The 213,880-nt window shown below is 38.7% G+C and overlaps 2 protein-coding genes, 1 long non-coding RNA gene and 3 pseudogenes across 4 annotated transcripts; 3 read left to right on the top strand and 3 right to left on the bottom strand.

Moving 5' to 3' along the window:
- Nucleotides 1–26,137: 26,137 nt before the first annotated feature.
- Nucleotides 26,138–53,206, bottom strand: LOC131483943 (uncharacterized). The gene is made up of 4 exons (XR_009247951.1): nt 53,066–53,206; nt 32,212–32,309; nt 30,720–30,814; nt 26,138–26,245 (listed from the first exon to the last, which is right to left on the bottom strand). It is a non-coding gene; the product is annotated as an uncharacterized LOC131483943 (long non-coding RNA).
- Nucleotides 53,207–53,344: 138 nt separating this feature from the next.
- LOC131483942 (anamorsin-like) lies at nt 53,345–54,219 on the top strand (annotated as a pseudogene).
- Nucleotides 54,220–56,634: 2,415 nt separating this feature from the next.
- On the top strand, nt 56,635–166,312 carry UTP20 (UTP20 small subunit processome component). Of its 2 annotated transcripts, none has more exons than XM_058741642.1 (62): nt 56,635–56,840; nt 57,784–57,864; nt 60,930–60,996; nt 61,132–61,264; nt 61,992–62,180; nt 65,763–65,844; nt 66,517–66,654; nt 67,126–67,281; nt 67,883–68,029; nt 68,113–68,247; nt 69,442–69,519; nt 71,581–71,759; nt 76,125–76,280; nt 76,423–76,511; nt 77,970–78,075; nt 82,636–82,786; nt 83,446–83,508; nt 84,301–84,459; nt 85,516–85,592; nt 95,968–96,047; nt 96,290–96,530; nt 100,940–101,125; nt 105,545–105,635; nt 106,248–106,333; nt 106,895–107,020; nt 110,580–110,746; nt 112,837–113,045; nt 119,334–119,477; nt 120,186–120,265; nt 124,919–125,136; nt 125,644–125,788; nt 126,986–127,073; nt 128,175–128,318; nt 128,518–128,568; nt 128,681–128,833; nt 130,950–131,105; nt 131,446–131,586; nt 132,253–132,390; nt 136,769–136,908; nt 137,159–137,241; nt 139,378–139,667; nt 141,206–141,345; nt 141,793–141,949; nt 146,801–146,899; nt 147,741–147,908; nt 149,283–149,449; nt 150,486–150,627; nt 151,971–152,087; nt 153,558–153,728; nt 153,962–154,093; nt 154,556–154,666; nt 156,266–156,345; nt 156,772–156,841; nt 156,969–157,151; nt 158,373–158,504; nt 158,954–159,086; nt 160,667–160,854; nt 161,583–161,654; nt 163,597–163,896; nt 164,105–164,231; nt 165,505–165,650; nt 165,930–166,312. In XM_058741642.1, the coding sequence occupies exons 1-62, from the start codon at nt 56,796–56,798 to the stop codon at nt 166,083–166,085; spliced, it is 8,379 nt and encodes a 2,792-aa protein (XP_058597625.1). In that variant the 5' UTR covers nt 56,635–56,795; the 3' UTR covers nt 166,086–166,312. The 2 variants fall into 2 exon arrangements, with proteins under 2 accessions (XP_058597625.1, XP_058597624.1); XM_058741641.1 differs by having other exon boundaries at nt 139,351–139,667.
- LOC131484239 (U2 spliceosomal RNA) lies at nt 70,333–70,540 on the bottom strand (annotated as a pseudogene).
- Nucleotides 166,313–170,455: 4,143 nt separating the features above from the next.
- Nucleotides 170,456–182,354, bottom strand: ARL1 (ADP ribosylation factor like GTPase 1). The gene is made up of 6 exons (XM_058741640.1): nt 182,219–182,354; nt 179,518–179,655; nt 176,750–176,831; nt 175,216–175,327; nt 171,612–171,790; nt 170,456–170,860 (listed from the first exon to the last, which is right to left on the bottom strand). The coding sequence occupies exons 1-6, from the start codon at nt 182,220–182,222 to the stop codon at nt 170,830–170,832; spliced, it is 546 nt and encodes a 181-aa protein (XP_058597623.1). The 5' UTR covers nt 182,223–182,354; the 3' UTR covers nt 170,456–170,829.
- A 1,027-nt stretch (nt 182,355–183,381) lies between these two features.
- Nucleotides 183,382–183,552, top strand: LOC131484224 (U2 spliceosomal RNA; annotated as a pseudogene).
- Nucleotides 183,553–213,880: the final 30,328 nt, after the last annotated feature.

The raw sequence follows: 213,880 nt of genomic DNA, 5'->3' as shown, positions 1-213,880 counted from the left end.
ACAGCATTGCATGATTAGTTACTTTACTGCTTTTGGAGTAACGTTATCAAATATGGGAATTTTTCTGAATGGCCTCTGTAATTTTTTTTTAAAGCAAAATAGCTAGAGGGAAGACAACAAGAATGGACTGATACATGAATTATTTTCAAGTGGAAAAAGGACCTTGAATGCACTATTTGTTATAGCTCATGTGAGGATAGAAGCCGGTCAAAGAGTTCCTGAATTTTCACAAGAAGACATAACCATTCCTGTGCACCTTGCAACACGGCCCCCAATTTTTCTCTCCCCTCTATGATTCCTTTCACTTGTAAATGATCTTATCCCGTTTCTTCATATTAGAATCATACCCATAATTTAAGGTGGACTCAAATTGTCAAAGTTTTTCATGAAATGTTTTACTACTCCTAATCCTACCTGTTTCACAACCAGCTATCTTTCCTTCTTTAGCCCTCTTAGCATGTTTATACTCATTTGTTGGCCTTTATGGTGGTACAGTATTGCAGTTGTTTTGACCAAGACTCTTAATGCAGGAATATCTTAAGGATTCCATGAGTCCAAAAGCAGGAACTGGAAAGCCATCTACATGCCTGCCTCAGTTTTTCCTCTTTCTCCAGATGCCTTCTCTGCATTGCCACAGGTACATGGTCAAAAATGTCCAACCCAGTGCTTATCTACACTTAATTCAGTAGACAGCAGAGACCCATTAGCACCTTTGAATTCTAATTTTAAGTTACTGGGAGAAGAAATCCAATTGGTGCAGTTTTGGTTACATGTTCCTAGACCTTTAATCCAATCATCTCTGGCCAGAAGGGAGAGATTCTCACTATAGGCTGCACAGATTCACCTTGAGGGTAGGGAAGGGGGACTAGTTCTCCACGTAGGAGGATGGTAAATTCTGAAAGGTGTCTCCTTTATTAAATGTCTGTGTCATTTTATTATCTCCTGTGGGTGGAAGATAAACTCCTTGGGAAAAGGGACTGTGCTTGCTTGTCTTTATAAACCTCCAGACCCTCTCACTGTTTATTGCTTAAAGAAAATGCTAACCCTATTGTATTCATCACACTTGACAATGCTTGTTGGCATGAGAATTTCACCCAAATTTCTAAAAGTGAAATCTGGAAATCTGAAAGTGATCTTATTGGATCCTGAATCTAGATTTACTCATATGCTTACCCATAGGAGGTTGGGGGGGGGGGGTTCTTTTCTCTTGTTTTTGAGAGGAAAAGTAAAGGAAAGTGTACTACCAACATAAGTCTTTACTGTCTGCCCATTCTTTACCTTGAAATCACGATCACAGTTACTAGGAGGCCGTGAGAATATCCTTCTGAAATGGCAAAGGAAGATAAGAGCACACAAATTCCTCTACAGAGTACTTTCTTAACATCCTTCCACTTGGGAGCACTGAGTAAAGTTGGAAATTTCAGGTGAGTACAATTGCCATTGTCATCACACGGCTTGAGTTAGGACAGATGTATATGAGTCAGTACTTAGCATCTCTACCTGCACACACATCTTCTTTTGTTCCTTTCTTAACTGGGTGTCACTCTAACCAATTCAATGTAATCAATTCTGAGTTGTAGTACTAGGTACTTTTATCAAATAATGGAATCAACCAACCCAATAAATTTAGTAGGAAAAGTTTTAGCTAATGTCCTAGCCTGCTTCCTGCTAAGTAATAAGGTCTATTAAACTCCTCATATCTCCTACTAGCAAAATTGCCACAGCACCTTAGTAAGGCCAACTTTTGTGCTATCTCAGCCAAGATCCTTAGCCTGTTTCTCTGGCACAGAGATTTCCCTCCTTTTGCTACTTGATTTTTGTTGTTTTCCCCAAATCTCAACCTTTCCTGCGTATGTCTCTTTCATTGCAAGTAATCTCAAACCTTCTTTTGGATACAGAAAGTTACACCCAAAGAAAGAAAAAATGCAATAAAATCTATTCATTGCACATATCCCCCAGTACATCTTAAATCACCACTGAAATGGCATCAAAGGACTAAACAAAGGTGTCAGCCCAGAAGGACAGACAGAAGGCAAGATGGGATGACTGCCAATAAAAGGCTTACCACAGTTTTAGAAGAATGAGTGCAAACAGACAAGTGGAAAGTGACTTAGGTTTCAGCTTTCTTCACTTGTGAAATACCTTAAGGTAAGGAAGCCGACAAGAACAAAGCAATTTGTGGAATAATACCCCCAGAAAAAGTCAGAAATCAGAGGGGCCATATACTTCTAAAGGTAGGGATATGAGGTAATAAGAAAAACCAGAAGACATATAAGGAGTGTTTGGGGACTGGCAATAGTGCCTCTCCCTTCTCCTTGGTAGAAAACTACAGATACCATCTGGAGAGGTTAAAGTAAAAAAAAAACAAAAACAAAAACAAACAAAAAACAAAAACCCTCTGCCTAAGGACACCAATCATGGCTAAGGGCTAGAGTGAGGCATTTTCCTAGAAGATAGGGATTAGAGAAAGTTTGTCTAATGAATGGTGAGACACCCTCCCCATGCTTTTCCCTACTAGGCTCCCAGCATGTGGATTCCCAGATTTGTATACTTTCTCAGGCAGGACTGGAGAGAATTTTTTTCTGAAGAAACCAAGCAGCCCAAGAAAATGCTGGCATTTAGGGGTTCCATAAAAAAGCAGAGCCCCCACCTGAACATCCTAACGTGAGGGCCTCCCATTAAATACTAGAAAATAAATTAAAAACCAAACAAAAACAACAACAAAACCAGAGTCAAAGCAGGAAGCAAAGGGAAACCCTAAAAATCTAGAGTTATTATTTTCTGAGAAAACAAGGAAATTTCTGCATGATGTGAAATTTGAGGAGTTTGCTATTAAATTTCACAGAGGATGAGAAGGTGCTTTCAGACATGAAAAAAATATAGAAGCAGAAATTAACAATTGGTGCAAGGTCAGAAGATAAAGTTGAAGAAACCTCCTATAAAGCAGAACAGAAATACATAAAAATGAAAAGTCAGAGCTAAAAGAAAAGAAATATAGAAGTTCAATCATGGAAGTCAAAAACATGACTATAGGAATTCTAGAGAGAGAAGGGAGAAATTATCAAAGGAAAATTCAAGAAAACTTCCCAAAATGTTAAGAACATGATTCTTCAGATTGAAACTGCTCACCAAATGTATAGAAACTGAATTTAAAAAGACCCACCTCAAGACCCAACATTCTGAAATGTCAGAACTCCATACATAGACCATTCTAAGTGCTTCCAGAGATTAAAAAAAAAAAAAGTCATATACAACCATCAGAAATCAGAATGGCATCAGACCTCTCAACAGCAGCATTGTAAACTGGAGGACAATAAAGTACCTACAAAATTCTTTAGAAAATTATGTCCAACCTAAAATTCTAACCCAATCAAACTATCAAGCAAGTGTGAGGGGAAAATAAAGCTGTTTTCAAATATGCAAGATCAAACTGTATTCTCTAAACACCATTTCTTAAGTAGCTTCTGGAGAATGTGCTCTATGAAAACAGCAAGAAAATGAAGAAAGAGGAAGACATGGGAGCAAGGAAACAGGAGATCCAGGGAGACAAGGAAGTTCCATGTGGAACACATCCAAGAAAAAACAATGGAATATATAAACTGCCTTACAATTTGAAGTTTATGAGAGAGGAGTTTTAAAAATTTTTTCAAAACATAGGGTGATAAAGTGATGGCAGGTACATGGAAAACTAAGCAAAATACAGTTGACCCTTGAACAATGTGGGGGTTAGGGGTGCTGCCCCCCCGCACAGTGGGAATCCACAGATAATTTTTGAGTAATAGTCTACTGTTGACAGGGGGCCTTACCAATAACATAAACAGTCAACTAACACATAGTTTGCATGGTATATGTATTATATACTGTATTTTTACAAAACAGTAAGCTAGAGAAAAGAAAATGTTATTAAGAAAATCATAAAGGAGACAAAATACATTTACAGTACCATTCTATATTTATTGAAAAAAATCTGCATTTAAGTGGACATGCACAGTTTAAATCCATGGTGTTCAAGGGTCAACTGTATTTCCTGCTAAATATGTTTGGTTGCACAGCTACCAAACTGGCAAAAACTAAAGTCATAATACTGAGTATTGGTGAGAATGTGGAGCAGTGGAAACTTGCATAAAATATTGATATAAGTACATTGGAAAGGATTGGTAATATAAGGTTGAAGATATTCATGCACTGTGATCCCAAATTTTCACTTCCTGTTGTATACCAAATGAAATTTGTGTATCTGTGCACCAAGGAGTATGCACAAGAATGTCTATAACAATAAGACTTATTTCAAACTGGAAACAACCCAAAAGTACATCCATGGTAACATGGATAAACAGTTTGTGGTATACCCATATCATCAAAATGGACGTGTGCAATAATATGGTTGAATTTTACAGAGTTGTCCAAAAGAAATCAGACACAAAAGAATATGCACTGTATGACTCTATTTATATAAAATTCCAAAACAAACTAAACTAGACTGTGTTGTTTCACAATAATTGTAAGTAGTGGTTAAAACCATTAAAAAAAAAAAAAAAAGAAGGAGGAGGAGGAAGCTGTAATCATAAAAGGTAGAAAAGTGTTATTTCTGGAGAGAGATGGCTAGTTGCCACCAGGAAGGGACACATAGAGAGCTTTCAGGGTGTTGGCAATGTTTTATTTTTGATTTGAGTATTGGTCAATGATTGTTCACTTTATAATTATTCATTAAACTATATGCAAATATTTTACAATTTAAAAGAAAACTGGGTTTTAAACAGCATGACTGATTGAACACATATTCACATTTTGTTCCCTCTCAAACATTACTGACATGACTTTAGTGGAATAAAAACAACACAAACCATAAAAGATAAACAGAGTGAAAGACAAAAGAACAGGAATAAACTTTTGGAAGGTAGAAAGCAGATGAATAAGTAGATACTTACTTAGAAAACCAAAGGAAGCTGAAATTCAGGCTGACAGAGTAGGCAGCCTGGACACAGGCTGATTGTGCCTCTGAAGCCCCAAAGATCAGAAATTGGAGATAGTAATAGTTCTTGAAGGGAAGAGGATGCTGGCTGAAAATAGAATTGGTTGAAAGTATGTATATGAGGGGCACCACTGGGTGGCTCAGTCTATTGAGTGCTGAGTGTGGAGCCTGCTTAAGATTCTCGCTCTCTCTTTCTCCCTCTGTCCCCTTTCTCTACTCATGCTATCTCTCTCACACACACACACAAAAAAAGACAAGAAAATCTACATATGTACATTTTATCCTTACCCTGGACAGGTGGGCAACAGCCCCTCCCCAACCCCAGCAGAAAACTGAATTTCACTTCCAGAAGTTAAACTAGAGAGACTCTAAACAGAGGACACTGTATACAACTGTATTCTAGCTTTTATACTGAAAACTGGGGGACTAAGGGAATGACTACATACTCAAAAAAAGAAGACCCTCTGCATCCTTCCCCTATTCATGTCTTTCCCAAACTCTTCCCCAAGAGTAAAAATCTTCACTCAATATGTCTCAGTGTATCAGGTAATCACTGTGAACTGTTTGCTCTCTAGAACTGCTACACAGTTACTGCCCTGGGATCTCAGTGTATCATACTCCAGGGATTTTTCCAGTCTTTATCCAGTTGATCTCTTATTACCTGAATCTCATGTTTCTTCTTTGGTACATGCCTTTGTCTTGGCTGCGCACACCATCTGCTAGCTTCCTGAGTGAAACTTAAGTCACATATATACTTATTTATTTATTTAAATATATTAAAAATATTTTTTTGTTTTTTGTTTCTTTATCACTTGTCACTACCTATCACTTATTCAATCCTGCTGGCCTGGATAGAACTGTGTTTGTGGTAGGGGTGAGGGAGTGTTACAAGACATAATAACTTCATTTAAGCTTATGAATCATTCTTCACATTGGGGAAGATGTATTTGAACTTCCTGGGTTAGGAAGCCACTGGGTACATTTAGCATAAGCTCCCGTGTGTCATCCTTGCTGTCTTGAAAATGGTGTGGGTTGTCTTAAGTTTCTCCTTTTATTCATTTATTTTTAATGTTTATTTATTTATCTTGAGAGAGAGAGAGAGAGAGAAAGAGAGAGTGGGAGAGGGGCAAAAAGAGAGAGAGAGGGAGAGAGAGAACCCCAGGCAGGTTCCGTGCTGTCAGCCCAGAGCCCTATGTGGGGCTCAAAGCCATGAACCGTCAGATCATGACCTGAGCCAAAATCAAGAGTCAGACGCTTAACCAACTGAGCCACCCAGGTGCCCCTTAAGTTTCTCCTTTTGAAGTACTTATGGAAGTATTCATTTTGTGCACCATCCTTAATCCACATCTTTATTTTTAATGCTCATTTTTTCTTAAACATTTAATTACATAAACACTGGGTAGCATATGAATGCTTTGTGAGCACCGTCCTATGCGAGTTATTTACTTATGATAGAATTGTGTCTATTTTAAGGGGATTGGCTTTGTTTTTAGCATTAGTGGGAGTTCATTTGGGGGCTCCAGAGAAAAAATGTTTTTCCTGTTGAAAGTGATGCCAGTTACCATTTCAGCCTATGAGAAAATGAGCTGTATTTTTCCCTGCAAGGGCCTTTATTCAGAAACAAATTATCCTCATTGGTTGAGGAATATTGTACATTACTTGCTTATTTATGTATACTGTATCTATGCCACTAGAGTGTTAGTCCTGTGGCACAGGGATTGTGTTATTTACAACAGTACATTGGTACATGTAGACATTCAGCAATAAATAAATGATTTCACTCATATGTGGAATTTAAGAAACAAAACAGATGAAAATAAGGAAAGGAAGAAAAAGAGAGAAAGTGGCAAACCATAAAAACAGACTCTGAACTATAGGGAACAAACTGAGGTTGCTGGAAGGGAAGTGGGTGGGGGGATGGGCTAAATAGGTGATGGGGATTAAGGAGGGCACTCGTGATGAGCACTGGGTGTTGTATGGAAGTGATGAGTCACTAAATTCTACTCCTGAAACTAATATTACACTCTATGTTAACTAATTGGAATTTAAATAAAAACTTGGAACAAAAAAATAAAAGACATGAATGAACATAAAAAATTCACTTAAAATTTTTTTAAATGTTTATTTATTTTGAGAGAGAGAGAACACATGCAAGTGGGAGAGGGGCAGAGAGAGAGCAAGAGAGAATCCCAAGCAGGCTCCACACTCGCATGGAGCCTGACACGGGGCTCAATCTCACAACCGTGAGACTGTGACCTAAGCCGAAATCAAGAGTCAGGTGCTTAACCAACTGAACCATCCAGGTGCCCCAAAAATTCACTTAAATTTTAAGTGAGAAAACACTTATTCTTTTGTTTTGAAAAAATAGAAACATATGATTAATGATTATAGTTATGTTAAAGAATTGAAAATAGTAACATGTTAGGAGAAAATAAAAATGACAATAGTTATTGGAAAGTTGCGATTATGGGTAATTTTTGTTTTTTTCTTTGCTAAACTTTGCATTTTCTGAAACGTTACACTGCTTTATTTAAAAAAAAAAAAAAGGTAATATCTGAAGTGAAAGCACACTGAACTAGAAGTCTGGAAATCTGTATTCTAGTACTGACTGTGCTGTGTGTTCTTAGGTAAGTCTCTGAATCTCTCTGTGCCTTTGTTTCTTCTTTGGGAAATGAAAGGTCTGAGGGCTTCCCAGCTTCAAAATTCTGATTGTGCTTTCTGCCAATAGCTACTCCTACTTCCTCCCTCTGTAGTGTCTGTTCTTCGCTCTGGGACGGAGCATAGAAATGTTTTAGAATGTCAGTAGGCCAATCTAAACAGTTAGGATTGTTTTCGTTACTAATACTTTTTATGATTATTTTTTTCTTTAAAGTGATAGATTCTGTTATGCTTGCAGTGACAGTTCCAGTTTCTGACAGTGGTGGTGTGACTTATTCTCTCAATTCCATTTACCCTAAGTTCCAGGAACACATCAGGAAACCCTGAGTCCAGCTGGTGGTTGGCAAGAGGAATTAGCACATTCCATGGCATCAAGCTCCTGCTTTTCTGGTTTGGGTGGGGTGATGGGTTGGCCCTTCTCTGCTTTCATTACATATGATTTTTGCTTCCCTGGAAACATTAGAGAATCTCAGGTAGCTTCCATTGCCCATCTGATGGGGGAATCTTCAGAGCTAGAAGGCCAACCATGAAAACTCTGTATGTTATGAGGCTGTATTTCACTTTAAAAGAATCACTTTAAGGCACATTGGGTCATTCCATGCTTCTTAAGATGAATTAGCTAAGCACAGTGATACCTGGAGAATTCTCATCTGGTGAGCAAGCTCTCATGATGTCATGCGGCAGTGATGTGGGACCTGGTAGACTCTCGGTTTCAAATTTCTAATGATTAGAAATAATTTCTTTAGTTTGCATTTATACTTGTGACACATACAAGTCCCAATTTCATGATGAAGTGAAGGCACACCTTTGCGCCAATGTATTGACCATTTCCCTAAAGTCTTTCAAATGAATATACAGTTGTTACTGCATCATGATGACCAGCATTATAAAGTAAGTATGTCAGGAAATAACATGGCTTGCATAAAATCAGGAAATAACCCAGCTTTTGAGCACAGGATGTTTAAGACAATGTGAGACATCTGCGATTAGAAGAATCATTTTTAGGATTAAATGAGCTAACACATGTAGTGTTAAATGTAACATGTAAAGCAGTTCCTGGCATATAGTAAGGGCTCAATAAAAGCTACCTTTGGCTGTTTGTTTGTTTGTTTTTAATGTATATATGTATGTATTTAGTTAGTTTGACATTCAAATACATTTGTGGCCCCTTTTCCTCTAGGAGGGAAGAATGCTGTTGAGGGTGGAGGTTTCCCCCCTACCCCCCGATCATTGTAGAAAAATTAGAAAATGCAGATAAGCAAAAAGAAGACTTATACTCACAGTCTAATCCAGGTTTTTATGATGGGTATTCTTCCATATGTTGTATAAATAGAGGAAAGTATTTGTAAATGTCATCATCAACACACAGCATATATTGAATACCTATACTGTGTAAGATCTAGGATAGAAACAGATAGAAAGGAAATGCATCACACAATCCTTGACTTCAAGGATCTTATATTCTCACTGTGGAGCTAGGACTTCAGAAGAAAGTAAAAAAGTCTATAATAGCAGAAAATCATCCATAAGGATAGTTGTCCTCTCAGCAACAGAACAAGCACAGAACAACCTACTATAGCAAATGGGCCCAGAGCCTCAATGATGAGGAGAAGGGCCAACAGCAGGGAAACAACACTCCGCATTTCCTTTCTTGTAAATGGAGAAGAGAAGGAATGTCTCCCCACATCACAAGAGCCTTGTTCACTGTCACTGTGAGTATCCCCTCTGCCCCTTTCTTCTCCAAAAGTGCAGCCACCTGGACCAGGTTGTGTATTGGAACTTTCACTGGCCAATGGTTATTTGATGCCAGAGGATAATTGGTTCCTGGGGGGAGACTTGGCTTAGCACATTGTGAGAAATACTCCCAGCTCAGCCCTGGATGCTTAATCAAATCCTAGCAGTTGGAGAAATTTTGCTAGCCAAGTGGAAAACACCTGCACCCCAATCTAAACCCAAAAGTGTAAATCTAGTAGAGTCTTGTTCCCCCAAATCTGAAGATTGGCTGGAGAATTCTGGAAGTTGTCAAAGTCTCATTAAGCTGAATCTATTGTCAATTTTACTTACTTTCCATAGCACCCTGTGTGCTTAATCTGGCAAAAGCTTTCCCCTCAAGTGACATAACAAGGCCCTTCACCTCCTTGAAAAGAGCAAAGAAAGGAAGGAGGTTTGAATTTTCCTATTCATTCTCAGATCAGAAAAGGGCCCATTAGGCCTCAAAACTTCATTCCCATGCTTATTTCTAGGAAAGCTGAGTTAGATGGTCCTAGAAACATTAGCTTTGCTAAGACTGATGCCTCAAAAAGCAATGCTATTCACTGGCAATGTGTAATTGGAAAAGATTGAACAAAGAAGCAAGAGTGGGGGAAGCCAGACTGTATCTAGACTCTCCTAAGGCAGATCTCATACCATTATTGAGTTTGAAAGGTAGAAAGTACCATCCTCAGGAGCAGGTTATGTCCCTAAAGTCTATTTCTTTTGTATTTTTTAAAATTAAAGTATAGTTGACACACAATGTGACATCAGTTTCAGGCATCAACAAGTCAATACATTATACTGTGCTCACCACAAGTGTAGCTGCCATCTGTCACCATACAACCCTATCATAATACAATTGACATATTCCCTATGATCCACCTTTTATCCCTATGACTCATTCATTCCATAACCGGAAGCTTGTACCTCCCACTCCCCTTCACCCCTTTACCCATCCTTCCACCCCCTTCCCTCTGGCAGCAATCAATGTGTTCTCTGTATTTATGGTTCTATTTTTGCTTTTCGTTTGTTTTATTTTTTAGGTTCCACATATAAACATATCATATAGTATTTGTTGTTGTCTGACTTAGTTCACTTAGCGTAATACCCTCTAGGCCCATCCACCTTGTCACAAATGGCAAGATTTCATTCCTTTTTGTGGCTGAATAATATTCCTCTCTCTCTCTCTCTCTCTCTCTCTCTCTCTCTCTCGCTATATCTGGATATCTACATTATATCTAGCCATCTATAATCTATTGATGGACCAAAGTCTTATTTATTTACAAAACTTGTTTGGAACTAAGAATATATTCCACACCCCACCCTGAAACAGTCCCCTCCTTTTGTTTTATTATTCTTATAATTTGGTATTAGTTTTATTTGGGAAGGGACCTTGATTTTATTAAAATTTTAATTTAATTAAGCTAATACATGTATATGGTAAAAAAAGAAAAAGTCAAATGGGACTACAAGGCTTATAACTAAAACAGCAATACCCCCCTCCCACAAGTCCTCATTCCTGAAAAACCACTCTATATTCTTTTAGCTCTTTCTTCTATTATTTTTTTTTAATTTTTTTTTCAACGTTTTTTATTTATTTTTGGACAGAGAGAGACAGAGCATGAACGGGGGAGGGGCAGAGAGAGAGGGAGACACAGAATCGGAAACAGGCTCCAGGCTCGGAGCCATCAGCCCAGAGCCTGACGCGGGGCTCGAACTCACGGACCGCGAGATCGTGACCTGGCTGAAGTCGGACGCTTAACCGACTGCGCCACCCAGGCGCCCCTTTCTTCTATTATTGACCCCCAGGTTTCTAAGTAGGTATGTACTATAGCTATTTCTTGATATTTTAAGGCCTGGGTGTGTTCTATAACCTTCCAACCAGGGAATCTGAGGATTTAGTGCCCTTATCAGGTCCCTCCTTTCTCCATCTTCACATACACAGACAACACTTCCTGTCCCCAGTTTTCCCAATAGATAAACATCATAATTTTTTTGTTAGAGAAAAATTCAGCATATATTTTATTTTAACGATATAATTATTCATAGCCAAGTCACATAGTGTATTAAGAAGAAACTGACTTTTTAATGTAAACTTTCGCTTTTCCTAGAATTAATAATTGCTTCTCTCTTTTTTTTCATTTCTTTATTTCCTTTGAACCTCTTAGCAATTCTTTTATCTTTAATGTCCCAATTACTCTCTGTCCTCAGGCAAGATTTAGATTTGCAAGACTCAGATTTGCCAAAGAAGTAACGATCTTCAACTTTTTCTAACTTTTAGTAATCTCACTTTGTACTCTGTGAGATACAATTCTTGAGAGAAATAATTGGCTAATCAAAAGAAAGTCTAAGTTTTTAAAAAAAACACTTCCTATTGACAGAAAAAGAAAAGACTCTTCATTGCCTTTCCTGCTTTCTGGCAAAATTCTTCTATTGATTTCTTTCTGCAGAAAAGGAACTTTTCACTTTTAAAAATAAAACTGGAAACTACTGAAAGCACAAAGAAATGTAATTCAAAGGAAATTCATGTTGAGTACAGAAGGCATACTGTGTCGGGAAAACAATGACTGTACAAAAAGCATTATTAAAATACTTGATACAAAATACCTGAAGGTACGCCTCATACATCACAGCACCAGCCCTCTCATTTCTATAAGTCTTTTGTGTGCTGGCGGTGTTTTTTACTGCTTGGGTTATGTAATGACAAGTTGCTATTACTAGATAATGGTTAAACAAAGCATGAAGTACTAGGGCGCTCCCTTACAAATTCTTGTACCTCTCTACCACTGAAGTCAGAGGATACAAAGTTGAGACCAGGAACTAGTCAAAGTTAAAGCCAATCTTCAATGGGGAATTCCCCATTTCATTTATTGTCATGCTAATACGACTTTTCTATTTGTTTTATTCATTATTCCCTATGATATTGGGACAAAACCAGTTGAGCTACCCAAACTCATTACATTGTATACAGTAAATATGTATGACTTTTTACATGTCAATCATACCAATAACGTGGTTTTAAAAAAAGCAGTCAATCTGACTCATTAAATAAGCTTAGGTTGACTTCAGAGAGGTTACAAGGAACTGTTTATTTATTAATTTAAGAGACTGGTCAAGATGTAATAAACAACATACACTAATGAAATCCACATACTTTTTGTTGGGGTGCCTGGGTGGCTCAGTTGGTTGAGTGCCTGACTTCAGCTCAAGTCATGATCTCACAGTTTGTGGGTTCAAGCCCCGCGTCAGGCTCTGTGCTGACAGCTCAGAGCCTGGAGCCTGCTTTGGATTCTGTGTCTTCCTCCCTCTCTCTGCCCCTCCCCTGCTCACACTCTGTCAATCTTTCTCTCAAAAAATAAATAAAAAAAAACATTAAAAAAAAAGAAATCCACATACTTTTTGTGATTTGTTACCTCCTGCCACCTGTTTTTCTTGGCTATAATATTATGAAGTCTAATAAGATAAGGTGATCCCTTTTTAAAAATATCTTGTAATTTAGATGCATATTCTCGTTCTGTAATGCCACTGTTGTACAAAACAGTTTTAAAAATCCTTTTCTTTGAATTATGTTCAACAACTATGTAGGGGTAACACATAAATTACGAGGCGCTCAGTTAAATCTGAATTTAGTATAAGCATGGAACATACTTATATTAAAAAGTATTTGTTATTTATCTGAAGTTCAAATTTAACTGGGCATCCTGTATTTTTATTTGCTAACTCTGACAAGCCTACAGCAAGGGCATTGCTATGTAAACAACTTAACTGATGACAGACTTCCATGAAAGGTAATTGTGATTTCAGACACAGTCTAAAGTCTTTCAAAGTCAGGTGATGCCAAGAAGGGTAATGCCACTTTTGGTTTAAAATAACATTAAAGAGTAAGCAGAAAGATTTTCTAATTAGGCCTTGTAAACTGGCTCTCTGCTTAGAGTTTTCCAAAATGGCTATAATCAATGGCAGTCTTTGAAAAAGTATTTAGCCTTCCAAAATAATCAATGAGAAAGCCAGATTCTGAGCAGAAACTAACAAAACAGAGCCACATGTTTGTATAAAGTATCAAAAGTTTGTGTCAGATTAAAGATTTGCATTCATCTGCTAAACCTCTTATATATTTGGCTCAATATTTGGCTTAGTTTTATCATTTGCATATAACTCTATAAACTCTTTTGCTGTTCTTTGGAAAGAAGTATATGAAAAAGATTTCTCTAGAGAGATACAAATGAGTTTACTCCCTGATAAACTCACTTTCTCCTTGAAAAATTGCAATCTTTTTTTTTTTTTCTTTTTCTGAGAAAGCTCTAGGTTGGGGTGCCTGGGTAGGACAGTCGGTTAAGCTTCTGGCTCTTGGTTTAGGCTCAGGTCACGATCTTATGGCTCCTGAGTTCAAGCCCTGAATTGGGCTATGGAATTCTCTCTCTCTCCCTCTCTCTGCCCATTCCCTGCTCAAGGATTCTCTCTCTCTCCTTCAAAATAAATACTTAAAAATTTTTTTTAAAAGATCAGAGTTTATGGAAATAGGGAGGTATTTGAACAGAACTCCACAGAATAATAAAGGCTGTTGGCAAGCAAAACAAAACAAAACAAAATCACTGACTCCTTTCTCTATATAGTCTTTTCCTGCTTTCTTTTATTTTCTAATACTTTTTTTACTATTGAAGTATAATTTACAATTTTATATTAGTCTTAAGTGCACAATATAATGACTCAACAATTCTATACATTGCTCAGTGCTCATCAAGATAGTGTTCTCTTAATCCCCTTGATTTATTTCACCCATCCACCCCCACCCACCTCCTTTCTGGCAGCCACCAGTTTGTTCTCTGTATTTAAGAGCCCGGTTTCATATTTGTTTGTTTGGGGTTTTTTCTGTTTGTTTATTTGTTTTGCTTTTTAAATTCTATGTGTATGAAATCATATGGTAGCCATCTTTCTCTTATTTCACTTAGCATTATACCCCCTAGATCCTTTCATGTTGTTGCAAAGGGTTTCATAACTTCCCCCCCACCAAGATTTCGTGCTTTTTTTTTTTTTTTTTAACGTTTATTTATTTTTTTTGAGACAGAGAGAGACAGAGCACGAATGGGGGAGGGTCAGAGAGAGGGAGACACAGAATCTGAAACAGGCTCCAGGCTCTGAGCTGTCAGCACAGAGCCCGACGCGGGGCTCGAACTCACGGACCGCGAGATCATGACCTGAGCCGAAGTCGGCCGCTTAACCGACTGAGCCACCCAGGCGCCCCAAGATTTCGTGCTTTTTAATGGCTGAGTAATATTCTATATATACATATATATACATATATATGTATATATATGTATATATATGTATACACACACACACACACACACACACACACCACATCTTCTTTTCAATTCATCCATGGACACTTGAGTTGCTTCCTTATCTTGACTATTGTAAATGTTGTTGCAATAAACATAAGGGTGCATGAATCTTTTCAAAATAGTGTTTTTGTTATCTTTGGGTTAGTATCCAGTGTGGAATTACTGGATTGTATGGTAATTCTATTTTTAATTTTTGATGAACCTCCATGCTGTTTTCCACAGTGGCTATACCAATTTACATTCCCACCAATAGTGCATGATAGTTCCTTTTTCTCCACATCCTCACCAACACTTATTATTTTTTGTCTTTTTTATACTAGTTATTCTGACAGGTGTAAGGTGATATCTCATTGTGGTTTTGCATTTCCATAATGATTAGCGATGTTGAACATCTTTTCATGTGTCTATTAGCTCTCTGTGCATCTTCTTTAGAAAAATCTATTCAGAAGACATCCGGATGGCCAACAGGCACATGAAAAGATGCTCAACGTCACTCCTCATCAGGGAAATACAAATCAAAACCACACTCAGATATCACCTCACGCCAGTCAGAGTGGCCAAAATGAACAAATCAGGAGACTATAGATGCTGGAGAGGATGTGGAGAAATGGGAACCCTCTTGCACTGTTGGTGGGAATGCAAATTGGTGCAGCCGCTCTGGAAAACAGTGTGGAGGTTCCTCAAAAAATTAAAAATAGACCTACCCTATGACCCAGCAATAGCACTGCTAGGAATTTACCCAAGGGATACAGGAGTACTGATGCTTAGGGGCACTTGTACCCCAATGTTTACAGCAGCACTCTCAACAATAGCCAAATTATGGAAAGAGCCTAAATGGCCATCAACTGATGAATGGATAAAGAAATTGTGGTTTATATACATAATGGAGTACTACGTGGCAATGAGAAAGAATGAAATATGGCCTTTTGTAGCAATGTGGATGGAACTGGAGAGTGTGATGCTAAGTGAAGTAAGCCATACAGAGAAAGACAGATACCATATGTTTTCACTCTTATGTGGATCCTGAGAAACGTAACAGAAACCCATGGGGGAGGGGAAGGAAAAAAAAAAAAAAAGAGGTTAGAGTGGAAGAGAGCCAAAGCATAAGAGACTCTTAAAAACTGAGAACAAACTTAGGGTTTATGGGGGTGGGAGGGAGGGGAGGGTGGGTGAGGGGTATTGAGGAGGGCACCTTTTGGGATGAGCACTAGGTGTTGTATGGAAACCAATTTGACAATAAATTTCATATATTGAAAAAAAAAAAAGAAAAATCTATTCAAGTCCTCTGTCCATTTTTTAATCAGATTATTGGGGAGTGGACATTCAGTTATGTAAGTTCTTTATATATTTTGGATATTAACCCCTTACCAGATATATAATCTGCAAATATCTTCTCCAATTCCGCAGGTTGACTTTTTGTTTTGTTGATGGTCTCCTTCACTGCACAAAAGCTTTTTTATCTTGGTGTAGTCCCAATAGTTCATTTTTGCTTTTATTTCCCTTGCCTGAGGAGACATATCTATAAAGATATTTCTATGGCCAATGTCAGACAAATTACTGCCTGTGTTCTCTTCTGGAATTTTATGGTTTCAGTTCTCACATTTGGACAAATGGCTTCTATCCAGAATATGTAAGGAACTACAAATTAATACGAAAAAGACAATAGTACAGTGAGCAGATTTACTTTTTAAAAAAAGGATATGCAAACAGCTAGCTAATAAGCATATTAAAAAGTGTACATCTTCATAAGTCATCAGGGAATTAGAAATTAAAACCATAATATGATATTACAGCTAGCCCACCAGAATGGCTAGAATGAAAATGATGAAAAATACTAAAACTTGGCAAAGATTTGCAGCAACCAGAATCCATAAACACCAATAGCGTGCGTGTAAACTGACAACACTTCTCAGAAAACTGTTTGGCACTAAAGTTAACATATGCAATTCTATTCCTATGTATATACCTACCAAAGTTCATACATGTTCACCAAAAGACATGCACTAGCATGTTGTAGCAGCACTCTAAATAGTAGTCCCCAAATGGAAATTTTCCAAGTGCCCATCAATGGTAGAATGGATAAATAAGTTGTAATATAGTCACACAATGAAATTCTATACATAAATATTAATGAATAATTTAGAAATACAATAGCAATATAAATGAATCTTAGAAACATAATGTTGGGAAAGAAGCTGAACCCAAAAGGGAGCATATACTTTTTTCTTTTCTTTTTTTTCTTTTTCTTTTTTAACGTTTTCTTTTTTAACGTTGATTTATTTTTTTTCTTTTTCTTTTTTAACATTGATTTATTTTTGAGAGAGAGAGTGAGCAGGAGAGGGTGCAGAGAGAGCGGGAGACACAGAATCCAAAGCAGGCTCCAGGCTCTGAGCTGTCAGCACAGAGCCCAACACAGGGCTTGAACTCATGAACTGTGAGATCATGACCTGAGCCAACATTGGATGTTTAACTGACTGAGTCACCCAATAGGGGTGACTATTTGTCACCCCTATTGTTCCTTGTATATAAAATATTAAAATAGGCAAAACTAATCAATGCTGTTAGAAGTGGCAGTGGTTCTTTTTGACAGGGCAAGGGAAGTGTAGCTAATATTTCTAGATCTGGGTGCTAGTTATAAGGGCACACTCAGTTTATGAAAATTCATCCATCTGTACTCTTTATGTATGTGCATATTACAATGCGTATTATAGTTTGGTAAAAAGTTGTTTTTTTAAAAATGTTTATTTATTTGAGAGGGAGAAAGAACATGTGAGTGGGGGAGGAGCAGACAGAGAAGGATAAAGAGAGAATCCCAAGCAGGCTCCATGCTGTCAAGACAAAGCCTGATGTGGTGCTTGAATCCATGAACCCAAACCGTGAGATCATGACCTGAGCCAAAATCAAGAGCCAGACACTTAATAACTGACTGAGCCACCCAGGCTTTCCAAAAAGTTTTTTAAAATCACTGAAATTATAAAGAGATCTAATATTCCGTATTTACCAAAATTTCTCTTGGAGTTAAGTTTGTATGTATTTGGAAGCCATGTTTTCGTGAGAGGCTGGGTAGAAGGCAGTATGGTAGATAGCTGCTGTGTGGCCAGCACTTCTAAAAATGGAATTTCAATTTGTCTTTGGATAACTATTTTTACATTATGAGACTTTCAGATGCAGTGTTCCTTCCACCACACTTCCCCACTGACAGGTGTACACATACAACTCAAGCCACCCACTTAGAGAACCCTATCCATCTAGACATAGTAATTGGTCCAATAGCGGCATATATACCCCAAATAGTCAATCATTTAGTAGATCTGAGGTTAAAGGTGCTTGGCATACCCTTAGACACTCAGTATGTCAGTCAATAAGTCACACTTTTACATAAGCTTGTCAGAGGGAGTTTCTGTTGCTTGCAGCCCAAAGAGTGGTAAGGACTCTGAAAGATAGGTTCTGTTAACACAGCTGATTTCCACATTATGTTGTGAGAAGTGTAGTTCTAGTTAACACTGGAGCTTCTGGCTAGGTATAGGCAAACTTCCCTCCTCAGTACTTTATTAATCTACTGCTGTGTAACAAATTACCACAAATGTAGTGCCTCAAAACAGCACGCTTATTATCTCTCTGTTTCATTGAGTCAGGAATCGCATGGCTTACCTTGGTATTCTGCTTCATGGTTTCACACAAGGCTGCAATCAAGTGTCAGCCAGAGCTGGGATCTCCTCTGAAAGCTTCACTGGGGAAATGAATACAAATTTGAATAACATCAGTTTGAAATGGCACCAAATTATTAGCTTGCCTGCACCTCTGTTTGCCCTGGTATGTATGCACAGCTGGTATTCATTAAGAATGGTCTAGGGGGTCTAGAAGGTGAAAGATCTTGGAAATGATAGATAGTAAATTAAAATAAATCTCTAAACCAAAGTGCAAAATCACTCTGTAATGATACCTCTGTGCTTCTTAAACCTTGAGAAATCAAAGAGATATCATAAACCATATGAAAATTTGGCTATAAGAATAGCGAAGAGGGGTGCCCAGGTGGCTCAGTGGGTTAAGCGTCTGACTTTGGCTTGGGTCATGATCTCACGGTTTGTGAGTTCAAGCCCCACATCGGGCTCTGTGCTGACAGCTCACAGCCTGGAGTCTGCTTTGGGTTCTATGTCTACCCCTCTCTCTGCCCCTCCCATGCTCATGCTCTGTCTTTCTCTGTCTCTCAATAATAAATAAATGTTAAAAAAAAAAAAAAAAAGAATAGTGAAGAAACAGGCAGAAGACATGAATACACACTTTTCTAATGAAGATATCCAGGTGGCTAACAGACACATGAAAAGATGCTCAAAATCATTCATCATCAGAGAAATACAAATCAAAACCACAATGAGATACCACCTCACACCTATCAGAATGGCTAAAATTAACTCAGAAAACAACAGATGTTGGAGAGGATGAGGAGAAAGGGGAACCCTTTTGCACTGTTGGTGGAAATGCACACTGGTGCAGCCACTCTGGAAAACAGTATGGAGTTTCCTCAAAAAATTAAAAATAATATTACCCTATGACCCAGCAATTGCACTACTAGGTATTTATCCAAAGGATACAAAAATGCTGATTTGAAGGGGCACATGCACCCCAATGTTTAAAGCAATGCTGCCAACAATAGTCAAAGTATGGGAAGAGCCCAAATGTCAATCGACTGATGAATGGATAAAGAAGATGTGGTATATACATACAATGGTTATTATTCAGCAATCAAAAAGAATGAAATATTGCCATTTGCAACAACATGGATGGAACCAGAGGATATTATGCTAAGTGAAATAAGTCAGTAAGATAAAGACAAATATCATATGATTTCACTCATATGTGGAATTTGAGAAACACAGCAGATGAACATAGGGGAAGGGAAGGAAAAATAAGATATAAATGGAGAGGGAGGAAAACCATAAGAGACTCTTAATACAAAGAACAAACTGAGGGTTGCTGGAGGGAAGGTGGGGGGAGGGGGTAAATGGATGATGGGCATTAAGGAGGGCACTTGTTGGGATGAGCCCTGGGTGTTACACGTAAGTGATGAATCACTGGGTTCTACTCCTGAAACCAATACTACACTGTATGCTAACTAACTTGAATATAAATAAATACAATTTAAAAAATAATTTGCCCTTTGAATTAAAAAAAGAAAAAAAAGAATATTGATGGTCAAGTACTTTGTTTTTTTTCCATTAAGCACTTTAAATTTACTTTACACTAGTCATCTATTTGGATTCCCCTGTAAGTTCTTAAGAGGTACATCAGGAAAGGCAAGATAAATTGGTTAAAATCACAGACACACCACAAACTTAAAGCTTGGAAGCAAAGGAAATTATATATAATATATAACATATATAATGTATATTTATGCATGTGTGTGATTTTTATATTTTATATAGTATACATACTACATCATTTACTATATGACGAACAGGTAGAACACATCATTTTCCCTGTAGCTTATAAATTCTACCTTTATCTCCATCTTACCTCCAGTTTAGATGTTACCCTGCTGAGGTTATGGGAAAGAATAGAGAAAGAGGACTTCTGTATCTACAGTTGAGTGGCTTAGAGCAAAGGAGTTTATGTCAGCCAAACAGAGGGATAAGAAAATAAAACCCTACTGGTTTATGACCAAAATAACATGTCTAGTCAGGTTAATGCTGGCACACATTTCCAAATTCACAGGCAATTTTCAGCTTATGCATAGGCAATGTTCCAAAAACTCATTTGTAAGCATTCATTAAATGATGACTGCTATTATTATCAGAGACACACATGACCTATGATAAATATGAAACAATTCTGAAGATATAGTTAGTAGCAGTTTTCTGTCATAGAGAAAGCACGTGTATGTGCTGGAAGGTCTGAATCAACAGCCTAAAGACCTTGACACTAGGGTCTATGCACTGGGACTCATTAACAGTGTGACATACCTGAAGTCCCAGTATCTCTGTGGAAGCCTGTGCTTTGAGCCCTATCTCCCTTCCATCTATTGAAAACCTATTAAGACCAGAAGCTGAAGAAAGTTTGTGGGAAAAGTTTGTAGCAGGGAGAGAGGAAGCAGAGCAAAGCATTGCAAAAATCCAGGGTCTCCATTTCCATCATAGTCCAAGTGAATTTGGCACCTGAGGAAGATGCTGAGTTCTCACACAGTTAGAAATATATGAAAACTGGAAGAGTGAGGTCACTCTTTGGAGACCTGTCATAAGCCTCTGCTGCTGTACCTGCTCAGCATCACCTTCTCACTCTTTTGGGAACAGCAGTTTGGTTTTCAAACTTGGTATCTACTCTCCCATGCTCTCAGTCCATGAAGTTCAGGTAAGCTGACCACAACACACCAGGCGTGAAAAAATGAGCGGCTCAGGCCTAACAAATCAGAGTGATTGTTCTATGATTCAAACTGTGATTGGTTCATGGACAGTTATGTGCGTACATGACCCAATTTGGATCAATGAGAGGCAGCCCTAGGACTTTTGCCAGAACAATTACAAAAGAGACATTTACTTTAGGGCTTATAAAATCGTAGGATGTAGAGCCAGTCTGAGAATTAAACTCTCCTGGGACAGGATTGAAGCAACATTTGAATAGCAAATCCCAGTATTGTACCAAAACTATTGCTAGTAATCAATGAATGTCCTAGGTACTTCAACTTTTTCCTCATTTGGGGTAGTTTCCAGTGTGTTTTGGATTTCTAAGAGGCTGATGATGCTTTCCTCTCACCTGTTGCTATAGAGCTTGATTACTGTCCCTGTATCTACTCTCTATCACCCAAAACCCTCTTCAATATTTTTTCCAGATGACCAGTGTGTCTTCATACTTTAGAATTCCTGACAACCTTCCTTGATATGCCAGTGTTCAAAGAATGTATATACAGACCAAACGTAATGTAGCAAATTGCCATTATTTAAGAAGGAACTTTCCAAGAAAACTCCCTAAAATGGAATGAGATGCCTCCTAGAGTTCCATGTCACTGGAGGTATTCTGTATCACGAAGACTCATCAAGGTGAATAAAACCAAAGCAAAGCAAGGCAAAGCCAAACAGTAACCTAATTGAAAAGGCCACGCTCCTTCCACCATGCCAAGCTACGTTATTTTTCCAGTATCTCTGGTATGGATAGATTTGCAATGGTGTTTTGGCTTTCCTATGTCTCTCACTCCCCTTCAATGATCAGGGGTGTGCACATTTTCAAGATGAGCACCTAGTATGTGACCACAGAATAATATGGACTAAATTATACATATAAGGATTAATCTAATGTCATGCCTAATTCAAAACATATCATAGAATCCCAGTTTCTTCATTGGTAAAATTGGTATAGTCAATCTGACTCCATTTTTTTGAAGTTTGACTACTGACAGCTTTTAAGCCTCACTCCTTCTTCCCCATCTGCCCTACATCTGGGACAACTGGTAACAAAGCTGAGATACTCCCTCTTTTGATGCTGATGGGAAATTCAAAATTCCCTAAACCCTCACCCTGGCCCAACCCCCTAACCACCAAAAAACAAACAACAAGGACAACAAAAACCAAAAACACCCAGGCCAGTCTCATTTCCTTGCTCTCTCTCAAACCATTTTTAAAATCTCCTTGGGGGCCACACTGATTTCCCCCAGAAAGCCTCATTATGTGAGTAATGAACTTTTTTCATACACTCTTGGTATGTATGTGCCATCATTAGTATTGACATGCAAACCCGACTTGCGGTGGAGGTCCTGTTTCTTAGGAGTAGTCACAACATTGGGAATAATGCTAAGTATCTTCAAGGATTATTGTGAGAATAAGAAATAAGGTAATAAAGAACAGTCTTTATAATCACATAGTAAATGCTCATAAGTTTGAGATAAATTTGAAATGAGTTATAAAGCAATTTAGGACAGAGTCTAGGACATGTAAGTGCTTTCTAAGTGTTTGATAGATAAAGAGCTCTTATTTCTGCTAGTGTGTAATCTACACTTTAATTTTTGCACATGAAAGGAAACCCATAATTGATATCTAAAATTGCATCTAGAAAGCATTTAATTAGAATATGATATGCACCAATGCACTTATAAGCCCATTTAAGAAAAAAAAAAATTCTGACTCCTAGATGTCATATTTATGAGGTCAGGTATAGATACATATGGATAAGAATGTACATTTATGTTCTTACATAGTAATAAACTAGAGAATATGCAGGGCATATTCTGGCATTGCCAGCACTGGAAGAGTTTTAGTCCATTCAGGAATGGAGACCTCCCACCAGGATTCTGATGGTGGTAAAACAATGGAGTTGGAATAAAGTTCAACTAACCCCACCTGGGGAAGAATTCGGTGACAGAGATTCACACACACACATACACACACAAACCCCTAACAAACTGTCCATTCTATGAAACTTAAGAGAAGAAGGGATATAATTTATTTATTTTAAAGCCCCCCAAATTTTCAGAGGTAATAGAACTTAGGGCAGCTTCAGAAGAAGCCGTGCTAGAGATCAACCATGGCAATTTGGGCATGTTTCCAATTTGTACTCTCCTTCATGCAAGTTAAATATGCATTTAATGCAACTTCACTATTAGCATACAACAACAAGATCTTCTACTCTATGATCCCTTATCAAATGAATTTCTGCAGCCCTTGACTTGAAGCATCTGTGAACTGCAAGGAGAGAGACAAGAGACGTGCGTTGCATCAAGAACTACCAGGACCTATTTGGAATATGCACTGACAGCTACAGATAATAGCTTAGAAGGCCTCTAGGAAGAAGAATGCTTAAGTCCAGAGACGTCATCAGGATTGTGAGCCAAGGTTTGGGACAGGTCCATCAAACCATTCTCCAATTAGTTCATCTCAATTCTGAATCCTGACCCAAAATAGTTAAGACATGTAGAGACAAGTGAAACCTGAGATGCCAATTCACTTTCCTAATGTGACCACACTTTACCTCTCCACCCATTCAACTTTCCAATATGCATGCTTCATCTCCAACTGCTCTTCAACGTCCAAATTTTACATAAGAAGATAGGGAAGTTCTGTTTTACGGATAATGAAAATAAGGTCAAAGTTACCATTTTAATTAAAAAGTTAGTTTCATTAAACCGACAGATGAATTCAATCTACACCACCGAAGACATCTAAATGCTCAAAGGACTATAATAATGAGTTAATTAGCTCTGCAGCTATCACACGGTAGTTAAGTATAAAACCAATTACTTGACATGGAAATTATGGGATGGTCTTTCACTGAGACCAAGGTAATTATAATTTTAAGTGACATGAGCTTTAGCAAAGGTTAGGTAGATAGATTGACAGACATGTGCATATGTCATGTGTATATGTTCATATCATTCAGCACATGGAGCATCTACTATAGACAAGACAGTGTGCTCGTTGCTGCAGTACATGTATAGATAGGTAAAGACGTGGCCTTGGCCTCACAGACCTTAGTCTAGTCTGAGTTCCCCCAAAGACAACATACATAAACTTCCAGACATAGAGAAAGTGCTAAATAAATGTTAGTTCTTTTACCCTCCTCTCCCCCTTCCACACTCTCCTCCTTAATGCAAAGTGAAAAAGTTCCCATCAATTCCTTTTAAATAAAATGAAAAGGAAAAAAATTAATAAATTAAAATAAATTAAAAATAAAATGAAAAGGAATATACTGCAGGAGCCCCTTGGCCCTTCTAATAATGCAAACGACTTTTCAACATGTACAAAAGATTTAACTGGGGGGGCCACTTGGTGGCTCAGTCGGTTAAGCATCCAACGTCAGCTCAGGTCATGATCTCACGGTGAGTTTGAGCCCTGCATGGAGCTCCGCACTGACAGTGTGGGGTCTGCTCCGGATTCTCTTTCTTTCTCCCTCTCTCTCTCTGCCCCTCCCCCACTTGCGCGTGCTCTCTCTCTCTCTCTCAAAATAAATAAATAAACTTAAAAAAAAAGATTTAACTGGAATAGAGTCAAAATTTTCAAAGTAAATAATTATAGCCTCATTACCCTGGCTTCAGACTAGCAGGAGGAAGATTTTTGGAAAGCAGGACAGAGGCCACCCCATAGGAGGCCAACAGGGCAAACTCTAGGAACCGTATGTTCCCACACCAAGCCCCATCCTGGTGTCACCATACGCTGACAGTGCTGGCAGCTCTGACAGCTACACCGATGCATATTCAGGAAGAGCTGGCATTGGGAACCTCAACGCACTCCCTGTATTATTCACTCTTGCAAAGTGACAGAATTCCTTACAGGTGAGTCACAGAGCATGGTCATGCTCCCAGGATTCCTGCTTTACATAAAGGGATCTCTCCAACCCCAGCCACAAAGATGTTTTAGAAGATGTGTGTATTAGGGTTGTGTTTTTGTTTAAGGAAATGGAAAATGGGCATTCTGTTTTGTTGTTTCCCAGAAGCTCGCATAGTACCTGATGTATCCAGATATCCAGGATATCATGTGTTATTTGAGTAATGAATGAGCGAAACATGGCACTTAGGAAACTGCCAGTCCTGTTAGAATTCTAGTAGAATGATAGTAGTTAACATATAGTTTCTATTATATGCCAGACCCTGTTCTAAGTGCTTTAACTTATTAACATTGTTTTGTTTTTGTTTTTGTTTTTTACTTTTCTTAACCCTTGCAACAACCCTACGAGGTAGGTATAACTATTAATAGGAACTATTATTATATCCACTCTACAGATGGAACAATAGAGACTAATAACAACTAACTTACCCAAGATTGCTAGTTTACAGTTGGTGCAGCTGACTGAGTTAAGCTCAGACAGTCTGGGACTGGAGTTAGTGCTCCTAATCAGTAAGCAATACTGCCTCACGAGAATAGTAGAAGCAACGTTCCCACTTATACTGGACCCTTCTTACAAAGAGATGCTTGAACATATGTATAGCCATGTGTGTTTTAGTAAATATACACCTACATCCTATGCAAGTAGCACAATCTAAAATCCTGAACTCTCTTCTATCTAGTAAGGATCCAGAACTTAAATATACATGGTCCCTTTCAATTGGATTAGGAAGAAAAACCTCACAGTTCAAACCAAGCAATAGTCTGCAAATATATGCCTTTATGTAACAACCCAGACATAAAAATTCATGAGCCAGATTTGGTTTGAGATCTTGAAGAATAATCATATTTAAGTTACGGAAGACCCGGGGCGCCTGGGTGGCGCAGTCGGTTAAGCGTCCGACTTCAGCCAGGTCACGATCTCGCGGTCCGTGAGTTCGAGCCCCGCGTCAGGCTCTGGGCTGATGGCTCAGAGCCTGGAGCCTGTTTCCGATTCTGTGTCTCCCTCTCTCTCTGCCCCTCCCCCGTTCATGCTCTGTCTCTCTCTGTCCCAAAAATAAATAAAAAACGTTGAAAAAAATTAAAAAAAAAAAAAAAAAAGTTACGGAAGACCCAAGACTACTTTCCTAAGTGCAATCATTGGTTCAAACAGATCAAGTCTGATGAAGGAACACACAGAAAGAAGTCCAGGCCATTGCTATTTCTGGAAGCTCCCAACTCTATAAAAAAGTAAAGAAACGTAAACACATGGTTACTTGATGTGTAGGTTTTCTTAAATATTTATAAGTTAATAATTTAACAAGTTAATTTTTAAACAAAGCAAAATATGGAGTAGAAGTTGTACTATTTAAAAAGCAATTAAAGCATTTGTAAAAAAAATTTTTTTTAATTTTTTTAATGTTTATTTTTGAGGGACAGAGAGAGACAGAGCATGTGTGGGGGAGGAGCAGAGAGAGAGGGAGACACAGAATCTGAAGCAAGCTCCAGGCTCAGAGCTGTCAGCACAGAGTCCGACACAGGCTCGAACCCACAATTTTAATTCAAAATATACTTGATAGGGACACAGGTTTAAAGTTGCTGAGAGATGTAATCTTGGTGAATATAGGTAAAATTTCATTTGGAGATGTGATTTGGAGATCCTTTCTGAATGTCCTGGGCCAAATGGCCTTTTCAGTCCCTGTGGTAGACCCTGGTGGAATCTAAATTTTTTCCTTCCCTCTTCCTTCCTTCCTTCCTTCCTTCCTTCCTTCCTTCCTTCCTTCCTTCCTTCCTTCCTTCCTTCCTTCCTTCCTTTCTTCCTTCAATTTATTTAACATTTCAAATGGTTAGGAAGTAAATGAACCAAGTAAGAAGATGGACAGAGATGTTTGTGTACTGTAACACTGTATGAAATAAGAAAATAGTGCTATAGAACCTAAATATTCATATCAATAGGGCACTGGCCTGGGGCGCCTGGGTGGCTCAGACTGTTAAGTGTCCGACTTTGGTTCAGGTCATGATCTCACGGCTCATGAGTTCAAGCCCCACATTGGGCTCTGTGCTAATGGCTCAGAGCCTGGAGCCTGCTTCAGATTCTGTGTCTTCTTGTGTCTCTCTGCTCATGCTCTGTCTCTCTCTCTCTCAAAAATAAATAAATATTTTAAAAATTTAAACAAATAGGGCATTGGCATTTTAAATATTGGTCGTTCACAGGATTTTCTTTCCTTCTAACACTATAATTTCTCTTTAGGAAATCCCAAATACTTTCGTATCTCAATTTTCACATCTCAATATATGCTTATGGCTCTAAATTTAAATCTTCAGCCCCTGCCTCCTCCCTGAGCATTCCACACCCAACCACCTAAAGGACACCCCACACCCAACATGACTAACTTTATTTGGTAGCCCACTTGATGAAACTAGAGTCATTCAAAAAGACATCAAATACTTTCTTCTGCATCCTAACGGTTCTCAAATCCATCCCTCTCCTCTTCATCTCTATATTTTTGCCTTAGTTCCATCTCTGGTTATCTTCCACCCGACTTTCACCTTCTAACTCCAATCTTACTTAGGGTGACTAGGTATTGCAAACTGAAATACCAACAGGCAACAGATAACTTAAGTGAATATAACAGGTCAGGTATAGATATTTTGGTGTGGTGGCATCCTGAAGAACACATGCTTTATCTAGAACACTTCCAGTTCTTTAAGTGCAGTACTTGAGTTGCTAGATTTAGCAAATAAAATTCAAGACTCCCATGCAATATTTGGGATGTACTTATACTAAAAACTTAGCCATTATTTAGCTGAAATTCAAATTTAATTGTGTGTCTTGTCTTTTATCCAATAACCCTATCTAGACTTCTCTTCAGAGTAAGAGGGAGGACAAAAGAGATGACTGATGAGGTAGCTAACATACAGTGGGGTTGGAAATTTAGGTTTTGGGTTCAAGAAGATCTAGTTAGTCCCAGGAGATAGAAAAGTCAAAGAAGGCAGGAGCTAATAAAAGTGTTAGAAGTCTGTGGAGTGGATAACGATTGGATCGCTCACCTGTTGGGGGATGAACTGTGTTTCCCCCCAAAATATGTTCAAGTCCTAAGCCGCAGTACTTGTGAATGTGACCGTATTTGCAACTTGGGTCTTTGCAAATATAATTAAGTTAAAATGAAGTCATAATGGATTAGGGTGGGCCCTAATGCAATGACTGGTATCCTTATAAGAGGGAAATCTGAACACAGAGACAGAGGGGAAAACCCCATGGAAAAACATAGGCAGAGACTGGAGTGATACTACTACAAACCAAACAATGCTAAGTATTGCTGGTCACCACCAGGAAGAGGTAAGGAAGGATTCTTCTCTAGGGCCTTCAGAGAGAGCATGGCCCTGTTGACACCTTGATCTTGGACTTCTAGCCTCCAGACTGTGAGAGAGTAAATTTGTTGTGTTAAGCCATGTAGTTTGTGGTGATTTGTTACAGTTGCCCTAAGTAATGAACCAGCCTACTCCTTTCCCTTCATAACCCACATGGTTACAGAGGACACTTTTGGCAGCAATGTTGGTATGGGACTGGTCTGAAGCAGGGACAACAGGAGTAAAACCAGTGACTACAGCTGAGCTAGTGTCCCTCCCCCTGGTCTGGTACTGTGAGATTTTGGTCATTCTCTGGTAACTGGACCTCAACTATGTAAACTTAGGAACCTATCTGTTGGTCTTGCTAAAGTCTACAGACTCATAGTCAGTCACTCTGCAGAGATAGAACCAGCCCTGATAATAAATGAGACACTGGTTCCAGTTTGTCCTTGTGGCCCATCACACACCTTTGCACTTGGGTTTCTAAGAAGACCATCTGCGCTTATAAAAAAATTCCTACTTCTCACTTAAACTAGCTTGAGCTAGCTTCACTGAAGTTCTCTTTGTTACCTACTACCGAAGACCCATCCCGTACAGTTTATGATTCTCTGTGAGGAATGGGAAAAAGTCCATTCAGGTACTAGTTTTCTAGTTTGTTGCAAAATGTAACAAAATGCCACAAACTGGGCGAGTCTACAGGTCCAAAATCAAGGTGTTGGCAAGGATGATTCCTTCTGAGAGCCTTGAGGGAAGGATCTATTCCAGGCTTCTCTCCTTGGCTTGTAGATGGCCATTTTCATGTTCATTTGGCATTCTCTCCATGTGTCTGTCTCCAAATTTCCAAGCTTTTTATAAGGACATCAGCCATATTGGATTAGAGTCTCCCCTAATGATCTCATTTTAGCTTGATCACCTCAATTTGACCAGCAATGCAGCAGGAAGCCCATCTGAGACTAAAAGCCCTAAGATATATGCAAAAACTTACTAAGTTACTTTATACCCAGTGGCCAAAGAACAGGTTATTCTTGGCAGTGGCCCCACCTTGTTTTCAGAATATGGCTTAGATTCAGAGTCAAAGAAAACTGTGCCAACTCTAATTTCACTAAAGACTTGAGCACAGAAACTTGGTTTAATCCTCTTTGCTTCTCTCACCATCCACTGAAACTTCAGTGCTCTCAAACTAACCCCTCAGACCTGAGAGGCTGGATTTCTAAATTCATAGTTTCACTTTGCTTTGGTCACCATCTTTAATTTTTAAACTTTAACATTCAAATAAAGGTATCAATAAAGGAAAATCCAGTCTGATGTTCATGTAGGACTTTGCAAATTACTTTCAGGACCAAGGGTACAAGGGGGTCCCTAGTCCAGGATCTATTTTGCATGGGTTGAAACAACAAAACTTACAGTCCCAAGGTTTTTTTGAGCGTATTCATTTTAAATGTTCTCACAGATTGCTACATTTCTAAGAAATTTCTATTACTCAAGAAATATTCACAGAAAAATAGCTAAATGAAAAGCCTTATAAATGCCTTCAAAGGGCTTCCAAATATCTTGGCAGGCTCTCTAAGATTCAAAATCTGGTTCTCAAATTTTAGGTTCATAACCCTACCTAGAAAAAACTCACACTCACCAGTTGATAAAAGATTGATGTGTAAACCAGGATGTCATGGTACTTACCCATGTTGGGGCATAGACATTTTAGGGAAAAGCGTATTCATGTTTACTATTCAAGAAAGCCCCTTTATTGGATTTAAGCAGGTGGATTCAAGCAGCACCAGGCATGCACTATGATGGACACAGGAGTGTATCATCCTATCTCCCCTCCCGTTGCATTCCCTCAGCTGCAGAGGCTATGATGGCTAATATCCACACTAGCCTCAGCTGAAGACAGCCTCTGCATTCAAGATCATGCCCCTTCTCAAGGCAGCCTGCACATTTTGACCGAAAAGCCTTGGTGAAAAGGCTTGGTCTCTTGCTCCAATTCATGACAACCGAGGACAATTTTGTAAGGCCAATTCTGCTCCAAAGGGATTAGCTTAGGCCTTTGTTGTGGCAGCCTTATTTCCCAACCTTTTCCTCTGGCACATTGTTGCTTCATTCATTACTCCATATGTATTGCCTGACAGCTCTCCCCAGTTTATTTCCTGCACGTAAAACTCCATTTCAGAGTCTGCTTCCCAGGGAACCTCATCTGCAAATATGCATAACTGGAGATGCCTATACTATCTTTTTTTTTTTAACCAAAGATAAGAAGGGCAACAAATACAATAGTCATACAGCAGCTATTTATTTGGCAGGACCTAGACTAGCTCCTTGGGATAAAAAGATGAATGAGGTTACCAGTAGATACTCTAACATACTTACTTAGCCACAGGGTAGAGATGTCTTACTTAGCCACAGGGTAGGAAGTTCCAGGTAGAATCAAGGAAGGTTTCCTGGAGATGATGCCCCATCTGACTCTGGAGGGATAAGTTAAGAGTTTGCCAAGGGAAGGAAGATAAGAAAACATTCTATCTAGATAGAGGGAAGCATCTGTGGTCAGGGTGGTCACAATTACTACTAAATTCATCAGAACATGGAGTTGGCCAGAAGAAGTTTTACGCCACCAAATTCAACTCATTCAGCAAACCAGTCACAATTATAAACAGAGGTGGTGGTTGGCAGGGTGGGTGGAGTAGCACCATACTATTCTCAGTGCTGAGGTCTTAAATTTTAGAGTTTAAAGAAGAGAGTGGAGATAAAGAGTAGTAGTATTAGCATCCAAAATGTGACCTCTCCACTGGGTTCTCTCTTTGGACACTGCAGGGAAGGACATCCCTCTATCAAGCATGCACGAGATTTTCCCTTGAGCCACCTATTAATCTGTACACATCTTCAGCAACTGGGCAATCCCTTCCCTCTAGATGCCTTCTCTCTTTTCTTCCAAGGCCTCATCATTCTTCTTGCCCCTCTGTCCTACCCTAAGGCTTTGCTGATTCTTTCTAGCCTATGATTTATGTGACTACTAAACTGGGGTCATCAATATTATCCTTGGTGGAGCCAGTGGCAGTTTTTAAATACATTGAGAGAAGAGGCTTCAAGTGCTGTGCTTAGGTGAAGGAGAAGAAGGAAACAGCCCTCTCATTCTCAGCCTCTGAGTGAAACATTTACAATCTAATCCAATCACCTGCTTATGTTGGCCATTTCCTATAATATACATCAAATGCTCTGGTATGCAAATGGTCTGAATTTTTCCTCCTCTTTGTAGCAAAGACTCTCTCTCTCTTCCCTTTTCAAAATCCTAGTTTGGAAAGAACCCTCAAAGAGGAATAGACAGGCACCCCATTCCAAGAACAGAGATCTTGATACATAAAATGACACTCAGAGATACCCCAACAAATAAGTGAGAAGCAAAGGTTCAAACCCTGATCTGTCCAAAGCCCATGGATGTTCCACACTGTTCGCGGAATGAGCATTTTCTACATGCCAGTCCAATGTGAGCTGTTTTACACTGGTCATCTCATCTAATTCTCCCAAGAACACTATGAAGGAGATATAAACTCATGGGCAATGCTTTTCAAACAATTCCACCAAAATGCCCTCAACATGCAGAGGAGAGCCAGCTCTCATCCTTGTGTGACCCAGAGATGTATTGTGAGCAGATGCTGTTGTGTGCCCTTGTTTCCTATACAATTTCATTAAAAATGAAAGCTTCGACTCCATAAAATGTTTAATTTTAAAAAGTGATGTCCTTGCCCCTTAAATTCTCAAGTGAAATTGACATTCCATAAACATTTCCCTGTTTATGTTGTGGCTTCCTTCACCTTGCTTCTAGTAAGTGGAAATCTTAAAGTCATCAGCATTAAGTTTGTCTTACCATGGTTTGTGTCAGCAAAGAGCAGGATGTAAGTTGCATGGGAAGAGAAACATTTCCTGTCTTGTTTACCACAGTATCCCCAGCACAAAAAGCAGTACCTGGAACACAGTAGGGGTTCAAACAGTACTTGTTAGAATGACAGTAGGAGGCAATCACTGGAATGTAGGCTTTTGATCAGTAGAAGGATCATTCTCTTAATCCTCATCTTCATTAGGAACTGAGGAACAATCTTGACAACTGCATACTGTGCAAATATTATATGTATTGTATAGGAAGATAGGAATAGTGTGCAACTTGCCTAAATTAGGGAAATAGCTCCTCTTATAACAAGATTTTATTTTGATTCTTTTTTTTTCAATGAGAGGGATATTGAGAGCACAAGAGATAGCAGAGGGACCAATAGATCCCACTCTACCTTAGTTCCAAACGAAATGCCTCAGTAAGTAATATACCAATGGTTACCTGTACTGCTTCCATCCCTCAGTCAGGGACAAGATTTCTCAACCATCTAAACAGTAGACTGGCTGCCTGTTTGTGTCAATCCAGTAATTTTTTCTAACAAGATGGATCATAGAGGTATTTTCCCCCTTTTATTATCTTCTTTAGGGCAGAATTTATGGGTCTATAACGTCTGTTGTGATCTGAGTATTTGTATCCCCCCCCCGCCAATTTATATGTTGAAGCCATAACCCCCAATATAATGGCATTAGAAAATGGGCCTTTGGAGGTAATTAAGTTGAGCTGAGGTCATGAGGATAAAGCCCCCACCGTAGGATTCATGTACTTATAAGAAGAAGAAACCAGAGCTCTCTCTTGCCACCACATAAGGACACACCTAGAAGGTGGCCATGTGCAAACAGAAACAGAGTTCTTACCAGGAACCAAACTGGCTGGCATCCCAATCTCAGACTTCAACTCTTCAGATGTGTGAGAAAAATAAGTGTCTGTTGTTTAAGGTACCCAGTCAGTCTATGGGATTTTGTTATAGCAGCCCAAGCTAAGACAATATCCAATCATAAATTTCTTTTGCCTTGTTTTAAATCAAAGGGATAGGCTTCTTTCTAGTTTTTATAAAACTGTTGAAAGAAAACAAGCATGATTTCTAGATAAAGGGGCTTCGAGATAGGATTTGTAGATTTTACTTGTTTTCCTTCCTTGTAGTAGCTACACAGCCTTTCCCTGGAAAAGGGGCACCAAAATTTTGGTATAACTTACTTAATAGCAATAGACAATTGTCATAGTGTGTTAATCTCAACTTCTTCCCTTGACAAGGAAAAACTGTTACCTGACCTTGTCACAAAAAAGATTTTCCCAAGGATTTCCCATAATAATGATATTTTGTACTGACAAAAGCAGTTTAAGAAATTATATAATTATATTTTTAATAACATATATATTTATAGGCATAAAAAATGTTCTGGATGGATATACACGAGGGTGTTAATTGAAGTTATAACTACATACTGGAATTGTGTGTAATTTTTATTTTTTATATTTTTGCTTACCTATTATAATTCTCGCTTTGATATATCGCTTTTGTAAAAAGAAAAAAAATGTTTCAACTACCAAAATAATACAAGATTCAGAAAAGCTACATAAGTAGCTTTGGAGAGTACCAAAATTACACTTAGATTCTATGGCTTTCAGAAGGAAGTAAGAAAATTAACATGTATTGGGTACTTGCTATGTGTCAGCAATTCTGCTGGTGGTGGTATTATTCCCATTTTACAGATGAGAAAACGAGGTTCAAGAGGGTTACATAAATAGTTTAAAGCACATACTGGTACAAAGCAAAACCAGAATTAAACCAGATTCATCTAATCCCAAGGCCACACTCTCTCCCCTTGACCAGACAGCTTCCAGCACTGCATGATGGAAAGCACCAGACACCTAATTTTACTCATCACCACTCAGGCACCTTGTATACAATAGGCTGTAAATAATGGTTGTACCTAAGTTGCATCTGAGTCAAGTTCCTTTTTACAGCTCAGGGCAAGAGTGCCATGTGAGGCTCAAAGTCATCCACTCGCCCCTTTACTCACCCTCAGTAAAGACAAATAACTATAAGAATCTTGTTACAGCTGCTGTGCAAAGTCCTGCGTCTTTTAAGAATAAACGTGGCTTTCATTCTCTCTGCTTGTGGTAAAAGCCCATTATTAGGGTGACTTACAGCCCTTTGATAATTCTGAGATACACGTGTTCTTAAGGGAAGCGTCTCTACATCATGCTTGACTGACAATTGGCCTCTTAGTTTAACAACTGGCAAAACATCACAGCGTTGCCTCAATTGCCCTTTGTATCCTTGTCCTGTTGGATGTTTTCTTAAGCATTAATATGACTGATTCCTCATCACACCAATGAGCTTTGGGCAATTTATTTATCATTTCTCCTTGCCATCACATCACTTCTGGGAAGAGCATAATTGCTAAATATTTTTTTCCCACCATTAAAATGAACATAGTAGCACACTGAACGTTGTACTTCATGGAATAAGTTTGGCAAAGTGGCAAATGATTGGTAAAAACCAATATTATAGGTGGAAGAAAGGCTAAATATGAACAGAATGCAGCTGAGTGATGACACTTAGGGAGTGGAGGAAAATCATCTGGGATATGTGGTAATGGAGGGAAAGTTCCTGTCTTACAACAAGGACTATTTATCTAGTTATGAAGCTCTCATAATGGGCCAGCCCCTGGGCTAAGTGCTTTGCATATGTTATGTGATTCATTCCCACAAGCAGGAGCTGATCCAGGTTGTGTGAAGTTCTGAAGATTACACACTCTGCAGGGGAAGGGGGAGGGGGGGGGGTCTTTTAGATTATAAAATTCAAAATACAACATGCCCAAGACTCCCTGTGAGGGGCCCATACAAGCGAGGTACCTCAATGCTTAAACTTTCTTAGCTTCCTGGTAAACCCACAAACCCTCTCAAGCATGTACTACCCATTCTACATACAAGGAAGCTCAGTACAGTTAAACACAACCCTGTCACAGAGCTCCCAAGTGGCAAAGTGAATATTCTAACCAGGCTTCCGAAATCCTTAAAAAATTATCCAAAACCACCAAATAGGCAATTCATGAGGACAAACACCCTTGAAACAACAGCACATGTGGATCTGAGAGCTTCCTGACAGGGCCAGCCCCTGTTAGAGCCTGCAGGGCTTGGAGTTGCAGAAACTTGCCTCAATTCTGCAGGAATTTGCATCTTTCAGATCCATAGAATCTGTAAAGAAAACCACTATTGAGGAGACAGAAAGACAGGTTTTAATGGTTCTGCTTATTGTGTCTACAAACCAAAAAGCAAGGGAGAAAAAAAATTATTTTTTTTTAATTTTTTTTTTTAACGTTTATTTATTTTTGAGACAGAGAGAGACAGAGCATGAACAGGTGAGGAACAGAGAGAGAGGGAGACATAGAATCTGAAACAGGCTCCAGGCTCTGAGCTGTCAGCACAGAGCCCGACGCGGGGCTCAAACTCATGGACCGTGAGATCATGACCTGAGCTGAAGTCGGACGCTTAACCGACCAAGCCACCCAGGCACCCCGAAAAAAAAATTATTTTTAAGCCACATATACTTAATTCAGCCAGATAAGAAGCTGTCCCAGAGAAGAAGCTACCAGGGTAGCTAGTTAACAGATGGGCTAGTTAACAGCTTGCGGGGCAGAGGGAGTCCCAGTTTGTAGTGTTTTCCAATGTCTACGGTGTCAACACTTCTATTATGACTGGTTTCAATTTATCCATTGTTTGGGTAACTATGGATAGTTTGTTTGGCTCGAAAAATTCCTGAATATTCAGCAATCAACTCCTGCAAATAGGTATTAGCCATTCCAGCACATCATTGGCCGGAGATGTTTGACTCGGCTATGATGGTCATGGCCTCAAGTCCTTTGGTTTATATAAAGATTTTTCTTAAAATTCAGAGGCAAATATTCTTGGCCTTGGAATCTTGTCTAGTTGGCACTATGGGCAAAGGACTTGAGATTGTTAAATCTCAAGAATGTTAGAGAAATGAGTTAGGGGTTCTTCAGTCTACAGGGACCTGTTTATAAAATCTTTCTGCATCATGTACTCAGCTACTGATATGGGTATGAACCCTCAGCCCCTGTCCCTCCCTACCACTAGCCCTGTTGACGCCCCTCAATCCTCTGCCCTCCCTCCACCTCATGAGCAACAGCCAAGGATAGGACAACTGGTAAAAGCAAAAAGGACTAGTCCAACCTCCTCATTTTACAGATAGGAAACTGAGGCCCAAGGAGAAGAAAAGTGACAAGTCATACAGAATTTTAAATACTCCAAGTGGGACTAAAAGTTAAGTCTTCTGCCTGTCTGTCGTTCTTTCTAACACCTTGCTGTTGAAGCAATTAAACTTTATGATAAACATTTCGTGATGATATCTTCGAACCGCACCATATCTTCCAGATTAATTTTGTAGCAACATCAGGAAAGTGATAATTTGGCTGTTTTGGGCACTGACTCATTTCCTTTGTCCCTGCCTTTTTTTTAGTTTTCTAGAGCTGAAAACACTCATCACTGCATAGGTAAGCTCAGGGCTACCTAATTCAAAGGCCAACAGAAAGCAGAGCCTGAGATGGGGCTTGTGTGGAGGCAGTTTATTTGGGGATATAATCTGGGGAAGAAGGGAGAATCAAGAAAGGTGTCTTACTAAGCTCCCGCAACCCCAGGAGGAGTTTTAAACAATACCTTCCAGAATTAGGGGGTTTCTACAACATGGGACTTTCAGTGCAAAAAAATAGGAAAGTCCTGGGAACATTAGGATGAGTTGGCCACCCTCAGAAATCATCTACCCAAAGCCAGAAGAGGGGAACATTTATTCACCAGCTACAGTCCTCTATTGGTTAAGTTGCCCTGTGAGACAGATGCCAACTTCCTTGCACTTGCCATGTTGCATACATGGAAGTCAAAACACATTTCTGCAGGTGTCCAAAGAAGAGGAGTAAGAGCAGCCCCAGGGCAGAACGAGAGGTAGTACATCTGAGGTGAGGGACTGGAGGCTCACACCTCCGGTGGCTTGGTGCTGCAACAATGGCTGGAGTCAAGCTAGGCTGAGAGGATGCCAAGCAGTGTGCAAGGGGTGTCCGATGCAAGGCATGAAGGTGATGCAGGCAGCCCTGGTCCTGAGCTGGCAGAAGTATCAAGTGACCCTCTGGGACCCGGGATATAGTGACTACTAAAGTTGCTCTGCAGCTTACCAGGCTGACCCTTCATGAATCTACCCATGACAAGATGTTGATCTTTACATGGTTTTCCTCCCTTCATCTCTCCCTTCCCCTCTTCCCTCCTTTGTCCCTTCCTTCTGCCACGCTTCTGTCATCACTTCTTTTCTTCTCCAATAAATATTTAGTGAGTACCTATAATATCCCAGGGACTATTAGGTACTTGAGATATAAAAATTAACTAAACACAACCCTTGCCCTCAAGAAGCATGTAGAGGAAGAACCACCAATCATAAAACAGGTAGTTAGAATACAATGCAACTCTGGTAGAGAAATGGGCAAGAGAAAAATGGGACAAAAAAACTTTGACACAGGAAGGAACATCTATGGTTTATAATAATAGCAGATAATTTTGATGGGGTGCTGACTGTGTTCCAGACAATGTTCTGAAGTCTTTCTAGTACCAACACATTTCATCCTTACAACAGCCCTAGGAAGGAGGGGCAATCATTACCCTGATTTAGAAATGAGAAAACTGGACTATTGAAAGTTTTCCAAGGTTTAAGGCACAATGGCACACACTATAGCTGGTCATCAAAACCCATTTTCTTTCCTTCTAGGGCGCTCAGCTAGATCACACTGCTCAGCCTCCGTTGCAGTGAGGTGTAGCCATGTGACTGAATTCCAACTAAAAGACATGTACTATTTCCAGGCCTGACCCATAAAAACCTTCCATGTATATCCTCCATATGCTTTTCTCCTTCTGGATATCTAGAAAGGATGACCTTGGAAAGCACATGTTGAAAGTGGTTGAGTCTCCATCAGTCTGGGTCCCTAAATAGAGCTGGGCTTGTCCCACTGATTATTCACCTGCTCAGCCCTGTTACTTGAACAAGAAATAAATTCTAAAAAAAAAAATTAAAAAAAAAAAAAAAAAAAAAAAGAAATAAATTCTATTGTGTTTGAGCCATTATAGATCTTTGGGTCTTTTTGTTAACAGCAATAACTCCACCTATTTTATAAGTCTCTCTATTAATGCCATTAGTCTACTGTAGTTAATATAAGTACATATGAGAAAGTAGCAGAAAATTAGATTGAAAAGATAAATGAAGGGTGTCATGGAACATATAAAAAAGTCTCACCCTTTTTTTACTCTCAGAAGTATGGAATAATTCTTTTAAGACAGAGCAGAAGAAAATAAAAGGGTAGATATAGTTCCAGTTGGGAAGAGAGGATAGTTGACAGAGGTCATGTCTAAAGTGCTCTTTTTTTTCTGAGCAATAAGAAGAACAGTCATCTTCCTGAGGGCATGCTAGCTGTGCCCGCGTGGAGGTGGGTTGTGAGGGAAGAGGCTGGGAGCTTGAGAAAAGTGGTGAAGATCAATAAGGCGAGATGCAGCAGTTAAAAGAGCAGACTTCGGAGCTTATATCCATCATGATCCTGTAAGGAAAACAGACATCACTGGTAGGCATTTCAAGTAGAGAGGTACTTAACACAGGAAATTAGGGGCTCTCAGGATGGGCAGGAAGTCTTGACAAGCTAAATTCAGGGAGCTCCCCACTAGCTTTCAGCTTCCTTGCCTCAGAGCCAGAGAGCTACGACCACCCAACCCAGAAGCCTGCAGGAAACCACTGACAACTTCATATACCTCTACAGAGCCAGGCTGGTGAAATGGCAGAGAAATGTGGCAACTGAAAAAAAAAAACCCTGACATTTGGGAGGTCCATTTTTGTGTTTTATAAATGCAACTGCAATTCTTTAAAACGTACTCCATCAAGACATGTGATATATGTCCCTTCCCCTAGAAATAGGATAGGCTTATGACTGCTTAAGCCAGCAGAATAGGATGGAAATGAAGCTATGTGACTTCTAAGATTAGTTTATAAAAGGCCTTGAAGATTCCTGTTTTGCTTCCTGAGAAGAGTCATGCTAGGAGCCCTGAGCTGCCATTTAAGAAGTCTGACTACTCCAGGCCACTCTGCTGTCTGGAAGCACAAGCCACATAGAGAGGTTTATAAGAGGAGGCAGGAAGGTCAGAGAAGGCAGCGAGGCCATGGTAGCAGAGGGACAGAAGATGTAATGATAAAAGTAGAGGTTGGGGTGATATGGGCCATAAGCCAAGGAATGCTGGCAGCCTCAAAAAGCTGGAAAAAGACGAAGAAGTAGGTTGTCCCCTGGAGCCTCCAGAAAGAACGCAGCCTGGCTGATCCATTTTAGACTTCTGGCCCCCAGAACATACATTGCTTTAAGGTATTACGTTTAAGGTAATATGTTGCATCAATAACAAACTAATACAATGCCTGATGCTAAAGACACTCTCAGTAAATATTTCTTAGTAAATAAACAGATGAATAAGGCTATAAGCATCTCTTCTCATAAACACATGGAATTGTACTCCCACATAATTTTAAAAGAATAATTTATTGTCTGATATCTAAATATTAGGAGGTATGATATTCTCAGTTCCCCTAAACTCCTAAACCCAGACTAAATGTAGGCAGGAATGAGTCAAATAGAAAGTATTGTGTTTTAAGAAAATTTACTGAACACTTATTATGTGCTTTATTTACTGTGTTTCACTTAATCCTCACAAGAACCCTACAAGGTATGTACTACTAGATCATCCACAGGGGCATTAAATAATTTGTCAAAGGTCTCATAGCTCACAAGTGATAAGGCAAGGATTAGAACCAGGCTGACTGACTCCAAAGTTCGAGTATGCAGACTTTATAGTACATTCGTGGTGTGGGAAAAGAATAGCACAAGATGATGGAAAGCCTAGTGCACCGGGAGTCTCCAGATTAGGGTCCAGACTTGCCCCTGTGTGACCCTGGGTGAGAAGGTGAGGTGATGATTGAAATAAAGGTCAGAGTGATGGTCTTAATTCGGGGTCTGGTTTCTTTTTCTGAAAAATAAGGAGGTTGGGCCAGATGACCTTTAAAGTCTCCTTTAGAACAGGGTTTCTGTATGCATTTCCAAGTTAAAGAAAAATCACACATGCTGAGTGAAATAAGGACAAGGTAGCAGCATACTCTGCTTGATGTGCTGAAGGAATCTGTTTCCCTTGGTGAACATCTGGTTAAGTTGCGGTATCCATCTGCTTATGTTATCTCCTTACCACCATGGTTTTATAAAGGGAACAAAGATGAGTATGGTAGACTGATTACAAAAACGGCCTAATTCTTCACTCCTCTCTGTAGCTATGCACTTTGCAACGGAAATTTGCAGTTCTTCCCATTCAGAAATGGAAACCATTTCCCCACCCTTTGAAGGTGGTCTGCTTCTGTGACTTGCTCTGCTTAGCAGAATAGCAGAAGTAGTGGTGTAACAGATCTGAGCCTGGGCTTTGCACTCTTCCAGGCTCTCTCAGGACTCTACCTGGTCTCAGGTTAGCCTGCTGGATGATGAAATACCATGGTGAAGCAGAACCAAGCCATCCGAGTCAAAGCCATGCTAGATTAGCCAGCCCCTGACCAGGCTGTCAGCAGACCACAGATGCCTGAACAAGCCCAGCCAAGATCAGCCAAGACCAACCAGAACAGCAGAACACCTAGCCAACTATAGACTTGTTGGATGCCACTATGGCTGGGTTCTTTCCCCCCCTGAAGCTTTATTGTGGCAATAGATAATTAACATGGTTCGCTTTCAAGCAAAGCAGAAAATATGGTAAATGAATTATGCCTGTACTAATCAGAATAATCCATCAGGAAAATTAATCTAGGTTGCAAGTGACAGAAATCTGACCTAGACTTGCTTAAACACACAAGGGATTTATTGGATTATGTTACTGAAAAGTCCAAAGATGGACACAGCTATATCTACATGCACCAAATTTGTCATTGGGAACTTGATTCCTTCCATCTCTTGGTTCTACTCTTGTCTGTCTTAGCTTCGTGTTCATGCAAATACTCCCTCCTCATGGGGCAAGATGGCCACCAGCAGCTTCCAGCTTAACTCTGTTGTATTCATTGTTAAGTAGAAAGAGGATCTCTGTTCCCCAATAATTCATGTAAAAGTCTTAGGGACAACTTTCACTGGACTGACTAGAATCACACACCTACCCCTGTTTTTTCAAGGAGATATCCTGGGCCTAGGCTTGGGTCATGCAGCCAACCCCAGAGAAAGGGGATGGCTGGTATGGAAACCACACAGACTAAGAACAAACAGAGGGGCTTCCCTAAAGGAAAATTAAAGTAGTGCTATCAAAAGAATGGGCAGTAAATGAAAACAATATATGATTTCTATACTCTTCAATATTACTAATGAATTAGAGAGAAAAGAGAGTGATGACTTCTTAGCATTGATTCTTCCGCAGAACAGCAAGTGGTTCACCCCTACCCAGAAAAACATTTCAACATTAATGTCAAAGTAGCTATTACTATATGCAGTTCTTCCTCCACCCCACCCGAATTTTTGTCAAAATCAAATTTTGATCACATCTACCACGTAAGTAGATAATAAGATCAAATGCCCATACACATGAAAGGAAGGTTTTGTGACAGTCCTAGAAGCTATGAGGTATCTGAACTTGATCTCAAAGATTCTTGAAGTGTACCCATAATCTTCCTGAATCATAAAATTGGTTCCAAGTCCTAATTAGAGACATAACATAGTGCAGTGGCTAAGAGCACAGATTCTGAATACAGTCTGCACATGTTTGGGTCCCTGCTCTTATTGCTTTATGACACTATGTGACTTCGGGGAAGTTCCCTAGTCTTTCTGTGCCTGTTTTCTCATCAGTATGTAGAGATTATAGAATTTACCTTGTAGGAAGAGTAAATGAGTCATAATGTACAAAGAACTTGGAACAGTATCTGGTATGTGGTAAGAGCTTAAAGTGTCAGCTATTAATCATCTGGGAGGATGCATGTGGAAACAAGTCCTTTGAACCTGGGGTAAGAAAGTGTGGTACCATAAATCAAAGATGTATGACCTTGGCTGAGTCACTTATCGTCTCTGGGATTATTTTACTTCTTCATTTACAATATGATGGAAATTATATCTACCTTGCTTACCTCACAGGGCTGCCACAGGATCAGAGGAGATGAAGAGTTCTAACTACTTTGAAAACTCCAAGTCCCTTATTAATATTAATCATCACCATCCAGATTATCTGATTTGTGTGTTAGCAGAGAAGTTTTTCATCTGATGCTGCTCTGAGTAAGGAATCATTAGGAAAGAAAATCTTTTGCTGAAATAAAATAATGGCCTCCTCAACCAAACCCAGTTCAAAAGTCAACAGGACTACTATGTGATTTGAAATATCCACTGCCACCTTGATGCTTAACATGAAGTAAAGTTGATTGTAATGGAAAGGGTATTAAAAAATTGGGGGCCAGGACATCTGGATTTTAGTTCCTGGTTCTGCTGTTAACTTACTGTATCATCTTGGGTGAGTCATTTTATTTCTCTGAAGTTCTCTAGTCTGTAAAATGAGGCATGTTTGCTATACTATGACTGCATGGTTCTTGTGACAGAGAAGTTCCTGGGCATTAGGGTTCTGATTGTTTCTAGGTAGAGGATTACTCATCATTAGTGTTAAATGAATCTGAATCTCTGGAAATCTCTGAATCTCTGGAAAATACATCTTCCCAGATGGCATTGTATTATAAATACAATATTTGGTTAAGAGAATATACCTAAGAGTATATGTTGAAACCACAATGTCTTTGCCTCTGGAATTCCCCACGAATATAAGCACAGACCAACTTATAAATGCTCCAGAAGACAACAGCAGTCTTCCTTTCTTCAGTCCTACAAGGCATCTGGAAATGTCCTCTTCCATGGACCCTCTCCCATTGTGCTTGCCTTGGGACTCTGTCAGGTCTTCTAAGAGGCTCTTTCAGCAATTTCCTACTATAGTCTACAAGGCCCTATGCAGAGGCACCTGGGTGGCTCATTCAGTTAAGCATCTGACTTCAGCCCAGGTCATGATCTCACAGTTTGTGAGCATGAGCCCCACTTCAGGTAAGCCTGCTTCTCTCTCCCTCCCCCTCGTTCACTTGCACCCTGTCTCTCCCAAAACAAAAAGGCCCTATGCAATCTGCTCCCCAACACCAACCTGACTTCTTTTCCTCCTTATTCACTGTGTACCAGACAAGTGGGGCTTCTGGCTAGTCCTGGACCAGATCAGAGTTTAATCCTGCCTCAGTGCCTTTGCACTGACTGTCCTTCTACCTGAAATTATCTTCACCTAAATAGCCCCATGGCTCCTTCCCTCACTTCCTTCCTTCAGGTTTCTGCTTCTCTAACCACCTCATGTAACATAGCAAACCTTCCCCACTTTGCTCTGATGTTCCTTAAATTAGGTACCAGCTAAGATGTGATAACCAAAAAATCCAAAAATGATGTGGCTCATATTAGATAGAGGTTTATTTCCTTCTCATGTAAAGTCAAGAATTGAACAGTCTAAAGCTGGGACTCTGCTATCTTCCGCACTTGGCTTCCAAGGATGGTTCAGTCAATGCTATTTCCCAGCCAGTGGGAAAGAGAAAGAGAGGTTCCAAGGCAAGTAGCTTTACCCTTCAGCAAATGACCTGCAAGTTACATGAAACGCTTCCACTCATAATCCACTGGCCTGATCTTGGTCACAAAGTTTTACCCACGTGCAAAATGGGGCAGAAATGTATGGCCACATCACTAGCTAAAACTTGAGGTAGGGGTTCTTCTTCTAAAAGATGAAAAAGAAAAACTTCTGTGAAACAAGTGAAAAGTTTCTGCCACACTCTATTCACTTACTATATTTATCTCTATACCACCTACTGCAATCTAATGGCCTATAGATTTACATGTTTGTTTTTGTCTCCCCACACTAGAATATGAGCCCCATAAAGTTAGGGAACTTTTTTTTACTGCTGTATCTCCAACCCTTAGATAAGTGCCTAACAGTAGGCACTCAATAAAGACTTACCTAGTGAGTAAATTATTTTTTCCTCTTCTGTTGTTAGGCACTCATTTCTCTGTGATTTACTTTGGATCTCACAGATCCTAATTTTCCTGGTTTCTAGTATTGACATTCTGGTCCTACTTCCTCTTGGAACTCCCAGTATTTAAGAACAGGGTGTCATCCTTCTAGATCCCATATTAGGTAGCCATAATGCTTAGCAGAGGACTTTTGGTTTAGAAGGAGGAGTTAAGAGGAAGTGCTATTTTTAAAAATTAATTGGCTTTATTCTTTATTTTTTAACTTTTTAATGTTTATTTATTATTGAGAGACAGAGTGAGACAGAGCATGAGCATGGGAGGGGCAGAGAGAGGGGGAGACACAGAATCCAAAGCAGGCTCCAGGCTCTGAGCTGTCAGCACAGACCCCAACGCGGAGCTCGAACTCACAAACCACGAGATCATGACCTGAGCTGAAGTTGGATGCTTAACCGAATGAGCCACCCAGGTGCCCCTGGCTTTATTCTTGAGGCAGTTATAAGTTTACAGAAAAATTGGACAGAAAGTACAGAGAATTCCCACATACCTACTTTCTGTCCTCATACGATTTCTCCCATTATGAGTGTCTTGCCTTAGTGTGGTGTATTTGTTATGATGAATGTCCCAATGGTGATATATCATTATTAACTAAACTCTGAGTTTACTTTAAGGTTCACTCCTTGGTTGCATAGTTCTATGGGTATAATGCCATGTACTCAGCATTACAGCATCATACAGAATAATTTCATTGCCCTAAAAATCCCTTGCACTCCATCTATTTCTTCTCTCCCTATCTTTCTCCAAGTTCTTGGCAAGCACTGATCTGTGTACTACCTTTCTAGTTTTGCTTTTTTCCAGAACAACACATAGTTGGAGTCATATAGTATGTTGTCTTTTCAAATTGGCTTCTTTCACTTAGCAATATGCATTTATGCTTCTTCCATGTTTTTTCATAACCTGATAGCTCATTTCTTTTTATTGATGAATAATATTCTATTATATGGATGTACTATGGTTTGTATATCATCCACTTATTTTTTTTTAAACATTGATTTATTTTTGAGACAGAGAGAGAGCATGAACAGGGGAGGGTCAGAGAAAGAGGGAGACACAGAATCTGAAACAGGCTCCAGGCTCTGAGCTGTCAGCACAGAGCCCGACATGGGGCTCGAACCCACGGACCGCGAGATCATGACCTGAGCCGAAGTCGGACACCCAACTGACTGAGCCACCCAGGGGCCCCTCATTCACTTATTAAAGGACATCTTAATTCTTCCAAGTTTTGGCAATTATGAATAAAGCTGCTATAAACATCCATGTGTTGATTTTTGTGTGGACCTAAGTTTTCAATTCATTAACTTAAATAAGAGTGACTGCTGGGCCATATGATAAGCCTTAGTTTAGCTTTGTAAGAAATAGGTAACTGTCTTCCAAAATGGCTGTCCCAGGGCACCTAGTTGGCTGAGTCCATACAGCATGGGCCTCTTGATCTCAGGGCTGTAGGTTCAAGCCCCATGTTGGGTATAGAGATTACTTTAAAATAAACAAATAAATAAATAAATAATCAGTCTCCAAAATGGTTGTCCCATGTTGGATTCCCACCATCAATGAATGAGAGTTCTTGTTGCTCCAGACCCTCTCCAGCATTTGATGTTGTCACTACTTTGGAACTTAGCCATTCTACAGGTGTGTAGTGGTATGTCACTATTTGATTTGCAATTCTTCAACGACATACAATGTTGAGCATCTTTTCATATGTTTATTTGCCATCTGTGTATCTTCTTTGGTGAGGTGTCTATTGAAAGCTTTTGCTTATTTTTTAATTGTGTTTTCTAATTGTTGAGTTTTAAAAGTTCTTTGCATATTTTTGATACAAGTCTTTATTCAGATACGTGTTTTGCAAATATTTTTTCCAATTCTTTGGCTTGTCTTTTCATCCTCTTCAGATACATTTTTAAGTGTATCTTTTAAAGTATTCCATCATAAGGATGCCTGGGTAGCTCAGTTGAGCGTCCAACTCTTGATTTCAGTTCAGGTCACGATCTCACGGTTAATGGGATCGAGACCCATGTTGTGCTCTGTGCTGACAGCACAGAGCCTGCGTGGGATTTTCTCTCCCTCTGCCCCTCCCCTGCTTGCACGCACACTGTCTCTGTCAAAAAATAAATAAATAAACTAAAAAAAAATTAAGTATTTGGGGCGCATGGGTGGCTCAGTCGGCTAAGCGCCTGACTTCGGCTCAGGTCATGATCTCAGGTTTGTGGGTTCGAGCCCCGCATCAAGCTCTGTGCTGACAACTCAGAGCCTGGAGGCTGCATCAGATTCTGTGTCTCCCTCTCTCTCTGCCCCTCCTTCACTCATACTCTGTCTCTCTCTCTCTCAAGAACATTAAAAATTATTTTAAAAATTATTCTATCATCTAGATGAAAGAGTGGCATATGAAAAACTAAGAAGTGTCCCTTCCTCTGCCTCCCCTTACTAATATTTGAAAACTTACCATTTTATATATGTAAGGAATTCTGGAAGCAACTCTATTAATTCTTTGACTTCACATGATATAACACTTAAATCATGAATATGTACATTACTTCTTTTGACATAGGGTTAATTTTACAAAGTCACACAGTGGAGGGAACTTCCCAAAATTAGAACCCAAGTTTTCTGACCCCTGGCCTGATATTCTTTCTTATCCATCACACTGACTCCTCTCATCCACACTTTTTTGATTCTTATTCCTCATATAAAAATTTGTTTTGAGAGGAAAGCTTAAGTTTCCAGCCTTGTTTATCAGCAACACAAAAATTTTATATTAGCTATACAAGTATTATTTTGATTTCCAGTGTCAGAGCCCAATTGAAATAGCCTTAGGCATAGAAGGGCAAAATAATCAAGTAAGGTAACTGAAAAATCTGAAGACTGGATGGATCCAGTGGCTGGGAGTAATTAATCTCTTGATCTCTTTCTCCATCTCCCCTCCTCCTTCCCCTCCCCCTCCCTTTTTTTCTCTCAGCTCTGTTTTCCTTTGCAAAAACTTCATTTTCAAGCCAACTTCTCCTGGCAATGACAATGGCCACCAACAGCTTCAGGCTCCTATTATCTTGACTCATCCAAGAAAAAGAAGCTCCTCTTTCCTTGTAGCTCTAGCCAAAATTCCAGATAGGGCTCTTAGCCCAGCTTGGGACACATGCTCAACTCTGAACCAGTTACTTGGCCAAAGAAATACAGCCTAGGACACAGGCCTTTCCTGTTACCTAACCTGAACCTCAGACACCAAGAGTGAAGTATGTGCTAAGGTTCTAGGTGCTTTAGCATACATTTGGTCATGTGATTCCCAAATTAGAATCATCTGGCATCAGAATCATCTGGCAGGCTTGTGATCACAGGAACCCCACCTCCAGAGCTTCTGATTCAGTAGTTTTGTGGTGGTGTTATGCCCAGAATTCGTGATCCCCAAAGACCACCAGGGAGCCGAGTCCGATGCAAAAGCAAAAGAGCCTTTATTCGAGCTAGCTCGAGCTCAATCCCCTACCTGCACCCACGCAGCAGTGAGATACTGGGAAGAGAGAGCGAGTTTCAAAAGGACAAAGGTTTTATTGGGGCCCAGGGGCAGTTGGTGAGGTAATGGCTATGGCCTCAGCCGATTGGCTGGGGAAGGGTCCGAGTCCTGTTAGGCAGGTGAGGGGGGGGTTACTCAAGGGGAGGAGGTGTGGTCAAGGTGAAGGACCCAGAACAAGATGGAGTCGGCCTGCGTAGGCCCACCCTTTCAGTGGGGCCTGAGAATTTGCATTTCTAACAAGTTTCCATTGGGTGCTGATGCCACTGGTAGGGGGATCACACTTTGAAAACCAGATTACGAAGTCATTGATTCTTCATAACAAACCCATGAGGGGCACCTGAATTGGGTCAGTAAAGTAAGGCCCACACAGTAGTGGCAGAGCAAGAGATCCTGAAGTCCTGACAGCAGAGTCCAAGCTCATCCCACCTCTCATTCAAAGAAGCAACTGCGATATAAAACAACCAAGACAAAAACCATTTTGATGCAAAGATATAACCCAAGGGGAGAGTGGGCAAAGGAAAAGGAGAAATACATCCAAATTATGAGACTCCTGGTCCTTCCTAAAGAAGACGTCAGTGATCTAGTTAAGGATAGAAATATAGAGTAGAAATCATGGGGGTGCCTGGGTGGCTCAGTCAGCTAAGTGTCTGGCTCTTGATTTAGGCTCAGGTCATGATCTCACAGTTCGTGAATTCGAGCCCCATGTCAGCTCTGTGATAACAGTGCAGAGACTGCTTGGGATTCATTCATTCTCTCTCTCTCTCTCTCTCTCTCTTTCTTTCCCCGCCCCCACCCTGCTCACACTCTTTCTCAAAATAAATAAGTAAACATTTAAAAACAAAGAGTGGAAATCATGAAAATAAGTATGTAAAAATATGCAGATGTTTAAATTATTCAAAAGGCAGGTTAACTTAGGTTATCCTCTGGTATCTTTAACAAGAAAATAAGGAATTTAATGTTCATGACAGAAATGCAAATGATGAGTGGAAATGAGGAAGGAAAACAAGCTGAAAATTGACAGCAATGGTGTGTATACACAAGTGCGTGTGTGCATATGTGTATGTGCGTGTGTGTGTGTGTTTCTGAGGATGGTGAAGGGTGTTACAAATATTCTAACACTAACTGAGAACTACACCAACTCCCCTGTAAAAAGTTGAGTAACTCACTGTATTCAACAAGAAAAACCAGCAGCAGCAACAACAACCTATCTGCAAGAGGTATGTTTAAAATCGAAGATAATAGACTTACCCAGAAGAGTCTAATGCAGAGGCTGCAAACTGAAATGCCCATGGGGTCAGGTGAACAACTTAAACCAGTTATGGGCCAGGGGAGGAGTAGCTGGGACAGAGGCAAAGGGGCTGCCACTATTCAGTTCCAGTTGACTGTTGATTTTCTGAATGTGGGTGAGTTTGTGGATTTTTTAAAGACAAGATGGAAATCTGGATTTTGATCTAAAATCTCCAGATTTTTGACAAACTAAAATATTTTAAGAATACTGTAAACAAAAAAATGTAGTGGGCTACACTGGGCTTGTGAAACCCACTAATCTGCAATTTCAGGTCTGATGTCTCTGATGCCTGAGCTTTGAACAAAGGAAAGAGGAAAAGAAGCTCAGTGGTCCCAGTGCCAAAAAGTGGTCACATAATTGAAAAAGAAATAATAATGATAATAATAAAAATTATTATTATTAATGTTTGTGTAGCTCTGTATAGGCTACAGGAGACTTTGACCAGCTTTACATCAAGGATCTCCTTACCAACCAGGCAGTAAAAAAGCAGATTGGGTTATTATGCTTAATTTATTTTTTTTATTTTATTTTTTGATAGAGAGAGGGCCACAAGTGAGCGAGGGGCAGAGGGAGAGAGGGAGAGAGAGAGAGAATTCCTCGGAGCCTAAAGCAGGACTCTTGAGCTCACCAGATGTAGGACTTGTGCTCACCCAATGGGAGGTTTGAACTCATGAACCATGAGATCATGACCTGGGCTGCAGTCAGATGCTTAACTGACAGAGCCACCTAGGTGCCCCTATTAAAGATGCACCCAGGTGTTTATTTTAAAGATGAGGAAACTGAGGCTGAGTGATTAAATCACTAGTCCAATTATCAGCTAATACATGGAAAATCCCAAACCTGGGACCCAGCTGGATCTAGCTTCCATGCTCTGGATGCATCCTGATTGCCACACAACTGTGAACAGTAAATAATTCTCTCAAGAATGGAATAATCTTTGACTTTCTTTTGAGGGGGATTTAGGGGGAGAGGAGCAGAGAGAGAGGGAGGGAGGGAGAGAGAGAGAGAGAGAGAGAGAGAGGGAGAATCTCAAGCATGCTCTACACTCACTGCATAGCCCAAGGTGGGGCTCAATACCAGAACCCTGGGATCATGACCTGAGCTGAAATCAAGAGTCTGGTGCTCAACCAACTGAGCCACCCAAGCACCCCAAGAGTGGAATGATCTTTGGATTAGCTTACCCTACTGCTTACAAGTCACTAAAAGATCCTCCTTGGTCCACTCCTTCTCTTTCACTTCACTCCCCTTTGTTCATTCGAGATCTCACTTCCTTTGTCCCTTGTTGAGTGAGGATCATCTCTGGTTTGATATATTTCACCTATTGAGCCCCTTTCTAGACAAGACCATGCCACCAGGCAGACCTACCCCCTTCCAGACCATCACATACAATACCTGAGCTAATTTTTCAGCAGCCTGTGTGACTATTGTCCCCACTTTATAGATCAGGAAGCTGAAGCTCTCATGACCTCTGAGTTTTACACTCTCCCTTACATTTTCCTTTTATTAGCCCAAGGATGATAGGGATGATGTCAATGCCCAGTGCTAACTTGACAGGGTGTGGCTTAGGATGAGGAATTAAAAATAAGCAAATTTATACTCAACCATTTTAAATCATTTCATATACTATTCCCTCCATTTTATACTGTTTCCTTTACCCAGATAACACCATTCATGTCCATGCTCCTCCTTTGCCTGGCTAACTTCTATTCACCTTCTGGGTCTCAGCTTAGATGTCACCTCTACCCAAAGGCCTTCTCTGAGCTCCACTTCCATGTATAGGCCGGGTAAACTCCTCATGTAATTATATAGTCCCCTGGGCTTGAAACTGCAGTGTGCTAGGCAATAAGGAAACAAAGATTAAAAGGTGAAACTCCAAGAGCTCCTGATCAAGCTTGAGAAGGAAGGAATGAAGGAATTATGTTTCCTGACTGGGATAAATGGATCAGACAGAAAAATATTAGGGGGAAAAAAAGAGGATTACATGGGGTATTCAATGTCTCTGCACAGAGGGAAAAGGCTGGAGGCATGGAAGTACTCATAAAAACAGAGGTGTTTGGGGCACCTGGGTGGCTCAGTTGGCTAAGCATCCAACTTCGGCTCAGGTCATGATCTCATGGTTTGTGAGTTTGAGCCCTGCAACAGGCTCTGTGCTGACAGTTCAGAGACTGGAGCCTGCTTCAGATTCTGTGTGTGTCTCTCTCTCTGCCCCTCCCCTGCTCTCTCTCTCTCTCTCTTTCTCTCAAAAACAAATAAACATTAAAAAAAAAAAAAGAGGTGTTTTTTGTGGCTACTTCAGATATTCCACAGAAACTCAGAAACCTGGCTTTGAGAGAGACCTTAAAAATCATGTGGTATAACCCATATCCAATGCAGAAGTTCTATTACTCTGGAGTTTGTCAGGGTTAAATAAAGTATTGTACGTTTTGTTAATTCAACAGACATTTATTAAACAACTTTTAAGTTCAAGAGATACACTGGCAATGTAAAGTTGAAAAAGTGCATGGTTTCTGCCCTGAAAAAACTTGTTAGGTAGCTACATACTAGAGAATTAATGGTCACTTATTTATCCATTCAGCAAATATTTGTTCCATTTTCTATATGCCAATACGATAACTTGAAAGATTGGGATTATCATCATCTCCGTGTAATAAATCAGAAAGTTGGGTCTCAGATAGGTTAAGTAATTTATCAAAGGTTGCACAGTATCTGGTACCATCCTAAGTGCCTCTCACCCATTAGCTTATTTATTCTGCACAACAGCCCCCTAGGAAATAAGTGCTTTTGTTACCTTCATTTTCCATTTAAGGAAATTATGCTCAGAGATCTTCCCCACAGTCACACCCCCAATAAATGGCAGAGCTAGGACTCAAACTCAGGCAATCTGGTTCCAGCATCCGTGCTCTTTAACCATCACATTATATACATAAGTTATTCAACCAGAGCTGTCAATACAAGCATACCTCAGAGCTATTGCAAGTTCAGTTCCAGATTATCCCAATAATACAAATATTGCAATAAAGTGAGTCAAATGAATGGGAAAAAAAATCTTGTCGTTTGCAACAACATGGATGAGCTAGAGAGTATTATGCTAAGCGAAATAAGTCAAAGACAAATACCATATGCTGGCACTCATATGTGGAAGATATAAAACAAATGAGCTAAGGGAAAAAAAAAATAGAGAGGCGAACCAAAAAACAGACTCTTAACTATACAGAACAAACTGATGATTACCAGAGAGGAGGTGGGGGTGGGATGGGTTGAATAGGTGATGGGGATTAAGGAGTGCACCTGTGATGAGCACCGGGTGATGTATGCCAGTGTTGAATCACCATATGGTACACTTGAAACTAATATAACACTGTATGTTAATTAATTGGAATTTAAATAAAAACTTTAAAAAATACTTTATTGACAAAAAAATGCTAACCATCATTTGAGGTTTCAGCAAGTCATAATCTCTGATCACAGATAACTACAAGAAATATAATAGTAATGAAACAGTTTGAAAAATTGCCAGAATTACCAAAATATGACACAGAGACATAAAGTGAGTAAATGCTGTTGAGAAAATGGTACTGATAGATTTTCCCTATGCAAGGTTGCCACAAACCTTCAATTGGCAAAAAATAAAACAAAGCAAAACAAAACAATGCAATATCTGTGAAACACAATAAAAATGAAGCATGATAAAATAAGGTATGCCTGTACTGGAGAATCATATAATGTGTAACAATGCAATATATAACTTGCAACTGTCAGTTCTTTTAGTGTCCTTGATTTTCATTTTTCTCTCCATTCCTTATTGTCCCATTAACTCCACCATCAAAAATAAACAACAGAGAGAGAAAAGGACACAATTATCTGGGGTGATTTTAGCAATAGGCTGGGAATATTGCTTAGAGTGGGGGCTCTTACCTTCAGGGGACTGAAGACTTCTAATTTTCTGCAATCATCTACACACTTCAGTGTGAATGAGCTTATCTGCTTTTTTCTAAGGAGAAAGTCTGCAGCTTTCACAGAATTCCTTAAGAGACTTGTGATGCATTAAGGCGAAGGACCACCTAAAGAAAAAAAGCCAGTTAGCTTACTGGAGGCAAGCCAAATATTGGGCACTTCCATACTTTATTATTAAAAAATCCAGAAGCCAGGAGCAAGCCCTGAACAGCAGTTTCTAGGTCCATCAGCACTGCAGGAATGGCAACTTCTGGGATCTTGGCTGGCCAGTCTGTGGCAGTGGTCTGGGGTAAGTCGTCATCTTTGGTGGAAGCTCTGAAATATCTGATAGATAAGCTTCAAACATTAATCAGCAATGAGGGCCAAGTGTCTGTGGAAAACATCAACCAGCTGTTGCAATCTTCCCACAAAGAATCTAGCCTTGACATTATTTTGTTGGGTGTAATTCCTGGAAGCACTACTCTGCACAGTGCTGAGATTTGGGCTGAGATGCCCTGGTGGATGTCTTCTTCTGAAAGAGCTGGTAGAGACAGCTGTAGTCAACAATAGCAAAGGGAGGACAACATCTAAGCTGTGTTTGGCCCTGACTCTTTCTGGTCTTGTGGAAGTGAAAGAGCTGCAGCAGGAGCCCTTGAACCCTGAAGAGATACAGTCTGTCCAAGAACACCTGTTACCAAAGTGACAGTTTGCTTTGTTTACAGATTGCCGGCAAAAACCCAACTTTGAAGTGTGTTCTTCTAGTCAGCTGAAGCTTTCCATTGCCAAGAAGTCTTCTCCTCTGATGAAGCCTGCTATGGACCCTGCAGCAGCCAAGCTTTGGACCCGCTCAGCCAATGACATGGAGGATGAGAGCATGGATCTCATTGACTCAGATGAGCAGCTGGATCCGGAAAATTTTAAGAAGCCAGATTCAGCTTCCCCGTGGGCTCCTTTGTGTGAGGAAGGGGAAAAAAAGAGGAAGAATTGCACCTGTGGCCTCACAGAAGCACTGGAGAAAGAGAAGCCAAGGGAACAGGTGAGCTCCAGCCCAAGCGGGCTTGTAGAAATTTCTACCTGGGTAATGCTTTCTGCTGTGCCAGCTGCCCTTACCTTGGGATGCCAGCCTTCAAACCTAGGGAGCAGACACTCCTGAGCAATAGCAATCTCACTGATGCCTGGGAGGGACCCAATGCGGTGCAAACCTGCTCCTCCAGCCAACTCCTGTCCCTCAAATCCCACCATTGTGGTTCCTCCCATCTCCTCCGGATTTGCTCACTCTCTACTTCACATGAATCCATCTGCAGGAAGGGCGCTTGGTAAACAGAGTGAAGCTGGCAAGAGGTACAGCGGTGTGCAGTGCTGCTATGCATCAAAAGGCCACAGCATAATGGAGCCTCGTTACTCTGAGTGGAGAGACCTGTTTCTCCACCTAGTGTTAGGGAATAGGACAGTGTCCTGAAGAGGGCCCTCTCCTGATGACACAATGCTGACCTAACACTCAGAGCCCGGGCATCCTTGAGTATTAACACTTTGGGACAAAGAGGGCCCCTGCCCCTATCCTAAACTCAGCATTATTGCCACTACTTATCTTCCAGACTTGGTGGTGAACTTGCATTTATTTGTTGGCGACATGAGTGAAGTGTCTCATGACCTCCTTAGGGCACCAAAGGAATCACCATTGGTTGCTGTGATCATATTCAGTGTCCTCCTGCCCTTTCTATCTCTACCTCACCCATTTTACTGTATTGTATCTGTCTTATTGTTTCGCTAATCTATAGTTATTAAAGTTGTGTACGTCTGCAAAAAAAGTCCATAAATGCTATGGAGCCGTTAAAAATATTTACAACCCCATGATGACATACAAAATATTGACGTTGTAATGCCAATAATAATATGAAAGTGTTTAGATCTACTTCACTTCTTCATCCGATTCCCTCCACAGTGTATGCATATTTTGTTTCCTTTCTTCAATACCGGACTGTACGTGTCAAGGTCACCAGTGACCTTCACCTTGTCAGATCCAGCAGCTACTTCCCCAGCCTTAGCTTTCAGCATAGTTGACCAGTGGTTCTTCATCCATGCCAAGACTAGTCTGTGTCTACCTCACTGGCTCTCTATCCCATCTCCCTTCCAGGCCACTGCTAAATGTTAGAGCACTCCAAGGATCAACTCGGTCCTCTTCTCTTCTTTACCCTCCTTTCCATAGCTCTCTCCCTAAAATATCTCATCCAGTTCCACGGCTTTATAAATACTCCACATGGTTCAGTAGTTAAAGAGTGTTTAAGGTATTTAAGCCACACCTCCAGTCCTGACCTCTACACCAAGCTCTGGGCAGGAATGTATTCAATTGTCTACTTAATATCTTTCCTTGTCTAAGATGTAAGCACCTCAGACTAAATACTTCCAAACAGAATTATTATTATTATTATTACTATTACTATTACTATTATATTACTATTATTATTGTGTCTTGTTCAATTCACACAACAGTGCATGGCCCAAGTAGATTTTCAAGAAATACTTGCTGAATAAATACGTGAAAAAAAGAAATACACATACAGCTGCTTGTACAATTACGTTTAACAACGTAAGAGTGGTAGGAAAAATACCCAAATTTTAACTGGTTGCTTATGAAATTAAGATTTTTCTTTAAAACTCCTTTTCTGGGTGCCTGGGTGGCTCAGTGGGTTAAGCCTCCGACTTTGGCTCAGGTCACATGCTCTCGCGGTTCCTGAGTTCGAGCCCTGTGTCCGGCTCTGTGCTGACAGCTCAGAGCCTGGAGCCTGCTTCGGATTCTGTGTCTCCCTCTCTCTCCGTCCCTCCCCTGTTCATGCTGTCTCTCTCTGTCTAAGAAATAAGTAAAACATTAAAAAAATAAAACTCTTTTTCTATTTTTCAATTTTATTCAGACAGTAATGGTTAATATGACTTTGGGGCTCAGAGACTTCTGCCAGACTGCCACTTACCAGCTGCACATCCTTGCTTCCTTCGTATGCCTAAGGGGCTCAAAAATATGCACCTCAGAGGCTCCTGGGAGGCTCAGTCAGTTAAGCCATAGACTTTGGCTCAGGTCATGACCTCAAGGTTTGTGAGTTCGAGCCCGCGTTGGGCTCTGTGTTGACAGCTCAGAGCCTGGAGCCTGCTTCGGATTGTTTCTCCCTCTCTCTCTGCCTCTCCCCCACTTGCACTCTGTCTCTCTCCCTCTCTCAAAAAAAATAAATAAATAAAATGTAAAAAAAAAATAATAAATGCACTTCAATTATGTCCATGTAGCGTTCACACTGCGCTTTTCTGTAAAATTCTGGATGTAAAGAGCTTTGCGTGGTATAAGGCTCATAGTGAAGGGTAGTGATTGTTAGTCGATAATACTGACAGGGAGATTTTCTTTTATAATAAAAATAGATATTTTTTTTATAAGTCTTCCCTGAAAGGAGATAAAGAATTCCACGCCTACTCCAACATCAACTCACCGCGGCCCCGCCCTCTTCCCAGAAGGCTGCGACTGCTCGGTCGGCTTTTTCCGCCCACGTGATCCTCCCAGGCTCCTCCCCATCGCCAACATGGCCGCGCCCAGGGGCACAAGCCGCACGTGATGGAGTCCGAGCACCTGGAAATTGGAGCGTGCAAGTGTGAGCAAGTTTACCTCCGTACCATCGGTTCCATCCTTTCGACCCTTACCTAGGTCCTCGCGGGCCCCTGTGTCTCTGCCGCCATGAAGACAAAGCCTATGTCCCACAAGACGGAGAACACGTACAGGGTGAGCAAAGGCAGTTGGGCCAGGAACCGTGGGTACCTGCTGCCTCAGCCTTGGAACTGGGTCTGAGCGGGACACTGGGGGCTGAGGTGTTCTGGGCGGAGCGTGAGTCACTTACCTGGCAAAAGAGAGGGACTTGGCGGGTGTAGTAAACATGGGATGGGGAAAGACGTCTGAATAAGCACGTTTCGCCCGCGGTTTGTGGGGTCTGGCCTGCCTGGGAATTCCCTTTGGTCCAGAGTTAAATTCATTATCACAGACTAATTGCTTAGGAGATGTGTTCCACTACTCTTTTCTCCTTAAAGACCAAATTGGGGGGCGAGTCGACGGAAGGAGGTAAGTGATTTCTGGCTAATGGCTATGACACCACTTTCAGTTTTTCTTCTGAGAGCTTCTTTTTTATTGTACCAATCGAATGTCTGTATGTGTTTAAAAACACTATTGTTGCAACGACTTAGCCAGATCCCTGTGCTTGTAGCGGGTTATGAAACCTAACAGATCCAGGGAGGCCACATCACCGACTTTCACCTGGATCCACCACAATTTAGTGTGGAAATTTTATTTGAAATGACATAACTGAACTTTTGCAAATACATTCGTGGAAGTATTTAATTATCTTCATATAGTAGTAGTACAGGGCGTTTAACACTATGTCTTTGAGCTTGTTTTTACACTTCTCTTTTGTGACTCATCAGTGATGTCTACATCTAGTTTCAAAACACAATTATATATTTTATGATCGATTGAAAATACAAGTCTGAAATTGCAAGAGAAGCATACTGTTATTCGTAATGATAGTACGTGAGGAGGCTTATTGAAACTTTAAACTTTATGTTTTCACAAGGCAATTGTGGACATGTAATTACTATACAGCGCTTAAAACAGATATTCAAATGTGATAAGTGTTAAATGATGATTGTATATTAAATATCCCTCCCTTTCGCAGTTTCTTACATTTGCTGAACGATTGGCGAATGTGAATATTGATATTATTCACCGGATTGATAGAACTGCAAGCTATGATGAGGTAAGAGAATGTTTACTAGCCGATCTTCGAGTATTCACAGTTGGTTTTTTAGTCTCTCCTCTTAGAAGTGAATTGTTTTTCAAGCCATTCCTTAATGAATATGAAATGCATTATACCTGTGTGATTTTATAAGTTGCTACATATGGCAAATTAGATCTCAATTAAAGCAAATTAGAAATTTATGGGCTCAATAGCCATATGTGCTACAATATTAGACAAGTGTAGATATGTAACATTTCCATCATTGTGGAAAGTTCTATCAGGTGATACTGTGTTAGACAATTGGCTTGATACCTAGATACTTAGGCTTCTGTGATTCCAGCCTCTCCCTTTTCCATGTGCATTCTGAGTGCTGGTGCAGATTCATTTTCCTGAAGCTACAGTTTTTAAGAGGTTTTAAGAACATCACTTTTCCAGGGCTTAGTTTCTTCCTTTACAAAATGAAAGGAGCTAGATTTCCAGTTCTAACCATGCTCTCAGTCACACCTGTGCTTAAAAATCTTGCTTTTGCTGCATCTTCATTATGTCTCTTACCCTATTAAGGTCCTCTATAACATGCCTTTAACTTAGGGGTTCAACTTCAGTTCTTACAGTTCTTCACTTATAACTCTAGTCAGACTTTGCTTACTGTCCCTTTGGATGCCTTATTCCAACGTGTGAATTCAATGTGTTAAATGATGTGATCTGGGTAAGCACATAATGCTTTATTTGTATAGGTTTTAGCATGGCAAAAAGGACAGGAAATACTGTTTAATGTTGAGAGAGAAACCTATATAAAGGAACAGAGACTAGAAAATTCATGTGACATTTAAGAAACTGCAAAACGTTTCAATGTGGTTATTAATTGTATGTATAGTGTTTGTGTTGATGGTGACTGGGATAGGGGAAGGAGATAGCTGGTGAGAGATAAAGCTGAAGAAATAGTCAAGGAGCATAAAGAACTTCATATGTCAAGCTAAGTTTGGATTTTATCCTGAAGCTATGGGATGTCATTCTTGGAGTAAGGTAGAGGAGTGTGTGACATGATCAGGTCTCAGTTTTAGATCTCTCTAGCTTTAATGTGAAAGGAAGAGCAGGATTGGAGTCAGGACAACCTGTTGTGAGGATTTGGTAGTCATTCAAGTGAGAAAATTATTATGGTAGCAGCAGTCAAGATGGAGAGAAGGATTCCAGAGATATTAAAGAAGTAGAATGGAGAGGACTTGTGACCTGCTGGTTATGGAGGGAAGGAGGTTAAAGTTTGGTTCTAACGACTGGGTGGTTGAGGACATCACTTATCAAGGTAGATTTGTAGGAAGAGAAGCAGAGGGTTGATTCTATTTGGGGCTTACTGAATTTGATGTACCTGTGGCCATCCAAATGATGGTGTCCAAAAGCTATTTGGATATATGGATCTGGAGGAGTACAGGTGATTTTGGAGGTGGAATTATAGATTTAGAATTCAGTATATGGTTTATAATTTAAGCCACAGGAGAGATAGATGGTTTAAGAGGTAGAATGTCAGGTTAGAGAGGAGAGCCTAGGATCTGATCTTGGGCTGGATGATCCAGAATGGTCTCAATCACATTTTAACTGGGGCTTGTTAGTCCTAGTTATCCTCATGGCCTTTTACTCTCTGATAAGCTAGACTAAGCTTCTTTTCATGATGGCAGAATCTTTTCAAGAGAGAGAAAGCAGAAGTTATAAAGCCTCTTAAAGCCTAACTTTGGCAGTTGCAAGATCACTTCTGTTGCACATTATAGGTCAAAGCAAGTCAGAAAACCTGGCCAGATTCAAGGAGTGAGAAAATAGACTCCATCCCTCTGTGGTAGGGGCTGTGAGTCACATGGCAAAGGGACAGGGACATAGTCTACCACAAAATGGCTGACATGTGCCTGCTGCTATGCTATACTGGGAATTCCTTCTTCATTTAGGTTTAAACTGCTAGGTGTATTTCTCTCTCTTAAGAGACACCGAACAAAATTTAATGAGATCCTCTTTCTTTCCCTCTATTCTGCCTATTGATTTATCTTCATTTTTATTTTTTAAAGATTTCCAAAGCACTCTTTAAAGGTTTGCTCTTTTTTTGAGATTGTAGATTTGGCATGCAGTTTGTGTACTAATTTGTACTGTCACATTCCACTCACACACACACATACAGTAATAATTTTATTGATTTTACCTTTCAAAGTACAAAGTAATGTACACTGGGATAATAAGCTAAACAGTACGACAACGTTGGTGAACTTAGAAAAACTTGTTATCTCACCTCTCCTACCCCTTATTGTCAAGGAAACTAATATGAACAATTTGGTGTATATATATATTCTGTACTTTTCTGTCATACAAATATTTGCAAATGTGTATATTTATAGAGGTCTTTTAAAAAAATATTGGCTCCTACCATATACTTTACTACGTAACTTGCTTTTATCGTTTTGGGAGTTTATCCTCAACATCCTTCTAATTCAATATAGATACAACTATTCTTAGTAGCTATATAATATACCTTAGAATTTATGGACCATGAGTTACAACAAGCACTTTCCTGTTGTTGGATATTTACACTTTTTATGTTTTCCACCCACTACAATAAAGTTGAATAAGCATCCTTATACTAGTATGTTTGTAAATTTTATAAAAAGCATCTCCAGAATGGGAATTGATGGGTCAGAGGGCATACCTGTTTTGTTTTATTTTTGTTTTTTTCATTTTAATGATTGCTGGAGTATTTTCCCACAAGGTTGTAATTCATATTTCCAAAAGCAGAATGAAAGAATTATAAGAGCACATTTTTCTGGGCCTAAAATTGTAGAAAACAGGAAAAAAAATTTTTTCTTTAGTGTGACTATCACATAAGTTTTAAAGAATCATTTGCTGCAACCAAATCAACAAAATACTGTGTTTATAAATCCTTTACCCATATTATACATCTGATTGCTTTTTGAGTATGTTAGTTATCACCCTTTAAAAAAAATGTGTTTAAACTCCGATTATCATTGTCTCAAGGTATCATTATTCTTATTTACTTTGATCATAGATTTTCTTTGAGTTGCCTGATTAATGGACTGCTTTAATCTTGGCAGGAAGTCGAAACCTACTTTTTTGAGGGTCTGCTGAAATGGAGAGAATTGAACCTTACAGAGCACTTTGGTATTTTCTATTTTGCTTCTATTTTTTTCTCCCATCATTTGTACTTTATGTGTTTAAAACGACTAAATTAGTGGTATGGTAGAAAAGCAGAACCTATTCTCTGTCTCTTTCTCCCTTTTTTTTTTCTTCACCCAGGAAAATTTTACAAAGAAGTTATTGACAAGTGCCAGTCCTTCAATCAGTTGGTCTATCATCAAAATGAGATAGTTCAGAGTTTGAAGACTCACCTGCAAACCAAGAACAGTTTTGCTTATCAGCCCCTTTTGGAGTAAGTAACGTGTTGAGAGAAAGCTCAATGACATTTATCTGAATTATAGAAAGGTTGTGTTTTATACTACATTTGCCTTAGATCTGGTGTCTGTAATTTGGAAACAAGAATGTACCTTTTCTTTTTTTTTTTTTTTTTTTTCTTTTTTTTTTTAATTTTTTTTTTAACATTTATTTATTTTTGAGATAGAGAGAGACAGAGCATGAACGGGGGAGGAGCAGAGAGAGAGGGAGACACAGAATCAGAAGCAGGCTCCAGGCTCTGAGCCATCAGCCCAGAGCCCGACGTGGGGCTCGAACTCGGGGACCGCGAGATCGCGAGATCGTGACCTGAGCTGAAGTCGGACGCTCAACCGACTGAGCCACCCAGGCGCCCCAAGAATGTACCTTTTCTGTTAGATCAGAACATTAGTGAATTGTCAAAAAGCAGAATCTTTAGAGTTATCCTCCTTTTTTTTTTCTTTTATACATTTAAGAAAATTCATATTTCTTTCATGCTACAAGAATGAGCATAATTTGTGATTAAAAAAAAAAATACACTTTCTTGCTCCAGCTGAATTTCTTTGCTGAACTCTTAAAATGTGAAAAATGTTATGCCTTTCTCAAGACTTGGTTTGGAAGTTTTAATTAATCCTGTTATCACAGGCAGTCTGTTATCATTTGTGAAATAGTCTGTCTTTTGATCTGCATGTCTCAGAATCAGTTACCTCTACTTATCTTTAATGCAGTTTGGTTGTACAGTTGGCACGAGATCTGCAGACGGACTTTTATCCACATTTTCAGGATTTTTTCCTGACCATCACCTCAATCCTGGAGACTCAGGACACAGAGTTACTAGAATGGGCTTTCACCTCGCTGTCCTATCTTTACAAGTACCTGTGGAGACTGATGGTGAAGGACATGTCCAATATATACAGGTGACCCTTTTCTCTCTCTAATTCGGGTTTGGTTTGATTTTTGTCCCTTTTCAATTTTATTTTATCTTACGTACAATTCAGCACTGTTTAGTAAATTTATGGGGCTGTGCAGATACCACCATAATCCAGTTTAAAAACATTTCCATCATGGGGCACCTGGGTGGCTCAGTCGGTTGAGCGTCCAACTTCGTTTCAGGTCATGGTCTCGCGGTCTGTGAGTTCCAGCCCCGTGTCGGGTTCTGTGCTGACATCTCGGAGCCTGGGGCCTGCTTTGGATTCTTTGTCTCCCTCTCTCTGCCCCTCCCCTGCTTATGCTCTGTCTCTCTCCCTCTCTCTCTATCTCTCTCTCTCTCTCTGTCAAAAATAAATAAACATTAAAAAAAATTTTTTTTAAGCATTTCCATCATCGCCAAAAGATTTCTCATGTCTGTCTACAAGTCAGTCCTGCTCCCCATCTGCATCAGTTTTGAGAGCAAAAGCAATATATATATATATATATATATATTAAATATATATATAAAATATATATATTTATTATATATATATATATATTAAATAGTCATAATTGTCTCTGTGAAAACAGCTGTGCTTTAGGCTCCTCAATAGAACAGTCCTCCTCAGTAACAAAACAGTTTAGCATCTGAGTTTTGCAAGTTCTTATTTTTTGTTCAAGTGCCGTCTTTATCAATACTGGCAACCAGGATTGCTCACTCTTGCCCTGTGTTTAGTTAAAAAATGTGCACTACCCATCATGCGTACCTGCTGACATGGCTGCCTGACTCTGACATTTTTTTTTGATTGTTTTTCTCTGGAGTTCTGTTTGACTCCAGACTGCCCTTCCAGCTCAGTCTCTATACAAAGTTGGTTCTCCAGCCAAAGTGGTCCACATTGGCCGGTCTGCATTGACCTGGTTGGTCTTTTCTTATCTGCAGCCATTGAAATCCTGCCTCTTGCCGTCAAAGTCAGGCTTGGTTTCCATAATCTCCACAAATATTTCTGGGCACCTTAGCCAAAAGTGAAAGCTTTGTACTCTGAACTCCTCTGGTATTCTATACACTTACGTTACACAACTTCTGTTATAATTGTTTGTTCATAGTAATGATGTTCTTTACAAACCTGTGAACTGTTCAAGAGTCCAGTCTTAAATATCTGCATTTACCCAGTCCCTAACATATTAAGTAAGCCTGAAGAGACATTCAGAGAACATTGTGAACAAATGTGGACAGGGAAAGAGGATGAATTCCGTAGTTACATTTTGTTTAAGGAAAAGATTGTTTATAATCAATCTCAGTCTGGGACTGATGGAGCTTTCCACTTGGTGTACTGATTATTTCTGCATACTTTAATTGCCACAGGAGTATGTAAGATTACCGCCCTCTTCCCAAGTATAGGTGTGGGTTTGGGATAGGACTATAGATTTCGTTTTTGTTTTTATACCAACCCCCTTTACCCTACCCTTGGTTGAACCACCCTTCCCTCTACCCTGCCTTGATTAAAGAATGAGAAAAATATTTTTCCAGCCTTCGCTGGTTCTTTGTGAAGCTTTTGGTAAAATGTATTAGAAACCAGATTACTTTGTCAAAACCAGCAAGATCTTGGGGCAGTATTCAGTAGTCCCCCCTTATGTGTGGGGTTTATGTTCCAAGCCCCACAGTGGACACCCGAAAGCACAGATAGTACTGAACTCTGTATGTGCTATGTTTTTTCCTATGTATACATACCTATGACAAAGTGTAATTTATAAATGCACAGATTAATAGCAATAACTAATAATAAATAGAACAATTATAACAACATACTGTAACAGAAGTTGTGTGTATGTGGTCTCTCTTTGAAAATACCTTATTGTACTGTACTCACATTTGTGATGATGTGAGATGATAAAAGGCTAATGTGTTGAGATGAAGTGAGATGAACAACAAGGTAGATATTGTGGCATTAGTGCTGTGCTCCTATTGAGCTGACAGTGGTCAGTAGGAGGAGCACCTGATTCCAGACCACAGTTGACTATGGGTAGCTGAGACCACTGAATGGAACACAGATAAGGAGGGACCACTGCATGGCTTATTTGGTTTCATGACTTCTCTTGTTACTTTTTTACCTTCTAAGCCACGCTTTCCACTTCTAAATTTATTTGCTGTTGGTGTGACATCTTCAACAGCCTGGATATTTTCACATAAGTATTACTAAAATCAAAGTCAGCACATTCCTGCTCAAACTATCTCTTCATTCGTTCATGTGTTCAGTAAGTATGTACTGTGTTAGGCCCTTTTTGGTTGCCCATTTCCCAACAGTGATACCCTCTTTCTTCTCGTCAACTGAGGCTTGGTGTCTTAGAGGCATTTTTGACCCAGTTGTCTTCAAGGACCCCAAATCCTCTTGATTCCATTATTCGTGTACTCACTTGATTAAGTATTTATTAAACACTGTACAGCACCTGAGATGCAATTGCAAATAAAACAGATAAAAGATCCCTCTTCATGCAAAGTTTACAGTTTATCAGTGGAACATCTTGGGTGCATGCCTGGCATGTGTGAGGAACAGCAAAGAATCCTGGGTGGTGGGGCAGCATGTATAAGTAGAGACTAATTAGACAGTGCCACATCATACTAATAAGGGTCCAGGCCTTGTGGGCACTGTAAGGTCTTTGCTTCCACCACAAGGACTCTTGAAATGTCTCTTGGGTCCATCTTTTGCCATTTCACTCTACCATCAGCTTCTTTCATGCCCTTGTTCGCCCAAGCTTGCGTGACTTGAACAGATTTCTAGCTGGACTGCCAGCCTCTTCTTGCTTCATTTATTTTATCCTATATCCTGCTGCTAAATTAAACTTTCTGAAATATTAACTTCTTATGTAGCCAATATTTATTAGCACCTGTTATGGGCAACGAAGTGCTAGGTACTGAGGGTACAGCGAAAATAAGAGATGCATTCCATGCTCCCTGTCATTGGGGAGACCAGTTTAAACAATGTGATTATTCAGGTAATTATTTAGTTAGAGCTACATGGCGGTGTGACCTTAAGCAGGTTGCTTGACCTTTCTGTCTCCGTTTCATTATCTGTGGAACCAGGATAACAGTTCCCACCCCATGGAGTTGTGTTGTTTACAGGAAGTAACAGAGAAAGTGCTTACGAAGATGAAAGCTAAAGCCTAGTCTCCTCTGTTTGGTGTTCACAGTGACCGGTTTACCTGAGCAGCTTTATCTGCAGCAGCCCACCCAGCCACATCACCCTTTTTCTTTCAGACAGACTAGCCTCCTTTAGATTGCTTCTGCTTGCCCCATCTTTGCTCTCGCTTTTATCTCTAGTCATACGCACTACTGTACCCACCTGAATTCTTCATATTGTTCAGGACTCAGCTCTTCATGGAGTCTTCTCTGTAAGACCTGTACCACCGGTCCTAGGATTTTTCTTGTCTGTGACCTTCATCTTCTGTCTTGGTAGTTGAATGAGGTTTTAAAGCACTTGCTTTATACTTGAAATGTATTCCTTGCATACCTAGCACAGTGTTGGGCATACAGTTGACATGGAATGTATGTTTATTAAAATGTGATTAAACATGTCTTATTTTCTCATTTATAGCATGTATAGTACACTTCTGGCTCATAAAAAACTACATATAAGAAACTTTGCTGCTGAAAGTTTTACTTTTTTGATGAGAAAGGTTAGTCTGATATATGTTTATTGCTCATTAATCCTCAAGAATCTGATGAACAGAAGCAGATATCTTTTATAATACGATTTTTATGAACTAAATATATATGTATGTATATGTATGTGTACATATATACACGAATAAACCTTTTACCATTTTGAATTTATCTTATCATAAAATTGCTCACTAATGTGAAATAATTTGAGTCACTCATTTATTGTTATTTAGGTTTTTGGTAGCTTACAGTGTGTGCATATCAGAAGTGCCCTCGAATTCAAGTCAGTAAATATATGAATGGTGAGAGTAGTAGAAAATTTTATAATAATTTCCTGGAAAGAACTGATGACATAGTGTCACTTGTGTTTGTTTCCATAGTAAATTTTAGAGGGTCACAGTGGTATTAATTTCTCTTATAAGTATGTGATTTGCTTTCAAAAATAAAATACTGCCTTAGGTAGTTTTTCTTGGCACAGACCTTCATATTATTTCATTGAATCACTGTTGTATATGAAATAAGAAGTGGTATACTATTATAATAGTTTGAAATCATTACAGGTTTCTCTTCCTTTTAGAATTTTATCCTAATTACATTTAACTGAACCTGTGGACCAGTAAATAATATGTATTCATTTGGATGTTTGTTTTGTAAATACAGTTTTCCATTTGCATTTTGTGTTTTAGGTTTCTGATAAAAACGCACTTTTCAATTTAATGTTTCTTGATCTTGATGAACATCCGGAAAAAGTAGAAGGAGTTGGACAGTTGCTCTTTGAAATGTGCAAAGGAGTTAGAAATATGTTTCATTCCTGTACAGGGAAGGTAAATAACCGGAAGGATACTTAGTGTCTGTGTGAAAGCTATTAAAAAGAAAACCCATAATATTTATGTAAATGGTGTGGAGAGAGGATAGCCTAGAATAAATAAAAAGCACTAAATAGGGAGCATTAGGTTGTTGATAACAATGCTTACCTAATGTAGGTTCTGGGTGATTAGGTATAGTATTTACTTACAAAATCATTGCTGTCTTCTCCATCTGGATCCTAGAAGGTAACATAAATTGATTAATGAGTGAGGAGTAGACAGTTGGATGATAAAATTCTCCATCCTAGTTTGGGAATTCCTTTTGGGATGTGCAGTTAACCATCAAAGCTACCCTGTCTTTGATTATTCCAGATCAGATTTTAAGATAGGTTAATCAGAGTGGGGAATAATCAGACTGGGAAATAACAGTGTTAATACTTAAAAATAAGATTGTACATGTTTATTTTAATGGTTATTGGCTTCCCACAGGCAGTGAAGCTAATTTTGCAAAAACTAGGACCAGTTACTGAAACAGAAACTCAGCTACCATGGATTTTAGTTGGAGAAACACTCAAAAACATGGTCAAATCCACTGTGTCCTACATCTACAGGGAACATTTTGGTCCACTTTTTGAATGTTTGCAAGTGAGTTCTAATTTTTAAGGATTTGTTTGTAATAAGCCCAAGAGTTGATTGTTCTTGCTCTTAGTTTAGCAAAACACTCCTGGAGATTGTATTTTTATAATTGTTATCTTTATACTTTTGCATACATACTAGGATATTTTTTCCCCCTCTATCTCCTGGTCTTTGGTTGGTTGGTTTTTGGTTTTTGGTTTTTGGTTTTTGTTTTGGATATTTTGAGATGCAATAGAACATAGTGGCTAAACGCCCTTAGAGCCAGACCGCCCCTGTTCAAATCTTGGCTTTGTCACTTACTGGTAGTGTGACTTGGGAAAGTTACTTAAATATCTGTTCCCCATTGTTTTCATCCGGTGGGATTATGGGACAGTAATATTATCTACCTCATGGTTGTTATCAGGATTGTGAATAAACACTTACAAAGCACTTTATGACTGTGCATTCAAAAATGTTAGGTATTCTTAGTGACTCCTGGTAGGTGTGTCTTTCTTTCAAAACAAAGGAATGTGAAAATTTGAACTGCTTCACCCAGTATTTTCATTATTGGGTTAACAGGTGAGTTTCATATGTTATAGTTATTCTTTTCTGTTAAATTCTTTATTGGCAGGAATCACTCCTGGATCTACATAGAAAAGTAACCACAACGAACTGTGGGGAAAGTTCTGAACAGATAAGAAGGTTGTTAGAAACATATCTAATACTTGTGAAACATGGAAATGGATCAAAGATAACCAAACCAGTCGATGTTTGTGAGGTGAGTTCCCAACTGCATTTGTTTAGAGTCTGTTCATTAAAAGCTATTGCTAAGTGTACATTGTTTTTTCTTTTATTTTACAGGTATTATGTCAAACAATACACATAGCCAATCTTTCCACAACTTGCCGGGAGACCCTCTTGGCTGTAATTTCTGCTTTGATCCTGGGTGAAAATGTTTCCTTGCCAGAGACCTTTATCAAAGAAACCATACAGAAAGTAATTTACTTCAACAAATATTAATTGAGTAGTTAATAAGATGTTTAGCATTGAGAAGGCCTCCTGGGGAATACAAATGAAGTGTGCAAAGGCTCTGCCTTCAGGGAATTTATAATCTTGTTAAGGAGACGTGAGTTGCATGCTGTAATAGAGACAAAACAAAATGCGATAAAGTAAATGTTTGGCATATATTCAGCAACACGTATAGCTTACCATGTGCTAGGTATGGACTAGGTATTCCAGGGTGGACAGTATGGTGCCTGCAGTTTTTGATTGTTAGGGAAGTGGGGCCCAGGGAACGAGTTATTATAATCCTTTGAATTAATCTATTGATGTCATTGAAACATAATGATTAATTCTGCTTGGGGTTGAGGGACAGAGAATGTTTTTCAACGAATTTATATTTGGGATAATCCTTGAAGGTTAACTAGCATCTGCCAGTCAGAGAAGGTTTAAAAATGCCAGGGAACAGCACAAGGTGCGTTCAGAAAGTACAAAAATGTATGCCGATTGGGCTTCCATGGACACAGGAAGTGTGATGTATATCAGTGAGGCTCTGTTTGGCTTTGAAAAGTTTGGTTGGGTTTTATCCTGCAAATAGTGGAAGGCCCTGGAAAATTTTTAAGCAGGGTAATGATCTGATGATTTGAGATTTGCGTTTTAATGAGTTTAGAAGAGGTTTTATAGGGAAGCGGGATTGAAAATAGACCAATTAGGTTCATGCCGTGCAGCAGTAAAAAGTATGGAGAAAGGTGTAAAATAGTGCTGCCTGCCGTTTCATGATTCTCTGTAGCTGGGAAAGAACTAAGCAGCTCTTAGGCAGAGGCCTGCATAATCGCTGGAAACCTAGTGCCCCTCACATCTGTAAGTAAGTTTCTTTGGCAAAGGACAAGCATTTGGACGGAAGACTGGTTGAAGTGTGCCTGCCGCTACCTTATTCCAGCTGCCTTCCCAAGGAGAAGGGCTTAGTGCCTGTGTCTCACAGCTGGGGGTGTCCTTGCCACCAAGTTCTTTTTGAGAGTGACTTCTCCCGAGACTCTGTTGACTTGTACCAGGCATCCTACCACTTCTTGCTTGCAAATTAGAGGACCTTGAGTGTTTTGGGTGTTTTTTGTTTTCAGGAATGGGGAAAGTACTCTCTGTATATTTAATGTGTGTGTGTGTGTGTGTTTTTTTTTAACCTGTGGTCCACAGATTTTTGAGAGTGGATTTGAAAGACGTCTAATTTTGGATTTTTCTGAAGTCATGTTTGTTATGAAGCAGTTTGAACAGGTGAGCAACTAATGTTTTGGATTTGTTTTGTTATGGATCTGTCACGATGAAATAATCAAACTTAAAATCCTATGATTTTTGTTTGTTTGAGAGGAATAGAATAAGTATTTGATGTTTTAGTCCATATTTTTTGATGCAATTATATTCCAATTGTAGTTTATAAGTAAAACTTTGTTTCATATGCCAAGGCATTTAAAATGCCGTTAGATAACCAACTTGTTTTCTAATAATCCTTGAGGAAGTTATAGAACCGTGTGGTAAAATTGAAAAGAGTTTAAGGAACTTTTTTTTTTTTTTTTTAATTTTTTTTTTTTTTCAACGTTTTTTATTTATTTTTGGGACAGAGAGAGACAGAGCATGAACGGGGGAGGGGCAGAGAGAGAGGGAGACACAGAATCGGGAACAGGCTCCAGGCATCAGCCCAGAGCCCGACGCGGGGCTCGAACTCACGGACCGCGAGATCATGACCTGGCTGAAGTCGGACGCTTAACCGACTGCGCCACCCAGGCGCCCCAGAGTTTAAGGAACTTTTATGTGACTTTGGAAAAGTCACATTCAGAAAAAACAGTTTCTGAAACATTTTGGGTTGCAGTAAGGTTACAAATGTACTTTATTGCTACAAAGTAAATACAGTACCTGATTTAATGAGAGAAATCTTTCCCATTAAATCCTGACTTTATTTTATCCCTTTCCCTCCCTTCCATTAAACATTTGCCATTCCTTATAACTGGTCATGCATAGCATACCTCATGGAAGCCTGTCTGTGTTTGTTCTGATTTCCCCATTAGTCATTAATATATTATCATTTGCCTCCATAAGTAAATAATAAATTAATTAAATAAACAAACAAACCTTTGTGTGTGTCCTAGCCCTGTTCCTTCCTGTCCAGTGAGAGCCCTTTATCTTGCTCTGGTTTTTGTAGCAACCCCATTGTTTCCTTCTCCCCTGTTCTCTTTTTATCTTCTTAAACTGGTAAGAACAGAGACTACACTTGATCTTACCCAAAAGGCCGAGAATCCGTATCTTTGGTTTTTTTTTATAAACACCTTATTTTTATCAGAGGACTCCTTATGTGTATTCAAACAATCAAGCAGGGCTAAAAGACAATCACTTGATTTCCACTCACATCTCCCTCACCAGGAGCAACCACATCTCTTAGGTTTCATCTGTCTTTTTCTGTTACTTCATACTTTCTAATCATTTAAATATACTGCTTTTCCTTGATGCATTAGTTTTAGTTGTTAGCTATAGACTTCTTATGGTGGATGGATTCTGATTCTTTTATACTCTCATCTTCTCAATAGAGTTACAGCACAAATTTTGGTTGGATTCCTATTCACCATATAATTAATCCTTCCAAACAGGGAGTATTTTATAATTATGTTTCCCTTTTTTTTTTTGTATACTTTTCCATTTTTCCTAAAGTTACAGATTGCCTCATTCTGGAATAACTGGAAATTATTTTCCTTGAATAGCTGGACAGTGAGTCTGTTTTCCCACAGCATTCTAAAATGCCTTTCACAGGGCAAACTGTCAGAAAACTTAGCAGCTTGAGTTTTTGTTTTTGTTTATTTTCCTTTCCTGGATACACTCCTCCTGAAGCAGTGCAAGTCTGAATGGGTTGCTTTCTCAACACACTGAACAGATGTCATACTAGGACTTCCTTTTGCTTTTCTCCTATTTCCTGGGTCTCATGTCTTTACCTTGTTACACTTTACTTCCTTATTTTGATGGTACACATTTTCCAGAAGTTCTTAAGAAAGGGCGAATGGAAGTAAAATTTTGAGATTTAGTACACTGGAGAATGTCTTTATTCATATTGTTATAGGCTGGCTATAGAATTCTAGAGTTTGTCATTTTCCCTCAGTTTTTCAGGCTTTTCTTCAAGGTCTTATAGCTTTCATTGTTTCTGTGAAGAAGTCTGATGCCATTACGATTTCTGATCCTGTGTTTATGATCTGTTTTTTTTTTTTTCTCTGTGGAAGTATGAGAATCCTGTCTTCCTTAGGTGTTCTAAAATGTCTATCTGTTAATAAATGTGATTTCCTTTCTTATTTTTAGCTTTTTCTACCCAGCTTTCTCTTATACATTGAAAATTGCTTCTTGATTGATGAGGCTGCTGTCAGAGATGAAGCTCTAGCCATTTTGGCCAAGCTCATTCTGAACAAAGCAGCACCTCCTACTGCTGGCTCGATGGCAATTGAGAAGTACCCTCTGCTTTTCTCACAACAGACGGTGGGGTAAGTTCTAAGTCTTTATTCCCTGTAATGTTGATAGGATTACCTGTTTTATAACGTAACAAGAATGCTGTAAAAATGAAGATCTGTGTATTTTAACTGGAAAGATGTCCCTGATACATTGTTCTGTGAAAAAAGAAGATGTAAAACAGTTGTTCTGTGAAAAAAGAAGATGATCCCATTTTGTAAAGGTAAAACAGAAAGTGTATATAAGCATTGGAAAAGACATGGAAGGATACACAAATAGGTCAACTTGGTTAACGTCAGGAGGATGGAATGTGAAAGAAAGAGGTGACTGTTGATTTGTTTTAGCCTTTTATTTTAAAATAATTGTACATTCACATGCAGTTGAAAGAAATAGCATGGGGTGCCTGGGTGGCCCAGTCAAGTGTCCAACTCTTGATCTCAGCTCAAGTCTTCATCTCAGGATTGTGAGTTCAAGCCCCACGTTAGCCTCCATGCTGGGCATGGAGCCTACTTTAAAAAAAGAAAAGAAATAATACAGAGATGTTCTGTGTATTCTTCCCCCAGCTTCCCCCAGTAGTAACATCTTGCATAAGTTAATGGGATGTCACAACCATAAAATTGACATTTTTCAGATTACCTCAGTTTTACACACACTCATCTCTGGGTATGTGTGTATCTGGCTGTATGGTTCTGTGTAGTTTTATCACACTTGTAGATTCATAACCACAACCAGAGTCCAGATACAGAGCTGTTCCTCACCACAAGGATCTCTTGCACTACCTTTTAATAGCCATGCTCACCCTGACACTCCGCTCTCCATTCCTAACCCCTGGCAATCCGTCCTCCATTTTTAGGATTGTGTCATTTCAAGAATATTATGTAAACGGAATTAAAGAGTACAACTTTTGAGGTTGTCTTTCAGTTATGCAGTTCCCTTGCGACCCATCCAAGTTGTGTGTGTCAGTAGCCCATCTCTTTGTTAAAAATCTTTTCATGTGCTTATTGCTGAGTAGCAGCCCATGGTGTGGATTGATGTAGCGTACTCCATTCAGTGATTCACTTGTTGAAAGACTTCTAGTTTTTGGCCATTATGAATAAAGCTGTTATGAACATTCATGTTGCTTTTGTTGCTTTGAGATAAATGCCCAAAAGTGGAATTGTTGAGTTATATCATAAGTACATGTCTCATTTGATGAGAAACTGTCAGTAGTTGTCCAGTGTGGTTGTGCCATGGTACATTCCCACCAACAGTCTGAGTGATCCGTTTTCTCTGCATCTTCTCCAGCAGTTGGTATCATCACTGTTTTTTATTTTTTGCCAGTCTAATAGGATATGGTGAAATCTCATTGTGATTTTAAATTACATTTCCTTAATGGCTAATGACGTTAACCATCTTTTCGTGGGTTTATTTTCTATCTATATATCCTCTTCAGTGAAATATCTATTAATTTCCTTGGCTCATTTTCTTTCTTTTTTTTTTGTTACATTTATTTTGAGAGAGAGCAAGTGCACGAGCAGGGGCGGGGCAGAGAGAGAGGGTGAGAGAGAATCCCAAGCAGGCTCTGCACTGACAGTGCAGAGCCCAACGCTGGGCTCCATCTCACAAACCTTGAGATCATGACCTGAGTCGAAATCAAGAGCCAGACACTTAACCAGCTGAGCCACCCAGGCGCTCCCCCCCTTGACCCTTTTTCTAACTGGACCATGTGTTTCCTTACTGTTGAGTTTTGAGAACACGTTATATATTCTAGTTAAAGGTTTTGTTGTCAAATGAATGGTTTGCACATATATTCTTCTAGTCTATAGCCTGTCTTGTTCCCTTAAGATTTTTCACAGAGCACAGTTTGAGATTTCGATGAGGTTCAGTTGACCAACATTCCTTTTATAGGTAATGCTTTTGATATCAAGTCCAAGAACTCTTTGCCTGGCTGTAAGTCCTAGATGTTTTCTCCTACTTTTCTAAAAGTTTCATAGTTTTGTTTTACATGTAAGTCCATGATCCATTTTGAGTTAATTTTTATATAAGGTGTGAGGTTTAGGTCAGGTGTCTTTTTTTTGCTTGTGGATGCCCACTGTTCTGGCAACATTTGTTGAAAAGGCTATTATTTTATGTTCTCTTCCATCGATCATGTATCTCTCCTCCTGTAATACCACACTATCTTATTACACTAGCTCTAAAATAAGTCTTGAAATCTTGAAAAAAAATTCCTCCCATTCTATTCTTCTTTTGTAGATTTTTTCAGCTATTCCTTGTCCTTCGTCGTTCTATATAAATTTTAGCAGAATCTTGTCTATGTCTACAAAAAAACTTTGCTGGGATATTGTTTGGAATTGCCTTAAATCAAAGATCAATTTGGGGACAATTGACGTTTCCCTAAAGATACGCAAAACTGTTAACTTTGTTTATGTCAGGAGGACAGGAAGGGAAAGAAGGAAGTGACTGTTAACTTTTAGATTATATAACTTTGCATCATTTGAATTGTTAAAAGAGCCATGGATTACTTTCTTAATTTCATTAAAAATAATGCATACCCTTTAGAAGCTGAAAACGAGGTTTATATAAACATGTGAGAGGATTCTGCTGATCATTTTTCAAGTAGTTGTGGGTGTGTTTTTAGAAATTATAGATTAGGAAACCAGTTCCCTTATCATTCCTATGTGTTCATGCTTAAATTTATTTCTCTGGGATTTGTTAGACTTGCTGCATTTATATTTTGCTTTGGGACAGTAGGAATAGATGAACAATTCTTGAGTTTTTGCTGAGTACTCGGCTTTGAAGCATCACAGAATCCCTTGAGATGGGTGTCATTGCCCCCATGGTCACACAGCGGAGTTAGTTGTTGATTCGGGATCAGTTTGAGATTCTGGAGGAACTCCTCTTCTTAACATGTTGCTCTCCTGCTGACTTTTAAAAGTAACTTCTCTCTATCAAAACATGCAAACAAAATCTTGTTGGTTTTTCAACATACTGGGCTGATTCCTGTCCAGCAGCCTCTGCAGTAAGTCTTCCCTCTGCCTAGTATGAGTACAGAGCATCGAGCAAGGAGGAGGGCAGAATGGGAGGCCTGGGTCAGATCACATGGGGTCTTGTAGGGTGAAGTAGGGAGTGTGGATTTTCCTGGAGGAGCTCATCGGCAGGTGTGACAAAGCAAGGGAATGACTTGGCAAGGAATGACCCACTTTTTTTTCAAGCAGCTCAATGTTTTCTTGTAAGGTTTTTGCAGATTGTTGATTGGCGGTTACTACTAGAATATATGTCAAGATGTAGTGACTTTCAGAAATCACCAATGAAATTAAACTATTATAATTTCTGAACATTCAATATCCTGGTAAGTATGAAACAAAAAAGAATACAACGTTTTAGTTAATTTTAATAATAACAGGGCACAGAAATAAAAACCTGATATTCTGCTTCTGTTGTGTAACAGACTGGGCATGAAGGCTAAATTATCAAAACAAATCAATTTACTTACTGTTTCTATGAGTTTTCTTTCAATTAGATTTCTGTCTTTCAAATAGGCGTGAGGTGTAGTTCATTGGCAAAAAGGAAAAGAGGCAAACAAGAATAGTGCCAAAGTAACAGACACCTAAACCTAAATGTCATGTCAGAAAACATCAAGGAAGAATTTATCGGATTAAAGAAGCAGAGAGCATTACTTCTAAATCATAATCACTTCAGTGGCATTTGTCAAATTCACCACTATGCGCAACATCATTCTACATTTGTAAAGTCAAAATTCATGTCAAAATGGAAGGGGGGAATAGAGGAAGTCCATTCATTACAATTAATTACCTCTCCCGTTTTAAAAAAGTGTTCAGCAGAATGTACAGAAAAGAATGAATCAGAATGAATTAGAAAATTCAGAAATAATACCTAAAATTAGAAGAGACTTGCTTAAGTTATGAAGTAAATTAAAATAGAGAATAGAAGGGGCGCCTGGGTGGCTCAGTCAGTTAAGTGTCCGACTCTTGATTTGGGCTCAGGTCATTCTCTTGCAGTTTATGATATCGAGCCCTGCGTCGGTCTCTGTGCTGACAGTGTAGAGCCTGCTTGAGATTCCCTCTCTCTCTCTGTCTCTCTCTCTGCTCCTCCCCCATACCTGGGCATGCGTACACCCGCCCACTCTCTCTCTCTCTCTTTCTCAAAAAAATAAACTTTAAGAAAGAGAGAGTAGAAGAAAGTAGAACCAAAGGAGTTGAAAAAGCCTCTCACTAAAAGTCCAGAAACAACTCCCGTTCATTTACTTACTTATATTCAACCACCACCCCCAGTTTGCACCTCCCCACAAATGTTCCATGTTCCGCTCGTGGAGAGGAGCCAGTTTTATTTCAGACTTCGGAGGGCAAGAGCAGTTATATTCCCTCCTGTTTTCAACATTCGTGTTTCTTCTCTTCCTTCAGACCCTGTGTAAGGCAGAAGAAGACTAGATCTAAGGCAGGAAAAGAACAGATCCCAGTGCTGGACCACCTCTTATCTCTAATTCAGTTACCTGCAAATAAAGATTTTACTTACCTTTCACATTCTTGGGCAGCCCTTGTCGTGTTACCTCACATCAGGTGAGAAAATAAACTGTGGGTAATTTTGAAAGAAATACTTAGCATGCTGAGTTCAACATGTGTTAGCCATTCCTTGCTATTCCCTGAAAAAAGCCATTGAATGCAACTTTGAACTTTTCTCTTTTTCTCCCTACTTGGACAGACCTCTTGAGAAAGAGAAGGTGATACCAGTCGTCACATGCTTCATAGAGTCACTCTTCATGAATGTTGACAGAGAGAGTTTTGCAAAAGGTCAGTTACAATCCCCATTTGTTCTCTTCTTTCTTTTCTGGCACACCCAAAGTAACTATAAACACAACGGAATACCAGAGAATAGTGCTAGCATTGTGCTCTGACATAACCCCCTATATGATAAATACAGGGAAAAAAAAGGATAAGATGGATGTATTGCACTTGTACCTCAGAATGTGGTGATCGGCTCAGGGCGGCTTGAACACAAGCTGAATCTGAAGAGGAAGTGTTAGAAGGGTGCCATGGTATATGACCCCTCATTTTCAAGCCCCGGCTTTTATCTTGTTCTCTGTCTCCCATGCGTACTCTATCCCTGGTATACACCTTATAGTCCATTTGCCTCCATTTGCTCACCCCGAGCAAGATACTATCTTTTACAGTCTTCCGCTGCCCTTGTACATGTGTTCCTTCTGCCAGAGTCCTTTCTAGGCCTTTGTCACTTGGTGAACTCTTAATTTTCTTTCAAAACTCATTTCAAGCACAGCACCTGTAGGAAGGCCTACATGACTTCCTGGCAGAGTTAGGCTGCCCTGCCCAGAACTTCCTTTCCTATTATACACTTGAACACCTCCTCCCACTAGCATGAAGATAGCAGTTTGAAAGTAGATGTTTTGTTTTATCCTAGGACAGTATTTTCTAATGTAATATATAGTAGTTGTTCATTCATTTAAATATTAAAATGTTAGGTTCTCTGTTTGATACTAAGCAAACACGTTAGAGGGTAAAGCAGACTCACCACAGCTGAAGTGCTCAATAGCCACATGTGGCTAGTGGCTGCCATATTGGATTGCAGCACGAGTACAGAACATTTCTGTCGTTGCAGAAGGTTTTATCGGACAGCATCGTTCTAGTATCTCGAACAGGGATTGGCAAAATTTTTATGTAAAGGACCAGATAGTAGATATTTTAGGTTTTATAAATCCTGTTCAGTCTTTGTGGCATATTCTTTATTGTTTGCTTGTTTGTTGTTTTAAACAACCCTTTAAAAAATGTAAAAAACATTCTTAGCTAACAGGCCATATAAAAACAGGCTACCTACAAATCTGACTTATGGGCCAAAGTTTCCCAGTCTCTAGACTAAGATTAAATGAATGCCTAGTTTAAAAAAATAATTTATTAGCTTTTGAAAAGTACAAGTGTGTCTCCTCAAAAATTCTAATTTTGCTATTGCCAGTGAATCGAACCATTGAACTTATCTCCTCATCTTAATGGAACATACATTCTGATTGTCTATTTTTGAATATATTTTTCTCTTAAGAAAGCTACAAGACTTGGGAACCTTCTCTTTTCAGTTCCTGCCTGTTACATCCTTACGTTTGACAGATGATTCTTTAGGCGGTACAGCTTCACTTTCATTTAGGAACTCCTAGAAACAGCAAGTGTTAGATAAATGAGATGCCTGGTAGTAATTGTGTCAAAGGAATAAGTTATGTGGTTCTCCTGTTTTTCTGCCCTTAGGAAACTTGTTTGTTCTTTGTCAAGCTGTAAATACTATGTTAAGTTTGGAAGAATCTTCTGAAATTATGCATTTGGTTCCTGTGGAACGTGTGAAGAATTTAGTATTGTAAGTAAACATATTTCCTATGTATATTAATCATGAATAAAATATAAAAGCTTCTGTTTTTGTGAAATCTTGGGCATAATAAAAGTCCTTATTTTGATGTATTTTATACCCAAGTTGTATTCATATTAGAAATTTATGATTGATTTAAATCCTTAAAATAAGTACATCTTTTATGCAGTCTTTAAATGCAGATTCATCTTTGTAGAGCGGTATTTTACCATGTGGGTAAGCTCATGTTGTAGAGCATAAGGGTATATAATGCTGATTATTCCCAACTGAGACTTGCACAGTGTTGACCTTCTGTGACTTCCTGAGTGATTCCAGCACACGCATTTCCACTACACTCATTCTGTCTCATCCTGATATCACCATTTTGGAAAACTTTCCTGTGGTCCTTTTACTACATAGCAAAACAACCCAGGTTTTTGTTTGTATAAGTTTATGTCAACCAGCTCCTGATTTTGGTAGTAGAAGTCTGTTATCGGGGAGCCGTGTTCTTCTCAGCTTAGCACCCTTTCTAAAGGTCACACCTTTTGAAAACCTGGTAAAGTAGTTGGCTTCTTTTTCTAGAGTCTAATCCATTTTCCATCCATGCTGTTTTTTGTTGTTGCTGCTGCTGTTGTTTTAGAGAGAGAGAGAGAGACAGAGTGCAAGCCAGGGAGAGGGGAGGGGCAGAGGGAGAAAGAGAGAGAATCTTAACCAGGCTCCACACACAGCACAGAGCTCTATTTGGGGCTTGAAACAGATTTATTCATTTACTTCATTCAGTAAATATTCATTTGCTTTTCTTAGGTACCAGGCCCTATTCTAGGCACTGGGAGGCATAGTGAATGAAACACACACAAAATACCCTGCCTTCATGGAGCTACTATTCTAGCAAGAAGAAACACTAAGCACGATAAATAAGTCAGATTTATAGCATGTTAGACAGTGGCAAGAAAATTAAAGGAGAGTTGGGATAGGGACATTCTGGAGGTTGGGGACAACAACAGTTTTAAATAGGGAAGGCCTCACCAAGAAGGAGACATCTGAGCTGAAACCCAGAAGCAGAAGGGGATAAATCATGAGGGTATCTGGGGTTGGGGCCTTTCTGCGTTCCTGACCTGGGAGACTTGAGTGCCACCGCTGTAGGGGGTGCCCAGCAAGGAGCTATTGGCAGCTGAGCAGAGCGAGGGGTGAGTAGTAGGAGAAGATGACACAGAGGTGGTGGCCATGACCGACAGTGTGTGACATTTGGCCGTTGTGGGGCCTGGGCTTCTACTCCGAGTGAAAGGGAAGGAAGCTACAAGAGGAATTTTGGCAGGAGAATGACTTAGGCCTAAGCAGGACCACCCTGGCTACTGTGCTGAGAACAAAGCAGACCAGTTAGAAGACTTACTGCAGTAATCCAGAGTCTCTTTCCATTTCCAGATCTGGACAAAGCTGGCAATTCTCCATGGTTCCTTGAATTGGTTTACATTCCTTTAAGGAGTTTTTCTTTGATATCATCCTATATCTCACGTTTTATGTTCTCTTGTTCACTTTATTGATCTGTTTAAACTTCTCATGGTATATTCTTTGGTATAAACAATTTAAGCCATCTGTAGAGGTTTTGAAATAAAAAGGCACACATAACACAGGGATTAGTACGTCCGCTGCAGAACACCAGCCAGCCTCCCAACCAGGTGGCACTTAGCCTTGGAGGCCTGGAAACCTCTAACAGGAGTATATACAGCTTTGAAAGTGGAGGCGTAAACTTGGAATTGTGAAAGCTTTAGACGCAAGCTTCTGTGCTTGGTGCCGTGCTAGTTACTGGTTAAACACGTAGGTTTCACAGCCAAGACAACTTGGATTAGAATCTTGTCTCTACCATCTACTAGCCCTGCAGCCTTTGGTGGGTTTATTAACCTCAACTTCATTATCTCTCTCAAGGGAATAACAGCACTTCCCTCATGGGCGTTAAATTGAACACCACATCCTGTCACGGCGTCATACACATTGCATTTTTATTATGTCCTTACATGCCAGTCTCTGTTCTGAGTACTTCATGTCCATTATTTAATCCTCACAGCAGCTCCATGAGGTGTGGGGACTGTTATCATTACAGATGGGAGCACTAAAGTTCCAAAATAAGTGCAGAATCTAACTACTCAGCATCCACTGCCACCCTGCTCTAAACCACCATCTCTTTTACCTGGATTATTGCGTTAGCCTCCGAACAAGCCCCCTTACTTCTGTCCTTGTCCCGCTGCTCTGTTTGGTGTCTCCCAACCGTACGATACTATTAAATGAAGGACCGATTATGGCACTCTTTTGCCGACAGTGATTCTCCACTAGCGGTGATGCCAGAGACACTTTTGGTTGTCACAACTGGGGGCTGCTACTGCAATCTAGTAGGTGGAGGCCCTGGATGTTGCTAAGCACCCTACAGGATGGCTTCCACAGCAAAAAACTATCTGGCCCAAAATGTCAGTCATGCTGCTATGAGAAACCCATCTTACTCAGTATAAAGTCTGGTCCTTATCCTGTTCCTTGGGGCTCTGTAAGATCCAACCCCTGGCTACTTCTGACCTTACCCCCAGCCACTCTTCCTTGTTAATAACTCCCTTCCAGCTGGACTGGTCTTCTTGATGCTCCTCTTCCGGATAAGCACACCTATCTGTGACTTGGCATCGCCGTTCCCTCTGCCTGAATTGCCTTCCAGATATCCAGTGGCTGACTCATTCACCTCCTTCAGGCCCTACCTCTCATGACCACCCCGATATCACATATATTCCTTTTCAACCTTCCTCCCGCCCTGCACAACCTGTCTCTCAGTCTTGACTTTCCATGGTTTGCTTTTCTCTGCTTCACTCATCACTGTCATACATAATTAGTTTATTTATTATGTTGGCTACCTTCTCTTGTTAGAATATAAGCTCCAGGAGGATAGGGACTTTGTTTTTTGTTTACTGCTATGTCCAGTGTCTATAAAGATCACTGGCATATAGTAGATACTCACTAAATATTTGTTGAAGGAGGATGACACCCAAAAATTAAGCAGCCTTGTCAGGGGGACACTGCTGATGGACTGCAGAGCTGGCTTCAAACTTGGGCTTCCCTACCCCAGAGCCTGTGCTGTACCCTCCTCTGTACTGTCCCTCCCTCAGCTCGGTGCCTGGCACATGGAAAACACTTACTAATATTCTATAATCTCCCTTTATGTCATTGTCATTTATAACTGTGTAGATTGAAAAAACAGCATTATGGGCACCTGGGTGGCTCAGCTGGTTAAGCGTCTGACTTCAGCCCAGGTCATGATCTCATGGTCCATGAGTTCAAGCCCCACATCGGGCTCTGTGCTGACAGTTCAGAGCCTGTGTTTCCCTCTCTTGGCCCCTCCCCAACTCACACTGTCTCTCTCTCACTTTCTCTCATAAATAAACATTAAAAGATTTTTTAAAAGAAAGAAAAATTAGCATTGGGTTTTAGTTAAAATAGCATATTCTATGAAATCTTTCCATTTGTGACAACGTGGATGGAACTAGAGTGTATTAGGCTAAGCGAAATAAGTCAAAAAAGACAAATACACGATTTTACTCATGTGGAATTTAAGAAAACAGATGAATATAGGGGAAGGGAAGGGAAAATAAGGTAAACAGAGAGGGAGGCAAACCATAAGAGACTCTTAAATTCAGAGAACAAACTGAGGATTGCTGGTGGGGTATCGGATGGAAGATAGGCTAAATGGGTGATGGGCTTTAAAGAGGACACTTGTTGGGATGAACACTGGGTATTATATGTAAGTGATGAGTCACTAAATTCTACTCCTGAAACCATCATTACACTATATGTTAACTAACTTGGATTTAAATTAAAAAAAAAAAAAATAGCATATGCTGGGGCACCTGGGTGGCTCAGTTGGTTAAGCATTCAACTTTGGCTCAGGTCATGATCTCACAGTCCGTGAGTTTGAGCCCTGCATCGGGCTCTGTGCTGACAGCTCAGAGCCTGAAGCGTGCTTCAGATTCTGTGTCTGCCTCTCTCTGACCCAACCCTGTTCATGCTCTGTCTCTCTCTGTCTCAAAAATAAACAAACATTAAGAAAAATTTTTTTTTAATTTTTTTTTTTTTCAACATTTTTAATTTATTTTTGGGACAGAGAGAGACAGAGCATGAACGGGGGAGGGGCAGAGAGAGAGGGAGACACAGAATCGGAAACAGGCTCCAGGCTCCGAGCCATCAGCCCAGAGCCTGACGCGGGGCTCGAACTCACGGACCGCGAGATCGTGACCTGGCTGAAGTCGGACGCTTAACCGACTGCGCCACCCAGGCGCCCCAGAAAAATTTTTTTTTAAATAGCATATGCTAATCCCATCTCTGCCTCCACCTAGCTGTGTGTCCTTGAGCTCATTACTCACTGTTGCAAGGCCTCAGATTCTTTGTCTCTAAAATGGAGTCAATGTCTGCATAAAATGTCTACATTTTACCTTGGTTTCTTTTACAATTCCTTTACCAGTGATAATTTTCTGTAGTTTTTTTTACAGTCTAAATACCCAGCTGTGTGGTGCAGGCTGGGTCTAATAAATAATCTTGTTGCAGAACATTTCCTGTGGAGCCATCTGTGTTGCTGTTAGCTGATCTCTATTATCAGAGATTATCCTTATGTGGCTGCAAAGGGCCACTTTCTGAGGAAGCTTTAATGGAATTATTTCCCAGGTTACAAGCTAACATTTCAACTGGCATATCCAAGGTAATGGTGTTTTGTGGTATGTTCTCAGTCTCTCCTCTTTGATTATATATGTATCGCCAGTGGTTGTCAGAGCTCCTTAATCAGAAAATGCTGCTAGGGGGTGATTTCTGTTTGAAGCAGTGATTCCTAAATTGACCTACAAACTGTTTGCAGCAGTATTACTTGGGGAGCTTAATAAAAATACAAATTCCAGGTCCTCACAGGCTGGAGTTCTGATTCAGAAACTGAAAAATCTGCATCGTTTTTTTTAAAGCCCTCTAGGTGATTCTGCCGCTTGGTCAGGTGTGCAGAAATACCTGAATACGTTATGTAGGGATTGTTATGTAGGGATAACAATCACTAATTGCAACAGAATTGTAAATTTAATCAGTTTCTTTGCCCTTATTTACAGAGATGCTTATAGTGTCACAGTTGAAGGAAAAACACGGTTCTATGGGCAACCTTATCTTTTCTGTCTAGTCTGGTCATTACTTGTTCCGTGTACTATTTGAATAAGGTGTTGGTTGGTGTCTAATATGAAATAAGGTATAGAATAACATGTATCTTTCTGATAAGCATTATATTTTCCTTAATGCTATAAAACTTAAATCTCACTGGCTGTTAATCGGTTTCTTATGTGTAAACTTTGAAGTTTTAAATGTGCCTTTTACTTTCTCTAGATACGGCTTTTGACAATAAGGATCCTAAACCATTTTGAGGTTCGACTTCCAGAACTGATGGAGGTATTTTTGCTGTTCAATTTGGATAACTTTTTAAAAACATCATTCTTTTTTTAATTTCCAAAGTGATACTTTTACAGAGAATTCAAATACCGTTGTGTAAATATCTATCATAAAAACTGAAATTGTTGTTGTAATTCTTAGTCCTGCCCACACTGAAAAGTCACAGGTAATTGGTGAATATTCTTTCAGATCTTTTGTACACATGTACAATTTAAATAGCATCAGGGAGGTTTTGCCATATCAGTACCTCAGGCTTACCTCATTTCTTTTGAGGCTTAAAAGGATACTGCCCCGATACCAGAGTTTAAAATATCTTATATAACCAGTTCTTTGTTGCTGGATGCTGAGGTGGATTGTTTGGAGTTTTGCAGCATTTCCAATAAAATAGTAATGAACATCCTTATGTTGATATATTTGAATAGGGAAATATTCCCAAAATGCATATTACTACTTGTAGAAGTAGAAATTATAGAAGTAGAATTGTGTAAGTGGAAGTATATGTATACGTTTTTATTTGAACAAATGTTGCCAATCGATTTGAGTCATTCTGAGAATGAGTTTCCTGTTTTTTCCTTGTCATTTCTGTGCTAGACATTATTCTTAAATTAGATTCTAACAAAAAGTAAATAGTTTGAGGAAAAATGGATCATTTACCACAAGAAGTGTTGCTTATTTAATTACAACATTAACATACCCCAGTTTTTCTTTTTTTTAGAACTTTGGTCACATATCATGTTCTTTTTGCGAAATCAAAGTACTGACCTGCCTCCTTGGTTTTCTCTGTCCACTCAGGATGATGGGCTCTCAGAGCGTCAGTCTGCCTTGGCTATATTACGCCAGGCAGAACTTGTTCCAGCAACTGTGAGTGATTACAGAGAGAAGCTTCTTCATTTGAGAAAACTAAGACATGATATGGTGCAGGCTGCAGTCCCTGACGGGCCATTACAGGAGGTATAAAACAGTGTCTCAGGTTTTTAAACAATTTGTGCTTTTTGATCTGTTTAGCTGGCTTTTGGAAAGAGAAACATAGCAAGTAGTTAAAAAAAGTTTTTTATTTAAGCTAGATAAATCTCCAGTTTCCTTAGGTATTTTGAATTAAATGGCTCTGCCAGCCTTTTCCACAGTGGAAATAACTGTCCTCCCTCTGAATACAGGCATAATATGTGAAGGTAGGTGCAACAGAAGGGCTCAACATCCGGTTTAAGACCTGACATTCTTCTCCATGTGCTGCAGGATGTCAGGCCTCTTATCTTTTGTATTGGGGGTTTTTGTGCGTGACCCTTGAGGATGGATCACAGATCCCTTTGTGAGTAAGGCCAATGGAAGTGTTCCCTTTAGATCAGAGCATTTCTGCTCTTTACATGTTTTATATATTAGTGTCTTGTGTTAACGTTTCGTTTGGAAAAAGGGCTCTGCTGCTAAAATAGTAATAAACACCTCATTCCCAAATAATACTAAAACTACCATTCTATATGATGCCTCCCAGCACATGGAGATATGAGTGATGGCAGTCATTCTCAAAGGTGACTGAGAAAACTTGAGACCCTCTGAACTGAATGCCTTTAATGCATAGTTTTGAAAACTCAGCCATCTGCTCACAGAGCCGCAGCTGCCATTCACAGTGTATACCGTCTTGGGCTCTTTGGTATCTGTATTTTACTGCTTGCTGTTCAGGTTTTATCTCACACGGTGATGGTAATAGCAGTGTTTGTTAGGTGGGAATTTAATCATGAGTCAGATCTGTTTATTCAAATGCTATATCCTTTGTGAACATCTGGAGTGAGTTTGAGTACTTTTGCTTTAGTGATTCTTCTTTGTTAAATAGCGAGTGACGTTTTGGGGAGAGTCAGAAAATTATTATATGCCGAATTTTGGATTGGTACCTATAACTTGTTCCTTAAAGCACAAGCTTCTTTTTAACCTCTGATTGTCTGAGTTGGGATATTTATATTTCATACATTCTGTAGTTTATAGCCCATTTACTAAACTAGTTTCCTATAATCACAGGTGCCACTTCGTTATTTATTAAGCATGTTGTATGTTAACTTCAGTGCCCTCTGGGATCCTGTTATTGAACTCATAAGGTAAGCATGGGTTAAAATGGATGAAGCCGTAGGTGTTAACTATTGCAGAGTGATGGGGCCAGATTATACTCCTGCTAGGTGTGATTTAAATGAATGGGTGTGTATAGTATTTGTAGCTACCTTAAATCCTTTGTGGGACAAGGTGAAGAAAAAACGAACATTAGTTATTCTCTCTAATGTCAAGTATTTCAACATCTCAGATGTTATATGTATGTATCTTTGTGCATTGAAATAACTTCAAAGGACTTGCTCTGTCTACTTGATATGATATATCTGTATGGTTAAATTTATTTTTTAATTTTTTTAATATGAAATTTATTGTCAAATTGGTTTCCATACAACACCCAGTGCTCATCCCAAAAGGTGCCCTCCTCAATACCATCACCAACCCTCCTCTCCCTCCCACCCCCCATCAACCCTCAGTTCTCAGTTTTTAAGAGTCTCTTATGCTTTGGCTGTCTCCCTTTCTAACCTCTTTTTCTTTTTTTTTTTTCCTTCCCCTCCCCCATGGGTTTCTGTTAAGTTTCTCAGGATCCACAGAAGAGTGAAACCATATGGTATCGGTCTTTCTCTGTATGGCTTATTTCACTTAGCATCACACTCTCCAGTTCCATCCACGTTGCTACAAAGGGCCATATTTCATTCTTTCTCATTGCCATGTAGTACTCCATTGTGTATGTAAACCACAATTTCTTTATCCATTCATCAGTTGATGGACATTTAGGCTCTTTTCCATAATTTGGCTATAGTTGAGAGTGCTGCTATAAACATTGGGGTACAAGTGCCCCTATGCATCAGTACTCCTGTAGCCCTTGGGTAAATTCCTAGCAGTGCTACTGCTGGGTCATAGGGTAGGTCTATTTTTAATTTTTTGAGGAACCTCCACACTGTTTTCCAGAGTGGCTGCACCAATTTGCCTTCCCACCAACAGTGCTAGAGGGTTCCCATTTCTCCACATCCTCGCCAGCATCTGTAGTCTCCTGATTTGTTCATTTTGGCCACTCTGACTGGCGTGAGGTGATATCTGAGTGTGGTTTTGATTTGTATTTCCCTGATGAGGAGCGATGTTTAGCATCTTTTCATGTGCCTGTTGGCCATCCGGATGTCTTCTTTAGAGAAGTGTCTATTCATGTTTTCTGCCCATTTCTTTACTGGGTTATTTGTTTTTCGGGTGTGGAGTTTGGTGAGCCCTTTATAGATTTTGGATACTAGCCCTTTGTCCAATATGTCATTTGCAAATATCTTTTCCCATTCCGTTGGTTGCTTTTTAGTTTTGTTGATTGTTTCCTTTGCAGTGCAGAAGCTTTTATCTTCATGAGGTCCCAGTAGTTCATTTTTGCTTTTAATTCCCTTGCCCTTGGGGATGTGTCAAGTAAGAAACTGCTGTGGCTGAGGTCAGAGAGGTTTTTTCCTGTTTTCTCCTCTAGGGTTTTGATGGTTTCCTGTCTCACAGTCAGGTCCTTTATCCATTTTGAGTTTATTTTTGTGAATGGTGTAAGAAAGTGGTCTAGTTTCATCCTTTTGCATGTTGCTGTCCAGTTCTCCCAGCACCATTTGTTAAAGAGACGGTCTTTTTTTCCATTGGATATTCTTTCCTGCTTTGTCAAAGATTAGTTGGCCATACTTTTGTGGGTCCAATTCTGGACTCTCTGTTCTATTCCATTGGTCTATTGTCTTTGTGCCAATACCATGCTGTCTTGATGATTACAGCTTTGTAGTAGAAGCTAAAGTCTCGGATTGTGATGCCTCCTGCTTTGGTTGTCTTCTTCAAAATTACTTTGGCTATTCGGGGCCTTTTGTGGTTCGATACAAATTTTAGGATTACTTGTTCTAGCTTCGAGAAGAATGCTGGTGCAATTTTGATTGGGATTGCATTGAATGTGTAGATAGCTTTGGGTAGTATTGACATTTTAACAATATTCTTCCAATCCATGAGTACGGAATGTTTTTCCATTTCTTTATTTCTTCTTCAATTTCCTTCATAAGCTTTCTATAGTTTTCAGCATACAGATCTTTTACATCTTTGATTAGGTTTATTCCTAGGTATTTTATGCTTCTTGGTGCAGTTGTGAATGGGATCAGTTTCTTTATTTGTCCTTCTATTGCTTCATTATCAGTGTATAAGAATGCAACTGATTTCTGTACCTTAATTTTGTATCCTGTGACTTTGCTGAACTCATGTATCAGTTCTAGCAGACTTTTGGTGGAGTCTATTGGATTTTCCATGTACAGTATCATGTCATCTGCAAAAAGTGAAAACTTCATCTTTGCCAATTTTGATGCCTTTGATTTCCTTTTGTCTGATTGCTGATGCTAGAACTTCCAACACTATGTTAAACAACAGTGGTGAGAGTGGGCATCCCTGTCGTGTTCCTGATCTCAGGGAGAAAGCTCTCAGTTTTTCCCCATTGAGGATGATGTTAGCTGTGGGCTTTTCATAAATGGCTTTTATGATGTTTAAGTATGTTCCTTCTATCCTGACTTTCTCAAGGGTCTTTATTAAGAAAGGATGCTGAATTTTGTCAAATGCTTTTTCTGCATCGATTGACAGGATCATATGATTCTTTTCTTTTACTAATGTGATGTATCACATTGATTGATTTGTGAATGTTGAACCAGCCCTGTAGGCCAGGAATGAATCTCACTTCATCATGGTGAATAATTCTTATATGCTGTTGAATTCGATTTGCTAGTATTTTACTGAGAATTTTTGCATCCATGTTCATCAGGGATATTGGCCTGTAGTTCTCTTTTTTTTACTGGGTCTCTGTCTGGTTTAGGAATCAAAGTAATGCTGGCTTCATAGAATGAGTCTGGAAGTTTTCCTTCCCTTTCTGTTTTTTGGAATAGCTTGAGAAGGATAGGTATTATTTCTGCTTTAAATGCCTGCTTTAGAATTCCCCTGGGAAGCCATCTGGTCCTGGACTCTTATTTGTTGGGAGATTTTTGATAACTGATTCCATTTCTTCACTGGTTATGGGTCTGTTCAAGCTTTCTATTTCTTCCTGTTTGAATTTTGGGAGTGTGTGGGTGTTTAGGAATTGTCCATTTCTTCCAGGTTGTCCAGTTGTTTGGCATGTAATTTTTCATAGTATTCCCTGATAATTGCTTGTATTTCTTTTTATTTATTTATTTATTTATTTATTTTAATTTTTTTTTTTTAACGTTTATTTATTTTTGAGACAGAGAGAGACAGAGCATGAACAGGGTAGGGGCAGAGAGAGAGGGAGACACAGAACTGGAAGCATGCTCCAGGCTCTGAGCCATCAGCCCATAGCCCGACGTGGGGCTCGAACTCACGGTCCGTGAGATCGTGACCTGAGCTGAAGTCGGACACTCAACCGACTGAGCCACCCAGGCGCCCCTAATTGCTTGTATTTCTGAGGGATTGGTTGTAATAATTCCATTTTCATTCACAATTTTATCTATTTGGGTCCTCTCCCTTTTCTTTTTCAGAAGCCTAGCTAGAGGTTTATCAATTTTGTTTATTTTTTCAAAAAACCAACTCTTGGTTTCATTGATGTGCTCTACAGTTTTTTTAGATTCTATATTGTTTATTTCTGCTCTGATCTTTATTATTTCTCTTCTTCTGCTGGGTTTGGGGTGTCTTTGCTGTTCTGCTTCTATTTCCTTTAGGTGTGCTGTTAGATTTTGTATTTGGGATTTTTCTTGTTTCTTGAGATAGGCCTGGATTGCAATGTATTTTCCTCTCAGGACTGCCTTCGCTGCATCCCAAAGTGTTTGGATTGTCGTATTTTCCTTTTCATTTGTTTCCATATATTTCTTAATCTCTTCTCTAATTGCCTGGTTGACCCATTCATTCTTTAGTAGGGTATTCTTTAACCATTCTTTTGGAGGTTTTCCAGACTTTTTCCTGTGGTTGATTTCAAGCTTCATAGCATTGTGGTCAGAAAGTATGCATGGTATGATCTTAATTCTTGTATACTTATGAAGGGCTGTTTTGTGACCCAGTATGTGATCTGTCTTGGAGAATGTTCCATGTGCACTCGAGAAGAAAGTATATTCTGTTGCTTTGGGATGCAGAGTTCTAAATATATCTGTCAAGTCCATCTGATCCAATGTAGCATTCAGGGCCCTTGTGTCCTTATTGCTCCTGTGTCTAGATAATCTATCCATTGTTGTAAGTGGGGTGTTAAAGTCCCCTGCAATGACCACATTCTTATCAATAAGGTTGCTTATGTTTGTAATTGTCTTATATATTTAGGGGCTCCCATATTCGGCGCATAGACGTTTATAATTGTTAGCTCTTCCTGATGGATAGACCCTGTAATTATTATATGATTCCCTTCTTCATCTCTTGTTACAGGCTTTAATTTAAAGTCTAGTTTGTCTGATGTAAGTATGGCTACTCCAGCTTTCTTTTGACTTCCAGTAGCATGATAGATTGTTCTCCATCCCCTCACTTTCAATTTGAAGGTGTCCTCAGGTCTAAATTGAGTCTCTTGTAGACAGAAAATAGATGGGTCTTGTTTTTTTATCCATTCTGATACCCTATGTTTTTTGGTTGGCACATTTAGTCCATATACATTCAGTTTTATTATAGAAAGATATGGGTTTAGAGTCATTGTGATGTCTGTAGGTTTCATGCTTGTAGTGATGTCTCTGGTACCTTGTCTCACAGGATCCCCCTTAGGGTCTCTTGTAGGGCTGGTTTAGTGGTGATGAATTCCTTCAGTTTTTGTTTGTTTGGGAAAACCTTTATTTCTTCTTCTATTCTGAATGACAGACTTGCTGGATAGAGGATTCTTGGTTGCATATTTTCTCTGTTCATCACATTGAAGATTTCCTGCCATTCCTTCTGGCCTGCCAACTTTCAGTAGATAAATCCATCACTAGTCTTATCAGCCTCTCTTTATGTGTTACAGCATGTTTATCCCTAGCTGCTTTCAGAATTTTCACTTTATCCTTTTATTTTGCCAGTTTGACTATGATATGTTATGCAGGGGATCGATTCAAGTTACGTCTGAAGGGAGTTCTCTTTGCCTCTTGGATTTCAGTGCCTTTTTCCTTCCCCAGTTCAGGGAAGTTCTCAGCTATGATTTGTTCAAGTACACCTTCAGCACCTTTCCCTGTCTCTTCCTCCTCTGGAATCCCAATTATGCATATGTTAGTACGTTTAGTTGTGTCACTTAGTTCTCTAATTCTCCCCTCATACTCCTGGATTTTTTAATCTCTCTTTTTCTCAGTTTCCTCTTTTTCCATAGTTTTGTCTTCTCATTCACCTATTCTCTCCTCTGTCTCTTCAATCCAAGCTGTGGGCGCCTCCATTTTATTTTGCAGCTCATTTATAGCATTTTTTAGCTCCTCCTGACTGTTTCTTAGTCCCTTGATCTCTGTAGTAATAGATTCTCTGCTGTCCTGTATACTTTTTTCAAGCCCAGCAATTAATTTTATGACTATTATTTTAAATTCATTTTCTGTTACATTGCTTAAATCGTTTTTGATCAGTTCGTTAGTTGCCGCTACTTCCAGGAGTTTCTTTTGAGGAGAATTCTTCCGTTTCGTCATTTTGGATAGTCCCTGGAGTGGCACGGAACTGCAGGGCTCTTCCTCTGTGCTGTCTGGAGTAACTCGCGCTGGTGGTCAGGGCCGCAGTCAGACCTGATGTCTGCCCCCAGCCCACCCCTGGGGCCACAGTCAGACTGGTGTGTACCTTATCTTCCCCTCTCCCAGGGGTGGTGTGGCCCCTGTCTGGGCTACTTACACATTGCCAGGCTTGTGGTGCTGCTTAGATGGGATCTGACGTATTAGCCGGGGCGGATCCGCAAGGTGCACAGGGGCTGGAGGGGCAGACTCAGCTCGCTTTGCCTTTGGTAGTCTGCTTCGGGAGGGGCCCCTCTTCCATGGGCCCCTTGTCTCCACTTGGCTCTAGAGAGTCCATTCTGCTAGTCTTCTGGCGGTTTTTCTGGGTTATTTAGGCAGATGTGGGTGGAATCTAAGTGGTCAACAGGGCACGGTGAGCCCAGTGTCCTCCTGTGCTGCCATCTTCCTCACCATGGTCTGTTAATTTTTTTTTACGGTCACAAGATAGTGTATAGTAATTGCAAAATTTTATTTATATATATTAAGTCAGTTAGCCAAACTTTTAAAATAATGACTTTTTGAAACCCTAGGTGTCTAGTATCCAAGAGTCCCTTAGTTCTAAAAAGGACCTTAGTAATCACATAGAAATTACATATGTGGTGCTTCATATGTAGTCTGTCCTTTTGCAGACCTTTGTCTTCAGATGGTCTACTCTGCTTTTTGTCAGATTAGACATATATCATGTGTGACCTCTCAAAACCCTAACCCTTACTTGACAGAAGTAGAATAAACAAATCTCTTTACAATTTGGAAAGAGTTTGCCTTTTACTGCCCTTCAGAACCATCGAACCATTCTGAAAACAAAGCCTTCTAACATCAACTTCATAATTTCACTTATTGTGCTTAAGGAAGAATCTGACATATGTGTTACTAATAGTCCGCTACCAAAAATGTTGACTTCTCAATTGCTAAATGCCTTTCATGGTTCTCCATGGCTGGCTAGACTGTCTTCCTGTTGGGTACATCTATCTATCTGAAAACTGATTGATTTTTCATGGATAGTCAACAGCATATACAGTTCATGTCTTGTGTGATGACTATCCACCTTTGCCTAGCAGTCTGTACTTTGCCCAGGGGCATCCCTGTGGTCAGAGGGGCGGTGATGACTGGGAGTTGGAGACTGAACTTTGCTAAGAAGCCCTTTAATCTTGGCTGGCATGGGCCTCACACTTGCCCTCAGAATGCGGAAAGGTAGCCCAGGAGAAAGACAGGCAGAAGTCCAACCTGTGTCACTGTTTTGGTTGCTGCTCAGTAGAGCTGTTGGCTGAGACCTGCTTGAGTCTCTTCTGGCCCCTCGTCTGTTCAGGAACATACACACACACACACACACACACACACACTCAATCAACCTGCTGTAGTGACAAAATGGATGTTGGGCTGTGGCATTAGTAAAAATGATATCCAGTCTCTTAAAAAAAAAAAAAAAAAAGACTCACCTGTGTCCCTGGCCAGGCACCCCATGCTGATCAAGAAAGGCCAAACCTGCTCCTTCGAACTCCATAGTCTGTGACCCCAGAGAGCTAGGCCAGGCCTTTCCATGCTCCCAGCTGGGTGCCAGTAGATGTTTACTGCCTGCCTGGAGCCCACCTGCTCAGGCACAAGTCAGAGTAAAATATTAGGAGCAGAAAAAAATATCATATTCTTATACAAGTAATGATAGAAAGAGCATACACATTTTTTTTAATTTAATTTTTTCTAAATTTACATCCAAATAGTTAGCATATAGTGCAACAATGACTTCAGGAGTAGATTCCTTAGTGCCCCTTACCCATTTAGCCCATTCCCCCCTCCCACACCCCCTCCAGTAACCCTCTATTTGTTCTCCATATTTATGAGTCTCTTCTGTTCTGTCCCCCTCCCTGTTTTTATATTATTTTTATTGCCTTTCCCTTATGTTCATTTGTTTTGTCTCTTAAAGTCCTCATATGAGTGAAGTCATATGGTATTTGTCTTTCTCTGACTAATTTCACTTAGCATAATACCCTCCAGTTCCATCCACGTAGTTGCAAATGGCAAGATTTCATTCTTTTTGATTGCCGAGTAATACTCCATTGTATATATGTACCACATCTTCTTTATCCATTCATCCATCGATGCACATTTGGGCTCTTTCCATACTTTGGCTATTGTTCATAGTGCTGCTATAAATATGAGGGTGCATGTGTCCCTTCAAAACGGCACACCTGTATCCCTTGGATAAATACCTAGTAGTATTTATCCAGGGATTTATCTAGAGTACTTATCCAAGGATAAATTTATCCAGTATTTATCCCAGCAATTGCTGGGTTGTAGGGTAGTTTTATTTTTAGTTTTTTGAGGAACCTCCATACTGTTTTCCAGAGTGGCTGCACCAGCTTGCATTGCCACCAACAATGCAAAAGAGATCCTCTTTCTCCGCATCCTCGCCAACATCTGTTGTTGACTGAGTTGTTAATGTTAGCCATTCTGACAGGTGTGAGGTGGTATCTAGAGCATAAACATTTTGAGATTATTGGTGCTAAGATACCAAATTATATAAACACTTATGTGATTCATCTGATTTTTCTTCGAATTCTGAAAGGTATGTTTCATGTAGTTATTTTTTTTGCCTTTATGTCAATGATACGTATATTTTAATTTGGTGGAAGAAAACCAACACTTAAAAATTTTTTTAATGTTTTATTTTATTTTGAGAGACACAGTGGAAGCAGGGGAGGGGTAGAGGGAGAGGGAGACACAGAATCCAAAACAGGCTCCAGGCTCTGAGCCATCAGCACATTCCCCGATGTGGGGCTCAAACCCACAAAGGCGAGATCATGACCTGAGCCAAAGTCAGGCGCTTAACTGAATGAGTCACCCAGGCACCTCTGAAAGCCAACACTTTAAAGCTAGCTGAGTTTTTCTCCGGAGTCCTCTCCTTTCTTTAATGTGCCATACCTTGTACCTGATACCCCGTTCACATTACTGTGCCTTTAAAAATAGTCTTCTGGGGTGCCTGGGTGGCGCAGTCGGTTAAGCGTCCGACTTCAGCCAGGTCACGATCTCGCGGTCCGTGAGTTCGAGCCCCGCGTCAGGCTCTGGGCTGATGGCTCGGAGCCTGGAGCCTGTTTCTGATTCTGTGTCTCCCTCTCTCTCTGCCCCTCCCCCGTTCATGCTCTGTCTCTCTCTGTCCCAAAAATAAATTAAAAACGTTGAAAAAAAAAAATTTAAAAATAGTCTTCTTAGGGTGCCTGGGTGGCTCAGTCAGTTAAGCATTTGACTCTTGATTTTGGCTCAGGTCATGATCTCACAGTTGAGTGAGTTTGAGTCCCACATTGGGCTCTTCACTGGCAGCGTGGAGCCTGCTTAGAATTCTGTCTCTTTCCCTCTCTCTGCCCCTTCTTACAGTTTCTGTCTCTCTCAAAGTAAATATACTTAAACAAACAAACAAAAAAAAACCTTCTTAGAGGGATCTATTTAGGTTTTAAAAAATATCATTTAGTACTTTATGACTATAAAAATAATTCCTCCTCAAAAAATTAAAAATAGAAATACCATGTGATTCAGTAATTCCACTACTGGGAGCACCTCAGTCAGTGTCCAACTCATTTTTTTTTTTAATGTTTATTTATTTTTGAGAGAGAGAGAAACAGAGTGGGAGCAGGAGAGGGACAGAGAGAGGGAGACACAGAATCCAAAGCAGGCTCCAGGCTCTGAGCTGTCAGCACAGAACCCAACACAGGGCTTGAACTCATGAACTGTGAGATCATGACCTGAGCTGAAGTTGCCTGCTTAACCAACTGAGCTATCCAGGTGCCCCAAATGTCCGACTCTTGATTTCAGCTCAGGTCATGATCTCACAGTTTGTGAGATTGAGCCTCGTGTTGGGCTTTGCATTAACAACATGGAGCCTGCTTGGGATTCTTTCTCCCTCTCTCTCTGCCTCTCCCTCTCTCTCTTTCAAAATAAATAAATAAACATTAAAAAAAATATAATCTCACTACTAGGTATTTACCAAAGAAAACAAAAACATTAACTCAAAAATGTAGATGTTCACTGCAGTGTTATTTACAAGAGCCAAGATATGGAGGCAACCTAAGTGTCCATCAGTAGATGAGTGGGTAAGGAAAATGTGGTATATGTACACAAAGGAATATTACATAGCATAAAAAAGGATGAGATTGTGCCATTTGAAATAACATGGGTGGACCTAGAGGGTATTACGCTAAGTGAAATAAGTCAGACTGAGAAAGACAAATATATGATTCTACTTATAAGTGGAATCTTTAAAAAAAATGAATAAATAAACAAAAAGCAGAATCAGACCTGTAAGTACAAAGAAAGACCTGTAAGTACAAAAAAAAAAGAAAACAAAAAAACCTGATGGCTGCCAGAGGGGAGTGGGTGGGGGGTATGGGCAGCATGGGTGAAGGAGAGTGAGAGATACAGGTTTCCAGTTATGGAATCAGTAAGTTATGGGAATGAAAGGAATATGGTCAATGGTATTATAACAGCGATGTAATGGGGCAGATGGTAGCTACACTTGTGAGCACAGCATAATGTATAAACTTGTCAAATCACTAAGTTATACACCTGAAACTAATATAATACTGTGTTTCAACCACACTGAAATTAATAAAAATTCCTGCTCAGTGCAGGCATTTTGAAAAAATGTAAAAACGTACAAAAGTTATTGAAGCCCTATATTCAAGGATAACCTAATTAAATTGTAATTATATCCTTTCACTTTTTTTTTCCTATGAGAGATCTTTTAAAAAGGATTATACCACGTATTTGTGATCTTTTCTCTTAGTTCTCATGCACATGAAATGGACAATAAGCAATTTTGGAAAGTCTACTATGAACATCTAGAAAAAGCAGCTCTACATGCTGGTATGTAAGGGGAAGTGAAAGGGAGGCTGGGGAAAAAAAGGTGGTTTAACTATTTAATTTTTTACTGCTTAATTGTGCATGAAATCAGGAAACAGAAATGAATAATGTACTATCCTGATAACCTTTGGATATATTTTATTGTTTCCTCATATTACTAGAGCTAGAAACACCCTCACATGAGGAGACCCAGAGGACAAATGTTAACATTTCTCTAGTGGTTCCAATGACTTTTTTTCTTGCAGAGAAAGAGCTGCAAAATGATGTAAGAGATGAGAAGTCCATTGGAGATGAAAGTTGGGAGCAGCCTCAGGAAGGAGATGTTGGAGCTCTTTATCATGAGCAGTTAACATCAAAAACTGACTGTCAGGAAAGACTGGACCACACCAACTTCCGATTTTTGCTCTGGCGAGCTCTGGCAAAATTCCCAGAGAGGGTAGAGCCACGGTCCAGGGAGCTTTCTCCACTTTTCCTGAGATTTATCCAGTAAGTATTCCTTTCCAGGAATATGTCCCTGGTAGAGTATGAGGAAGAGAAGATGTGAAGTCTTAAACTCCCAAGTAGGCTGTTTTTTTAGTATGTCCATCACATTTTCAAACCATTGGCTCATCTGTAAAGCACTGGCTCTCTCAGATAACAGCTAGTTTTTTTTTTGCCACTTAATTTGACACCAGTTAAATTGTAACCATGCCACAAATGGTGTTAATAAAAATTCCAAGTTAAAAAAAAATTATAGGGGCAACTAGATGGCTCAGTTGGTTAAGTGTCTGACTTTGGCTCAGGTCACGATCTCATGGTTCATGGGTTTGAGCCCCACATTAGGCTCTGTGCTGACAGCTTGGAGCCTGGAGCATGCTTTGGATTCTGTGTCTCCCTCTCTCTCTGCCCCTCCTCTGTTCATGCTCTGTCTCTCTCTGTCTCAAAAATAAATAAGCATTAAAAAAAATTTTTTTTAATTGCAGGTTACAAAATAAGAAAGGCTTGTTGAATTAGATTAGCATACAAAGGCCTTGTTATTTTTTTGCCTTGTTGTTTCATTGCCTTCCTTGGGGCTTTAACGTGTTTTCCAGAAACCCAGCCCCAGCCACTGTGTTGTCAGCCTGCTTATGTTTTTTCCAGAAACCCAGCCCCAGCCACTGTGTTGTTAGCCTGCTTATGTTTCCTAGGATGCTGAGGGGGAATGTACTTTGTCTGTTACTACAGAATAACAACTTTCTGGAGCATTGCTTTGTTTTGAGTAGATAATTGGATGACTTTAAAACTCTAAAGATACGGGATGTGATGTACAGAACAGGAATAATCATCAATGAAGAGTATGTTTTATAGTAGTATTTCATTATATGGGAAAGTGTCATATTTGTAGCTTAAGCAGGCTACAAACCACAGCATGCTTGGCTTGTTCCAAGAACAGCAAGAAAGTCTGAGTGGCTATAGCAGTGACCCTGGGAGAAAATAGTTAAAGATTAGGCCAAAAACTTAACAGGAGACCAAATTGTGTAGGGCCTTCAAGTGACAGTAAAGGAGTTGTTTTTTTTCTGTTAGTGAAATGGAAAGACATCAGAAGGTTTAAACAGAGGTGACATGACTTAAGATTTCTTAAGGATTTTTCTAGCTGTCATGTCAAGAATAGACTGTGGGTCGGTCAGAGCAGATAGACCAGCTTCAGAGATTATAAAGTCCGGTAAGAAATGTGGGTGACTTGACCAAGGTTGTAGTAGTACAGCTGATGAGGGGTGGTTGAGTTCTGCATATTCTTGGAAAGATTTCAAGTCAGTAAAATATATTTGGGGGGGATTACACTTAGAACAGCCTGTGCAGTTTGGTCAGCCAACAGATCAGATGTGTAGGTGTTTGGGGGAAAAGGGGGAATGTTGGTACAGGAAGGTGAAAGGGGAGGAATTGGGGATGTCTCTAAGGTTTTGAGCTGAGCGACTGGAAGAAGAGAGTCACCAGTTACTGAGATTGGGAGGAAAGCACAGGTTTGCAGATGTGTGGGGGAGATCAGGAATTCATTTTTCTAGGTGTTATGTTTGGGATACTGAATAGCCATCTAAGTAGGGATGTTGAATAGGCAGTTGAATTTGAAGTTTAAAGTTGGAGGGAAAGGTTTGGCCTAAAGATTATAAATTGAGAATCATCGGTATACACATGATTTTTAAATCGTGAGACCAGTAGGGGCGCCTGGGTGGCGCAGTCGGTTAAGCGTCCGACTTCAGCCAGGTCACGATCTCGCGGTCCGTGAGTTCGAGCCCCGCGTCAGGCTCTGGGCTGGGCTGATGGCCCAGAGCCTGGAGCCCGTTTCCGATTCTGTGTCTCCCTCTCTCTCTGACCCTTCCCCGTTCATGCTATGTCTCTCTCTGTCCCAAAAAATAAATTAAAAAAGTTGAAAAAAAAAAATTAAAAAAAAAAAATAAATCGTGAGACCAGGAATGAAGCTACACCTAAGGTGTAAACATAGAGAGAGAAGACTTCTAAGGACTGATAGCTGAGATTTAGAAGTTGGGAGATAAGGAGCCAGCAAAGGAAGCCAGAAAGAGTGAGAGAGAAGAACCAAGACCATGTAGCATCCCAGGTGCCACATGAAGAAAGCATTTTGAAGAGGGAGTAATTAGTTGGATCATACATATCTGAGATGTCAGTCAGATAAAGCATAAGAATTGATCATTGGCTTTAGAAGGCATCTTAACAAGAGTTGTTTTGGTTAACCTGGTAGGGATGAAAGCCTGATTAAAATGAGCTTAAAAGGAAACAGAACTAAAAATGAAAACAGCAAGTGTGGATAGTTCTTGTAAAAAAGAAGCAGACAGGTGCAGGGTGATGTGGGAGTGGAGAGAGCTGCTGTTGGTAGGTTGCTGTTGAAGATTTAAGTAGCACACCTCTGTAATGCTGGTGTTGTGAATGATCCAGAAAGGAGGGAAAATTTGTAATGTAAGAGAGGGAATAAAATTGCTGGAGTCATGTCTTTGAATAGTTAAGATAGGATCCAGTGCATAAGTAGAAAAGTTTATATGAATAATTCATTCTGGCAAAGGTTACAAACAAAGATTCAGGCAGGTCAGTAGGTTCCATGGTGGAAGAGCAATGATTTTTTCACCTAATTCTTCAGGCTTCAGTTTATTTATAGCATGAAAACGATATTTAGCTGCCCTGCCTTGTTTTGAAGATCATATAAAATAATCTTTATCAGTTGTTTTGTGCGCTACAAAGAGCTATACATATGGAAGCAAGTACTAATGGTGTTAACAGGAAATAAATTTCCTGCTCTGTTAATTTTCTAAATTTTTCCCTAAAGAAAGAAAGGGATTACTAATAGATTCCTGGGAATGGAGAGAGGAGCCTGTAACAAGATGTCGTTCCTGAGTTTAAGAAGACTTAGAGACTATAGATAAACAATATTTTTTTAAAAGATATACAATTTAAGAAATATTTAACATTAGTTGGCAACGATTACCTGTGGCAAATACTTTTATAGATGATCCAAACTAATGGAAAATGCAAATGTCACCTTTCATTTTGACTTTGAAATATATTATGGGCTTTTTATTTTATTTTTTTTTACTAGAAATTTACATTTCTAAATATGTTTCCAACAATTCAGTGTTAGAACTAATTTGTGAATCCCTTGTAAACAAACATTCTTTGAGAAGAACCAAACCAGAGGCAGGAGTGACTAACAATGACAATACCTTGATAACAGGTGACATCTAAAGAGTCCCTGCTCTGTGCTAGAAGCACTCTTGTGAGTGCTCCGTGTGAGTTATCTTACTTAACAAACACTAGTGAACATGCTGTGCATGGAGATACAGTTTAAAATTTATGTTCTATATGGTTAACTGAGTGTTGGGATTATAGTGGGGGTGCTGTTCAGTAGATGATGGTATGGTTTGTAACCGACACAGCAACCTTGTTCATTTTATTTATTCGTCTGCCTGGTAGGTATCAAGTGCTAGATCCTGCTGGCTGAAAATACAGAGTTGACTATAGTAAAGCGTCCTAGCTCTCCAGGGCTAGTTTCGTGTATTCACCTGGAGTTTAACGTGTGTTGACCTGTAGTGTCTTCCAGGTGTGCTACCCTCAAACATGTTATTTTATCAGTGTATTTTTGAGTGCAGACTTTAAAGCCTGTCTGATCGACTTCCTTGTGTCTGTAGCCCAGTGCCGTCCATGCACAAAACAGACCACAAATGAACAAGTTGTTGGATGATGGAATTAAAATGACTCAAAAGCAATGCACTCTGTGGCAGCCTTCAAGATAATATTAGTTACTTCAAATAGCAGACCAAAATTAAAGGGATGGAATCTAATAAAAACAAACATGAATAGGAATTGGATGAGCTTAGTTTAAAGAGGCAAAACACAAATACTTTGTGATTTTCATTACCTGGACATTCAGTTTGAGTCTGTGTCATGCTGTGTCTGCCCCTGAAAGCAATGGAGTTGACAGTCCACCTGTCTTACCAGACCACGTCCAGAGGACTGAATTTTGCTGTGGCACTATATTTGCAAAAGGACATTGGCAAAGTACAGTGGGTCTGGGTGAAAGTGACTGGCATGGTGTTAGTGCTATGCTTTCCTTATTTAATAAAATCCACCCCTATACCCACCTCCCCCAGTTACGGTTCCAGAGACAGAGAGACTGATTTCAGCGCAGGCCAAAAGAGATTTTTCAAATATTTTTAACAGTGTAACAGTGGGATTTAAAAAGTGTAGCTGCAATTAATGGTAGGTTTGCCAAACCAGGTACTTAAGAGGGGCTGAATAAGAAAGAATAATGTGAGGAGGTTTGGCTAAGGTGCCCCTGGTGACTCTTCATTGTGTGACTCTGAACCGTGGATGTACATCCATCTGTCACAAACAGAATTAGGACAACTCCGCTTCATCTCTTTCCACTGTAGCAACGAGTATTACCCAGCAGACCTGCAGGTCGCTCCCACCCAGGATCTGCGCAGGAAAGGCAAAGGGGTGGCCGCGGAGGAGACTGAAGAGGAACCCGATGCTGGAGATGATGAAGAGCTGGAGGAAGAAGCGGTGCCCATGGGTAAGCCCTCACAGAAGAAAAAGACCAGAAGAGCTGCAGCAAAGTAAGTTCAACATTGCTGGAAGATCACAGATCCAGGGTTCTGGGAGAAACGGGAAGAGACCTCTGATGGCCTAAGTGTGACATAGCCTTGGACAAGACGAACCACTCAGATAATTACTCAGAGAAGTGCTGCGTCGCCTTGCGATTTTCTTTTGCAGCCTAAAGAAACCTGCCAGTTTTCTGAGTTTTTTGGTTGCTTATTACTACTTATTTTGCCCCTGACTTGAGTTGTCGGGATTTTTGGGGTCATCTAATCATAAGTGCTTTTTATCGACAAGAGCATTGGTCCTCAAGTGGTTGAATGCTCTTTGATCTTTGCCCTTCACTCTCATGGCACCAGGGTGTTATTTTGTGTGCTAGGGGAACACGTAATGGAACATCTCTTATAAATCTGTCAGCACTTTTGCCTTTTGACTTGTCCCTACCCCTTGCCCCCATTACATTCTCTTTCCTGTCATCTGGGGTGTTCACTTACGTAAATTGTTAAGAAACCTCAGAAAAAGTAGAAGTGATCAGGCTTTCAGAAGTTACTGCAGCTTCCTTGAAGACTGTCTGCATTGAGGCTGCAAGGATCCAGTGTATTGGTGCTACCGTGTTATTTTAGCACTTTATAAATCTCAAACTGATCTGCCTATTTGTTCAGTCTTCCCACGAGCCTTTTATTGGTTCATTCAGCAGCTGTTCTGAGTGCATTTTGTTAAGTGTTGGGCTTCAGAGCTACACAGGAAGCACAGTCTAATGCCTGGTCAAATTTTTTTATAGAAGTATTTTTAAAGGAGTTTTAGGGCAGGACAAATCCAAAAACAGCAACGACAAAAACTGAGTTCTAGGATCATAGTGAAACATGACTTAATTCTATCACAAAGAGAAGATTGTTACAAAGGAGAGGGCCCCACTGAAGCTGAAAGATGAAAGAAAGCCTGCTGGGCAGCTAGGGCAGGGAAGGACTTGGCAGCTAATGGAAATAGTGTGAGAGCGCCTGGGTGGCTCAGTCAGTTAAGTGTCTGACTCTTGATTTCGACTCACATCATGATCTCACCTGAGTTGGTGAGTTTGAGCACTGCATCTGGCTCTTTGCTGACAGCGCAGAGCCTGCTTGGGATTCCTTCCCTCTCTCTCTCTCTCTCTCTCTCTCTCTCTCTCTCCCCCCCTCTCTCCCCCTCTCTCCCCCTCTCTCCCCCTCTCTCCCCCTCCCTCCCCCTCTCTCCCTCCCTCTCCCTCCCTCTCCCTCTCTCCCTCCCTCTCTCCCCCCTCTCTCTTTTTGCCCCTCCTCCCCTGTGTTCTCTCTCTCTCTCTCTCTCTCTCTCTCAAAATGAATGAATGAATGAATGAGATAGTGTATAAAGCATAGGGGCAAGAAAGAGTGTGGCCATGCTTCCTGAAACTAGTTCCTTTTGTTTCTACCTTCTCATAACTCTGAGCCTTCTGTCCCCCTACTACTTTCTCCAAGACCAAGATTGCTGTTTTCTTCTTCGTATCCTCAGCACACAGCTAGCAAAAGATTAGTCCTTGTATTTCTTTGTTGAATAAATGAATAAGCTACTTACTTATCCAGTCATACCTCTTTCTTTCTTACCTCTGGACCTTTGCTGTGTCCTCCCCTTTCTGCTGTGCCCTTGCCTCACACCTGCCAACTGAAATTCTACTCATGCTTCCAGAAACTGTTCTGTGCTACTTCTTTATGGAACCTTGTCCTGTCTTTTAAACTGAAAGTTCTCTTAACTCAGCTTCAGACTCAGAACAGCCATTTCATGCCTCTATCATGGTGCTTCTCCTTGCCTTGGATATTAATGAATTTTTTATAGATCTGCCATATAAATCAGAATGTCTTTTAAGGATAAGGTTCACGTCTTGATTTTTCTGCCCCCTGTAGCCAAACTTAGAATATTGCTAACATACACCAGTTAAAATGTGAGGAGGGACGCCTGGGTGGTTAGGTCAGTTAAGCATCTGACTTTTGATTTCAGTTCAAGTCTTGATGTCAGTGTTGTGAGTTCAAGCCCCTCACTGGGCTCCACGCTGGGTGTGGAGCCAACTTAAAAAAACAAAAAAAAAGGAAAAGAAAATTTGGGTAAATTGGTACTCACATTCCTGTGTCATCTCAATAAATGCATAGTCCTGAGTTTGTAATCCTTCATGGAACATGGTCCTTGCTAGCAAGTATTTATTGAGAACATACAAATTGTTTCCTGTTTTCTTTGGCTTTTTAAGGCCACATGGAGCATAAAAAAATAATACATGTTGGGGGGAAGGAGTAGATATTTTCAAAGAAAATTTTAAAAGTTTATTTGTAAAACTGTAAGTAAGGGCTCAGTGATAAGTATATATGGACATTGTATCAGACTTCTCTAGAGAAGCAGACCAACAGAATGAAGGGGTGTGTGTGTGTGTGTGTAAAGATTTATTTTAACGAATTGGCTTATGTGATTATGGGAGCCAACAGGTCCAGAATTTGTAGGGCAAGATGGCAAGCTAGAAACTTAGGCAAGATTTGGTGCTGTAGTCTTGAGCACAAAATTCATAGACTGGGATTTCTATGTCACAATTTTATGGCAGAATTCCTTCTCTGAGAAATATCTGTTTTTGCTCTTAAGGCCTCATTGAATGAGTCCGATCCACATTATTGAGGGTAGTCTCCTTTATTTAAAGCCAACCGATTTTGTCAACATCTACAAAATACTTGCAACACCTAGATTAGTGTTTCATTACATAACTGACTGCTGTAATTTAGACAGGTGGACACATAAGACTAACCATCACAGGTATGGAAGCTAAATGTAAGCACGAGTGCTACCCTTATCCCCATTTCTCCGTAATATGTAAAGAGGTCCTAACTTCAAGATTACTTTCTCTGTTAATAGAGTCCCGTAGGACTTTTACAGTTTTGCATTCTTTTGCCCGGGAGCAGAGGAGGAGCACTGTTTACTAAACTCTTAGGAGCAGAGTCCCCACAAGTTTGGTTCAATCCTTGCAGGAAATCCAGGAGGTGGTGTCTTTGCCTGGATGAGGAAACTGAGACTCTGAAACATTAAGTCGCTTTCCCCAAAGTCAGCAACACCTGTGCAGCATGGTTTCTATCTCTCTTCACTTCTCCCTGCTTTTAGTCTTGAAATAGGCAAATAAAACCTCTTAAAATTGTAACGTTTGTTCATTCAGGTTTGTTTTTTTTTTTTAAGCCCTATACAGCTTATAAATTATACACAGAGAGAACACAGATTGTTTCCCAAGTACTATTGTAAATCCTCATCGGGGCACCTGGGTGGCTCAGTCTGTTGAGTGTCCAACTTCGACTCAGGTCATGATCTCACTGTTCCCACGTGGGAGCCCCACGTCGGGCTCTGTGCTGACAGCTCAGAGCCTGGAGCCTGCTTCAGATTCTGTGTCTCCCTCTCTGTCTCTGCCCCTCCTGCTCTTGTGCTCTGACTCTGTCTCTCTCTCTCAAACAAACATTAAGAAAAAAAAATTTTTTAAAGCCTCATGAAGCCTATGGATTAGGAAGTTGAGCGAGTCACAGAGCTCTCTTCTCAGCCTCTTTTATTGGATGTAGTGGATGATCTAAGTGGCTTGGAGGCAGTCCCATATCCATATTTAACTTTTGACCACAGAATATTGTTCTTTCTTACCCCTTCTTGGTAACCAAGAGTCATGGTTACCCCTGCCCCTCCCCCATTCATGCTCTGTCTCTCTCTGTCTCAAAAATGAATAAACATTAAAAAAAAATTTAAAAAAAAAAAAAAAAGGGGCACCTGGGTGGCTCAGTCGGCTGAGCGTCCGACTTCACCTCAGGTCACGATCTCACGGTTCGTGAGTTCGAGCCCCGCGTCAGGCTCTGGGCTGATGGCTCAGAGCCTGGAGCCTGCTTCCGATTCTGTGTCTCCCTCTCTCTCTGCCCCTCCCCCATTCATGCTCTGTCTCTCTCTGTCTCAAAAATGAATAAACATTTAAAAAATTTTTTAAAAAAAGAGTCATGGTTACCCAAACATGGACCTCTGTTTCCTGACATCAGTGTTCATGTTATATGAAAGTGAGGAAGATTATATTTCACCACCTTCTTGTCTACTGCATCGAAACTAGACAAGGAATCATTTCAGAAATTACCTGTGTTCAACTTTGCAATGTATTGCTGTTTGATTACTTCCCATGTTTGGTTAATTTAAACCATTCGAAGCACATCCTGAATGATTTTCTGGGGGAGAGAGCCTAGATTTCAAAGGAAGGCCTGCGTGAGATTGAGAATTTCTGTAGAATAATTTCCTAAATGCAAATAATTAAAACTTGTTTGTGAGTTAACAGTGAAACCATAGTTAAGGTGTTTGGCATAGTTGTCAGAGAGACTAAAATTGGTGGGCACTATCATCTTAAGAAAATCTCTGTTCTTTAATTCTGTGTTGCCTGTGGTTTTTGTTTTTTGTGTTTTTAGGCAGTTAATTGCTCATTTGCAAGTTTTCTCAAAGTTTTCAAATCCACGAGCCTTATATCTAGAATCCAAATTATATGACCTGTATCTTCAGGTAAGTAAAATAAATTATTGCCACTATAATTCTTTGTGAAATTTTCTCTTGTCATTTACTTTATCAGAATAACTTTTAGGTTTTTAATAATTGTTAATAAATAGGGCCTATGTCTGCCTTTCCAGTACAATGTTTTAAAAGTTAATAATTATTTTCTGTATCTTGAGAAACAGTTTTAGACAGTACTGATTTTGTTGGTATTAAAGACATCTTGGGTAACATTGGTCAGCTGTATTAACAATGGGTTTGTGCCAAAAGAAGCTAGCTACTTTTCCTTTTACATAAATTGGTCTTACGGAGTGCTGGAATTTCAGGATCTGTTAGATTGAGTGAAAGCTGATAGTTGGAATAAGAATCTGTTGCAGTCACAATATATGACCTTCAGTTACAGAAAAGATTGTAGACGAAATTTAATGCCAGAAGCTGAGTAAGCATTGGTTGTCATTCTAGGCCATAAGGGGAAACAAAATTTCCTTTTTTCATTTGGATGTTTCTTAACGGGGGACTTACATGATTTTAGCAGAATTTATCTTCATTCTCCCCATAACTCACATATAACTTCCCATGGTATATGTGACTTCATTAATTTATTCTATAAAATATCATTCTTAGCTGTTGCTACATCAGGATCAAATGGTGCAGAAAATAACCCTGGATTGTATAATGACATATAAGCATCCACATATCCTCCCTTACAGGTAAGTCACTTGAAGCCAAAGAAATGCTGTTTCTTTGGCTGATTTTTATCTTTCTACCTGAGAGCCTTTCTAAAATAATTTTCTGAAGGCCTAGGAAATTTCCCTCTTTTCTACCATAATCATAATGCTATTTTCAAGTAATAAATGAAAACTGAAAGTATATTTGTGTGTTGAGTGATTCTTCATCAGTAATAAGGTAGGAAAGAGAATATTAATTGATAAGTGTTGAGAAGGTTATATCATGTTGCTTCAGTAACGCCAAAATCTTGGTGATTACACAGGGAATCATAATGATCACTCTCTGTAAGAACTAAGGAAAGCTTTTGTATGAATCTCTTTTAAACAGCTGAGTTATTGACTGTTACTTCCTTATAGTCACTTTTACCTTTTAAAATTTGAAAGCCTGTCATTTTGTGAAAATTTTCCTTTATGGATATCAACCACAATATGGGTATTCTTAATACCTGTTTCAGTTTTTTGGATTACTGTACTATATATTGCATTTTTTAAAGGTACCATTGATTATTAAATGATGATTTGTGCTGTATTCTATTTTTAAAGGGAAAACTTACAAAGATTGCTTGAAGACCGAAGCTTTAAGGAAGAGATAGTGCATTTTAGCATTTCTGAAGATAATGCAGTAGTGAAAACAGCCCACCGAGCAGATCTGTTTCCCATTCTGATGAGGTATTTATACTGTTTACAACTGATTTTTTTTTTAAGTTGATCACAAAAACAGTTGTGAATGGAGTATTATGATTCTTTCATTTATAATCATATGATTATTCCTTCAGTTATAATTTTTTCAATTTTAATGGAATATTTCACTTTTTATTTTATTTTGATTTTTTTTTTTTAATTGGACCTTTTGGAGAAGTCAAATTGTTATAGAAACTTACTTGAAAATAATTTGTCCCTGGGGCATCTGGGTGGCTCAGTTACTTAAGAGTCCCAATTCTTGGTCTCGGCTCAGATCGTGATCTCACAGTTTGTGAGTTCAGGCCCCACGATAGGCTCACACAGTGGCGGTGTGGAGCCTGCTTGGGATTCCCCCCCACCCCTCTCTGTCCTTCCCCCTGCTTGCATTCTCTCTCTCAAAATAAATGAATAAACTTTAAGATAAGATATAAAATAAACTTTGTCCCTAACATAAAGAAAGATCTTGCCGTGGAGTTATTTTAATAATAATGTTAAAATTAAATCCAGTATTCCTCTAAATTTTATTGAGAAATAGTAAAAATAATTCATTCATTTGGTATGTAACTAATTATGATTATAAAAGCTATTGATTTTTGGTGTTGATAATGTAACCATCCACAGTACAGAACTTTGTTATATTCATTTTAATAGTTTTCATTGGATTTTCTTGGTTGAAAAAGTAATCGTTAATAACAGTCATTAAATTATTAGTCTGCTGTTTAAAAAAAACTCTTTAAGGTTCCATTTTACTCAAAATAAAGTAGAAGGTCCTCACTCCTCCTTCGAGGGCCTGGTATGACCTCCCTGTAGCCTGCCTGTCCAGCCACATGGTTTCCATTCACTGCCCCCCTCAGAGCCCACTTCCAAGTCTGTGGACCTGCTCATCTCTGTGCTCACAACACAAGTTGGCTAGCTCTTCTTCTTCACTCAGTCTTCTCTCCGATGTCATGTTGTCAGGATGCCTTCCTCGACCACTTTGTGTAAAATCACACCGTCCTCTAATCACCCTTTAGTCCCCTGCCTCGCTTTATTTTTCCTCATAATTGTCCGGCATATCCTCTTTCTTATCACTTGTCTCCCCTGACAGAAGGTACTCCATGGCCTGTAGTAAATGTTAGTCAAATTAATTTCGTCTTTTATGGTAAAAACAAACAAGCCTTATTTTTTCTGTTTTTTAAATTTACGTATCACCTACACAGAGTAGAAGAATGAACTGTGGTGGTAGTGTTTGTGGTTATCCTTGTCTTGCTGCCGTATTTAACAGTAATGCTGCTAGAGCAGCCCTTCTTGAAGTGTAGTCTGCCCCTTCTTGGTGGGGGCTGTCGCTGAGATGCTCTCAGGCGGTCTGTGAGGTTAAGACTTTTTTCATAGTACTACTAAGACATTACTTTTTCCCAGCATGTCGATATTTGTGCTGACGAGGCAGAAGCAACAGTGGGTAAAACTTCTGGTGCCCCACGACTAATCAGGACAGTGCCTCCAAACTGTACCAGTCATTCTTCATTACCACACACCTGGAGTTAAAAAAAAAAAAAAAAAATCCTGGTCATTAATGTTCTTGGTGAATCTTAAACCTTGAGTACTCGTCTTTTTATTGTCTTGTATGACAAAGTGGGAAATGTGCATAAAGCACTTCTGCTGAATACTGGTTGTCTCATCGAATGGCCTATTTTCCAAATTACCGATGCGTGTTACAGAATCATTGGTGGGTAAAGATCCATTCAAAGTGCAAGATAGACAGATGGAGATTAAGGTAACAGATCACAGAGTTTATGTGAATAAAGAATATGTTTCAGATTGCACATTGCAACTAGCCTTTAAGAAACTACCACTTGTTGGGGCGCCTGGGTGGCTCAGTTGGTTAAGTGTCCCGACTTCAGCTTGGGTCATGATCTTACGGTTTGTGAGTTCGAGCCCCGTGTCGGGCTCTGGGCCGACGGCTCAGAGCCTGGAGCCTGCTTCGGATTCTGTGCCTCCCTCTCTCTGCCCCTCCCCTGCTCATTCTTTGTCTCTCTCTCTCTCAAAGAATAAACATTAAAAAGAAAATTAAAAAAATAGAAAAAATGGAAAGTACCACTTGTTGAAGTTTGGTGTAGTATCAAAGTGCAATATCCACAGTTATCACAAAAGAATTATCTGAAAGTTTACAAAATATGTTTCCTTTCCCCACCTGCATATCTGTTTAAAGTCTGGATTTTCTTCAACTACAATACATTGCAATTGATTGAATGCAGAAACCGATAGGAAAATCCAGTTATCTTCTAATAAGCAAGATAGTAAAGAAATGTGAAAATAAGTAAAAAAACATACCTCTAGACTCACTAAGTTTTGGTGGGGAGAGATTTGGAAAATAAAATTATTTTTTATTAAAAATATTATTTATGGTAACCCATTTTAATTTCTACTATGATAAATATCAATAGATAAAACTCATACAAAAACTCTTTGGGGACCTCAAAAATGTTTAAGAGTATAAAGCACCCCAATCTAATAGGTTTTGCTAGTGATTCTGTCTTGCATTTCTGGGATACTTCTTATTTAGCTTTAATATTGTTTTAATGCATTACTGGATACTGTAATTAGAAATGAGTATTATGAGGCGCCTGGGTGGCTCAGTCGGTTGAGCGTTCGACTTCTGCTCAGGTCATGATATCACAGCTTGTGAGTTTGAGCCCCTCATCAGGCTATGTGCTAACAGCTCAGAGCCTAGAGCCTGGAGCCTGCTTCGGATTCTGTGTCTCTTGCTCTCTCTGCCCCTCCCTCACTTGTGCGTGTGCACATGTGTTCTCTCTCTCTCTCTCTCTCTCTCTCTCTCTCTCTCTCTCTCTCTCAAAAATAAACACTAAAATTTTTTTTAAAAGAAATGGGTTTTATGTTTATAAGCAAGAGTGGTATAGAATTTTATTTTTGTTCCTAGCCCAACTCAATATCTTAGTTACACCACCTTCATAAATGAAAAAGGACTGTTCCTTCTTTCTCTCAGCTATGAAACTTTATAGCATAGCAATTAGTTTTCTTTGACAGTTTAAAAAATTCATCTGAAAAACTGTGTAGGTTCCATGTTTACTCATGATTACTGTTCTATTCAGGTTTTCTTAAGTTCCTTTCACTTACTTATGTGTTTTGGCTTTTTCTTGCCCAGGAAATTCCCCATTTAATTGAAATCTTGCCACTTTCCTTATTTTACTTAGAGTTGAATTCACTTACTTCCTTTTAATCTATATATTATTGTTTTCATTTTTTCTTGATTAGATATACCTTTGGCTTGCCTATTTTACTGCTTTTTTTCTTCGTATAAAGAACTACCTTTTGGCCTTTTATCTTTATTATTTCCTTCCTCCTGCTTCCTTCAGCCTTGTTTTTTGTTGTTCTTCTAAATTTTATATGTTAAATAACTAATTTCTGTTTTCATCTTTCCTTATTTTATAATATATTCTTTTAAGTCCGTTGACTTGCTGTTCTTGGCTTTTAGGAAAACAAAATGACTAGAATTATGTTTCAGGATTAATGTGCAAAGAAAATAATGTTCTCTTAATTAACTTTTTAGGATTTTGTATGGCCGAATGAAAAATAAGACTGGGAGTAAAACTCAGGGGAAATCTGCCTCAGGGACCCGTATGTCCATTGTTCTGAGATTCCTTGCTGGGACCAAACCGGAGGAGATCGAGACATTCTTGGACCTGCTATTTGAACCTGTGAAGCACTTCAAGAATGGTAGCTCTCAACTCCCTGCTACTCTGAATGTGTGTTGTCTGCTGTAGGTTTCTGATGTCTCAGGCTAAGTCTCCTGTGCTCTTGGACATCTTTCTCATGGGACTGTTCCTCCCAATCTTGATGGTGGACTTTTGGCTGAAATGGAATTCATTTGAAATTTTGATTGAATTAAACAAAGCTCACACTGATCCTGAGGGTCGTCAGCATCCATGTGTCAGTAAGCCCCTGATTAGAAAATGTGTATTTTTCAGGGGGAGCCTGGCTGGCACGGTCGGTGGAGCATGCGACTCTTGATCTCAGGGTTGTAAGTTCAAACCCCACGTTGGGTGTAGAGATTACTTAGAAAAAATAAGATCTTTAAATTAAAGGAAGGGAAGGGAAGGGAAGGGAAGGGAAGGGAAGGGAGGAAGGAAGGAAGGAAGGAAGGAAGGAAGGAAGGAAGGAAGGAAGGAAGGAAGAAGATAATGTATTTTGATTGTTGTGCATTTAGACCATTTGAAAAATGGTACTTATGCATACACAATGAATAGGTTTCTCCTTAGAAACTTAGAGCATGCTGATGAATTAATTTCAGTTGTCTTGGTATTTAGTCATTCACTAAGTCATTCATCTATTGAGTAATGATTAATTGAATACCTCCTGTACCCTGGACACTTTTCAATAATCTCTGCTCTCAACCTCACCGTCTAAGTGCAGTGAATGTAATAAGTATATAAAAATGAGTTGAAATGCTGTGTGGTCTGTTTTTTGGTGTGCAATGTTAGTAATTATTAATAATAATAATAGCTAACATTGAGTGCATACTCCATGCCAGACATTATGGCAGATCTCTTTACATACAACTCAGTTGATCCTTAAAATAACCACATGAGGTATCATTACTTGACTGGTCCCATTTTACAAATGAGGAAACTGAGACTTAGAGAGTGTAGTATTTTGCTTATAGCCACTCAGGTAGAAAATGGTAGTTTTGTTTTTGTTTTTTTAAGTTTATTTATTTTGAGAGAGAGCGAGCATCCAAGCTGGGTAGGGGCAGAGAGAGGGAGAGAGAGAGAATCCCAAGCAGGCTCCAAGGTAACAGCACAGAGCCTAGCATTGGGGCTCGATCTCACCAACTGTGAGGTGCATGACCTAAGCTGAAGTCAAGAGTTGGAAGCTCAACTACTGAACCACTCAGGTGCCCCAAAAATAGGAGAGATAAAGAGAGAGAAAGAAAGAAAGGGAGGGAAGAAGGAAGGAAGGGGGAGGGAAGGAGAAAATGATAGCTCTTTCTGACTGCAGAACCTCTGCTGTAGTCCCATAATTGCTTTGCTTTAGGCAAACATAGATATTTATTTATAGGGTAATGTGTAACATTAAGTTCTGTATTTTTCTATGATAATGGATTCAGCTGTTAAAATGTTTTCATTCAGTATATTGCCCTGCAAAAGAATAGAAAGGCTTTTGTTCAGTGAAACAGCCTCCATTGTAAGAGGGTAGCTATAAATGGTACTCTTACAGGTGTACCGTTTAGGTGTATGAATTAGCAAGCCTGTGATTTCATGCCAGTTGGTTTGAAGTATAAAGCTCAAGCGGTAACAATTCAAGTCTTTTAAGTAAATTATGAAATCAATTTTGGTGCCTGTTTATAAAGAATTTTGTTTTATTTATTCACTAAGGACTACAAGAGGAAACATTTGATTCTCGGCATTTAAGAAACTTCTAATTAGTGGGACATTTTCTGTGAAACTGCTCAAATCAACATAGACAGTGAAAGCTGAGAGTGAGGAAAGTGTATGGAAAATTGCTAGGGGGAATGAAGACATTGTAACTCGGGTTTTGAGGAATAGTCTAAGGATGAGAAGTGGGCTTAGAGACTTAGTTCTGGCACAAGTTTCTCTCTCTTTTATTCTGAGTTTCCTCATCTATAAAGTGATAATACTAAAATCTGCCATGCCTAGCTCATTGAATATTTGGTAAGAGAATCAGGAGAAAATATGTTAGGAAAAGTACATTATCATCTACATGATCATACTGTATCATTGAGGGAAATTGAAGCTGTAATTGGAGAGTAACTAACATTTCCTTTTACTTGATATCTCTTGCACTAGGAGAATGCCATTCTGCAGTCATTCAGTCAGTAGAAGATTTGGATTTGTCGAAAGTTCTTCCTTTAGGTCGTCAGCATGGTATCTTAAATAGCCTTGAAATAGTATTGAAGAACATTAGTCATCTGATCAGTGCCTACTTACCAAAGATTTTGCAGATACTGTTGTGCATGACAGCAACAGTCTCACACATCCTTGACCAACGAGAAAAGGTGAGATTCACTGTAGATGTTTTTCTTCCTGGATGAATTATGTGGGTTTGAACTGTGTGGGTCCACTTGCAAGTGGGATTTTTTTTTCTGATAAATGCAGTGCAGTACTGTAAATGTACCTAATGATCTTCTTAATAACCTTTTCTCTAGCTGACTTTATTATAAAGTAATAATACAGAATTACAAAGTATAATACATATACAAAGTATATGTTAATTGACTGTTTATGGTATTGGTAAGGCTTTCAATCAACAGTAAGCTATTAGTAAAGTTTTGGGGGAGTTACACATAGACTTGTGACTGCGCAAGGGATCAACACCCCTAACCCTTGCATTATTCAAGGGTCAGCTGTATGTCACTTGTATATTTTAAAAAGACGTTTAAAAACAGAGTGTGAATTAGTTCTATATACATCTGTAAAACTAAAGTCAGGGATAGTTGAGCTGATGTTTCTCACATTTTAATTTCAAGAGCCTAGAGGTATAGGACATCTTCCAACTCTCATTTGTCCAGAGTAGTTGGAGAATGAACAGAATACTGTTAGCATCATCCTTGTTATTTTGAGGTAAGAATTGCCGAGAGGTCTTTTATAAGTAAATGCTTGCCTACTAGGAGTACAATGTTTTGAATAAAGATCAGCAGCAAGACCATGCGGCTAGCTCAATGCCAGAGGCTTCACAAGGCAGTAAATATTTTCTGAATTGTATTAAAGACAATATATTTATGTTCTGCTGAAACAAGTATATGGGCATAAGTATACTCTCTGGGAAGTCAAGAGAAACCTATGTCTTTATGGACTGAAGGCTTCTTAGAGAAAATGAGACTTGAAGTGCAGATCTAGATTCCCATTCCTGTTGATTCTCCATTAATGGTAAACAGGCACAGTTTTAACTGGGTTAAAAATCTGTTTCATTCATTTGATTTATGGATATGCATGGTGAACTGTCTCTCAGATATGGTCATGATCACTGAAAATGGACAACCAAAATTTGACGCTGTTTTTTGGGCTATGTGTGGATACACATCTGCTTTAGTAATGAAATTCTCGATTGCCAAGCTTCAGGGATTTAGAACACACCTTATATTTTGTTAGGCATCATTTTGTTTTCTTTACTCTTTCATTCATTCCTTCCACAAATATTAATTGAGCCCCTTTTCGGTGACAGGCACCGTTCTGAGCACTGGAGGTGGAACAGTGAACAAAGCAAACAAAACTTCCTGTCCATTCATTTTTTCAATAAATACTTATTTCACACCTACCTGCTATCTATCAGACATAATTCTAGGTGGGGAATGAGACAGGTAAGGACTCAGTGTCATGGGGAGAAAGAGAATAAATAAATAATTAGAATAATGTCGGTTGGTGGGGAGTCCCCAGAGGGAAATAAATGAGACCCTCTGCAGATCTGTGAGTCATTCTCTGTGGAGCTCTCTCCTCCCCAGCACTCTGCCTGCAAATTCTTGCTGCTGTGCCTGGGCTCTGCCTTCTCACACTAAATCCTGGAACTCCAAGCAGGAAACCGGGAAATGTGTAGGACTCACTTCCTCTGTTGCCCCCCTCTCCCAGGGCTTACTGTCCTTTACTGCCTGCTGTCTAGTATCTGAAAAATCATCATTTCATATGTTCATATGAATGTTTCATATGTTCAGTTTTTTAGTTGCTTGAGAAGGAAGGCCAAACCTAGTCCTTGTTGATCCATCTTGAACAGATGCAGAAAAACTGCAAGCAGGCAGAGAACAGACCTCCGACTAACACACGGTTAGGAGCAGTTCAAGTTCCCAAGAGCCAGGGCAGAAAGCTCATCATACCCGAGGCACCAGGAAGAGTCCTAGGCAGGGCCTTGCCTCGGTGTTGGAACTAGATTAACTCTGGAATAAAGGCTGCCCTGGCAACACCTACCAAAGCTCACAAAGATCCAACTTCCCAAGTACATTAACTGCTTCTGAGAATAAAATGCAAAAGTTTTCAAATGATTTAAATGAAAATAAAATTCACAGTGTCTGACATCCAGTCAAGTTTTACCAGGCATGCCAAGAAGTAAGAAAATTTTATTCATAATAAGGAAAAAAACAGTCAATAGAAGCAGCACGAACAATGGTACAGATGATAGAAATAGCCAAAAACTTAAAATAGCTGTTAGAAAGGAATACACTCCATATATTCACAAAAGTAGAGGAAAACATGAGCATGTTGAGTGAGGGACATGAGATGTGAAAATTTTTAAATAAAATGAGGGGATGTGATAGGAAGTGACAAACAGGGAGTGGATGGTGCTGCTTTTATTAAGGTGGTCAGTGTCTTCTCTAAGGAGGTGATAATTTGAACTCGTGTCTCCCCAGCTGTGGGAAGAACATTTCAGGCAGATAAAATGACCGGTAGTCCCTGAGGTAGAACAGCCATGGCACATTCTAAGAGACACAAGGGTAAGATGGCTAAAGCACAGGAGCGACAGGACTTGTGTAAGGTAATGTTGAGAGCTAGGTAGGGCCTCTTGGGCTGTGAGCTGGATTTACTCCTAACTGTATTGGGAAACCTCGAAGAGGTTTGAAGCCAGGGAGTGATGAGGTCTGATGTTTTTAAAATCTCACTTTGATTGCTTTGTGGAAAAGAGGCTTGGGGGGGGGGGGTGGCGGGGGGGGGGCAACAGTGAAAGCTGAAAAGAGGTCTTGGAAAAATTCTTTCTCTGTTATTTGAGAGCATCAGAGCCATACGAAGACTTCTGTGTGAATTTTCATTTGTGCCTTATAGTGAGTGATAGTGACTTTATCTACACATGGATATATTAAATCGTGAAAGGTTAGAGGTTTTATAAACTCTGTATAAGTTCTCTGACTTCTTGGTTAACTTAGAAGCAGTTATTCAGTAATGCAGCCTTACTCTTGAGTCAACAGTTAGTAACTCCAAAGACCAATTATGCAATTTCATAGATCATTAGTTAGTGAGGTGCTAAGCTTTTTGACCGTTTGGAGCTTTTTTTTTAAGGTTCTTGGACAAGTTCAAAGAATTCCTTGAAGTGCTGTAATGAATTATTACACAGTAATACTGCTTAAGTGAGTTAAACTTCTACGTTTGTGTATTTGAACTAAGTTACACATTTATTTATTTTTATTTTTAATTTTATTTGTGTGTGTGTGTGTGTCTTTTAGCTCCTTTAAAGCATTGACTGACACTGAAGTATATATCATGAGGGTTGTTGTGGTTTGATTTATTTTGGAATATTTGAACAATGTAGTAACTTTTAAATGTACATGAACTCAGTCATATTGACTGTTCCTCTTGGAACAAAAGTCTACAATTGCTCACTTATAGGGCTTTTCTCAAGTTTACTAAATTATTGAGTAAATTGGGAAGCTGACACTATAGAAACGAAGTGAGTGGAATGTGTAGATCCTACCCGATGTGGAGGGTGCCTGGTGGGAAGACGGAAAAGGTGGGGGTGTCTGATTTGACATCATATTTGCTATGGTTAGTTTCTTATTTTCTCCAGGGGATCATGATACCATATTGTTTCAAATGTAGGTAATAGTTTTTATCTTTTAGCAAACATGATAGACCTCATATTGAAAATATTGCCCGCAGAACTGAAGCAAAGCAGAATGACCTGTAACTGTATCACCTTGTGCTTGCCTGTTATTTCCTGTCATTGTAATTTGTATAAAGAGATAATTGGCCACAAGTAGATGGTAGAAACCTGGGGGGGTATGTGAAATATGATGATTCCTCCAATTTGCATGGCAAAGTAATGACATTGTTGCTCCCATTCACTTGAATTTAAAATGTGTTGTTTTAGATTCAAATACTTCTTTTGATCAGAGTATCCAATTTTCATCACAAGTAACCCCCCATTACTTTTCTTCATAATTTCATGGCCATAAAGCTTGATGAAATTCATTATATTAGGGTATTGTGTTGTCTTCACAAATTTCAGAGTGGTTTTCCTCACACCAGTCAGAGTGGCTAAAATGAGCAAATCAGGAAACTAGACACTGGCGAGGATGTGGAGAAACGGGAACCCTCTTGCACTGTTGGTGGGAATGCAAACTGGTGCAGCCGCTCTGGAAGACAGTGTGGAGGTTCCTCAAAAAATTAAAAATAGATCTACCCTATCACCCAGCAATACCACTGCTAGGAATTTACCCAAGGGATACAGGAGTGCTGATGCATAGGGGCATTTGTACCTAATGTTTATAGCAGCGCTTTCAACAGTAGCCAAATCATGGAAAGAGCCTAAATGTCCCTCAATTGAGAATGGATAAAGAGGATGTGGTTTATACATACAATGGAATACTACTTGGCAATGAAAAAGAATGAAATCATGCCATTTGCAGCAACGTGGATGGAACTGGAACGTATTATGCTAAGTGAAATAAGTCAGTCAGGGAGGGAGGGAAGCAAACCATAAGAGACTCTTAAATACAGAGAACAAACTGAGGTTTGATGGAAGGTTGGGGAGAGGGGAAAATGAGTGATCGGTATTGAGGAGGGCACTTGTTGGGATGAGCACTAGGTGTTGTATGTAAGCCCATTTGACAGTAAATTATATTAAAAATTTTTTTCAGGGTGGTTTTTATTTATTTATTTATTTATTTAATTTATTTATTTATTTTTGGGACAGAGAGAGACAGAGCATGAACGGGGGAGGGGCAGAGAGAGAGGGAGACACAGAATCGGAAACAGGCTCCAGGCTCTGAGCCATCAGCCCAGAGCCTGACGCGGGGCTCGAACTCACGGACCGCGAGATCGTGACCTGGCTGAAGTCGGACGCTTAACCGACTGCGCCACCCAGGCGCCCCTTCAGGGTGGTTTTTAGATTTCGACATAGATAATAAAGGTCCCTTGTAAAAATAAGTTGCCACTACATATCCAGGGCTCACAGTATGTTAATGAAATGGAAAAACAATTAGGGGTTGCACCTTACCCCATTTGTTTGAGTTTTAATAACATTCCATGCTTGGAAGAAAACTTTCTAGGCTTTTATCTCTCTGGTTAGCCTAAACCTCTTCATCCTTTAAGATCCACTAGAAATTCTGCCTCTCACATGAAGCATTTATTTCCCTTTTCAAATTTGTAATTCCTCCCCTATTGGCTGTCTTTAGCGTTTTCAGTCTGTCACATAATTTAATATGTTTTCCTTTAGTGAGATTTTAAGCTGAGGTCAGAACTATGGCTGTCATGCCATTGGACTCATTGGTGGGGTCTCAATAAATTATTCTACTCTGAGCCTGAACAAACTGGGCACATAATTGTGATTTTGTAACTCATCAGGAAGGAGATGCCGCTAGGAGTAGCAGTATCTGTTATGAAAGAAGTTTGCTGTTAATTCAAACATCCACCCACTCTAGCCTCTGTGCCTCTAAAGACAAATTTTGATTTTTTTCCCATATTTTTCTTTGAACTGTATATTTTCAGATCATCCCATGCCTCAATTTAATCACCTTATTCTCTTATACTGTATGAAGTATTCCACTATATAGACCATACATTCTTTAGTTCCCTAGACTAATTTTTTAACAAGAATAATTGAAAACTCCTAGTTTCAGAAAAAGTAAAAAAAATAAGTTATGAAAACAAAAAAAGAAAGTGACTTTCATTTGAAACAAAGATTTATTTTTCCTCCTAATCTAAGGCATCGTGATGGCAAAAAAACTTTTGTTTAGAATGTTCTGTTCATAGGAAGAAATCAGGATTTTATTTGAGACAATTACTGGGATAAAGAAATAAAACAATGCAGGACACAAAACAGCTGTTCCATTTGTGATTTTTTTTTCCCCTTAAGGACACTTTAACGTGATTTTACTAGGCAGTGATAATGGAGCACACCTCACCATTTGACTTTAAGTCTCTGTTTACCCATCTTGTTCAATGAAAAAAGCAATATGATATACTCAGTTGACATTTCCATGTGAATCAGAGCCACAGTCAATAGACTTACTAATAGGATTTCCAGTTTGATTCGTAGCCATCTGAGCAAGAGTGCTTCCCTGAGGAATCAAGGATAAAAAGGAAATAGGTTTTTTTTTTTAATTTTTTTAATGTTTATTTATTTTTGAGAGAGAGACAGATTACAAGTGGGAGAGGGACAGAGAGATGGAGACACGGAATCTGAAGCGGGCTCCAGATTTTGAGATGTCAGCACAGAGCCCGATGCAGGGCTCGAACTCACGAACCAGGAGATCATGACCTGAGCCGAAGTTGGACGCTTAATCAACTGAGCCACACAGGTGCCCTGAAATACGTTTTTTTGTTTTTTGTTTTTTTTTTTTTAAGAGAAGATCTTTGTTTTACAGATACAGCTCAGGTTTATTAACCCGCTGAAAAATTTAAGACGTCTTGGAATCAAAATGGTAACTGACATCTTTTTGGATTGGGAGTCTTACCAATTCAGAACAGAAGAAATTGATGCTGTATTTCATGGTGCGGTTTGGCCCCAGGTAAACATGATTATTACATTCTGCCTGGATATCTTCTGCTTCTTCCCTTGTTTTTACTTTAACCAGCCTAGTCTACACCCAGACATGAATGCCTTTCCTGGTCTTTTCTTTTACACTAAGTCTTCCTTTGTTTCTGGAACTTCAGAACACTTTTCTTTGCCTCCACTGCCACCTAAAGCTCAAGAGCTGGTTTCTTAATCCCGTGACATTTATACTTAAGGTTAATTTGAATATGACGTGTCTCTCAAGCAAATGGAATATAACCGTTGTATCACCTCAGTGATGTGCCTTTGGATTTTGACAAATACAAGAGAAAATGCACAAGTATTTTTGTTACACATTTCCTTGTTTGTAACCATTTTGTGACGATACCTGGTATAACTGTAACTAAAAAGACTATAGAGGAGACTTGATTTTAGGAAAGATTTCTAGCTGCTTGAGCTCTGTTATTTCTACCCAAATGAAACCTAAAGGACGTCATTCCTTTCAAGTGTCTAGCCCTTCCTTGCACTGCCTTTGCCATCTTCCCTGTGTAGATATTTTGGATTCCTTTGTTTTTTTTCTTTCATCTGTCCTTTAAATGTTAATCTCTGTCCCTTGGCTCTTTATCCTTGGGTGTGGTTTCTGTACTTGTTCTGCTTTTTAGTTATTTTTGTCCACAATTCTGTATGCGATTTTATTTTGTATTCTGTTCATTTTGCGTCCTAGATCGGAAGGCTTGGATCTGAGAGTCAGTATTCTCCCACTCCTCTGCTGAAACTAATTAGTATCTGGAGCAGAAATGCAAGGTATGACCCTTCCTCCCTGCCTTTAAAAAGGACAGTGTTTTAGACCAATCTAGTCAAAATGAGTCAAGGGAATTAATAATATTATTTATGGTCTTTCCATACAATGAAATACAACAGGTGTGGTTAAAGAGAATAAGGTGGCTGAATTTCAAAATACATAGTTTAAAGAAAAATACAAGTTGCTGAACAATATAATCCAAGAAAAATAACTGTGCATGTGTATTATATATAAAACGAAGTACAAAATGTCTAGAAGGAGAGGTGCCTGGGTGGCTCCGCCAGTTAAGCGTCGGACTCTTGATTTTGGCTCAGGTTATGATCTCATGCTTTGTGGGGTTAGGCCCTGTGTCCAGCTCTATGCTTACTGCTCAGGCTCTGCTTGCGATTCTCTCTCTCTCCCTTTCTCTGCCCCTCCCCTGCTCACTGCTCTGTGTGTGTCTCTCTCAAAAATAAATAAAAACTTGAAAGAAAGAACAAAAGGAAAGAAAGAAACAGAAAGGAAGGAAGAAAGGAAGGGAGGAACGAAGGAAGAAAAAAAAAGGAAGAAAAGAAAGAAAAAGAAAATGTCTAGAAGGATACATGGGAAACTGTTAATGTTATTGTAGCATGTGGAGGTTTTGGTGCCCGGGAGCAGGCAGGAGATACTTTTTATGATATATCTTTGGAGTGTTCATTTGTAATTTTTAACGAAGGGGAATATAGGTAAAATAACATTTTGCAATTTAAGTTGTAGAGCATAATTATAGCAAAAGTTACACATTTTTGCTAGTTTTACAGTTCCATTAAAACTTAGAAATTAAAAGTATTGGAATCAATAGGGATGTTCTTCTAGTGTGTTGTAATTGTTTCAGTAGTTTGATTTGGCCTGGGAAAGGGAAAAACAGAATGTGAAACATGGCAGATACAGGTTTCTCCAGCTATCTGAAAGTAGAGCATTTCTATGAAACCTTTCTTAAGCCAAAATGGCATAAAGCAAAGAAGCGATTACTATTTATTTACACGGAAGACATTTGTAGCGTTCCTAGATCCAAAAAATAACCTCTCATAGGCTTCTCTGATACCTTAGGTCACATCTTGCTAAGGGATGCACAGAATAAATCGAGACAAAGCACAGATGTTCACAGACGCAGTTCACAGCTCTGGCACCTTGATGCTAAGATGCTGAGTGTGGTTCCCAGGGAAGAAGCCTGGCAGGGCCACTCTCGCTGCTCAGGGTGCGTGCTGCCTCCATAATGACTTACTGCACAACAAATGGTGAAAGCTATTTTCGCGTTTCGCCTTTTTTCATAAAAGCCAAGTGGCATAACATGAACTTTTGAAAAGCCAGGGATATCTGTAGTTATACCAGCATATAAACCTGGCTACTTTTTGCATGTTTGCTTAAAAATAAAAGTGATTTAGGGGCGCCTGAGTGGCTCAGTCGGTTAAGCGGCCGACTTCGGCTCAGGTCATGATCTCACAGTCTGTGAGTTCGAGCCCCGCGTCGGGCTCTGTGCTGACAGCTCAGAGCCTGGAGCCTGTTTCAGATTCTGTGTCTCCCTCTCTCTGACCCTCTCCCATTCATGTTCTGACTCTCTCTGTCTCAAAAATAAATAAACGTTAAAAAAAAAAAATAAAATAAAAAATAAAAGTGATTTGTAATTTGCATTCTTTGTCTTTTTCCCAGTTTCTACTTAAAATCAAAAAAATTGCATAGGCTTTTTACATTTTCTAGATGTCCTCTGTTCTTTATAGAACTACATCTAAGTATACATACAGCCCTCCCGATCATAAGTCAACATTGTTTTGAGGACATCATGAGCCATTTACAGGACCTTCATCTACAGATGCTTGTGTCACAGACCAAATGCATATTTCCTGAGGAGTGTAGAAACCTATGTTGTTTATCTCAGTGATAGAAATAGACTTGAGTTTGCCCTGATCTGTTTTGAATAATGAAAGGTAGAATTAAAAAAAAAAAAATCATTATTGATTGTGTGATATGAGAATCTTGGTATCAGTTTTTACAAAATTGGTATCCTACTGTATAACTAGCTTTTGATTTTATCTTTTTTCATGTACCATGATATCAGGAACTTTTCCCCATGTTATTAAATAGTCATCAAAAACAAACCAAAGACCTTGACACTGTCTTCCTCAGGAAAACCTGTTTAAAATATTTTACTGCTAGTAAGGGCTCTTTTCATTTATTTCCCAGTTTGAGAAAACAATTTCATGTCTTGTCTTATAACTGGGCGTGTATAAGCAGCCTTTCATAGGCATACTTGAGAAATGTCTTATAGTTGTGTAATTTTTATGCAAATAACCGTGAAGGACTTTTCATCTAAGACTTGGTGATGGTGACCGCCTTTTATATTAGTTGGGTCCTTTCTTAAGGTATAGATCCACATCACTGGATGCCACTTCATCCTGTGTTCTGCAGTTTCTCCCACTGTGGGTTGGAGAAAAATAGAAGTCACTGAGTAACATGGCTTTTTTTGTATGTAACACGTAACCTGAAAGAAATCTTTAGAAGGACTGACTTCCCTTGAAATCTCCCTGGCAATAGATACGCATTTGTTGCTGTGTGTGGAAGAATTAAAAAATGAGTATTTCTGGGGCGCCTGGGTGGCTCAGTCAGTTGAGCATCCGACTTCAGCTCAGGTGATGATCTCACAGCTTGTGAGTTCAAGCCCCGTGTCAGGCTCTGTGCTGACAGCTCGGAGCCTGGAGCCTGCTTCGGATTCTGTGCCTCCCTTTCTCTCTCCCCAACACACTCGCATTCTGTCTCTCAAAAATAAATAAACATTTAAAAAAAATTTTTTTTTTAGTGAGTATTTCAGAACCAGCTGATAGAAATGTTACTTTTCAGTTAAAAATTATTTCAAAGTGTGGTTACAGTTTACATAGTGTCAGTTAGACATTTAAGCAGGTTTTCATCTGCAGAGAAGTCCAGCATTTTATTTTGCTTTGTGTTTGGACAGATGCAGGTAGAGCTGAACTATAGCCGGTATCTTTAAGCTTACAATTAAGGTTAAATTGTCTCAGAAATTAAGTGAACTCAAAACAACAGAAACTTACTCATTAACTAGAGAGGTCATATAATCCCAACCATATTCCTGAGGGTGAAGAGAGATGCTATAAATAATTAAGCCAAAACAACCAAAATAAACTGGGACTGTCCCTGGCCACTCTCACTAATAGCTGCTCTGGTTCTGACCGCCATGACCCCCACGTGACTCCATCTCTTCCTCCTCTGAGCTTTCCTCTCCTGGGCCTGTGATCACATGCTGCCTTTTTTTACCCTCCTCTCTTAATAGCTGACCTACTTAAAGCTCCCTGAGGGTAGAGAACATGTTACATTATTATTGTTACTACCCCTCATGATCCATGGTTCATCGATACTCCTTACATATTGAAAGAGTGGCTGAAATTTCTGACAGAGCCCTATACTTAAGCATGGAGCATGCCCAGTACACTGTTACATTGCCGTTCAAGAAACACAGTTTGGTTATTTACAAGTTGTTTTGGATTTGAATGGGTTCTTGTGAAGACCTTGCCAGCAATTGAAAGCAGTTTTTTCACCTTTTGTGCTTAAAAAAAAATGTTAAGACATCATAGAGTAGTTCAAGAGAACAGTCTCCAAAACCACACAGACCTAGCTTCAGATCCTAGCACGACTGTGTGTTCTTTGACAGAGTTGGCCTCTCTGAGCCACAGTGTCACCACCTATAGAATGGAAATAATAACAGTACCTACCTCGTGGATAATAGAGGTGATAATGTGTAAAGTATCCTGCTTGGTGCTTGCACATACTATGCCTAGTATCTGTTAGACAAAGTTGTATGGATACAGCCTCTTAGAGCCTTTCTTCAGTTTGTTAGTACTAAGTACATTAAAAGTGCTTGAGCTCTTCTTCCAATGATGATTAATTGGTAAAACCAAACTGTCTGCATATTTTTGGTTTTACCTTCCTGCTGATTGTTAGGACTACATCCCTGATGTAAAACAATTTCTGGTTTGCCATTGGCTGGAAAGCCTTTGTGTTCTCTACCCTTGTTGGTGTGTTTCCTCTAGGTGGGATGCTCTTATCCTTTGTGCAAGGTTTCATAATTGGGGATGGATTCATCCACCTCCACCTGAAAATGATCCTAATCTCTAAATGTTGCATATCCCGATACAGCAAATTCTTGTTTGGTCTGTAGTCTTAATTTCCATGCTGTAGTATGTTGGTTTTTATGTTTTATAAACATTCACACTCTAGAAGGCTTTTAATTGAAAAATAGCTTGTCTTCAATACATTTCTTGTAGAAAAGGCTTAGGCTTTGGAGTTAGACTGTGGTTCAATCTCGGCTCTACACCACTAAGCACAGTGGCTTTAGACAAGTCTCAGGGTTTTTTTGTTTGTTTGTTTTTACCTGTAATGTGGGGACCGTGTTACCGCATGATAGAGATGTTATGAGGATTAAACAAGAGATGTAGATAAATTGTCTAATGTAATGTTGGTGAGGTGCCTACCATTACCCATCATATTATAGATTTTAAAATAATTTCCCTTTTGAGTAATCTTACTAATGTTCCTTCACATATGTATTTAAACTCAATATGAAAATTCATATAGAACATGTTTTCATAAATAAACATTGAGAAATAAGATGACTAATCTCCTTGCAGGTATTTCCCTTTACTGGCTAAACAGAAACCTGGGCACCCTGAGTGTGATATCCTGACCAACGTCTTTGCAATTCTGTCAGCAAAGAATCTCTCTGAAGCCACAGCCTCTATTGTGATAGATATAGCTGATGACCTTCTTAACCTTCCAGATTTTGAACCCACAGAAACACTTTCGAGCTTGCCGGTGACTGGATGCGAATACACCGAAAGGACAGATGGTACGTGTACTGTACAAAGCAAAGCTAGCATTTGTGCCCTCACAAAGGAAAAAGTCCATACAATTTGGCTCTTTTAATTAGTTACATTATTAAAAGAGTTTCTTTTCTGTAGAAATTAATACCAACTTACATAAACTGAATTTTCTTTGCAGTCATAGAAATTCAGATTATTTATGCTCCAGAAAGCTCAACTGCCCACCAGGAAATTATCAAATGACTTCCACTGTCCTGTTTCTGAATTCTTCCTATCATATTGTACGAACAGTTCTTTTACTACTTCCCAAAATGGGTTAATTAGATAAAGCCTCAGGGGTCTCTTATATAAACTTAAATTTAGGTAATGATACAGCTATTATGACTAAGAAGAAAGTTATTTCATCTTTAAATTTGAAATTTATTAAATGTTTATGGTAATTGAGTGGTTTCCTTGTCTGTCATTATGAAAATAGTGTACGATTATCCTTTAAGAGAATAATTTATTAAAATCAAAACATCACTTTTTTTCAGAGTCTATCACAATGGGAGGAAGATTAATTCTACCTCATGTACCTGCAATTCTCCAATATCTCAGCAAAACCACAATAAGTGCAGAAAAGGTGAAAAAGAAAAAGAACAGAGCACAAGTCAGTAAGGAACTTGGCATTCTGTCAAAGTAAGTGATATATATACGTCCTTAAAAGGTAACATTACTCTCTGTGGTTTTAATTTCTGCTAAATTATGTCCAGTTTTTCAATTATTTAAATGTGATAATAAGCTGAAAGGGTTTTCAGTATTTTAAATGCTTTCCATTTTTAAGTTAATGTGGAACTCTTTTTCTTTTCTGGAATATTTATTAAAAAACTTTTATGTAAAGCATCTGCCTTCATTTTATTAAGAAAACAGTCTTCAAAATTCTAAAGTAGACTAATAGATTTGCTTGTTTAGCCTTTGCATATTTTGTTCAACTAGAATTTTGAGTTACATGAGATCACATACTTTTTTTTTTTTTAGTTGATAAAAATAATTAACTTAAAAGAGCAGGCTGTGGTTGCTTTGTTTTCTAAGGGTCAAGAAGATCTTGCAAGGATTTTTAAAGATTCTTTTTGTCAGTAGACCTAATAATATGTAATTGTGATTTCTATAGCAAGGTTAGTAAACCAGAGCACAAAAAATGTTTCTATTTTAAACTCTGAATTGTTCCAGGCCTTAGCTGTGAAAAGTTTATTTTTTTCTGTTAACCTCAGCAACAGCAAAAAATGATATATTAGAGAATCGTTGAGGAACTTCTTTGAAATGTTTTATTTATACTGTTGTACTTCTAAGTTTTGCAGAATGGGAAACCACACAAAATACACTTATTGAATTTTATCACAGGCTGTGTGGTGGTGAAAAGGTGAAGAGAGATCAAGCACCAGAAAGACCCGGGTTTGAAAGCCCTGCTGTACCATTTCTTAGCGATGTGACACCAGTTTCTCTGAGTCTCCCATTTTCTTTGGGCAAAATGGAGCTAAAAATAATTCCTACATTGAAGGCTATTTTGGGAATTAAAGTGAAAATTGTACAGAAAGCCTTCTACAAGTCTTGGCACTTAGAATGTTATTTCTTTGTAAAGTAAGAAATTACTGATTGTCAGATCATGATATCATCTACACAGTCAGATGCTACAAGAGAAATAGAATAGTAGCAAGGTGCCTGAAGTTGGAGAGAAGTGAGCAGACACTGCTAAATAAGTCACCTGAACTTTTTATAGATGAACACATAAAAGCCACCTGTGTCTGTCACGTTTTTCTACAAAAAGTTGAGCTTCTTAGAGAAGTACTCTTAAATTGTTGATCTTCCTTATATATCCATTTTTTCCCCCATCTCTAGGATCAGCAAGTTCATGAAAGACAAAGAACAAAGTTCTCTGCTCATTACACTTCTCCTCCCTTTCCTCCACCGTGGCAATATTGCTCAGGTACAGATTGATAGGATTTTATTTTGTCTCTGAAGCAGCACTTTATTATTAGATTTATTTGTGAGCAGTAATTTCCTTGGTTAGATTCTGTGATGTATTTGTGAAGAGACTTTATATAGAAATACAAAAATAAAAATAGAGGAGAAAAATTGGGATGGAAGTAGGAATGAGGGTACACAAGAAGGTGGAAAACGCCATCATCAGTCATAACAGAAAAAGTGTTATTAATCCCTTCATTTTCCTTTCTTTAGCTTCTAATCCATTTCAAGGCTTTTTTTTTTTTTTCCCCCTGACTTTGACCAGTAATGAATCTGGAACCCAAAAAGTACATTGTATAATCTTTTTTTTTTTTTTTAATTTTTTTTTTAGTGTTTATTTCTGAGACAGAGACAGAGCATGAGTGGGGGAGGGGCAGAGAGAGAGGGAGAGAGAGAATCAGAAGCAGGCTCCAGGCTCCGAGCTGTCAACACAGAGCCCGACCTGGGGCTTGAACTCACAAACCGTGATATCATGACCTGAGCCGAAGTTGGTCATTCAACCAACTGAGCCACCCAGGCGCCCCAGTACATCGTATAATCTTAAATATAGATCACAGTTGCAGGACTGAATGAAAAGTCAGACTATAATAATATTAGGCATAGCTAAGAATTTTCTGATATGATTTTCATACCTTAGTTCAATCCCAAGTTAAAGAGTCTTCCCATGCTCAAACTCAGGTATGAGGCCGAAGCCATTACACTGAACATCTCTTACCACATAGTAATTCAGTGTGGAAAACCACAGATCTGTAGACAACCAGAAATGTGTTTTTTTTTTTCAGCAAGCTCATTTTTCTTGGCTCTTTTTGGACTCAGTAGAGGAAATTCTGTCCCAAAGCCATATGTGTTTTCTATTAGAATTAAGGAAGAAACCATTCATGGACATTGTTGTGGATTTTATGTTGTTAAAATGCTAAGAACTTTTAAAAGACTGTGAAATAACTTTTCCAATTACTACTTTTGCTTCTTATTCATAATTGTATGTTTTCTGGGCTGAAATATATTAAAGCCAAGTTGATCAGTTTTATAAATTACTGAAATGTGATTTCTCTTTCTTCTTAAGGATACAGAGGTTGATATTTTGGTGACGGTACAAAACCTTTTAAAACATTGTCTGGAGCCTACAAGCTTCCTCAAGCCTCTAGCAAAACTCTTCTCAGTTATTAAGAATAAATTGTCAAGACAGTTGCTTTGTACAGTTTTCCAGGTCGGTAATACTAATTTTTACCCCAAACCACCCACCCCTTTTTAAAAAGATAACTATGACATGTAACACATATTAACAGCTTTCTTGGTGCCAGTATGATGTTTCATATAAATTTGAGTGGAAGGAGGGAGTTAAAGGGAGGAGGGCAGGAAAATTAAGATTTTATTCAGTAATAACATACTTTTTTCATTCCATTTAGACTCTTTCTGATTTTGAGAGTGGATTAAAATACATTACTGATGTTGTCAAGGTAAGAGAGAAAGTCTTCTCTTTTGCTTCAAAAGTATTATCATTTTTGTTTATTTAAGGTTGATGTACTTTCACCTATGTTTTCAACATTTCAATGTTTTCATTTCTCGTAGCTTAACGCCTTTGATCAAAGACATCTTGATGATATCAACTTTGATGTTCGCTTCTCAGCATTCCAGACAATCGCCTCTTGTATTAAAGAGATGCAAACTGTGGATGTTAACTACTTAATTCTAGTCATGCATAATTGTTTCTATAATCTGGAGGTAGGTCTTTATAGCAAAAGTTTATGAATTGGTTTTCATTGTTTTGATATGACCAAATTCCTTAATTTGTGTTTTGAGCAGGACAAAGACTTTTGTGTAAAATTTCTTTTAGTTGCACAATATTTTGCAATATGGTGAAGACCATATTGTTATTCTCATGATTTAAAAGATAAGTACTTTGAATAAAATAATATATGTGGAAACACTTTGAAAAATCCAAAAGCTGTGTATTAGAATAGGGAAATTCATAAAGACAGAAAGTAAATTAGTGGCTAGGTTACGAAGGGCTTCCGAGGGAGGGAGGAATGGAAACGGAGAGGGAGGACTTCAGACTGGCACAGGGTTTATTTTGAGAGTAATAAAAATGTTCTGAAGTTAGATAGGGTGATGGTTGAAACAACCTTGTGAATATATTTGCAAAAAGACTTTATACTGAAAACCATTAAATTGTACACTTTAAAGTGTACAAAAGGGCGAATTTTAGAGGTGCCTGGGTGGCTCAGTCGTTTAAGCATCTGACTTCGGCTCGGGTCATGATCTCATGATCTGTGAGTTCAAGCCCCACCGTCGGGCTCTGTGCTGACGGCTCGGAGCCTGGAGCCTGCTTCAGATTCTGTGTCTCCCTCTCTCTCTGCCCCTCCCCCACTCATATTCTGTCTCTCAAAAATAAACATTAAAATAATTTTTTTTTTAAGGGTGAACTTCACGGGTACCTGGGTAGCTCAGTTGGTTGAGCATCTGACTTCAGCTTAGGTCATGATCTCTCAGTTTGTGAGTTTGAGCCCCACATCGTGCTCTGCACTAACAGCTCAGAGCCTGGAACCTGCTTCGGACTCTGTGTGTGTCTCTCTCTGTCCCTCCTCTGCTCACACTCTCTCTCTCTCTCTCTCTCTCTCTCTCTCAAAATAATTAGACATTTTTTTAAAAAAGTGAATTTTATAGTATTTCAATTATATCTCAGTTTTTTTAAGTTTTGTAACTACTGTCATTATTTGACAGTCTGCCCTCCTTTATTGATATAGAACTATAAAAGGGTTTGGACTATAATTAAGTGCCATGTTGCTGAATTGAATTAAAGCCCCAAAATGGGGAAAATGGAACCCTTGATTTATAGTTGACCATGTAATCAGTAATATCTTTGTGGCATTTTATAGTTATTCATCAGGTATCAACAATTATGTAATATATGAAAAAGTAATCTCTCTGTTTGGAGATAATTTTTCATATATTATGTCAAGTTCCAACACAAAGGATTCCAAATCACTGCTTGGTTGGCTGAGTTGGAAATAGTTTCTCCACATTCACTGCCTGCATTGCTCGAAGCAGGAACTGGAGCACAACTAACCAGGATTATACCAGCCAACTTTGTCATTCTCAGTGATCATGTGACACTGAATATTGAAAACTGCTTATTTTGCTTGTTTTGAGAAATAAAACAAATCAAAAACTCTATTTCATCATATTTTCCAAATGGGAGTGACACTTCTCAGTAAGCATGATTTTTTAAAGTTATATACTACAGGCACACCTCATTTTATCATGCTTTGCAGATACTGTTTTTTACAAATTGAAGGTTTGTGGCAACTCTGCTTCAAACAAGTCTGTCAGCATGATTTTTCTAATAGCATTTGCTTACTTTGTGTCTTTGTGTCACATTTGCTAATTCTCACAATATTTCAAACTTTTTCATTATTATTATGTTTGTCATGGTGATCTGTGATCAGTGATTCTGACTCTCTGAAATACAGATCATGGTAAATATTTTTTAATGAAGGTATGTACCTTGTTTTTTTAGACATAATGCTAGTGCACACTTAATAGACCATAGCATAGTGTAAACATAACTTTTATATGCACTGGGAAACATTAATATTCATGTCACCTACTTTATTGTGATTTTCACTTTGCTGTGGTGGTCTGGAACCAGACTCACAGTATCTCTGAGGTATGCCTGCCTGTTCCTCACAACCCTACATTTGGTTCTTCCTTACGATTTTTACATAGACGAGTGGCAACATTTTCATTGAGGGGTAAACTCTTTCATTGGGAAATAATATTCCATATTACAGATATTACACAGAATAATTTGGGTTTTTTTCTTTTTTCCTGTTTCCAGTTAGGAGACATGTCTTTAAGTGATAATGCCAGCATATGCCTGATGAGTATCATCAAGAAGGTAGCTGCCTTGAACGTCACAGAGAAAGAATACAGGGAAATCATTCATCGTTCACTCCTGGAGAAATTGAGGAAAGGGTTGAAGAGCCAGACAGAGGTATTGGGGTTTGCGATTGTATTTTTGTCTTTTACACACTACTGTCTGTGAGTTTGGTATTGGTTTTGTTTTTCCCTACTTATACTGTTGTTGAAAAGCAGTCAGTCTTATAAGTACATTTAATTAAAATACTTGATTGCATAAATACCAAACTTTTAACAGGAGAATGAGAATAGAAAGGAGAGCAATCACTTCTGATTTCAGTTTGTGTTTATAGTGGGAATATTTTACTTTAAAAAAAAGAAAAAAAAATTGTAATGGCTTTGTTGTGTGTCTCTTTGTATCCTCTAGAAAACAAATTCTTTAAAAATTTTTTTTCCCCTCTATTTGGCATTTGCAGAATATTCAACAGGATTATACCACAGTGCTTTCCTGTTTAATTCAAACTTTTCCAAATCAACCAGAATTTAAAGAGTTGGTACAGCTTACTGATTGCCATGATCCAGAAATGGACTTCTTTGAGAATATGAAACACATTCAGGTAGAAGACAGTTCTGTTCAGTTCTTTTTTTCCCTGCCTATAAGTATTTCAAACTGTTCTATCTCATTTAAAAAGATATATTTTAATTTTCCAAAAAGTTTTGAGCCTCTGATTTCTTGGTCTTATTGATCGTCAATGAAATTAGCACAGGAAATGATCATTTTCCTGGGGTCTGTTTTCTTTCATGGTATCATAAACCACAATTACAGTGTCACCTTTCTCTGCCTTTTGCTAAGAAGTTTAACTGCTTTAGGATCCATTGTTAAACAAATGCTATGGATTATATCTCTGGAAGCAAATCAAGGCACAGGTGTTGCTCATGTAACACATGGACTGCCCTTCACTCCTTTAATCTCTTTGTGCAAAAGGAACATGATACTGGGGCACCTGGGTGACTCAGTCAGTTGAGCATCCAACTTGTGGTTTTGGCTCAGGTCATGATCTCACAGTTTCGTGGGTTTGAGCCCCACGTCAGGCTCAGTGCTGGCAGCATGAAGCCTGCCTAGGATTCTCTCTCTCTCCCTCTCTTTCTGCCCTGCCCCCACTTGCACTGTCTCTGTCTCTCTCAAAATAAATAAATAAACTTCAAAAAGAAATGATACAGAAATGGAGCTGGTCATATGTGAGTTCATTCAGTAACTAATTCTTATTTTATCTCACGCATAGATCCACAGAAGAGCAAGAGCCTTGAAGAAACTGGCAAAACAGCTAATGGAAGGCAAAGTTATGCTGTCTTCTAAATCTCTCCAGAATTACATCATGCCTTATGCTATGACTCCAATTTTTGATGAGAAAATGCTCAAGGTGGGACATTAGATTTAGAAAACATTAAACCTCAGGGCACCTGGGTGGCTCAGTCAGTTAGGCGTCATCCAACTTTGGTTCAGGTCATGGTCTCATGGTTTGTGACTTTGAGCCCCGCATTGGGCTCTGTGCTGACAGCTCAGAGCTTGGAGCCTGCTTCAGATTCTGTGTCTCCTTCTTTCTCTGCTCTTCCCCCACTCACGCTCTGTCTCTCTCTCTCTAAAAATAAACATTAAAAAAAAAGAAAAGAAACCATTAAACCTCTACCCATACCGTGACACACTTTTCCAAAATGCATATGGGGTTGGTGACATCCATGTTGATGTTGTCACCATAATTAGAGGCTTAGAATAGTTCTGAAGCCCTTAGAATGGTACTTGGCACACAGTAAATGTTCTATAAATGGTAGGCGTTATTTTTATTTTCATTATTATTAGCTCGCAAAGGCCAGCCACAAAATATTTCCCCTCTTAGAAATGATCACATTACTAACATAGCATACTTTTATTTTTGTATCATAGGATTTAATTCTGATAAATACCATTAATAATCAGTATTTTCCCAAATGTCTTACAAGAAATGAAGTCACACAATAGCCACCTTTTCTTTAACACTATGCCAGCTACAGGTGCTATTCTAAGTACTTTACATAGTCTTACTTCATCCTCACCACAGCTCAGCCCTATGGGGGGGATTGTTGTCAGTATATTACAGGAAAATAAACTGGGAATATGTGAGGTATTTATCTTTCTCAAAGACATACAGAATGAGAATCAGTATTTGAACTTAGGCCTGTCTTCACTGTTAGACTACACAGTGCCAAAAAAAACAGTGCCTGGCACATTGTAAGACTCTGATAAATGATATTTATTGATCAGATTAATGAAAGAGTGAAATTTAAGTCCAATTTGAGGTGATATCAGGAGCTGTTGGTCGAACTTATTCTGTGTTGATCACATGGTCTTGTGCAAGTTTAGGTTTCCCCTATTGTCTCAAAATTTTTTTAAAGAATTACCTACATAGGGGCGCCTGGGTGGCTCAGTTGGTTAAGCGTCTGACTTCAGCTCAGGTCATGATCTCACGGTTTGTGGGTTTGAGCCCCACATCAGGCTCCGTGCTGATGGCTCAGAGCCTGAAGCCTGCTTCAGATTCTGTGTCTCCCCCCGACCATTCAAAGATGAATAAACATTAAAAAAAAAAAAAAAAGAAAAGAAAAGAATTACGTACGTAAATAAAAGAATACTCCCCCTAAATTCTGGCTTGAAGAGCCAGTAAGCACAACCAATTTATAGTTTGATGGCAATAAAATAGGAAAGAGGTATAGATGAAAAAAATAAATTATATTTAGTTTTGGTTGATGTTAACATAATATATCTCTTTAAACGTTTATTTAAGGGAGAGACTGCACATGAGTGGGGGAGGGGCAGAGAGAGAGGGAGAGACAGTTTCCACAGTGTTAGTGCAGAGCCGGATGGGGGGCTCAGTCCCATGAACCATGAGCTCATGACCCGAGCTGAAATCAAGAGTCAGATGCTTAACCAGCTGAGCCACCCAGGCACCGCAATATGGTATATCTTTTTTCGTGTTCTATTTTTTTTTTTTTTTTTAAACATATTTGTGATTTTGTATTTACAGTTGGTTTCTGGTAGATAACATATAACTGGGTCTTGGCAGTTTTATCAAATCTGACAATCTCTGCCTTTTAATAGGTTTTAGACAGGGGCATCTAGATGGTGCAGTTAAGCATCCGACTCTTGAATTTTGTCTCCAGTTATGATCTCACAGTGGTGAGATCAAGCTCTGCATCAGGCTCCACACTGACAGTATGAAGCCTGCTTGGGGTTCTCTCTCTCTTCTTCCTCTGCCCCTCCCCTCTTCATGCTTTCTCTCAAAAAAAAAAAAATCGTTTTTTAGACCATTTACATTTAATATGATTAATAATATGGTTGGATTTATATCTTTGATGTTGTTTATATTCCATTTGTCCCTCTCTTTTTTCCCTTGTATTGGATTAATTGGATTTTTTAAGCGATTTTATTTTATCTCTGTTGGCTTATTAGTTATCACTGAGCTCTTTTTATAGGTTTTACCTCTACATTAGTTCTGGTGTCCTTTTTTTTTTTTTTTTTCTCTCAGTTTGTCTATTTTGATAGAGAAATAGAGTGCATGTGTCCAAGAGCATGCACAACCAGGGGAGGAGCAGAGAAAGAGGGAGAGAGAGAGAATCCCAAGCAGGCTCTGTGCAGTCATCATGGAGCCTGACTCAGGGCTCAATCCCATGAACCATGAGATCATGACCTGAGCTGAAACCGAGAGTCAGACACTCAACTGACTGAGCCACCCAGGTGCCCCTACCTATACATTAGTTTTATACATATATTGTTATTTTTGCCTTAAACAGTCAATTATCTTTTAAAATGATCTTTCAAAATAAGGAAGGATCTTTTATATTTCCTTACATATTTATAATTTCTGGTTACTTCCAATTACTTATAATTTTCCAGTTATTCCTTTGGGTAGATCCAGATATACTGCTATATCATTTTATTCCTGACAGGAAGACCTCCTTTAAATTTTTTGTAGTAAAGGTCTACTGGTGATGAATTCTTTCAGTTTTTATGTCTTTTCTCATCTTTGCTTTTGAAAGATGATGTTTCTGGAAGTTGTGGAATTCTAGATTGACAGGTTTTTTTTCTTTCTATTCTTTAAAGATAATTGCTCTATTGTCTTCTAGTTTATATCATTTCCAACAAGAAGTCATTCTTATCTTTCTTCCTCTGAGTGTAAAATATCTATTTTTAGGGGCTGCCTTGAAAATTTTCTCTATATCACTGGTTTTAAGCTAGTTGATTATGCTGTGCCTTAGTGTAGTTTCCTTCATATTTCTTGTGCTTGGGGTTTGTTGAGCTTTTTGGATCTACTGATGTAGTGTTCTTCAAACTTGGAATTTTTTGCCATTATTTCTTCAAAGATACTTTTGGGTCCCCTTCTTGCCTTTGGAGACTCCGGTGTGTATTAGGCCACTCAGAATTGGCCCAAACTCACTGAAGCTCTTTTTTTTTTTTTTTTTTTTTTTTTTTCATTAGTTTCCCCCCCTCCACCCAGGGTTTCATCTTGTTTCATTTTTGTTTCAATTTTGTATTGCTGTGTCTTCAAGTTCACTAATCTTTTCTTCTTCAGAGTCTAATCTGACTTGAATCCTATCCAGTGTGTCTTTCCTTCCAGAACTGTCTTTTCTATTTCTGAATTTTTGGCTTGGGCCTTTTTTATATCTTACCTCTCCTTAACATGCTTCTGCTTTCCTTTCCCTTCTTGATCTTCTGGAATGTAATTTCATAAATTGTCTTTCTTTGTCTACTGTAAGTCTAGTATCTGTGTCACTTTGGGGTCTGTTTCTACTGGTTGATTTTTCTTGTCATGAGAGGTATTTTCTGCAGCTTTCTTCTCTGTGTAGCTCTCTCTTCTCTATGCTTTGCCCTTTGGACTCTGGCTGCCACAGCCTTCTCTCTGCCTCCTTACCTCAGGGAGACCACTGGGCCCTTTTTGGGTTTCTCCTCTGCTATGACCTGACAGTTCTCTTCACACAGTGAAATTAGGATAATTACAAGACGCATTTCATTTGTTGCCTTTCTCTCAGCTAGCACTGTACTGTACTGTTCAATGTCCAAAGTCTGAAAACTGCTATTTCATATATTTTTGTCTATTTTTCTAGTTTAAGGTATCAGGGTAAAACCAGTCCCTGTTCTTTATGGTGGCATGAAAGAGATGTCTCCAAGGCATCTGTACTGTTGAATGCTGAGCTCTACATTAAAGTTAACTTTAGTGTTTAACTTTACACACTGAATTTACTTCATTCACTGTCTATAGGCTTTAACCCATCAGGGAGGTCTGAGTGGAAAAAAGTACAAAGTATGAACTGATTAATATCCTTTAATTAAAGATGGTGTCATTTCTTTAATTGACAGTGTCGTTTCCTAGAGCTGTTAGGGAGAGTGGGATATAGTTTGGACATTCTTTCCCTTCTATAATTGCTAATCACCTACTGTCTAAGCTTTTTTTTATTTATTTATTTTTTAATTTTTTTTTAGCGTTTATTTACTTTTGAGACAGAGAGAGACAGAGCACGAATGGGGGAGGGTCAGAGAGAGAGAGGGAGACACAGAATCTAGAACAGGCTCCAGGCTCTGAGCTGTCAGCACAGAACCCGACGCAGGGCTCGAACTCACGAACCGTGAGATCATGACCTGAGCCGAAGTCAGATGCTTAACCGACTGAGCCACCCAGGCACCCCTGTCTAAGCTTTTTAGTGTATGAAGTTAGCTCTTTATTTTATTAGCAAATACTTATTCTATGTTGATGCTTTTGATTTGTTTTACAGCATGAAAATATAACCATTGCTGCCACAGAAGTTATTGGAGCTATTTGCAAACATCTCTCTTGGTCAGCATATATATATTACTTGAAACATTTCATTCATGTCTTACAGACAGGACAGATCAATCAAAAGTTGGGTGTCAGGTATGTATGGTCAAACTTATTTTTGCTTTGTTTTTAAAATGTAAATTTTGGATTATTTCCTGAAGTGGTCTCTCTAATCTTAGTTTGCTTTTACCTTGTATTAATGAGGTTATGCTAATATTTGTTGAATTCAAAAATACCTAACACTGGTAAAAATAATTTTACTGTTTATAAGTCTTTAAATCCTTCACTTTAATCATCAAATGATGTTATGAATCAGACATTTCTGTGTACCTTCTTTTTTCAACAGTTTGCTAGTAATAGTGTTAGAAGCATTCCACTTCGACCACAAAACTCTTGAAGAACAAATGAGAAAAATTCAGAATGAAGAAAGTAAGTTTTTAAAACTTTCTTAAACTAGATTTCCACTCTATTCTTGGATAATTGATGTTAATGAATTAAAGATGGCAAAATTCAGCTTATCACCTTTTTCTACTTAGAGCAGTGACCAGTTAATGAGTCAGGAGGAAGTTAAAGCAAATGGTTTGAGTATTTGTGTAAAATCTTTTTTTTAACTATAGAGAAGGCCAGTCTAAATTATATGGGTAAAAAAAAATCCGAGCTTAAATTATTTATGTAGAAATCCAATTTTACCACCTGCATGTATGGAAAGAACAGTAAGCAATGAATGCAAAGATAGTATAAGAAAAGAATTAAAAATTAGAGCAACAATTAATAAGACAAAGTAGATACAATAAGAAAGGATCATCAAAGCTAAAAATAGATATATGAAAAGATTATAAATTGGCAAACCTCTGTCAAGATTGATCAGTAAAAATAGAAGGCATAGGCATAATAAACATTAAGAATTTTTAAAGGTCCCAATCAAATTAAAAAGGTAAAATAATATGATCTTTGAACTTAAAAATTTGAATACTTGAGTGAGATGTACAAACTCTTAGAAAAATAAAATACAAAAGCTGGCTTTAAAAGAAACAAAATCTGGGTGTATCTCTAACTACTAAAAAATTGGCTCTGTAGTTATAAACCTTCACTTGATGAAAATACCAGGTTCACATTGCTTTATAGGCTAGTTATACAAATATTGAAGGAATGGGTAATTTCAACCTTACATCAGCTATTTCAGATGATTAATAAAAAGGAAGCTTCCACTAACTCATGAAGTTGGTATAATTGGTTAATGGAATTTAACATGAGCGTACAAAAAACATGTGGTCCTCTAAAGAGGCACAAGGGAAACATTTGGTTAGATTTAGTATTTATTCATGATATCAAATAAGGAACAAATAGAAATTTCCTTAACCTGTTAGAGGATGAACACTTAAATAGGCCAATAGGCTGTTTTTGCTAAAAGACATTGAAATATTTTGGCACTTAGTTTGCACTACTTCAGCATTCCTTCCTACTCAAAAATTTCTAATTCTTTGATTCACAGTAAAATCATTACAGAGCCACACTAATAAATAGCAAAGACTGGCTTGAATTTGTAGGAACCATTTGTGTTTTAAACCATTAATTAAAACCATTAATGCTTTAAACCATTGATCAAACTAAAGTCTCTCAACGGTTTATCTTCAGGCAGTTGAATCTGCATTTTGCATCAATAAAAACATTAAAAATTAAAATAATCCGCTTAACTGTCTATTTTCTTAGATATGACTAAAGTTTAAAACATTTATTGAGTTCTATGAGCTGGGCCTTTCGAGACATTATCTCCTTTGTTCTCATAAAAACCTTACAAGAACCTTAGTTGTTAGTCACACCATTATTTTTTGATAGGAGAAATTACAGTTCAGAAATGTAAAGTAACTTTCCCAAAGCTACACAGCCAGGAAATAAAATAAAGACTAATGGCTACCATTTTTTTGAAAGTCTGTGACGTATCAGAAATGTATATTTGGGTGATTATAGACTTTATCTCATTGAATCGTGACAACAGCCTTGCAAGTGGTGCCATCTCCATCTTATTGATGAAGAATACAAAGCCCACTAGGCTTAGGTTAACTAACTTTGGTCATATGGCTTGTTAGCAGAGCCGTGCCTGGACTTGCCCCAGTACAACACTGCCTAATTTTCTTTAATGAGCTGAGCCCTATAGTAAGGGACATTTCTGCATGAGAACTGTTGGCTGCATTATAGTTTTCATGCTCATGAGTATAGGTTTTTGTTTTTGGAAACCTCCAACCACAATACTTTGGAAGCTTTCTTTTGGTTAAGACCCTCCTCCCCACCTAGTCTCCAAGTGTATTCCCAACATAGCCTGCACTTGCTCTCCCACACTCGTAACTGTCCGTTTACTTGTCTCTGTTCCACATTAGACCCCAAACTGTAAGACAGCAAAAAATCATAACCCTCTCATATAGTGCTGTTTCCTTTAGTACTTTATCTTACCTATCTGTAGTTGGAGACTAGATCGTTTTTATTGGGTGTTGGTGGGAAAGACTTGTAACACAACTGTGTTGTTTCCTTATTTGATTTAAGGTGACTTTTGTTGTTTACTAAACATAGACACGGTAGAAGTGATTGAGTTGCCAGAGCATGAAACCATGGAATTAGAGCATATGGATGAGGAAGAGAAGGAAAACAAATGTAAGAATTTGTCAGACAACAACAAAGAACCGGGAAACCCCGATCCAGCTGAATGTCAAGGGGCATCAGCTAAAGAACCTGAGTGTGTCACTGGGTCCATCTCTTTCCTTCCTCGGAATAAGGAAGAATTGGAGAGAACAATTAAAAATATCCAAGGAACCATAACTGGGGATATCCTACCCAGGCTACATAAATGCCTGGCCTCTACGGTAATCATTCTGGTTGGGGCCCAACAGAATGGGGCCCATTCTGTCTGTGTGAACCCAAGTGTTTGTGGCACTCTGTCAGCCTGAGGCTCCTGACTATTATTGATTGACTTCAGCTTTTGGATTTTCTTTCATCTCAACATTTCAGAATTCACCTCCCTTGTTTTGTCTCCTCATCTTTAGGTTCATCTTCTGCTGCAGCAAAGCAGCAATTTTTCTTCATTATGATTTTCATCTGGTAGATATCTCCAAAGCAGATAATTAGATAATTCTCATTTCAAAAAAAAAGAGTTTTTAAAAATTAGAATATGTTTCCCTTTTCTACTTCTTGGCCACTTCTCTGCTGTTCAGAATTCATCTTCTTCCTGGGTAATAGGAATAACATTTAGCAGTGGATTCTCATGAAGTCAGAGCCTTTCTTTCTCAGGGTAAAACAGGGGTTGGCAAACTGTGGTCCATGGGCTGGATCTATCCTGCAGCCTGTTGTAAGTAAAGTTTTTTTGGAACACGGTTACATTTATCGATTTGCATATTGTCTAATTCTGCTTTTGTGTTACCACAGCAGAGTTGAGTAGCTTCAACAGAGATCTTAAGCCAAAAATACTATCTGGCCCTCTACAGAAGTTTGCCAGCCCCTGGTGTAAAATATTGACTTGGTCATTTTGTATATTTGTAAATATAACTTCTTATTTGGGGCACTATATTTCTATGTACGAACACTGTCACTCAAACTCTTAAAAATCCCGATTGATACAAATTTTCTATGATTTTTAGATATTTCACAGCAATCTTAATCCACATCAGTGAAAACTTGACTATTTTTTTCTGATTGTTCCTTTGGGAAAAAACATTCTCTCTTTTTATTTTTTTAATATAATTTATTGTCAACTAACATACAGTGTATATAGTATGCTCTTGGCTTTGGGAGTAGATTCCTGTGATTTATCACTTACATAAACACCCAGTGCTCATCCCAACAGGTGCCCTCCTTAATGTCCATCACCCATTTTCCCCTCTCCCCTGCCGCCCCATCAATCATCAGTTTGTTCTATTTAAGAGTCTCTTATGTTTGCCTCCTCTCTGCTTGAAACTACTTTTTCCCCTTCCCTTCCCCCATGGTCATCTGTTAAGTTTCTCAAATTCCACATATGAGTGAAAACATATGAGATCTGTCCTTCTCTGACTGACTTACTTTACTTTGCATAATACCCTCCAGTTCCATCCACATTGTTGCAAATGGCAAGATTTCATTCTTTCTCATTGCCAACTAGTATTCCATTGTATATATAAACCACGTCTTCTTTATCCATTCGTCAGTTGATGGATATTTGGGCTCTTCTTTGGAAAAAACATTATTATTCCTATTATTTTTATAATTCTTTGAGAGTTATTCTCAAATTGCATAATTTAGTTTGTTTTTTAAGACCATAAACTTAGAAGTGTCATATCAAAGAGCTTATCGTTCAAATGCAAGATTTCAGTGTTGGTAGGTCCCCGATCCATTTATTTTTGTTTTTGTTTAACCTAAATTTTTCTTACAGACTAAAAGGGAAGAAGAACACAAGCTCATAAAATCCAAGGTTGTGAATGATGAGGAAGTAGTTCGAGTTCCTTTAGCTTTTGCCATGGTTAAACTAATGCGGTCCCTTCCACAAGAAGTTATGGAAGCTAACCTGCCAAGGTATATTGTATGACAAATTAGAAATGTTCAGTGAAACTCAAAACTTGGTTCTTTCTTCCTGACTCTTGAGTCTCTTTTTGTGAGGAAGAGACGTTTGTCACAATTTGCTGTGATTTAGAATCCTAATTGGGGGGCACCTGGGTGGCTCAGTTGGTTAAGCTCAGGTCATGATCTCACAGTTCATGGGTTTGGGCCCCACGTCCAGCTCTTTGCTGACAGCTGGGAGCCTGGAGCCTGCTTTGGATTCTGTGTCTCCTCTCTCTCTGCCCCTCCCCTGCTCACACTCTATGTCTCTGTCTCTCAAAAATAAATTGGGCTTAAAAATAATTTTTTTTTAGAATCCTAATTGGGAAATTTGGGTAATGAATAATTAAGAGACCAGAGGATGTCTGTATTTTTATTTGCTTCTGGTTTTTGATTAGTCCTTTTCAATTTTTCATTTTCTAGTATTTTGCTGAAAGTGTGTGCCCTCCTCAAGAACAGAGCACAGGAAATCAGAGACATTGCACGCAGCACTCTAGCAAAAATAATAGAAGATCTGGGCGTGCACTACCTACAATATATTTTAAAAGAATTACAGAGTACCCTTGTCCGTGGATATCAGGTAAATTGCATTATGTGCCTTATATTCATTCAAGTTGGATTGAAGTTCAAATATTTGCAATTTGAACACTACAAGTGATGTTGCCTTCTGTCTGTATTCAGTAAAGTTGATCCACTGAGGTAGTAATCAAGAATATTCATAAGTTTCAGGGCTCAGTTAAGCATCCCACTTGATTTTGTCTCAGGTCATGATCTCAGGGTTCTTGAGTTCAAGCCCCACGCCAGACCCTGCACTGACATCACGGATCCTGCTTGGGATTCTTTCTCTCTCTCTCTCTCTCTCTCTCTCTCTCTCTCTCCCTCCCTCCCTCCCTCCCTCCCTCCCTGAAAAATAAACTTTTAAAAAAAGAATGTTTACAAGTTTCTAATCAGCATTTTAAAAATCTATTTAAAAAAAATAAACAAAAACTCCCATGTCTGATTTTTATAAAGATACTTATGGGCCAGGGTTATATAACCTATTTTTCTCAAATCATTTGATATCAAGTTTTGTATTTTGAGAGTTCTTAAAAATATTCTTATTGAATGCATATTGAATTTATTACCACAAATGTGAGTAATAAAGAGCATAGGCATTTGTTTAAGGATTGAAACATACAAGTAATAAAAATAATAGGATCTCCAGGTGGAATAGAAAGCTCTTTGAGTGGTGATGTGGCTGGCTGGCTCCTTACTACTCCAAGTGTTCAGCAACACCTGGGAGCTTGTTAGACACGCACAATTTAGGGCCCTACACCTGACCTATACTGCCTGCATTTCAGTAAGATCCCTGAGTGATTTGAAGTTCAAGAAACACTGTTGCTTGTTCTTTTCAAGTACTCAGTCAAGACTCTGGGTAGTTAGCTTTACCTTCTGTGTCTAAATTTGCTCAAAGGTAAACTTCCTGTTCTGTGGGTTCTAAATCTAACACAGTAAAAATATCAGTATTTATTTTAATTGTCTCTCTTGGTATAGTTTTTTATTTTAATTTTTTTTAATGTTTTCTTTTTGAGAGAGAGACAGAACACAAGCAGGGGAGGGGCAGAGAGAGAGGGAGACACGGAATCTGAAGCAAGCTCCAGGCTCTGAGCTGACAGCAAAGAGCCTGACACAAGGGGACGAACCCACCAACCCTGAGATCATGGCCTGAGACGAAGTCGGACGCTTAACCGACTGAGCCACCCAGATGCCCCTCCTGGTGTAGTTTTTTAATGGTTGCTCTAGGAATTACCATATACATCCTTACTTTTAACAATCTACTTGGAAACAGTATTTTACATCTTCAAGTGGAAAGTGGAAACCTTACCACCGTATATGGCTCCCTTCACCCTTCTTTTGTTTTATAGTTGTTTGTATATTACATCTCTATATATTGAAAACTTTATTGGGCAATGTTAGAGTTTTTGCTTGTAATTGTCAAACATATCTTAAAGAACTCAAGAGGAGAAGAATAGTCTATTAGTTTGCCCAGATATTTATCATTTCTACTTCTCTTCTTTCATTTCTGAATTTCCAAGTTTCTTTCTGGTATCATTTCCCTTCAGTCTAAAGAATTTCCATCAGCAGTCTTGTAGAGCACATGTGGTGGCAGCAAATGCTGTTAGTTTTCTGTCATCTCTGAATATCTTTTCACCTTATTCCTGAAGGATACTGTCATTGGATATCTGATTCTACATTGACAGTACTTTTCTTTCAGCTTCTTAAAAATGTTGCATCACTTCCTTCTGGTCTTTTGGATGAAAAATCCAGTTATTCAAAACAGTTTTCTCCTCTAAGTCATGCACCGTTTTCTCTGGCTGCTTTAAGAACTTTTTCTTGGCCTTTATTTTTTAGTAGTTTGACTGTAATGTGTCTAAGTTGGGTTTTTAACCCAACTGATCACCAGTAGATACATATGAAATTATGCCTTTGAAGTTCATTCTGGGGGGCGCCTGGGTGGCTCAGTTGGTTGACTGTCCGACTTCAGCTCCGGTCATGATCTTGAGGTTCATGAGTTCGAGCCCCACGTCGGGCTCTGTGCTGACAGCTCAGAGCCTAGAGCCTGCCTCAGATTGTGTGTCTCCCTCTCTCTCTGCCCCTCCCTGCTCATGCTCTCTCTTAAAAATAAACACTTAAAAAAAATAAAATAAACACTTAAAAATTTTTTAAATTTATTTTTTATTTTTTTAATTTATTTTAACATTTATTCATTTTTGAGAGAGAGACAGAGCGCAGGCAAGGGAGGGGCAGAGAGAGAGGGAGTCACAGAATCCGAAACAGGCTCCAGGCTCTGAGGTGTCAGCACAGAGCCCGACACGGGGCTTGAACTCAGGAACTGCAAGATCATGGCCTGAGCCAAAGTCGGATGCTCAACCAACTGGGGCGCCAGGCTAGCTCAGTCGTTAGAGTGTGTGACTTTTGATCTTGGAGTTGTGAATTTGAGCCCCACATTCACTGTAGAGATTACTTAAAAAAAGTAAAATCCAATCTGTGTATTGACAACTAATTATGTTTCCTTAGCCTATGATCATTATCTGGTGTTCCCTGTGATAATTTGTAACACTAGAAGCAGTATAAAGAACGCAGAAAGCTTGAGAGGCAACATAGTGTAGTGATGCAGAGCTGGGGCTGTGGCACCAGCTCTGTGGTTTCAAATCCTGACTCTACCACTGCCTACCCATGCAACCTGGGGCAAGTTACTTGATCTCTCTGTGCCTCAGCTTTCTCACCTGAAAAGTGCTGATAAATACAGCACCTTATACCATGGATACAGCGAGCAAGGATTAAATGATTTAATACATGTGAGGTATTAATACAATAATTTTACTAGCCCATAGTAAGCTCTTAGGAATGTTATTAGCTATGGTTACTGTGAAGAGCAAAAACTTGTCTATTTCCTTCATAACAGCTTTGATTGCACCCAACATTGGCAAGCTCTTTAATTCACAGGTTGGTTTTTAAAGTTCAAGACTCTTGTGCCTTTTCTTTATAAATCAATGGCCTGGAGGTGCCTAGGTGGCTCAGTCGATTAAGCGGCCAACTTCATTCAGCTCAGGTTATGATTTCATGAGTTTGAGCCCTGCATTGAGCTCTGTACTGAGAGTGTGGAGTCTGTTTGGGGTTTTCTCTTTCTCGCTCTCTCTCTGCCCCCCCCCCCCAGCTTGTTTCCTCCCTCGCTTCCCCCCCAAAATAAATAAATAAACATGAAATAAAATAAAATAAAATAAAATAAAATAAAATAAAATAAAATAATCAGTGGCCTGGTTTAGTCACAGTAGTACACGCCAAGCTTGGTGATATGTTTCTGAGCATCTTTTGTACAAAGTGATCATTTGCTTAAAGTCTTTTATTTTATTTATTTATTTTTTCAATATATGAAGTTTATTGTCAAATTGGTTTCCATACAACACCCAGTGCTCATCCCAAAAGGTGTCCTCCTCAATACCCCTCACCCACCCTCCCCGCCCTCCCACCCCTCATCAACCCTCAGTTTGTTCTCAGTTTTTAAGAGTCTCTTATGCTTTGGCTCTCTCCCACTCTAACCTCTTTTTTTTTTCCTTCTCCTCCCCCATGGGTTTCTGTTAAGTTTCTCAGGATCCACATAAGAGTGAAAACATATGGTATCTGTCTTTCTCTGTATGACTTACTTCACTTAGCATCACACTCTCCAGTTCCATCCAGGTTGCTACAAAGGGCCATATTTCATTCTTTCTCATTGCCACGTAGTACTCCATTGTGTATATAAACCACAATTTCTTTATCCATTCATCAGTTGATGGACATTTAGGCTCTTTCCATAATTTGGCTATTGTTGAGAGTGCTGCTATAAACATTGGGGTACAAGTGCCCCTATGCATCAGTACTCCTGTATCCCTTGGGTAAATTCCTAGCAGTACTATTGCTGGGTCATAGGGTAGGTCTATTTTTAATTTTTTGAGGAACCTCCACACTGTTTTTCAGAGTGGCTGCACCAGTTTGCATTCCCACCAACAGTGCAAGAGGGTTCCCGTTTCTTCATATCCTCGCCACATCTATAGTCTCCTGATTTGTTCATTTTAGCCACTCTGACTGGCATGAGGTGATATCTGAGTGTGGTTTTGATTTGTATTTCCCTGATGAGGAGTGACGTTGAGCATCTTTTCATGTGCCTGTTGGCCATCTGGATGTCTTCTTTAGAGAAGTGTCTATTCATGTTTTCTGCCCATTTCTTCACTGGGTTATTTGTTTTTCGGGTGTGGAGTTTGGTGAGCTCTTTATAGATTTTGGATACTAGCCCTTTGTCCAATATGTCATTTGCAAATATCTTTTCCCGTTTTGTTGGTTGTTTCCTTTGCTGTGCAGAAGCTTTTTATCTTCATAAGGTCCCAGTAGTTCATTTTTGCTTTTAATTCCCTTGCCTTTGGGGATGTGTCAAGTAAGAGATTGCTACGGCTAAGGTCAGAGAGGTCTTTTCCTGCTTTTTCCTCTAGGGTTTTGATGGTTTCCTGTCTCACATTCAGGTCCTTTACCCATTTTGAGTTTATTTTTGTGAATGGTGTGAGAAAGTGGTCTAGTTTCAATCTTCTGCATGTTGCTGTCCAGTTCTCCCAGCACCATTTGTTAAAGAGACTGTCTTTTTTCCATTGGATGTTCTTTCCCGCTTTGTCAAAGATTAGTTGGCCATACGTTTGTGGGTCTAGTTCTGGGGTTTCTATTCTATTCCATTGGTCTATGTGTCTGTTTTTGTGCCAGGTTAAAGTCTTTTAGATGGTAATAGAAGTATGTGTCATTTGTCAAAACTCCCTACAGTAATTATGGAAACTCTGAGTGCTCTCTGCAGTACTTCTTAGATCTTATTTTTTTTCTACTATGGTATTCTTAACCATTCATATTCTTACTGTGCATTTCATTTTAGGTCCATGTGCTGACTTACACTGTTTATATGTTGCTGCAAGGCCTCACCAACAAGCTACAAGTTGGGGATTTGGACTCCTGTTTAGATATAATGATTGAGGTAAGATTTAGAAAAAAACGAGTGTCATTTTCTTAACTGGGCAATGGACACAGAAAATCGGCTCACAAAATACGAAATATTTATAACCTGTAAAAATGAAAATGATGTACTATCTCATCTCTTAGATTAGCAGAAGTTTAAAAAGCTGACTCAGGTGAAGTGAGGTGGACTCTCTACCATTGCTAGTAGGTCATGAGTTTTGGTATAACCTTTCTGGGAGGAAAGTTGATGTTGTGTATCAGGAGCTTTAAAATAAGCAAAAATATCGACCACTTTTAAGAATCTGAGATGTATTTAGTCTGGGGTTTATATAAAAATACGTGCACCAGAGCTTTACGTACAGTAGTGAAAAATTTAATAACCATCAGCTTTTAAAATTGATCATGTGATAATTTGGGGGGTGAGATTAGGAAGAGACTAAATTCGCCATACTGCCTTTGTTCATTCATTTAAAAATGTACGTATTTAAACATTTTGAATTAAACACATCAGTTTTGATAAGTTACAAATATCATCAGTTTTTAAAGGGAAATGAGGCTACTCTTCGGTAATATCCAAGAGGAAGTACCTGTCTCTTATATTATACAATCATATATGTAAATCTATATAGCACTCTTTTATTTCCCCTTAGTAAAAACCTTCAGGTGTTGCGGTATTTGCTTGTCTTTCAGTAATTGGTCCCTGAACTGCCTTGAAAAAGTGAAATCTAATAGAAATTCCTGCCATCTAATTTCAGTCCTGTCCAACTTGTTTTCCTCTGATCTGGATGTATCAGAGACTGCTTATGTTGACATATCCTGCTGATTACACATAATTGCCATTTGGCTTTTTTCTTTCAAAGATTTTTAACCATGAGTTGTTTGGTGCCATTGCTGAAGAGAAGGAAGTGAAGCAGATCCTCTCCAAAGTCATGGAGGCACGAAGAAGCAAGAGTTACGATTCTTACGAAATCCTGGGCAAGTTTGTAGGGAAAGATCAGGTTACAAAACTTATCCTTCCATTAAAAGAGGTAAGGACTTGAATGCAGTACAGGAGATCCCCACATTACAGCATCATGAGTTCTTAAAACGACCCATGCAGTAATGCTGCACTTGACCACCAGGATTTCATTTGGTACGAAGGGCATGGATACCACATGGCCACTAGCTGGCAGCCCTAGGTGGCATTCTAAACTAAGAACCAGATTCCCGGATGTAAACCATGTGATGCAGAAACAAAAAATTGAAATTCAAGTGAATTTTATAGTTGGCTCAAGTCAGCAGCTAAGAACATAGCTTTTGAAGACAGATTGCTGCTCCCAGATTGCCAAGAGGGAGAAAAGTGACATCTGTTGAACATATATTATGTTCTCAGCATCGTGTTTCATGATCTCTTCTAATCTGCACAACCACTCTGAGATCAATGGTACTTTCATCTTACAGATAAGAAAATGTAGGCTCAACAAAAGGTAGAAGGGTCATGATTAAGGAGGAAAGTAAAACGTTACTTGTAGATCTTTCTGATCCAAAGCTTACATTCTTTGCACTGTTTTCATTCTGCTCCTGTCGAGCAGGGACTGTAGTTTACTTACCTTCATAATGTTCTCTGTGCCTAATGTAGGGGTGAACACTCAACAAATGTTACTAATTCACTTTATTATAATTTTATGCACAAAAACTAGAGCAAAACACTATTTAATGACATGAATTAACCTTAATTCCAAATGTTTTGGTGTCAGAATAACTCCATAATTTTTTCTACAATGCATTAATCTTATCTAAACCTGAGAATGTTAGGTATGTTTTGAGGATGAAAAAGAATTAACACAGCACATGTATTTTCCATGTATATTATCAAGTCGCTCCAAGATAGTTAAAGTTATTAATACCGTGTCCTGTGCAAAGGAATATTTATAAAGTGCTGAGGGTTTTGTTGATGTTGATGGTCCTAGATTCCCATTTAGTTCCTATGATTCGGCCTAATGACTAATATCAAACCCTGAGGCTTGGCCATCACAGCACTGTTAGCATGGTTTCAGATGAGTACTGACTGCATTTTGTTAATGTTGTATATGTGCATGTGCTTGCCTATGATGCACTTACAGGGTTGATGTCTTCGATGTATCACATCATGTCTCCAGTCCTGTGCCCTGAGGTCTCACCAACAGAGAGCACAGAGAAATCCAGAGACATACATGATGCTGATAGTGGTTGTCTCTGGGATTGACAGTATGTGTAAATGTTACTTTGTATGCTCTGTTTGAAATTTTATTAAGGATGTTTCTTTTTAATTAGAAAAAAAAAACCTATATTAAAAATGAAATGTATTTTTTAAAAACTACCATCACAACAAACAAAAAGGCAGTTCTGTGTTATCTCAACATGACATTTATGTTTGCCTTTAGATCTTACAAAATACCACGAGTTTAAAACTGGCCCGGAAAGTTCATGAAACCTTGCGCCGAATCATAGCAGGATTAATTGTAAATCAAGAAATGACGGCAGAATCCATACTATTGCTCAGTTATGGGTTGGTCAGTGAAAATCTTCCCCTGTTAACAGAGAAAGAAAAGTAAGTTTGAAAGAAAAAAAAAAAAACAACCATCCTTGGGTGCTTGCTTCTGATAAGCCATTCAGTTTTCATTTACTCTTAAGTGGGTTAATTTAATAATTTAAATTAGTTAAATTTAAAGCACACACACACACACACACACACACACACAGAGTAAAACCTTGGATTGCGAGTAACTTGTTCTGCAAGACAAGCAAACATTTCTAATAAATTTTAACTTGATAAAAGAGTGATGTCTTGCAATATAAGTAGTACCTGATGCCATATATCACATGATCACAACTGAGCCAACGGTTCTTGAAATTTACTTTGATATACAAATGCTTCAGGTTACAAGCATGTTTTCCAGAATGAATTATGCTTACAAACCAAGGTTTTACTGCATATGCATGTTCACATATATTATACAATTAGATAATTTATAATACATGTACAATTATTTATGTGTACATATAATTGTATACATAATTAATACATATACAATTACATACTTGTATAATATATGCTATATATATTTGAGTTATGAGACAGTTCTCCTTTGTGGTGTTTGGGCTAAAGCCCTTCCAGGTGATAAATCTCAGCATGAGATGATTTTCTGATAAATGAGTAAGTTAGCTGTGACAGCAGCCAGTTATGTTATTTATTGAATCAAAGTTAGGATAGATTTTAAATACATAGCTTTTCTTCTGATTAAATAGATATCTAGACCTGAAAAGGTTTTAAAATACCTCCTTTGGATTTTGCTTTTGTGTTCTAAAAGAAACTCCTTGGCATTTGTTTTCAAACATCAAGGGAGTGTCCTTTTACTGTTCATCTTAATTTAAACGTGTGTTCATCAATCTGATTTCTGTTTTTGGGGTTGTTCTACAGCCTTGATCAACAACCTAATAATCTTTTTCTCATGGTTGAAGGAGAAAAAAAGCCCACAGTGAATAGCATACTACTTAGTGCTGGACTCCAGTCACCAGACAGGGTCACGTGACTTAGAGTGCAGCATACAGTGTTCTTGCCCCTGTTTTTCCTTTGTGATTGACAGAAACCCAGCAGCCCCTGCACTGGATCCACGTCTGCCACCCCAGAGCTGTCTTCTGCTCCCCCCAACTCCAGTTCGAGGTGGGCAGAAAGCTGTTGTGAGCAGGAAAACCAACATGCACATATTTATTGAGTCTGGACTTCGGGTAAGAATTAACCCTTAAAGTGTGATTTGCTGCCCACAGTGAGTGTGCCTTGTAGTCCTCTGCTCATTCCCACTGTAAATGCCTTATCAGAAATAAATTACAGGCTATTTTTTTTGTTTGTTTGTTTATTTAGTTTGAGAGGGAGAGAGAGCGTGAGCAAGGGAGGGGCGGAGAGAGAGGGAGAGAGAGAATCCCAAGCAGGCTCCACACTGTCAGCGTAGAACCTGATGTGGGGCTCAATCCCATGAACCATGAGTACATGACCTGAGCCGAGATCGAGAGTTGGACACGTAATCAGTTGAGCCACCCAGGTGCCCCTGGGCCATTTTTTTAAAGGTGCATTGGTCATTTACCATTTCTCTCTTCTAGTACTTACTTTGATGATATAATGGTCTCAGGATTAATGATTCTGACCTAACATTTATTATGGGTTCACTTTGATTTGCCCATGGGCATCTCTAAATTATTTTGAATTTTTTTTAAAGACGCAAGCGTCTAGGGGCCCCTGGGTGGCTCAGTTGGTTAAGCGTCCAACTTCAACTCAGGTCATGATCTCTCTGTACATGAGTTCGAGCCCCGCGTCGGGCTCTGTGCTGACGGCTCGGAGCCTGGAGCCTGTTTCGGATTCTGTGTCTCCCTCTCTCTGTGACCCTTCCCCATTCATGCTGGGTCTCTCTCTGTCTCAAAAATAAATAAACGTTAAAAAAATATTTAAAAAAAAAAAAAAAAAAAAAAAAGACGCAAGCGTCTAAAAACACAAATCTGATCGTTTTATTTCCTTTTTATTACCTTCATTGGCTCCCATTTTTCTTGAGAGCCTGGTCTTTCATCTGGGCTGCAGGGGCCAAACCTTGTATTGTACCATTCCCAACACACAGCTCAGCCACACTGGCTTCCCTTCAGTTTCATAGTCTCCATACTCTGTCACTCCAGGACTTCACCACGGGCTCCTCCCTTTACCAGGGTCCCCACAGAACTCCCAAAGCACACTGCATTTACAGTTAATTATTTGCTAGAGTCTCTCTTCCTGGTTAAGATCCATCAGGCAGGAACCATGTTCATCTTGATCATTGCTGTGCCCCGTGTGCCAACCCAGTGCCTCGAATCAAAGTAAATCCTGAGTAATCATTTGGTAAATGAACTCAGCATCTCAGTGCACAGTGAACTCCCACCTTCTTCACTTACTGAGAGTCCCCCAGGCCCTTTACCATTCCTTCAGAATTTTTGTTGCTTCAAATGGAAGCATCTTAATGTTTCATGTTTCTCTCAAAATCATTTTACCTTTACCTAACTCATTTGGTCTTATGGGCAACTGGTATGAAATATCTTTTTGAATCTTTTAGCTGCTACATCTGAGTCTAAAGACTTCCAAGATCAAGTCTTCAAGTGAACCTGTTCTGGAAATGTTGGATCCTTTTGTCTCTCTCCTCATAGACTGCCTGGTTTCCATGGATGTGAAGGTGAGCTTCTGTTCCTTCATGAGAACTGTGTTGCACAAAATACCCAGAACTTTTAGGCTTGTACTTCACAAGATGATGGAATTTTTAAGTGGCTTTATGAAACTGTGAACTACTTCTGTTCCCTACATTACGTTGCTTTCCAACCATATATTTGGATAGCTTTCAACAGTTTTACAGGCTCTGGTAGATACATTATACTTATTTCATTGGGTCCTTGCAACATCATGAGGCTGAGTAATGGTGTCACCATGTCAGCACTGATCATCTCCATCATCCTCGTCACTACTGCCCTCACTGGTGTGAATCCTCATACCAACCTATGAAGCACATATTATTAATGCTTCTGTTTTATCAGTGAGAAAAGTAGGCTATCAGCTGACTTGGCCTAGATCACAGACCTAGGATAGCAGTCCGTCAGACTCCAGAGCCAACACATCTCCCGTTTCCTGACTGCCTGTCTTATAGTGAAGGTGCCAGGAAGTTAAGTAACATCTCTGTAGTTGAATAGGTAATAAACTGCAGAGCTGGGATTATAAGCCCTGGCCTTTGTGACTCCAGAGACCTTTCCTCTATGGCTTCATCTCTAATCCAGCCCAAGAAGACCTTACAGCAACCAGAGCAGTGTGGGTCTATTAGGCACAGCTGAACTAGGTGAAGTAACTGATCTCAGCAGTCTCTAAGGTTTGAGCTGGAGGTCAAGGATTCTCATGTCATTGCTTGGTCCCAGCACACTTTTTTCATATCTTTTGCACAGCACTTAACTATATTAAATTGTAGTGTATTGTTCTCATGCTTAATTTCTTAGCCAGCTGTCTGCTCTTTAAATAGAGGGACGGTGTTCTCTTTATCTTTGTAATTCTGATTTTTAGAGTGCCTTGTATACAGTTGCTTAGAATGGATTAAGGTACCATTCTAGAAAATAGAAAAGTCATTTATAATGTATCTTTCCAGACACAAAAAAAAGTTGCTGAAATTGGCCAATTCAGGATGCCTGGGTGACTCAGTCGGTTAAGCATCTGACTCTTGATTTCAGCTCAGGTCATGATATTACAGTTCATGAGTTTGAGCCCCACATTGGGCTCTGTGCTGACAGTGCAGAACCTGCTTGGGATCCTCTCTCTCCCTCTCTTTCTGCCTCTCCCCTGCTCTCTCTCTCAAAAATAAAAAATAAAAACATTGAAAATAAATAAATTGGCCAGTTCTTCCAGTCATTGACTCATATAGGTTAAGAATATGGTGCACTCTTTCTTATTTACTTGCATCACCTTTATGTGCCTTAGAGAAGCAGTAAGTTCTACCACAGGGAATAGGAAATCTCCCTCTTCTTATGCTTTTGGTATATGGTTCTTCTAGAGTGAGCTGAGCAGAGTATTTCATTTTTCAACTTGATTGCTTATAGAGTCTACACAGCCTCAGGCGCTTGACTGTTGGGTTTGATCACTACATAAATTGGTTGGTTTTGTTTTTCAGGTGATCACAGGTGCTTTACAGTGCCTGATCTGGGTCTTGAGGTTCCCTCTGCCTTCCATAGAAACAAAAGCAGAACAGCTGACAAAACACCTCTTCCTGTTGCTGAAGGACTATGCAAAACTTGGAGCTGCCAGGGGCCAGAACTTCCACCTGGTGGTAAATTGTTTCAAGGTGAGGTGTTTTTAGTTATACTTCGAAAGAGCCAGGACCAGGTTTAACATCAAACTTAGGTTTCCTCATTGTCCTTTGGTCCTGTTCAGAATTTTTTCCAGATTAATTTGCTAAGGCCAGAGGGTTGGTATCCTGTGTGAAAAAGCATTGATGTTGTATTAAGGCCTTACCATTTCACTGATTCTTCATTCGTGGGATGTCCTGGCTATTAACCTGACTAGTTTAATTTACAGTGTGTGACCATAGTTGTGAAGAAAGTGAAGTCTTACCAGATAACTGAAAAGCAGCTTCAAGTTCTACTAGCATATGCTGAAGAAGACATTTATGATACTTCAAGACAGGCCACTGCATTTGGTCTTCTGAAGGTATGGTATCACCAGAATGTTGGATTTTACAGTTTATGTGCCTCAGATTAGATACTTAGAATAATGTGGAACAAAGTATTTTGACTAGCTGTGGATTTCCAAAATTAATTTATAAACATTGTGATGATTTTGATGGATTAATGGTAATCTAACATACCTACTTATTAAAATGTTTGAACATGAATTCAATTAACACTTCCAGAGCCTTCTATAAAAGTAGAGGAAAGTTTAAAAAATGCTTGTATTTACTGTATTGGACTTTGTGGAGCTTTTTTCTTTTTTTAATTATAAAATACATAAAACAAAAGTCACTATTTTAACCATTTTTAAGTGTATGTTTTTTTTCTCTTGAAGGTTACTTTCATTATTTTTGAAAATTGCCTATGACTGCTTTAACAGTGCATCAGCTTACAACCATCTGCAGTAGAACATAAAATGAGATGTTTTCCTTTTTTATTTTAGGCCATTTTATCAAGGAAGTTGTTAGTCCCAGAAATCGATGATGTCATGCGGAAAGTATCCAAGTTGGCAATTTCTGCACAAAGTGAACCTGTCAGAGTCCAATGCAGACAGGTTTGTAGAGAAGAGGCCTTATTCCCATAGCAAGTGTTGGGTCCTGTCTTCTCTGTTCCATATTTAGATAGACAGATGTCAACATTGACTGAATTCTGAAGATAATTTTGTGTCACATTGTTGCTTTATTCTGAGATTCAAGAACCCATTTACTTAACAAGTATGAGAAGCATGTCTGCTCTGCCTTAAGGGCATTTCAGTTAACAAAGAGCATTTTGAGAATAACCCATCATATGTGGAATGTTTCAAATGGATAAAGATGTATATTTTCCTTCTGTAGCATGATAGCCTGCACCAAATATTTCCATCCATTGGTCCAGTCATCAACTACTTATTATGCATATTACTATGTGCCAGGTGCTGCTGGAAAAGCAGTCAACAAAATTTTTATAGTCCCTGTCAGATAGTGAAATTTTAAAGTACACAGGCACAAAGCAAAAATTCCACAGGTATTTAATTACAGGCATCCTAAGTGCCAGGAGGGAGAAAGCACTGTCATATTTCATTATTTATAAGACATACCTTTATTTATATACTTCAAAGAAAGAAAACACTATGACACAGTGGTAAGATGCCATCAATTTTAAGATACATCCCAATTTCAGATATGTTAAAATGTGAAAAACTGCTTCTTAGAATTGACAAAATATGGAAGAGTAGATGATAAGAACATATGATCAGGTTGAGGACCACCCTGGTGTTAGAATCAGGAAGGGCTCTCCTGAGGATTGGCTTGTCAGCAGAAATGTGAAGGAAGAAAAAGGCTTAGTTTTCCAGGTGAAGGGAGCAGCCAATGCCTAAGGAAGGTAAGCCTTGAGGTAGGTAAGGGCCTCACTTATTAGAGGAGATAAATGAAGGTTAAGTGAGGTGGAGAAGGGAGCCAGGTCAGGCAAGACCTCGTGTACTTGTTAAAGATTTATTTAGGGCTTTATTCCAGTAGCAGAAAGCTATTGATATATAATAGCTTATGTATAAATACTTATATTATTTTATTAATTACTTTTATTAATAAATTAGTACAATGGTTTGAAAGAAGATAAACCAGGCATGGAATTCTGGCACTGTCACCTGAGCATGTTACTCACCTCTCTGTGCCAACTTCATTCTCTTCATCTGTAAAATGGGGATAATATCCCCTACTTTCCAAGAAAGTGATGACAGTTAACTGAGGAACACTTAGCACAGTGCTTGGCATATAGAATTAATTGACGTATAATTAATAAATGAATTAGTATTATCTGTATTAATATCAATCATCATTGTCATTCTTATTCAAGGGGAAATACAGGGGTGAACCACAGTCCGTACTCAGTCCACCATACCACACTACCTATGGAAGAGAGGAGCTTCCAACACGTAAGCTTAGATCTGGAGCCCAAAACAACCATGCCAGTGGTAGGCTAGGACTTTTAATCAGGCACTTGGGGCAGGACCTGAGTAAGTGAAGTAGGAGAAGAAAGGAAAGCATGCAGTTGACTCAGGAGGATTGATCAGTCTTCTGAAAGGTCTTTGTAACTGAACAGTGTATCAGCAGGTTAGGAAGCAGAAATCCTAGAGAGATAGGACCCCAATAATCATCTATGTGACTTCTGTTCCTAGGTTTTTCTGAAATATATTCTTGACTATCCCCTGGGTGACAAATTAAGACCAAACTTGGAATTCATGCTTGCTCAACTCAAGTAAGTTTAAGCCATAAACTACATAGGGGCAGAAGAGTAGTTTCCTCTCATTTTATTGTGGCACCTGTCTGGAAAATGACAAAATCTAAACATCTGAGGGTGTTATCATTTGAATCATTGACTTGATTATCAAACAGTGTGCATGGCTTCATGTGACAGTTGTGTAAGTTGCTTTTCGAATTTGGTCTGACCACTGATTTTCGTTAAGAGTCTATTTAAGGAGAATGGTAAAAATCTAACAGAATCACATTTAAAGCTGAATAGTAGCGTGATAGATTTACTTAAGTATTAAAATTGGGAACATGGATATTTTTTTCTACTTTTTAAGAAACAGACTGACACCTTAAAACAATGTTTAAAAATTTTGAAAACAGTTATTGGTAATTGAAAAGATACTAACAAGTCTAACTAATGTTCTTGCCTTAGTTATGAACATGAGACCGGGAGAGAGTCTGCCTTGGAAATGATCTCCTATCTCTGTGACACATTCCCTCAGGTACCTTGAATCACAAACTGTAGCTATGTTCCCCTTGAGCCCTGGGGGCCCACAGGGAGCCTCCCTTGTTTGGGCATCTATAAGAATTCCAGTCTGAGTGTGCTCTTAACTGCCTGTTTTCTTCTAGGGACTACTCCATGAGAACTGTGGAATGTTCTTTATTCCTCTTTGTCTAATGATGGTGAACGATGATTCTGCCATGTGCAAGAAGATGGCATCCATGACAATCAAATCTTTACTCAGTAAAATCAACCTTGAGAAAAAAGATTGGCTCTTTGATATGGTTACCACCTGGTTTGGAGCAAAAAAGGTTAAGGTTGCTTTTAGTCAAATTTCAATGAAAAGTCTTAGCTTTTGGTATTCACTTTAAATAAGAATACATCTTAAACATTGTTGAATTTTTCCCAAATTTTATTTTTTTTAGTAGATTATGTTAATAATGTACTCTTGGCTGGGTGGGGGGGGGAATGGGTTAAGTAGGTGATAGGGATTAAAGAGTATCCTTATGATGAGCACTGAATAATGTATAGAATTGTTGAATCACTATATTGTACACCTGAAACTAACTGTATGTTAACTATATTGGAAATAAAATTTTAAAAATATATATATATTCTTATAGTAAAACTTCAGGAAATAAAAGTTATAGAGAGTAACATAAAAATCACCTGTAGTCCCACTACATGATTGTCAGCCAATGACATTGCTATATGAATGTATCGAATGTATCTAACCAGTCCCCAATGACGAATATCTTTGTTTTCAGTTTTGCATATTCATTTAATGAAATGTAATGTTTGTCAGTGATTATATCCACTTGCTGACTTGCCACCAACAGTGGCCCATGTTTGTGGAATATAAACGTGTTGTATCTTAATACTGACTGTAATACATATTAAAGTTAGAATGGGGGGGGTATTGTATGCAACTTCCAGTTTTTTAATTAAGTTTTTTTTATTGAAATATAATTGACACACAGTGTTACTAGCTTCAGGTGTACGACATTGATACTCGACAATTCTGTATATTCAGTGCTCATCTTGATTTTTTTTTTTTTAATTTAAAATGGGAGAATGTGGGTAATGAGTTCCATTCCTTTTTTAATGTTATTCTTGGGTATGAAGATTCTCTATATTTTTCATTTTAAGCCACCAAAGATCCATATTCTATTGATTTCTGGCATTATAAAGAAATATTGAGGGGTGCCTGGGTGGCTCAGTCGGTTGAGTGTCTGACTTCGGCTCAGGTCACAGTCTCACAGTTCGTGAGGTCAAGCCCTGTGTCTGGCTCTGTGCTGACAGCTCGGAGCCTGGAGCCTGCTTCGCATTCTTTGTCTCCCTCTCTCTCTGCCCCTCCCCTGCTCATGCTCTGTCTCTCTCTCTCTGTCAAAAATGAATAAACATTAAGAAAAAAATTAAAAAAACAAAAGAAATATTGAGGACAGAGTCATGCCCATTTTATTTTATGAATTTGGAAATGGCATACCAAGTTGTGTTATTAACATTGTCTTTCTGTGGTTTATTTTTGGTAGAGCTTAAATAGGCAACTAGCTGCCCTCATCTGTGGCTTGTTTGTGGAAAGTGAAGGAGTCTCTTTTGAGAGAAGACTTGGAACTATTCTTCCTGTGATTGAAAAGGAAATTGATCCTGAAAACTTTAAAGATGTAAGTAATTTGCCAGAGAATAAAACTTGTGCTAATTTTTGTAGTTTTACTTAAGGTGGTTTAGCTAACAGCTTAAATATTATGTGTGTTCAAAAATGTTTCTTAATGAAAGCAAGAATTCAGTGTAGCTGGATCTTCTTTTTTAAAATGAGATTTAAAGTAAGTTATCTTCCATAGTATGTGAAGATCGAAGTTTCTCCAGCAGGGTGATTTCACCACCCCACTGCCAACCCCTCTAGACACTTAGCAACACCTGGAGACATGTGTGGTTGTCACAACTGGAGTGTGGAGGGTGCTACTAGCATCTAGCGGGCAGAGACCATGAATGCTGCAGATCAGCCTGTAGTGCAGAGGGCAGCACCCACAACAAAAAACTGACCCAAAATAACAGTAGTACTGATAGAAACCCTGAAGTTGTCTCAATGGATTTATATCCATCCTGTTTTTAGATCATGGAAGAGACTGAAGAAAAAGCTGCAGATCGCCTTCTGTTTAGTTTTCTTACACTGATTAGTAAACTCATCAAGGAATGTAATATTATTCAGTTTACCAAGCCCTCCGAGACGCTGAATAAAATCTGGAGTAAGTATTTCCTTTTTATTTACATCTAAAAACAAACACATTAGTTGTGACAGAATTACTAAAAACCAATTTGGGGAATTAGAGTATGAATACTTAGAAAGTCTATAATGTCAGGGGAAAAGTCCATGAGAAAAAGATTTGAAAGACCCTTTCAAATTGATTATAGTGAAAATGTTTCTAGGAAAAATAATATGTTTATGATTTCACAAGTAATACATTTCATTTGTAAAAGAAGGAATATTAATTATGGGAAAGTAAAAGAAAGGAAAGTTTTTCAAAGTCTTCCTTGCTGCTTGGTGTTAATTTGGTATATATTTCCATCCAGTCTGTCTTTTTGTTATATATAGACACAGGTTTTGTTTTTTTTTTTACAGAGATTGCATAATTCCATATAAACTTATATCTTGTTTGTACCTAAATAAGAATATTATTATACTATAACACACTCAGTAGAAAGCTTTTTAAAATAGCTGTAAATAGTCCACCATGCAAATATGCCATGATTTAGTAAACCATTTAACCCTTGTGAGACATTTAAGTTTTTGTCTATCACTCTTTTTTTTAATATATATATTTATTTTTGAGAGAGAGCACACGAGCAGGGGAGGGGCAGAGAGAGAGGGGGACATGGAATCCAAAGCAGGTTCCAGGATCTGAGCTGTCAGCACAGAGCCCAACACGGGGCTCAAAGTCAAGAACCATGAGATCTTGACCTGAGCCAAAGTTGGACACTTAACCAATTGAGCTACCCAGGTGCCCCTGTATATCGCTCTTTAAATAACAAATAAGATCCTAGAATTTTTACTTTAACATACTTAATCTTGATTAGCCAATAGGAAACAGACATTGGAATGAATGCTTTAAGTACCCACCTGTTTTAAAAGAATTCATGATCCTATGGAAATTACTAAATTACTATACGGCCTACTCTGGTATGATTCCACAGAGACATGGCCAGATTATTAGAAAATACAATACATATAGAACAAAAGTAAAGCCATGTTTATGAAATGTATAACAGCATAGACTAAAACTCAGATATGATATGGTTCATCCAGAATTTTAATCTTGTTCCCTACAACCCACAAGGCTTTTCTACTGTATTTTCCAAGTGTAATATATGGAGAGTGGCCATGTAACATAAGAGTGTAAGGTTTGGGGCCAGATCAAGCTGGGGCCCAGGCCTGGTTTTGCCTGTTACAGCATGGTGCCTCATCTGGCCCCTCTGAAACATTTCCTCATCTGTAAAATGCAACTGACAGTTGTAAGGTCACAGAACTATTGTGAGGTCTAAATGAAACATATGTAACACACTGAGCCCTGTGCCTGGCACACAGAAAGCCTCAATAAATGATAACTCTCCACCAATTTCAGTAACTATTAGGAACAAACATGTGCCTGTATACAAATTTATATTACCTAATTTAGAAATTGTAAATGTTACAGCCAAAAGATGTTGTTCATCTTTGGTTCCTAAATCCAAGCACATAATAGATAGCGAATGCGTAATCTAATCATATTTACCACCAAAGAGTTGGGAAAGCTGTGAGACATCTGAAAATGCATTTTGGTTCCCTTAGGTTATGTTCATTGTCACCTGAGACATCCACACAGCTGGGTGTGGCTCACTGCAGCCCAGATTTTTGGATTGCTCTTTGCCTCTTGCCAACCAGAGGAACTTACTAGAAAATGGAAGTCTAAAACAACTAAAAAGAAGTTCTCAGAACCTGTAGCAGTAAGATTTCTAACAAATGACCTTGAACAAAAGGTAAGATTTCTCTAAAACCTTTTCTTTCCTTTGTAATCTATGTGAGATGTTCCTTCTGGTTCATGTAACTATTTGGGGGTTGGCCCTTGGGAAAAACTCTGACAGCTAACTTGTTGCACGTTTCTGTAGGTGTGCTGGGAACTAGAAAGGGTCAACCTCAAGGCCAAGGTTTTTCAAAGATAATTTTTAGACTATCAGTCTAGTACACTTCTGTTGTTCATCTTCTATTATTGGTTCAAGTTCTTTATCAACACTGGAAAATAGGATTTATTAAAATGAGAGCAATACTGTCTATCCCGCCTCCTTCATAACCTGTTGATGACTGAGATCATGTTCATGAAAATCTTAGGTAGAGACCACATTACATCCATCTCTGATTTCCTAGGGCCCAACACAATGCCTGACTCATAGTGGAGACTCCATAAATAGTGAATGATTGGAAGATGGAGGGGGAAAAAAAGGAAGAAAATACTGGACTGTTGTAAAGTTTCCTGCTAATAATCTGAGGGATTATTAATATCCCCAAAGCTTGAAAATATCCCCTTTATTTGAGCTAAAATGTTTGGGGCAGGTAGAAAGTAGAGACCTTCCCTCTCCAGACCTATACAAGTTATTCAGAACAAAATCTAGCACTTCAGTTATATTATTATGGTTGGTTACTTGGACTTTTTAAAAACAATCAGAAATATCCTGCATAGTGTCTGCCAATGTCCATTTTCTTTTCACAGATGAAAAGTATCTCCCTAGCCTCTTGCCATCAGTTGCATTCCAAGTTCTTAGATCAATCTCTAGGAGAACAGGTCAGTATTGTCATCCTCCTGGTTTAATAGAAGGGATCTGTTCTACCAAGTCTAGGAATAGGCTTACATTTGGTATTTGTGGGGGGTTTTGTTGGTTTGTTTTCCTATTTTAATGCTTGGGAAATTAAATGAAATATAGGCATACACTGAAATACATGTTCAGTTATAAATCTAATCAACTCTGGAGTCTATGTTGGGGTTATTCTTGGCTTCATTTAAAATGCCCAATACAGATGGTGCAGTGAGAGGCTGACTGTTAATCTTTTCATGTTCAGTTTTAACTACTCAACGTTGTGACCAGCTTTGAAGGGCTTTGGTTGGTTGGTTGGTTGATTTTCATTGTCCCTATAATGAACTACAGTACTGAATTTCTTTCCCTTACCCCTGGAAGTTGAAGAGAAAGCAGTAATAGTTATGTTACAGTGTGGTGTGAGAATTGTCTATCCTTAACTGAAGGCAGATAAATCACTAAAAACTTTGTTTTCATACTATAAAATGTAACTGTAAGTAAACTGTGAATATAGAGAAGCATGTATAAATATGCAGTAAATGTAAATTACTTTTGAGTAAGGTCTATTCTCTTTATTTTTTCCTCCTTTGATAAAGCCATCGGGCTGGTAGATGAGATACACAGATGTGTTATCTTGGTATGAGCAAGACACTTATTCGTGACTCTTGTCATTATGGACACAATGGAGCAGCAATACAGATTAAGTGATGGGACACAAGAAGCTAGGTGAACACTGTATCCAAAGAGTGATCTCAAGTAGGATGCCATAAGCCCTGATATTTCCATTACTTTTTATATGAAAATATAGTATGCTTCATTATATGGCAGGGCCAGAGAAAGAATGGATAGCTATTCAGTGGATAGCAAAGTGAAGCCAAAGAAATCCTACCAGGGTAGATAGCAGGTGGTGTCTCACAAAATATCAGTCTTAATAGAGGCTGACAGATACAACCATGGAAACTAGGGACAGGAAGGGATTTACTAGTACTAACCCAGGATGAAAGAAATCAATGGAATTTAGTTCACTGTGATCTTACGGTGAGTTAACTGTGAAGTGGCTGCCACAAGGGGAAAAGGCCTCCAAAACTGGGACTGTCTTTAGGGAGACCAAGCTTCCAGAAGGAAATTATAATCTTGGCATGAATTCTCGATGGCCAAGCTAACCTTGGACAGTATGTGGGATTCTGAGTACTACATTTGGAGGAAACTTTTGGCACACAGCACTCCCAACAGAGCAGCCAGGATGGTAAAGGAACTCAAAAGCAACTTGACTTCCTCCATCACGTAATCAATGTGAAATATCTATGTCAGAGATTTCGTGGATGTCAGAGTTAGGGACTCACTATATGGGACCATTATTATAAGACTCAAATTGGTCCCTGGGCTATTTATCTGGATCACATGATTTGAGGAAGAGCTCAGTGTTTAAGAACTTAGGCTTGAATTCTAAAGACCATTCAATCTTGGCTGACGACTTGCTTTGCCTTTGGGTGAGTCAGTAACTCTGAGCCTTGATTTTCATCCTGATAATAGTATCTAATAGTGATATTTTAAAGTTGAATTAGAATGCTGTATATAGAATCAGTGCTCAATAAGTGGAAACTGTTATTTCTATGAAGAAATTTAATAGAGGAGGGACGAAAGTTCTCTCAAAAATGTAAATGGATAGTCTAGAATGAAATTATTTACTTATTCTTTGTGACCTTAAAAGGTAGAACTAGGTCAAGTAGATAAGTTACATGGAAATGGGTTTGGGTATACTATAAGGTAGAACTGAATTATCAAAAAATGGATTAATCATCAGTTTAATAGTGGCAATACCTGTTTTGGGGGAGTTTTTTCCTAATTGTAGAATACCTATTTTTTACTGAGCCATATCTGTTTCAAAATCAAAGTCCAATTCCTCCCTTTCTCTCCCTTCCTTTTTTAAAGGTTGTTAAGAATTTGTTATTTGTAGCCAAAGTCTTATATTTACTGGAATCTGATTCTGAGGATAAGCAAGGTGAGATAAAAGAAGACATGGAAGAACAAGCAGCTTTGGGAGATGGTGTAGCCAGAGAAAAAATAAGAAAACGCAAGTCCTGTGCAGATGAGGAGATGGACTCTGACAAAGAAGAAAACAAGGAGGCAAAGGAAGAGCCCAGCAAGCCAGCCACACTGCTGTGGTTGATCCAGAAGTTGTCCTGGATTGCAAAACTGGAAGCTGCCTACTCACCTAGAAACCCCTTAAAGGTGCAGTGAATGTTCAGAATGCCTGAAAGTAGTCATTTTTTTTAAAAAAGTATTTCAGTGTTATTAGTAATCCTCCCACATCTCTAGAAACTCTTCAACCAAAAACTGCAGCAATAATATCTGCCCCCAAAGAGACCTTTTCTGAATTGTTTATATGGCTGCAATAAAAGAAACACTTCAGATAACAATGAATGATCTGTACTTTCAGAGAACATGCATCTTTAAGTTTCTTGGAGCTGTGGCAATGGATCTTGGAGTAGACAAGGTGAAGCCGTATCTCCCAGTGATCATAGCTCCTTTGTTCCGAGAACTGAACAGCACCTATTCAGACCAGGGTAACTGCAACCTGTTTTCTGAATACTTGTACATTAGAGATCCTCACTTCTCTCCTAAATGCTTCCTTCTTTTCTATCTTCCTTCCCTGCCAGAGTTTTAAGAAAACTTGCTAGGTATCAAAACAATAGCAAACAAGTAAGGCATCTTTGTTTTATCTACGACTGCCTTCTGTGTGCTTCCTCGTGTCTAAGAGTGATGTTTCTCTCCTAAAAGATGTTTTACTCCTAAGCATAGATTAAATATTCAAAGGAAACTATAAGTTGAGGTGGTTCTAAACCCCATAGTGCTATGGACAATAATGAACAATAAAATGTCATGGTATTCTCTTATTGTGAACTGTAAGGCAAAAGTATGAAATACTTTAAAAATATATTGTTTACTTTTCCTATATGTCATTTTCCTTGCCTGGGCATTTATTTGTACATTTCCCTCACTGATCCTAAATTCTCTTTTGATGACAGGAAAAGAGGGAATGGGGGTTGGAAAGAGGAGGTAAAGTAGGTATTAAGTTTTAAAATAAAACGAGTATCAAAGCAGGAACTATACATTTCCTTCCTCTCAGAGAGGAAAAAGCAATGGTCAAGGCCAGGTCCACTTTGGTTCTCATTATTCAGCATTTATTGAGCATCTAATATTTGCCAGGTACTGGGGGTTCAACATTGGAGAAAAGACCTAGTCCTTATCTTCAAGAAATATTCAAAGAAAACTTTGTAATCTAGAACAGCTGCCCTGAAATTGAATACAAAAATATGTGGGTTATGTGTATTTGGGAGACAGAAGGTAGGGAAGGGTGGGAAAGCAAAGATTTTTGTCAGTTTCTCAGGAGTCTTAACCTCCCCCCACAACCAAAAAAAAAAAAAAAAAAAGCTGTGGCCAGAACTAAGTATCTGTGACCCATGAATTAGAAGGGGCATAGAGAAATATTTACCTTTCCCATCTGCAGAGTTGAGCAGGTTAATAAAGTAACCCAAAATGTTTCTGTCAGCTTCTCAAATTAGTGTCTTCTGAGCCAGGATTCCACTGGTAAGTGGGCTTCATGGAGTCTGTGATACTCTTAGTGACTCCCAGATGAGTGGTGGTGGCTGGGAAGTGTCCTACTCAACACTTCCTTTTTTCACATCTCAGAAACATAGAGGGTTTTAGATCAGTGTTTAATGTTCAGGTGATAAAAGTGATGATTCCACAGGGGGTTGAATTTTGCATGTTCTTGATTTTATAGATGTTAAATATGTCCTTTCCTATATGACTAATTATTACTCTGTGTGTGATCAGATCCTCTGCTGAAGAATCTATCGCAGGAAATCATAGAATTACTCAAAAAGCTGGTTGGGCTTGAGAGCTTCTCCTTAGCTTTTGCCTCTGTACAGAAACAGGCTAATGAGAAAAGGGCACTCCGGAAAAAGAGGAAGGCTTTAGAGGTATGTTTGCTGTTTGAAAATACAGCGTGTTCCTTAATAGATATTTTTAACCACAGGTGTGTGCATGTGTGTGTGTCGCACTTAACACAGAGAGGAAAGAGGAATTGGCTGTGTTTGAGAAGTGGGGACTTTATAGGTGGGGCTCCAGATTTTCTTAAATGGGAATGTGCTGCATATGTGATATTTAAAGGTGAACAAAATGGCCCATTTCTGCATTTGGTTTTTATTGGTTTAACATTTACTTTTAAAGTAATATAAAATTTCTATTCTTTTTTCAAGTTCGTAACTAATCCTGATATTGCTGCCAAGAAAAAGCTGAAGAAACACAAAAATAAAAGTGAAGCCAAGAAGAGAAAGATAGAGTTCCTGCGTCCAGGCTATAAGGCCAAGAGACAAAAGAGCCACAGCCTGAAAGATTTAGCAATATTGGAGTAATGTGCTCCCTCTGCTGATAAAGTATCTCCATTTACCCCAAAGCCTGAACTTCCTGGTATATCTGCTGGTCTGAAATCACAGCAGATTTTATTATTTAAATTACAGTGGCATAGATTGTATATTATACAGTTTAATATAATCATGCTCATATTTTTTTTAAATTAAAACATTTCACAATATTACTGTATCTTCACTGTCTAAAAAAGCAATAAAAAGCTTACAAATTATTTTTTTTAAGCACACTTTAAGATAACAAGACAGAATATAGAAGTTAGGAATAAATCAAATGATTTGCAATACTTTTAGGGAGAAAATTACAAAATTTTATCAAAGGGCACTAAAAGAAGGATATGCACAAATGGAGGAATAACCGTGTTCATGGATAGGAAGATTTAATATCATGCTAGTTCTTCCCAAGTTAGACCCCATTGGCTAAAGGCATATCTGTGTAAAATCCCAAGATTTCTTCAGATTATCCTAATAAGAGGATTCTAAAATTTATATAGAAGATAAGCCGAGAATAGCCATGATGTTCTTAAAAAGGGTAATACGGTGAGGACTTTTCCCTGTCAGATATCAAATGTTAAGTCACAAAAAAGTGCTGCCTGTAGTGAACATGTGATAAATTCTACATGAAAATTAAGAATTTTCTGCTTGTAAGACACAACTGGGATATGGTATGTAGCATATACTGATAATGAATTTAGTAGAATCCAGGGATATGGTATGTAGCATATACTGATAATGAATTTAGTAGAATCCAGGATATAATGAGTAACTATGAATCAACAAAGATAACCCAATAGAAAAAGTGTCAGGAGAGAAATAGTCATTGCACAGAAAAGAAGTAAAGATTAATACTTAGCTGATGTGGCTGTACAGTTCTTAAATATTAAAGTACTTACGTACTTTATGTACATATATATATACTTATGTCTCACTGCCTTGAGACACTCAAGCTACCCTGGCTACCCAAGTCCCTAGATTCCCTATTTCCCCACACCAAAAATTACAAGATTAATACCTAGACTGGTAGAGGGTCCTCCTCTATCAGCTATGTCTGGTTGTTAAATATTTTGAATCAGTCTTTTATAATTAGGAAATTATTAGGAATATGCAAGTTAATAATTAGGAAATGCAAATTAACATCAGAATGAAATTCCATTGAACCATTTAGATTGATAAAGTTGACAGTATCAAATATTGGCAAGCTTGGTGGAGCAAAGGGAACACTTATAAACCACTTTGGAAAACAGTCTAGCATTATCTTGTTCACCCATATGGTATTAATGGTATCTTGGTCTCACTCTACAGTTGATGTGGAAGCAATATTCTTTAGTGCTCAATAGAGGGAGGAAGAAGATCCATCCTATGTGCCAGGCACTGTTAACATTTTAGTCTTTACAGTGTTGTTCCAAGTTTCCTAAAAATTGGTTCCTATTTTACAGATGAAGAAACAGAGTCAGGTTAAGTAATTTACCTAAGGGTAATACAGGTTGCAGGATTCATACCCAGGATTAAAAGCCTATGCTCTTTATAATTTCTAAATATGGAGTCAGAATGTAGCATAAGGCATAGAAATCAAATGTTCAAACATTCTTGAACTTCAGCATCTGTGTTTTGATGTAGTTTGTCTCAAACAGGAGTTCTCACACTTCCAAGGAGTTTGTAATGTGCCAAGAGCATAAACATGGTGCATCACAGAAGGTTGATTTCAATTAATTCTAAGTGATTTATAATATATGTACTGCTTTTATAAGAATTTTTAAAATAAAAAATCAAAAGTTAACACTTAGGGAAATTTCAGAAGAAGAAGAAAAGTAAACATCCTCAAGGATACTGAGCACAATTTAGTAAATAATTACTGAGTGCCTACTATGTGCCAAGTGCACCACACTACATGCAAGAGATACTAACAGTAAGATACGGTCCCTTGGAGTGCCTGGGTGGCTCCTGATTTCAGCTCAGGTCATGATTTCACAGTTCATGAGTTCAAGCCTTGTATCAGACTCTGCTATCACTGCAGAGCCCTCTTTGGATCCTCTGTCTCTCTCTCTCTACCCCTCCCCTGCTCATTCTCTCTCAAAAATAAATATTAAAATATTAAAAAAAAAAAAAAAGATCCAGTCCCTACTTTCAAGGAGGTTACATTTCCACAACTTAAAGTGTACCTCGTATTCTAATAACAAAATTCCACCACTCTCAATTTTTTTTTTTTAATGTGAACACCCAACATAGCACAACTACCAGAGTTATAGAATATTAGAACTAAAAGAAACCTTTGATAGGATCTGTCCAAGTCTCTTGTTTTATAAGAAAAAAATTGAAGGAATGACCATTTGTGCCTAGAATTCATGTGTTCTAAGTTTGGTGCTTTTCCCATTTTCAAGCTTCTCCAAAACAATATTCAGTAGATTTTTATAAATAGCACTCAAACTCCTGTAACTTACCTGTACAGTTGTTTCCTGCTACACAAGGACCGCATAATTTATACCACATTAAAGTACATGTATGCTCTTTGTGATATTCTATTCCTTGTGATAAAACAGATCCGGATCATCCAAGTGCTTGCCTTTGCTACTACTTCATGTGCGTTCAGTATTCAAGATGGCAAGAGCAATGTGCTGGGCAACATCTGCCTGCCAGGGCCTCTCTTGCCCCACACTTACATTCTCACAGTGTTCCTAGACTGCTGGCTGGGGGCGTACTTAGCCACTTAGATATAAACCCAGCACCAGACATGTGCCACTGACCAGAAGGGAACCCAAGTATAGGTGGGAGAGATACTATTTCCCTAGTTGACATATACCTACTATTTCAACCATGCACATATTCTGAGGTGCAGTAATATGCCAGGCACCACACTGGATTCTAAGTATATAAATATGAAAAGGGCAGTCTGTACATCCGGAGTGATTTGGAAACGATGAAACAAAGTTAATTACATGCTCAGTTAATATTAGATGTAGCACTGAGAACACCTGGGCCTGAAAGACCTCCAGAAAATACTTCAGAGACCAAATTAAGAGTGGGTACTGGGGAACAAGTTAAAAAAAAAAAAAAGTAAAAGTCTCACAGGTGAAAAGAAAAAGCCACATTCATTTGATCTGAATGACCAAAAGTATGAAGGAAAGAGGCTAGAGGCCAACACCTAGAAAGACTGTGGCAGGGACAGGTAATGGACCCCTGGTGTTCCCAAGAACACTAGTAAGGGGCATCAGGTTTTTTAAATGCTAGTTGTCCAACTTAAAGATTCTCCCTAGTTTTAGTAAATACAAGGGACTATGTTTACTTCTGTCACAACTGTAGCCAATCCTGTAGTGGACTGGATAGTTTGAAAAGTTCCTTTGAACATAACTTTTTGATAGCCTAGTAGTAAGTGTATTTTTTTAAAACCAAGAATGCTTAATTTCTCCCTGTACAACCACTAATTTTTTACTTTTCACCAAATTTACATGTCCAATTATAGATAAAAGAAATGAAAGACAGTCAAGACATCTTTTACAATGCTTCTTAAAATAGATTTTTTTCAATTTCCTTTTTTTTTTTTTTTTTTTTTTTTAAATTTTTTTTTCAACGTTTTTTATTTATTTTTGGGACAGAGAGAGACAGAGCATGAACGGGTGAGGGGCAGAGAGAGAGGGAGACACAGAATCGGAAACAGGCTCCAGGCTCCGAGCCATCAGCCCAGAGCCTGACGCGGGGCTCGAACTCACGGACCGCGAGATCGTGACCTGGTTGAAGTCGGACGCTTAACCGACTGCGCCACCCAGGCGCCCCTCAATTTCCTTTAATATGTTGTGGATTCCATCAAATATAACCATTTAGGAGTGTTTTTACTACCTCTACTAGTATAGACAAATTTACAGAAATTATTTTAAATGTATTGTGTCTACTTCAATTAGCATAATTTTGTTTAAGCAGTTACAGTTGTCTGTGTTGCCAGTGTTGACATTTTCAGGAATTAATGGTATAGTTTAGGGGACAAGCTTCTGACCCTGAAATCTCACTTTGAGTCCTGTTCCCACCTCACTAGCAGGTGATCCTGAGCAAGCCAACTCATCAAAATCTTGGGTCCACATCCATAAAATGAAGACCTTTACAACTGGTGCTACCTATATGACAGGGTTCCTATATGTAAAAATTTTCCAACAACTATATGGTACTATAACATGACAATTACAGAGGTGAGTGAGGTTTTAACTGCCAAAATAATTATTTCAGCTTCATGCCTGTAACCAAAAGCTTTTAAACAAAACGCCTTAAATAAAGTAGTCATTAAGCAAATGAAGACATATTAACTCAAACTATGTTCCTAGCCTATTGAATCTAATCTCTGGAAAAAACTTAATTCATTTTATGGGGATATATATGAGTTAAGATATTTATTAGTGTTTATACAAACAAGATGCAACCACTGATTCAAAAATAGGAGGGTATTTTCCTCAATGAGAATACATTCTTTAATAGGACTCTATTTGAATAAGAATTCCATACAAATAGAATATATATACTTAACACAAGAAAGGAAGGATTTTACATTACACAAAACAGACATTCAGTTGGTTCAATCATGGTGAGCTACCCTTCCAACCGAATACTTATATTTATTACAAATATTGCAGTCAGTTCAGTATATGCCAACAATCACAGAGTTTTAACATTTAGTAGCACGAAGCACACTTAACTGTTTCCAAAGGGATATGTGATGTAGTTTTCATTTCAGAGGAATGAAGTGACTGAATTACTGTCTGCTCTTTAATGTTTCAACTAACCTGTGAAAAGAAAATGAACAGTTTCATAAAATTAACCTCAAACTTTCAGGTATAAAACATGATCATTTATAGTAGGTTTTATACTGGAAGTGGATTCCAAAGCACTTTAAATGATGAAAGCTAAGATAGTTATATCAGAAGAATAAAGTTATGGACTCAATTTTGATGAAGGCCTCTCTTAGCTTTTACTTTTATCTATGCTCTGAATGAATAAAAAAAAAAATAAAAGACCAAATATCTACTTTCCAGGCTGTAACTACTGCAGCAAGGCCAGATGTGGATAATTCAGAGGTGAAAACTATTCTCAGTCCTCATGGAGCTGAAAATCTAATGAGCAGATCACAAATCAATTATAAGACAGTATAACTACTACATTACTACTGGTCTGTGACAAGGATATCTACAAGTGCGGTAGGCATTGGGCACGGAGACGTGCAAGGAAAGGTTCTTGAGAAGAAGTCAACCTAAGTCCTAAAGGATAAGGAACTGGAGGATGAGGTAAAGAAGGAAAAAAGCTAAAAAAAATAAAATAAAATGGCAGAGAGGTGGCTTATCTAACTATAATCAGGTGGGTGTGGTTGAAATAAAAGCCAATGTATATGAAGACCAGTGGAAGAAAAGGCTTGAGGAACTTAATATGATATGCTAAGTAATCTGAATTTTGTCCTTAAGACTAAAGGGAAATCACACATATGCACACCTGCACACACAAACAAATGCACAAATGGCTTCTAGAAACATGATACTTAACCATTCCATTGCCTCATCAAGGCCAGTGCCTTTGGTTGCTGAAGTTTTGAATATTTGCCATTTTCGGTCCTTCAATGCAGGTAACCCAAGTGAATTTGCCATCTCTGAGGGAGTCATGGCCTGCTCCATGTCCTGCTTATTTGCAAACACCACCAAAATGGCTTTTCTCAGCTCTTCTTCCTAAATAAAATAGAAGCTACTTAAATTTTTCTCATCAATTTGCCCCCTTCAATTTGGGGAAAAATGCTAACAAATACATTATTTTAAAAGTATATTTCCTAATTATGAATATACGATGTTCTTTATAAATTATTTGAAATTACGGAGAAGTATGAAGAAAACAAGCTTCATCCATAATCCTACCTTCCAAATATAATCACTGTTAACACTATGGGTATTTTCTATTGCTTTGTAATTTAGAACTTACAATTTATTTAGTAAATACATTTATATATTTGAAGATCAATATATATACACACAGTTCTATGCTCTAAAAAAATAAACATTTGGGGCACCTGGGTGGCTCAGTTGGTTAAGCGTCCAACTGTGGCTCAGGTCATGATCTCACAGTTTGTGAGTTCAAGCCCTGCATCGGGCTCTGTGCTGACAGCTGAGAGCCTGGAGCCTGCTTCCAAATCTGTCTCCTTCCCTCTCTGCTCCTCCCCTGCTCACACTCTCTCTCTCAATAATAAATAAACATTAAAAAATATTTTTAAAAAATAATAAACATTATATCATGGATATTTATCCAAACAACCAAAATTTTTTCAAAAAAAAAAAAAATTTAATGGGGCGCCTGAGTAGCTCAGTCAGTTAAGTGTCCAACTTCAGCTCAGGTCATGATCTCGCGGCTCGTTTGTTCAGGCCCCATATCGAGCTCTCTGCTGTCAGTGCAGAGGCCACTTAGGATCCTCTGTCTCCCTCTTTCTCTGCCCCTCTCTCACACACGCACGTGTGCACTTGCTCTCAAAAACAAACATAAGCAAATATTTTAAGAAATTTTTAAACAAAAAAATTTAATGGTTAAATATACACTGCACTATGAATGCATGCGCCATATACTATGTAACTGTTCTCCAGAAATTCTTACTAGATTCTTTTTACTTGACTACTATAGAAACCTAAGGGATGCAGTCATAACACAGAAATCTTTTTCTTTAACAAATTCTCTAAAAATAGAATCAGAATATGAATTTTTTTAGGCTCCTATTATATGTATTAATAAACTGCTTTCCAGAAAGGTTAACAATTTAGACTCCACCAACAGTGTATAACAGTACCACTCTTCAATGCAGCCCTGAAAGAATTAGAAATATGTACCTATGTATAGTATATTTTTCCAAACATAGTATGTCATTAAATGCTTATTTATTACCAGAGTATAAGAAATGCAAATATTATTAGAATATAGTTTTCTCTTGTGCACTGTAGATTCATTCCTTCTGTTCAGTTTTCTATTTATTTGCAAAAGGTCTTGATATGATTAAGAACACAAATCCTTAGTCACTGGTTATGAAACTATGTCCTGGTTCCCTGCTTTACCCTAAGTTGTATTTGCGAGGTTTTTGTTTGTATTAATATAATTAAATCTATCTTTTCTAATTCCTTCCAATCCTTTGATTTAGAAGGACCTTCCCTATCCAGAAATTTTAAACATATTCACTTACACATTCTTGGAGTTAACAATTTCCATTCTTTACATTTCATTCTTACTCCATTTAGAATGTATTTTTGCATACAAAAATGGGAAAACTTAAACTGATTTATATGCCTGTAAGTTTTAATGTAATAGATAACAGACCCGACTCACATGCTATATGTACTTTACATTATATATATTGACTGAAACAATTAAGATACTTCCTAAAAATGAATATAATTTTTAGTTCTTTCTCATGATTATACAAGTCAAATTCTAATATCACAAATAATAAACCAGCACAAGAATTACAAACTGAAGTTAATAATCCATTTCCTTTATGCAGTACTTTATATGATAAAAATCAATTATACCATGTGACTTACATCTAAACAAACCTTTTTTTAAAAATCCATTATACTAAAAGCAGTTAAATGGTCCCTTAAAATTCCTTATACTTGAATTTGGTCTAAGAAGCTCTTATGATAAATATGATGCTATGTTGTAAAAAAAATTAAGCAAAAGTTTGAAACTATTAGGCCTTCACTTTATAACTCAGCCATTAAGTCAGTAATCAGGAAATCAGAAGTCTAAAGCATTCTCAGAAAGCTTCTATGTAGGTAATCAAATGGCCTAGAACTTAAACATTCAATGATTGGATACTTCAGAATCATAGTTTTGGTAGGAAAAGGAAACTTAGGTATCTAATTTTCTCAAGCATAAGGCAGTGTCATTATTACTTAAATTAACCATTAGTACATATGAAAAGCTTATTTAGCAATTGGAGATTTTTTTGAACTTTTGATTATTTAATGCATCCTCTGAATTCAGCTAGCCAATAAATTTTTATTCTATAAACTTCAGTGAATACAATGTATTGAGTTTTTAGTAAGTGCTATACACTGTTCTACACATCAGGGACACTAGGGTAAACTCAAAGAACTTACATTTTAGGTTGGGAGATTTATAAAGTAAACAAATATATTTTAAAATAAAGGAAAGAGGGGCACCTGGGTGGCTCAGTCGGTTAAGTGTCCCACTCTTGGTTTGAGCTCTGGTCATGATTCCAGGGTCATGGGATCAAGCCCCATGTTGAACTCTGCACTGTGTGTGGAGCCTGCTTAAGAGTCCCTCTTTCTCCCCCTTTGCCCCTCTCCCCAACTCATGCTATCTATAAAATAAAAAATTTAAAAAGAAAAACAGATTTTAAAATAAATTAAATTAAATTACGGAAAGAAACAGTAAGTGGTACAAAAAATAAAGTAGGATAAGTTTAGAAAATAACTGAGCTTCCTCTCTGGAACAGAAACATGAGATAAAACATGTCAAGAAGGAGCCATGCAGATTTGGAGGAAAAGCACTACACGCAGAAAGATGAACAAGTGCAAAGAGCCCTCAACCAAGTGTCCAGTGTGCTGGCTCAGTGTATCCAAAGAACAGAAAGGTCAGTATGGCTGAAGCACTGGAAACACAGGTAAGAGTAAAGAACAATAAAGCTGGAAGAGGTAAACAAGGATCAAAGTTGTGCCAAATACCCAGAAATTCTAAAACAAACAAATATGCTTACTATGTATACCCTTATCTGCTTCTCTAAGCTAATTTATACAACTAGAAATACAAGTAGAAACAGAACATTCTATAGAAAGCACTTCATAAAAGTAAGTTAGAATAGTTCCTTCAGTTTAGAAAGAGTTCAGCTCTGAGCTTCCTAGAAATCAAGGAATCTAGTTTAAAGTAAGTTACAAGGCTGGATTCTTTGTTTCTCTTTTCTTTTGTTTTTGGTCTCCATCCCTCTTTCCAATAGAATTTCTGGAATAGGAAATAATTTGCATAAAAGAAAATGATACTAAAGGCATGAGGGGAAAAAAAATTCCTGCTTTCCTTTTCATTATTCCTGCATGTGGTAATAATGAGAGCAGCAAGCAAATGTAAAAGATTTCCCCACATCTGAATAAAGTTTTCTTACCTCCAACATGGCAACTAACTCTGATTTGGAAATGCCAATTCGGTCTCGGTCACAACTGTCTACCACATAAATGACTGCATCCGTGTTTGAATAGTAACATCTCCAGTATGGCCTAAAGAAAATTCAGCAAGGGAGAATATATTATTATTTGAAAGAAAAAGAACCTGCTATGTTAATTTATGTGCTAGGACTTGGCAATGATGGGAGGTGGGGGGCTTATATGCCAATCTTCCCCACCCATGAAAGAATTAATGCCATAATGATTCACTGTTTCTGAAGGATATGTATCACATCCTTCAGATGGGATGGGGGTGGAATGATAAACATTAAATCACAGGATCGAGGAGTTTCAGACTTCAGGCTAAGAGAAGACATTTATAATCAACCTAAATCACTAAATGTACTAAGATAAAGTTATACCAGACCTTATTGTTATATCTTATAAATCTTTAACTAGGAACTCCTTAAGAAACGGGTTCTTAAAAAAACTTTTAGTATGATTTTATATAACAGACATTCAGTTGATCACTAAAGACTTCATGAAGTAGAAATGGCTAAAATTAGAGAGGGACTCAAAATTAGGGAGGGACTCAAAAGTGGTTCAAAAAATAAAACAAGTTAGGGGCACCTGGGTGGCTCAGTTGGTTGGGTGTCTGACTCTTGATTTTGGTTCATATCATCATCTCACGGTTCCTAGAATCGAGCCCCACATTGGGCTCTGCACTGACAGCACAGAGCCTGCTTGGGATTCTCTCTCCCCCTCTCTCTCTGCCCCTCCCCCACTTGCACTCTCCCTTCTCTCAAAATAAATAAACTTTTTAAAAAATAAATAAAATGAGTAAAAAAGGCAGCAGGATATTTGGAGACTGCACTACCCATGTTTTTAGATGGCAGGCACCACAGTGAGCAACCACTGACAGTCACCAAACATTCACAGTTGCCATGCCAAGCACACAATGCTAGGCAGGAGACCTGCGTTCCAGAAGGCATCTATGTTCACATTAAACACTAAATGGTGGGCTGAAAGGTATTTTTATAAAATCCAAAACAGTCTGTCTTATAGACAAAGTGACTGACTAAATGGAGGATTTTTAGTTAAAAACTCCCCAAGTAATTAGGTCTTGGGATTTTCCTGAAAATTTTTTTCATTTAGGTGGTATCTGGAAAACTGGCTTCCTTAAATTTTAATTCAATTGAGAGAACAGGAAATTCTTCCTTATTTTAAATTACAAAAGAGGGGCATTTGGGTGGCTCAGTCGGTTAAGTGTCCAACTTTGGCTCAGGTCATGATCTCACGGTTCGGTTGGTGAGTTCGAGACCTGCATCTGGCTCTGTGCTGACAGCTCAGAGCCTAGAGCCTGCTTCAGATTCTGTGTCTCCCTTTCTCTCTGCCCCTCCCCTGCTCACACTCTATCTCTCAAAAATAAATAATTGTTAAATTACAAAAGAAGACATATTTGGGTTCACTGCTCTTTACCCTTAAAGGGCCAATAAACATTCAATACTAGAAAGTAATCTGGTCTTTGTACCATACCTGATACTTGTCTGTCCTCCCAAATCCCAGACTTGGAATTTAAGGTTTTTGTATGTTACTGTCTCAACATTAAATCCAATAGCTAGAAGAGAAATCAAAATCAGTAGTATATGTAGACTAATGCATTCTACCTTCAAAGTATCCAATCTAACTGCATCTTAGCAATTAATGAATTACCACTGAATCACATTACTGGTTGAAATATTATTCCATTTAATATAAAACAGTTGTGCTACACACACACAAACACACACAATTAGCAAGATCAGTACCACTTTCAGATTATAGAAGAATCCCGTTACCTCTACAAATACAGAATTTTTAGCTCAGTGGGAATTCTACTATGTTAAACTCTCCATATAATACAATCCTGGCATACAGAAGTGTTCAGAAAGTTATGCTTAGAAACAACAGATGTAGATGTATTACAAAAAAAAAAAAAAAATGGAATTTTGATAGGTAGCAAATATAAATGGAACAAAACCAAGCCAACATTTTAAGCTTCAGTGGTTAAGGATTCAGCAAAAGCTGTATACCACTTTATAGAAACTGGGTTCTCTAAGGGTGGCAATCTCACAGACTCTCTGCAGACTTCCTCAAGAGCTCATTTGTATAAGGTTATGGTTGGATGCTCAGATGGGAGGTGTCTCATCTCTTTTCCCCGCCATTCTTTTTAGGTGGAGGTGTGGCACCATATGGCTAAGGCAGGATACTACTATTTTCATTGAAAGGAACCTAAGGAAAGGTGGAGAAGATGCTGAAAAATTTGGATTAATAAGATTTCATAATCTTGGGGTGCCTGGGTGGCTCGGTCAGTTAAGTGTCTGATTTCAGCTCAGGTCGTGATCTCACAGTCCATGAGTTCAAGCCCCATGTCGGGCTCTGTGCTGACAGCTCAGAGCCTGGAGCCTGCTTTGGATTCTGTGTCTCGTGCTCTCTCTGCCCCTCCCCTGCTCATGCTTTGTCTCTGTCTCAAAAATAAATAAAAACATTAAAAAAATTTTTTTTTAAATAAGATTTCATAATCTTAAAACAAAGTAAAAAATGACTTTATAGCTATAACTGGACAATTTTTGTTTTAAATTTAAGTCTACATTGGTAAATGATGCTAATAAGTTTATATAAGTATGCCTATCACAACTAAAAAGTAACTATAATAAACCTGAGTGGAAAATTAAAAAGCAAGTATATGAACCGCTTCTCAGCCTTTTGGCTAAGATCAAGTGCAGGTACATGATGTGTCCCTTAGAATTAGGCAGGAGTGTAATCACTATCTTTACCTCGATAACACTTTTTATATGCAAAGGACAAGGGTGGGCTGTAAAGTGTGTTCCCTGAAATGCAATCCACTGGGCTGTGTGCACTGCAGGGGCCACCAAGACTTAACCACTGCAGAGATGGGCAATTTTGAGAAGCGAAAATCAAGGGAACTGAAATTTACTGATGGTGGCAAAAATAAATCAGATGCCACAGAGCTTAAAAGGTTCTTCTTGGGGCGCCTGGGTGGCGCAGTCGGTTAAGCGTCCTGCTTCAGCCAGGTCACGATCTCACGGTCCGTGAGTTTGAGCCCCGCGTCAGGCTCTGGGCTGATGGCTCAGAGCCTGGAGCCTGTTTCCGATTCTGTGTCTCCCTCTCTCTCTGTCCCTCCCCCGTTCATGCTCTGTCTCTCTCTGTCCCAAAAATAAATAAACGTTGAAAAAAAAAAATTTAAAAAAAAAAAAAAAAAAAAAAAAGTTCTTCTTTCATAAAAGCTAGACCTTTTTCTCTTTTAATCTGGAAATTTAAATACTACTAAATATAGAAATACCTTGCATGACAGTGATTTTAGAGGCATAATTTAAAATACTCTTCAACAAACTCTTAAACTTAGTTTAATATATTAACCTTCTCGAAGTCAATTCAGGCCAACAAATAAAAAAAAGTATAAATAATAGTTTTCTCATGTAGTAAAACAGGATTATTTGGGAATATTCCTCTAAGATTTCAACAACTGATTTAAAGTTGAGGTGTTTCTTTTCTTGATATTTTCAGGTACCAGATTAATTCAACAGTCAATGTCTTCAATTCAGATCTTTAAAAGCAATGAACTCCTTAAGAGAAACAAATCTTAATTAAAATAATAACAAATAGGGGCGCCTGGGTGGCTCAGTCTATTGAGCGTGATTGAGCGTCTGACTTCAGCTCAGGTCACAATCTCATGGTTCGTGGGTTCGGGCCCTGCATCAGGCTCTGTGCTGACAGCTTGGAGCCTGGAGCCTGCTTCAGATTCTGTGTCTCCCTCTCTCTCTGCTCCTCCCCCACTCACATTCTGTCTCTCAAAAATAAATAAAGTTTAAAATACATATATATAAATAGTAACATACGGGGGGAAAAAAAAGCACTTCAGATGCAATAGTATCACTTAACATCTGTATAATTCTTTAAACAGGTTTACAAAGTATTTTATATATTTCACTTATTCCCCCCCTCAAAGTCAGTGGGCATATTTATTATCTTCATTTTATCAATAAAGATACTAGCCCTCAATGAGATTAAGTGCCTTAACTCTATCCAACTTTTAAAATTAGCTTTAAACAGCAAAACCCAGCCATGCACAGGGGTTTACAAAATGCCTCTAAATTTATGAAAAATGTTATCAATATTATGCCCACACTAGAAGTTTACAAACCTTAACATTAACTTATTATATGAATTACTTATTCAGAAATAAAGTTATGTTAGATGGAAAACAAAAACCCCTACAATTAGTTTATCATACTAACACTTACTAGGAATCGTAGTAACGACTTCTCCAACCTGTAATCTGTACAAAATTGTAGTTTTTCCTGCTCCATCTAATCCCAAAATTAAAATCCTCATTTCCCGGGTTCCAAACAGACTGGAAAAAATACTTGAGAAAAAGCCACCTGAAAAAAATAATAAAAGAAAAAATGTATTATCATTTTCTGAACTAGGTCCACAGAACATTTAATCTCGCCCTTTTTAAGCTATACCAGGGGTGCCTGGATGGCTCAGTTGATTAAGCATCAGACTCTTGATTTTGGCTCAGGTCATGATCTTCTCAGGTTCATGAGATCCAGCTTCAGGTGGGCCTCCACACTGGGCCTGGAGCCTCCTTAAGATTCTCTCCCTTTCCCAGGACCCCTCCCCCACTGTCACAGGCTCTCTCTCAAGAAAAAAAAAAAATTAAAGCTATACCAAATTAAATACTATAGTATTTTCCTTGATTCATAAGTTCATTAAGTTTGCTCCCAGTGATATACATTATTCAACACCAAACAAGTAATTACTGATTGTCACTATGTCCTAGATACTGTATTAGGAAGGCACAGAAGATACATTGCAGCATAAGAGAAACAGGACTCCTTCCTCATGGAGCTCACTTTCTAATCATGAGAATATGGATACCTTAGCATGATCTCCTCACAACCCCTAAACACCAAAGGACAAATAAGAATGACACTGGGACAATGAGATCCTTACATATGAAAAGCAATTATTATCATTGTACAGTAGCACCATGATAACTACCTTCAATCACTGAGATTTCTCTGTAAGCGATAGAATTAGCAAAATAAATTGAGGTACAGAAGCCCAAAATAACAAAACCTACTTTTGGCAGAAAACTCATTTAAAAAAATAATAAAGCTACATTCAATGTATCTTGAAATATTTCCAGAAAGCTTCCTATATGCAAGGTATTGTGTAATATAAAAGCACTTGTGAACAGAGTAGAGTGGTAGTCATCAGATGCTGGGGAAGTGGGGGAAATGGGAGAGATGTCAAGGGTACAAACTTTCCTCACAATAGTAGTAATTTCTGGAGACCTAATTAACAGCATGGTAACTACAATTAATAACAATGTATTGTACAGTTGAAATTTGCTAAGAGAGTAGATCTGGAAGTGTTCTCACCACACACAAAAAAGGATGTATTAATTAGCTTGATTACGGTAGTCATTTCACAATGTGTATATATATTATATATATCAAAACGTCATACTTAAATATATGCAATTGTGTCGTTCATACCTCAAGAAACGTGGAAAAAACTAAAATGAAAAAAATTATCCTTTGTCTCAGCAGGGCCTGCTGGTAACAGATTAAGATTATTGATTCATTTGGATTGTGTTTAAATAAATGGTGATTTAGAGTATTATTCTTTTTACAACAAAATAAAGAAGCTTTTTTAAAATACATTTTTTCTTTAATGATTCCAGAAAAAAGCACTTTGGGCCTTCTCCACCAAAAGCCATTAGAGAAGACTGAAAGTTACATTAACAATATAAAAAAAAGTTGACAACAGAAATGATGCCACACGATACATGGTTATTTGACAAAGAAATGGCACAATTAAGAGCTGCAAGTCTGGAAAAATGAAGACACCACGGGCCAGAGAACCCTGGGAAAGAAAGTGTAGCAGAAGGGGTGTGACTTGACAAAATCCATAGTACCTTTTTACACCTTAAAAAAAAAACAAAACTGGGGCGCCTGGCTGGCTCAGTAGGTATAACAGGCAACTCCATCTTGGGGCTGTAAGTTCCAGCCCCGTCCTGGATGTAGAAAGTACTTAAAAAGAAAACCTTAAAAAAAACAAAACAAACAAACAAAAAAACTGAAAGGAGTTATGGAAAAAAAGCAGGAAAGCGCCTGTGATATTCCAGGGCAGGTAAACTCCCCTCCAGAAAATCGTAGAGGAATTAAAGTCAGTCATCGAACGTGCACCATTTGGAGAGGTGTAAACCAGTTTAAAAATCTGCACTTTCATTTGGGCTTCAGAGGGGAGGGAGACTTCGGTTGGTACTTGTGATGAAAATGTAGTTCCCTCAATCAGCACTCCAAAAAAATCGAGATTAAAATTTCACTCACTGACCAGTTATGACCACTACCCTCCCCATGTCCTTCTGCACATTACTCTATTATCTACATGAAAAGCTACAGCAAGCAGGCAAATAAGAAGCGGACTAAAAACATTATGAGCAACAATTCCTTTGGATTTTTTACACTGACGCAGTTCCAGCGACCAGGAAGAGAATCAAGCTTCTACTGTGGGGTCAAATCTTATCTTTCACGCAAGAAACCTCAGCGCACCTGCGACTGACAAGTTGCCAAGCTTCCCAAGACCAACTCTGACCCCCAAATCGAGCTGGGTCTGAGAGGGACAGGGAAAAGTTCATGGTCAGGGGAAAGGTCTCGGGGCCGGGTTCCCCCGGCCGCAGCGCCGGGCGGACCTGCGCCGCCCCCGCCCCCTGACCCTTCTGGGATAAAGGGGACAGGAGCGAGGGCAGAGGGAACGCTCGAGGCAGGGTCCACTCCCACAGGCGAACAACCAAGGTGAGTTAAGTCCTCACCGACCTGCCCCTGAAAAGCTGGCTACTCCGAGCTTCCCAGGCCGGCCCCTCTCCTCCAGACCCCGGCCCTCGGGCCGAAGCCCCTCGAGCGCGCCCGGGCGCCCTCCTCAGATCCTCACCCATGATGAACCGCCTGTCCGCCCTTGTTGGTGGTTAGAGACAGGCCCCGGCCTCGGCAGCGACTCCTATTCGAGCCTCGGCGCCGCCACCTCTGCAAGCCTCGGCCTCCGGCTCCGGCTCGGAAGCGGTTTCCTTGGGAGTCCGGTCCGCCAGCAACTTCCACGTCGGACTCCCGGCGGGGGCGGGAGCGACGGGCCGCTGCGACTACGCGCCGGGAACGGCGACCTGAGCGTCCGCGTCGTCGCTTTCGACAAAAGTCCCGGGCGCGCAAAGTGAAAGCCAGAGGATAAAAAATATTCAAGGACCCCCAAGTTTCTCCTGCTTCTATTTTCTTGTTGAAAGGGCTTCCCAAACAGGGAAATTCGAATTTTCCTTTTAAATTCTGATCCCCTAAAGTGGCGAATCTGTCACCCAAAAATTCGAGTTGCGCCTCGATGCAGCAGCCAGTCGACTGGACGCAGGCATCGGGTGCAGCGTGGCAGAAGTTGCAGGTCCTGAAGCGTCCTGCGGGGGCGAAGCACCTTTCCCTGGGTGCTCTCTCCCGCACGGAAATAGGACTACGTAATAATAATAGGAAGAGCCCCGCGCCGCCAGTGCAAAGCAGCCTTACGCTGGAGGTCGCTAACGAGTTTTTTAGTGTCGCAGTGGCGTGCTGGGTCAGCGTGAGAGCCCTTCACTCCGTTCTTCCACCTAATTCCGAGCACCTGACCAGCTTTGTATGCTTGGCAGTGCGGGCGGGCTGGTTCCTTCCAGGGGCGTCGGTCGACAGTAATGCCGGTTTTGACAGGGAATTGTATTGGGAGAAAGGAAGCAGTACTTGGACGATGGGAAGAAGGGATTCTCCTAGACTGTAATTTTTTTAAAGGTTGAGCGTGCGTGTCTTAATTCGTAAAGGTACACAGAAAAGTAAACCGATCCGTAGCCACAATACCACAGTTCTCCCTAGAAGTCACCACTGTAAACTCTTTCTTGGGTCTCCTTCCAAATATGGTTTTGGCATTTTATGTTTTTATTTATAATAGATATTTTCATCCATTCAACAGAAGTTTATGGACTGACTTTTGTTTCAATTTTCAGACCTTTCCAGCTGCCTAGGCATTGAAACTAGACCTGCCTGTTGCCCTCGCCTCCCTTCCCCGCTTCTAAATTATAAATTCACAAAATCGCTTCTCGGCCTTTTGGCTAAGATCAAGTGTAGCATCTGTTCTTATCAGTTTAATAAATTCACAGAATTTTTCTTGCAAGGGAAGGTTTTATTTGTTTTTTATCTTTGTTCTGTTGTTTTGAGAAGGAGAGAGTTGAGCGACTCTTTATCTGAACACCTGGACCTTTTTTAAGGCTGTGTGTTGTAAGCATTATAATGTGCCAGCTGTTGGACTTCAGTGGGCTGGGATTCCACTGACCTTTTTCTCCTGTTCTTCATCCTCTTCCCCTGCCTGTCTTTGCCAAGATTAGCTGCTGCCACTTGGCAAATCTTGACCATTGCTACTTAAAATTTTGTCCGTGTCAGATGTCCAGGATAATGCATGTAGTTCTGTGAAAATACAAATTCCCTTTAAAGAACTAAAAGGAAGGGCGCCTGGGTGGCTCAGGCGGTTAAGCGTATGACTTTGATCAGGTAATGATATCTCAGTTCTTGAGTTAGAACCTGGCATGGGGCTCTGTGCTGACAGCTCAGAGCCTGGAGCCTGCTTCAGATTCTGTGTCCTCTCTTTCTGCCCCTTCCCGGTGCACTCTCTTTTCTCTTTCCCTCTCTCTCTCTGCCCCTTCCCAGTGCACTCTCTTTTCTCTCTCCCCCCCCCAAAATAAACAAACATTAAAAAAAGAGGAACTAAAAGGAAAGCTATGCTGTAAACTTTATATTTGCAGTGTATATTCTGAACCAAATAAGCAAATGAGACCTACCTATGTGAAGACACAGTGTGAATTGAAGTGCTATCTACAAATTTAAAACCATTGTTAATACTATTGGATGGCATGTCAGCCTTTCATAATGTGTATTAAGCACCTAAATAGAAGTCACTTTGGAAACAATAATATGATAAAACCCAAACAAAAGGGGAGCCTGTGTGGCTCAGTCCATTAAGCATCCCACTCTTGATTTTGGCTCCGGTCATGATACCAGGATGGTTAGATTAACCCTCATGGGGTCAGCTCTAATAGTGAGTAGCCTGCTTGGCATTCTCTCTCTACCTCTTTCTCTCTGTCCCTCCCTCTCTCTCTCAAAATAAATAAAACTTAAGAAAAAAAAAACCCTCTGCAATTGGATCAAAACTTTATTTTTTACGTTTACCCATTTAACTCTTTGTTAAGATTTTATCTCATTTCCTGGTTGCATCAAAAACTCTTCTCCATTCTCAGGAAACTTTGACCTAAAGAAAAATCCCAAAATATTAGGATGTTATCTTTAAAGTTTTTCTAATGTAGATTTAGGACAAATAAAATAACTTTTCTGACCACTTACTGTGTTCAAGGCCTTATGCTACACCTACAACATAGTCTAAAACAGTACCTACTCTCAAGGTTCTAACTTTTAGAGGCACTCACTAACCCAAGAGCGTTTAAGTCCAAAAATGTAAATAATTTTACAAAGTACCTTGGCAAATTTATAAATAACAAAACCATAAACAGCTTAGGGAAACTTAACTAATATTTATTGGTGGTATCATCTCATTTCTACCTTTTCCCTTCTCTCAATTCTCAATTCCTAAGACTAGAGCAGTTCCTACTTTCATAGGAGCACAATTTTCAATGTGCAAAGGTAGGGTTGTGAAAAGTAAGATAACAAAGCTACCATTTTATGTCTCTTTTCTGATATTAACTAAAGACATTACAAAGTAAAGATACTTGTCTTTAGGGCAACATCATTTTTCTTTTTTCTTTTCTTTTTTCTTCCTTTTTTTTTCAATGTCCTTTTTCAAAATGTCATCATTCCTATTAATATTGGCCTGGTATTACAGTTCCTGCTTAGTAAAAAGAGATACTTGAGGAAGCAGAATTATAGCAGCATGCTAGAATTAAGGCTAAATATTTAGTTGTAAGTCTATGTAATTCTATTCTTCAGATAAGCACATAAAATTGACCTCACCTTTCAAGTCGTTGCTCAAATGTCATCCTATTTAAAACTGCAACCTACCCAACATCCTCCTTATCCTGATTTTTAAAATTTTTTTAACATTTATTTTTTTTTTATTTTTTTTAAAAATTTTTTTTTCAACGTTTTTTATTTATTTTTTGGGACAGAGAACGAACGGGGGAGGGGCAGAGAGAGAGGGAGACACAGAATCGGAAACAGGCTCCAGGCTCCGAGCCATCAGCCCAGAGCCTGACGCGGGGCTCGAACTCCCGGACCTCGAGATCGTGACCTGGCTGAAGTCGGACGCTCAACCGACTGCGCCACCCAGGCACCCCACGTTTATTTATTTTTGAAAGAGACAGAGACAGTGTGAGCTGGGGAGGGGCAGAGAGAGGGAGAGACAACATCCGAAGCAGGCTCCAGGCTCTGAGCGGTCAGCCCAGAGCCCGATGCGGGGCCGGAACTCACAAGCTGTGAGATCATGACCTGAGCTGAAGCCAGACACCCAACCGACTGAGCCACCCAGGTGTGCCATCCTCATCCTGATTTTTTAAAAGAACTTGCCACTAAACATAATTTACTTGTCTATTATGCCTATTATATTTTGTCTACTTCCTCTCACTAGGATGTAACATCTATGAATGCCAGTATTTTTGTTTGTTTTGTTCACTGCTTTGTCCTAATACTTGGGCACTAAACACATTTGTTGAGAGAATTTGCTGAATTATAAGTTTTTAAGGCCAATGCCATAAGCATTAGTTAACATAAACGTATATTGTGCAATATTATTAAACTTGTTTCCTAAAGTAGGCATATCTAAACCACCTGTCATAGTTTGATAGAGGCCAAACTATCATATTCAGATAAAGAAGGTTGTTGGGGCACTTGGCTGCTTCAGTCAGCAGAGCATCCAACTCTTGATCTCAAGGCTGTGAGTTTAAGCCCCGCAATGGGTGTGGAGCCTACTTACACAAACAAACGAAAGTTGTCATATTTGAGAAGAAGCCACCAGGTGGTGGTATTGCTTCATACTAATTCTCCATAGACTGAGATCAATTGGTCCAATTTATCAAAAGCTGAGTGGACAATTTAATCCTTTTCAAATCTCATGGTCCAATAATAATTAACTAAATTTTAAAATGTGAATGTTTTAATGCAGTCCAAGCAAGCAATACAAGCTCAAAACTCCTTTGACTCTAAAATCACAATAAGATCAAGTAAGTTCAGAATTTTAAAGCTAGGAGGAACCTCAATTCCTCAAAACCACCTCAATTACAGATGTAGTAGAAACAACCTAAGAAACAGCCAGGAAAGCAACCCTAATCATTTGACTTCCAGGCCTGGAGTAACTAGATTATGACGCTTTCTGTAACTGAACCATGATCTATCCATTTGGTAAATTGATATTCATACACATGACCATGACTCAAGAATCTGTAGTTTCCAAAGCTGGAAACTAAACATTTCTATATGTTCCAATACCTAGTGGAAGTTACATTCTTTTGCTCAGATCTTATTCTATGAAGCAGAAACCTGTGAAATATAATAAGTATATGATAAATATAAGCTTCAAAAGGGCTTATCATACTGTGTATTTATAATTGTATTTTAAACTAAGGGGCATTTTGGGGTGTCTGGGTGACTCAGTTAGGCATCTGACTCTTGATCTCAGCTCAGGTCTTGATCTCAGTGTTGTGAGTTCAAGCCCCACACTGGGGTCCACACTGGGCATGGAGACTACTTAAAAAATAAAAATCAAAATAAACTAAGAAGCATTTTGAAATCATAACTAGGTGTGTGATTTTCACAAAGCAAGATCTAGATTATATTTCACATGTTTCCTTTCAATGACATGCACTTTGCCAACATTGAAGAGTTTCTCTTTAAAGGTTATTGAGATGTAATTCACATACAATAAAATTCACAATTTTTAAATGTTTATTTATTTTGAGAGATAGAGAGAAAGAGAGTGCACTCAAGTGAGGGAGGGGCAGAGAGAGAGAGGGAGGGAGCGAGAGAATCCCAAGCAGGCTCCGCACTATCAGCACAGAGCCCATCTCAGGGATAGAACTCACAAACTGTTGATTATGACCTGAGCCGAAATTAAGAGTCAGACACTCAACCGACAGAGGCACTCAGACACCCCTACAAGTCACAATTTTTAAAAATATTTTAATGTTTGTTTATTTTTGAGAGAGGGAGAGAAAGAGAGAATATGAGCGGGGGAAGGGCAGAGAGAGAGCGGGACGGAGGATCTGAAGCAGAGAGGCAGATGCGGGCCTTAAACTCAAACTGTGAGATCATGACCTGAACAAAGTCTGATGCTCAACCGATTGAGACACCCAGGCACCCCCAAAATTCACAATTTTTAAGTGTACATTAAGTGACTTTTAGTATATTCACAAGGTTTGCAAAGATCACCCAAATTTCAGAACATTTTCATCACCCTAAACAAAAACTCTGTACCCATTAAGCAATAATAACTTCCCAGTCCACCCCTCCCCTAGCCTCTTATAACCTGTAATCTATTTTCTGTCTCTATGAGTTTGCCTATTTCATGTAAGTGGAACCATACAACATTTGTCCAGTATTTGTCTTATTTTACTTAGCATGTTTTCAGAGTTCATTCATGTTATAGCATTTATCAAATACTTCATTCCTTTCTATGACTGAATAATATTCTGTTGTATATGCCATGTTTTGTGTATTCATCAGTTGATGGACATTTGAGTTGTCCTCGTTCTTTGGCTATTTGAGTAATGGTGCTATGAACGTTTGTGTACAAGGTTTTGTGGGAATATATGTTTTCAGTTTTGTGGAGTATAAACCTAGGAATGGAATTGCTGAATCATATGGTAACTCTTATGTTTAACTTTTTTTTTTCTATGTTCAACTTTCTGAGGAACTACCAAACTGTTTTCCAGCTGCATTGTTTGCTGAAACTGTTTTCCACGATTTTACATTTGTAGCAAGAATGTTTCAGGGTTCTTATTTTTCACATACTCACCTATACTTCTTTTCTACTTTTTAAATTCTAGCCATCCTAATAGGTGTAAAGTGGTATCTCATTGGGGTTTGTTTGTTTGTTTGTTTGTTTGTTTGTTTGTTTCTGAGTAGGCTCCACACCCAGCATGGAACCCAACCTGGGACTTGAACTCAGAACCCACATCAGGCTCTGTGCTGACAGCTCAGAGCCTGAAGCCTGCTTCAAATTCTGTGTCTCCCTCACTTTCTGCCCCTCCCCTGCTCGCACTCTGTCTCTTTCTCTCAAAAATAAATAAATGTTAATAAAATTTTTTAAGTATTCCTGATGACTAGTGATGCTGAACACCTTTTCATGTGCTTATTGGCAATATCTATATTTTCTTTAGAGAAATGTCTACTCGAATCCACTGCCTATTTTTTAATTGAGTTATTTGTCTTTTTTATTGTTGAGGTGTAAAAGTTTTCTGTATGTATTCTGGATATTAGAACTTTATCAAATATATAATTACAAATACTCAATCCTGTGAGTTGTCTTTTCAGTTTGTTGATAGTGTCCTTTGATGCACAGCTTTTAATTTTGATGAAGTCTGTCTTACCTATTTTTTCTTTTGTAGTGTGCTTTGCATGTCAAATCTAAGAATCTACTGCCTAATCCAAACTCATGAAGATTTACACCTATATTTTCTTCTAAAAGAAAAGTAAAACAAACACCCCTAAATCTGGTTCACTTTTCCAACTTCCCTATTTCTTTGCTCAGTGATCCAAATTCTATCTTGCCTTACCACCTCTGGTTAATACAGACTTGCTCCTTCTTCTGGCCCTTCACAGTGACCAAACCCTTCCCATTCTTCCTTTACTTCCTACTCTTAAACAGTAGCCACTTAACTGATCCATCTTTTTCTCCCCACTCTCAAATACCCCTAAACATCACCATTTTGCATCTAATTAAAGTCTAGCATGTACTAGGTACTCAATAAACGTTAACTGAATAAAACTCATGTTAATCTATCATAAGCCTTTAAAACTCATTGCACAAAGATGTTTATAACTGTTGGTTACTTACTTTTACAGAAGATTGTGGGGTTCTTTTTTTTTAATTTTTTTTTTTTTTTTTTTAGCATTTATTTATTTTTGAGACAGAGAGAGACAAAGCATGAACAGGGGAGGGTCAGAGAGAGGGAGACACAGAATCTGAAACAGGCTCCAGGCTCTGAGCTGTTAGCACAGAGCCCGACACGGGGCTCGAACTCACGGACCACAAGATCATGACCTGGGCCGAAGTCGGCCGCTTAACCGACTGAGCCACCCAGGCGCCCCTAGATTGTGGGGTTCTTAAGGGCAAGGCCTTTCTTACTCTTCTGTGTATCCCCAATGTTACCATGTTGGAGTTCAGTAAATGTTTGTTGAATTCATAAATGGATGAGGCCTGAGCTTCTTAACATGGTATTCAAAAACTTCCACAGTTCAATCCAACTTACTATCTCTCTCCAGTTTAGGCAAAAATTGTGAATTGAGGTTGGGGGGTGGGGTGGACTCACTGTTTCCAGGACCCTCTGGATTTTAGTTCTAAAGTAAAGTTAACCACTATTATCAGAGAAGACACCTACTGCTCTGTAGTTCTCTTCCTCTGCAAAATGAAGGATTGGACTACATTAGAGCTTCTCAGACTTTAACATATATACAAAGCAACCAACGACCTTGAACATGCAAGATCAGATTCTGATCCTGTGTTTCTACTTGCTCCCAGGGGATGTTAATGCTAATGGTCCACAGACCAGCCACCCTTCAAGTAATTATAAAATTTTGTCCTCTACAACCTTTTTAATATCTTCTGGACATTCCTTCTGCATGACTGACACTATACCATTTTGTATATTGCCTCTCCTCCCTGGGATGCTTTCTCCATTTATTTCCTCCTATTTGAATCCAACCCATCTTTTCAGGATCTTACTCCTGGGCAAAGCTTTCTCTGACTGCTCTAGTGCCCCTACTCAATCTTTTTTTACTCTACTAAAGTATCCAGGGAGCCTGGGTGGTTCAGTTGGTTAAGCATCATATTCTTGATTTTGGCTCAGGTCATGATCTCACTGTTGGTGAGTTCAAGTCCCACATTGCACTGTCAGCATGGAGCCTGCTTGGGATTCTCTGTTTCCCTCTCTCTCTGTCCTACTCTCCCTCATTCACACTCTCTTTCTCCCTCTCAAAACAAATAAATACACATTAAAAAATTATAAAATAAATAAAGTATCCATTATTGGTGCTTCGTGTTTGACCCATCATCTACAAATAATTATTGGTTAACGTTTGTATGTGAGTACCCAGTTATATCCTTCTTTTTCTTTCTTATGAGGCTCAACACAATGCCTCACATATAGGAAGTACTCAACAAATCATTGTTGAATAAATGAATGAATGAATGAATGACTCCAGCATTACTACTCCAGAGAGAAATCAAATGTTTTACTGTACTATATTGTTCTTTTCCAGAATATAGAGGAAAGAGGCAATATGGAATTTCCCCAGTCTACCTAAATGAGGCGGTTCAACCTAAACAACAATTTGAGGGGCACCTGGGTGGCTTGGTCGGTTGAGTGTCCGACTTCGGCTCAGGTCATGATCTCACGGTCCGTGAGTTCGAGCCCCGCGTCGGGCTCTGTGCTGACAGCTCAGAGCCTGGAGCCTGTTGCAGATTCTGTGTCTCCCTCTCTCTCTGCCCCTACCCTGTTCATGCTCTGTCTCTCTCTGTCTCAAAAATAACGTTAAAAAAAAATTTAAACAACAATTTTATCTTTTTAAAAATAAATGATATTAAAATATCTAAAATGAGTTTATATTAAAATTCAAATTTCTCCCTTTAGTTTCTGAAACAATGAAATTTGCTACCTCTGTTTCTGTCCCAATTTCCAAAACCAAATGCACATAATATATGAGAAATATAATGAGAGCTTCACATTATGTGGAATAAAAGATTGGTCCTATACAATATGAATTGGTATTTTATCATGATTTCAATATCCTGGTTAAACAACCTGCTTTACGCCCAATGCCATGTTGCATATCAAATAATAAAGTAAACTCTCTGGTGAAAAACAAAGAATCCTTCTTATTGATATAGAGAAGTTGTTTTAAAGTTAAAATAAGGAAGTTCTTTGAATATTGCCTAACTCACTATTGTGGGAAAAAAAAAGTTAGAAGCATTTCAGAACATAGTACCCTATTTTGCATTTCTATTAAAGTTTTTTTCTTAACTTGCAAAATTGTTTCATAAACTAGACTTTAACTCAAATATCAATTTACCATTTTTGACAAGAGAAAAGAGCTATATTGTATATTATCAAGTTTTTGACCAGATAGATGTTTGAGTTATAAGTTATCAGACTGTAAAACTTCTTGATAGACTGTGAAACGACAGCTCCACAAATGTAGAGCACTTTAATCATGGTTAAGCGTAAGGCATAACACTTCTGCAAAATGCTGGAAAACGTGAGCTAAGCGAGTACAACTAGTAAAAGTGCTGTATCACTTGAATGGAGATATTAGTCTCATTTTTAGTAGGTTTTAGTAATCTAAATCAGTGTGTTTTATTTCAATTCCAAAGGATTTCCATTCTTAATTTAGTTTACCCACTTCTGATGGGAATGCCTCTTCACAAAATAAATAATAAAGTGAAAAGTCTCAGGAAGCAGACATTAATACTGATTTTTAATTATCTTTATTTTATTTAGTTCTCTAGCTCTAATAAAATATTTATGGGAAGAGGTTATTTTTAGCTCAGGCTTTGCAAAGCTCTCTGTCACCTCCCAATCTGAGTTCATCAGAATGAAGCAACACAGAAGATACAATTGATGGATACCACAAGGGCTAAAGTAGGGGATTTTGTTATTAAAAACTGTCATCTCCATAGAATCTGAAAGAACAATGAAGATCATTGGGGCCAGTCTCCTCATTTTACAAGTGGAGACACCGCGGCCTTGATGTCACCCAGCTCATTGGTGACAGTCAGGCTTGAACTCTACTCCTTCTCTTTAATCCATGGTCCTTTCCACCTTTTTAAGTGAGACATGGGAAAACTATGAATGGTAAGAGCATCAAGAAACACACATAAGGGCACCTGGGTGGTTCAGTCAGTTAAGCGTCATACTTCAGCTCAGGTCATGATCTCATGGTGTATAGGTTCAAGCCCCGCGTCGGGCTCTGTGCTGACAGCTCAGAGCCTGGAGCCTGCTTTGGATTCTCTCTCTCTCTCTCTCTCTCTCTCTCTGTCTGTGGGGGAGGGCCCCTGCTCACACTATGTCTCTCTGTCTCTCTCAAAAATAAATAAGCATTAAAAAAATTAAAAATAAATAAAAATTAAATTAAAAAGAAAAAAGAAACACACGTAAATGAAGGAGGTAGCCCTGTCTCTTCTGGGCTGTCTGCAGAGCTCTGACATTTGATCCACACCCCACTCAGCTCTCACTTGGTTGGCCATCCTTGAGAGACTCAAAATTCAACCACTGACTGGAAATTACTAGATGGTAAGTACACAAATAGAACTTCTCTAAATGTGTCTCATTACCTGTATTTGTCGCTGGGTAACCACATTTTTCCAATTTACTTCATTCCATTTTCATAAACAGCCCTATAAAATATACATTATTATTCTCCCACGTTTTAAAGACAAAAAAATTGCAGCTTAGACCGGTTAAGTAATTTACCCAAGGTGCAGAGCTAGAATGTGGCAGAGCTAAGATTGGATCCCGAGCTGTTTGGCATCAGAACCAGGCCTCTTAAGCACTATTGCGGTGTGCTGCTTCTGGGAAAAAAAACTGATCTACCCAAAATAAGAAATGTCCTTATTATTTATAAAAAGATATGTCTATATGAAAATATTTACATGTTATTTTCTAAATGATGTGTTCTTTTTGTTTTATTTGGGATAGATAGTAATAGTCAATACGAGAGAGTTCAGCCTAATTTATCAGTCATTTTCAATTTAAATTTTATTTTTTGCAATGCATAGTTACTTTAAAGATAACATATGTTGGGGTGCCTGGGGGGCTCTTGGTTTCAGCTCAGGTCATGATCTTGCAGTTCATGATTTCAAGGCCTGCATTGGTCTCCACACTGGCAGTGCGGAGCCTGCTTGAGTTTCTCTTTCTCTCTCTCTCTCTCTCTTTCTCTCTCACTCTCTGCCCCTCCCCTGCTTACACGTGCTCTCTCTCAAATAAATTAAAAAAATTTTTAAGTTATACATGTTTATGTATCCAAAAAACTAAATTCAAACAGTACAAGAGTAAAGAATGAAAAATCTCTCTCCTACTCTGACTTCTATACCCAGAGTTACCTTCTCAAATCAATCACTATAAATGGTTTTGTGTATCCTTCAAAATGTATTCTATGCATATACACATATACAGGTATGTCTCACTTTATTGTGCTTCATTTTACTGCATGACCCTGGGATCTTGATCTGAGCTAAAATCAAGAGTCAGATGCTCAACTGACTGAGCCACCCAGACGCCCCCCTCCCTTTTTTTGTGAGAGACAGAGTGCAAGTGGGGAAGGGGCAGAAGGAGAGAGAGAATCTTAAGCAGGCTCCATGCCCTGAGCTGAAATCAAGAGTCTGACCCTTAACTGACTGAGCCACCCAGGCACCCCACATGTGTCTCACTTTGAAGCAAAAGCTAAAAATGATTAAGCTTAGTGAGAAAGGCATGTAAAAAGCCAAGATAGGCCAAAAGCAAGGCCTTTTGTATCAAATAATTAGCCAAGTTGTGGGGCGCCTGGGTGGCTCAGTCAGTTAAGTGTCTGACTTTGGCTCAGGTCATGGTCTCACAATTTGTGAGTTCAATCCCTGTGACAGGCTCTGTGCTGACAGTTCAGAGCCTGGAGCCTGCTTCGGATTCTGTGTCTCCTTCTCTCTCTGCCCTTCTCTTGCTCTCTCTCTCTCTCTCTCAAAAATAAATAAACACTAAAAAAAAAAAATTAAAAAAAATAATTAACCAAGTTGTGAATGCAACAGAAAAGTTCTTAAAGGAAATGAAAAGTGTTACTCCAGTGAACGCACAAATAATAAGAAAATGAAACAGGCTTGGGGTGCCTGGCTGGCTCAGGTCAGATCTTGCAGTTTGTGAGTTCAAGCCCTGTGTCGGGCTCTGTGCTGACAGTTCAGAACCTGGACCCTGATTTGGATTCTGTGTCTCACTCTCTCTCTGCCTCTCTCTCTCTCAAAAATAAGTAAACATTATTTTTTTTTTAATAAAAGAAAATGAAACAGCCTTATTGCTGATATGGAGAAAGTTTTAGTGGTCTAGAAAGTTTAGTGGTCAAACCAGCCACAACATTCCCTTAAGCCAAAGCCTAATCCAGAGCAAGGCCCTAACTCTCTCCAATTCTATGAAGGCTGAGACAGGTGAGGAAACTGCAGAAGAAAATTTGAAGCTAGAAGAGATTAGTTCAGGAGCGCCTGGGTCACTTGACCAATTAAGTGTCTGACTCAATTTCACCTCAGGTCATGATCTCAGGGTCCATGAATTTGAGCACCATATCAGGCTCAGTGCCAACAGCTCAGAGCCTGCTTGGGATTCTCTCTCTCCCTCTCTTTCTTCCCATCCCCAACTCCCATTGGTGTGTGCTCTCCCTCTCTCTCTCTCAAAATAAATTTTAAAAAAGAAGAAGAAAAGTTTAGTTCATGAGGTTTAAGGAAAGAAGCTGTCTCAAGAACATAAAATTACAAGGTGAATAGCAAGTGCCAATAAAGAAGCTGCAACAAGTTATCCAGATCCAGCTAAGATAATTAATGAAGGTGACTACACTAAACAACAGATTTTCAATGTAGACAAAACAATCTTCTATTGAGAAAAGATGCCATCTAGGACTTTCATAGCTAAAGAGGAAAATAAATGCCCGGTTTCAATGTTTCAAAGGACAGGATGACTCTCTTGTTAGGTGCTAATGCAGCTGGTGACTTAAAGTTGAAGCCAATTCTCATTTACCATTCTGAAAATCCAAGGGCCGTTAAGAATTATGCTAGATCCTTTCTGCCTGTGCTCTCCCAATGAAACAACAAAGTCTAGATGACAGCACATCTGTTTACAGCATGGTTTTCTGAAGACTTTAAGCCCACTGTTGAGACCAACGGCTCAGAAAAAAATATTTCTTTCGAAATATTACTGCTCACCGACAATGCACCTGTTCACCCAAAATCACTGATGGAGATGGACAATGAGATCAATGTTGTTTTCCTGCCTGTTGACACAACATTTATTCTGTAGCCCATAGATCAAAGAATAATTTAGAATTTCAAGATTTATTATTTAAGAAATACATTTTGCAAGGCTATAGCTGCCATAGATGGTGATTCCTCTGATGGATCTGGGCAAAGTAAATTGAAAACCTCCTGGAAAGAATTCACCATTCTACATGCCACTAAGAACATTTTTAATTCAAGAGAAGAGGTCAAAATATCATGAACAGGAGTTTGGAAGAAGTTGATTCCAACTCTCAAGGATGACTTTGAGGATTCAAGACTTCAGAGGAGGAAGTAACTGCAGATGTGGTGGAAATAGCAAGAGAACTAGAATTACAAGTGGAGCCTGAAGATGTGATTGAATTGCTGAAATCTCATGGTAAAACTTTAATGGGTGAAGATTTGCTTCTTATGGATGAACAAAGAAAGCGGTTTCTTAAGATGTAATCTACTCCTGGTGGAGATGCTATGAAGATTGTTGACATTACAGCAAAGGATTTAGAATATTACATAAATTTAGTTGATAAAGCAATGGCAGGGTTTGAGAGGATTGATTCCAATTTTGAAAGAAGTTCTACTGTGCATAAAATGATATCAAACAGCATCATGTGCTGCAGAGAAATCATTTGTGAATGGGAGTCAATCAATGTGACAAACTTTATTGTTGTCTTATTTTAAGAAATTGCCACAGCCACCGCAACTTTCTACAATCACCAGCTTGATCAGTCAGCAGCCATCAATATTAAGGCAAGCAGCAGCAAAAAGATTACAACTCGCTGAAAGCTCAGAGGATGGTTAGCATTTCTTAACAATAAAGTATTTATTGATTAAGATATGTACAGTTGACCCTTGAACAACATGAGTTTGAACTACATGGGTCCATTTATATGCAGATTTTTAAAATAAATACAGTACAGTACTGTAACATATTTTCTCTTCCTTGTGATTTTCTTTTCTTTTCTTTTTAGATACTGAATTTTTTTAAGTACTCTCTATGCCCAACGTGGGGCTCAAAGTCACAACCCTGAGATCAAGAATTGCACGTTCTGCTGACTGAGCCAGCCAAGCGCCCTTCTTCCTTGTGATTTGCTTATTAACATTTTCTTTTCTTTAGCTTGCTTTATTGTAAGAATATAGTATATAATGTTTATAACATTCAAAACATATGTTAATTGACACTTGTCAGTAAGACTTCTAGTCAATGATAGGCTATTAGTAGTTAAATTTTGGAGAAGTCAAGTTAAACATGGATTTTGGACTGTATGGAGGGTGGTGCACCTAAACTCCACATTGTTTGTGTCAACTATACATTGTTTTTATATGTAATGCTATTGTACACTTAGTAGACTATAGTATAGTTAAATATAACTTATATATGCACTGGGAAGCCAAAAACTTCATTTTACTTTCTTTATTGTGATATTTGCTTTATTGTGGTGGTCTGGCACTGAACCTGCAGTATCTCTGAGGTGTGCCTGTATATGTACATTTCCTTTAATATAGATGGTAGCATTATATTTACACTGTTCGTATGTTTTTACACTTAATGTATCTTGGCAAATGTTCTATATCAATACATGTAAATTTACCTTATTCTTTTTAAACAGTGGGAAATTGTTCCATTGCAGAATAATAAGAAGGTGAAAATTCATTCACATCAATAAATAGTGTTTCTTGGGCTCTATCCTGTATGTGTGACTGGAAGATTTCCAGCCCCACCCTGCAAATCCCACAGATCTATCCTCTGAGCCTCCAAGAGATGAAGAGAGATATAGGTGAACCCTCTGGTGCCATCAACAGAGAAGTTCATACCATGCTATTCACAACATAAGACAGCATGGCATTTCTTCCCCTGGTAGTTCCACTAAAACTTTTGTGTCAGAGCAACTTGTCCAGGTCTTGGTTTTGACATGACACATAAGCCCTTCAGATCTGAGTGATAAATAATATGCGACACTCAAAAATGTCTTTCTTCACCAGTAATTCCCTTGGAATAAGTCTTCCTATAAAGTTCCTGGGTCTTTCATGCAAACAGATCTCTGGTAGACCCTCTTCAGCTGAAGTCCGAATATTCCCAATTGAGTCTATTTAGTGAGACTGTATTCAGTGGCTCAAGATGAGTCACACATGCCATCCCATCTCCACTGCTAAAAACACACAATGAAGCACTCCTATGGAGTCCTCTTGCCTCACATGAGCCTTATTGGCATGCATGGTGAAAACAGACTTTTATTAATGGACATCAAATTTGACATTTATTAACGGACTTCAAAATTGATGTATTATTGCCATTTACAACTGAGAAAAGTGAGGATAAGTATAACAGATGGAAAAAAAGTGAGTCTGTGGTGTTCAAGCAGGGAGCAGATATTAACTGATATTAAAGTCTTCTCTTTCTCCAGACTGCCTTCCCAGGGCTGGGGAACTCCTCCATCCACAGCCATTTCAAGTACAACCTGAAATTAAACTTTTTCAAAGCTTTTTCTTCCTTCCTTTCTCTCTTTCTTTCTTTCTTTCTTTCTTTCTTTATCTTTTTTAAAGTAATCTATATACCCAACATAGGGCCCAAACTCATGATCCTGAAATCAAGAGTCACTACCAACTGAGCCAGCCAGATGCCTCTTCTTTTAAATTCTATGTTCATCATGGGCAGCTATGTGTCCTTGAACACTACACGTTTCATTATTTATTCATCCATTCACTGAACAAATATCATTAAGTCCTGGTGAAAGGCCAACCATTGTGCCTCGTCCTGGGGACTTACCTGCAAAGGAGAAGAATGTGTCAGTTTCAACATATAAACAAGTAAATAAACAAGGTATCTATAGATTGCAATAAATGCTATGGAAGAAATGGGTAGGATAATGTGATCAAAGGTTCCTAACTGGAAAGAAGGGGCTATTTTAGATAGAAGGGTCAGGGAAGGTCTTGAAGAAGGTGACATTTCAACTGAAGTCCGAAGGGTGAAAGATGAGAAGGAGCCAGTCATGCAAGGACTAGGGAACAAGTGTCTGGGCAAAGTGGACAGCAGCTACTTGATCTTTCCAGTTCACTTCAGCATGGCACACTGTTGAACTCAAAATACACTTCTCAAATGAAAATGAATTCACATTGCTTTGCCAAGCGCTAAAACATATTTTAAGGCCAACTATTACCTGACCAATTGCTATTTAAAATAATACACTTAATAATCGTTTCTATTATTACATTATTTATTTATCTTTATACACTTTCTAATGTGTATTATAAGGGATAACCTCTATTTGATATTGACTGAGGCAGCATAATATATTCCTTCAACAAATATGCATCAAGGTCCTACTGTATGCTAGATCTTCTGCTGGGCTTTGGTGATGAAATAGTGAAGCAAAGAAAGCTTATGTGAAATGAGTACTGGATTGACATTGGGTTGGGGTCCTCAGTCCCCTCTCCCATCAAGGCAGTTTTCATGTGCTTTTATACACATGACCTTCCATATGAAAGTTTATTATATAAATGATTTCACTGATAAAAAAAGAAAAAGATTATAAAATCACAGGCTCCCCAAAGTCCTTTCTGTAAAAGTAGATATACATATTATTGTGGGGAAATTTTTATTTTCCTTAAATTCCTTAAAAGCTACATGTGGACATTATGTTTGAGACAACTCAAGAATCATATGAAATAAAGTGAATTACTTTGCTTGAATGGATGAAAAAGTCATATTTACTTTTAACATAAATATAACGTTTTCCCCTATGGATATAGAACATTAACCAAAGTTCCTTGCCCTTTTAAAACACAAAAACAAAACAAAACACTCATATTTAATTGTTTCTGATTTTTAAAATTCTCCTTGTCCTATAAGAATTCTCAAAGTACAGTCTACATACATTTTAATTGAATTATTTTCTCCTTTCAAAATTTCTGACAATCTTTTAAGCAATAAGGAAGGAAATACCAAACTGGCAAAATGTGGGATGTGAAAATGGTGCTATGGGCATGAGAAAACTGCTCCTATTATGTTAGCAAGTTTCGAGTCCTTTACAAAAAAGAAGAACTGGCTTATTAATACCAGTTTTGCTTAGTCATGTATTTTTTTTAAAGTTATTTTGCAGTTATGTATTGGCTTTTTCGCTGGCATCAACGTGGGAAACAAAGTCACATGAATTGAAGTTAGTGCTCATTTTATTTCTGTCCTTTTCCTCTTTGACACCTATCTAGGGCATACAGATGTTATGAAATTCATAACAAAGACCTCCAGTCATTTTGGGGAGAAAAATCACACTCCCTTCTTTCGCTTAAAGTACTTAGATTATATTTCTTTCCTTAGACTATGTAAGACCACTATTCCGTGTTATTATGGTGCTTGGTATTAAGTAATGAATTTAGTTGGTAATGAACATGCCAGGTATTAATTGTTGGCCTGTGGCAACATTGCCAAGTAAAGTTATTGTTTCTTGGTCCTTCATTTGGGTGGTCTCTTCTGCTTTCCAGCAAAGGCCCTCCCAGAGCATACATACCTCTGCACTCAGACCCAACTCTGCATTCTCTGGCCCAGTCTCTCAAGTTCTAGATCTTTCTGAGCTCTTTCTTTTGTTTATCCCTAGCTGACTTCCAGCTGCTATAAGACATTCACACTCCAGTATTAGGAAAAAATTATTAGAAAATGTTCTCCCTGGTAAATACTGTCACTCAAACATTTTCTGAAGTCATGAATAATATGGGGTTTTAGGTAGCTAAAGGAGGAGATATTTTCACTCACAGCTTTCTATAGGTACTTTTCAAATTCTACCCCAGAAAGGGTCATCTTTGCTAAATGGATATAAACCCCCTGCCTTTCTTACTCAATGAAACTTGCTTACTCATAGCTCACAAAGTTCCCCTGAAGATGATTAGTAAGCATTATTCCAAAGTTTCAGCAAAAACATTGAGGGAGGCTGCCTAACAGTATTAGATTTAAATTAGTGGTTTGAAAGAAAGTCTCGTTGCCTTATCTGCTAGCCAGTGTTTCTGCTAAATTAGTTTTTTTCTCACTAACAAGTGCTCATACAAACAAGGAAAAAATAAGAATTCACAAAGAAATATAATATTAGAACTGAAAGGGACCTTTAAGATAAACAAGGCCAGTGTACTCATTTTACAGAGATAACTGAGGCTGCCAAGCCAAGTTATCCAGACTCACTGAGCCAGTGATAGACCTCATTCCTCAATTACAGTGTCTCGTAGCACCATGGTCCTCTCCTTTCTTCCAAGCAGAACATTTTGCAACTACTTACTTATGTCATTTCGTGATTACAGGACTATTCCCTTCATGATTACAGGAACTCTGGTTTCACTTGCTCCTTACCAGAACAATCAGGCTTATAGTCGGTGCTCAATAAATATTTGCAACATAGAGTCAAATAGAGTTTGACATAGAGTCAACTCTCAGTAAACATAGAGTCAACTCTCAGTAAAGATAGAATTGAAAGCTTATTTAGTCTTTTGAATAATTGTCAAGTCATTGTTCACACATTATGTAGACATGTCACTTAAATTAATCAAGAAAATGTTAGTTTCTACTCTAGTAAAATATAAATTTTAAAATCTCAATGGTGTAAGACAAAAGGGCTACTTCATATGTATTTAAATTCTATATGTGATGGATGTCCTATCTCTACCTTATAGCTACTCTACCTGGAACTTAGAGCCTCCAAGGTCATGATGGAAGAGTGAGAGAGCAAGACAGAGGCAGCATACTGGCTCAGAGGGCCTTAAGTCCAGAAGTGGAACACGGCACTTCCACTCAGATTCCTGTGGCCAGAATTGATCATATGGTCCCATGCCCATGGCAAAAGAGGTTGACAATGTTTTAGGGAGAACTAGCTGTCTCTGCTTGCCATTGTATGAGTTAATTATAATAATAACAATCACTATTTTTTAATGTTTATTTATTTATTTTTAAGAGAAAAAAGGACAGCACAAGTGGGGGAGGAGGCAGAGAGAGAGGTAGAGAGAATCCCAAGCAGGCTCCACACTTGTCTCAGAGCCCGACGAGGGGCTCGATCTCACAAACCATAAGATCACGACCTTGAGCTAAAATCAAGAGTCAGATATTTAACCAACAATTTAGCCATCTAGGCACCCCAACAAGTACTAATCTTTATTGAGTACTTACTTTCTGCTAGGTCAAGAGTTAATATGTGCGTTATTACATCCACTGCTCCATTTAATTCTTAGTACATGGAAATGAACTGCAGACACTCATTATGCTCAGTTTCCAAATGAAGAAATTAAGGGATTGGTTCATTTGTTCAAGATCACAATTGCTAAGTGGGATCAGAGATCTGTTCTAATATGTCAGGTGCTAAAGCCTGTGCTCATAGCCACTCAGATTTAATCTCACCTATGTGAGTCATCAGAGTAAGGCTTTGAAGAACAACAGATTGCTTTTAATAGTAAAAATAGAGGATAAGAATTATAAAATTCATTTGTGTGATGATAAATAAGCTCAATTTACCCATTCAGTTGAAGAAATGACTATTGTTAATGTCATCAGTAGTGGAGAAAACTGAGATTAAGTGCATCCTGATGAACACTGAGAACACAACACACAGCATTTCTGCCCAAAGTTCATGATCTGAATCTGAGAAAAAAACCCAAACTGAAGGACAGTGTACAAAACAACTGGCCTGCATTCTTCAAAAATGTCAGTGCCATGAAGGACAAAGACTGAGGAACTCCTCCAGATGTAAGAGGATGAAGAGAACCACAAAGTACAATGTATGATCTTGAAATGGATCCTAGAAGAGGGGCTCAAAAAGGCTATGAAGGACATTTTGAGGGCAACAGGTGAAATTGAAATATGAACAATATTATTATATGAGTTTTATGATAATAATACATTTCCAAATTTGAAAATTATACTATGGTTATTGAAAACAACCTCGGGCACCTGGGTGGCTCAGTCAGTTAAGCGTCTGGCTTCAGCTCAGGTCATGATCCCACAGACCATGGGTTTGAACCCCACGTCGGGCTCTGTGCTGACAGCTCAAGAGCCTGGAGACTGCTTCAGATTCTGTGTCTCCCTCTCTCTCTCTGCCCCTCCCTGACTCATGATCTGTCTCTGTCAAAAATAAATAAATATTAAAAATAAAAAAAAAAAGGGGCCCCTGGGTGGCTCAGTCGGTTAAGCGTCCGACTTCAGCTCAGGTCACGATCTCATGGTCCGTGAGTTCGAGCCCCGCGTGGGGCTCTGGGCTGATGGCCCAGAGCCTGAAGCCTGCTTCCGATTCTGTGTCTCCCTCTCTCTCTGCCCCTCCCCCGTTCATGCTCTGTCTCTCTCTGTCTCAAAAATAGATAAACTTTAAAAAAAATTTTTTTTTAATTAAAAATTAAAAATTAAAAAAAAAAAAAAAGAATGAAAAAGAAAAGGGACAACCTCAAGGGGCGCTGGGGTGGCTCAGTTGGTTAAGCATCTGATTTCAGCTCAGGTCAAAATCTCACAGTTCTTGACTTGGAGTCCCACATCAGTGAGCTCAAGCCCCACTTCTGGTAAAACATGAGTCCCCCCCCTTCAGGTGAGCCCTGTTTCTCTCTCTCTCTCTTTCTCTGTCCCTCTTTCTCTCTCTGACACTCGCTCATTTGTGCCTCTCTCTGTCTCTTGAAAAGAAAAGAAAAATGAAAAAAGAAAAGTAAAAAAAAGAAAAGGGAAATCCTCAGTTTTCCACCTGTGTGTTTCTTCCCTGTGAATCTCCTTTACAGCTCCCAGAAAACACTTCTGGTCACCAGATGTGTAGAGATTTTTCTCCACACCAAGTGATTCTTTGTGACACCAACTCAGTGTCCTACAATTTAACTCAATTCTGGTACTATTTATCCAGAGACAGTGTCAGATCCCACATGTAAGGGTTTAGTGCCATGCATTCTCCCTCAACATACCCACTTCAGACTCCAGTCACAAGCCCAGGTTGTCACCTGTGTTTCTGACCAACTAGCTCTACATCGGAGGTTCCAGTGACCCCCTTCTTGGGTTTGATTAATTTGCTAGAGAGGCTCACAAAACTCAGGGAAACACTTAATATTTATGAGTTTATACAAAGATATGGTAAAGGATACAAATGAATAGCCAGATGAAGAGATGCATAGGGAGAGGTCTGGGAGGGTCCTGAGTACTGGAGCTTCTGTCCCCATGGAGTTGGGATTCATCACCCTCCTGGTGTGGATGCATTCACCAACCTGGAAGCTCACTGAACTTCATATTATTAGATTTTATGGAGGCTTCCTCACATGGGCATGATCAAATATTAACTCCATTTCTAACCCCTCTCCCCTCTCTGGAGAATGGGGGTTGGAGCTGAAGATGCCAAGCTTCTAATCAAGACTAGGTCTTTCCGGTGACTACTCCTATCCAGAAGCCATCCAGGAGCCCACCCAGAGTCACTTCATAGAACAAAAGATGCTCCTAATGCTCTTATCACTTAGGAATTTACAAGAGTTTCAAAAGTTCTGTGTCAGGAACCAGGGGCAGAGACCGATATATATTTTCGGTTTTCTCACAGTTAACTAAGAGAATGTTCTTGTTTTTAGGACTTAGCTATAGAGCTATCTAGATGTGAAGGGGCATGATGTCTAAAACTTGCTTTCAGGGCGCCTGGGTGGCTCAGTCCATTAAACATCTGACTTTGGGTCAGGTCATGATTTCGCGGTTCCTGAGTTTGAGCCCTGTTTTGGGCTCTGTACTAACAGCTCAGAGCCTGAAGCCTGCTTCATATTCTGTGTCTCCCTCTCTCTGTGCCCCTTGCTTGCATTCTCTCTCTCAAAAATAAATAAACATTAAAAAAAAATTTTTAAATAAAATAAAACTTGCTTTCAAATGATTCATAGTTATATGTATAAATAAAAAGAGATAAGCAAAAATACCAAATCACTACCAATTACTGAATCTGCACTATTCTTAAAGTTGTTTAAATTTTGACTTTTTTGGAAAAAAATTAAAAAAAAAAAGAAGAAGCGTTTATTCATGGCCTGGTTGGCACTAGGCACTGCTTCTGGCCACAGAAAAGTAAGTTTTAGGCAAGGATATGTACAGAATGCTATGCATCTAATTCATTGTAGGTAAGACTGGTAGAACCCAAGCTGTGATTGATTTCCTTTATCATAAAGGCTTTTGATTCATTAGGCTTGGTTTTCAAAGGAAGGTTATGGTTTCCTCCTCCTTGGAGGTTTTGAGGGAGGAAAGAAATGAAGTCTCAGTGGGGTGTCAGAAGGGGCCATGAATTTTTGTAACCATTAGTTCCATGGTAATATAAAAACTGAAGAGAAATGGAAATCCCCTTTGAAAGCAAAGGCATTCTCAGGCAACAGAAATCCAAGGCTCTGGTGGAGTGGTTGAGAATTAGAAAAACCGCCCATTCTATTCAAATTCACTCTCACTCAAAGCATTAATGCACTAAGTAGATTGCTCAACATAAACCACAGATGCTGGTGGCTTCCCATCCTTCCCTAAAGCATGCGGGCATATAAACTACTGGAGAAAAACAAGCAAACCAGGGCAACGTTTCCAAACCTTCTTTCCACCAAGGTCAGAAGAGTTTCTGAATTGCCAAGAGTAGTTTCACAGAAGACCTTAAACTGGGTGAATAAAATTGTGTTCACTGTTATGCCCAGAATTCGTGATCCCCAAATACCGCCAGGGAGCCGAGTCCGATGTAAAAGCAAAAGAGCCTTTATTCGAGCTAGCTCCAGCTCAGTCCCCTACCTGCACTGACTGACAGAGCGGTGAGATACCCCCCTTTCAAAAGGTTTTATTGGGGCCTAGGGGCAGTTGGTGAGGTAATGGCTGTGGCCTCAGCCGACTGGCTGGGGAAGGGTCGGAGTCCTGTTACGCAGGTCACGGGGCGTGGTTTTTTTTTTTTTTCTTCAACGTTTTTTATTTATTTTTGGGACAGAGAGAGACAGAGCATGAACGGGGGAGGGGCAGAGAGAGAGGGAGACACAGAATCGGAAACAGGCTCCAAGCTCCGAGCCATCAGCCCAGAGCCTGACGCGGGGCTCGAACTCATGGACCGCGAGATCGTGACCTGGCTGAAGTCGGACGATTAACCGACTGCGCCACCCAGGCGCCCCTCACAGGGCGTGTTTTGATCCGGAAGTTTGAACGGGTGAGCGGGAGGTTACTCAAGGGGAGGAGGCGTGGTCAAGGCGAAGGACACAGAACAAGATGGAGTCGGCTGGCGTAGGCCCGCCCTTTCATTCACAAGGGATACAAATAGGTTATAAATCAGTATACTGTAAAGGCAGAGATTAGCTGTGAGAAAGCAAAATCACTTATATACAAGAGAAATACTTATTGAAGCATAAATATATTTTCCATTTCTCACAGATTTGTTTTATCTAACCAGCCATCATCATTTTTGAAAGAGTATAAAAAGCTTTTGAATTTCTCTCCTTCTGCATGCTTCTGATTAATACAAGAAATACAGGATGGGGGCGCCTTGATGGCTCAGTCCTGTCAGTTAAACATCAGATTTCGGTTCAGGTCATGATACCAGTTTGTGGGTTGAAGCCCCACATCAGGCTCTGTGGTGACAGCTCAGAGTTTGGATCCTGCTTTGGATTCTTTCCCTGCTCATGCTCTGTCTCTTTCTCTCTCAAAAATAAATAAACATTAAAAAAAAAAAAAAGAAATACTGGATAAATAATTTAACATAGGCAGTGTGATCAGAACAATGTCATGCACATACTACAATCTCAATAACTTATTTTTTAAAAGAGATAAAAACTATTAGCTGAACAGAGTTAAGATTGACTCCCACTTAAATCATAGTTATATGGGAACAAATCAGCTTCCACTACAGTGTCCTAGGGACCTAGAACTTCATCTGAAGACAATTCTGAATACCATGTTCTAAAGTGCCTTTCTGAGGCATCTGGGTGGCTCAGTCAGTTGGTGTCTGATTTCAGTCCGGTCATGATCTCACGGTCCTTGAGTTTGAGCCCCGAGGCAGGCTCTGTGCTGACAGCTTGGAGTGTGGAGTCTGCTTCAGATTCTGTGTCTCCCTCTCTCTCTGTCCCTCCCTCACTCCTGCTCTGTCTCTCTCAAAAATAAATAAACATTAAAAATATATATATTAAAGTACCTTTCCAAGGTTCCTTCTCTCTGTGGCTTTTCCTAATTCATTCAGACCTTCACCTCATATCCATGCAGAACTAAGTTGCCAAAATTCTTTTCCCATGTCTATTTCTCTTACACAACTATTCTGGCTGTTTCTTCATACAACACCATAAAGACTTTCAGAGCCCAGAGGAAAGAAGTCTTGTCCTGTTTTTGCATAGGCTCAATCAGTGGCTCAATGAATTTTACTTTCCATGCTTTAAATACTATTTAAAAGGGGCGTCTGGGTGGCTCAGTCGGTTGAGCGTCGGACGTCGGCTCAGGTCATGATCTCGCGGTCTGTGAGTTCGAGCCCTGAATCCGGCTCTGTGCTGACAGCTCAGAGCCTGGAGCCGGTTTCGGATTCTGTGTCTTCCTCTCTCTCTGACCCTCCCCTGCTCATGTTCTGTCTCTTTCTCTGTCAAAAATAAATAAACATATAAAAAAATAGTATTTAAAGGATTAATTTGCCTTTGCCAAGTATCTCCATAAAAGTGAAGCTTTTCCTCAGGTAGATAGTGCTACGTGAACTTGGGCAAGTTATTTAACCCCTCTGTGCTGTATCATAAATAATGTCAGTGATGTCATTGTTACTGTTGTTAATATTAGGCATATGAAAAATTGAATTTGGAAAATGGCAGTACTGGGATTTCAACCCAAGGAATTCTGTCTCTACCCTTAAGAGTCTGGGCTCTTATCCATTTTTCTTGATTTCTTAAATTGAGAAAAAGACCCTAGATAGCCACTGATCTGGTCTGTGACACCATAGTTTTGCTTCTTCTAGAATTTCATATAATTTGAATCTTACAGTCTTACAGTATGTAGTCTTTTGTGTCTGAATTCTTTTACTTAGCAAAATGCTTTTGAAATTCATCCATATTGAGTGGGTGTGTAAAATAGTTTGTTCCTTTTTCTCTTGAGTAAAATTCCATTGTATGGGTATGCTGCAATTTGTTTATTCATTCAAGAGTTGATGGAAATTTGGATTATTTCCAGTTTGGGCATATTATGGATAAAGCTGCCATGATTATTTTCATACAAGTCTTTGTGTGGACATGTTTTCATTCCTCTTGGGCAAACACCTAGGAGTAGAAAGCTAGGTCATACAGTAAGGTGCATGTGCAACTTTATAAGAAACTAACAAACTATTTCCCAAATGTTTATACCATTTTATATTCCCACCAGCAAAGTATGAGTGTTCCACTTGCTTCATATCCTTGCTAACACTTAGTAACTATCAATCTTTTTAGTTATATCCGTTTTAGTATGTGTGTCAATGTAGCTCATTGTGGTTTTTTATTTGAATTTCCCCACTGATGAATGGTGTTAAGTACCTTTTCAGGTGTTTATCATTGATATATTTTCTTTAGTGAAATATCTGTTTAAATATTTTGTCTCTTTTTTAAACTCGAGTTTTAGTCTTATTGAGTTTTAAAGCTTTTTATTTTTTTATGTTTTAGATACAAGTCCTTTATCAGAAATAAGTGTTGCATATATATTCTCCCAGTTTGTGTCTTGGCTTTTAATTATCTTCTCAGGATCATTTGAAGAGCCAAAGTACAAATTTATATGAAGTTCAACTTACCAATTTTTAGTGTTGTAGGTTCTGTGTGTTTTGTGTCTTATTTTAGAAATCTTTGTGAAACATAAGGGCATACAATTTTCTTCTTTATGTTTTCATATTGAAGTTTCAGAGTTTTATCTCTTTAAAGCTTTGAGTCATTTTGAGTTAATAATTTTATATGCTATGAGGTAAAAGTCAGGGTTTTCTTTTTCCAACTGTATATCAAAATTTTCCAGATTCATTTTAAAAACTCAATCAGTCATACATGTATAAGTCATGTATAACTAGACTTATACTGTACCTACATGTCTATCCTTATGCCAATACCAGATTATGATATTGATTACTGTAGCTTTATGGTAAATCTCCAACATTATTTTTTTTTGTAAAATTGTTTAGCTATTTTACATTCTTTTAACTTTTATAGAAATTTTATAATCAGCTTGTCAATTTCTACAAGTCATGTGCTGCATTTTGATTGGTATCATCTAAAATCTATAATTAAATTTGAAAGGATTTGACATCTTAACAATAATGAGTTTTCTGATTCATGAACATTGTATAACTCTCCACTTATTCAGATCTTCTTTGATATCTCTCAACAATGTTTTCAGTGTTCAGGTCTTACATGTATTTATCCTTAAGTATTTTGTGTTTTTAAAATGTTATTATAGGGGTGCCTGGGTGGCTCAGTTGGTTAAGTGTCCGACTTCAGCTCAGGTCATGATCTCACGTTTCATGAGTTCAGGCTCTGTGCTGACAGCTCAGAGCCTGGAGCCTGCTTCGGATTCTGTATCTCCCCCTCTCTCTGCCCCTCCCCTGCTTGTGTTCTCTCTCTGTCTCTCAAAAAATGAATAAATGTTAAAAAATATTCTTTAATGCTATTATAAATGCTACTGTTTTCAAATTTCAAAGTCCAATAGTTTGTTGCCAGTATATAGAAACACAATTGATTTTTTTATGTTAACTTATATTCTGCAACCTTGCTAAATTCATTTATTAGCAGTGACAGCTGTTTTGTGGATTCCTTAGTATTGTATATATAGCTAATCATATCACATTTGTTTGCTTATTTATTTATTTAATCATATCATCTTTAAATAAAGACAATTTTACAGCTTATTTTCCAGATTGTATGCTTTTTATTCCTTTTCCTTGCTTTACTACACTGGCCAGGACCTACAGTACAATATTAAATAGAGCTATACACTTGAAGTGGGTATATTTTATTGAATGTAAATCCTATCTGTTAAAGCAGTTAAAGAGACTATTACTGAGGTGACTCTCTTGCCTCGATGGCCTATGTAAGCAAACCAAAACCTAGGACATAGTTAATTGTAAATGCATTCATATCCAAGAGGATGAAATTTAAGAACAACCAATCACAAACAGCCAACTAGGCTTTCCCAAATAAAACAACCACTTGAGGGCACCTGGGTGGCTCAGTCAGTTAAGTGTCTGACTTTAGCTCTGGTCATGATCTCACCATTCCTGAGTTCAAGCCCTGCATTGGGCTCTGTGCTGACAGCTCAGAGCCTGGAGCCTGTTTCAGATTCTGTGTCTCCCTCTCGCTCTCTGCCCCTTCCCTGCTCATGCTCTCTCTCTCTCTCTCTCTCAAAAATAATAAAGTAAACATTAAAAAAAGTTTTTTAAATTGCTTAAATTATAGTCAATCAAATAATTTCCTTGTTTGTGCTATGTCTTCTATGTCTGCTCTATAGGAGCCTACAAGCCTTTCCCCTAGCTTCTGGAAGGGGAGTGCTCCTCATCACTTTTGGTTTGGTGCTGCCTAGTTCAAATCAATATTTACTCATTTAAACTCTTGTAAACTTTAATGAGCATCAGCTTATCTCTTAATGAATCTCAATATCACTGATTTTTTTTTAGTTGTCTCTGTGCTCAATGTGGGGCTCAAACACACAACCCCTAAATCAAGAGTCACATGCTCTACCAACTAAGCCAGGCATCCCAACACTGATTTTTTAAAATTGAACTGCATATATCACAAAAATGAAAAGTTAAAGAGGCCTTTTATTGTGTGATGGGCATTGAATCACAGATGCAAAAGAGTTGAAATTGCAATTCCTGATCTTGATCTGAAAAAATAATAAAAGGAAAACAATGATGGCTAAAGTTAAGAAAGAAATTATTGAGACAATTGACTTGGAAACTTTTTCTTCCTATGTTAAGTTTGAAAATGTTCAACAATGATGAAAGAAAAAATATTGAAGGTTTTCAAAGTATTTGATGATGGTGATACAGGAAGCATAAAGATTTGAGGTAATTTAGCTTCTGATAAACCTGAGAAAATATTTGACCAAGCTGTCTGTGATGGGGATAGAGCAATAAATAAGGGGGAATTATTGAGAATGACAAACACACACACACACACACACACACACACACACACTCACACACAAAACAAAACAAACAAAAAACAACCTTCTTCTTTATCAATACAGGTACACTGTTATCTTTTTGGAAGGTTGTTTACTTCTTGGTTTTTTAAAAAATATTGTTTCTACAATTTAATCTCTGAAGGTATACTTCCATAATATTTGGCTTAAATATATAGATTAAATTCTGACTTTTGATTTCTAAACCACACTGTCACATGATTTTTTTTTTCTGTTAACATATTGTTAGACTACAGCATGTAGAAGCAAAAGTAAACAAAGTTGGTTTCCTTGAACTGTGAACTAAGACCAATAGAAATCCCAGTTGCTGTGAAAGAAGTCCCAACTTAGAATACTTACTCCTTTTTTAGGTTTAATAAACTGGGTCTTGCTATAAAGAGATTGAAATAAGAGAGGAAATAAGCCCTTTTTTACTTTATTATGTTTCCTTTTTACAACACCTGACAATCATTTCCATTTAAATCAGGTATTCAGTTCTGTAAAGTATAAAATAAAATTGCTTGGCAAGTGTATTATTTTCTCATTTTCTTCTAATTATATATATAACGCAGTATTTCTATCACCACATTTCCTTCTATATGACATTATACCAAGGGAAGAGGGAGAAAAGCAACATCTGTTCAATTCTCTGTCTGTGGGATGTGTGTTCTCAGCTGATCTGTAACAGCCAAGGAAATAGGTAGTTTATCTATTTTATAGCTGAAAAAATGAACCAATAGATAATAAACATTACCCAGATTCTGACTAGAGATTTGCAAAGTTTAAGCTTTTGCCCTGCACTCTGCTGCTTCTCTCATGATGCCTTTGAAGTTTAACTTCCTAATTTATTTTCAGTTCTGTCTCTCAGAATTTTTTATTTTTTTCTAAATTTTAATTTTGTCAACTTAACTCTCCTTTTCAAAAGAACTACACTCTTCTGGAATATGAACAATAAACTTGGAGCAAGAAGAAATTCTGTTCAAAATGTAACTTTTAAAGGCCACACCCAGCAAGTTTTTAAATATAGACTGAGGGTTTTTGTTTTTCTTTTGTTCTGTCAACATCTAAGAGTGTTTCTTTATTCTGTTGAGATTATGTGTTAATGGAGTATTCTTACCTGTTTTCACAGTACTTTAAAAAAAAAATTCCAGTATTGTTAACATATAGGGCTATATTAGTTTCATGTGTACAATACAGTGATTCAAAGTTTTTATTTTTTTAATTCTTTTATCTTTTTAAGTTTGTTTATTTTGAGAAAGAAAGAGTGAAAGTGGGGTAGGGACAGAGAAAGAGGAGAGAGAGAGAGAGAGAGAGAGGGAATCCCAAGCAGGCTTTGCACTGTCAGCACAGAGCCCAATGTGGGACTCGAACTTACAAAGTGTGAGATCATGACCTGAGCCGAAATCAAGAGTCTGACGCTTAACCAACTGAGCCACCCAGGTGCCCTTACAATGCAGTGATTCAATGATTCTATCCATCACTCAGTGCTCATCACAATAAATGCACTCTTAATCCCCCTCACCTATTTCATTCATCTGCCCTCTTTTATTCCTAATTGTGAAAATTTTCTTCTGGACAAAGGAAAAAAGTATATATTAAATGTGTGCCAGCCTCTCATTTTTAAGAAGGTTTTATATTTTTAAACTAGGTAATACATATGAAAAAAAGGAATTCAAAGAGTATCAAAAACTATATAGTGAAAAGTAACTCTCCCATCTCTGGTACACAATCCCTAGTGTTCCCCAAGACACTCACTTTTTTTTTAAACAATTTCTTATGTAACCTCCAGGCTATTCTATGTGTATGTAAGCACATATAATATTTAATACAGTCTTTTAAATATAATAAAATTCTTCTATACACACTAGCATCATACATTTTTTTATTTTTTAATATATCTCAGAATTCCACATTGATATAAAAAAAAACTACCTCATTGTAATGGCTATGTAACATTCCATTGAACAATATGCAACAGAAACCATATATTGTTCACAAAGCCTAAAATATTTGCTACTTGATTCTTTACAGAAAAAGTTTGCTAGGTTCTGTTTTTGCTACTATACTTTGAGTTAGAATTTAGTAACAAAGAAGTTAATACTAAAAGCCACTGAGGGGCACCTGGGTGGCCTAGTGGGTTAGACGTTCAACCTCAGTTCAGGTCATGATGTCACCATTTGTCAGTTTGAGCCCGAGTCAGGCTTTGTGCTGCTGACAGCTCACGGCCTGGAGCCTGCTTCAGATTCTGTCTCTCTCTCTCTCTCTCTCTGCCCCTCCCCTACTCATGCTCTGTGTCTCTCTACCTCTCAAGAAGAAATAAACATTTTTTAAAAATTAAAAAAAAAAAGTTGTTGAGATACTGTATTTAGAAATTTAAAACAGACTTATAAGCAACTCCTGGGTCAAGGAAGAAATCATAATGGAAGTTAATTAATAATTAGAACAGAATGATAGTGAAAACATTCTATATCAGAATTTGTGGGATAGAGCAAAAGTGACATTTTTAGTCTTATATAGACTCATAGTTAAAAAACAAAAACAAAAACAAGCACAAACAAAAATTAAAAACAAGTATCCCAAATAAGAGATTAGAAAGGAAATCAGAATAAATCCAAAGAGAATAAAGGAAGGATATATTAAATGTGAGAATGAATTGAAGAAGGAAATAATAAAAGCAGCAGTGTCCATTTTTTTGAAAAGGTCAGCAAAAATATATATTTTTTTTTTGTAAAATAGAGAAAGGATGTATGGATGTATTGAGTTCTTATTTGTGGTTTTTGCATTTTTCAGCTCTAGAATTTCTATTTGGTCCTTCATATCTGCCATGCCCCCCAACTCTCCTATTAACAAAAAATAATAATTGTCAGTTCTCTGCTGAGGTTTTCAATCTTCTGTTTACCTCCTTAAACACAATAAATATTATTTTAAAGCCTGGGCTGACAAGCCCAGTGTCAAAAGCCCTTGTGTGGCTATCTCTATTTTCTGCTGTTAACTACTGGTTCTCCTTCAAGTTTGCCTAATCTAAGTGCCTGATGATTCTTTAAGGTCTCTTGAACCTTTTATTTGAAAACAATGCAGAGGTAATTTGAGGCTATCATGTAACCTTCTACCGGAAAAGTGCCTAAAGACATTAACAGCAGGGATTGTCTTAATCCAATTTCAGGGATTGGAAGGACAGGTACAAAACTGGGCTACATTTCCCAGTAGGGCAAGTCTACCTCCCGTTTTGATGTACTCCAAGGGTAAAAGGCCCACAAGCTCTCAACCCAAATTGCTCCAGGGGGAATTTAAAT

Source organism: Neofelis nebulosa, chromosome 8 (genome assembly GCF_028018385.1).
Source record: "Neofelis nebulosa isolate mNeoNeb1 chromosome 8, mNeoNeb1.pri, whole genome shotgun sequence".
NCBI lineage: Eukaryota > Metazoa > Chordata > Mammalia > Carnivora > Felidae > Neofelis > Neofelis nebulosa.
The sequence above is the reverse complement of the archived record's forward strand: the minus strand, read 5'-3'. Positions and strand labels throughout refer to the sequence as shown.

Coding starts and splice junctions, on each gene's coding strand:
- UTP20 (XM_058741641.1), top strand. CDS start 56,796: ATGAAGACAAAGCCTATGTCCCACAAGACGGAGAACACGTACAGG. Junction 106,334..106,894: donor CCACATATCCTCCCTTACAG/GTAAGTCACTTG, acceptor CTATTTTTAAAG/GGAAAACTTACAAAGATTGC. Junction 164,232..165,504: donor CAGCACCTATTCAGACCAGG/GTAACTGCAACC, acceptor GTGTGTGATCAG/ATCCTCTGCTGAAGAATCTA.
- ARL1 (XM_058741640.1), bottom strand. Junction 176,832..179,517: donor AGTCGTTACTACGATTCCTA/GTAAGTGTTAGT, acceptor TTTCTCTTCTAG/CTATTGGATTTAATGTTGAG. Junction 171,791..175,215: donor AGTTAGTTGCCATGTTGGAG/GTAAGAAAACTT, acceptor TATTTTATTTAG/GAAGAAGAGCTGAGAAAAGC.